Raw genomic sequence first — 288,358 nt, 5'->3', positions numbered from 1 at the left:
CGTAATTACATGGGGTAACAGTGACATGCAGATGGAATTCATCTCCCCATAATTTAGACATCTAAAGCACTAGTCAGGCTTGACTACTTTTACAGCAAACAAAAAAAATAGTCTCTTGTAGACATCAACTTTGGGAGTTACCATACCCTTTGAGCTCTTGTTTTCCTTCACTGATAACAAAAGGAGTGCAGAGCTCAGTGAAGACGTGCACAAGTGTACATTGTCAGGCAAGTGTTGCCCATTTGATGCTGATGCTGCAGCAGTTAAATGTAATTTGCCTGGTCTAATATTATGTGCCAAGCAATCCTCGTGGAAAACCATATAGGTGGTGATTAAACAAAGCTAATACCTTTCTCAGAGATACTATTTTTTCAAATAAAGACAGGACAGCTCTAACATCACTGAAGGAAGTGCAGTCAGTTATGAAGAGGTGGGAGTTCTGTCCTTTTAAAGACACAGTTGTTGGTGTCGGTCACTACCCCTTTAGAAAACACATATGTTAAAGCTTGTCCATGGTAGGTATCTTTGCACAAAACACGATTCTGTCTGCAATGGAAGATTTAATGACTCACATTGTGTTTATCATCGAGGGAGAAAAAAATACACAATTCATCTTGGTGGACAGCAAATAAAGGTCACTGGTAGCACACATGTTTTCCTTCCAGTTTCAGATAGTTAACTCATTTCTGGGTTTTAATGCATTTATCTGTTGTCTGTCTTTAGGACCTTTGTGGGGGCCAGAAGGGGTAAGATCAGCATCTACCTAGATTATTAGAGGCTGGCTGGGGAATAGAAGGGAAGGAATCACATTTAGCAAATTAAAATGCCTTTGAAAATGAAATAATCTAGTTTTCTATTCAAGACCTTATTTTTAAAGTATTACAAAAATCATGTATTATGTAGAGTACCTACCTCAGCAGATGGGGGAAATTGTACCTACTCCTTTCTCCTTAAATTCAAAGGAAAGTCCTTAAGCAAAACTCTGCTGATGTGCATTTTGAAGGGTGACTTGTGACATAAGACATTACCCATCTTCCTGCTCCATACACTCATGAGAGCAAGATTTGCACAGAAAGATGCTTGGTACTTTCTGCACTCACTGTCATTAGGCAGCGAGGGGAGGCAGTAGCATTTGAAAAATGTGGTTGCAGCCTAACCACAGTGGGTGAACAACTCGAGAAGTGGTTTGAGGAGGAAAAATCTCAATGAACTCGCTGTATTATTGATGTGGACAAGCACAGATCAATGCCGAAAACCATGTGCACGCTGTGGAAGAAAACATCATCATCTGTCATTCTTTGCCACTTATTAATCTGAAAACAAAAATATTGGTTATGTTACTGAACAAGAAAATAAAATCCCACATAAAGAAAGGAAGGGGATGGCAGAAGATACAAAAAACTCTTTTCAGAACTTCACAGTTCAGTGAACTCCACATTTTTCAAGAGCAAACTATAAACTGAAGACATCCAGGCAAGTTTCAGCTGTGTTATTTGTTAATTCAAATGTTTCTGAGCATGCTTTCTTTAAAGTTTCATAAATCTTCAGTCAAATGCTTTGTACCCCTGAATGAATGATCCTTTTAAATGGTTTATCTTTGTCCTTACTACATATCTGACCTAGTCTGCTTATCTGCTTTGAAGCTTCCTTTGGACTAATCAGCTGTCTCATTTCAGTGTCTCAAAAGCTCTTGTTTTGTCTTCCTTTCAGGATTTTCTAAATGACTAGAACAAGCAAAAAAGTCAGGAAGACAGATAAGAGTTTAGAAAGGCTATAAAAACAATGAAAGTCATTAAACCTGTTAATCAACACACTACATGCACATGGAGGAAATTATTTTTTATAACATTGTGGTAATTTTCCCAGAAAACTAAAGAATTAAAAAAGTGGAAGATACACATTCATATTGATAAATATAATATTTGTAATTAAGATCTGTTCCTTTAACAGTTACTCTTGAATGAGCCACCATAAGACTGAACTTTTGTCCACCATGTCCAATGCACCTGCCTATCAGAGGGCTAACACCGTACATCAGATATAGATAAAAGCACGATGAGCCCTATTTAACTCATTGGACAACTCCCTTATTCAAAACCTAAGAGTACATTAGAATCACAGACGGGTTTATGAGTCATGTCTAAGAGCCCACTTTTATGGATCAAGATCATCAATTTGTACATGGAGTGCTCCCTAGAAAATTCACAGTTTAACAGGCACCTTGATAAACACACTTCCTGCTGGATGAGACAAAACAGACTTTCCATCTAAATCATTACTCAGTTTTCCAGAGACCTTTCACAGTCTCTGGTGGCTTAGAAAAATGAAGCACTGAATGATTTTTGTGAAAAAGTGCTCGGTATAAAAATTAGTAGTCTCAGCCTATAAAAATGATTTAGTGTTCCTAATTTACAAGGCTTTCCTCATATATATATATCTATTTTTTTTTTTTCCATGAGGCAGAATCAAAGTTCTTGTCATAGCAAAGTTTTCCAAAGGAAAACTGTTTCCACATAAAATTGCAGCTTTGCTGGCAAGGGATAAACTAGTTTCCAATACAGTTTTAAATTACTTCACTCTATTTGAGAGAGAAAATGGGATCTCACCCACCAGTATTACCACTGAATACACTACAACTGCTCTTGTTCACTCCTAGTTCTTATACACCAACTAGAAAACAAGAATATTGCATGCGTTTTTTACTTTTATAGAAGGAGCTATAGATTTCTTAAATCCTTGAATTTATTTTTTGGTTTTTGGTGACCTGACTACCAAAATAACAATCATGTATGGATTGTAATCTCTTCTTTTACAGCTAAAATCATTACTACTCAATTTATGGGAAGATGAATAAAAATTGATGAGTGTTTCATTCCAGTGCCCTCTAATATTTTAAACATAAAGAGAAGGGAGAATTGAGAACTTCACTATCATCTTCGTGATAAACAGTGTATATATTCTGTAATTAATATGTAGATGTTGACAACTGGCTTTGGGTGGATCCTGAGTACACAATATTACATGTTTTACTAAGATACTTAGTCTGCCTCAGAACTAGAGGCATAGTCTTCAGAACTACCTCAAAGATATGAAAGCACAAGTTCCTTTTAACAAACAAAAACAACAAATAAACAAGAGCAATGGAACACATTTCTACATGCTGTAGAGCCTACTGAAAAAGAAAACCACCCTAAAATTGATATGTAATTGCCCTTCACATTCACTTTCACCCTCAATTCATGTTTCTTTCTTCAAAAGTATTTACGTAAAAATGCACAAAATCTGCAGCTGACAGTTCAGGTTATCTGTAGCACTTCGGTTCTCAAAAGCAAGGAATTCTTTCACTTTCCACCTGTCTTGCCTCAGAGTCATGTCAATGTGTGGGTGTTCGAGCAGAATCATTATCATTCCTTTAGCACTCTAAACTCACATTTCTGCTATATAAACAAAAAAGGGTAATTGTTTGCCTTGCCACTGTGTGCTACAGCACTTACTTCTTTGACAGGGCCTGTATTGAGTGGCTGTGCTTCAAGCTTGAATGGGTGGGCTTTTGTTTATACTTTCATCTCTGTGTGTCTCTAGTTAAAATAAAGACAATTAACAGCCAGAAGGTCTTTCAACTACTACAAGACCAGAAAAGGCAAGCTCGAGGGGGTTTCTTTTGTGTTCTTTTCCTTTTCATGACCCATTAAATATGCAAACAACTTCTGGAATAATAATTGTCCAGTATTACTTTGCAAATATTACTACATTTACTACACTACTAATAGGCTGCAACTGATGAAGTTACTTTTTTTGCTGCTATAAGGAGATATTATGAAAACAGTCAAAAAAACAAACCCTGCTAAACTCAATCCAAACTTTAAATGTTTATCAAGCTGCAGGAAATGCTAGTCTCCAAACCACACAGAGGCTTTAATCCTGCAGGGCACCTGTAGCTTATTGGCTGTCAATGGTCCCACCGTCTGTAATGGAAGTATTTGTAATCTTAAAATAGTACGGGTACATAATTGCTCTGCCGAACTTGGATGAGAGTACTCCTCACATCACAAGACGGGGCTCCAAGCTCATGACAACTGCATCATGAGCTTGAAAGTCTAAAAAGTCCTCAAAGCATTGCAAGGAATATCAAATTAACCAGGATCAGCTCAGGGTTTGAAGACCAAATCAAGAAAAATTCAATTGCTTTTGCTCAGGCTTTCTCTGGAGCAAAGGCAAAAAAAATCCACTGAACAGGTGTCACTTCATAGTCCAAGAGGGAGGAAGAGGAGACCAAAAGCTTCCACATTTGCTTCAGTGTATGAAGTAGTAACATGGGGCTTCAGCTCCTGAGGGTCTCTGACTACCGGAATAATAAAAAATTAATTTAAAAAAAAAAAAAGAGAGAGAGAAACATATCCACCAGTTAGGACCATTATAAACCAAATACAGGCACATTTCACATTTGCCATCACAACATCCCAAGTCTTTCAATTCAGATATACTGTCTTCACCAGCCCAAAGTTGCTCAAGCAGAATACACAAAATCCCTTTCTTCCAGGAGTAAGCAGGAGATTAAAAAATGTCACACACCTGACACAAGTTATCACTGAAGCTTCGAAAGGGTAAGAAGTGAGTCTACAAATCAGGACCAAGCTTCAGACCAGAAAATACCAAGGGGCAGTATATGCCAGACAGGATGGAGTTCAGATACATGGTGAGACAGCCAGGGACAGAGGAATGGTATGGGAGAGGGAAACTGGTGAAAGGGAGGGAAGTGTTCCATTTGGAGGTTGTTTTGAAATAAATACCATGTGATATAAACATACATTTATGTGTGTGTATAAGAAATAATGTATATGTATACACACACATAAATATATACAGGCTAAGTTTTTCAGAAAGAAGCTGTGATTGGAAATGCCTATATTGAGACTGCTGAAGGGAAAGCTTGCTTTTTGCATGCTCAGGAAGCACCAAGAAAGGTGAAGTTATTGAAGAGCCTACTTCGTAGCTTACACTTGTTCTCTCAAGCCACATTTCATCCTGGTTCGACACCAGTTAGAACCTGGCATGAGAAGATGTTCCAAGATGATGAAGGCAGAGACACGAGCACCTGACAGAAAGTATTCCACACATACCAATATCAGAACTGGCTTGTTTGGTTTTATACGTGCAACTTATTTCAGTTGAAAAAAGACTCTAGCTTAGTAAAGGACAATTATCTTGCCCAGATATATTATATGGTCACTTCACACTTACTCTGGCCTAGAAATTAATTTGAAGCAGAGCTGCCACTTAACATGCAGTTTGCTTTTTATCCTGCAGATGAATTCCTAAATCACTTTTACAACTGCATCACATTAAGTCGGAAACCCTAATATGCCTTTTTCTTGCAAGTAGAGGATAGAACTGGTCCGGAACAGTATACTTTAGATACTGGCCACCAGAGCAATGACATTGCTGCTTCATGCATTTTGCATCCAGTTCCTCCTAATAGCATCATGAGGGTTTCATATTTCATGTGTACGTTGCTTCTGGTTTATTACTTTTTAATTTTTTTCTAAAACGTTGCTCTAGCCACAGGCAAAAATGTATGGACCGTTGATTACAGAAATTTGATGCATGCTCTGCTGCTACTGTAGAAATTTTATATTGCTGATCTAGTCACTAGAAATATTGAGTATGGCCAGTTTAGCAAACACATCTTGTTTTCCTTCTTTCCATATGCTACACAAAGATGAGGAAGCATACCTACACATGATATCTCTTCTTTTCAACTAGTCCTTAAGCAAGAACTCAGCCCAATAACCTCCTTTTCAATTATACTTCTCAGAGCCTCAGATATCTACATAATCTTCGAAAAGCAAGGTGAAATCAGTATTTGGCAAGCATTACCACTTGGAGGTGGTGGTTGATAATCTCTCTTCAGACCACAGAGACCTTCGCAAAAGCAGTATCCAGAAACCAGCATACTATTCTTTAAATTGTTCACACAGAAAGGTGTAGACGAAATGATACAAAATTGTTAAGATACTTTCTGCCCCTGGAAAAACTCATACCTATTAATGGTAGTTTTCCCATGGCTTGACACTATCAGATCAGAACCTGGAGAGAGCTGAGAAGACAAAATCCATGTAATTCAATCCACTGTGGATTCCACCACATTGGCTGCAAAACAGGAGAGGCAAAATTTACGGCAGCAAGCCTTCAGTAGGCAGAAAGATTCTAACCTTAGGACTATTTGAGCTTAGACCATGTGTTAACTATATCACCCCATGCCATTAAAAGCTTCAACCTCCAAACAGAAGGAAGGATCATCTCTTCTGTGGTCTCTGTGCACCACTCCTGCTGCTCAGCCAAGCTACCCTACTGTTCTGTAATGCACCAGGGGGTGAAAATCTCCCACACACAGCAATATCTCCTAAAGGTGATGTCCACTCAGGAAAAAACCCTAAAAACATGCTTTAAATTGAGAAAGATTCAGTAAAGCCATAGCCTCAGTGCAACACCACACAGACCACGCATTGAAACTTACAGAGGCGAAGCGCCACCAAATCAGCCACACCAAGTATGGCAGCAGAGAGGTGCAAGCAGCAGGGTGGCTTGATTGTTCTGCTGTGACGCTCCCTGCTCTGGCAGCCCATGAGCAGCATTTCTGGACGTGAGTGCAAGAGCATAACAGCCGCGCTTTTCAGATTTGGAAAGAAAAAAAAAAGTTTGACTTCTTTATTTGTACACACTTGTTTCCAAACAAAAAACACTCCCTGCAGGATAAATGCTGTCCCATTATGATGGGCAACAGAAATGCTTCACTAGCAGCACACATCACACCAGGTCCCAGCAACAAAAGTGATTTCTCTAAAAGAAAAGTAAAATGTCAGAATTAGCTTTCTGGCTGCAGAGAGAAATCCAAGCATGGGACATTTGCAGCCCTGACTCCAACTACCAGGGATCACAAATGCAGCCCAACATGCTCCCAGTTCCTGCGTGAGGTGCCAGCAGCCTGACCGCAATGCTACTTACCCCACTGGAGCAGGTAGGTACATAAAATGAAGAAAACTACTTGATCCCAATTATTGAATTTTCACATGCAATATAAATTTCAAATATGGAGGAGCAGCAAGGATTTGAAATACGAATACAGACTGCTACATTGTTGTCAAGATAGACTCTATTAGGAGCAAGCTGAGAGACACTGATTAATCTACAGTAAATTTATAGAATCATAAAATAATTCTGGTTGGAAGACACTCTTAAGATCATTGAGTCCAACCATAACCTAACTCTGGCATTAGACCATGTCCTTAAGAATGTCAGCTATACATCTTTAAACACCTCCAGGGATGGTGACTCCACTACTTCCCTGGACAGCCTGTTCCAATGCCTGACAACCGCTTCCATGAAGAAATATTTCCTAATATCAAATCTGGACCTTCCCTAGTGCAATCTGGGGCCATTTCCTCTCATCCTATCACTTGCTACTTGGGAGAAGAGACCAACACCCTCCATGCTACAACCTCCTTTCAGGTAATTGTAGAGAGCGGTAGGTTCTCCTCTCAGCTTCCTTTTCTCGAGGCTAAACAGCCCCAGTTCCCTCAGCTGCTCCTCTTCAGACTTGTGCTCCAGATCCCTTACCAGTTTCGTTGCCTTTCTCTGAACTCTCTCCAGCACCTCAATGTCTTTCTTGTAGTGTGGGACTCAAAACTGAACACAGGATTTGAGGTGGGGCCTCACCAGTGCCCAGTACAGTGGGACAATCATTCTCTAGTCCTGTTGGCCACACTATTCCTGATACAAGCGAGGACACTTTGGCCTTTTTGGGCACCTGGGCACACGGCTGGCTTGTGTTCAGTTGCTGTCAACCAACACCACCAGGTCCTTTTCCACCAGGCAGCTTTCCAGCCACTCTTCCCCAAGCCTGTAGTGCTTCCTGGGGTTGTTGTGACCCAAGTGCAGGACCTGGCACTTGGCCTTGTTGAACCTCATACAACTGACCTCAGCCCAATGATCCAGCCAGTCTAGAACCCTATGAAGAGCCTTGCTAACCTCAAGCAGGTCAACACTCCCATTATGGGTTGTTCAACAAGGTTTGTCCTACAAAACTTCAAAAGGCTGCAACAAAGGTAATATCTACCTCCTGTTTGATCTCTTAAAAATATGACAAATAAAACACATTTTCAAACAGCCTTTAAGTCTTGAAAAAAAAAATCCTGCAGCTATGCAATGTAAACTATAATTAGTGGTAACCAATAAAGTAGTAGTAAAATCTCATTAAATCTCAGGAATAATCCTCATTCAATTTTACAATCACTTTACATGTGAGGTGTCCTTGTCAATGGTTCTACAAGATGCAGTGATTGTTTTTAAGGTCCCACTAAAGCAGTAGTACACACAGCTCCATCCAATGATGGTATTCCAGAGGTAGGAGAATGCCTTGCAACAACTGAATCAAATATTTTGTATTTGCATTTTTAACTGTGGTGATTTGACGATATCTTCCAAGCATGTGCAAACACAGAACTCACAACAGATTGAATAAAACCAGCCAATTTCTACTACTTAGTGGTCAAGAAAAGCAACTGCTTCTGAAGAAGATCTGTAATTAATGCAGTTTTAACGGAATAGAAGAAACTTCACTGGAAAAAGCCCATACTTTCATGGTCACAGCCAAAAAAAAATGCCATCAGCATCGAACAACATCAAACAACTTAATTCAAAAATTGCACTAGATTTTGGCATAGTGCTTGCTTCTCATTTCACATGCTTGTATATTCAGCAAACTTTATCCAAATTTAAACCACTCATCTAACATACATACCCTGTTATTGAACTCCATATGCAGTAGTAGCAACATTTGTGAGAGAAGATATGTTTTAGCACCATATTCAGGACTTTTACGGAAAAATAAAAATATCTCAGGTCTTTTATACACAGAACACCTTCATTTACTTAAAAAGGAATATTAAATAAATATTTGAAGCAGTAGAGAAAATATAGCTGAGATAAGTAATTTATAATTTTGTTCAAGATTAGTTGGAGAATCTAATTATTCTTGCACCGTGGTAGAAAGTAACTACCTGCAAGATGCTGTCCAGCCATGAGAACCGAAAGACCTTGCGAGAGCTGAGGGGCCTCTCAGTCACCCTTCCTTAACCCATTTAGGAAGAACAAGCTCTTTTGTGCAACAGCGAAAACAAGGGAATCCACTGCCCAAATCACTGACCACTTGAGGCTTGAGCAAGAAAAGTCTCCGAAGGGAAAAAAAGCCCTCAAAGCAAACTCATGATTTAGGTCTTTATCTGGAAACCAGCAGCAAATATGACCTTTTTAGAGTGGGCTGAAACACAATCGCATGCATCTGTGTGCTGCCAAGAGAAACAGAGGAAAGTAAAGAAAGCCAGGAAGCGATGAAATGCGCCCGAGAGCAGGAGCAAGCAGTCCTGAGCAGGGGCAGAGGCCTGGCCAAGGGCAGAGCACCGAGCTGCGGGCAGGGGAGCGTCCCTGCGTATCCCCTGTGAGCCAGGGCCTGAGAATGGAGCAGCGGCTGCACAGTGCCACCAAGACCCCTCAGGCAGCTCCCACTGCTCCAGCTGGCAGAGGTGAATGGGTCTCTGTCAAAACTAATCTTTCCAGGGCTGTTAATTAGTATATATTTTGTAAATTCTATTTAAACTGTCTCTGGAAACACAGTATCTTCCCCAAAGGACACAAGTGGCTCAACCTGTCCCTGTTCTCATGTGCTGCACCTCAGCCATAAGAAACCCTCTTATCTCCAGAAGCAAGCAGGGAACTGCTGTCAGCAGAGACTTTCACTGTTGGTAACACCCTGATGGTGATTCGACAGGTCCAGAGGAGCACAATCCTGCATTCCCATATGAAGACCACAAAAAGCCCCTATGCCCACTTGGAGATGCCAATTTTACAAATCCACTGCAAGAAAATAAACCAAATTTTCCTGTGGCTGTTGCTTACATTTTGCTTGTTTGGATTAAATGTGAGCATACCAAGTCCTAATGCCATCCTACAACAAGAAAACCTATATTAGTCAATATTCAACTTCAAACTGACACACACACACATCTGGAGCCCTTGGAAGGAGCTGGAGGGAAAGAACAATGCTGTTTCCCAAAGAATAAGATACATTTTTACAGGCTGTGGCTCTTTCAAGAGGTCACAACATTCAAATCACTGCCTAGGAAAGCATGTAAAAGAGAGAAGCAATGTTAAAAGCCAGAGATAGCATACAGCTCCCCGGTTGGCAAGTTGACAGGAAGCCTCCTGAGAAATTGTTACCTCGTGTTTTCAGTTGGGTTGTTTTGTGACTGTTTCCTGAAGAAAAGAGAATAAGAAGGGAAAAATGGGGCTTACAAGAACTAAGATTTTTGCATTTATAGGCAGTGGGCACCCTGCTGTTACTGTCTGCAGAAGCTGTGTAAATCTAAAGAGAAGGCAAGGACAGAGCAACATTATACAGACTTCCTTTCTGTCGTAATTATCAGCCAAAAAATATTTTCAAATTAACAAGTGCTTAGCAAACTAAAACAGGTGCATCAAGATGACCATGAAAAATTACTTGGTACCCAATGTCTTTCAGGGGGGTTATTTCAGTGAATTACTTCACAAACTGATCCTATGTTCCACAAGTTTGTGTAAATGTCAGCCTCTGAATAGCTCAGAGGAGTCACCTTCTACTCTGAGGGTGGCTGTGAGTTTTGTCCTCGAAGGAGTCACTCCTTGGCATAACAGTCTGTGAACACCAAACAATAGCAAATGACAAAATTTTAAAGCAAGCACATGGAGTGGCAAGCCATCTTTTTTGCACACAGATAACTTCAGTTTACTTGCCTGAAAATATAAATATTTTTTAAAGGATGTTTCTTCCTGTACCTTAATGAAGACCACAATAACAAAACCCCATATAAACACATGGAAGAGCTGGACTAAGCCTCTGCAGAGCAGTAAAAGACCACATGCGTCTTCCCAGGCTCATCGCTGTTGAGCGCCTATTCACCTGCACAGCCTTTTCACCAGTCCTGTTCACCTGAAATGCTTGAAACAGCAATAAATGGGGTAAAATAGCTTCAAGTTGCTTCTTCCGCCTATAGCTCTGCACTGTTGGTGGACGTCCTGTATTTGCTGGATTTCCACCCTTACAGTCTCAAAGCCCACATTCCTCACCAGCAAGGTAAAGGATCACAGATGTACTTCGTGTTCCGGAAGCTCAGGGAATCTCATAGGCTTTAAGGAAGTCTCTGAAGGGACCTATAGCTGCAGGATGGAACTGCTAGATCCTGCACGGGGTGACAGAGCACCCAACCTTACAGGACAAAGGAGCTGACTTTGAGTCCCCTCTGCACTCCCCACCACTACAACATGCAACATTGCCTCCCATCCTTAATCCACCCATCCTAGAATGACACAGTGACAGGCTGGGAGAAATTACCAGAAGTCATTATTTCTCTTTGCCTGGAGAGATCAGAAGAGGTCATCTCATCTCTCTGGCTGGGAGGCATTGCAAGAGGTCATCTTGTCTTTCTGCTTGCCCAGGGCAGGATGCTGATGACATTCCTGGCAGGTGCTTGTCCAGCTAGTTCTTAAAAACCTCCACCATATCCCCAGGCATTTTGTCCCACAGCAACTCCAACCCAGTGCAACACTCCCACTACTTCTTGTTCTATCCTCTGCAGACTTAAAAATCAGATTATCTATTCTCTTTTTCTCTTCGTGTTTGAATGAACATTTATGTTCCCCATCCTTTCAGAAAACCCTGATCAATCTCAGGACATTTCACCTTCGCAAACATTTTTCCCTGTGGCTATTGCTCTCATAAGCAAACAGCTAGGGATTGTGTCCCTGAAAAATTTCAGACTATTACTGTGTACCTAATTTTTATTTTTTATCTTAATGCAAGTGTCTTTACACAGCCTTGTCTTGTTGCTGTTGAGAGCTGATCTGGTGGCCACTGGAGCCTTCCCTGAACTCCTCTGGCAGATCATGACAGCATTTCCACCAGAAACCAGATTTCAGGGACAAAAACTGTTACTGCCTTCAAAGGAGCTAGTGCTTCCCATGACACCCAAGCTGCCACAGTAGCAAAGGACCACCCGTTCGCACTGCTGCGGGCATCAAGAATCAATGCAGATCAGCTCCTCCTCTCTTCCAGCAGCCACACACCCTTGGGATGAGGCTGAACCAATGGAAAACCAAAACTGTACGCTCACTCCCTGGGCAAGGAGGAAATGCTTTCCCAGAAAGATCAGCACTTTACTCTTCAGAAGACATGAATGTACACTTTTGCATCCACAATACAAAATCTCCATAGGCACAACTTACATTAAAAAGGCTAATTGAGGAATGTCTGTGAAAATATTGAGTAGTCTTGATAACCATAGCAAAGAAACTTAAAAAAAAAGGAAAAAAAAAAGCCATAAATAGCAAGAGTCAGAAGGGACTTTGGCTCAAGGGAGTTAAAACTAGTTAAAATGAAAGCCCCAGTGTCACACTGTCTTAATTCCTTAATTCTTCATGGGAAATAAATTTATTATAATATTTTCCTGAAGACAATTGATTGTTCCAGGCTTATTAAAAATCAATAGTCATCAGGCAGACTCCACTGCTGTGCTGCCTCCTACACACTAATCAAATCCTTTAAATGCATTCAGAAAGAATAATTAGACACTCCAGCATGCGGAAGCACCTTGTTATAGCTTTCTCCTGTGCCTTAGAGTTCCCAGGGTGCCATAGTCTCATTTCTAGCCACATCTGTCTGTCAGACAAACCTCCAGAGCATAGTAGTATTTCCCCTGTAACAATTATAGTCTTATCTAGGGTAACTGGTTAAAAACAGTCAGCTTTAAAAAACCCTATATTTTTATTTAAAAAAAAAACCTCTAGTTTCAAGATTTTTTAAAAATCTGTGTCCTAATCAAACATGAAATCACCTCATATAAACTTCACTTTTCAGGGAAGCTATTGCATGGGGGAGAACAGTTGATTATACCACAGACATCTGATACTCTTAACGTAAAATTCTCTGTGTACTAAACAAAATCAGGTAGTTTCACTTTCTTTAGCAGGAATAAACAATTTTCCCTCTTGGTCATCTGCCTGCCTGGATTCAGCCGCACAAACAGGACATTACAAAGCTCAGTACAGTTTTTTATCTTGATTTCTTATATATTTAACAAACATTGGCTGGTCTACTTATAAGCTTCCACAGAGATGCATCAAGACCAAATTATCTAAACAGAAAATTAATAGATTGAAGGAACTTTATATTCCACAAGTAATTCCAAATTGCAGTAGCCATAGAATGACAACAAACTGAAGATTACAAGGATGAGCTAAGGCTTAATTTTCTCACCACATGTCTGGTAGCAAATTGCTAATAATACTTGTAGGCTCCAACCTTCTAATGGCTGCACAGAGGTATCATTACATCCAGATTGTTTTTTTCTTTTTCTTTATATATACTGTCAACAGTGTAATGGAATAAATTACCAACTATGGATACTTCGAATACCCACAACTTTCAATCACTCCTCCCCCTAAAAATATTCATTTCCATTTTTTTTTAATCCCGAAAAGTCTTAAATAGTTACGTATGTACAACTGTAAGAAAATGATTTAATTTCTCACATTCTTTAAGTATGTTATATTGATTATAACATTTGAAAGAGTGAGTTGAAGTGCTGGAAAACATTCACCCTAAGAACTCTGAAAAATCTGGTGTTTATTATAATTTTGACCTACCGCTCTTCTACCAGCAAGACACATCCCTGATTGATACCTAAACCTAGATAACTCTCAGGATTATTTTCTTTATTTTGAGTCACTGCTAACTTTGCAAACATTGTGTTAACTGTGTTGGCTGGTTCACTTCTCTCTTCTCTCTTCTAACACAATCTTTGTTCCTTCACCTTTGCTAGCTTCAGTTTCAAAGGCAAGTCAATTTTAAAATTTAATTCTCATGAAGTGAAATGTGTACTGTGGAAGCTGTCGCAGGTTTTCTTCTTTCCAAGTAGGAGTATAAATACATCTAGCCTTAGATATGTGAACTCTGGCTGCTGCAGTATTCCAAGGAGAAACTATTGCCTAAAGAAATGTTGAAAAACAAGTTTTATTAAGCGTGTTGAGTCAGGAAAAAAGCCACCAATGCACTTCCTACAAGGAAAGACAAGACTACAGTCAAAGAAGTTGTTTTTTTGTCAGAACCAGGAAAAACTACTTCAAGGATGCATCCAGATCTCCCTTGCCATGCAGGGGCAAGTCTGCCTTTCTTGAGATCAGGATTTCACTTCTCTAGGTGTAACGACTACTTTTATTTCTGTCATCTAAAAGAAGTCCCAAAATTAGCATGTCTTATAAGCTGTCAAAAAAACCATGAACATTACCTGAAGTAAAATACACAAGCTTCTTTGCTATCCCATTTGTTTTATCTAGCAGGTTCTCCCCACAAGACACCTCAGCCTCAGAAGCGTGTTTTTGCATTCCCCTCTTCACAACTGTTTTCAAACTTTCCATGCCTGGCCCTCCAGTAGCAATTATGGTAATTAAGAGTTAGATAAAGGCAGAGAGTAATACAATCCATTTGATTTCCCTCCCAAGAAACACACATACAGCAACAGGAGAGGGAAGGGGAAAGCTGCAGACAGAGATAATAGAAAAAGTGAAGACAGAACAAGACAGTGTTTTGATCAGCACACGCAGATTTTCTGTCTGCAAGCTGAAGACCACCCAGCCACAAAACCATGCAGCACCAGCTTGTCACTCCTACATCAATCCTCAAACTCTTCTCCTTTCTTATTTTTTTTCTTTTTTTCAGTCTAGACTGTGCTTTAAAACATGTCCAGGCATTTCTTCAAGTCATCAGGTAACAGCAATGGTCTCCAAGGGCCCTTGCTATGAAAGACATATATTATTCCGTCTTTTAATATGTCACTGTTTTGCTCATGTTCAGAGACATAGCAGACACCCAACTTTCAGGCCTCCCCTGCACCCGAGATTAAGTTAAGGTGATATACATCTCTACTGTAGAGCCTCTGTCTCATCTGCTTTGCCTGGAAAAATGCTTCAATGTCAGTAACAGGAAGAGTCTTGTTGTTTTATTTGCTCTGAAATGTGCCATTATTTTATCATTTAGCAAATTTGCTCCCTCAATATCAGTCTGCTCTATTTAAGCAGTCGAAGAGTCCTACTATAACCATGAAAGGATGCAGAATCTGACAGAAGCAATTAGTGGCAAAGCTTTAAAATTAATAGTAAAAAGAAGAGTAAGAACAAACAACCAAAGGGGTTCTGTCTGCAGCCTCCACTTCACATAGCAAAGGCGTAAAAAGCAGCAGCCCTGGGCAAATGCTGCCATTGGACTAGTTCGCACTTCTGAGTAGGAATTTGTCTGATGTATCTTTAAAAATGCACATGGTCACAACAATTCACAAGTGGTAGTGTCTTAAGGAGTTTAAGAGCATGTTTGCTACCAAACTGTTGAATATATGCAACTCAGTCTCTGTTCATACAGCAGTGTTCTTACTGCTTATGTTCAGCAAGATGTTTTAACCTGTGGCAGATCAAATAGTCTTATAGAAGGGCATACATGTTATTTAGCATTTCCTTTTTGCTGTTATGATGGCTGTTGGTACACACCACTGTTCATTTGCGGGCTGGAGCCTCCTTCGCTCTTCAAACTTAAGCAGTTGAGAACAGGGAACAAAATTCAATTCATGTCCATGCAAAGCCTTAAGCTACAGCAGACGTGACCAGTGGTGGGACCCTCCAGGACTCTCACAGCACCAAATCAGTCAGAAGCAAAGGTGTCTCCGTACAGAAACCAGCCTGCTGCAAGATCAGCATAAGCAGGAACGGGAAAGTGAGGCAATAACAGCACAGAAACAGATTCCCTTCCAAAGAGCTTTGGCAGTTATTCAGTGACTTGCCAGCTCAGTGGAGAGGAGCACTCAGCTGGACAGCAGATGTCCAGTGTGAGGCCATGCTGATGACCCATAGCCCCCAGCATAGGGGATGCTGAGACTCATCCTTTCTGTGCCTTGGCAGAGAAAAAAATGACAAATACTTTGGTGAAGAAAACAACATCAGAGTGAAATAAACTGTTTGCCATTTATGGAAGACCTGCCATGCATTTGATGTGCTTTGGAGCAGAACATTCTCCTCTAGGTATGCACCCACTAGCAGGGAGGGAGCAGGTTACTCAGCTCTTCTTTTATCACTTCTCAGGTGAAGTTGTGATGCTGGTAGGCTTTAAGCCTGTGAATCTGCAATGTTATTCTGCCTTCTAGAGAGCGCTTACACATACTGCTGCATGAATTATCTTTTAACTTTCTAGAATACAAAAGTACAGGAAATTTCTTCTCAGGGAAGAGTCCTTTGTCATGGAAGGAGGATCACTGTTATGTACACGAAGCCACTCTGTGCCGCACGTGTCACAACCAGCAGCTTTGCCGTGACTTTATATTTAGAAACTAAAGAGTCTCTTCCCAGAGCTGAACTGTCCTTCCATACACGCCACTTCACAAATGATCCTGGCTTATTTACAATTTGCTAAGAGAGGAAAAATGTGCTATGAGTGAAAGGGATGTGTAGTTTTCTCCAACTGCGTAAAAAGCAGTTGAAGTAAACATCCTTTATAGGCATGTGACCTGAGTAGGCAAAAGTGGACTCTCTAGTAATACACTAAAGAGAGGAAAAGAAACCACAAGAGCTGGAGATTTTAAAATAAGAGTGTGAAACTGAAGAGCTGACTTCTTGCAGCTCTTCAACTGTCTCATCTGCAAAAGAGTGGAGGTAACCCTATCCCAGCAAAATTCCCTCTAAGTTTTCACATCTTGGCTTTCCTGTTCGATGTTTCGCCTGTAATCTCAGTTTAAATTTATCCTTCATTGCCAGTCTAAATATATGGGTTCATGAGGTTTCCATACTAAAAACATCCCTGAGCTGGTGTACATTCAGAGTTCTGACACACATCTTTGAATATAACAGAAGTTTACAAACATGAAATTGAAAGAAAGCAGCACTCCACTTCCACCTTCACGTTTCAGGTGTGCATATGAAAGGAACTTGCCAGAAGCAGCTGTATTTCAGTGGCAATGGAAACGTCACAAGTTGTAAACTGTGGCCTTGGTGTTTTCTCATCTCTAAGAAACTGAGAAAAGCAAGAGAGGAGACATTTTTTTTTGTATTTGATTATACACACAGGGCAGCCATGTTCAAGGATCCCCTTTAGCACTAGATGTTGGAGCAGATGCTTCAGAGGCTGCCTGGGAAAATTTTCCCTAAGGACATGGAGCAGTTGCACTCATCATTGGCCTCCAGTTTTTATCCCTAGCAGAGGATCTATCCAGCATATGACTTCCAACACCACAGCCAGGCCACACAACACATCACCCTACAACTTTAAAGCAGTTGACTCCTAATTTAATATGTTCCTGAAGTTTAACACAAGTAATCTGTCAAAAGCCTTGTGCAGGTTATTTAGCAGTTCCTACTGTTATGGGCAACCTGCATGGCAGATCATGCCCAGTCAGCCCTCCCGGAACTGCACTACTGAGATGCTGGGGAAGGAGAAAGTTATGAAACAGGAAAATTAAAATGAGCTGAAACCGAAGCCAGAAACATGGCTCATACAAGTGCTGCCTCACAACTTGTATACCATTTGACAGAGGTAAACATTACTCCAGCTTTACTTACTTGGGAAGATTTGTGTTAGTGTAGCATTCAGTATACTGTGATTTCATTTACAGACTTTGCAGGTCATGAAGAAGGGATCATGCAGAGGAACTGGCTCTACAGCAGAAGAAATTCTTCACTAGCCTACTCCAAAACCAGATTTTATCTTAAGCTAAAAGAAGAACGAAGCAGAGCTCCATGTGAGAAAGCAACTTTTTTTTAATCTGACAGAAGGAAAAGGCAGTCACCTACTCAGTCACAGCCTTAGGGCATGTCCATCTACTCCAACAAGTGCAGGCAGATCTGAATGCCTCTGTACTGATTGCTGGAAAGACAAACATAAGCCAATCACCAAAATGCAGCACAGCACAGCCCAGTAGGAAACAGCCCCATGGAGGAGCTTACTGGCTCAGAGGTAACACTATGCCAACACGGCAGACAGCTTTCAAACCAGAGCTGGCATAATCACAGAATCACAGAATGTCAGGGACTGGAAGGGACTTCAAAAGATCATCTAGTCCAATCCCCCCACCGGATCAGGAACACCTAGGTGAGGTTACACAGGAAGGCGTCCAGGCGGGTTTTGAATGTCTCCAGAGGAGACTCCACAACCTCCCTGGGCAGCCTGTTCCAGTGTTCTGTCACCCTCACTGTGAAGAAGTTTCTTCTCATATTTAAGTGGAGCCTCCTCTGTTCCAGTTTGTACCCATTGCCCCTTGTCTTATCATTGGTTGTCACCGAGAAGAGCCTGGCTCCATCCTTATGACACTCACCCTTTACATATTTATAAACATTAATGAGGTCACCCCTCAATCTCCTCTTCTCCAAACTAAAGAGACTCAGCTCCCTCAACTTTTCCTCATAAGGGAGATGCTCCACTCCATTAATCACCTTTGTGGCTCTGTGCTGGACTCTCTCCAGCAGTTCCCTGTCCTTCTTGAACTGAGGGGCCCAGAACTGGACACAGTATTCCAGATGCGGTCTCACCAGGGCAGAGTAGAGGGGAAGGAGAACCTCTCTCAACCTACTAACCATCCCCTTCTAATACACCCCAGGATGCCATTGGCCTTCATGGCCACAAGGGCACAGTGCTGGCTCATGGTCATCCTGCTGTCCACCCGGACCCCCAGGTCCCTTTCCCCCACACTGCTCTCCAACAGGTCATTCCCCAACTTATACTGGTAGCTGGAGTTGTTCCTGCCCAGATGCAAGAGTCTACACTTGCCCTTGTTATATTTCATTAAATTTCTCCCCACCCAACTCTCCAGCCTGCCCAGGTCTCGCTGGATGGCAGCACGGCCTTCTGGCGTGTCAGCCACTCCTCCCAGTTTGGTGTCATCAGCAAACTTGCTGACAGTGCACTCTATTCCCTCATCCAAGTCATTGATGAGTATATTGAATAGTACTGGCGCTTGACTGTCTGTGCAGATGCAATCTTGGATACCTCAAGAAAGAGCATCCTGTAGGCTGATGCCATTATTTGTGACATTTTAGCTACTGTCTTCAATCTTCTAAGACCCAGGCAGCTGCAAGCCCACAGGCTGGAACAGGGGTCCAAGGAGAACCCCAGGCTCTGTTTTCAGCCAAAGTCCTAAAGCAACTCTCGTCTTTGCTGTCCTCCTCATGTGCCAGACAGTATGTGTGACACACAATACGGACCGTGGTCACACAGTGGAGAATGAAAAACTATCTTCTCTGTCATTTTTTCTTCTCTCTTTGTGATTAAACATATTTATACACTCATCCACACATTCACACAGAACTGTCATCTCATCTACTCTACTCTACTCAGCTCTCAGATAACCCCACCAGGACCCTGCAAACCATGGCAGGGCAGCAAGTAGGTTAACACGTCAGACCAAAGTCTCTTCAATTGCAATGGATTTTTCCAAAAAAGTATTCAAGGCTCATAGCAATTATTAAGGCTGTCAAAGGATTGCTACCAAGCATCAAGCACAAGAACTGAAGGGGCTGCAGCCACGTCATATCTAACTCCCGGCAGAGTTAGACGGTATGTAGCAGGTTGTGCTTGACTCATTTCTTTCCATTTTGATATACATTACTCAAATGAAGGCTTTACTTTAGCTGTCACCCAAAAGAAGAGAAAGCAAGGCTCATGCCCAGTGGAATTCAGATTAATGAGGCTCTCAGTAAAGCACTGCAGTAGCAGTGGTATCTTTTATTAGACTAAGTTGTACAGCTCAAGGAACAGACAAGCTCCTTTTGGTATCTGAAACAGAAGATTGCAAATGCAACTACAAGCTGAGAGCAAACTATCGCAGTTTCATTAGATACATATCTATTTCATCATCTTTGAAAGTAAAGTTAGGTTTCCCTTACTGGAGTGGGGGGGATGTGGAGAGGCAGGTGATAAAGCAGTTGTCTCAGTGTCACATACTTACAAAAACACTCAAGGAAAAGACAATGTTTTCCAGAGGATACAGCATTGGCTAACGATCAGACAGCAGAGCCTTACTTCAGCAAATTTTCTCCCATGTGCTCATTGCCACCCTCATTCCATTTTTATTTGTGCTGCTGACTGTTTAAAGCAGGACTCTGCTGGATCCTAAGCAATGCAGAGCATAAACCCAGTCCTTTATCAGCAGTGGGGCACCAGCCCAGCCCCATGTGTGCTTTTACTTAATATCATAAGCAAGAGTACTTTTTTGGGTGGTGTAACAACTATGTTGGACAAAAACATCAACTTTCTCCACCAGAAAAGGCAGTATCATAGATACTATGTTATTTCATTGAGAATGTCCCTCCAAGAAGCAGAAGCAGACCTGTTTCGTGGCTGCGTGACTCAGCTCGAAGTTGGTGCAATGCAATTATGGTTGTCTCCCTCTCAGTCCCTACTCGTCGATTCTAGTCACAGAGAAGTGGAGACAGTCAAACAGGTACGAGTTATTAATGCTGTATCCATACAATACTGGACCCTTAGGAATGGCGAAACAGAACTACAAGAGCCAGTGAGCAGCTGGTGGATCTCTTTCTGCCTCGTGTAAGACTGGTTAAGTTGGGATCTCATTCCTGCTCCAGCAAAGAGAGATTAAAAAGGAAAGACTGCAGTGCTCCTCTACAGACAGCACAAGCCTCTATAAGGTGGTGCTGTCTCCAGGGAGCGTGTCTGTACCCTCAGCTCTTTTGGTGGCTGAGCTGACCAAGGGCAAGAGGTTAGTGTCCATCTCCATCAGGAGGCTGGTCCAGTTAAACTCACAGTCCCAAAAGCTCTCATGCCAGCACTAGCAGCACACCTTTCAGCTGTGTTCAGTCATAAGTCAGAATACTAAGAGAATACTAGAATAATACTAGAAGAATTTACCTTGAAACCTGGGTGCACCACAGGTTTTCTTTCCAATATTTTGAAGTTCACACACATACACACAGGCTTCTCACTATTCCTACAGCTAATACACAGGGGATACACTTCACCCCCAGTGACCGCCTTCCTCCCCACAACACTCTTGTGAAAGCTAAAGAAACACTACATGTTCACAAACAAGTTTTTCAGAGGGGAAAGTAGTTCAGCAAAGGGGTATGCCTGAACATGTATGCAGGATTACAGGGCAGGTAGAGACAACCACGACTGCTTACAGAGAGGGAGGCGGTAAAAACTGTCAGGTGGCCTCTAGCCCCCGCACCAAGCCTCTGTGTATGGCACGGTGCACTGTACTGCTTCGCCCAAGGCTCGTGCTGCAGAGCTGGTATCTACAGGGGCATCCTGGGGACAGCAGTGCCCACTGCACTCATGCCTCATGGCCCTATATCGAACACAGAGCTGAAGCATATTTCTCAAATGTCCGGGTTTGGTTCATATTCATGTCCCTCACATAGGCACAGTCCTGCAGGGAAAAACATTTCAAAGAATCATAGAATCATAGAATAATTTCGGTTGGAAGAGACCCTCAAGATCATCAAGTCCAGCCATCAAGTCTTGCTGCTCTCTGACAAAAAGATCTCGCATCTGTCAGTGCAAAGACTGTGCAGCAGAAAGCAGCACCGTGCAATATCCAGGCAAGATTTGATAGAGCTCAGGTAGCAAAAGCAGGCTAAATCAACTGAAAAACATTGTGCTAACATGTCTGACTGGATTCAGCCACCTAAATGGCTTTTTCAAAACTGGGCTCTCCTCTCTACATAACAGCATATCACTCCAGGACAATTTAACCGCCATGAAAGGAGGGGTCACCCGCCAATGGGCCACAGGAGGATGGAAAAAGCACAGATGCTTGGAAGTGAGGACCCCATGAAGGGGCCACACACACTCACACATTCACAAAGACTCTGCCAAGATCAGCTGCCCGCATGTCTCCTCCAAGGTTCTTCAGGCAGAGAGGTGCCTGCAGCAGCGGCCCTTAGAGGTATGGAGGGCTGCCTGCCCACACGCAGTTAACATACAAAGCTTCATTCTTTTAGCAAATAGACAGGAATTTGAATCCTATGTGAAATCTGGACCTCAGGTCACACCTCTCCTCCCACTCTCTGGCTCAAAGCAGAGGGGCTCATGGAGCCGCAGGGGGCAGGCCGGGCACCCCCATGCCTCTGCTCACCCTGCAGGCAAGAAGCCACCTCTCCCCTTACCCCTGCATATCAACACAAAGAAGCTGGAATATTTCATAAAAGGAAGAATAAGCCCACACATTGTGGAAAGCACTTCTGAACCATTTCAGCTGCAGTCTCGTGCCTTTCTGGAGTGAAAGAAATACAGCTGACAGCTACTCAAGCAAAATGGTCTGATAGTTGCCCAAGGTCATGCAGGCACACTTGGCTTCCCATAGATTCTCTTCGATTGCACTTTATTGATTATTTGCTTTTAATTGGTGATTTGCTTGAGGGGTTTTTCTTTTTTTCATAATTTTTCAAGGCTATGGGTCAAAACCAGGATGAGTAATCAAGCATGAATGAACTCAGACAGTATAAGATTAAAAAACAAAAAAAAAAGACAAAACAAGGGCTTTGACCCACATACAGTAATGATCAACAGAGGGTGTCATGTCCTGTATTGCTGAGTGTCCTTGCTGATCATAGCCACAATGATCAGCACTATACAGCCAAGGAGAGTCCAGAAGAAGCACATTGCAAAGCATTGGAAAAGTACATGATTTAAAAAAAAAATAAATACCAGGAACCATGACCTCTTTAACCATTTATCTAGAAGAAAAGACATCTGCCTCCCACAGGAAAATTTTAGGATGCTGCTCAGAGGAGAGGTTTCATTTTCCACCTCGTCCAGGTTTCATCTGAAAACAGATATTTTCCTGTATCAATATTTCCCAGCCCATGCTATATTTTCACTGGGCATGAAAACTGCCTTCTACAAAGTGTGAACAAATTTCCTTCTCTAATTCTCCAAGACTCACTGAAAGGATTATGGAACATGAAAATAAGAAACAGTAAATATCAACTTTTTCTAAAATATAGAAATGACTACTGTAAAAATATTATCCAGAATGATTCTAACGGTAATCACCAGTGCAAGCAAAGAGGCAACACTGTCACATATTCTCAGCTATTATAAATGCTTATTCATCTATTTAACAAAACTTAATTGAAAGGACTGTCATCCAGGCTAGTTACAAAGTCTGCTACAGAGCAAAACCTACCATCTGCCCAGAAAATTTTTGACTCAGACATCCTTTCTGTTATCCAGAAGAGTAAATATTAGGGCACACACCAACGTCCACCCAAATGATTCAGAGGTCTGTGGAGCTGAAGTGATGCACAGCTGCAACTGTGGACCATTGTATGCATCGCTGTAAGGCAGCCAGGGATGTTTTGCACGGAACCTGTGCTACAGTATATACATGGTTCTGTAGTTATTTCAAGCTTTCCTATGAATCACGCTGTCTCTTAACGTGAGAGGATTAACCCCAGTGTGCCTCACTATGGTTTGTACAATAAACAAGCAGAGTTCATATGAGATAACAGATCACCTCTGGGTTCAACAGGAGCTTTCTATGTTTGATTGATTTACCTTCCAAAAAAGACAGAAAATTCCTTTAAGGCACTGTGAGGTTGTTTATCCGAAGACTGCTACAGGGAAATTGTAAGATTCGTGTATTACAACCAGTAGCAAAGCTTCAGCAGTTGTTTGAATAGGATTTGTCAACAAAACTCAAATACATTCTACCGGTAAAAATGCATTGCCACTATGAGATAACCTCCAAAGTGTTATGCCAAGATATTGAATCTGTTAATTTACTAGGATGCTGGGTTCTAAGGAATACAGCTAATAATGATTCTTTCCCGGTAGCAGAAGGATTTGATGAGAGCTGACATGGTATGACCCAAACAGTCAACAAAATCCCAGACAATGCCCTCTGAGTTGTCTCTTCTACTACGTACATCTAATTCCACAAATATCTTTTAAGCAGTTGCTTAAAACAACAAAACTGAGTCTTTGAACATACATAACACAAAACTAGGATCAGGAAATTCAAAGTTAACTTAAGACAAAATAATAGTTGCACAGACTGTAATGAGTTGCCCTACTAATACGATTTATAATTTTGCCAGAGTTGAAAGTGAGCAAAAGCTTTCTTTCTGAGCAGAGCTGTAATAAATGCTTGGAATGGGTGACTGCATTTAGTGCTGAGGGTCAAATGTGCCTGGAAAATTAAGTTCTCTGCTTATCAGCAGGGTAAGCATGATTCTGCCTGCTCTGCCCTCAGTCATGTGAAAGCAGCATGGCTTACAGGCACCCCACAAGACAGGCAACACAGGGGCCAGTCAATAGTAGCTATGGGGATGATTTTCCCTAATGGTGCTGCTGATGAACTAACTGCACTGAAACAAGAATTGGGGCAGGGGGAGCATTTTTTGCAGACCACCAAGCACAAAGGAGATGGTGTTGTGTCAGCTACTAATGGACTTTTCTGGATTTCTAACTAATGTAAATGTTGTCAATATTAAAACCAAGACAAAAGCTTATATCCAGCCACAGAGCTTGTACCCATCCAGGTCCTTAGAGAGCAGACAAGACCGACCAAACACTTGCTGTCCTCTCAGATGAGCTGAGAGACTTCTTGTGAAGGAAAGCTTCACCCCACATTTTCTTCTTCCTCACAGCTACCCTCTCCCTTATGCATGTGTCAGGTTTAATGCATTTCCTCTATATTGTCTCCAATCCAGACAGCAGTACAACATGGTTTTCCTCTCCACATCACACCAAATTCACATGTTTTAGTGAAGGACTGGGACTTCAGGGCAGGCCAGTAATTTCCAAAATCAGCTCAGAGGAATAGTGTCTATTTCAACAAGGGTAAAAGCAGAAATGTCACGGAAAAAAAAAATCTGAAACCAAAACAAACTGTCCTGAGGTGCTCTGGGAAGGTTCATCATTTACACATCCTCAAGGGATCTGCTTCGCAGCTGGTAAAGCTCATTATTTGTTGTGAAATAGTGTGCAGTCTGCCTCCAGCCCCGGAAACCATAAAAACTTACTCCAATAAAGTCATCTAGGAAGATAGCCCCAAAGGAAATAAATAAAAATTAAAAAAAAATTAAAAGCTTGCAGAAGAGTGCACAAAGGAAAAGTGGATTGGACCAGTAGCATCTTATGAACTGTTGCTATAAAAGTGTCTTGAAGTGCCCTGAGGAGAAACTGGCATCAGAAGTCCTTCAACAAATCTGAAAATTTCCAGTTCCAGTAAGAGGGAAAATAAGCAGTAAACTTACTCGTAGCGCTTCTTTGAAACCATCTTTTCTTCTTCCAGGTAAGCTATGTAAAGCATCTTCTCTGATCTTTGAGAATTTCCCCTAGTTCTCAACATCTCACCTATTTTACTGCAGAAGATAGAGCTGTATAGTTTTCTAGTAGAGTCCATCTCTTCTTTCAAGCCAAGAAAAGGGTCTACTAGAACAAGTCAAATTTAAAGATTTTGAAGCACCATAAAATTGCCCCCACTGAGTGAATTTCTAATTTCCCCCCAAACAGGCTAATAAACATGATGAAATCAAGAACAAATTCTAAGTTTTGCCGCACTCAATCTTCCTCATTTTGCAGCACTGTACCGTTCAGGCAGCATTTTTTATCCCCTGTTATTTCAGAGAGGCCAGCATCCACAATTTAGAAGGACCTCAGACATGTCTACAATTCTGATGAGTGGGAAAAAAACTCCAGGTTCAGTTCTGCCCTCTTTCATGCACAAAGGCAGTGACCTCCATGAAGCCTGAAACTTGCAAATGTGTCATCATCTGAACGTGTAATTAGATCTATATGTAATGTAATTACTTTATTAACATAAGTATTTTCTTCTATGACTAGCTCTGGTCAAGTGAACCTGGTTTCCTCCAGCTTTATAAGATGAAGGGGAAAGGCAATCCCAAGAGAAAGCTTTCTAAACTGCTTGTTAAAAAACTCCAAAATACCTGACTGAGATATTTTGCCTGAGCCTGCAGCTGTTGTTAGGAGCAATAAAACTGGGCAGCAACCCCCAGTAGCCCCACAGGAAAATGGATTGCATCGAGTTTGGTGTACGAAGCAAAAACACAGGAAAAAACACCAAACTCTGCGTGCACTGCCACATCGCCCTGCTGTAAACCCCAGAGCCTGGTGAGGTATCTGTGGCCATGGCCAGCCCTGGCACACACAGGCAGCACCTCACGGAGCTGCCACCTTGCCTTGGGCAGTGGGGCTGGAGTGCTCAGCAGGTGCAGTGGCAGAGAGACATTCCTTGTAGTGGTGCTCCCCAGATGTGCCAGGAGCCATCGCCTCACACCACGCTGCCACTCACTTTGGTTTCCTTCCCCAAGAGCCGTGCAGCCAACCACCATCGCCCCACTTGTCACTCAGACATCCCTGTGGAGGGTCTCAGAGCCATCTAACTACTCCACCAAGCCCAAAGCAGCCTCCACATTTGTGGCTTAGCCAGACAAAGCAGTGTGCTAGAATTCCTGTAAATAATATCATCTTATTTCTAATATTGGGACTATCCCCGGTGCCAGGACAGATGGGGAAGCTGAGCAAGTATTGACACTGAGAGCAGATCATACCCACTGAAGAGCACTGCTACAAGATTGCGGTTTCTAACCAAAGAGCCAAAACCAAGACTACCCTGTGTGTTTCAGGTGTGTCCACAACACTGACTCCCCTGTCACTTACCACTTCATTCACAGGTGGATACAGACATGGACAGTCATCTGTCAGATGGGAAGGATCCCAGTCACCAGCGATGACCAACCCAGCCCAGCCTGCTGAGCAAGTTGTCCTTGGGCTGTCCTGGAAGAGGTTGTGGATGTCTCCCATGAAAGGCAGAGACAGGAAGCAGTCCTGTAGAGGTGAGAAAGAGAAATATAAATCATTAGTGAAAGCAGAGTTAATGACCAGTTCTATATTGTTCCATTCTCCTCATTGCATTAGTTATTTCTTTGTGGGATATTACAATGCAAAGAAAGTCAGAAAAACCCACCTTATTCCATGCCTTTTCTAGAAAACTCCTCTTGCCTTGACTGGTGGTAGTTTGCCTTTACCTATGATCATCTATTGCTTAGTAAATAATTTTATCTACATTAATCCTGTTTTGTTTTCCTTTCTGAAAGGGGATTCTTGTAAGTTTTTCACACAACAGTAACTCAAGCTGATCTTATCACTTTTAAAAAAAAATCTATTAAGTAAAATTTGAAACTTGTACTTCTCAAGCGTGACAAGCCTTGGATTGTCAGGAAGATATCATCATTCACTAGAACATAAACATTCATGCTGCTACCACTGTCATCTCATGGTCCTGAGCATGAAGAACTACAATTATCTTGACTTTGCACCTGAGGAGCTAAAACACCAAAGTTCCAGTGGGACCATCTTTCTCAAATAATAGACTAATAAACATCATCAGGCCTTGTTGGGGTGTTAGTTATCCGAAATAACAAGCGAACAAACCTACTCACTGTTCAAACATCTTTTTAATTAACATTCCTTTGTGAAATTTACCACAGCTATAAACCAGAATAGTAATTAGTAGTGTGGCATAGACAGTTAGGACTTGGGTCATAATTAAAAAAAAATACTGCTTGTTAATAAATAAATTGTCAACTAGCCAGGTCCTTGATGCAATAACAGCTTAATTTGACTGTTTATTTCTTGTTTCAAACAGAGAATCTGAACATAGTGTAACATGGGCAAGAATATAAATAAAAAGGTTACTGCTGGGTTTTCCCCTTTCCCTGAAATTGAAGTAAAATAATGAAAAGTGATATAGATAGTCACTTTTCTGCCTCTCTCCACCTCCTCTTCAAGGCAAGTGTGGCTCTGGGGTTTTTGTACAATGGTACCAGGCTGTGTTTGCTTCAGTTGCATCCAACAGAAACTCCTTCACAAAAGACTCATCTGAAAAAGAAAGGCATGTGGAAATGTCATGTATTTCAAAACAAGTGAAATCTTACAAAAATGTAAACTTACTTGCCTTACTGAAAGTGGAAGCAAGCACACATGGGAATGAAAAAGTTCCTCTTCTGCAGTGACCTCAGAGCAAGGTTTTCTTAGCAAGGAACCCTTCCCCAGTTTCCTTGTCCAGCTTTATGCATCTGTCCATGCTTCCTAGCCAGCTCGTCCTCATGTGATGCAGTGGTGGCTGTGAGTCACCTCCCAGGCTCCTCTGCCCAGGCCCTCTGCATAGTTCCGGCATGAGAGCTGCAGAGTAAGGGCAGATATTTCATACTGTCTGGTTCTACACAACCCAAATGTTAATCCATCTTTAAATCCAGTGACATTGGCAGTGCCTTTGTGAGTGTGGCAAGCCCTAAAAAGGGAGCTGGTAAGCACAAAAGGCTTGAGACAATCCGTGTTTTTTCATTCAAACAGCTCACACTGGTGACATGAGACAACTCAAGAGAAGGAAGGTTGAGTTTAGGAGAAAAGTCTGGAAACACATATGCAAATGGACACAAAAACTAACACAGCCTTGGTCTGAACTGAAGATCCCGAGCAACTAATGAAAGTGATTTTTTAAAAAGAGCAGCCCACTTAGTCACATTCATTCACACCCACACTGACACCAGCAGTACCATCAGGGTGAACATGACAGCTGGGCTCTCCAGTCAGTCTGTCAAGGAGATATGTCTTAGCTAGATTGTTTGGTTTCAGCATTACCTCACTAAATAATTTGAGAAATCTAGCCTTTCTTTTTTATTATTCCTGACCTTAGTTTTCTTACAAGACATAACATGGCATGGTGTTGGATATACAGTGACAATCCATGAACTGCCACACTGAAATACAAGTGACCACAGCTCAAGACTTAGGGAAAGGCATTTTTGCCTGACTTCAGACTCAGCTTCACATCAGTAATGTTCCAGGACCAGTCCCAGATTTCACTGGGTCGTGACAAGAACATGACCCATTGGCCACCCAGGCACCGCACAAGAGGGCATGCATATGTCGAGACCAATGGCTCTCTGTATCAATCTAAGGTGAGGCTACCCAGACCTCACAGTAACCACTCCTGAGCATGCCTCTGTTTACCAGACATGGTTGTTAAACTCTAACCTGAGACTGCAAGCTGGCTGCTCTTTTTTTCATTTGGTCACTTCGGCCTTCTACAAGCCTGCCCTCACTGCAGGACTACATGCATCATGGAGACCAGTGATGACAAACATACGAGTAGGCTGTGAGAGCTGAGGGTTAAAGTTTTGTGAGTTTTTTATGTAAAACACATACCCTCTGAGATATCAACTAAGTACTTACATCAGCTGAGAAAGATAAAAGGCGCAGGTCTCGTCAGCTCCAATTTGAAGAAAACTGAAAGGCATCCAGTAGGATTTGCTGTTCACTAAGGACACTCAGTCATAGGCTAACAGTTTCTATGAGACACTAATGCTGCTAATGAAGAGCAAGAGTCCACGAAGCAGTACACATAAAATTGCAGTAATCAGTCACAGAGTTTAAAGAGGAGGAGGTGATCTCCTGAAAGGAAAAAAATAAAAAGCAATACTAAGTGAAGGCCTAAAACTGAAGAGTGTAAGAGTCACCTCAGGTCATTTTAGAGAGGCCACAGTCAAATAGAAATTAATGTCATGCAAGAAACTGATAAATATTAGCAATAAAATTAAGAGTAATTGTTCACATTAAGGTCTCCAAAAGGTAATGTTAATCCATTGGCAAAAGTGATAGTCATTAGCTTTCTTCTAACTGATCCATTTTTCTTATGAAAATAATCATGTGAAGCCTAGTTTATTAATTTAGAATGCTTATACTTTTAAATAAGGAAACAACATTCGAAGGTGGACTGCTAGGATTAAAAAAAAGTATTTCACTCTGTCAGGCAATGAAGGGGAAAAAAATTAAAAGAGTTTAAAAAAATTCAAACAACTACACAGACTTTTTAATGTAGGCTTGGCAACATTTACGTATGTCAGCCGTAGTAAGATCTTGACCTGCCAGCCACAAAGTTGACTGCTGACTTCTTAGTGTTACTTTACAGTAGCTTTTTGTCCCTATTTCCCAACATTAAGAAAACAAATAAGGCTAAGAAGACAAGCACAGTGAGAAAATTCAATTAATTTTTAGCAAACATTACAGACAATTCTTTGGATCTGATGTTACTTACCCTCGAAACAGCTTAACCACCCATTCCTGATAATAACATTTTCATCACAATATGGGCCTCCATGTGAACAGGAAGTCATAGTCATATGAATGAGGGATTTCTAATGTTTCCTTGCAATTACACTAAATGAAAATCTCATCTCCTTTTAGCTTTAACCTGTCAATAGCACATGTATTTTAAATGTTGAGTTTATTCTAAGTCACAGGCCTCTCTAAAATTCTTGGCTAGAAAGTTACTGGTGCAGCATAATAGCAGAGTGCAGGGTTACCCTACACGGGAATCTTCACCGAGATTTCACACGCTGCTTAACAGGAAGAAAATGCTCATGAAGCTTCTTCCCCCAACTCTCTTCACTGTAAGTGAAAGACTAGATTTGATTGAGCAAATACAATAATATTGACAGAATACAATTTTCCCAAGAGCAGAAGGCAATAACTTTATTTAGCTATATTATTCTGCATATGTATATGCATAATTGCCTGAAGTGGTTCAAAAATCAGCCTCACACAAAAAACAGGCAACAGATGGCATCAGATGGAGATGGCAGAGGAAAGCACATTAAAGAAAAAAACAACTTCAGCAAATATTTTTAAAAAGCCATTTTTATATTCACATATGTATATGTTTAGTTATCTAATTAGTAGCATCATGTGTTCTCATTTAGGAAAACTACCTTGGGCTCTCAGCTTTAATTTCTTGCCCTAAATTTTGCTGGCAGAGTTATTCCACACTGAGAAAAAGAGCTCCTTCCACTCTAGTGTTTTATAGACCCTGCAAAAAAGCTGCTTCGTTCATTACATCCTATTTCCATACTCCTGTGTCCTGAATAGAATCTGGATCATGTTCTCTATCAGCTCCCTCCCTCATGGCTGTGATCATTGGTCTGTCCCTGGCTCCTGCTCCATGCCATGGGATGTGCAGCACTGTGAGCAGCACAGAGTAGAGATGATCACTCAGAGGTATCTTCTTCCATTTATATTAGACGCGGAGAAACAAAGCAGGAAGGGTTGGTAGTTCCTTTCTCAGGAACACCTTTAGCATAGGGAGCATGGATGCAACTACATTTCTGCAGGTTGCCTCTCTGATTTCTGGAGTGATATAACCTATTTAGCACAGTTATGTGCCAACTGCTTTCCTACTTGAGTAAGTTCTGCCATATTTTGCCACACAAATACCTTAAGCATGTTGCTTTTACTCTGAAATTATTGTTGTTTTTACCAATTCACTTAGTGTGAAAATGTAGCAAAGAAGGATGTTCATCGGGGCCCAGAAATGCTTCTATTGGCATGGTCTTTGACAACTACAACTTCAGATTTTGTATATATTTTTTCTTCCTTTTAACATGTTAGAAATTTGTTATTGGGCAACTATATCCTAAGTAATAATTCTAAGAATTGGCAAAAAAACCTGCCATATATGAAAGCCAAAACAGATGGCTTCGAATATCTGGACCATTGCTTTTCATTATTTAGCTATGACATTTAATTTACAAAAGGCAAAAACAGAGGACTGATGAGCAAAGTGAAGTTCGAACTTGAAGGCACAGAAAAGGATTACAGCCAAATTTTTAAAGCAGGGGATCAGTCTTTTCTTACTAGAAGCACATGTCCAACAAAGGTCAATGAAGTTTATAATTTAAGAGGGTTTTTATGCTTCTTGGGATGCCATGTTCCCTCGTATTAGTTTTTCCAAGTAATGCTTACTTGTATGAGAAAGTCATCATCCTTTTACATTCTGGCAAATCGCAATCAGTCATTGGTTATTTGTACCTCCAGGCCTCTCTCAAAAAGCAACAATAGCAGACACCCAGGGCATGAAAATGTCAAATTTTGTGATGCCACTGTCCCCTTGGTACCGCTGGCCATCACTAACACATCAATCCCAACCTCTGTTCACTTCCATAAAGAGGGAAAATTGTCTATTAGACTCAAACTCTTAATTATCAAGACACAAAAGTTCTGGGCAATATGTAAAAGCCAACAGTTGACAATTATTTTTCTCAAGGACACATTGTTTTTCTAGCACAAACATTAAACACAGGACGAAGTCAGTGACATGAGCTCTCCAGACTGATCATCACAACCTTGCAACCTCTGCTCCAGGGTGAAGGCACATCTCTTCGATCTCTCCTTTTTCAGGTTCGGCACAGCATAGTGCACATTCCATCAGCTCTCCATGGCACACTTTACCTTTGATGAGGCAATTATTGTAGATATAACCAGAAGATACTCAAGATCCTGTTCTCCTCACTGCTGTATAAAACCATATGTAGAACAAATGTAGTATAGCTCACTTCAGAAATTAAGATAACCCATGTATTGCCATTAAAGGCCAAAACTCTGTGCACGCTAAGGCAGTGTGTATTCCCCAACTAGAGATACAGCTGCAGCACTTGTAGCTGTCTGTACTCGAGCTATCATCAGTGAAGTTAGCAGCAGACACACACCTACTTAAATTTCAGTGCTTTGTAATCTTCCAGGTTCCCTGGAGGATGTCTACAGCTTAGAGTACAATTTCGTACCTATTAATATCTAGGTTAGTTAAATTAAAGCTAGCTCATGTACAATTGCACATGCTGCAATCACACTTTCAATCACAGCACAGAAAATATTGCAAACAGCTAAAGAGCAGACTTAGCAACAAACTCCAAGATTTTTATGGGCACACCTGCCTGCACAGGCAAGCACAACTGGCTTCAGCATTGAACTGGAAGACAGCTGACACCTGGACACACACCACATGAGGACACGAGCACTGTACTGTAGCAGAGCATCTCCCAGAGTCCTCCTGTGCTGCACCCCACAAGGGAGGGGCTCGCACCCACCAGCACAGACGCAGCCTCCAACGTTCCTTCTTTCTGAAAGGACAGCTTTTTCTCAGTGATGGAGCTACCCACCAATCCCCAGTGTGCTGCAAGGAAAATGCAGCCCACATTTCCCACATGTGGCTGAAGAGGGTCCTGGCACAGGAATGGAGCTTCTTTGCACAGGAGAAGGGAGTGAGTTACTGCTCGGTTGAGAAACTTTTGTTACAGCATTGCTTTGTATGGGTAAATTACGAAATCTCTCTTGCGTCTCAGTTTCCCCAACTGTAAAATTCCTATATCTACCTGCAAGAAGCACAGCGTTAAATCTAAGTAGCACTTCAGAGATGAAAATCTCTAATTGAATGCTTATTAAATATGAAAAACGTGTAAAAGTGCACTTATAACAATTATCATCACTTTATCATCACATCTATGCGTCATTTTTGTGTGCTTTCTGTGGATTTAAATGTTTCTTTTTACTTTTAAAAGCAGGTACATAGAAATACACTTTGGGTTCAACAGTTGCATGGAGACACTTAGGAGAGTTAAAAAGCAGGGAGTTATTTTAATTAGTCAGCAACAAAAGATTAATATTCTCATGTCACTATCTCTGGCAACTAAAGCAGTGCAAGAAATTATCAGTTTCTTCTGCCCATTTATTTCAGACCCCCAAGTGAAGTTTATGCAAACCATCTGAGGTGTGTACTGTAAGCACAGCTAGTGAAATTAGCTACGCAAACCCACATGTGCATACGCATTCTCTTCCCAAAAAGAAAGAGATGAGATATGTTAAACCAGATTAACTTTGCAACCTGGTTAAATGAGTGGCTTTGTAAACATAGTGGCATAGCTCGGGGACCCAAGCTCTCACAATGACTCGGCACCAACAACACAAAGAGCTGAGCTACATCATAACTTACATTGGAGAAGTAGGCTGGGGAAATGCACAATGCAAAAGGCTCCTGGGTTGGGTATGAACCTGTCTGCTAATTTTTTTTTTTTTTTTTTTTTTTAATCATTGATGAAACCTTCAGATGTATCTGTGCTGCATGCACAGGTCCATATGTTGACACTGCTCTCTGCCCTCCACCAGTCCTGGCTTACCTACATGCAGAGTTGCCTGCCATGAAGCCCAAGAGCAAGGAGCTGCATGAGCTGAGCAGTCAAACACTCCTACTTGTGGGGGAAAAAGCAAAACCATACCAGAGAAGTTAGGTACATCATGTTGCGTATTAGCTGTAAATTTGCATGCAGACACACTACCAAACAGTCATTGGCTTCAGGAATTTTGACATTTTCTCCTGCTGCTGCTAACCAAGTGGAACACAACACTGGTGCCACCGGTGGGCAGAGCTGTTGCCTGAGGCTGCTGGTCTTCAGGTGTCTGGATCCAAGAACAGCAGAAAACAGTTGAAAAAGAGATTCGCTTTTGTAATCTCCATTTTGGACAAGCAGAGGGTATCCAGAGAGATTGTACACAAATCCCTGAGAGCATCCTGCAGCTCCCTAGCTGGGGAAGTGGGTCATTGCCCCACATCTGCAATCAAATGCACGGGCATAGCATGGTCCTAATTGCACTGTAAACATGTCATTGAGAGCAGACAACCTAGGCCACCCCTGCATCACACATACAGAAAAGTAAGTACATTAGAGAGGGGAATAAATGCTGAAATCCAGATGAAGCTCCCATTGAAGAAGCAGCAGGTGTCCAAGCTCTCATCCAGAAAAGCCTTGCCAAAACTAAGCCAAGTCTACGCCCTCTATCCTCGTCTCAGAAGCTACTTAAAAATGCACTTAATATGCAGGTCTTGTCATAGAAGTATAAACTATAGTAGTTCATCATAAACTTAGAGTAGTTTACAAGCTATTGGACCAATGTGCCTGAGAAAGATCATTGATCCAGCATTATCAAGACAAGAGAAGAGGTCTCTTTCAGATCACAATTCTATAATACACCAGTTTTCAGTAATAACACTTCCAGAAACAACCTCCCAGAGTTGTCTCTGGCCTGCGTGAAATTTTGCTTCATGAAATGAGATTGTGAAGACACACTACTGAGACATCACAAGAACCAGTTAGAGCTTGCACAAAGTTATGCAAACTCTACAAGAGAAAGCAGTGAACAGATACTGCTAACATCACCTCCATTTGCTTTATTTTCATACATGCATTTTGAAAGATATGTCGAAACAAACAGAAGACCAGGAAAATCAGTGAGATGCATTTTCTACAGGTGTTAAATTTCAAGATGAAACATGGACTAAATGCTAAAGAGAGGTCACATAAAGTTAACCTGGCTTACTGTCAGATCTCAAAATTTCTCCAACCTCTCACTTGAAAAAATTGTGTTGACCCACTGACCCTGTCCAAACCAGCAATTTGAAAGCAAAACTTACACATAATGTTAATCAGGATGTTTCTCTTTACTAAAAAGCCACCAACACTTTGCATACATGCTTATATCTAGTGTAATGTATCTTTTGTCTGGACTATTTAAGAACAGTATTTCCATTTCATTTGAACATGTATATTAATTCCATGTATTAAACTATGTTGCCTTGAATGCTGACTAAATGCACGCAATGCTTTCCTATTTCACATGCACTTGCTAATAGAATGAGAACAAAGTTTGTATTAAAATATCCATAACACAAATAATTGAACTTCATGACAAGAGAAGCACTGATACATTCTCCTCAGATATTAGAAGTTGAGTAGATAGCACAACAATGCTGCCATCTCTTAATACTTACTAGCAAGGGATAAATCATTTACATAAATGAGCTGCTCCAGATGACATCAGACTCCCTTATTCTATTTTGTCTTATCAGAAGAAGGAAGAAAAAAAAATCCCTTCAACACAAGTTTTTTCCTACACTAGAAAAAAATTAAATCTATCTAATAGAAAGTAATATTTGAAAAATAATCTGCCCTAGGATTTATGTTTTACAGAGTTACACAGCAAATGATGTTTCATGAACACTGCATCTGCTTAGGGAATCTGTTCTCAGCATTTCAAAATTTGGATAAAGGTCTTGAAACACAGTGGTAGATAATCTTTCTGCTAGGAAAAAAAAAAAAAAAAGAAAACTGTCAAGGTGTAGCCCTCATACAACGGGAACTGCTGTCAAGCACTTCAACATTAACATACACCAACAGTATGCCTTGCAGTTCTGGGGTTTGATACTGTGTTTATTCACAACATTCCTCTTTCCCTCAGATTTAGGTGTGTTTATTAAGAGCAAAGTCCAGGGTTTTTGCTGTTCCCTATCCTGGGCACAGGATTTTAGTATAAAGTGAATATAATAAGCCTGACCCAAGTAAGACAAATTGTCCTGAAAAACAGCAGAAGCACAAGTCCTGTGTAAAATACTACCTTCTACCAGATTGCAAGGCCTCTTCTCTGGAGCATGGAAACCTTAAAGTTGTTTTAAAATAAAAGTTGCTATAGCGTCAAGGACAGGCTTTTCCTCTTATTCCTGTTTTGAAATAGCTTTATTGTTTCATTTAAAAACTCTCTCCCTGCCAATCCCTGACCAAAAAGCCAGATTGAGGCAGATATCCAGTGCATTGTATTTCAGCACAAAGAGTTAAAACTCATGTAGTCATGACAGTTGCCAGTAAAGTGCTACACCAATCCCTGAGAAATAGATGTGCTGCCATCCATGTGATAACACAGCGAGCTTTGGTGTTCACAGAAAAGAAAAAAAAATTCCTCAACAACAAAACAGATTTTAATAAAAGGTATAAATATTTTACAGCCTAGATTAAAATTTATCTGAAAACTTTTTAGAACATGCTTGATTTAGTAAGGAAACCAATAAACCATGTCTCCGCTTCTCCTGTATTTTAGTCACACTTGCAGACCCAAAACAACAGCAGAAAAGCCAAGTGTAAGACTGTTAATTAGTTGGACATGAATTTAGAGAAGAATGCACCATTTTCTCTTTTTATGTTAGAGTACATTTTGTCCATACCATTGCAGTGCCAACACAAACACATTCTTAAGTACCTCTTAAAAGGAAATTAGATGCAGCTTTAATTTCCATGCACCTTTCAAAAGCACATGTAAAACCAGAAAACACCATAGCAGCAAGAACACAGGCCACACTAACCAAGAAAGAGCTCCTAGTCCGAGATGTTTATAAACATAATAGTACTTCAGCACTGGGAAACAAAAAATCCTACACCCAAGTACAGATGCCAGCTGAATATCACAAAACAGCCATCGCTGGAAATATCAGCACAATTTTTCATAGGACAGGGGTAAACCAATGACTTACACTTATTGTTTCTCCTCTTGCAATCTTTTATTTTCTAAGTCAACACAACAAAAATAATCCCCATGTCTCACCCTCACACTTTTCCAAGCAATCAGGCTTTCAAGCTAGTAAACAAAACATTTTCAGGGTCAGAAGTTCAGCAGGTGCAGGGCTACCTGCCTCTTCTCCTTAGCTAATCACCATGCACAACTTGAGGCAATAAACTGTAAGGAGAAAAGTGGGTGGATGTGGGAAGTTGGGTGCCCTTGCTGGCTCCTATCAGAGGGGCTTTCAATGCGTGGTGCATCTAGTGGTGAAGGTTCATGTTGCCTCCAAGAACACAGTGTTTGGATGTGCTTACCCTCTCTAGCACTGCAGAGATGCTTACTTATCCATCTTATTCACTTATTACAAACAAATACCTCTGTCTCTTTTCTGTGCCCTCCCTAAAACTCTTCTATGTGACACTGGATGTATTTGGCTGTAGTTCAGAGGAATAGATTAAATCATCCTTCTGGGGCCAAAGAGTCTACCATGACTGCAGCTGACAGTGGAGAAGCAGCATGGGCAGGGAGGCTATTTACAGGCAGAAAACCCAAAGGGATAGTTTCCCAAAAAAGCCACTGGTGGGACCAAAACAGTTTGGAAATTCATTTTGTTTTTCAGTGGCTGGAGTTTGTCGAAGGTCATTTTATTATTTCTTTCAACAGCAGCATTCTGGGGATACTTGACTTAGTGGTACCGTCTTCTTCTAGTACCAAAACCTAAGAAAAAAAAAGATCAGATCTCCAGTTGCGTACAGTTGCTTAGGCAAGTGCAAGACCCAGCCTCAGCTGCTGTTCTTCCCCTCTGTTCTTGAGCACAACAGGCATAGGAAGGGTGCAGTTGGGGTAGGTCAAAACAGATGACTTGGTTGAGTCAAGACCCAAAAACAGGAGAGGTGTCCTGAGTCTGAAGTATCGTTTTGAACTTAACTATCACCTTGGTAGTATGATGGTCTCTGGTGACAGGGTCAGCTTTACAGTCCTTTGGGGTTCTCCATGTTATTCTCTCATTATCTTATGAAAATCTTGGTTAAAAGTTGTTACGGTTGTGCCACAACGTATATAGTAGAGACTGGTATGTGACACAATAAACTACCATGCTGTGCTGGACTTTGAGCAAGAAAAGGCCACTGCTGCCACTGTCTCCATGCAGGAGAAGCACAGGCTTCCTCACAGAAGTGAACAGAGTCTGCTGCCCTGAGGTTTGCTCTCCCCACTGAGCCTGTAGCATCCACGAGACAACCACCATTTCACCATGAATTGCAGCATGAGTGTCTGCAAGGACTTACCTAGAAGCAAGGTGCTCTCTGGGGGCAAAACTGATTCAGCCATGTCTGTAGACTTCACAAATTCTGCCTTTGACACCAAGTTCAATAAGTATCCAATTAATTTTCCCATCTTGGCACAAGTATTTGATCTAAATTGACATCTTGATTTTAGCAACTCTTCCACCTTCCAACAGAGTGGTTTAGCAAATTAAAGTATATATTATAAAACTGGCTCCTATATTGCACATTAAAACACAATTCTAAAAGGACTTTCTTGCTAACTATTGCATAATTAAAGTTCCTAGCACATCAAGCTACATTTACATTCCCAAGAACAATATTTCTCCTCATAGAAAAACAGTAACTAGTCACTTAAGGCTTGCTTTCTTTCCATCATGCAATATCCTGACCAGTGATACGCAAAATCCATTCCTGCAAAAGTAGGATCTGTGACCTGGTTTAAAGACACCTCCTTCAAATTACCTTCTCCAGGCATGTTTCAAGATGTCTCTGGTAACAAGATACAACTTGTGAAATTCACTGAAGAGCTTCTTAGAGAGTGGTTCTGGGATTACAGAATATTCAGGGTCTCTTTGGAAATTCCTCCAGCTCTGTGCAGATTAAATAGGGTCTTGTTTTCCCATAGTTACATTTGCTTTGTAATGAATTCTGAGATTTGACTTCAACAACTGAAACAAAACTGCTTGTGTTAAGGGAGGGGAAAAGCACCTTAAACATCTTTCTAGTCTGAATGCCCAGGGAAGTCAGGGGAGAAATGCCAGTGTAAGTTTGTTCCCTGTGAAACTCTGTTCACTAGCAATATGAATAAGCCAAATTTGACTAATATCTGTATATTAGTCAAATGTATAGAAAGTATACTTTTTAGCTATTTGTGTATTTTGAAGACTGAATCTGTTAAAGCTGTAGGGATTCTTTGGTCCTCATAAGTTGTAATTTATTGTAAATTAGTAATTTACAGTGTATTGGAGTTCATGTTTGCTATAAAGCAAAAAAGATGGAGTCAAATCATTTTGTTCTAATGTTAGTATCCATTATCGTGTAGTACTCATTAACCACTCAGTGCATAAATGTGTAGCTGTAAGCTTGAGAGATTAAAATAGCTCTCAAATTTATTTAAGAATAGCAGGCAGCTCCCTAATCATCAAGTTTTGATCTACTTAAAGTGTAGTACACTCTTTCTTACAGAAATAGCATTCTTTTAAATCAGAGCTCCTTTTAAAGCAATGAAAGAGCTCAAATTTAATCAGAGTTTCTCTTCTGCAGTGGTTGTGGAAAACAGTCCATCAGAGTCCTGCTTTATAGGAATATGAAATAGTCTGGGATAGATCTCCACCATATGAAACCCCATTTGGACTGAAGTGAAGCTCTGCAAATAAGCAGTAAACATTCCACTCCTATTAAAAGCAAGTTCCTAGTCCATCCGTGCCAGACAGTACTGGAATTTTCTGCATTTCGCATCCAGAAAAAACACTTTTCTACAGGCAGATCTGGTGAAGCACATCTGAAACAAACTTACTTCTGCAGTCTACAGGAAAACACTTCTAAAAGCACTTGAAAATCTGAATGGCAGGTAACTGTTATGACTTCAACTGTGATGAGCTATTGGCATAATTAGTTTCACTGTTCATAATCCACTTATGCAAAACATAGTGTCCTAGACATCACAGTTGCTCCAGGGAGAGTCTGTGGGGGTAAGGAAGTGTCAAGTGTACATTTCTGTTTCCAGGAAAAGACTAAACACAGGGCTCTTTGTTAGGGCAAGGTTCACTGAGACCCTAATAAAAAAAATAAGTTCAGGTGTGCCCTCCCGAGTTCCACTCACAGCATTGCCTGGGGTCCTGATGCTTCGTTTGGGATGTGATTACAGTGCAAGGTGTCTGCCCAAGTGAGGTATCCTGCAGCATTACTGCCCGAAGTCACCAGTGTAGCTAATGCCCCATCTGCCTGTCATAGTAATTCGTATTTGATGTCTACTTAGCTAACTACTCCACTCACTTTGTGTATTTTTATGGGCTCAGCTGGTCATAGAGGCCCACACGTTTCATTCAGGACAGCTGAGAAGACCCTGCTCACACAGGACCAAAAAAGTATATAAGCATCCTAATGAGATTAAACCTCAAAGACGTTTCCCAGTCTTATCTCCTCCAACTGCTGAATACTGCAAGATCATAGAATAGGATCATAGAATCATAGAATGGTTTCGGTGGGAAGGGACCCTCCAACTTCCAAGTCAGCTAGTTCATACTCCCTGCCATAAGCAGGACACCTGCAACTAGATCAGGTTGCTCAGAGCCCCTCCAGCCTGGCCCTGAATGTCTCCAGGGATGGGGCATCTACCACCTCTCTGGACAATATGTTCCAGTATTGCACCACTCTCATCATAAAAAATCTATTCCTTATACCTAGTCTGAATCTAACCTCTTTTAGTTTAAAACCATTACTCCTTGTCCTATCGCAACAGGCCATGCTTTAAAAGTCTGTTCCCATCTTTCCTATAGGCCCCTTTAAGTACTGGTGTACTTAAGTAATAAGGTGTCCCCAGAGCCTTCTCTTCTGCAGGCTGAATAATTCTAGTCCTCTCAGCCTTCCCTCATAGAAGTGTTCCTTTCCTATGATCATTTTTGTGCCCTTCTCTGGCCCCTCTCCAACAGGTCCATGTCTTTCCTGTACTGAAGGCTCCAGAGCTGGACACAGGACTCCAGGTGGGGCCTCACCAGAGCAGAGCAGAGGGGCAGAATCACCTCCCTCGACCTGCTGGCCACGCTCTATTTGATACAGCCCAGGATACAGTTGACCTTCTGCGCCGTCAGCACACATCGCCAAGTCATGTCCAGCTTTCCACCCACCAGTACCCCCAAGTCCTTCTCTGCAGGGCTGCTCTCAGTCCTTTCATCTTCCAGCCTGTCTTGATACTGGGGATTGCCCCAACCCAGATGCAGGACCTTGCATGTGGCCTTGTTGAATCTCATGATGTTCACATAGGCCCTCTTCTTGAACTTGTCCAGCTCCCTCTGAATGCTTTCCCACCCCTCAGGTGTGTCAACCACACCACTCAGCTTGGTGTCATGCGTAAACTTGCTGAGAGTGCACTCAATCCCACTATCTATGTCACTGATGGAGGTATTAAACAGTACTAATCTTGATACAGATGCCTGAGGAGCACAACTCATCATTTATGTCCATCCAGATATTGACTCATTGACCACTACTCTCTGGATGTGACCATCCAGCCAATTCCTTATCCAACAAACAGTCCACCCATCAAATCCATATCTCTCAAACTCAAAGAGAAGATTGTTGTGGGGGACCATGTCAAAGGCCTTACAGAACTCTCCAGATAGACGGCATCCTTAGCTCTTCCCTTGTCCACTATTGTGTTAACAGTCACTCCAGCATAGAAGACCACTAGGCCGTTGAGGCAAGACTTGTCTTTGGTGAAGCCATGCTGGCTGTCTCAAATCATCTCTCTGTCCTCCATGTGCCTTAGCGTAACTTCTAGGAGGATCTATTTCATGATCTTCCCAGGCACAGAGGTGAGTCTGATATGTCAGTTGTTCCCAGGGTCCTCCTTTCTACCCTTTTTTAAAAATTGATGCAATGTTTCCCTTTTTCCAGTCACCAGGGACTTCACCTGACTGCCATGACTTCTCAAATACCATGAAGAGTGGTTTGGCACCTACACCAGCCAATTCCCTCAGGACTCTGGGTTGCATCGCACCAGGTCCCATAGACTTATGCATATTTGGGTTCTTCAGGTGGTCTTGAACCAGATCTTCTCTTAGAGTGTGAGGGACTTTGCTCCCCACATCTATGTCTTGTGGTTCATCCACTTGAGAGGTGTGGGAAAAGAACTTCTAGGGAAGATTGAAGCAACCTCAGCCTTCTCTTCGTCCATGGTTAGCAGTTTGCCAGTCATGTTCATTGAGGAGGTACACTTTCTTTGACCTTCCTTCTCTGGCTGAATTACCTGTAGAAGTCCTATTTGTTATTCTTTGTGTCCCTTGCCAAGTTCAGCTCCAACTGTTCCTTGGCCTTCCTGATGCCATTCCTACACAACCAGGCAACATCCCAGTACTCTTCCCAGGATACCTGTCCCTGCTCCCACTTCCTGTACATTTCTTTCTTGCCCTTTAGTCTGGTCTGACCAGCAGGTCTTGACTCAGCCAAGCCAAACTCTTGTCTCCCTTTCCTGTTTTCTTACATCTGGAAATCAAGAGCTCTTGTTCTCAATGGAATGCATCCTTAAAGAACTTCCAGCTCTGTTCTGCTCCCTTGTTCCTGAGGGTAATTTCCCAGGGGTCCTGTTGACTAACTCTTTGAATAGCCGGAAGGTGGCTTTCCTAAAATTCAGGATCCTGACTTTGCCTGTCCTGCATCCCTCAGGACTGCAAACTGCACCAGTGCATGGTCACTGCAGCCCAGGCTGCCTCCAGTCTTGACCTCACCAATTAGCTCACTTGTGTTGGTCACCAACAGGTCCAGTATCACATCCCCTCTGGTAGGGCTATTACCTACCTTAAGAATCACAGAATCACAGAATCACAGAATGTTAGGGATTGGAAGGGACCTCAAAAGATCATCTCATGATGTTCACATAGGCCCTCAAAAGATCATCTAGTCCAATCCCCCTGCCAGAGCAGGAACACCTAGGTGAGGTTACACAGGAAGGCGTCCAGGCGGGTTTTGAATGTCTCCAGAGAAGGAGAATCCACAACCCCCCTGGGCAGCCTGTTCCAGTGTTCTGTCACCCTCACTGAGAAGAAGTTATCTTGCGTGCACTCCTGGATTGCCTACAGCTCATTGTGCTACTTTTCCAGAAGACGTTGGGGTGGTTCAAGTCCCTGAGCAGGACAAGAGCCTGTGAGCATGATGTCTCCCATAGCTGGAGTGAGAAGGCTTCATCAACAGGCTCCCCCTGATAAGGTGTCTTGTAGTAAACACAAACCACAAGGTTTCCTTTGTTGCCTTTGTCTCTAATTCTTACCTGTAAGCTTTCAACTTGCTTGTGGCTTTTCTTCAGAGACAGCTTTTCACAATCTGTCCATTTCTTGATGTAAAGGGTAATCCCTTCATCCCTCCTTCCTCGCTTGTCCCTTCTGAACGGCCTATAGCCATTGATAGCCGCACACCAGTCAGGAGTTTCGTCCCACCAAGTTTCAGTAATGGCAACTAGGTTGCAGCTTTCTAGCAGTACAGTGGCTTCCAGCTCCTCCTATTTGCTTGAAGACTATAATGAGGGGGTGATTCAGCTCTCTGGTGATGGTCTCTACCTGCCAAGGAGAAGTCCGTTGGGACCTAGTGAGGTCCACAAGGGGCTGGGGAGGGTGGCCCAGTACTTCTTATCTCTCTATTTATTCTCTGAGATCTTGCAGCTCTTTGGTGAGGGCCATGGCCCACATTCATCTTTCCAAGCTTTCTACTCCCTTTCAGGTCAGTGGCGGTAGGCAAGGAAATGCTGTCTCTGGTGTGTAAAAAGACTCCTCTCTCTTTTATCTTCAGCCATGAGGAGCACAGAGGGCAGGCTGTCTTTGTTTAGAGGCAGCATGAAAAATCCTCTTGGACACCAGCCTGAGGATTTTTGCTCAGGGCTGTCTTGACAGCAGATCTGGGGTGAGAAGTTTCCCCTGGGTCACCTTAGAAGAGAGTGTAAAAAGGATCAGCAACATGGTGTGCCTAAGATATTGCAGTGTGTTTTGCCCTAGAGGCAGGAGATACACAGTAAATAAGGTATGTTAGTCTCTCCTGATTCTGCACAAGGCTCACCGTACAGCATCCTGAGAACTGAAGTACCTTACTCCTGCAACAGTCTTCTGTTTTGAAATAGGGCACATAGACAAAAGTTCACAGGGTGCATCAGGCACAGAGGTGATCTTAAAGGTTCCTTGCAGCTCTCCTATTGATGGCATCCCTGTCTGACTCTTCAGATGCCATGGGTCATTTAAGCCTTAAGGCACCAAAGAAAACAAGAAAGGGAGGGCAAAGTTTCTGGGCCTTCTTTGGATTGGTATTGTCATAGCGAACAGTAGGCAAGAAGTAACTCAATTCAGTATTTTGTTACATTCCTGGAAAACAGAAACCACTTAACTATTTTACAGGGCTGTTCTTCCACTTTTTGCAGAGGCTTAGCCTTGATATCTATTGCTCTAATGGCTAATGCTGCCTCATGAGCAAGCCTATGAGCTCCAAGAGAAGAGAACAACACCACATTATCTTCTAAAACCATCAAGGAAAGCAAGAGTCTCTTATACTTGCTTGAATAGAGGCAAACACTTCCCTTTGTTCAACATAGATCCAGTCTTACAGTTCAACTGAGAGTGCCTTCCTGTAGAACACTACGTGCTATTCAGGACAACCGAGCTCCTTAAAAGGAAAAAACAAAAAGCTTTTTCATGGAATTTTTTCTTTGATTGAAAACTCCCGCTGGAGGGCATAGAGGTTTTGGGGCTGGATAATATGCTAAAAGCAAAAGAAAATGTTAAACATGTGAGAGCAAAGGATAGACAAGTTTTCAATTTGTGTCACAAAATTCTCAACATGACATCCATTTAACCTCCAAAATATTTGTGAGGATTTGCTTTTTCACAGTCTCCATGCTTTTCTGCAGCTCTTTTCCAGTTGGCACTGTTTTAACTTGTGAACTTAAACACTGAGCTCCTCCCTACATGCACCATCACAACTTCCAAATAAATAAAGAGTACAGTTCTTCAAGAGTGAAGTAAGACAAGGTGGAATGAACTGAGCTAACACAAATAACAGCACAAACTGCTACGCTTTCTCCAGTCTGGGGTCTTGTTTCACCTCTCAATAACCCAGCTAAATTTAACACCATGGCAGAAACATGAACTACCAAAGCCAGTCAGAGGTTTTCTGCTCTGTGAGTTGAATTGATGCATGGGAGGATATTCAAAAAGAGTTAGGTCTGTACGAATTACTGTGAGGCTTGGAGAGACAAGGCAAGGAAGATGTTCCACTCTTTCTAGGATGAAGTAGCTGTTGTCTGTCTGGTAGAACTGCACTGTCCCCGTGTGGATACAGATGTAAGTAACTTTGTGTCAGACACTGCAGTAACGTACTTCTGTCGTTATCTATAGGATCATGTCTGCCAGCACTAAGCACCCTCACAGCACTATAGCTGAATGTGCGCAAGATATTGGGACAGAAAATATATATAACACACTGTGTTCTACAACTATGAAAATACAACCTGTGTGTGAACAAGCCTTTACTCGCTGGGATCAACAAACTGCAAAGAGAAAGTGATTATTACAGTTGCACAATAATTCCTAGATGTGTCACTGAAAGTGAACACCAAAGCTCCTTTGAAGACTGCTTTGAGGCTGTCTGAGAGGCTTTGTACACTTACTACCTTGTACACTTAGCTCTGCCTAAGCTGCTCTGCATGAGCGCATGAATGGTAGTGAAACCTCTAAAGAAAACGCACACACTTCTTGCTGATGGCATTAGGAGGAATGATTCATCCTACCTGTCCTTGCCTTCCCTTCTGGTGAGGATGCTACCTTCCTACATCGTTTCCTCTCCTTTGTTCAAAAACTGGCATACTTTGGTTAAATTATTTGTGATACATATAAACAGAATGGAATTTTGGCATAAGGTGCTTGTCTCAGAAGCCCAAGGATGCACATTTTTATGCCAAGAATGTCCAAAACTCAGTTACTGTTTGTTCTGTTGCATGTAGGAGAGTATCCATCTCTGCCCTACACAAAACCCATGGAGAAGTCCTGCTCAGCAGAGGCAACGAAAAGCCAGACAGCTCTGTTCTGTTCGAACACAATCTGCCACGAGGTGTTACTTTCATTTCTGTATCTGGAATATTAAAGAGGAAGAAGACAGAAATGTGTGTTGTTACTTCAAACACTCTATGCTATGTTGTCTCAAGATTTGCTTGTTTCTGGCATGCTGACATTTCATAACCTACAGTGAACAGGAAATGACCAAGAATTATTCTGTTTACTTTAGATGTGGAACATGCATTGCTCATAAGTGAATGGCAGCATCACACAGACATGTGGTAGTGACAAAGTTTGACCGCACTGTATGAAAATTGTCCTTGACCTTTTTAATCCTGGCTCTATGTTACCAACTGCATGTAACTTGTCTGGCTTTGCGCTCTCAGCAAAGCATTTAACAAGGATGTGTTACAAAACAACTGGGGGCAAGATGAGGAGAGTGCAGAGAATTCCCCAAAGTTTTCAAGGCAGGATTGGTACCTGTGTCTCCTGAGATAAAATAGCTCAAAAGTGATTCATTTTGAAGTGCAGAATGAAAGTGGAGGAATAAAGAACAAAGCACCCCAAATACTGAAAACATTAACACAGAATGCATACTGGATTTGAATACTGACTCCTGCATTGCAAAGTCTCTCAGCTAGCTGGATAGCTGTTACTCAGAAAACTGATAGTAGCTGGTATTATAAGGCTCTATTTCCTCTGCTTTTCTAAGTGAAGCACAGCTGAAGATGGAATAACATGCAATGTTGTCTTTGTATTCCAGAGGAAGTGGCTGGTTTGTATCTTTCCTCATTTTGCAGAAGAAACCCACATCTAAGAAGTTATCCTGGAGGTTCATAATTGCATCCAGATCATCACAAGCTGGGGTCTGATCTTTCCTGTCTTCATAATATACTTCATATTCTCCATACTTCAATATACTCCATACTTCAGTCATTCCCTAGAATTAAACTTCTGACATTCACAGCCAAGAGTCCAGGCATCTACAAACTGAGCTCAAGAGTCAGTCTGCAGAAGTATGAAATCCATGTACACCAGCAAGCACCAAAGTGCCAAATTTGGGTTCTAAGCCATATTTCACCTCTGCTTGGGATTTTCATCCAAAACCTAGAGTTGGACATATGACCCAGTTCACCCTGTTTTCCTGCTCATGATGACAGATCTACTAGATGATGAACCTTAGTGATAAAAACACTTTGTTTGAGTTTCCATTTCAAAGCAAGTGGAACAAGGATTTGAATGCAGGCTGTGTGTATCCAATTTGAGTGCAATACCTATCAAAAGACCAACATATCTTCACCCATGTTCTTGGCTGTAACAATCTCAGATACACAGGTGCTGCCTGGGAACTCAGGGTCTTGGTGCCAAGGGCATGGGAACAGTGAGTTTGGGAATCCTGTGTCAGAGTCTTCATCTTCTGGCATTGTGAGCAGATACTCCAAGGAGGGTCATATCTTGGTAAGTCAGCCCACTGGTAGAAAATGTAACACCTATAAAATTAAGGAGAAGCTAATAATATTGTTTCTAAAAAAGTAATTGTTGACTAAATTTTAGATGTCTACATTCAGCTCCCAGATCCTCTGGCTCAGACACAAAAGACAATGTACAGAGTACAGATGTTGAATAAAGGCACTGTTTATCTGTTGAATAAAGGCACTGTTTATCTATTGAAAACAGGGTTAAGAAATTCTCACTGAAACCTAGCACCACTGTTTTGCAACAGGACATCCTGGTTCAGGTGCTACACTAGCCATGCTACATCATTGCAACACTGCTAAAAATCCATGCTTCTTTTACAAGAGAACATCGTATTCTTTTAAAAACTACTTAAGAGACATCTAATACAGTACAGTTTGCTTTCCTTACTCCCACTATGTTACCTCCAATTGAATGACAGTAAAATTCCAACCAAAAAGAAGACTCAATGCTGCTGATTTGGGTGATAATTTAGGATCCGTGAGGCAGTAGTTTAATTCACCACCTTTTGCTAGTGACTTTTGGTGTGATCTCAGGTGACTTTCTTAAACTTTCTTTTCCTACAGATCCTATTTTATAAACTTTGGTGCTGCCATTTACTTGCATGTACTGATGGCTACTCACTCTCCACCCATCCCTGAGTACGTGTACACAGGCAGATGAGCACTCAAATGTTACTGTGGTACAGGATATTGGGGAGCTTAGACAGATCCAGCGTAAGCAGGCAGAAAGAGAAGGTCCCTCCTGTCCTTCATATAATGCATGTCCCTGCAAAAGTATGGAAAGCACTGGCAGAAAAAAGTGTTAATTTGCTTTAAATTCTTTAACTGCTTTAAATATATGCACCCTGAGGATAATTTTTTGCTGATGGAACTATTTTTAATTGGTGTGATGATGGCAATACCGGATTATTAATCAAGTTGCTTATGCATGCAATAGGAAGAAAGACTTCACAAGAGTCCACTATATAAGACTGCTGGAACACACAGCTGTTTAATTATTGGGGTCTTCCTGAAGTGCAAACTAATAAGAATTCACTAAAACAATGTGTTTAAACTAGATTTGCAGGGAGAAAATAGCCACATTTTTTGCAACATAGGAAAAAATATTTCTGTAAAGGACTGCTGACATTCCCTGAGAACTTGGACCTCATAGTTAAAAGGTTTCAAGAGAAACAAGTGTGGGAGTAATTAAAGAAAAATCTTTTTTAAATACTTCCAAAGAACATTTATTCCAAAAATTGAATGGGGAGATGTCCAAAATCAATTGCCTAGATGTGCCTAGTGGAGCAAACAAGAGAGAATGAAAGACGCTTGGCAAGGCTGCAAGGCCAAATCTGGAGTGGTGCAGTCTCTGCAGCAACAGCAGCATCAGGCAGCTCCAGGCTCCTCCAGCAGCCAGTGCACCCAGGAGCGACTGCACTGCTTGAGGATGCCAGAGACCCTCTGTTGCTGGATAAAAAGAAGTCATGTAAAACTACAGCAGGACTCACTGAGAGAGCCCTCAGCTCCAGGATGGACTCGGTGAGCCTCCTTTCCTGCTGGGACACAACTGAAAAGCAGACACTGGAGGAGATGATCAGCTCCCTGTATTTAAGCAACTGCCTCAGCCCTTCTCCTTGCTATTTTCTTTTATTTCCTTCTTTGCTCATGTCACATATGTAAAAAGCAGTTAGTATTAACTCGTAATGCTGCCAGAGGATTTGTGTCTGTCCTTCTACCCTTCTCCAGGCCACACTGGAAACAAATTGAATCTGTGGCAGTTTTCTTCTCTTCACAACTGACTTTGACTTCAAGTTTTCAGTTAAACAACGAAAAAAAACATTGGAAGGGACTATTTTGATTATACAAGCATACAGGCTGAGGCACAGCAAGGAGGATAAATGAGCAGACAGGACAAAGAATGGGAAAGTTAAAGCAAAATAATGAAACCATGTGAGAAGGAGTCATTTGAGAATTCTGAAGCCTGTTTATAAAAAGAAGGATAAGAAGAAAGACTCTACCAAGGACACCATGAGCCATTAATTTCTTTCTGAGAAATGTGTTGTGTTGAAAAGTCACCTCCTTTTCCTTTAAATTCAGCCTTCATGTTGTTTCTGCAGCATCCAATATTAATTAATATGAAAAATTATGTGACAGAAGAACACAGGGGGGAAAAGCAGGGCAAATTTTGAATACAATTTTTAAATCCCTCTCAGAAGTTGTTTAATGGCCTTCACTTGCATCAATATCAGTCTCATTGCAGGAAAAATCACTGTGTTTGCTTCATCTCTAAGTCCTAATTGCTATAAAAGGATTTTAAAAGGTGTTCCTTTTGAAGTGTGCATTTTGGAAAACAGTAACTCCTGTACACAGTCCCAGTAAAACAGCTAATCTCTCAAGCAGCTAGTTACATAAATTCCATTCAATTTCTTGGCAACATCTAGGAACCCTGGTAATAAACAAGCAAGAAACTGTGCTACTGCTAGACAAGTACAGATCCAGAAAATGGTCTCTATTCTTTACAACTTAAATATGTATTTTAGGCATTGCTCAGTAAGTTTCTTTCTATTTTTCCAAAGTACCTGGAAGAAAAGGTCAAACTGAGGATGCCGGAGCCTCTGCCATTTGTCAGTGCATTCTCTCCAGACCACAAGCATCTGGCTGTCCAGAGCATCCAACATGCCTGATCTTTGCTTCTCAGCCAAGCAACACAGTGCTATTTTCAAGCTCTTCTGTATTACTTTCACACAGGATAAGACAATTCATCTGGAATGCAGTGCAGCAGTTCCCCAGAAGGCTGGAGTCTGCTGCCTGCACAGTGGGGCAGTGAGAGGAGCAATGCTGGTCTGCAAGACAGGGTATTCTCCTACAAAGATCTTTCCCTCTCTAATCACAGTTTATGTTCTCTGCTCCTTTCTTCTTCTGCAGAACCACTACAGAGCAGCATATTTTCCATGTGCTGCTGAATTCATTTGAGCAATCAGTTTTCCTGCCTCTGCACTTCTGTTTTGGTTGCTGCTAGAAGTAGAAAGGCCAAAATGCCATGAGAAAAATTACTCCCACAACATTTCAAGCATTGCTAAAACAAAGATGTATTTACATTTTGGAAAACGCTTGGCCAGTTAAGAGATCTAGTCCAATTTTGGAGGCCTAAGTTATGTGAATCAGTTAGGAATATTTTTGTCCATTCTTTTAATATCAGAATCGTAGAATGTCCTGAATTGGAAGGGACCCACCAGGATCATTGAGTCCAACTCCTGTCCCTGCTTAGAACAACCCCACAGTTCACATCATGTGTCTGAGGGTGTTGTCCAGTCTCTTCTTGAACACTGTCAGGCTTGGGGCCGTGACACCTCCCTGGGGAGCCTGTTCCAGTGCTCCACCACCCTCCACCACCACCTTTTCCTAATGTCCAACCTGAACCTCCCCTGGAACATTGTCCTGCCATTCCCTCGGGTTCTGTCACTGGTCACCAGCGAGAAGAGTCTGGGACCTGCCCCTCCTCCTCCCCTTGTGAGGAAGCTGTAGACCGCGATGGGGTCTCAGTCTCCTCTTCTCCAGGCTGAACAAACCAAGTGACTTTAGCCGCTCCTCATACAGCTTCCCCTCCAAACCCTTCACCAACTTAGTAGTCTTCTCCTGGACATTCTCTAGTAGCTTAACATCTTTGTTATCCAGTGGCACCCAGAACTGCACCCAGTGCTCCAGGTGAGGCCGCACCAGTGCAGAGCAGAGCAGGACAATCACCTCCATCACCCAGCTGGCCATGCTGTGCTGGATGCACCCAGGACACGGGTGGCCCTCTTGGCTGCCAGGGCACACTGTTGGCTCATGTTTAGCTTGCCATCAACCAGAACCCCCAGATCCTCTCCGCAGAGCTTCTTTCCAGCCTCTCATCCCCCAGTCTGTATGTACAGTCAAGGTTGCCATGTCCCAAGGGCAAAATCCAGGACATGGAGTGCAACCCTTTTTTGCCGCATGCCACATTTATCTAGTCAATATAAGGAAAAAGTGGAGCAAAATGGAATGAGAATGACTGGGTTCTACTGGTTTCAAATTGACCTTAAAGCAAGACAGCTACTGAAAGACAATGAGAATCCAAATACATGGGGATCTGTTCATACTACTTAATGTCTCTTTGTATGTTTAAGCTTAAAGGTCCAAATACAATACAAAAGTTAGATACCTATGCTTACAAAAACTTTTGCAAATAAACTTTTATACTTACAAATACAATATAAAAGCTAGGTGAAGTAAGTGAGGGAGACTGTCACAGGGAGGGGAGAAAATAAGCATTCTGGTAATAGTGCTGCTCTGATACATGGCAAATCTGATCCTTTTCCTATGAAATTTGCTAAAGGTGCTATCAAAGAGCAATATGGTATTAATTTTGTACCCCATGACCTCCTGCCATGTCCCCTTTAACAGAAAGCTTTCAGCAAAGGAGTAAATTAATTTTCTAAAGCTGTTTACTTTCGTTACACTCCTTAAAATGGAGCATGTTGTTTTAGGAACATTGGTGAAGGGTCTGGATCTGCTTATTTGACTGAAATTAGACATTTCAAGCCTCCACAAATACAACTATTTCAAGATTTGGCAGTGACTTTACCTGAATAGGAAAGGGTCTCTTAACCACAAAAAATGTATAAGTAATAAATCTTCTATAAAGTCAGAAGCAGTTGGTGTGCTGTAAGAAAAGCCACTGCTGTCAAATGAACAATTGCTTAGTTCCCTCATTTGTGGAGTTACCAGCATGATTCTAACATAATGTGACCGTGTCTAAGAGCCCAGTATGTAATAACTGAAAATCTTTCTGAAAGATCACATTTACTCAGTTTTAAAGACTGCAGGTTTCTGTGACAGAAAAATCCTTGAAAGTGCATGGGTGGAGCAGAGATGCAGACAGATCAGGCACTCCAGTGTGCATCTTGTCACCTGTGCCATTGAGGTGACACACATGGGCTTCCTAGGGACACAGCCACCCCAGCACCAACAACCTTCACTTGATGCCCAGTCTGGACAGCAAAGAGCAGCTGGGGCTGGATGCAGAGACTTCCTGGGAGGAAATGGGGACAAGATGAGGGTGATAAAGATAATGCAGTGATGATGACTGCACAGATAGGCCACCCACTCCTCGCTTGCACTTTAGCAGCAGGTGGAAGCCAAGCAGAGAAAATGAGGAGCTGGAATAGGGTCTTCTTCTCCATCCCTGGTGGCTGATTTCCAGGTCTGCCCTGAAGGCAGAAAAGGGGCAACATGGTGGGCAAGTCTGGACCCTGACTGCAGGAGCTGGGATGCCTCCAAGTTGTCTCTGAGGAGAGGCTGAGGAAGTGGGAAGATATTTAATGTCTAGGCTTAGGTAAAAATTGCAGCTTACCTGTTTTCAGCCATGTAAATAAAGTCTGGCTTCAGAACTCACTGAAAAATAATTTTTGCTCTGTTTTATTCTCAAGCACTGTCTTGGTGCTACAGGGAAATCAGGACAAATCCAACAGTGGGGTCTCTCCATAAGGAGCAGGCGGAGGACACAGCAAGGAGAAACACAGACCACTCAGAGGGAGCTGCATGCAGGAGACACATTGTGGGAGGTTTTGGTCAGGGAAGGTTACCTGCCAGCCTGCCATGGACCACCAGGTTCCAGTCCATGTACCGCAAGAGGCTGAATTACTCCCTGCAAAGACTAATTGGCCAAGAGAGATCCTGTGGCCTTCAGAGAGCCCTGGTGCCACAGCCACCTTCATCTGCTCTCATCAAAGAGAAATATAAGCCCAGTGGACTTAGCTCTGGACATGTATTAAGGAAAAATGAGCCCATGCATTTCTCCCACACACATTTCTCCAGACATGCTGTCTACAGTACTGGTTTTTGAAGAGGGGAAAACTGTTGACAGTCAGGAAGGGAAACCTAGGTTAAGAACAACTTAAGGTAGCTTTCCTTTCCAGTAAACATACAGAAAACCTTAGAAGAAGCAGGGCATGTTGAAACACCAGAGGTAACTTGCTGCACTGTGACCCCTTTCTGAAGTCCACATAATCATCTGCTTACTCCATGTAGGTATACCACCTCTATCAGGAGGCCCCAGCCTAAAGTAGAGAGAATTATTTCTATTATTTCTATTGCATGTTTGTTCCCTTGGGGTATAACTCCTAAACCTCTCCCAGTGCAAAACAAAGACTGTAAAGCCTGTTGAGGTTCTGTTTTACAGAGAATCTGATTTTCTCTGAACTGGAGACTTTGACAGGGCCAGATCAGTATTTCCAGGCTAAGCTGGCCAGAAACATTGGTTATGCAATGTGAAACAGGCTTTATTTTATGGTAAGATTAAATATATAGAATATTTTTTTCCAAAGAAGCAGTCACGAGGTGAGTTCAGATCTGCAGATGCTCACTGATACTTTACATTGTTTAGCATCAGAAATTTAAGCTGAACCTGTAGTAGCAAGGTGCAAAGCTGATAGTCCTGTTCTATCTGCCAGGGTGGCTCACAGAGACATGGAAGTCAATTGGTCTTCACCTTCCAGGAGACTGGAGCACCTGATGTGTGCTGGAGTCTGGGGAGGTACCATAACTGTATAAGCAGGTCTGAGCAGGCCATTGGCCTTGGGAAGAGGTGGACCAGGAGTTCCCCCAACTCAGGAAGGAAGCACTCAAGTTTTTTCTTGACTACATGGTAACAATTACATTAACCACTGTAACCTAATAAAAATAAGCCAATACATGTGTAGTTCCATATTTTGGTAAAAGTAGGGAATATGATTCCAGAAGAGTTATTTCTCCTAATGTCCATGTAATGGTGTCTCAGGTGTTACCTCTTCACTTGTCCCAAAGGCACATGGCAGCACACGTGTTGGTGCAGCCATCAGTCAGCCTGTCCACAGTGCTCGGCACAGAGAGTCATTGCCAAACAGGAGTAAACCCGGTGGAGGGCGAGCAGGATGCTCAGGGCACATGCCCTGCAAGGAGAGGCTCTCCAGCCTGGAGAAGGCAAGGCTTCAGGGGGACCAGCCACCTAATGAAGGGTGTAGAGGTAGAAGTCAGACTCTTCTCATATGTGCCCAATGGAAGGAAAAGAGGCAACAGACACAAGCTGGAACATGGGAAAGGCCAACTTGATATAAGGGAAATATGTGCATTAATGATGCAATTTGACTGATGGTCAAATGCTGAAATAGACACTGTAAATCTCCATCCATGGAGATATTCAAAACCTAACCAGACACATTATGAACAACCTGCTTCAACTGGAACTGCTTTGAGCAGGATTTTGGATTAGAAAGCCCCAGAGGTCCCTTCCCACCTGCACCACTATGATCTGGTTCTGCAATTCTGAATATAATGGCCATTTCCACTAAAGTAATAAAATCACCCATTTTCTCAAAGCAAATCATTCAACTACCATTCAGTTCACTGGTATTTAAACTGATTTCCATCATCCTCTGTTTTGTCTAGCCTTTAAGGTCTTTAGAATAAGAGTAATGATGCATTATTTCCAGTTAAACTGCACTTACTAAGAATTTTAAATTGATCTCCCCTATGATACTGTGTAATGTTGTTCATCCAAGTACTTTCTTCATCTTTCCTCACTTATTTTCAGATTCTTTAATTTTCAAGTCTTTCAGACAGACACCTCCATGCTCAAATGCAGGATAAGCTTAAAATCACACACATGTACATGCACAATTAAAGAAACAGAAAATCAGCTTCCACGAATAAGAAGGATGATAAGTGTTGATCTCAAGTTTCATTGTTGCATACAATGAACTGGGAATAAAGTGCTTTGGGTGTTTCGCTTTGTTTTTTTTTTTTGTAACTGCACTATATTTTATTTGAGTGCTGCTTCTAATTTATAGTTGCAGGGCTTCATGGGACACTGGTGTGTTCAGCAGAGTGAAACTTCTCCACTCTGCTACAACTCTACTAATAGAGTATGTCTGAGAACTCAGGACCCATAACCATGTTATTAATCCAGGTTCAAAAATGGTGGTTTAATTGCTGTGCACTTTCTTTCCTCTTTATACGTTCTCCGCTTTCGCGCTCTCAGTCTTCCTGAAGAGTGGTATTTCTAACCCCAAGTGTAGGCAAGGAAAATTTGTCGATTGCTGATTTGGGACCTATAGGGCTTATTTGTTTTTCTCCAACCGCTTTGGAACAATAAAGTTTTCCCATTTCTATATCTTTGTATCTGTTCCTTTGGTTTGGCAAAAAAGCCTGGAAAAGACCACTCTGCCAATGTAAAAGAAGAAACCTTTTTGTTCTCTTTCCACCTCTCCCTAAATCTCCTCTCCTTCAGCAACAATTTATAGCCACGTACCACTGACTGTATTTGCCTGCTATGCAAAGTGGTTTTCACTAATCTGCTACTTAGTAGGTAATTGTTAAAACAATTTGTCCATATTAATCAGTAGTATAACATCATTGATTTCTGTTGGAGTCAAACCAGGAATTAATGTGGGCTATTAATTTTGCAGAAAGCTTTTCATATGCTACGAGGTGCATTGTAAAGTTGCCAGGAGTGCTGATGACTGCTGCAGTTCCTAGGTCAGTTACCAGTTGTTTTGGGGAGCTCTGCAGTGTCTTTTCATAAGATTTACTCCCTCTAGATTAAAGCTTTTGGAAGCTATTTTTTTCCAGTGAGCTTATTTGCTTTACCTGCTGATTATATTTGACATTAATTTTAAATTTCCATTGAAAAGTATGTCAGTCCATGGTGCACAATACTTCTAACAATATGCGATATCACTGCTGACCCAATGTTTGGGAAAGGATGCTTCAAGCTTGTTTATCTGCACCTGGAGCAACCAGATTTCCATGCAACATTTTTTCTCGCAAATGTTGGTGGCCTTCTTATGTGAGCGAAAATTTGGACATTTCTCTTTGAATAAAATATAATGTGAATGACAGACTGACGTTCAGTGTTCCCAAGGTCTTCTCATTTTATACAAAAGTTAGTTTTGTGCTATGCCCATTGGTCTTTGTTATTTTAAGGGGCTGGGAGATTTTTAATTGTAAGTCTTGAAGACCATTGCTGTAGAAATCAGGAAAGAAGACTTGGGAGGAGAGAAGGTTAACAGACAGGTAAGAGATATTTCAAGTTTCTCTCATCTGGCAAAAGCCATGGGGGGATTACAGACTATTCATAGTAGGTGGACATTTTAATGAAAATAACTATTAGTTTTAATCAATTACATGGCATCTATACTAGTATTGAGTTGTAATGAAAATACATTTTCCAGATGCATTATCAAACCTCCCGTAACTATTGTTTTATAACTGCATTGCACATTGATAGGTCATGTTGTCTTCATAACCCAAAAGGCTGCAAAGCCAGATTGTTTGAAAATCCTAACAACTCTGTGGCTAAGAGGAGACCACGAAGCAGTAGTGTAATGATATTGATGGGGGACATGCGCAACTACTACAAGATTTAACAAAAACCCCCTTGAACTCTGCACTTGTTTATCACAGCAACCCAGCCAGGCACAAGGAATTGAGAAATTTGTAGCTGAAAATTACAATTTGTCCTTTTGGAACACAAGTTCAGTTAAAAAAAAGGACTTCTGAATGACCAGTCTGCTACTCAGAGGATAAGGTCATTTTTTATCACAGTGTGCCATAGCTTTGCACAAAGAAAGCAAGGGACAGTGGTGTTAAGAACTCTAATTCTATAAATAACCCAAAAATAAGTTTTCTCAGCAAAGGGTATCTGATCTGACTATGAAGACTGTCTTTTGCTATATATAGCTAAAGAATGTGGTTTTTAAAAAGATCAGAGGAAGAATAAAAATAAGCTAAGTATGTTCAAGCATATTTTTGTAATTCAGGTTTGAAGCTCAGCACTAACTGAAACCATGGACAATAGGAGACATGAACCCATCCTGTAGAGAAAATCCCTGCTGAGGAACAGGCCTCCAGGGAGCCAGCTGGAGGCAACAGTGACCAAGTCATCTCTTGAAAGCAGCAGACTGCATGGTCAGTGAAAAGGTACAAGCGAGCCTTGGCCTTGCTCTCCACATCAGCTGCACCAGACAAGATGAGGACAGCACAGCTCAAAGGGGAGACTGAAGCCTTCTCACCACAAGACCAGTGGCATTGTACAGACATATTGCATCTCTGGGATATACAGATGTACAAATGAAAGAGTAATCCAAGCTCATAAACATCACAGGCGAGGGCTTACTTTCTTAAGCTAACAAAGCAAAGTAACCATGGAGGTCCTGCCCTGCCTGCCAATTTAATCCTTTTCCTGAAGAGCTGCCCAAAGGAAAGCCCATCAACAACCTCAGTAGAGCCAGGGGAAGCAGCATATGGCCAGGGTACGCTCCGATCGTGGGACATGCTGGGAGGGCTATCAGCAGGAAAAAGTTTCAACAAATCCAGTTCACAAGGAAGTTAGAAAGTAGAAAAATAGGATTAGAAAGGATATTTTTTTAAGATAAATGAAAAAAAAATCATGGGAAGAGTAGAAATATTTTCAATCAGATCTCTGCAGAATGAGGTGTATATTAGGCTTATAGTTTTATTAAAGTCAGCTTTCTAAGCAGCATCCAAAGGGTTCTGTGGCATGTGTATGGAAGAAAAATCAGACGCAAACCAGGAGTGCACACATAAAACCTGGCCAAACCTCCAGGGAGGTTAGCAAGTTCCCAAGTGTGCCTTTAAGTGAAGGATCATCATGCTTGCTTCATATACACCAATTAACCTTGTAGAAAGAGTAGCATTGAGGAAGCACAGTTATTCTACTGTAAAACTAGCATGAACTCAAACTGGGGGGAAAAATTATTTTTTAATGTAGCCTCTCACTTCTTATACAGATTATACACTTAAGAAGAGCAGACCCTTGACCAGAATAGCCTCACATGCTGGAGCCGTACTGGAGTGTAAAGGGGGTCAGAAAAGAATTATAAAGATCTTTCCTTCAGTGACATTTAATGGCTGAGGCTTTGGGGACAGGGAAGCATTGGGCATAATTTCATGTCACCATTGTGGGTTAATGGTTGAGGTCTGTTCACAGCACCAGCTTGGAGTTCAGCAGTAGGAATGAGGTGGGAGAAGGGTGTGGAGAGATGTGGAGGAGAGGGAAGGGACAGCAACACTTACCAGCAGTGGGGCTAGACACACAGGAGCCACAAGTCAGGCAATCATTTAGATCAATCACTTATTTCAGTGCTTATGTTTATGGTATTAACTTCTATTCCTACTACCCATCTTTCTCCTTTCCTTTAAGACTTCAAGTGCACTGAAAGCTGGTGAGCATGCTCTTTGGTGAGCCAGGAGGCTGTAGAGGCTCATCAGGGTCAGATCAAACCACTGGCAGGCACACAGGGCACCATGCCATCATGTCTGAGCCAGCAGAGACCTTGCCACGGCCCTCCCTGGGTACCTTCCTTCTCCCCTGACTTTTTTTTCTGCTTTCCATTAGAACCTGAGATCACAGCATGTTGTGATATTTTCCTGGGCATCACCCAGCCTATGAAGATTGACTGGAGGAGGCCGATGCCATGCACATAGCAGAGCTGAGCATCAGGACCTGAATGCCCAGCCAGGTGGGCAACCCAACCTGCCTGCATGGCAGAGCCGGTGAGGGCAAGCACACCTCCCACCCTGGGAGCACCAGCAGGGTGAGGTTTCTCCCCATTCACATTTCTCTGCCTTCTGTCAGAAGCAGGAGCAGGGACTGTAGCATATAGTGGTCCTGACAGGAGGACTAACACCCTTTTTCCCACTCCAGAAAAACAGCAGACAGACCACATGCTGCACGCAGCAGCCCTGCACGTGGGGATGTTCACAGGTTCTGTCTAAGCCTCTTTGGGCACCACCTGATTCCCATTTCAGCATGTGTATTTTTCACTTTTCACTCTTCTTTTTTCCTCTGTAATCAACACATTGCAAAAGGCAGTTTTGAAGTGTGCATGCCACAGCAGAACAAATTTGTCTCTCTACTCAAAACCTCAAACCATGCTCCCTATTTCTCACAGCAAGAGGAAGAACCATTCCATCGCCTTTGAAATCCTTAGGCCAAGTTAGTCCACCAAAAATTGTCACAGGAGCATTAAGCCATGCTATTTTTTTCCTGGTACTGGAAGAATCCAGTAGCAGCCCATCAGAATGCCGCTGCATGAGAGATGCCCACAAGTTAGGTGGAGGGTCCCACAGCAACCACTGCCAAACCCTGCAGGGCTGCAAGGAACAGAGTTAGTTGGGTAAAACTCCTCCACCCCGCACCTGGAGACAGGTGAGGGCTAGGCAGGGCACAGAAACTTTAACAAAGGGACTCACATAGGCTCAGCGAGCTCACACAGCAGCATATGGTTATGTTTTCCTTTTCAGCAATTTGATCAGCTGAAAAGCCTTTCTGTTCCCAGGGAGGTTCCTGAATTCATTTGCAGCTCAAAGAGCAGAACCCGGTGGCAGAGGTGGAGTGGGAGCTGGCCGGCTGGGTCCCACGGGGAGCTGTGGGGGACATGTGGGTGAGAGCACACAGCCATCCGTCCTGGGATGGCCTGGGGATATGGGAGCTCCAGAGAGGCTGGAGGAGAGGTAGCTGCAGGCAGGGCCATCAGCAGAGGTTAGTTTTACAAATTGAAGCAACAACAATAATGGTATAGGCATGACAAGCCTCATCACAGCTGGTTTGCGATTCAGCCGGCTTTATGTTGTTTTGATTAGCCTGATGTTTGGCTGGTGGGATGCTTGTACGGGCACACGTGTGGGCGGGAGGATAAACACAGCTGAGCAAATCTGGTCCCTCATCTTTCTTCTGCACAAGCAAATGGGTTTATCCTTAACTCAGATGAGAACCATAGCTGTTCTCTCTCCCACATCCAAAAAGCTGCAGCTGTATTTGATGGCAATGTATCACAGGAGCATTTATGGCAATTTTGCTGATGCTTATTGCTATAGACAAAGCGCAAATGCTTTTAATGCTGTGTCAAGCTGGTGAAACTCAGCTGTGAAGAAGAAAAAAAATGGTACTGAATCACTTGGGGACAGAAGATGGGAAAAGGTGAACCATCCTGGCAGAGAAAATATGACAGTTTAAATAGGATTCTTCCCTTTCAGATCAAAATACCCCTCCAGAAAACCAATTTTCAACCAGTTCTTTACTGCAAAAGCTAGACAGGCTTCATTTGAAGCCCATATTTTTGTTCCTATGGTGTGTTACTGGCAATTGGTTGTAAACACAAACTGTGTAAGAAAGTAGACCTGGCTTTAGGGGATGGAGGAGGAGAGAAATAGGGAAAATATTATGCTATTAGAAGGGAGAAAGCAAATGTATTAATAGGTTGAGACAGAAAAAAACATCAGCAGCCTCCCAAGATAAATTATTTTGGGGTTCTTCAGCCTCGTCAGATACACTCTGTATCTGATGTCCCTGCCCCTGTTTTGAATGGATTTTTTTCATGATGAGTAGTAAAATAAATTATGACAGCTGAAAGCCTCTCCAGGGGTTAATAAATGGGCAGAGATGGCTGAAAATATACAACCAAGACTTTGTGCCTCACATTGGATCCAAGGTTGTAAACTCAACCCTACAGTTTGCTAAGCCACTGCAACAGTACCTCAGTGCCCTGCGAACCCGTAATTACCAGTTAATTCCTCTTTAGCACCCAACATGTCAAAGGTGCTGAGGGGTGGTAACCCTCAAACTACCACTACCCCCTTTGCCAGAGGTTCTTCCTCCTCTCTCATTTCTGTCATCTAAGATGTGTTTGTGTAAATGCTCCCTCATTCATTTTGCATCTGCCAAGGAACTTCAAATCACATCAGCAACCTAGATAGATTTGATGGACACCTTACAGCTTCACCAGGAGAAAGGCAGTAAGCTTTTCACTGGCACAGCAGTTTTAAAAATGTTCATCAATCTGTGTACATCTATTAACACTTAAGAGTTTGAAACAGAAGACTACTTAATCTACAGTTCTGGTGTCTGTCCCCCTGCCAGAGATATCATCATTAATTAGAATGCAACAAGGGTAATATACTTGAGCAATAGCAAAGCAGGAGGTGGAAAGGTGAGATGCTTTGTACCCATCTGTGAGCAGGACAGGAACCAAGCGATTTCAAAAAGTAAGTACAAACCAAGAGATATAGATGTTCAAAAGAAAGAAGAATATGGTTTGCCCAACACTGTTTACCTTAAGCTTGCCTGAATAAGAAAAATCACCCATACTCATGCAAGTGGGAGGTGGGTGGAGCTTATTGATATGAATTTACTTAAGCAAAATGTGCAACATATTCAATATAATTTGTCTTGCTTTTTGACGGTTATGCTGCATAAGGGATGTGTTACCTACTACTATGCATACAATGGACTATGCATACAATGGACCAGCACAACTAGCAGCCCAGAACATCTCTGAAACTTTTCCCCCATCATAGAATCATAGAATGGTTTTGGTGGAAAGGGACCTGTAAAGGTCATCTAGTCTAACTCACCTGCCATGAGCAGGGACATCAGCAACTAGAGCACATTGCTCAGAGCACTGTCCAGCCTGGCCTTGAATGTCTCCAGGGATGGGGCATCTACCACTTCCCTGGGCAATATGTTCCAGTATTGCACCACTCTCATAAAAAATCTATTCTTTATATCCAGTCTGAATATAACCTCTTTTAGTTTAAAACCATTACGCCTTGTCCTATCACAACAGCCCCTGCTAAAAATTCTGTTCCCATCTTTCCTATAGGCCCCTTTAAGTACTGAAAGGCCACAATAAGGTTTCCCCAGAGCCTTCTCTTCTGCAGGCTGAACAGCCTCAACTCTCTCAGCCTGGCCTCACAGGAGAGGTGTTCCATTCCTCTGGTCATCTTCATGGCCTCCTCTGGACCCTCTCCAACATGTCATTATCTTTCCTGTACTGAGGGCTCCAGAGCTGGACACAGGACTCCAGGTGGAGTCTCATCAGAGCAGAGCAGAGCCAAGGGGCAGAATCACCTCCCTCGACCTGCTGGCCATGCTCCTTTTGATGCAGCCCAGGATACAGTTGGATTTCTGGGCCATCAGCACACTTCACCAAGTCATGTCCAGCTTTCCACCCACCAGTCCTTCTCTGCAAGGCTGCTCTCAATCTTTTCATCTTCCAGCCTGTCTTGATACCGGGGATTGCCCCAACCCAGATGCAGGACCTTGCATGTGGCCTTGTTGAATCTCATGATGTTCACATAGGCCCTCTTCTTGAACTTGTCCAGCTCCCTCTAAATGCCTTCCCACCCCTCAGGTGTCATCTGCAAACTTACTGAAGGTTCTCTTGATCCCACTCTCTGTGTCACTGACGAAGGTATTAAAGAGTACTAGTCTTGATACAGATGCCTGAGGGATACAACTCATCATCTATCTCCGTCCAGACATTGACTCATTGATGTGACCATCCAGTCAATTCCTTATCCAACAAACAGTCCACCCATCAAATCCATATCTCTCAAACTCAAAGAGAAGATTGTTGTGGGGTACCAAGTAAAAAGCCTTACAGAAGTCTCCAGATAGATCGCATCCCTAGCTCTTCCCTTGTCCACTACTGTATTAACAGTCACTCCGTCGTAGAAGACCACTAGGCTGTTGAGGCAAGACTTGGCCTTGGTGAAGCCAGGCAGGCTGTCTCAAATCATCTCCCTGTCTTCCATGTGCCTTAGCATAGCTTGTAGGAGGATCTGTTCCATGATCTTCCCAGGCACAGAGGTGAGTCTGACAGGTCAGTAGCTTCATTTCAAAACCAGATTTCTGTTGCCATCAGGACAACTGCAGTATTGACACAATCTAAAGTTTGGAATTGCTGCTTTTCATCTAGGAGGCTGGTCCAGAAATTATCACAACAGTGGGACTTCCCTGCCAAATCCACAAAGACTAGCTTGCTGTCCATGGTTTGGATTATATATATATATACAATATATAATTTGACTACGACTTCAGGAAGTTTCCAACAGCGATTCTCTCATCTGTTCCTCGGCCCAGTTGTAATGAAGGGAAGGGACCTCAGTTACAGCATTATGATGATCATCAGTGAGTGTAACCACTTTTTAATGGTTATTATACCTCAGCAGCATCATCAACTGTGTAGTCTTGCTGGATACAAGATAGTTGCCTACTCCATCCAAAACCTATTTCATCAGAGAACATGGGAGATAAAAGAAACTGGTTGTTTATATATGCAACAGATTGACATAATCTGTCATCCATCAAAACTAAAAAGCAATTAACCACATCATCAGGATTAACTAGGATATGAAGTACAAAACACAGAGGCAATAGAGTAAATGCAGAAACTTGCTGACATGGAAAGGCAAACCAAAGGATTAACTGAAGAAAATTAGCATTCCAGAAGGAAAAGTGAAATGTGAACTATCTTTTGATTTATTCTAGTTTGCCCATGTACTGGCCCATATAAAACTCTGCCTCAAGAATTCAATATCTGTGGGATTCTGGTGAATCTTTATTAAGTATAAAGCTAGTGTAAGGAAGACTGAATTGGATCTCCTCTTTATTCCATTCCTGATTATAGGGTGGGTTTCTGTGCTTTTTTTTCACTGTATCTTGGAGCATTTGTCTGGGGCCTTGCAAGCCAAACCCAAAGGCTGATCATCTAAGATTAGGAGATGGAGCAACCAAGTCCTCGTAAGATGATCCAAGACAGTGGGTATCTATATTGTAATAAAAAAATCATACCAGATGTGATTTTATAGCAGGATTGACAGTGCATGCACAAAGCAGACAAATCCTGTAGGCTACAGTCATTTTTTCCACACCAGACTGCTGATCACCCAGGAAAGGGACTGGAGAACATGTTAAGAGGGAACACGGTCCCTCTGAAGAGCAGCACCTCCCACACCCCCAGCCCAGCACCCCAACCACAGCAGCACGCCCAGGTCTGCCAGGCTTCTCCATGGATGGAGTCAGCCAACCTACACACATTGGGACAGCAAAATCTAATTATCCCTGAGCGGCTGAAGACCCTGCGCTAATTGTGCTTTAAATAAAGGGACCATCTGTGGGGAAGCAGAAAGAAATTTGGAAATTGCAGGTATCCCTGGAGGAGTGGAGGAGCACAATCACCACAAAATGGCCCACTGATGGTTAATGACAGTTGGCCGGAGCTTTTTTCCTGCTCTCCTTACCAAAGATGGGTCAGATGTTTCCAGCTGGGTCATCTCTGATATAGCAACTTCATTTCTCCAATCATAATAATCGTTTGTACCTTGCCATTATAAATAAAGTTTTAAAGGATCTCTGATTTGAATTTTCTTCACGACATTTTGTTTTCAGATGTACTTCCAAAACCACTAATGCAAGACCAAAACAATATAAATAATGAAACTGTGTATTCGATGTCTGAATTAATAGTATGATCTTTTTTCATTTGTATTTAGAAATAAATTATTTTCTAGACTTTAGTTATTTGAAGAAAATATGTAAATCCTCTTTTCACTTCTAAAAAAAAAAAAAAAAAAGAATTCTTATTTTATGTTTGACATGAAAATACTTGCTCCTGGACCAAACGGAAAAACTTTAATTCCATCAAGCTGCTCTCACAGGTTATGCCATAAGAGAATGTCCTGTATGTATTACAGCTTTTCACTGCCTTTCCTTCTAAAATGAAAATCTTGCCTTCATACAAAAATAAATCTGGCTGAAAACAACTGCACAAAAAGCAATCAAATAATGAAGGCTAGAAGCAGCCACCAAGCATAAGAAAGCCCAAACAGAGCATGAATTTTGATTGTTATGGTTTCTACTACCACCTCACCAAGGGTTTGGAGGGATTTGGGTTCTGAGATCAAGACAGAGTGTGAACACACAATAGAGGTGATACTTTGCAAAAGCCAAGGTGCAATATTTCCTTCAACTGGAAAAACTTAGAGAGGACTCCTGGGAAGAACTCCCCAGTCACCTTGGGAAATCTTCACAATCTATATTTCCATGAATACTTGAAGAATTGGCTTGACAGCCTCAGAAGGTCTAATCCTAGAGGCCAAATTTGACTCTCATTTGCACAAGAAAGAAATCTGGATTATTCTAGTGATGCCAACCAACAGTCCCTCAGGGCGATGTCTGTGATGGGGCACAGACTGTTTCCACTGTAACCCAAGCAAGTGCACCTCAGAGCTGTGGCAAGCGACTGCTGATGGCATTAAACTTGCTGACTGCAAAAGCTCAACTGATTCATTACTGAACCATCAATATGGTTTCAGGCACTAGTTCTCAAATAGCTAGTTACATGTCACCAATTCTTTTAATTCCATTTTTGCAAGCAGGATGAAAATCTAACCCTGCTTCCATCTTCTTTAAGTCACCATATAAACCATGAATGTATGTGTTTTCTGCCAGAAATAAACCCAATATCTTTTCACATAAGTCAATATAAATCAATTTGTTAAAGCCTTCACACAGGAAGAGACACAAGATTCAGACATATCAAAATAATGTCAGTATCAATATGAGAAAGCTGTTATGCAGTGTCACTGCCCTTTTACCACTGAGTTACCACTGGCTCCTGTAGGAGATGGGTTGGCCACCTTCTGCCAGATGACAGCATTGCTCCTATCTCCTGCCCAGGCAGAAGACATGTCCTTCAACAACCTAAACTAGCTCCCGGGATAAAGACTGGTTTTGGATGCGCAACACTGTCAGACGCAGTCAGCAGTTATGCAATTTTATTATTGTAAGAAATTATTATTCATTTTCATTCGCCTTAGATTTGGGAGTCTCAAGAAAGTGCTCAGAGAAAACCACTTACCAGAGTCATTCAAGCCTAACCAGAAATTACTGGTAACATTAAGGGCAATTTATTCTTGTGAGATTATCTAGGTTAATTTTGCAGCCCTAAGAAGTTCAGAGGTAATTTGGACTAATCTGAAATACTGGATGCTTCTGCAAAACAATCAGTAAAGCAAAGCTCAGTTTTCACTACACAGGAAAAGATCGTGCAGTTCAAATGTTGCATTGCTCATCCCATATCAGAACTGTCTTTCAGAATATCAAAAGGCTACAAAACTCTTTGGAGTTCAGAGGAGTTGGGGGGAGATCTCAGATTTGAACATGAGACTGTTAGTCCACCCTCAGGCAATATATCAAGTTTGGCCAAAGGGATCAAAGTAATACTCTCTTTTTTTTTTTTTTTTTTTTTTTTTAATGTGATTTCAAGTTGGCAACTTGTATGCCAGGTTTCAACATGACAGTGTTTCGAACAGCTGAGATAACATGCAGTACCATGCAAACTGACTTGCTTATTAGAAACTAAAGGAAAAATTACAGTGCAAAAGTAGATAGGTCCAGAACAGGTATCTTATATACAAAGTAGGTAGAAGGATATGAGTGAGACATCCTTGCTTTGGTACATGAAGATGTAGGATGTGCCTCTTATGGTCTCTCAAAATGAAACCTGGCAATTATGAGAAAAATTAAGGAATTAACAGAGTTGCTCTGAAATAAGCAGAAACAAACTACCAGAAAGCTGTGATGGCTACAGTATTATAACATCTAAGAAATCCTTTTGCCTAAACTTGCATCATGAAGTTAAAGTTGGCAGATCAGGGATGCTTTTTCATTGCAGGAGAATTTAACTTTTCAAAATGTAAGAAAATGTTATGAAAGGGGAAAGTAAAAATATTATTGAAATAATATGAAAACTTTCTCCCTGTTCAATCAATTGAGGTGCCTGGAATACAAAATGGTCCCTGGAGTTTAGGACATTATAGGTGGATGATAAGATGAAATTAATTGTTCTTATCTACATCTAAGCACATTGTTTGGGTGTTATTTTCTTAAACCTTACAGGTCATGACCAGTGTTGCCCCGGCACACTTCAGCTGAGAAGTTCTACTTTATAACATCTTATTTCATCAAGATGTTGGCACTGACTAGATGGTGTGAAAAAAAAAAAAGCATAGTCCGCTGAAGTTTAGCATTTTAAAAAAGAATAACCTAAGGCATTTCAGTCTTATTATAGTAAGACAATGCTATTTTTGCATTGTGAGGTAGCTTTTCATTGGTTTCATGGAAATTCTGAAGTATTTTGTTGTATAAGGCTCCAGACTGAGAGCAATTATTTTTAAACCCAAGTCTTCTGACACATAGAAACTAACCAGAGTGCATCAATACAACAACCAGAGACATTATAGTTACGCATGACCCAGCAAGGAAAAGCAGACTAGCAAGCGGGTCCTGTTTGACAGCTCAGACAAGCCGCCAGTCCCTGGTAGAAGCACCGTGTGTATCACGTCTCCTGCCACACTCCTGACCCTGCGGCTGGTGTGCTGTCTGGAGACAGAACCATCCTTCAGCAGCCACCCTGCCCAGACCTCCTCAAAAACCTGGCCCCTTCCAAACTGGACTTGGGTTCCGTGACTTCAAGGCCCAGTGCCACTGTTGTGCACAGGCTCAGTACACCCTTTAGGACCTCAACATCAAAACTAAATGGTAAGTAGAATTTGCAGGGCTCCTGACTACACAGAGGAGGCAGGGTAGTTATCATTTTTAAGCACTTCACAAGTCATCTGAGTATCTAACAGACCAATATTCTTTATATTTTAGTGAAGGTCTGCAGAGTGGAAGGAAACCTGCTGCTCCTTCACTGGTTGTGTAGGTTTTGGCATCCCACTGAAATGCACCAGTGTAGGTTGGAGGGGTTCTCTGGAGGTTGTCATCTCCATGCCCTGCTGAAAGCAGGACTAATTTCAGAGTCAGATCAAGTTTCTCAGGGACAGCTCCAGTCGAGTTTGGAAAGTCTTGTAATATTTCAATTCCAGGTCACTGTATGTGTAGATGTAGTGAAAAAGGACCATCCCTGGAGGTGATTAAAAGGTGTTTATATGAGGTTCTTAGGGACACGGTTTAGTGCTAGAGTTAGGTTAGGTTATGATTGGACTCAATGATCCTGAGGGTCTCTTCCAACAGAAATGATTTTATGAATGGAAAACACAGGACTTACTGAGACTATTAGGCTGTTGCTGATAGCTTCTGACAGTATGCACAGCTGCTGGGATAAAGACAGCAGGTAGCCCAAAATAGCCAGCTACAAAAACCACTTTCTTGGTGTCTCCTGCTGGGAGTCCTCTGCCCTTTTCAACCCACCATGGCTGCCACCTCCCGTTTCCTTCTAAACACCCCCGCCACACTACCAGGGGCTGTAGACAGCCAGGACCAAAAAGGCATGTGGCATCCTGCAAATGGAGAATGGTACAGTTAAGAGACACCTCAACGCTAGTAGCTTCTCTGCTTTCCTTTGCACAGGCAGTGCAGCGAAAAGTGAAAGATGCTCAGTCAGCAGAAGCTGATCCCACAGGGCTTTGCTCACTGATATCCACTGGAATCTACTGAAAAGAAATAATGTCATTTAACTTTGCAACATAGAGGCTGAAATAAAAACCGAGAAGTGAAATTAGCCAGTGGAAGTGCAGCTTCCAGTAAAGGTTTCTTTGCTATTTTAATGAAACCAACCTACACAAGAACTACACAAGTGAGAGGTTAATAAAAAATCTGGCAACTGACATCTGTGAAGACTCTTGCTTGTTCCTCCTGAGTGCAGAGAGAGGCTGGAAAACCTCAGTTCTCTGTACATGACCAACTTCTTATTTACCTGAGCACCTACCAAAGGTGAGATTGTGAGACAGGTCTACTGGGCTAAAGGGACCTTCACTTCGACCCACTTCATGCAATCAGGGAAAAGGGTGCACAACGGCTTTTTTTCGGGGGTGAGATGGCTGCATTTTTAACAGTGATAATGTTTCAGGCTCCATACTGCAGAGAAACTGCACTCCTGTCTGCAGCGGCAGACTCATGCCTGCAGACAAGGCAGCAAGCTACCATACAACATAACTACTCCAGGTTAAGCTTGTTTGTTGCAGCTCCATTTCTGCTCTTGGCAGGTTCATCTGATTCAGCGGCTGCAAAGATACAGGTGGGGATTTGAGCTCAGGCCATCTGGAAAGCTTACCCACCCATGACATACCACCTCTTTCCCAAATGCCCAGTGGCTCTGCCCTCAGAAGAACATCAATGGGCACATGCCTTGCCATGCAATTTCATTTCCAGGCACATGACAGGAGAGTGACAAGTGGAGAGTGATGAGGCTGAAAACTGCAGACATAGCCCATCATGTGGCCCACCTCGTGTCACCAGGGGAAGCAACATCAACCCATCCATCTCGGGTGGGATGGGGTGCAGGGAAGACCACAACATTCTACCTTTGAGGCAACAATGTGAGGGAGCATAGTAATAGTTTTGGATCCTGCTGCATTAGACTTCATAAGAAATCATTGGGCAAACAGCAAAAGGAAAATTTTAAGTGTTTTATTCTTTTGCAAGTGTTTTCAGGCTCAAAGATCTTGACAGACTGACTCGAATTAAATGCAGTGGCCCATGTACCCCTCAGCAAATCCAGATGCCATAACAAAGTTCTGTATTTATTTGCAATAGTGTAGCATACCAAGTTCCCAGCCAGGATCTATGACACCTAACAAGGGGGCAGAACTTACATGAGTGCACAACTAGCTATCATGAATAAATTGTGGCTAGAACATCTCATCATCATGCATCTTCCACTGTAGCAAAGAGAAGAGGCAGCTGTGTGACATCTTTCAGTACTTGGCTGAGAACAGCACAGACAAACAGGAAAAAAATCAACCGTTGAAAATCTCCCTCTTTAGGTTTCAAGCCACACTTAGTAAGATCACGTATTGCATATGTTCTGCTCCAAAAAGAAACTGAATTCATTTCATCTCCAAGTCCTCAGTCAGAGCTGGGAAATAGAAATACTGGTTTCTATTCAAGTACTTTCATTACATGGGTTTGGCATAATCTACCACCTAAAATTAGCAAAGGCAAATTTTTCTCATTACTGAAGCATAACTAGTGCATCTTAATTTTGGTTGTAATAATGAAACAATTAGTCGGTTACTGGTGCATGAGGGAGTTAAAACACATGAGGGTCCCAAATGATGCTTAGCAAAGTCTCATGCTGTTCATTGCTGCAACAATTTACAGTCTAATTAATGGTCTATATAATAATCAAATTAAGTTGGTATTGGTTGTCATTATGTTCTACCCTCAGGAAATGCATTAAACAAACACTTAGAGCTAAAGGAAGGACTTGCTGCTAAACCCTGTCAGGTCATGAGTGATAATACCATGACAAGTTATAAATCAGGCTTGGCTCAACAGCCATAGTCTTGAGTTTTGCTGTATAGAGTGCCTAGTAAAAAAGCATTTCCATAACCGACAGGAAGACAACTGAGTTAGGAAATGCTCTCACTACAGCTATCTCCCAGCAGCTAGCAAGCTCCTGAGGAAAAACAGTTGTGATGTGAATTAATATGTTAGTATCCTGTGAATGAATAAAGTTCCCAGCAGCAGTTTATGAAGGGAGGTGGTTACTCCCATGAAAGCCTGGGGCACTACAGATGCAGCAGCAGTAAGGACAGCTGAATGAGAGCAAAGGAACCTACAACTTCCTTTAGGAAAAAATGGGGAAAAACAAAAACAAACACAAACAAACAAACGAATAAAACCCACAAATTTTGTTTTTAAGAGATCTGGATATGTTTCCAGAAAGTTGCAAGCAAACTTAAATAGCCCTTAATGAACTAATAAGTTCAAGTTTGCTCTGAAAAGAAATTATGTATTAATAAATCCTTCTTGCTCAACTGACTTTCTGCATGTACTAACAATAAGTCCCAATGACATTGTCAAAAAATCATTGCTAACAATTGTTATTTCGAATAATGTTAGGAAACCAAAAGCCTGGCAGACCCAGTTGAAAATAGTGAGGTCAGTAAAAACCTAGTTCTGTAGTTCAAGTATATATTTCAAGTTACTTTATCGTTCAAGCATATAGTTCAAGTTACAATAGGACAAGGGGTAATGGTTTTAAACTAAAGGAAGGGAAATTCAGAGTTGACATGAGGAAGAAATTTTTTACAGTGAGGGTGGTGAAACACCAGCACAGGTTGCCCAGAGAGGTGGTAGATGCCCCATCTCTGGAGACATTCAAGGCCAGGCTGGATGGGGCTCTGAGCAACCTGATCTAGTTGCAGATGTCCCTGCTCATTGCAGGAGGGTTGGAATAGATGACCTTTGAAGGTCCTTTCTGACCCAGACTATTCTATGATTCTATGATTAAGTGTTCTTGAGTGGTTTCACTGACTTCCAGGTGTTGATAAGAGTTGTTAGAACAAGCTTTGCTATTAAAATGTTTGTTTTACAGATGACAAAGGAAGTTGAGAAGCTGAACAACTTGCTGTCAGCGACAGAGAAATCTCAGTGGTAGAGCCCAGTTGAGTAGTCTGGAATGTCTCACCATCATCCCGTGTGCTTATTCATCCCATACTATTCTGGTTTTCTTTCCCAGCTGTTTAACAATTCCCAAGATACAGTAGTTTTGAAATTCCTCTCAAGCCTATGACTTGATACTCAAGTAGCAAAAAAATGCAAAATTGTTTAACCACCACTAAAGAGAGTCACCATGAGCGAAACCCATCACAGATGCAAAATTGTCCTTTCTGATCGGGAGATATTAAAGGCTGCTGAAACCCATAGGAATAAACAAGCAGTCAGAATTGGTACAGCACAGAGGAAGAGAGAGGAGGCCAACCTATTTTTTTCTACCATAAGTAATTTAAAAAATCAGCCAGCATTCACTTCTTGCAGTGTGAAACCAACAGCAGAAGCCACCACACCAGCTGAGATGACAGACATCCAGCACTGCAAAAAGAAAATCTGGATTTACTTTTCAAAGGCTGCTAATCTCTCACCAGACCAGATTCTTGCTATGATGCAGACACTAAAAGTACAAATAAATGAGGCCTTGCTAGATGTGGCATGAGAGTAGGACAACAGTCACCCCAAACCCTCTAGTACACTGCTGCCAAGATAAGTAAGACCAGGCTTGTTGCTCGGCTACCTTCGACACTAAAAACATGAAATGACAAGTAAGCAGAGTAGATCGTTTGGAGTATCAGTGGAGTTGAAATTAAATTTAACTTAATTGCAGTCTGATGGTTTATAAATTAGTTTTCTCCCAAAATAGAGATGAGAATAACAAGCTAACTGAAGTAGGGCAGCATTTTTGAGCTCATTGATACCAGCTGAGTTGGGAAATGACCCTTATCTCCCCAAGGAGTGTTCCCCTAACTCTTCAGAGAAAGGGGCTACGAGATCTGCTTTACGCTGTTTTAGTTTAGAAAGATCTTGTGAAGCTAAATACGTGGAGAACAGTTCAGAGATACAGAGGATACCGCTTGCTCCTCTTTTCATGTCATCAAATGCATAGTGCCCAAAGATGTTGAATTGGCTTTCCAATACCTCATTTTGGCATGTGAAGAAGGAAGTTACTATCTGCAATGATTCTAGCTCTCCCCGGGTGCATCATGGATTCAGCCAGGCGCAAGCTCATCACTGCACAAACATGAATATGTGTTCCCAGGGACAGCCCAGTCCTGGAAGCAGAAGAGGTACCTCAGTGCAAATGCAGTCAGTACTCTTCCTTCACACAACCTCTTGTGGTACCCTGCAAGCCCAATTCACACAGCCTGTACCATGTTTCCATCACCAGGGTCTTTCAAAACCACCTTGCATGCAGCATGGCTTATTGTATATGGAACACCTCTGATACACATCAGTGTCCCTATTTTTTCGCTCCCACTAGCCACACTCCTCCCATGCCTCCCTAGATATTGAACAACTAAGAGTACTTAGATACCAGATCACTCTGAATTCAGAAAAAATAGCAGTTTTCCATTTTTTCTTCCTTTCTTTTTAAATTTTTTTGCCAGTTCATAACAGGATCATGATGATGGAGGTTAATCTAAAGCCATCTTGAAAGAAACTGGGATTAATTTTAGCAAGATTTCACCCAGCTTCTGGGGTTTTCAATTTTAAATCTCTGTGAAACTGCATGGGAACGTAGCCTGTGTACTCCAGGGCTTGAAATGAGGTTTTCTGTGGGAGATGTTTATAGAATTTTCTGTCACTTATTATAGAGCTCCCAGAATCTTTCCAGGGTTTTTAGATAGCTAGGAAAGTAAAATACCAAACTGTATTTCTGTTAGTTGGCTTTCTATGGCATCAGGGGCCACAGCAATTTTGGGGAGGAATTCCTCATGGGGACATATACTTTTTTGTTCTGCCTGCCTGTAAACAATCAGAAACAGGGTGTTCATGCAGAGCAGAGATGTGTGGAAAAGCCAGGCAAGACTCCTCTGCAGCCACAGCACTCAGGGTGTGCTGCCTTGCAGAGGTCCTAGTGCTTGGGGAGAAACAGGTTACAGGTCCTGGCTTGGGAACTCCACCACTACTTGTGCCCAAAACTGAGGCAAGGAGTCAGTGGAAGCACCACAATCCCCCTTGAAGCCAGAGCAGTAACCACAGAACGCATTTGCTGTGACAGCACGTTATTTTTGCTTTCTCCATTTTCCCCAAAGGTGGCAATGTATGTCGTTGTATCATATTAATAATAACAGAAGAAAATGCTGGCATAGCGGAGGTACCTTATATAGCGACAACTTTGCCTCTGTGACACCATTGAAGCAGAAAAGCAGGTGTTGAGCACCAGCAATGTTTTCTGGCCTGTGCCAACACAACAAAGCTCCAATTTTTTCTAAGCTGAAGATACAAGTCTCAGTTTGACACTAATAATCCCACTCTGCTTGCTTGAGGGCAGTGGTGAAGAAAGAGACATCTCCCTAAAACAGTGTGGTGTAACAACAGCTCTTTGTGCATCTGCATTTATCTAACAATGAATAGTAAAGACCTTATTCTTTATCATTTATATCTCGGAAGTATTTCATAATTTGGCATTAGAGGGAAGTGTATTATTCTTGGGGCATTTTTAGCCTTACTAAGCTAAAGAAAAGTAGTCAGGGCTTTGATTCAGTTTTAGTCCTACATCTGCAAAAAACCCTTACCCAAAACAATCACCAGAGGCAAGTCCCACTGCTACGAGAATTTATTCCTCACAATAATGATGTTCCTTTGAAGCCAGAGTTGAGAACTTGTAAACCCCAGTGCAGCAATCACCCTGCTGCAAAAGGCTTCAGACTGATGGTGCTCTACTGATACACCCACCCAGGGGTGCAAATACCTGCCCCAGAGGCTGCTTTGGGTGCCTGGCACAGCATGGTGAAGGTTAAGTAAAGACTGATAGGACAGAGTGTGATCCTTCTGTCTTTCTCTTTTTTTAATGCCTTTGTATTAAAAAAAAAAAAAAGAAAAATCACTAATAGGCATACAGGACAGGCATTTACATTGAAGAAAAATAAAAAACTGCTGAGTTTATTCTACACTTTCAAAGCAGTGCACATGACATTTTCTAGACATGAAAGCTTAATAACGCCTTAATTCAAGCCAGCTGACTGCTGGAAATGTGGTTGTTTATAGAGAATTAACAACACATGATAATTTGCTTCTTCAAAGTTCATCGCTTTGAACACGGAGATGAACTGGATGTTTTCTGGTCATACAGAAAATGAAAAGCTTTAAAGGATTTTTAAAACCAGAATGATTTAAAGCAAGACAAATGGTACCCATTTTAAGTTTGCTGAGTTCAATCTTATGCTCCGACATAAAAAAGGTTCCCTTTCCCTTGATCTGAAACAGAATTGTGGCTGATGACAGAAAATACGAATATGAAAAATATGAATATGCTACTGACTCCAGGGGAAGGGGTCTCTGAAAGTTTATCGGATTTCCTGTGGCAGCTCTTTGATGAGGAAAAAAAAAACGTAATTTAGAAAAAATCTGTCATCAAGTGAATGGTAGTGCTATGATGTATTGTAATAAAACTCAAATTTAAAAGGGTTTGATAATAGGAAGAACTGAAAACAGAAATACAAGAAACAAATGTGCAGATTTCTATGATGCGGGAGTTAAAACCAGTAATAAGCAAAAATGAGTCTCAGCTGTGATATCTGAACTTTCTTTCCCAAAGTCTGGGAGTACTATATCTTTGGGGTGGTCTGTATTTACCATCTTGTGTTAAAGCTCATTCTAGTATTACATTTCCTTTCTATTTTGTTTGACAGATGAATAGGGTGACTCTTTGTCAACAGAAGATAGAAAGAGGAAACTGTGCAGATATTTTCTGGATAGCTAAGGATGCAAAATGGGTTTATTCCCTTCTTACCATGGAGAATCTTCCCTCACTCGGCAACCACATTTGTGTTGTTCAATACATATGGATTAGATACTCTAAGAAACATAATAAAAATATAAATGCCCAGGTGTTTGGGTTTTTAATTTTAAGTAATTGTAAGCTACCTCATTTCCACATATTTTCTTTTTATGTTATATTCTCTCTTTATGAGGAGCCAGCTACAACCTACAGGGTACAGAATCACACTCTGAAAGTGGAGTTGCCTGGATTCACGCCAGCAGAGGGGCTGGTCTTTAACATATTCCACATCACAGGTACCTGGGTCTACAGCAAAAAATTGCATTAGTCTCATAACATGACTGCAAGCATGAGGTTTTACCTGCACAATCACTGGTACATAAGCCCTGGTGTGGACACCATAGTATCACGAGCAGCCCATCTGACTCCTCCCCACTGCCACAGAGCTGCACCACCACAGCTGCATCAAGGCTAAATGGGTTGCAACTTTCTTACACTTGACACCATTTATGCAAGTTTTAGAGTCCAGATCTGTACTACAGATGTGTGCTGGCAATTAGAGAGAAAAAGTGGCATGTCTTACTGGTAGGACTACACTGCTGTGCAGATGACGCAAAGCCATCAGAGAGCTGGGGTTGATGTGAATCCCACCTTTCAGTAGTTTGTATTATGGTAGAAAAAAGGTCTTTTCTCAAGAGGGTGCCCATTGCAGCCAGCAAAGCGCATGTGTCAAGAAGATGATTTTAACTACAGTTACCGCCATTAGACAAAAAAGGGAAATGATAAGTGCAATATGTGCTTTGCTTACAAGTGGTACATGTGGGGTTTCCTTATGAGCAGTATATGTGCATTTACACAGCTTTGGCATTTAAACATACTCATTATATGTACAATATTTTCATATCTCAGATATTAATTATATGAAAGCCAGTTTTATTTGATCATAAAATACACTGTTCCTTTTCCCACTGTGACACAGCGACGAAGTTCCTAATAACTTCAAAAGGAAGCAAGAATAGATCAAGAAACTGGGTGGCCTTTTTACCCTGCTCCCAGCTTTAGCTCCTTAGATTTAATATTTATGTATGAAAATCAGCATCATTAAATAATAATACCTTTAGCTTCTGAATAACCATGAGTTTGAGTAAGTGAAAAGAAAATAAAACATGAGAAACTCATATCATCTGCTCAAAGGGGTGGGAGGCAGAATAGCACCCTACCCCAGCACAGGCTGCCAGCGAGTCCGGCTGGTGGCCAGGATCTGGTGCTGGCAGCTGGCCGAAACCATGCCAACTTAAGGGACATGGCTGTGAGCACACACCACCTCTCAAAGGGCCCCACACACAGGGCCTCAGATCTGGAGAGACTGAATAAAAAATATCGCTTGTGCAAGCCAAATAATTAAGTCTTAATAAAGGAACAGAGTTCCCCATGTAGTCTAGGAGTCTTTTATTTCCTGAGGGGTTTTTTTTCTTTTAGGATGATAAATTTGGCTTAGATTATAGGGAAAAACAAACATCAAAAACACTCTTAAGAATTTCTGTCTAGCAGTCCAGAGAAAATACATATTTTTAGTGTTGTACATATTTGTTTTCACGGAGGTGGGACTAATAGCTGGGGGACAGGTGGGAGCTCAATAAAATTAAATCAGAGCCAAAGCAGTTAACCCTGTGTGTTTTCATCTCAGCTCCACTGAAGACAGCAACTCTGGTCTTGAGGGAAGCTTAAGATCCTTATGTTCCTTAAGATACAATACGGATACAATCCGAGCTCAAGGTGCTACCAGGTATTTATCATGCCTGCTAACAGAGGTGTTGAGTGAGTTGCAGGCAGGTTTTGAGCCAGGCTTTAGCAACAAGCCTAGAGGCCCTGCCTGGGGTGCACACACAAGGCACAGTCTTGCAGAGGGAGCCACGCACTTGGCTCTTCAGAGGGACAGGCATGAGCTACAGGACCACACCAAGTGGGGCCACCAGTCACCTAACCTGTTTGGGACCAGCCCATGCAGCAACCCCATAAAACAAGCCCTCTATACTTTCCCCTGCCAAGGCTGATGTAGGGCAGATATGGGGGGAAAGGGAGCAAGTTGCACAGACCTGTTGCCTCTAGTTCTTTGTGTGGAAGCAAAAAAAGACAGGACACCACCACCGCCCTGGAGTCCTAAGGAGCAGTAATATACTGAAGAAGATATACTGTAACAGGAACAGATTGCTAATGAATAGTGTCCTCCACAGAGAGACAAAGGGAAATTACAACTTCCAGTGTCATCATCTCCTCCCCTGAGATCTCCAAGGATGAACACTACCTCCTACATGGACTAGATAGACCTATGCATGTGTTTATCTAGTCTGCTTTCACTCCAGTTCACAATAAGTGTGTAGGTAGCATCTTTCACCCCTCCACAGTTACACTCAGAACCCTGGCACATAAACTCGCATTTAAGCAGTAACTAGCACCTCCTAGGATCAGTCCAAATAGACGCTCATTTTTTAATTTTTTTTTAATTTTTTTTAAGAAATGGCAGTTTGAGAGCTGCCTCCAGTATCACTTTTCTTACATCTTAACACCAGATACAAGCTTAGTACAAACCCACTGACATCAAATTGCACCAGGAACAAACACAGCCCATTAAATGCTACTACCCTTATTCTCCCTTTTGAAGAAGGAAAAGCTGCCTTTAGGCTAAGAAGGTTTTTATAGCAGAATTCAGTCCCAGACTTCAAAGAGCTGAATGGAGCTGCTGTAAAATGGGATTATAACGAAGCAGCTTCAGAGCTCTGAGCACTGGGCGGCAGAGCAAGGACTGCTAAAGTGAAGCCAGAGCCTAAAGTTTCATGTGACGTTGCTCCTACCTTCAAAGCCACATGCCAAATTGCTGTGCTCAAAACCCCTATTAAACAAACAATGGTTTTGAAAATGCGACATACTGTATAACCACATTTAAGAAAACAGTATTTTAGCAAATGTTTTCCTTAAACACTGTGTGGTCTGTTGGGACACACATCCCCAGAGAGCTACATAGATGACACTGACCAACCTTCTCTCTTGGACTTGCTGATTCAGGGCCGCTGGCACAAAATAACATTGCACAGGCCAATTCCTAACCTACTGCTTACTCCTCACATCTTTCAGGGCATGCAAAGTGCCATATTTTCTTCACACAGCATTTTAGATACCACCCACCCATATGATGCCTGCAGTCCCTCTCCTGAGTTTACTACTCTTGCAGTAGGGACAGGGAGAGAGATACTAGCAGGCAGACCCAAACTATCCCCACCCCAGGTTATCATTGTGCAATCATTTGAACCGGGCTCTGAGTGCTGGCTGGAGCACAGCGTGCACGTCCTGCACCACAGACCACGCAACAAGGTCTCTCAGTGGAGCAGGGGTGCCTGCACACACCCCTCTGGGGGGTTGTTTTTCATGGGCCAAGAGTGGAAACAGGATGTATAACTTCCAAAACCCGTGCAAAAATCTTTTCCAATCCCATTTGATGCTTGACTTCAACCCAGCACTCTTACCTCCTTGTACATCCATATGTTCACCATAATAAACTCTCCCACATCAGTTGGGAGCAGAATGTCACAGCATAAAAGTTAATGTTAATGGGACGTTATCTCCTCCTGCAGTTGCCTTGGGCAACAGGGAGAAAAAAAGCAGCTAGCAATGTGTTTCTGCCTCTAATACCTACAGGGCCAGCCAGAGATGATAAACAGCCATAATTTTCCAGTAAAATAAACAGGACTGACATTTAAATATCATCATTAAAGTTAGGGATGACTAACTAAAAGAAAGGTGTTGGCCTTTTAGATTGCCAGTGGTACATTTAATCAAATGACAACATTTTCTCCTTTAAGTCTGCTGGGTAGCAAGGAAATATAACACTTCTTCCTGGGTAAAATGCTGCAAACTGTGAGCATGTGCAAGGTGCCTTTGAAAAATGAAGTGCAATTAACAGCTATTGGTTGAAACTCTTACTTCAATACTTTTTAAATGTATTTGTTGCCCCAAATACTAAGTGATTGATATATTTTATCAGAAAGCTAGTTCTCTGCTCACTTCAGGATGATGAGGGGAGGGGCAGGAGAACTTCTCTCCTGGCTCCTAGAGACGTGGGATGCAAGATTGCTCCTGTCTCAACACAACACAGCCCTTGCACAACAAACAGTTAGGGAAACCAAGCTCCTGCTATGAAGAGAAGTTATTTTAAACAAAGTCTGCTTCACATACTGATAGTTCCAGACAAAAGCTGAATCAAGCAGAACAGCCTCAAAATCAACAGCTTGTCTCATTATGGTTTTGGCCAATCAAAGTCAAAGTGCTCCGCCCATTTCTTGTTTGAAGGGTAAAATCATCCTCTATGAATACCAGAGCCTAAAGAGGGCAGAAGGCCCTCTGCAGCCGCCTTTGGAAAAGCCTCCTGCTGACTCCAGTGGCAGCTGGATCAGTGAAGTTTTTAACCACACAAAGGTCAGATCACTCACTCTGGCTGAAAATCCTGGGGATGGGGGCTTAGGGGCTGTCAGGTCCTATTCTTGCCATCAGCAATTTGCCTTATGGCTGCCTCCAAAATACTACTTTCAATATTTTATGTAGATAAGCAATAAAAATTTTGATGGAGTGAAAAGCAAATACAAGATTTTGATGAACTAAATATGACATGTGAGACAGAGCGATGGAAATGATTTAAACTGAATCACTGAATGTATGGTGCGTCATATTCCAAATGATGAGCATCTCTGAACAAATCAGTTGTTTTGTAAATAATAACACAGCCTCTTTAGTACAAGATCAGAGCTGTGACCAACTCAGCATCTCTCCTTTTTCTCTGTTATCTCCTGAGTTTGTACTACTGCAAAGTGGAAATGATGCAATTAGTTCCCAAGAACACACATTATATTAGGAAAAATCACATGACAAGACCTAAATGCAGGTTAATAATGCTGTTTACAAGCTTTACATCCAAAGCATGCAGCCTACTGGCTCTTCTCTGTCTTAATGGAAATTCATTTATAAATACTTATTTTCACATTCCAAGTTGTAGCACACACAACCCTGTCCTAGACGTTGGTTCCAAGATCTCAACTGCTTCATGGTCATGGCCAGACTGTAGGTTTTATCACCTCTGCAGGCTGGTGCCTTCACTCTGCTTGTCCCACACAGGCACTGGAACTGGTTGCCCAGAAGTTGTGGATGCCCCATCCCTGGAAGTGTTCAAGTTCAGGTTGGAATGGGTTTTGAGCACCCTGATCTAGTGAAAGGAAGGTGTCCCCGCCCAAGGTATGGGGGCTGGAACATGATCTTTAACTATTCTATGATTTTATGATTGTGCTATTTTGAGGATTAAGAAGAACCATGTCAACTGGTGAAGGGAAAAAGTCAGTGTGTGTTCCTACCATCTTATGGTTTCTCAGATATTTTTTGAAGCTCTACTCATCCAGTCTCTGAAATGAGCTCCCCTACATGGCACATGGAAAAGCAAAGATAGTCCCATCTTCAAGGAACAGTGTCCAGCTGTCAGATGATTTAGAATCTATTCCTGATATTTCTACAAACTTTCTTTATGGCCTTGCACAAGTCACCTGATTTTTCCTGTGTAATTTCTGATGAATACTTTAAAGTTATCTGGGTACTTTTTTCACACAGCTATTTCAATAACATCAATATGCATGCAATGAGAATCCCATCATATCGTTTGGTGCCTACATCATTAATCTTTATTTACTGCCTATGAATGTGCAGGTTTTCCACAGTGCTAAGCATTTGCAACACCTCCTGACCGCAGCTCACTATCTCCAAAGTCAGACTTACAATTAGAAAATTCTGACATCATTCTAAAAGTTTAAAAGCAATGTTAAAAGCTAATTAATGCTTTAGAAGTAATTTCAAAACTTGTGTCTCATAGAAATTCAGGACAATAAAAGGTTGGTTTTCACCAAATTATGCTAAGAATCAAAGGCAAATCAGAATCAGCATAGCAGGGAAGGAAGAGCTAAAATGCTGCTCCCAAGACCTGATCTAGTTATGCTGCATACGACTGAACTGCACCAAACACTGGTGTGAGCACTAGGTCAAACTAAAAATTCTTCTTGTTTAGTAACTCATTTTGAGCAATGTTAGTGGCAGATGCTTAAAAAATGGGGCAATTACAGAGTCATCTCCTTTCTGCTCTGGGCTAGCCTGGGGTCTCTAAACGTGGGGAGGTCTCTTTCAAGGCTCCTAACTGTCTGAAGCACTTTTGCAAATCTGATTCTTGAATAACTGCATTGACTCCGAAAATCTTAGAAGCTCTGGGGAGCCTTTGAAGAATGCATTTTCTACTATAAGTACCATTAATGAGGGTACCCAAATGAGAAGCATGGGCATAGCAGCATAGTAAGAGCTGACACAGCTGGAGACCATGCTTGTAGGATGACAAGAGTTACTGAAAAGGCACCAGCTCATAAAAAAAAAAAAAAAAAAAAAAAGTTAAACTGGCAGTTTTCCAAGCTTTGGCAACTTTTTATATCTGGAAAACATTTTTTTTGTTGTTCCAAAATCTCTTCCTTTTACAAAATGATACTTTTTTTCAGCTTTATCAATTATAAATGTAAGACAGAAAAAATTGCATTTAATTAACTCTTATTGCAAACACAAAAGCTTTTTCCATTTAAAGAAAAAATTCGGGTGTAACAATTGAATTCAATAAGGAAATAACAGCATTGAGAAAATTACCCTTTTTCAAAAATCTCGTGGAAAACCTGGTACTTAAATTACAACAGTGTAATAAAAATAACAAAGACTGAAGAGGCATGCTATCAGACTTCTCCAGCACTGTACGTGTTCTCATATGAAAGCATCTTTCAATACCAATTACTATTTTTGGCTTGCATGTGCAAAGCTTGAAAACATTTTGTGATATCACAGATCATGCCATGGGTCCAGAGAATGGCCACAAAAATGATCAGAAGGATGGAACATCTCTCCTATGGGAACAGGTTGAAAGAGTTGGGGCTGTTCAGCCAGCAAAAGAGAAGGCTCTAGAAAGACCTTATTGTGGCCTTTCAATATTTATAAGGAGCCTATAACAAAGATGTGGACAGACTTTTCAGCAGGGCCTGTTATGATGGGCAAGGCCTAATGGTTTTAAACTACAGGAGGGGAGATTCAGGCTAGACATGAAGAAATTTTTTACAATGAGGGTGGTGAGACACTGGCACAGGTTGCCCAGAGAGGTGGTAGATGCCCCATCTCTGGAGACATTCCAGGCCAGGCTGGACGGGGCTCTGAGCAACCTGATCTAGTTGCAGATGTCCCTGCTCATTGCAGGGGAGTTGGACTAGATGAGCTTCGAAGGTCCCTTCTAACCCAAACTATTCTACGATTCTATGACTTCTGTATAGAGTGTTGACTAATCTATAACTGTAAGACCACTAAGTTTATTTCTAAGGACAGCATGTCCCGGTACACTGGGTTTCATGTTGAGGTCTCTTCTATTGATTAGATCACTATGCAGTAATGTATTTTTCATATATGCATTCAGTGGCCAAAATTTTGTCCCTATTTATACTTTGAATTAAGTAAATCTTCCAAGTTGTAAGCTTACAGCTATGTAATTTCCAGCATAAATTTGTATGATACAGATCTTCTAATTCCTGTATCCTTCATTTATTTAAAACACACTGTCTTTCTGACCAGCAGAATATGTATTTTGTAAATTTCAAAACTGTACTTTTCAAAATATCTTGAGGGAAAAACATACGTAAGTATTTTTTCACTAACATTTATTCACAGAAGTGTGACAGCAATGTGTTTATTCACAATGTATTACTGTGATTTAATAGTATTTCACAATAAAAAAGAAATCCAGCAAGAATTTACTTAACCTTTTCAGTTTGAAAATGTTCTGTTTTAATGAAGAGTTTTTTGGTATTTTAAATAAATAGCTTTGGTACAGCTTCAGCTCTCTCCTCAAAGTTCACGTGAATCGACTGCTATTTTGCAGGAAATTATCTGCTGGGCCCTAGTTTGTTGTCCTGTTTTCTACTTAGAAATAAAGCATGTTATTTCCAAGAACTATCTGGATTTGCTTCAGTGCTTATTATAATCTATCTCTAACCATGTTTAATGGTAGTTTTACCATAAAGCATTAGTAAGGGTAAGTTTATACTACATAGTTATCAAGTGCAACTGGCACTGAGGCACTGGAGGTCCCCCAGATGCCAACGCAGGGGAGGCTGTGTATTCTGTTCCTGGAGTAAACTGTGTGTTGGAGGGCATGCCATCAGACATAATTTTTATTGAGATAGTCCAAGTCTCAGATCTTCTTTTAGCTGGTTGTGAGAAAGCCAGTCTGTTCCCTGGAGGGGACTTAGGGGGTGAACGCCAGAGGATAAAGCCAGTGATATTATCCTCACCAGCCCAGGACAGCGGACACATAAAAGCCTGGGCACAGCCAGGTTTTCCCCATTACTTCTTCATATTTGCTTCACACACAGTCTACACATGGAGACTTTAATCAAAACTTCCATGTAGATATAGCCTGAGAGGGAGCAACTGTTGAAAAATATTTGTACCTATGAAATAAGAGCTTTTGTTCAAAGCAGACTACTCTCATTTTTTGCAGATTAAATTATCTCAAAATCTATCATAAACCTTCTTGACCCTTTGCTTCCCACAGATGACAAATATTATAGGACCTAAGTGAGAACGTATAGCTAATCTACTTTGGAAAGGTGTATGTAGTATTACCCTTGGAAATATGAAAGACATCTAGCCCATTTGGTTCCTAGAATATTTAGGACAGATTATGAATAATAATTCCTGGTAGTCAGTTGAAATACATCAGCCACCATTCTGCTTTCTTGAAACAGAAAATATATGAAAAACGTGTGGTTCAAAATTTTTTATGAAATCAATTTATCCAAAACCTACATATCTTGTTGAGCAAAAGCGTAAAGAGGAAAATTTGGTACAGTCCCAATTATCGTCTAACAAACAGAGGTGTCTTTTGCTCTTTGCTGTAGTCTAAGTACTGAGGAGATGGATAGTCATAGCTGTGGAGCACTTTCTACATTATCATATCTGTAGATATGTAAATAGAAAAAATTGCATTTCAGTTCCTGCTTTCCATGTATTATTAAAGACACAACAGGATGCAATATAGAAATGTAGTACATAGAGATCAATGTACATGGAAGGTACCCATCTCCTCTATAGAAATCAAAATATAACAGATATTCTGCCTGCTTAAATCAGTGTTTGTTTTTCAAAGGTACATAAAAAGAGCAGAATCACTTGTCCTCCAAGTTGAATCACGTGGTGATCAGGGTGCATGGATGAAAGCTGTGGAGGAACTCTGTTTTGGATGACATTCATTTTGTCTACAGTCACCTGAAACGTAGATGTCCGGTCTAACAGGGTTACCCAGGTTTCCTCCACACTTAGTGAAAAGGGATAGGGACCTCCAAAGACCAGTTTAGTCTATGTATCTTAAGAGGAAATAATTAACTTACAGAATTGGCTTCGTGTACTGGGAACAAAGTGAAGGTAAGATAATCTGCATAAGCTAAAACCCTCACTTTCAGTTGATTCCTGCTTGTTGTGCCGCCATCTCTGTGATTTCCTTGCCTCTTGGTTCTTCCAGAATCACTAGGCATGCATACCCTTTTGGAGTACTTAAAGCCTACCAGGCGTCAGTTGGGGCTTTGTCAGCACATTTGGGTATGCTGTGCATAGGACACGCATGCTGTATAAAAATCTCTCAGCTCTAATATCTGCATAGAATGGCTTTCAGAGGCTTTGTACCTTGTGCCACTCCTGTAGCAACGGAGAGATTCCCATTGGCTTCATCTGTTGAAGAACAAGTCTGGATGAGAAGGAAAGCCTGAAAGTTATCCTATGCCCTAACAAAGGGGAACATCTGGCCTATAAAAGTATGCATTGCATTTTTATAACTGCATTATCAAATTTACTTTAAAGTATTAGGATTATAAGGATACTTCAAAAGCTTCTTCACCTGCCCATCACAATCCTTCTAAGTGTATTACCTCACGTTCCAGGGACTGGAGGAGTACATATGATTTAGGGAAGGTTGAAAGTTTGAAAAACATCAAAGTGACAGCATCCTTTCATTTTGCAGAGAAACACTATTGATTCTGTAAGGGGTAGGGGTTGGGGGAGTGGAACACAAAGCATTAAAATGATCTGTCAGCAGTTTAAAAACTAAATTCTGCTTTAGAAAGTTCAAAATGAAGAAGTGATTATTCAGACATCATCTTTAAATGAGATCTTAATCTATCCTAAAACAGATGGTTCACAGTTAATGTTTCCTGTATCTAAAATAATTCATTCAGTATCACAAAACAACTTTCAACAGCTGCTGAAAACAAATACTAATTATAGCATGAAGATATAACCGTTCACTGTGCCCCAAAATCATAAATAAGTCAATATGCACATTCAGAGATGACAGCAACAGTCACAATAAATGGTACCTTGTTTTATGTGTGTGTTTTTAAACTGAACAGACTTCACCATCTGTGTTTAATTATTCTGGGATCATTGCCATTATTTTATTCAAGATTTGCTGTCCGGTTTTAATAAATTAATGAGGTGTTAGGAAAATCCTTATGTGAACGAAAAGAATCCATCACCACTGTTTACAGAGCAATCTCAATATTCTATTAGCTGCCGTTCCTCTTCTTGGAAGACGCTATAGATAACTACTAGCACACTGTGTGCACAATTACCTTACTAACCCTCCTCCAGAAAACCATACATGCTTGTGAGACTAAAACCTTGCGCTCCTTATTTCAGCATTCCCAGACTCCACTCTGGCTGTAGCCCTCCATACTGGATGTCTGGTTTAGACAATCTTTCTGGAATTTTTTGGCAAAACCAGTTAAATTTGTCTGAGAATGAAATCAGGAAGGGAAAAAAAGAAGTCACTGGAAGTCTGTGATTCCTTCTTAAAACACACCCAGCATCAGAGTCAATAATGAGACAGGGACAAGGAACTGAGGATCAAACTTAGTCATTTAAAATGTCCTTGCCATTCCCATAAAAATCTGTCCAGACTAGGGCAGCTTAACACACCAGGGACTTGCTGCGTACACTTCGGCTGCCCAGAGCTCCAGCTGGTGTCCAGGACCAGGTGACAGGTGAGCCTCTCTGCAGCCCTGGGCAGCAGGGCATCGCCTAGGCTGGCTGGTGACTCAGGCTCTCCAGCATGGAGGGGCAGGTGCTAAGCACTGCAGACGGGAGCCACCAATGCACCACCTTGCTGATCCTCCTGTGGCCTGGAAGAGGCAAGGTTTGGACCAGTCAGTAGGAGAAGTAAGAGGCCCGTCAGACTAGAGACAGGAGACCTGACTGGGAGAGGGACTCTGTCCTAGCTTGCTTGTTAGGCATATCCAAAAGCAACATAAATAAGGCTGTTCCTAGAAAAAGGAGCATCATCTGCTTTTCAGCATCAGTGAGGCTTCAGAGCAGCTCGGGTCTCAGTACTGGAGAAGGCAGAATGCTTGATTCAGAAGTAGAATACATTGTCTTGTAATTAAAGATGATGTAATGCATATGCATTACAACATACAACACACATAGGCTGCTCAAAACACTATCATTTTGGCATTCCTTACATTACAAATACTTATCCTTGCAACCCAAATATCTCCTAATATCTCCTTTCTACATAGTTTTTGTGTCAGTGCACTATTATATATAAATAAACCGGAAAATCAGTCAATTTGTGAATATTTAAGCAGTTAGGTCAATTGCATTTCCTGGAGAATGGATGATAGGGTAAGAGAGTCAGTGGCCCAAAGAGAAACTGGGAACTATTAGCAAATCATTTATTACCTGAGAAATATGTTGGGATGAGGTTGTCTTTTCTCTAGCAGGAGTCCTTGTGAACATTAACTCTGGGAATTTGGTTGTAATTTGTAAAGCATGGACAGAGGAGAATGAGTCCTTGTCTTAAGCATGGTGCTACAAGAGCACAGACGCCTATCACTATTAAGGAAAAGCAGCAAAAGGGATTAGACCTTCTTGTTTGAAAATTGTTAGTGTGTCATTCAGTCAGATCACCCATAAGAAGAACTGAACATCCCCATTGAAGGAGCAGTTTGAAAAGTTTTGCTCTGGCTGCCTTAATTTGATATAAACTCCTGAATCAACTAAATTAATACCAGCTGTCAGACATTTGTCACTGTGTTCTGCTCTCTATTTGCTCTTTTTATGCCTGAGTTTAAACATTGTACCAGCTAGGGCATTCCTTATGTCAAATATTTTTGCTTTGCACCTTAATTTAGTCTGAGGTAAAAGATGTCAAATCAATATATTGTTTAATGTCATGGGGTTGATTTGTGTCATCTGATGGGGAAAATAAAAGTCCTTTTTTTTCAAGTTAGTGTTGGAGAGCCATTAAACCAAGTTCTTGGACTGTCCTAATGATTCATCACTGCAATAGTAATAAATGCATCATCTGTGCTGGATCTAAAAGGAAATGTATTTTATACAGTGCTCAAAATGATCCCGTCTGGACCAGTATGCCATAACAGGACTAGAAATTTATTTATACACATACATGCACAGAGAAAACAGATGTTATGCTATCATTTCTAGATTTCTAGCAACTCTGTACACAGCTATGTTTTAGAACAAAATGAAAATAAGCAAATATCAAAAAAATTTTTAAAGTATGAAGAATATGAGTGGAAAGGGTACACAATTCCCCAAAAATTTGCAAATGTGATCCATGGTGGTAAAGCCTGGATGCTGCCAATGTTAATGAGAGCTTTAGTTTTGCAGGAAAAGGATCCAGGTACCACTCCAGAGAGGTGAAGGTCATGTGTGCCAGGGGAGGTATGTAACACGCTCCCCTCACCATGCTGCTACCCGAACATGAAGCCCAATTTACTTTCTCACTGAACCAAAGCACTGCACGTAGCTAAGTAGATCTTACATTCTGTAGGTAAAAACAACAATAATATATCTTTAGCCTTGAATAAGAGGAAATATAGCAATCTTATCTGAGCCCCTGGCAGCCCTTATCTCAGAGACTGCCACACAGCGCTATGACACCTGCCCGCTGCTGTAACGAGGGCTTTCTGCAGCAGGCCCCAACAACTGTGCTTTGCTTGTGTACAGCTGCAAGGAAAGGTTGCAACCTCCCTTGGCTCATATCACCGCAGAAAATATAGTGCTGCTCAAAATGAAAGCTTTGCATGAGTCCCCGTGCTGATAGCAGGCAGCACGCTGAGTCCCCGGGCCCAGCTGTGTTTTACCCAAGCAGCTGAAGGAGCGCTGCCATAGCAACCTTGTGTTCTTTCCATTTGTTATACACAGCAGCAACCCCAGGCAGCTCTAGTGATGGGTTGTTTTCTGCTACTGCAACGTCAGGTAACTCCTTCAATCAAAAGCACGCAGACTTCCCTGCAGGTTTGATCATAACCAGATGAAAAAAACAAGAAGCTGTTTTAGCTGACATCCTGTAAGACCTAGTCCTTTTAGAGGCAAGTGCAAATCCGTGCATTTTCTATGTAATTTCACTGTCCGCCAGAGCAACACATAGAGTTACACTGAAGGGAAATATGTACATACTCCAAAAGCTGAGTAAGTGTATTACTCAAGGCTGAACTTCTAAAAATTCGCATGAAGCATAACTAAATACTGAACTCTGAAAAACTATTGCTGGACCAAGTTAACACATAGTAGTTTACTGGACAGTAGTCAGCATATACTCAAACACGCCCCTGTATTTACAAAATAATGAGTTATGTATCAGTAGTTTCACAATTAGCCGAAAACCTGGCAGGAAAAACACTGAAGACGAAGCAATATTTTAGGAGTAAAGAAGCACGGTGATGATGTGAAAACTTTTGAGAACTGAGTGTGACTTTGTAATGGAAATTAAACACTTGGCTACATTCAGCTGCAGAAGTCAGAACAGCCCTAATACTAGAAGGATAAATAGATAGAACCTAAAACTAATTAAAATCAGAAGTAAGATATAGATTAAGAAAAATGTTAATAAAAGGAGCAAAAGGAAGATAGGCTTAAGGGTATGAAACTGAAAATTGTCTCAAATAAAATGGAAGCAGAACTCAAAGACTTTGTGCATCCTTGATTAAAGCAATCAGGCAAATCCTATCTCAAAACTTCTAAAGGTCTCCTCTATCAAATCTCAGATTTGGTAGCAAATATTTTCCATAAACTTCTCTAATCAATGGAGGCACAAATAAGTGGATAATAGGAAATCAATGTCCTTATTTAAAGAATAGGGAGATAAAGTGAAATAGCAAAAGTTACCTACATTAGCCAAACCTCAATGATATCTAAGGTTTTAGAGCAAATTAGGAAAGGCAGCCTAATGAAAGACAGAGTGAAACAGAAACTGGAGAACTCAAGTGTACCAAAGGCAAAGCCAGGCCAACTTATTATTTTTCCTTAGGAAGAAAAACGAACTTCTTAAAGTCAAGCAAGGGAACCAAACTTTGATAAATACCAGCTAGCATCTCATGGAAGATTACTTGCTCGATCAGAGAAAGGATTATTGCAAGAACTGTTAAGAAGGCACGCAAACAGCTACTGAAGAGCTGACAGTAAGGAGAACCATCCCTCTGGAGGGACAGTCCACTCACATTTGTCTTAGGGCACCCATTTTATTTCCTATTCTCATTAATGGCCTTGGGGTAAAGGATATAAGAGCCCACTGGCTAAATCTATCAATACGAACCTGAGGAGTAGGAAAAAAAAGCAGCAGAATAGACTTCGAGAAGTAGGAGGTCTCAGAGCCTGATTAACCAAAGCACTCAGCCTCCCACACCAAAACTGATCCCTCAAGCATTTCCTTGACCTCACAACACTAGAATGCCTTCCCCTTTCATGAAGGAAGAAAATGCCCCAAAGAGGGCTCCCAGCCAAACGGCTGGAATCAAGGAGTATGAGGATACATTACCTGAACACAGGAAGAGAGGAGCAGACTCGGAAAGTGTGAGCACAGTGCTCAAAATGATCCCCACTTTGCAAAGGCAAGTCCTTCTCTGCAAACCAATTTGAGTTTTCTGGACTGATCAGTAAGTGTGTAGAAAAGGATGTATGGCTGACAGATAATCTCTCTGCATTTCTAACACTTTCACCAAGGTCATCCACCAAGGACTTCTAAGGAAATTCAGCAGCCATAACATTGGAGGCAAACAGTCAGGTTATGCCATGGAGGGATGTAACACGCAGCATTCTTCAAGGGTCTGCACTGGGACTTGTGGTGTTCAACAAATTCAGTGATCTGGAAACAGCAATGTGGTGGCAGAGTTTGCTGATGCTTATTTATTCAGGGTACTTGAAAAGAGCAATCTTCAACAATTTCAGAAGAACCTCATCAGACTGAATGACTGGATAATAACACACAGATTAAATTCAGGACAGATAATCATAAAGTCAGCCCCAAAGGGAAAAAAAAAATCCTAATTTCAGACGTCAGATGATGGTTTCCATGTTGACCATTACCACTCGAGAGCAAAATTTTGAGGTTATGACGAATCGTTCCAAAATACATCAGCTCAGTGCTCAGTAGCACTCAAAAGAGCAAACTGCATATTAAGAACTATTGGAAAAGAAACAGAGAAAAAAAACAAGAATATAATTATTTTCCTGTACAAATCCAGGCTTTATCCACAAACTCGATACTGCGTGCAGTTCCACTACTGTCATCTTCAGCAGGAGATAATAGAATTGTGAAGGTTTCGAAAAAGGAACAACAAAAATGATCGAAGGTGTGGGTTGTTTCCCACTAAGAAACAAAAACTTTGCTGGTTATTGTTTCAGACTCCTCAGTCTGAAAAAGAAACAACTGAGGAAGAAAATGATAGTGGTCCACAAAAGCATGACACCCTACAGGGACAGAGGCACAACACCTGGCAGGCAACTCAGAAAAGGCCATGGGAGCTGGCTGTCCAGGAAGGGCATTGTAGCATCAATCATAGAAGGAGTAATTTGACCAAACAGGGTCTGCAGGGGAAGATAATGTCTCATTAAATCAAACATTACAGTTGGGAAAGAGATGACAAATTTCTGGGCATGCCCATCCTTCTTCAGGTTATTTGGTGTCTACTAGACTATGCATCTGGCAACAAAATGTCTCTTTCAACACTGGTATTGAAATGTCTTAAACATTTCCACTTTTGTAATGACTTGATAGCTTTTTGTTCACAGAGCACAAGACATGTCAGTTGTTGTACTGTCCTCACAGTGTCCATGTGCTGGCTGAAGCCTAGACAATTTAGCTGAAGTGGGAATGGGAGCACTGAGAAAGATGCCTCTGCATACAGAGCATCAATTCTTTAGAAAAGCTTCCTATCCCGTTCTCACAATGATTACTGTCTTTTCAGTGTGTTAGTACATCACCCCATACACCCCAACACCCCATACACGACAACACGTGGAATCACAAAAAAGAAAATCACTGCAGTTGCTAACAGACAAAACCAAAGACATACATGTATGTTTGTAGCACAGTTTAACCTTTTGTCTGCTTTACATGCCTCATGCAAACACAAAAGCTACCTACTCCCACATGTTCTGGGGCCTTATCCAAAAATACAGCTCCAGATATATGCAAGCTGCAAACGTGCTGATCCCTCAACTTGAGATTCACTACACTTTTAACTGCATGCTGTTATTTTTTCCTAAGGCACAACATACACATAGAAAGGATTCCCCTGCACACCCCTCTCCAGCTGACTGCATAAGAAACTAGAGCCTATGGCTCAACATTTTATACCTCTACAGCACCCACCTTAGAGTGAGCACTGGTCAGTACAGGAAAACCTCAGTCACTTCTCACTGAGTCGTAGTTCATTACTTAGAGATTTTTTTTTAATTTAAAAAAAAAAAAAAAGAAGAGTGCTTCCCTCTGTAACAGGAGTGCTTAATAGGGTGAAGATAGCAGAGCGGCTGTACATTCTTTTTTTTTTCTTGTGGGCAAGCCATATGTGTAAGTGATGTTATTCAGCAGTGTCTATGCATCTGTTCATGCCGCTGTGTTACAGGCTGATAAGAAAGCAATGCAGCAATCTGTAAGAAAGTGCTGTTGCTGAGCTCTCATCTGAGCCATATGCTATGATGGTATCTTCTCTGATTTACAGTCCAGCACATTCAATTCTTATTATGCTCTGCATTTTCCCTCCCCTGTAGTAGTCCAGTGGAACAAGAGCTTTTTATCTTACCATGTCTCCCCCAGTCCTCTTAGAACAGAAATCTTTAACATAATAGAATGAAAGAGTACCTGTTAAACGTGAGGCTACTGAATAGAAGTTATTTGTTCTCATGATTATTATTCTATTATTGGAAATTAAATACATTTGCCATCCATTACCTCAATGACCTGTAGAGCATGTCGGTAGAGCTCTGCCCACATTGGCATCACCTGTGATTGCCCTGGACATCTTTTTCAGAGACAGCAGCAGCAAGACAAGGAGACAAGAACACCCTGATAGAATTAGTGGAATTGCCAGAAAGCACAGCCTGGGACACAGTCATTAAAATGCTGCAGAATTAATTTCAGTCTGGAAATTATCCATGACATAAATGCCTTTTATAGATCACCAATGCTAATGAATTTTTGCCTAATGGTACACTAAAAGAAGTTTTCCATCATTTTTAATTAATTGTTGAAAGCAAACAAATATCCAAACATTTGATAGCATAGCCTCAGTTCTGTTATCCAAGGTATACATTTAATTTTGCTCACATCAGTAGATCTTTTAACTTCATACATACAAAAAGCCCAGGAAACCGACTACATTCATCTGCACTTGCAAAATCAGAGCCAAGGATCATCACCAACCTCTTCTCCTCACAAAGAGAAATGTGTCCTTTCTTTTTGTTCCAGAGCACTTGTGGTGGAAACTACTTAATCTCTTTATTGTGAGGTCAGGGTGGGGGAGCGGGATTTAGGAAGGAATGTGTAGAAAGGAGGAGAAAAAGAATAAACATTTCACAACAATCTCCAATGAAAGTTACCACAAGACATGCCAGCACTGCCAGATGAATTTGGCAAGTATGAATTTCAACATATTTTCCTCAAAGATGTGGTCCTAGCTTGAAAAGCTATTCCATAAAAGTTGATTGTTTATGGTTTGCATTTATTACATCTCAGCAGCTTCAGCCTAGATATGCTCAATGTAACAGAAAGACCACAAAGCAAACAAAGTCCCTTTCTTAACTAAAAATTACTTCCCAGGAGGCATCAGAATGACACAAGATACAAATTTATCATATCCTGCCTTAAAACTGTTCCTGAACTTTTATTACTTTTCTTCCTTTCGCGTGCTAATTAGAAATTCAGTGTTACTCTGTGAGGTTAAGCAGCTGTTGTGCACATGACTACATATCAGCAAGTTGCAGGGGTTTTTATGCACATTATATACAAGCAGCTAGACAGCCCTGGCCCAAGACATGAAACTTCAAACAATTAAAGAAAGAGTGCTTTGCAGTGAAGTAGAAATCAATCATTATATATAGGGATTTAGAAAATACATGCTTTGCCAGGGCTTCCTGGGACTGCAGCCCAGCAAACGAAAGCATATACAATAAAGTATTATCTGAACCAGAATCAACCACAGTAAGTTTCTGAGAGCAAATATTTACTAGTTGCATCTGAAGAGCTGATGCATCCTTCAGACCTGCAAGCCTTTATTCTGGGTTCTTACCACTAATTAAATATGTCAAAACTAGGTCCCTTCAGGAGAACAAATACAAACATAGGTCTATAAAAGAAGCCACAGGACTATTGCTTTAGACTTTATTAATGAAGGGGAATAGTTTGGCTGCCTGGGAACGTATTTCATGACAGTACCTTAATGCAAGTTGAATGTTGGGCTGTGCGCAGTTATTGGCCTCTGCTCAGTTGAAACTGCTTTTGCTACCAATTATTATGATAAAGCAACGATAGCAACACCAAAGTCCTCAGATATCCCTGAACACAGTTTCCCATCCATTCAGCTCAGGCTGCAAGTGCAGCACGGAAGTCTCACAGGTCCCTCTACCCTTTCCACAAGATGCTCATTAGCCAAGCATCGGGGCCAAGTCTTTTTTATGTACCATCTGTCCTGGACAAGAAGCTCCCACACAGTATTTCCCACCACTACTCCATGTTTCCATTCCGTTTCTCTCTTCCACAGACAAAAGCGATACACAGGCTTTCGGCATGAAAAGCTCAAGGCAGCCAAGCATGCCAAGGCAGGGAGGAAAACAGAGCAAAACTCGCGAAGAGCTCCCTGCAATTTCAGCATGGGCAGAATTACACCCCCCCGGCCTCCACCTGAGCAGTGAACTTCCAGCTCATGCTCAAACTGCAGGAGAAAACTATTATTAAGGCTGAAAAGTCAGTACATGCAAGGTAGACGACACCAGAATTAGATTTGTATTTGCAGTGTAGGTGGGACATGGATGCTTTTTCCTGGCCAAGACAAGTCTGATGCTTTGGAATTGCTTCTCAGCTTGATTTGAGGTAAAAAGCTGACATTCTGAAAATTACTATTGCTTTAGTAATTGTTTTCTTTTAGTATTTTCGGAACATTTTGTTTGGATTTTGCCCTTTTCATTTTATGAATTCTTTCATATAAACTAAATCTTTAGGGGGAAAAAAATGGCCTGCACTATAAATAAATAAATAAATAGATGAATTAATAAATAGTGCAAGTTTTCTTTCTAAATAAAAAGGAAAACAAAAGGACAAATCCGGACAAGTCTTTATCCAGATCTACCTGATTGGATGGTGCTGTTAAAGCAGCTTTTTCCCTACAAATGGTTTTGCTCGGTTGGCATTTCTTATTCTCCTCATGGAGGACATACCTTCATGTCTTATCTAGTGCTCACTGTTCAAACTGCACTCAGACAACATAATTGTTATCATAATTGTTACTCTCCTGCCAAGCTTTACCATGGAGTTTCTCAGCCCTGCTGCCCCTTCCCAGGCTTTCCAGGAGTATCCTGGACCCTTCTGCCTGACCTTGACACATTGTGACCCCACCTTCTCCATGACACTCAGCATATTATTGCCCCAGTTACATCCTTTCCTTTAGCACCATTTTGTAGCCACTGTTTCACTTCTCTCTGGTCATCACAAGGGTATTTTTATTTCCCATCTCAGGCTAATCATCACTTGCTGCATTTGCTGTCCCCAACCATTCATGTCTCTTCCGATCTGACGTTCCCTGCCTGTGACTCACAGGCAGCTGTTGACAAAACCTTCTTCATGCTACACGGACCCCATTCAAAAATACATACACGAGTGAGCTTGAGACAGACTCCTGAGACACATAATTTCAGCCCCTGTAGTTAAAGTTTGTCAAAATAATAATAAACTAAAACATCTTCTAACAGAAAGCATTAAGCAGCCTTAATAAACAATGTAATTTTTGCTGCTGAAGGAGGAGACAGGCTTTCTACAACATGAAACTGACTGCCATTCTTAGAGGGCATTTTCTCATCTTTTACCTCTCTTCCCACACCTGCCTGTTGTGCTTCTTCCCATTCTTTTAGAGTCTCCTGTTCCTTCCCACAATTTAGGCAAATGCCAGGCCTCATTAAAACAGGACAAGGCCTGACTGACTGTCCTCTACATAGGAGGAACTCGCTGTGTCGTTGTAAGGGCAAGCTCAGATATTGAAGAAACCATGGCAAGTGATGTCAGCACTTTTGTTTATTATCAGTTCATAGATTTTAGGAATATAAACTAACTTATATTTTACCCCAGCAAGATAAAGATTTCCTTCTCATTTAAAGTAAGTCTATAAAGCAAATAAGCCTAGTTGGCAGAGGTTATTGTTGGTACAGACCCCAGAGGTGCATTATTTAAAGCAATGGCCCTGGCTAGGTCAAAGACTCCATATTTCAAAATATTCCTACAGGCTCAGCAGCTGAAAATCATGCTGTGTTGTGGAAAGAGGAATTACTGCAGGGAGGTGACATGCACCAGGCAAGACCAGAAACCACCTCTTGCACTGCTGTCCACCAGCATCAGCATATTCTGAATTCTCTGGGAAAGAGATCAGCCTCTCCTGATGCGTGGCACAGGCAAGAGGGCACAACTGTCCTCCCACATAAATATAATATGACAGAAAGCAGAAAGGTGTGGGGGAAACATGTAAAGAAATTAGTGCATTTGCTACCAAGTCACCTGAAGTCCTGTCACAGGGCTTAGGTGGTTTTTAGTGTAATTGTTAATGTCGGGAACATCCCAGAAGTAGCACATAACAACCAAGGTGAATAGGAGCTGCGGCTCACATCAGAGGCACCCAGTTTCCCATGGCTGATGCCACTCAAGCTTTAGCAATGCCCAAAGAAGCTCTGAAGGTCACTTTCTGCCAGGCATCAGAAGAGTCCAGAGCAAGAGGGAAGCCTGTTGACATGATCTTTTTAGATTTCAGTAAAGCCTTTGATACTGTCTCTCACAGTATCCTCCTGGACAAAATACCCAGCATCCAGCTGGGTAAACACACAGTGCAGTGGGTGAGCAATTGGCTGACAGGCCGGGCTCAAAGGGTTCTAGTAAATGGAGTTGTGTCGGGCTGGTGACCAGTCGCTGGCAGGGTTCCACATGGATCCATCTTAGTGCCAGCACTCTTCAATGTCTTTATAAATGACTTAGACTCAGGACTTGAGGGATTGCTTAGCAAGTTTGCTGATAACACAAAACTGGGGGGAGCTGTTGACATTCTCGAGGGCAGAGAGGCCCTGCAGAGGGATCTGGACAAATTGGAGAACTGCGCAATCACCAACCACATGAACTTCAACAAGGGCAAGTGCCGGAATTTTGCACCTGGGACATGGCAACCCTGGCTGTACATACAGACTGGGGGACGAGAGGCTGGAAAGAAGATCCATGGGGAAGGATCTGGGGGTTCTTGTCAACAGCAAGATTAACATGAGCCAGCAGTGTGCCCTGGCAGCCAAGAGGGCAACCGTGTCCTGGGTGCATCCAGCACAGCATGGCCAGCCGGGCAGGGAGGGGATTGTCCCGCTCTGCTCTGCACTGGTGCGGCCTCACCTGGAGCACCGTGTGCAGGCCTGGGTGACACAGGATAAAAAGGATGTAAAGCTACTGGAGAGTGTCCAGAAGAGGGCTACTAAATTGGTGAAGGGTTTGGAGAGGAAGCTGTATGAGGAGCAGCTAGAGTCACTTGGTTTGTTTTGCTTGGAGAAGAGGAGACTGAGAGGACACCTCATCACAGTCTGCAGCTTCCTCACAAGGGAGGGGGAAGGGCAGGTGCTGATCTCTTCTTTCTGGTGACCAATGACAGAACCCAAGGGAAAGGCAGAAAGATGTTCCAGGGGAGGTTCAGGTTGGACATTAGGAAAAGGTTCTTCACCCAGAGGGTGGTGGAGCACTGGAACAGGCTCCCCAGGGAGGTGTCACGGCCCCAAGCCTGACAGTGTTCAAGTGGAGAATGAACAACGCCCTCAGACATGTGGTGTGAACTGTGGAGTTGTCATATGCAGGGACAGGAGTTGGACTCAATGATCCTTATGGGTCCCTTCCAACTCAGGACATTCTATGATTCTAAGACGACATCCCTCCCAGTGGCTGGGATGGAGAAACAGAAACCTGGAGAAGCAGAGCGATGTCTGGCAGGGTGGGACACCAGCAGACTTGCAGCCTGTCCATATCACAAGTTGCTCGAGGAGTGGCTTACAGACACCTGCCAGAACATGATGACAGTACACAAGGATTAGTAGGAAGCTCGGCGACCTAACAAGGGCTAAAGCACTGTCAGTCGCCCTTGTCTGGGAATACAGCAGCACACACGCCTCCGCGTGGCGGATGACCTGGCACTAGCTAGGAGACAAGACTGCTCCAGCGGCTCTAAAACCTGCTCTTGTTATGTTCATTAAAATGTATCCTTGGGGGTGGTAGATAAGAAAAACAACTACTATGGGCTATTAGTTGCTATCTGATTTAATTAAAGAGCTGCGTAGTTGTGTGCTGATAAATATGCAGACAATGCTAAGCATCCACAGAAGTTGTTCATTCCCACACCTTTTTTTGCACCTTAGGAGGGTATTAGAAACACGTTTGAATCGAACGGTTCATCATCTCTAAACTTGGCTTGACGGAGTGGGTCAAACATTGCAAAAGAAAAGTGTGCCAAGGAATTTTGAGACCGTAATATATTTGCCAAAAACCTGAAACTCAGAAAGAGTCTGTTCACCTGGAGTTAGGTTTGAAAACAATTTCCAGTGTACAGTTTTGCAGTAAGGGCCATCTAATAGTGGCAGAAGTTACTGTTGTGAATTTAAGGAATCAGATATGGTGCATTAAGATGAAAATGTAACTAAGACAGCATGAGCAGTGTGTTACAAGAAAAAAAATATCATGAGAGTAGAGACTCAGGAGTGTGCAAGCTTTAAAGCAGGATCAACACTCTGCTTTAAGCCCAGTATGCAGCTGAATGAGGACAAAATAGAGGTGGGCACAAGTGGTATGTACAAAGCAAAATAACTTTTTGTCATGGTTTGACTCCCACTGGCAATTAGGACCATGCAGCCACTTGCTAATCCCCACTCAAGTGGGATGAAGGAGAGAATCAAAAGGAAAAACAAACAAACAAACAAAATCAAAACAAAACTAAAAAAAACAACAACAACAAATACCAACACCAAACACATGAGCTGAGAAAGAACAGTTTAATAGGACAGTAAAGGAAGATAAAATAGTAGTAGCAGTAATAAAAAACCAGAATATACAAAACAAGAAACAAGTGATGCACAGTGCAATTGCCCACTAACCATGATGCAAATAGCCCATTCATTCCTGAGCAGCAGTATTTGGTAGCTGACGAACTTCAGTTTATGTACTGAGCATGGCGACATGTGGTAAGGAATACCCTTTTGGCCAGCCTGGGTCGGCCATCCTGGCTTTGCTTCCTCCCAGCTTCTTGTGTACCTGGTAGAGCATGGGAAGCTGTAAAGACTTTGGCTACTCGGCAACAACAAAATCAACAACATTCTTCTCATACTAAATCAAAACCACAGCACTATACCAGCTACTAGAAATAAAATTAACACTATCCCAGCTGAAACCAGGATACCATTTCCAGGGCTTGCAGGACAATGTTCTCCTTTATGGTGCACTAGGCTCCAGGAGAGCAGGACTCAGATTCTGCATCCATAAAAGAGCCTGTTGCTAGTACTGTGCCCTGCACATCCTCCACCGTCCTGCTCCCCAACCTGCCGAGCACAGCACTAAGGTCAGTCACGGATGCTGGGAGGCTTGAGCAGGACCAGAGAGGGACAAACCACCCCCTGGCACCCCAAAACAGACTGAACTAGCAACTAATGAGAAGGCTATGGAAAATCAAAGGCTGAATAAAATATAGCAAATATAGAAGTAGTCTGGATTCATTCCACTGGCTGACAGCAAGTTCTCACTTGCATTTTCTCCCTCTTCAGAAACACAAGCGTTGCATTTAAGAAGTTGCCCTATGCTGTCCTTCTGTCCTCTACCTTCCTACTACTTATTTTTCCTAACTACCTTGTTTGCATGAATTGCAAGAGGCTCTGACTGATTTAGAGGAAAAGCAGAACATATCAAAATAGTTATACTGTTTTTGCTTTGTTTAATGTTTTTTAACTACTTCACTGTGTAATATTAAAAAGTCTGGGTTTGAGCCCGTTAGCTTATAGCAGCAGAAAACAAACAAGCGATGAGCTTTATCAGGATCAGATGCACACTAAAGACCATTTCATTTCCATACAGCTTCCAAACAGCATGCTATTTGTATGCACTTCGTGTGCTTCCTTCTGGCTCAAGCAGTTTCAGATCATGTTGGTGATGTATGAGATGCTACACTTACAGGTCACGGTAACATCAAAACACTTGGATGAGTCTTAGCTGCAAAGCTACACTAACAACCTCTTTTCTTAAAAAAAAAATGAAGTCAGAAAGTCAGAGAGACATTTTACAAGGTGAGGCACACAAACAGCTCATAGTCACCAGAAGACACACTTCCACTCTCATCTCAGAAAAAATCAAATATGTTTGGTTTTGGTGTGGGGTTTTTTGTTGGCTTTTTTGAGTTTTGTTTTTAGTCAGCTGAATCAATTCACTGAGGGCTCAAGAACACCTGAGCCAATTTGAGGGGATCTAGAGCAAGGAGGACCACACAACTAACAGACAACTACCCCAGAAGTAAAACCCTTTCCTGACAGCAATGACCTGGTAGATTGCCCTGTCAGTGCCATGAAACTCCAGTTCGTATCTTAACACCAGGTTAGCAGAGGTAAAGATCATCAGAGAACTGGTGAAAAACAAGTGGCTTTCTTCCTAACAGTGCTGTCCGGCTGATCCAGGAGGATACTTAATCACGCAGCATCAGGAGTTCCCAGGCAGAAGGATCAGCACAAAGCTAGGGTTTTCCTGGGCAGTATTTAGCAAGGGTAACTTCACAACAACCACTACCACAAAGTAGAGGCATACAGCAATAGGTAATACGCCTGCCTCTCAGCAAAATATATTTTTTGAGAAATAATGATGAAAGGAAAAAAAAAAAAGGACAGTACATTTTTGAAGGTGTCTGTGATGTGCCTGATTATCAGCATCAGATTGCAAATCCTTATGATAGTTTGTAACACAACATTTAAATTGGGGCTATTTTCCTGTTTTCTAGTATAAAAGGCCTGGTGTAAAAACAACAGGAATCACAATGGCACAACTAGCTTTAGATGTGCACAACAGGATATGTTTGTGGAAAAATTACACTATGAATTCTCAAATTAACAAAATAGAAAAAAAGGTCACTTTGTAACGGTGATTGGATTTACCTTTATAGTTTTATAAGGTGAAGCTCTCCCTCCCCAGCTCCTGTTGCAGAAATTAGGACTCACTGATCAGTCTTTGAGAAGGATCCCATGACATGACATTAAACTTTTTGAATCCCAAACTTGAAAATTATCCTTTTATTGACATGTGAGATTTGAGCTTAGCTCTTGATAGTCCAAGTGTGCTTTGCAACTGAACATTTTAAGTCACATTAAAAGCCTTTTTAGAACATCATTTTCCTCCTTGTGAATAGTAAAAGCATCATTTGCTAGCAAGAGTCTACAGCATACAAGTGTTCACATGAATGTGCAAGCTTGGAAAACTAAGGTAGCAAAAAGCCCTACTTCAAGCAAAAATTCTTCAGATTCATTCCTGTCATCCTGCAAGACTCAGTATAGATCATATTTTATAAAGAATCCAATGTGCTTCTTAAAATTCACTTACATAAAAAAGGAAAAACAAAATTAACAGAGCTCTCCCCCACCCCCACCATCTCAAGAAGGATAACAGAGAAAGAAAAGATAACTTGAAGTTTCCTGTGGAGATTTGCTCATTTATATAAAGCTAATGGAGAGAGGATACATTTCTCAGATCCTGCTCTCACGTTTTCTGGCTCCAGAGCAAGTGACAACTCTACAGCCAGGATTTCTGGCTGTTTATGTCTACCTCATGATGGCTTTAGTGACCAGATAGGTTTCAGTGCACCTGCTGTAAGAACCAAACTGACATTCATAACTAAACAAATGCACACGTGACCAGGCAGGACTAGAGAAGGACTCATCAGTACCTGTCCCTGGCTCACATGAGCTGGCCTAATGCTGTCCTTCAAACCAGGCTCATTTCAGACTCCTGCTTCCAGTTCCTGCCATCCCTTTCACCTCTATGCTTGGGTTGGAAATTAGAGTCATTTTCCTTTGTAGTCAAATTTTTTTCCAAGAAGGAAAGTAGCAGGGCAAGAATCAAACTTGAGCATCCTAAAGCACTATCTCCAGGATTATTGAATTTAAATTTAAAAGGAAAAAACAAACAAAAAACCAAAAACAAAACAAAACAAACAAACAAAACACAAAAAAAACAAACCAAAATATGGGCTATTTGAATTCAGGAAGATTATTAATGATCTTTGAACTCTTTGGTTGTCTTGTGGATTGGGATCCCCAACCAGATTTCAATCTCCTTTCAACCATCTCCCCATCTCCTTTCAACCATCTCCCCTCAGGAAAACAGGTGTCATATAACACAAGACTGTCCAAAAGGAAGTAAACTGAGAGCAAAAGGCAAAGAGACTCACAGGAGTTACTACAGCTGAATTTGAGAATTCAGTTTTTACAAACACCGATATATCCTTGCACACTTTCACTGTTCGGTCCCTAAAGTATCTCCAAATAATTTTCATCACAGACTTCACTGCTCTCTCTCCTCTTTATTTGCCCTCACACTGTACTACAATATTGCTATGTTCAAATGGTGGCTTTCATATCAAGCAAACTATTTTAAGAATCTCAGACCTTGAAATAGTGGCAGGATGCCCAGACCATAAAAATCGGTCCCCCCCTTCCAAAACCCAGTAATGTTAATCACAAGCATCACAGAGTCCAAAAATATCATGAAGTCAACTCAGCAGAGAAAACTAAAGGTGTTGTTATGAATCCAAACCTCACCAAATCTACCCATAAGAACAACTTCACGGTTGGACTAGCTCCACCAGAGTATCCTGCATTGCCCAGCAGCCAGGAAGACAAATACGGGTGCAAGAAGAATGGCACCATAGTGATAAATCCTTGGGACATTACCTCAGCTTCCAAAAGTTTGTACCTACAAGCTTTCCTGAATCAGAGTTTGTGTATCCAGTCTATATTCATTAATTTGCCCAAGGCTCAGCTGCTACTTCCTTTGCTTCAATCCACCATCAGGTTTTCTAGTTGCTTTCCTACTGCTATCACAAAAGACAGAGGGCAAAGCTGGATTTCTGTGGCTTCACGGAAAAAAATGAAGCATGGGTAAAAATAGTGGAGACACAGCTAACCTGCATGGATGTGAACGAAACCAGCATAGTTATATTTGCTACCTTGTTTCATGTTCCTTGAATATTTAAGGACTTAATTTGGCATCTTGCTGCTTCACTTTCACGTGGGTAATAAACCTGGCAGGAAAAGAAAGAGACAACAACTCTCATTTTGCTCTGAGACTTGGCTAGGTTTTGTGGTTCCAGGTGAAGCCTGAACAAAAGGAAGAGAGCCCCAAATCATGCATTCCATGCACTTCAGACATCACTGCTCACTTTTATCCTTGTCAGTCTTGAAACAAGACTATTCAGACCTGGTCGAAGAGGATGAGAACTCTTCTGCTTCAGTTTGTACTTTGAAGAAGGGGGTGGAGAAAGGGAGTAATACCCCCTCCCACAGCTCTGACCCTGGGTCCCTGTGTTGCTACAAACTGCTGTTGTCACCTAATTTAATTGTATTGCAGTTCAGACAAACACATGTTGGTAAACATAGCGGCAATGGAAAAGCAGCATCCTGTTTACATTTCGTTGCAGGATGATTCATTTATGGTTCTTCAGCAAGGCAGAGGCTGTAATCATGCAAAAGGTCAGCAGTTTCTGCTAGGGCTTTTGCATTTAGTCAGATAGTGTTTAGGTTAAAAAAAATCCACTGTTGATATAATCCTGCTGAACACTCTTCATCTTTCCTGGAAATCAAGAGTTTGACGTAGATGAAACTTCTTTAATTTAAGGTATGGAAAACACTCTCCATGTTGCAAAATAAAGTCGATTGTCTTTGAGCAGAACAAACGTAACCCGCCTGCAGAACTTATCTTACAGTGGATGCTGGCAATGCACCATCTCTCACAGATCCCCAAAACCAGCATTGCCAGCTTTGCAAAGTGAAGGAACAAGAAATCACTCTGTTAAATGAGGCTGGGGGAAGCTCTGTTGTTATTTGAATAAATAATTACAGAAGAGGAAATAATCTTTCCTTTCTATTATACAGCAGATAGTCTGCAGCATCAGTCATTTAATGTCAGCATTAAGATATCGAACACGACATCCAGTACTGCAGGAGCTAATCAGTTTCTGATGAGCTATAATTTCTTCATGCCTAGAGTTTGTCTGAAATCTCATATTCCACCCCAGTCACTGAGTTTTATCCTTCACTTGGATTATTTACAGCTTCTCATGGCGTGGTTTCTCCGAGAGTCAAAGTCGCAGCCAACACTGCACATATGGGCAGTGCATGTACCCAATCTCCACAGGAACACACTTTATGAAAACTGTGCACACACTCACAAATGAGGTATTGATTTAGAACTTGACACCAACTCTTAAATATAGCAAACCACCCCAAGGTGTATCCTCTTCGAATGCTAAACTTAGCTTGCCTATACCAGAATACACATGAGGAACAACCTTTCCCAGCTGTTGGAAGAGTCTGACCTTAGAGCGCTACATGATTTATATTATGATCAAATAAACATGGCCTCTGAGAAGGTTAGAGCTACTTACTGCTTTCCAAATACTCCTTCACATACGAACTTTCAAGCCAAAAATGTTCTTAAATCAGTAACTATTTCAACAAACCCTTGAGAAGCTGGGATGTAATTATTGCAGCATCAGCTCCTGATTAAGGACTTGTTTGAAAAAGGCCTCATTAATTTGCATGCACATCTGATTGACTGTGATGGAAGGGAGCCAGCAGAGAGGTACACAGGTCATTGGTTCCCCTACACAGTGCTCAGACTATCTAATACATGTCTAGTAGAAGAACTTCCACCTGTTTGTTTTTATCTCTCTACTTTAACCCCTAAAAACTCAGATGTCTCCTTTTCTTGCTGATCTAATTGATACTAACAGTTCTGTGCAAGTCTATCCAGATTGTAAAGATGTTCACAAAAAATACAGCAATTCAGAGAAGTCTGACCTGTTTCCAGAGTGCATGACAGGAGACAGGGAGGCCAGCATAGCTGGGGAAATAATGTGCCACCTGTTTTCCACTCTGTTCCTCTCCTATATAAAATAGACCCATCTTAGAGCACTATTAAAAGTAACACTGTACAACTGTTGGCATTAAGGACTACTTAGAAAAAGGGGAAAATAGCTCAATTTTATGAGTATATTTTAATAAGCAGAAAGATTTAATCACAGTTTTACCTGGACTGTGGGAAGAGAGGTTTGTTATCTTTATAAGCCAGGGGTATGCAACTGAATTATCACAGGGCAGTTGGCCAGAGGGAAGGTAGCTAAAACTACCACACTGCTTAAGCAAGGTGAGGGCCACTGGAACAGGAATGACGGAAATAATAAATACATGAGAATACACAGGCCAATTTACTTGGCAACGTTCCTCAGCGTCAATTCATGCTACCACCAACTCACGTTACAGATGGAGCCCTGCCCACAGAGAGGCCCAGGGGCCAGCAGAAATTCTCCCTCTCCAGTTCCAGCACCAACCCCAGCACACGCGTGAGCGGCCACTTCGGCTCCAGTTTCCCACTCCTACGTACAGCTGGCGGGAAGAACCTACAACCCCACTTCAAAAATACGTACCCGGTAGCTGACTCGGTTGTGACGGAGCATTCTATGGAAAATGGAAGTTGTACGGGGATGTCAGGAAGGCTCATTTTCTTCACACTGTGGCACAGTAGAAATGCAGACCTGACATGTTTGTCCTCCCAGTTACTTTTGCACTTCCTCCATTTGTATAAAATCCAGTGTTTTATGTCAGACACTGGTGCTGCTTTCAAGCAAGTAGCACATCTTGCACACAAAATCTTTCATGTTCTCAATCGCAGCGAGTTGTGCTCTGAGTACATGGTTGCAAGCTGCTCGGGGGCAGCAGCTCTACACTCTCCCAAGAGTTTTTGACATTACCAGGTCTTTAGGCACTACCACTAACACACAAGCTTTTCACCTGCTGCTGATTCCAAATATTCATAAGCTTTTTCCCAAACTCCAGGAGGTTTTTGTTTTGTCTTGCTTTCCTAAATATCCATTTGCTTGTTTGTGTTGGCAAAAATATTCATGCGTTCATAGTTAAACTTTCAAGAATCTGAAGGAATCCAGGAGACATACACCTTTTTTTCCATCATCTCAAAGTGGCCATGTCTGCAACTGGTACAATTCTTCTGGACAGGAGTCACGCAGTGCTTTCTAAAGGCCATTTCTCCTCCTCACTAAGGATTAATTCTCACACTCCTAACAACACAGTACTATCTGATCTATTGGATCATACTGGAGTATTGTCTATCTAGACCTCGGAGAGCAGGTTCATCTGACATGGACAAACACCAGGTATTCAGGCCTTTTAAAACTTTTCCTACAAAATTTTCACAAAGAAAAAGAAACGTCTGTTCCTCTGCCTTCTTACCCATTCCGCTTCCAGTTTGTTTCCCTTGCCTTTTTCTGTGTGGTTTTCCACTGGTGATAAACACAGAGGACTGACAGCAGGGAACGTGGGCCGTTGGTTATTTAGCACCCAGCAAGAAGCAAAGGCCGGGCAGGGCAGACCTGTTCTTACAAAGTGGTATTAGGGACAAACTCTTCCCCAGCACTGCTGTGGTTCTAGCAAAGCAACAGCCAGAACCGACACGCCGCAATGTGCCAGGTGGCTTTGCAGGCTTCTGGGCACGCACATGCTTTCACGCCGCCTCTGCCGCAGCGCTAAGAAGGAACATCTCCATGCGGTGGGCTGCGTTGGCGGCTCTGAACGTCGCCCCCCTTCCACAGGGACGCAGCTCTGTCGAGCAGAGCTCAGTGCCAGGGTGTGATGCGTTTCAGCGCCCAATAACGTGGGTCATGCAGGATGTAGAACAGCCCGGCACGGTGCTGCAGAGCTTGTGGGGCCACACACAGCCCCAGCACAGCCTCTTAAATCGTCTGCACCAACGCCGCAACAGCGCACAGACCCAAGCGCCTGGCACCACCACGGCCCTGGAGATGGCTCCCCAGCAGAAGGTGGGAGCTGCAGGCAGCCCAGGGTCACGTTACCTCGGCAGGCGATAGTGATCTTGATGAATTTACTCCCACTGTCCATCCTTGGAAATATGCGAAAAGTGTCTGGACATGGTCCTGGGCAACCTGCTCCAGGTAGCCCTGCTTCAGCAGTAAGGTTGGACAGATGAGCTCCAGAAGTCCCTGACAGCCTCTACCGTTCTGTGACTCTGTGAGATCTTAAGATCTGTAAGTTCCTACTGAACACAGTTGTACAACTCTAGTTCATCTATTTATAAAATTAATACAAATTACAATGTGACCAATTGCACCCAGTGCTCTTGTTGAGGATTGTAGAGGATCTGTAGAGGATTGAGGATCTGTAGAACCAGAATACAATGAGGGACTTTAAAACTTGTAAAATGCAAATCAGCATACTTAGATGAACACTGACAGCTGGTGTTAGGTCCAAGAAAATATTTACTTTATATATAAATATGGTTTTAGTAAGAGCCCAGTAGGAACGGAAGTATTTTCTTGAGGAATAGGAAAGAAAAAAATCATTTAATCAAGCTGTCTCTGCATGACTGCAAGTCAAATATTATTCTGGTGCATGGAAGCTGTGCAGTTTCTATAACCTGCCTGTAGAAATACTAAAGAGATCCAGAAAGAAAAGTGATAATTGCTCAAATCGGTATGAACAGGAAAATGCTCAAAAATCAATAAGACATGAAGTGAGTTACTCTCATTGCTTAATAAACAGGGAAGAAAACAAAGCTGTAACACGTTCAGATAATGAGTTATAGCAATATTGGTTAAAAAAAAAAAAAATGCCCCTACCCTTTTATTGATGTGACCAGCACTGATGGTTAGGAAAGATTAAAATAAATAACATCAACACAAAGCTAAATATTACAAAAGCGTATTTGCATTCCATTTAGGAAAGATCTGATACACGAAAGCCAAGACCTGCAGATTGCTGCTTTTGTTTCCCAAATGTAAAGCCATGCACGTTGTAAGGTCTTTAAAACCAACAAACAAACATGACGAGTTCGTTGAACTAAGTGTTCGCTTTAACCCCAGAATATATTAATCTGTATGTATAAACACTGTGTGAGAAGAGCTCTCTGTTCTTCAATTACACATTGTGGGTTTTAGACATACAGTAAATAACTTTTGAAAAGGCTGCCTCTGGTTTCCCTGCACAGTAAGCCAATTCACCGCTCAAACATTAATATGAATCACATACTTCAGGAAAAAAAACAATTGGCTTTCTTGAAACATACTGAAAAGTGGAACGATTCGTCCTGCATTTGGTGGGTGCGCTTGGCAGGGGTGACCCCAGAAGTGACTCACGGCCACGGCCTCGTGCCCCACGATGCTCGTCACACCTGGGGAGAGTGGAGCAGAGGGACACACCGGTCCCCTCACTTTGCAGATAACCGCTTGAAATGTTAAAGAGTTACTATGTCGTTTAGTATGTCTGGAAAAATTATAGCAGCCAGCTCTAGAAGCATCCACTGAAGAGACATTTTGCAGAAGACCCGTAGGTATTACACTGGCACTGGTGCCATCTGCAGGTTTTTAAACAGGCAGTGTAGGAAGGAAACAGCACAATTACTCCTAATCTGCTCTTCCAGGTCCTCACTTGGACTTACTCAGTCCCTGCCTACCACCCTTGAAAACAATGTGTGAGCACTCAGGCCTCAGCAGAGAGTTTATATTTTGCCTCACCAAGGTAGAGTTTTAAGCAGTAACAAACATAGACACGAACTTGTTATGACTCTAGGGAGTTAGCCCCAGCCTGGAGAGAGTGTAAGGGCATGTTCTGCTTACACAAGGCAGCACGTGCTACAGACACGTGTTCCTCTGAACCTCTTCATGTTTCTTCAAACCAGGCCCCTTCAGCAAAAGCTGCAACTCTGCACGCTGCAGCCACTTACGCATCTTTGGATACCTGGACCTTAGTGTCTACAACAACAGTTGTAAACTTCTGAGTAGTATGTCCTTTAACAGGGAAGAGAGAAAGAACAAAACATCCCACGGAAACCCAGATGATTCATAAAGAAACTAAGGACTGAAGCAAGATTGGTTCTCGGAGTCCTCATATGGCTTAAAAAAATTAAATGTATATACATATACACACAGATGCATTGGTTTTAAAGCATTTTCTGCAGAGTAAGAATTAAAAATCAGTAACCCTGCAATGTATATTTTTGGGTTTTTAACAGGTTTCCATCTCCAACAAAAAGTTACAAAAGGTTTAACAAAAAGAAACCTAAAGTCTTCAGCTGAAGAAAAGTACATTTCCTACTTAAAACTCTCATCTCCAGAATGTACTGCATCCTACATCACATCACACAGTGACATTTATGAGATGGTTGCTCAGTTTTCCTATATTTCACCTTGCTCTGTTGTCCAGTTCCTCTAGAAAACAGAGAGCAGTGAGTATACCCAGTGTCTTTACTCAAACACCTACTGCCCTGGTAGCCCGGTTCTTCTCATTTTGGTCTGATTCGTGTATTCTCTTTTTACCTGTTGAGTGAGAACAAAACGTTCTTTCCTAGAAAAATGAAAGATTTGGTCCTGTCTTACAGGCAATGAAAATAATTTTATGGGACTGGAGCTCTCAGACTTTCTTCTGCTGCCCAGCTCTGACTTGAGCACTGCTACACGGTGATGCCACCTGCTTACAGCAGCATGATGCACTGTGCACGCCCCAACTTGTGCAGCATCACTGTAACCATCGTCTGAAAGATGTAATCTGCTCTGCCTCTGGCATAATCACGAGAAATCCTTAGGTTTGAAACCCTGCATGATATTCCTGCTGAGCAAAGGGCAGAACAGAAGGGCCTAAGCTCTTCTTACAGGGGAAAAAAAAAAAAAAAAAAGCAATTGAAGAACTGGTGGAAGATGAGGGCAGAGGGTTTCTTTTAAATGACTGTTTGCAGGTGTGTTTTAGTTTTTGGGGTTCTTTTCAGTTTTGGTTTGGTTTTAAAGGAGTGGAAATCTGAGCCCTGATTTAGATGGTGAAGAAAGCAAAGGGTTTGCATGAGAGGTATAGCAAAAACTCTTGAATATCAGCTTAACTCAAGTTGAGGGGTGGGAAGATGGGGGAATAATTCCTCCAGAATGGACATAACAAGAATGAGACCTGTGGCTTTACTTCTCCTCTCTTGGATGGACACCTCCTGCTGTTTTCCAAGGAGCTGGAGGCAGCAGCAGGCAGCTTGGTTTCACCTGGACTGATCCCAGGATAAAAGGCAGCCTCTCCTCCTTCATTTGCAGGCACCATGAATCCCCTAAGTCTTACCATAAAAGAGCTTTGTACTGTCTAAACTGCATGACCTCCATTACACGTGTAGCCTTTGACTTTTATTTATAAAAATCCTTGAGCAGCTTTCTAGCCCCACACTTCTCTGTTCCCTACAGCAGGAGGATGTGTCCACAACTGCAAACATGGAACCAAAGAAAAAGATGTCATTTAACCCAGGATGCAAACATCTGCAGCTTCTCTTATCCAGTTAGCGTAACAACAGAAGGAACTAGTGAGACGTGTTGCATTCCTCCCTGAGCAAGAGAGGCTGGCACATTAATACCTCTTATTCCCTAACTCCATTAGGTTTGGATAGTTAAAATACAATTGCTTTTCGTTAAAAGTCCAAAACTCAGTTGTGAGGTTTTATTTTCGACAATAGTGACTATCTGTTACCCCCACTGATGAATAGGAATGGGGTTGCTCTCCATCTTGGAAAAATGAGGTAATTACATGTCAATATAGGTGCTCTATGCTGGCCACACAGATTTCAAGATTTTGTCCAAAAGCTACAAAAAATTGTTACAAGTGCCCATGGCTCATTTCCAACAAGCATGCGTCAGCATTAGAGCTGCAGTGCGTGAGAGAGATAAAAACTCCTCATAAAAATCCAGTGAAGAAGAAAACACTTGAAGTGAGCTGCAAGTTACAGACTGTAAAAAGCCATCTCATCCCAACTCTGATGAGAAGCAGTCTAGCTGCAAGCACATAAATGAGAGCACATCTCAACTATTTCTTTGCTGCCCTCTACTGTCAGCTTTTTGTAATGAACAGAATCAGAATGAGCCTTTTTCTGTTATCCATTTGAACTGCTCTTTTTAAAGCAAATGAATGCCTGTCCTATTGTGAACACTGAACACTGATATAAGGACACCTCTGAAAAGAGGCCAAGCTTTCACCAAAAACCATCAGCCTTCCCCAAACATAACTGCAAAGTTTGAGACAGCATCACTGCAGCACATGAATGCAACCCGCAACCTTCTAACACGAGGTTTACTCCATGAGGGAATCGTGGCAGGACAGAGACCACAACTTATTTTGCTCCCAGCTTTTCTTTAAACAAAAGTTCACGTGCACTCAGCATTTGTGTAGCCAAGTAGAACGGTTTTCCCTCTTTGATTTACAATATATCTATACATGGAGCCTGTCCCGCTTAAGAATATCTCTAGCAAAGTTCCAACCCACAATAATCAGTTATTTCAGTGGTTTCACAAATACAGTAATACATTTTACCAAAGTAGAGCAGTTCTATGAACAATGCAATTATTTCTGCATTTATGGGCTGGTATAGTAAAGTATTAAAAAAACTCTAGAATACTTACACTAATTTAGAAAAACAAAACCAGTTAAAAGATTAACTAATAATAGTTCCAGAGCACCTGTGAGCAGAGCAGAACCGAAGGCCAGAGCCAGACAAAGGTCTCCAGCACCCTCTTCTGGTTCCTGGAGGCCACAGCCACGGCTGGAAACCTCCCTTCTGCTCAAGCGACAGTGACAGACCCAGGTAATACACACTAGATGCAAACTAATGGCATGCCGGTGGTCTCCGCAGCACTATAGTGGACAATACAGGACACCCTTTTGTTTTGAAAAATTCGGGAAGAAATTTTAACGGTTGCAATATTGTTCCTGTCAGTCTCAGCATCTATTATTTGTGTTACTGTACTTGTTCAATGCTGTAGATTCAGAGCCAGAACTTTAATGTACTGGACAAAGTACAGATACTGGAGAAACCTACTTAGGAGATACCAATAGGAGAGCAGAGACAATTCATGTGCAATATGGGCCAAGAGCCAGGCAGGAATCAGAGCAGCCTAAGTTGTCAAGGTTTCTCATTTTGCTTCATTTTGTTTTGGAAGGTTGGGAGGTGGTGGGGAGGAGGGGGTGGTGCCAAATACCATCTCCAGGAAGGAATATGAGAATGAAGAGAATCAAATATCACTGACCTCCAGAGACAGAATGGAAGAAAGTATAAGGACACCCTTTTCAAATCTGACTGCATAGGTGACACAATCCATGGCAGATGCCATCCATCCTCTTTTAGTCAAGGGAGAAGTGACATATTGAGTGGGAGCATCCACATCACAGGGGGCTCAAAAGTGTGTTTAATGTAATCAGAGGCAGGAGGTACATGGAAGGAGCCAGAGATGATCGAATATGGGAGAAGAACCTGTACAGCATCATCTCAAGACAGGTGGGACAGCATGGTGCTCAGGCCAGAGATGACACTACTGACTCAAGAGCTGGGCAGATGAGTCCCAGTGAAGAATCTTGAGCTACATGGACAGGACAGATTATACCTTAGAGGTGTCATACAGAGAAGATCTGCAACAGCTAGAGACAGTTATGAGAACCCACAGTCAAAGATGGAGAGAGATGCAAGACAAGAAGTTAATAATTAGGAGTGGAAATGAAGAGTGAAATGGCCAGAAGATACTGTTTAAAAGTAAGAAAATAGAAACCAGACCACTGATTGGGAAATTGGTTCTCTTGGCTAAGCAATACTGCTTCCACACCACATGGAGCCATTCACTGCCTGTCACACAGGTATTTTAGCTCATTTAGCGTCAACAGCTCTGAGTCCTGGGCCATGCGACATTAGGCAGTTTTTTCCTCTTTGAGGATCAGATACTTCAAAAACAATAATCAGCAGCTCACCTCTGTTCTCTCCAGTCACACCATGGTCTTTTCTCCCTAGAGTCATTCGGAGTTCTCCCAACGCCCAGACTTTCATTACTTTGTGCAGAGTTAAGGCACAGAAAGCACACTTTAGGGACCACCATGCAGAGACACGGCCAAGCAGCTGGAAGGGGAAGGTCACCTGGCCTGGCCAAGGACTGGCGTTAGCCTATGACCTGTCCAAAGTAAGCCAAAGATCAAATGACCTGTCTGCCCCTGAGTGGTCAAGCTTTCTTGCATGATGGAGAGGATAATACCATCCAGGTGTCAATCACAGAAAAGCTTTGCAGGAGGACCAGGCTCATACTGAATAAGTTCCTGGGAACAAATCTTCCTCAAGAGCAGAGAAGACAGACAGACGCCCAGACAACAAGGCCTAGAGACCCCTCCCTGTGCTCCAAGCCATGCTGCTATTCCCCACATCATTAATGACCAGGAAAACCGGCCATAAGCATAAGCATTTAATCTGCCCATACATTGATACGTGACAATGACAGCAGCCAGCATATTGCTGCTACTGGGCACCGCCAAGGTGAGTAAACATGGAATATCCTTCCTAGGTTCCCCTACAGAGCCCCCTACTCACCCAGTGGAGCAAGAGCTCGCCCTGCTCACCATCCACCCCTGCTCATGCGATCCTCTCCCTCACCTCCCAGTAACACCAACAACGCTGTCCCATCACCCTGCAGCTCTGCCAAGATTAGCACTGTTTCATAGGTAATCAAAAAGGTTTATTCTTTGCTGAGGCTTGCTACATATTAATGAAGCCTGTCCATCCTGGTTTGGCAAATCATAACACAGTTACCTCACATCGTAGATACGGGTTTTTATCATTTTTTTCCTAACAATTAAAAGTGAAACTATTGCAGAACTGGGCTCCTTTGCTCAGCTCCCTGTCCACAAACCTCCTTCAGAAACAGCCCAGCAACTCACTGCTCAGCCAGAACTATTTTCCCTCACACTTCACAGAATCACACAAAATCACAGAATGTTAGGGATCGGAAGGGACCTCAAAAGATCATCTGGTCCAAACCCCCTGCCGGAGCAGGAACACCCGGATGAGGTTACACAGGAAGGCGTCCAGGAGGGTTTTGAATGTCTCCAGAGAAGGAGATATTCCTGTTCCAGTGTTCTGTCACCCTCACCATGAAGAAGTTTCTTCTCAAATTTAAATGGAACCTCCTGTGTTCCAGTTTATACCCATTGCCCCTTGTCTTATCATTGGTTGTCATAGAGAAGAGCCTGGCTCCATCCTCCTGACACTTCTTCAGCTTGGTTCCACACTTACTCTTTGACAGAGCTTACATACCACTAAAGCACTCAGATACCAACTTACCAGCTTGCAAGTCTTCGCTGACCACTCCAGGTCAACCTGGAGCTGTAAGCCACCACTTTTCATCAGTCCTCCTCCTCCTTGCAGCTTCTCCTCCCCCAGGCACGTTTCTGAGCCCCCTGTCCACATGTCACCCATTGCTCCTACAGCCAGTGCGGCACCAAGACCTCACTGGCCGCCCTCTGGGCTCTCCCCCAGAGGCCAGTTTGCTCCCCTAGTCCCACCAGGCAGCTCAGGCCCACCTGGGGGTAACAAGCAGCTCCTGATCCGCAGCTGCAGCACTGCTGAAGCCCCTGTATTCAGCAGAGCCAAGCTGGCCATCCTTCATTCTACACAGCTGTTTCTGCCAAACACGGAGCTACTCCACCACCCAGCCCCACAAGCCGTGTCTCTGCAGTCCTCTTCACCCTTTGTTCTTACTATTTCTTTAGAAATTGTCTTCCACTTGGTATTTGAGCAGTTTCTGCTCCAGCCTTCTCTCTCCACCCTTGTCCTTGAAACCAGCTCTAGCTGTGGATGCTACCTGCCACTGGGCATCCAGGGGAAGAAGAAAGTGAGTAAGTCCTGTGGGTGAAGGTGTCTTCCTCTATGTTCCACTCCCTCAGCCCAAGTGGGGCAGCTGCTGAGCCTGTCATTTTGTTACTGACCTGCTATTTCTGCATCACAAAATCTGCTAAAAATTCAAAGGTTAGGCCATCTGCACTTCTGAAGTCTTAATAGCAGCCAGACAAAAAAAAACAAATAAACAAAAAAATGCTGATGAGAAATGCAGATTTAATCTACACTGTAGATGCCCAGTGTTGACCAATAAATTAGTTAAGCCAGGCTGTGCATTCTTCCTTTTGATTTCATTTCAGTCAGGTACCAGCCTCACCTCCAGGACTTTCCCCAGTCCTGCCCCACTCTGGCTGTGACGCACCCTCTATGTAAGGGCACTTCTACACCCCAGGTCACCTGCAGGATTCCTTCATTTTCACCCACAGGACTGTGCCTGCTCCTAAAATCCCTGGAGGATTTTACACAAGCTCCATCTTTTTTTCTAATTGCCTTTTCAAACTTAATTTTCCCATTCATACCACAGGAACCTATTCTAGAATAACATCAGTACCACCTTTATTAAGTGGCAAGAGAAAGGTATTCAAAGAAAATTGAAGCTAAGCACCTGTAAGGTGAAAAATACAGAACCTGACTCAAGGCCAGGAAGTACAAGCCTGTGCAACCTTCAAGCACCTGCAGGCATGCATTACTTTTGAGCCCTTAATTGTATAAGCACACAGTATTCACCTGGTAGGACACTTGCTTCAGTATTTTTTTTACCTACTTAACATGCCATCCACACTGTGTACGAAATACAGAACTACTGGCCCCAAGTGTTGCCTCTGGTGCCCTTGTACTAAGTCCTTCACCAACATTAACTTCATATCCCTTTGGCTAGCCCACAGTATGGTCCAATTTCTCCAAGTAAATAAATTACCAAGATTAAGATAAAAATATTCAGAAACATCCACTAAAATCAACATCTTGCTTGCTGATTGTTAAACCTGGCACATCCTGATCAGCTTTATGTTCTCTCAACACAAAGCAAAAGCACATGAAAAAAAGGGACAAGAAATAAGAGAACTACATCAAGCCTCTCCATGAACCATCTAAGATTTTTTACTTTCGTACATCCTAACTGCATAATGTGAGATCATCACGTGCAGTAAATGTTGGCTGTAATCTTCTAAGACAAGACGAGCCACTAAGAGTCACGGAGGAACACTTCACTGGCACCAGGAGACACACATCACACTTTCAGCTATGTGATCTGGATGGAAACATACTGCAGAACCTTCATTTCAAAGTTAAGAGCTTCTGCCCCCTTCTGTTTGCTCCCATTTATTCTTGCCACCAAAATTTCTCTTCTATCTTTTGCCATGGAGCTCTCCCCGGATTTAGCTGCCTTCAGCCTGGCTGCTGGGCTCTGCCACCTGCAGCTGCATCTCCAATTACCTACTCAGCCAGGGAAAACTGGTCCCACAAAATTAAGTATTTGCCAGTTAAGTGACTAACAACAGATCTTTCAGTGGAAGCATAAGATAATCATAACCACAGCCAGCATCACCAGTTTTGCCCGCAACATTGCGTTCATTTTTCAGCAGTTACATCAAAGAAAAGACTACAAATGAAATTATACTAATTTGTAGTTTAACAGGAACATTAAGCTATTTCCACATTGCATTTTCAGAATAACTAATTCATTAACCTCACTAAGAAAATGTTTTTATTCTGTGCAAAGATTACTTGTGTATGCCCGCTTTAGAGGTGGACAATGAAAATAAAAAATCAAAGCAAAGAAAAATGTTGACGCGAGGGCTTGGTAAAATATCTGTGTAGTTTACATTCATATTCAAGCTTCTTTTTGAAAGACCTTTCCAATCCAGACAGCTTTTGGTCATGAAGTGTTTATGGCTTGGCATAAACAATGGCTTCAATCAGTAGCCTCCTTACAGTACATGTCAATTCCTTACAAACCAGCTCATTTCAAACATATTCCTTTCGAACAGTATGCCTTGTTACCTAAAGCAATGTTACAAGATAAAAAAGCATAAAAACCCTTCAGCCCGGCTAAAATTTAAGTTCTGTATATCCTGGGCAGGAAAGAACATGCTGCTCTTGACAAGAGCCACCAATAACACCAGCAGGTACAAATGGCAAACACAGAAAGTTATTGCTAACAATTGTATTATACAATGTCCCCTTGTATTACATTCAAACTGTGCGTGTTCACATGTATGCCAGATGACTCAAAGCTCTATCATTTTTTCATCTGTCCGTGATGCAGACACTTGAGCTCAGATAGGATTCTCCAGAATTTGCTAAAGATGGTTCCCTTCAGCAGTCTTGCAACAGGAAGCAATGGGAAACGAAAGACGCAAAGGTTAGAATAGTACAGAGTGCCCAGACATCAAGCTACCACACAGAAGGAACAGGAATCAAAAGCCACTGTACCAAAGCCACCGTGCTAGAATAAGCAAAATCAAAACTGCACATCATGTACTGCTGTTGGCTATACTGGGTAACAGACTGGAGGAAAAGCTACATCACCTTCCTTGACCCAAGTGTGAGGACACCAACACTGGGTAATGTCTGGCTTCAGAGGTCAAGAGATCTCCGTTGGTACCTGATGCAGAGAGAGCCATTTCAGAATCTATAGGCTTAGAAGATGGTGACTTAATAGCAATAGCAATATTAATTGCTATATTAACATAATATTGCTATTTAATATTAATAGCACACAATCTGATAATCTAGCAAAACACAATAGCTTGGGCCACCACAGTGCTCCAAGTTAATCTTTCAAGCATTTGGATTTTCTTGCATTAGTTCTCAAGCCTGACTGCTTTCTGGCAGAGTGGAAGGAGTTTGCTTTCATTTGCTTCCCAAGCTGAAACTCTGCAGTGCGTCGCTTAGCACCACCAGAATCAGTTATCTCCCCACATTGCCTAAGGGGAACTGAAGTTCTCTCATATCAACGCAGGCTCCATGACTCTGATGTGCAGATGCTTCTCTGGACCATCAGCAATCATACAAGTTGCCAAAAATACTCCCACTTCAAAGCTGTCTCTTTGACCCAGACAGGATAGGAAAGTAAATTAGCATTTGCCCTGCAAGTATGGAACATCATTTCTCTACAACATGCATGCTACTGCCAGGGGAATAAATAACGGCATACTAAAAAGGATGTCCAAGATGTATAGAGAATGAAGCCTAAATAGCAAGCATGTTCTCAGGTATCTGTGTAGGGATTTAAGAAACACATGCCACTACAGATGCTGGAAGACCTCACATCCCCATCAGATGACCAGATCCACACAAGAGAGTGCAATGGACACAGGCTTTGGTAGGTGCTGAATTCAGGAACAGAGCAGTACGCTCTACTGGCCAACTGCTCAAAGGTATTAATTTTTCTTTAGTCTGTCTGGAGGTCTTTCCTAGAGAGCAACACTAAGAGATAGACCCCAGAAGTTGCTTACAAGTGTCTGAGGAAGAGCAAACATCCAGATGCAGAAGAAAGTTTTCAATACACACCTGTGCTTCACACAGACTGCCTCACAAATCGCGGCCAGTGCTGGGTTAGCAAATGCATTGCCAGCTCTGTCTAGAGAAGGCTGAAGAGAGATCCAGAGTACAAAATAAGCCTCATTCAGTTTGCAATAATGCTCATTGATGACTATGAATAACAGCAGGAGGAAAGCTGAGCAGCTAGCCAGCACGTTCATCATCTTAATGAACCAATAATTCTTGGTGCACAACAGCAATAACCCTTAACCAGACTAAAACTTCCCTGCAGCTGAGTAAACTGCCTCAGCCACTGCCTGGCAGCAAACAGAAAACAGGGAAAAACAAAAACATCCTTCACTAAACTCTTCTTCTAGTATATAGTAGCCAGAAGTTTAAATGTATTTACTGAAGAACAGGTATTCCTTAAGGAACTACTAAAGTTGAAGTCCTCATGACAAATGAAGAACGTTTTTTCCCCTCACAGGCAATTGCATAGGAGAACAAAAATAAATTCCTTCACCACTAACATTTCTCAAAGACTGGGATGACATGGAAAAACAAATCTATTTCAGAATCTTCATTGGGTCCAATATGCATTAATGGAGAACTGTACTGTAATTAATACTCTTTTCAGGAATGGTAACTAGTTTTGCTTACCAGTTAAGAGAGAAAAAGTCCCTGTACAATCCAGTGAGGAAGGCCTCTGGTGATTGTAGATGCAGTAATGGAGCCCCACTGCCCTACCATAAACACGGATACCCTCCATCCCACCAGCAGACAGAGGACACATCCCTCATCACCAATAGATCAGAAAGTCAGTGAGTGACTCATTGTTCCTCCTCCCTTTTGAGGGATGGAAAGGGGAACCAGGAAGATGCAGTTCTCTGCCACTAAAGACAGGATGAGGAAGAGAAATGGCAGTGACTGCAAACGATACAGCACTGCCGCGTCTGCATGCAGCCACCAGTGAATGCTGTCACTGAAGTCAAGCTCTTTCAGCCCAGCACTGACAACTATCTCCATCAGACATTTTTTAATATCCAAAGCTTGCTAGAACTTACTAAGGGAATGCAAGCTTAGTCCAACAACTTCTTAAGCCTTTAAGGCTAAAGAACACCTTCCTGGTGTTCGATCTGCTCAAGCAGAAAAACAAGAAAGGAAGTATCCTGGGAATGGATCATGGTTCAGGTACGACAGAGGAGAAAGGCCAACAAACTGTTTCTTTCCCAGGGCAATTTTAGTAAAGTCAAAGACAGAAAACATTGTAGTCACATGCTAGAATTCATTCTGCTTCACATCCTCAAGCACTGAGCAAAAGAGAGGGGCACAGCATAAAGAAAGCTTTCATACATTTTATGGAAACAAAATATGAAAACCAAACTTCGTTTCAAGTGACATTTCCCAGTGACTAAAGTGTTTCTTAAGGTTGCAAAAAAGAGGATCAACACTCTACTTAGCTTTACCATAAGTAGATATAACACAGCGCAATCCAATTCCTCCGTGGAAACATCATCGTGATGTGGAAGTGGGGAAGCTTTGAAGGGCAAACTGAAGTACCAGAGCAGGCAGATAACCATTTCAGCTAAGGGTTGTGCAGATCTCTGACACATCTCTCAACTAGCAGAAGAAATGACTGTATAGGACGAGAACTCATTCCACCTGTATCAGCTGGTTAAGGCTACATATCCCCACAACATCAAGTCACCCTATCAACGACACCAGACTTCAGAAATGCAAACAGTGTAGCAGGAGGACAGAGTAATTACGTTGTCTGTACACACAGCCAGGACGGGCAACACAGCAGATAGAGGAGAAGCCGCCACACACTTATAGAGGAGCAGTTAAAGGCTGTAAAAGTGTTTCATTCTACAAAGCAAAACCACTGCTCGGCTCCTGTCACCTCCTTTGCTCCCAGCTCATCATAGCCACTGCTTTTTTTACCAGCTTTAGGATACAAAATTGGGAAACAAGTACCAACCATTGTCTCTACTTTCTCTAAAGGCAATTTTCTCAATTAGAACCCGTATATTTCACAAGTCTATACACTTAGTATAACACAATTCTTCTATAATTATAGTATCTTCCCAAAGTGTTAATTACAGAGGTGACACTTGTCACTAAACTGAATAAAGAGGGGGAAAAAAGTCTGTGTCTCACTTAGAGAAATACCAAGGCAAAAAAGTTTTCCCTTAGGAATAAAAATAGCATATTCACATACCACTAATTAGGACAGGCAGCAGACCCCATCACTAGGACGTGAAAACTAAAAAGGGAATAAACCACACCAAGGTGTCAAAGTTAGTAAAAAAAACTGCAGCAAAGGGGAAGGAGAAAGGTGTGTAAGGCAGACAGGTAGGAAAGACTTCAGTACTGACATGGCAACTTGCTCTTTAAAAAAAACAAACATTTTTATCCCCTTAAATTTATACAAGAAAATGGCGTATTTCAATACATTGTGCAAAATTAACTGCATCAACATTTGCATGCCTGTTCCAAGACAAAAACTGACCCCTTGAATAGAAATCCCTATTAAAAAAACAAACAAACAAAAAACCACAACCAACACAAACCCACACACCACCTTTGGCCACCTTTGACACCTTATAAAACATGTTTTTTCCTAAAGAAGTTAAATATGGACAAAATCTCAGCTTTATAAGTATTCTTGCTTTAGAGTTCTAAATAGCAAATTACTTACTATGAGAAATAGTACAACTCAAAAATATCTTGAAGGCAAAATGTCTATATATAAACTACATTACAAATTCATGTGACAACACCAAGAGCAGTTCTGCTTATGGATTAATGCTACATAGTTTGTACAACCCTGTGGAAAATATTAAAAGAACTAAATTGAACCAAATAAAACTGAAATAATATTATATTGGTTTTAAAACCTGTGATCGTAAATAAAAAGTTTGACACAAAGTAAGAAAACAGGTGCTTATTGCATAGATATACTGCTGCTGCTGCTGCTATAAAAGCATGACGTGGTGATGCAAATATTTTTACCTCATTCTGAAATGCAGTCACTGCTGCCAGTGTACATTTAATATAAATGCAAACAAAACTTACCAGATTTAAAAACAATACCCTTGATGCTATGCACTGAGACAATACTCTGTAAATCAGTTTATTTTCCATGTTGTGGACAAATCCAGTCAGTGTAATTATTTTTCTGCATGTGAATAGTAGAATCAAAGTGCATATTTTCCCACAAGAAATGTGTTGACTGTGAGAATACTGGGTCTTGCAATACCCTATAAAGCTTTCAGTTTAAAGGTTAGTTCTAGAAATTTGGAATTGCAACATCAGGGTCTTCTGCCATTAATAACAATGACTACACTACAAATGGCTAAAGAGCAGTTATGTGTGGAAGAAGTAGAACAATACATCAGCTCAATTAAGGAGGAGTTTTAGTGCACTTTGCTCATTTTAGCCAACATGCTACATTGCCCTTTTTGCATACAAAGTGGACTCTTTCCATTGTAAGAAATAAATTACTTGGCAAGCAAAACACTGTGTCAAGCTGCCCTTTTTTTCCTTATAGACTTGGACATTTTAAGACAGAAGCTTTGCAAGACATTACACAATTCTTTGTTTTTATTATTAAATGAGAAAGTCTGATTTGTTACATTTTCACATTGCTAGTCAGAAATGCTTCAGTGATGAAGAAAGTCAATGCTGGGTCAACTCAAGTCCTCATTCTACCACATTCGTTTATAAAGAAATTATAGCAATGTTCAACACACCCAACACAACATTCCTTGCTTTCTTCAGAGAAAAGTCCTATCATTCTTCCTCTAGTGGGTATGTTACTACATAAATTAGATTTTTTTTTTGGACAATACATCCCCAAATTTTCATGAGATCAAAACAGGCTTCTACAGATGTTATGGAAGTCTTCACACATCATCATCATCTGACGTATCAGTGCTGCTTGTTTCAGAATCCTCATTCTCCAGAGCAGCTTTGAAAGTGCTGTTTTTCCAGGGGCTAAACTTAAAATCACAGATGAGGCCATTTTTCAAAATGCCATTTTTCCGAAGGCCATTTTTTTGTAACTGAAATGAGAAAACAGGATGTATTTAGAGAAAGAGAAAGCTAAACAACAATCTGTTGCTACATTAGATCCAAATAACTACTTTTTCATATATACAAAGAAAAACTCCCCTGAGAGCCTTCGCTTCTGGGCCAGCCACCTCCATCCAAACCCCTCCAACCGTGCTGAGCTCCTGCAGTCAACAGGAGCTCACCCTCTTCTCACCCACTTCCTCAGATATCTTGCCCCAGTGATCCCTCCTCCCACATGGTCTCTCCTGTGATGCAGTCCCTTGTTTTCACAGTGCTTCAAAAACATCTAGGCAAAGTCTGCAATAATGAGGGAGTCTAGAAGAGGAGCAGGGAGGAATGGGTATCCCAATCTGTCTACCTGATGCAGCTGGAAAGTCGATCACACTGGTGAGAAAGGAAACAACTCATTCTACAAGAAAGGAATTACTGCATTTCCGCACGTAGCACAGAAGATGAGCAATAAGCCAAGCATTTAAGAGCTGAATATTCCAAATGTTCTAATTAATACATGTGTGGCTAGACTTATGGAAATATCCAATGTTCAGATTTAACAGTGCACAAGATTCTCCCTTCCAGATCCTTCTCACTGACCTTATCAGGTATATAGAACACTCCTAATGTTAAAAAAAAAAAAAAAATAAAGTCTAGATTGCGTTTTCCGACTTTGTTACTAGTGAACTAAATGTCTTTCAATTTCCAACAGAGAAAATTCAGATTTTGTAGAATCAAGTAACCTGCATAAAAACCTTGAAAGAAAATTGCCTTTCCTCAGGCTAAGCTGCAGAGGTGGAAAGCCTGTGTCATTCTCCTACCAGAAATGCTGAAACTACTCAGAAGCGCTCCCTTACCTTTCCCTTGATATTTTGAGAATAGACCTTACCTACAATAAGCACTGGTCCCCTTTCCTTTTGATGCAACTCTTCTTCCAAAAGCGTAATACTGAAATGGTACTGAAGTGGCAACATCCCTAACCATCAAAAGTACTGTCCCTAACCATCAAAAGTACTGCAGATTCTCCTCAATGGCAGGCATTTAGGGTAGCCAATTACAAGCTGATAATGAACATTAACTTGACATTACCTGTTCACTAATGACACGGAACTCCCTCATCTCATCCTCTGTTAGTGGAGCACAGGTTTCATCATTTTCACTGTCTTCCTGCCAGCCCATCTCCTTTAACAACCTTTAAATTAAAAATGACATCATTAAGGAATTTGCTACACATACTCAAATATCTCAAGATCTGCCTACACATATGTGTAAAGATCTGTAACAAATGGATTAATCAGTCTATAATTTTTTTAAACAAACTCTCACACAAAAGTAGTTTAAAAGCCTTACAAAAAGTTGTATAAAGCATAGAAGTTGCAAAGCTCTTAGGTCCTTCACAGATGACCCTGTTTTACCACCACATGTGGTAAAAATGGTACCTTCAAAGAACACTGTGCCAGGTGGAAAAGAAGGGTATGTATTTCCTTTGCATAACTGCTCTGGTGGAGCAGCAGTGTACCCTCTTAAAAATACTACAAAGAGACAAAGACACACTGAGGGATTCTGCAGGTTTTCCTGGGTAACAGAGCGGCCATGGGGAATACTGGTGGTCTCCCTCCAAGGGAACCAATCCGTGATGCAATGGCGTCACATAGTTTCTTTTTTTCTAGTACATGCAAATATCAGAGCCAGGATAGGCTTCTTTGCAACTGAGTCTCATCCATCAGCAGATGCAGGTATTTCAGCACACACAGACTACAACTAGAAGTGAGTTTTGGGATGAGGGAAGAAAAAGAAACAAGAAACAGATTCCTCTTGTGACTAAGCTTGAGATATCGAAAGATGCAATAATCAATATGTTTTAGCTCGTACCAAAAGCAGAACAGTAGTATCTGAGCAGAAAGAAAGTGGTTTGATATGTGAAGATGCTGTGAAAACTGGGGTTATCTGAGGGTGAAGACACTGTGACGTTTAACAACGAAGACAGTAAGTTCTCTTGCTGCAAAGTTTTTGCCAAAAGGATTAGCACCTTCTTCAGGACATGCATCTGTTGGCCTTAGATGTTAAAGGAGGTTACAGCTATTTCACAAAAAATAAAGAAGTTTCTAAAGTATATGTCAAAACTGACATGAGAAACTGACACATGGAGCTGAAGAACGGTGAATATATTATATTAAAACAAGGAATTAAGATGAACTCACAGTTGATGTCATGTGAGGGGTACTTCCTTTAGTCAGATATCAGCAAAAATTGCCCTTCAACATAACCCTACCCACAAAGACCTCTAGGTCCCAATACAACGGCTGTGCATTGGGAGAACCAGCAGCTGACCAATGACCGTTGTTAAAACCTTAATAAAAGCCTGGAATTATAGAAGGAGAAAGGAAAAGAGCACTACTCTGTTTAAAAAAGTTAACAGGACATTAACAGAAATGGAAATTACATCCTCTGTAGCAGTTGGACCAAACTAGACAATGCATCAGCCAGGACCAATTAAACTCTCAGGAAGCAGCAGAAATAAAAAGGCAAGTAATCCAAAATTCTCTTTTAAGAGAATATGTGCATTTCTATAGACATACAGAAAAAGCCTCACAATGCCAAATGCAGTTCAATTTTAGTAATACTTTCGGCAAATGTCATTCGAGTTCAAAAGTTTTACTGCAAGCAAACTGTTAACAGTATTATGTACAATAAATAGTTCTAGAGCTCCTGCTAATGTAAATAAAATTTAGGGTAACGGCTAATTAACTTTTAGGCAACATTGTCTAAAGTTAGCGGGACAGGTGCCCCTTTAAAGTGACAGTAGGCTTCTAGAACAGCTAAAAGTGTGAAACATGTAAAAAAAATTAAACATCAGATTAGCACACTTGACACCAACAGGATGGCTGCATGTTAGAAACCTCCCCAGCAGAACAGAAGCCCAAGAAATAGTTTGTACAAGATATGCCAATACTCTTACTAGGTATGCATGAGCTAAGCTGGTCACTTCGAGTCCACTTTACCACAAAAAGGCTTACCAGGACATCTGTCTACATGCATGCAAAGGTCACAGCCAAAGGGCTGGGACAATATGGAGACACAGCATCTCTAGGATGCCACGAAGGAAAGACACTTGCCCAGAAACCCTGTGAAGGCTATTCAGACACATTTAATCTATCACTGCAGTTCTGTAGTTGCCAGAAACAGTAATAATCTGACAGAGCTCACAACAAGTTCACCTCCAGACTCAGTTGTGATTTCCCAGCAGCATGACTCTCACGGCTACCAGTAGCTACTTCAGCTACTTTTGCTAGATACTAGAACTGTTTCAATCCTTTTTTTGAAGTTACTTTCTCTGTTTCCAGAGATATCACTGACTGTGTCAACTAGTCAGCTACAGAAATAGTTACTTTAACAATGAGGAAAAACTCACTGGAGTTTTACCTAAGATGTAACATTTAAAGCATTATTAATACAAACAGCAACTACATGCACTGTTCCTCCTAGACATGCAGGCCAAAATCAGAGGGATGGATGCACTATGCAGTTTGCTTTATTTCTTTATAAGGAAATAAAATAAGTTTTTAGTAAAGCAAATATAAGTATATTCCATGTTAGATTAATACGAGTCTAAAAGTTAAACTTTAACAGTACTCATTAAATATTCTATGTGTTCTCAGTTTTCAGATTCTGACTTCTGAAACTAAGAAGAATTTATTATATGCTCACATACCATGAAGGAACATTCTTTATATTATATAAAGTACATACCTATGCTCTGCCTCAAGTGAGCTTGAAAGAACATCTGCCTGAGGGAAAGCTGAAGATCGAATGATCTGTTGAGACGTAATTGAAGCATTGCCATTCTCCTGCGGAATTTCATTTTCAAAGTTTCGGTTTATGTCTCTCTCATGATGAGGACTGTTGCTGTTATGCAAGTTAAAGGACCCATCACCCTGTTAAAAATAATTATATATTACAAAGGTAAAAGTCACTTCCATTCACAAGTAAATGTCTGCAAGTGCTTCAGTTCAGTGATTCTGTTTAATCTAAATTAAGTTTAAATGAAGACACTTTATATTGCTTCAGTGGTAATTCTGATCGTACTTCTACAGTTTGCAATACCTGGATACTACAGAAACATTAAGTTATACCACTGATCAAGTAATGTAGAAAGTACCTCCCATACTATGCCTCAAACTTTTTCCTATGAAGTTTCAAACATATCTTAAAATTCAAACTTACTTAAGCTGCCTTTCATATTTACAGAAATAACAGGTTCTCTGCTGAACTTACAAAAAATGTTCCTAATTAAACACCAGAGCTATGTGTGTCAGGAAAAGCCTGAAAGCATAAGAGTTCTCAAGTTCACTCAGTTTAAGGGGCAGGTCACAGCGCCCATACCTCAGTCTGCAAATTAGTCTGCCCCAAGTTGAGAAAGACTGGATACTGCTCTTTAAATTCAGACAACAGCTTACCCTGTACACGTGCACTCACCACAAGCTTCTCAGGCTGTCATTAACAGCCGCTGCACCTTACAAGCCATGACATAAGAACTAGGAAGGAAGTTTATTTAGAAAGCAGGCTGTTCGGGTTCGCTCTAAATATTAAAAGCTCTGTAATCCTATAAACCAGAGATATTTCTTTTTATTCTACTCATTAAGCAACCCATAATTCTTATTTACTAATCAGCCAAATAGCCTCCCAAGTCTTACCAACTGCAAAAACAAAGAGAAGAGTATTATCATTAACTAGTTAACACCCTTTTGACAACAACATCCCTAAACTGGGGATACAACAGCATTATCTACGGCAGGAGGCAATCACTCAATCAGGCAGTTCTGCACTTGTAAGAAACCATTCTACAGAATCCAGGATCAAACCCATCATTTCCCTCTCACTCAGAGTGTTATCCACTTCCAGAAATTTTAAAATGCTCAGCAAGAACTTCTTAAGAAGAAGTATGTCAGTAAACACAAATTCAGCTGTTAAATCACAGGCTTGAAGAATGCATGTCAGATTATCAAACAAAATTCATAAAAATATTAAATAATTCTAACATATAGGGCAAGATAGATTCTTCCAAGCATGATTCAGCTGCTGATCTGATTTGCCTTGTTATTTCAGAGGTGAAATCTGTTACTGAAGGTCTTAAAATTCCATCAACAGGATCATGTTATAAAAAACTGTTGTGCAGTTATTTCCCCATACACCCAGTTACACACCATGTCTTCTACTGATGATCATTAAAATGAACATTGGAAGTAGGATAACCATTAGATACATGATTCATTTAACATCCTTTCACACTTGTTAGTGAAACAGCAATTACAGGGAAAAGGAAGCATGCACTTACCAACACCTCCTCCAGACTACATCTTACATACACCTGTCCAAGGACAAGTTCCACTAGTAAAAGCCTTTTCTTTTTTACATACACTTGCTTCTGAAAACTCAGCCCAAGTACAATGGGACAACCAAATGCATTTGACATATGTATCACAAAGACATCATGAACTCAAGACAATTTCATGAACAGAAACCCCTCCCCCAAATTCATGTACTATTTTCAGAATTCTGAAGATCAAGACAGTGTTTCCAAATATCTCTTTAATCTTAAATCAAAATCTTTGTGTATTTCTTAAACACGCATGAACACCAACCCCCAACACTCATTTCAAGATGCTCAGCCACAGAACGCCTAATGGGGAGATGCAGACCTTTCTTAACCCACACATACAGCTAAGTTGCACAGTCCCATTACAGCAAATTTTATTTTGGCTGGAATAGGGTCAGAAAAGTCATCTTACTTTTATGAGCAAAGCACACGGGCACTGTTTCTTTTTCCAAGTCTCAGAATCCAAATAAACGTTCATCAAGGCATGCCATCTATCCGTCTGATTTGTAATTTATGGTGGTTTTTGGTTTTGTTAAAACACTTCATTCATTTACAGTAAACAGGCTTGTAATCACCTCATCCAGAATAACACAATACTTATCATTTGGACTATGTAAAATAGCTACACTTATGACTTGTTGGTGGCTGGTAGCACTGACTCAAATATTCTCTAGTGCCAGCCAAGTACTGTACAAACAGATCCAGATTGAAAGAAACCTGACACATATTGTATACAGAGAGTATAGGCCTTCCATTTCTCAATTAAAAAGTAAAATCAGGTTCTTTATATGCAAAATTGAACTACTGTTTCCATGACTAGACCAAGAACCGAGAACTTCTGGCTATCTAAACACTCTAATTAGAAAGGAAATAGTTTGAGAAACGGAACAAAGTTTTTCCATTGTTTTGTAGTATAACTAACAGCCAAGGTATGAAACGCTGCCATCCACAAAGATTAGATTAATGTAGTAAGCTTAATTTTTTTGTTGTTGTTGCTAAAGACACAGAGGTACCTGAGTTATTAATATGTATGAACATATACTGCAAAAAGAAAACAAACAACTAAGAAGCACTGGTGAAATAGTAGTGCTTGGAATAACTGTTTCAAATTCATCAAAATGTAATTCCTTTCCTTCGTTTAGAGATGCAAGACCATGTAAACAAAATCATGTAAACAACTATTTACCACCAAATAAAAAGTAGTTTATGGTCCGCCTGAAAACTGCTATTGCTGGATCTACAACAGGTGTGAACAAAACTACCTTCTCTTGACCGGCATGATTCTCATCTTCATGTTCTTCCTCCACTCTATCTCGTTTCAATGCTTTCAAAAATTCACTCTTCTTATCGTTCCGCATTCTTGTTAATTTTGTTAAACGAGGCTGACTGACTTTGTCAACAGGGGATGAAGAATTTGACCGATTACACTAATGTAGGGAGTAAGAAAAAGAAATAATATTAGAAGTTTATTCTTTTAGAAGACTCTGAGAAAAAGACAGAAGGACTCCCTGGCACCTGTAGTTTCAGATTTCACCTACATCCACAGTCAAAAGCAGATAGAAGATACTTATATTTCAGTATATATAGTTCTTACATGTAGCCCAGAGATGCAGGTTTATGGAGCACTGCTAAAGAACAGTGGACCTTTTGAAGTGTACCATACCATTAGCAAAGTTTAAACCTTCCAGGTTATACTTTCCAGTGCACCATTTTTACTCCAAACCAAGCCTACAAAGCAACTGTGCAGTACTTAAAGGCCAGCGATTTGCCTTCACACACATTAACTTAAAAAAGTTTATTTAAACAATTCTGCATAAAACTTACTGATCCACTTATCAAACCAAATTAAACATTTTACAGATTTGATAAAAACTACAGACATGGCTTTACCTCTCTCACTGAATTTTGAGATACAGTAAATGCCTTGGCAGTTGATTTGAAAGGACTGAAATTGCCAACACCATACGCAGATTCATGAGGAAACGGATTCCCAAGTTTATTTTCTTTTGCTTGGCATTTCCACTGTGTAGGCTGAAACAAAATTTAAAGAGTCATGAACAAAAGAAAGATTATTTTCAGAAATCTTTAGAAAAATGATTAAGCAAAAGCAAGCCATGACTACGACCATGATTTAGTTGGAACACCTGTTTTCTTGTGGATAAGAGACTGTTTATGAGCAATTCATCTGCTCACAAATACTGTTCACACTTTTTATAAAAAGACGAAAATTTCAAAACAATTAAGATTCATATTTCAAGTATTGAGAATCAAAACAAGAAAGTACTCTACAGCTGAAAGTAGTGTTTTTAATGTAGAACGTTAAGAGAGTTAAGAACCACTCCATCATTTGCTCTCAAGAGCACAGACGAATTCCTGAAACAAAAATCCAAAAATTAAAATGGGAAGTCACATTTGAAAAGGAACCAGAACAACCCTAGTAAGTTGCAACATCATCTCAGTCAATACTTAGGATAAGTTCTGAAGTTATTTTTATGCCAATTGTATCTCTCTACTAGGTATCTACTTTTCCGTGCAAATAGATATATATGAAAGGCACTGCTGTTCCCTAAGTTAAAAAACTTCCTTTTCTCTCTCACTTGGACAGCTCTTGCACTTCTCAAAAATGTAAATGAAAAACAAAGGGAGATCCAATTACAGTATAGCTTAAATAGAAAAATGAGAAAAAGTTGTTTTCATTCACTTTCAGGGTGTGCTGCACTGAGCACGAGTAGAAAGCATAATACTGTCCGAACAGTACTCTAAGGGGTGAAATAAGCACATTCAGAATTACAGCATGATTTTTTTCAGCATATTGTTCTTATCACTGGTATCTAGGACTCACCTTTGCAGGTGGAGTGACAGGTTTAGGGACTAATCCTTTATAAACACTCGTGCCAGTTCCATTCCTTACTGGCTGTGAATGAAGACTTCCTACTACTGGGAATCCAGATATCTGCAGCTCTTTTGTACTTCCCTTTTTAATGACCAGCATTCTCGGAGATCTAGATTTAGGATTCAAAGGGTACTCTGGAAAAAAAAGAAGTATATATATATACACACACACACGAGTGCGTACATATGTGTGTGTGTGCGTTCATTTGTATACAATTGCGAGTTTCTGGTTCATAGGGTACATGGTCCAGAGCAAGCAGGTATAAATCAGGAACTTACTCCAGTATTTGTTCCACAAATAACACACTGTACAAACCTGGATAAACACAGGTTCTGTTCCATTTTCTACAACCACCATTTGTAAAATATTTCACTTGGCAATGCAGGAATTTTTACTTTTGAAAAGTAAAGATATTCCTCAAATAAGCTAGCTACACAGCTCTTGTTTGCAAATCTAAAATACAAATACTATTAATTGTTGATAGTTACCTAATCTTCAAAACAGATTATGATTTTCGTATTTCCTTTTGAGGTTACTAAAAGAATAATTACTTATATATTTATCAACAGGTCAGTTTAGAGCCAAATGCTCCAAACTGAAGCTCTATAAACACAAGACAACAGATACATACTACTCTAGGCCACAGGAATGACCAGTTTCTCTATCTCCATGCCTCAGGTGGGCATAAGAGAACAAATTAAGTTTACAACATTTCCATGTTCAAGAGAGCACTAATTAAGACACATACAGTCAGCTGCCATGCTAAGTAACTGACATTTAACAGTTTTAAACAATACCTATTGAAAACAGTTCTAAAATTTTCAAAAAGTAAAAAAAAACCACTTTAATTATTTTTTGCATATGCATTCCAATTCTGCATTAACAGCCTTTTCCAAGATAATCTCTCTTTGCAAGCATTTCTACTTCACAGGCAGAGTCATCATGTCCTACATTTAAAAAAATCTATCTTAAAAGTGTAAGTGACTTTAGCTTTGTTTAGTTGGTAGATGTTACACAACACTTGTGACAAGTGTGTACTTAGCTCTCATTAAACTTTATGAAAAGACCTTCGTATTACTTGCATGATCCCATCACGTATGCACAACGTAAAAGGGAATATAACAGAAGCATACATTTTAACAGATATTATAAGGGGATGGTAACATTCCTCCTTTCCTGAATAATTGTTTCCTTTGAAAGTGAATATGAATAGACTTAGTTTCAGTTTTTCTATTCTGAAACAAAGTTTGCAATAGCAAAGAAAAACTTTGATTCTGTCCTGGGGTGTTACCTTCTTGTTCTCAAACTAAATCCAAACAATGGCCATGCTACCTGCAAAAAAGAACAGTTGCTAACTGCATGAAGAAAATTAACTCCATTTTATTTAAACCAGCGCACTCTTGAAAATAAACACGAAGATAAATTCTTGACATCTTTATAAAAATATGTATACGTGTTCTGGGAAAGAATCGTAGCTGTGGCTGCATCTACAGACCAACAGATTGATATTCAAACAGACGTGTTACCTCTCTAACAAAAAGCTACTTACATTGTAATAATATTGAAGTTGCATCAGTTTCAATCTATACCTTTATAATTCTAAATAAAACTCTGTGTTTCAAATAAAACAACTTCAGATCTCTGCTACATTTTTAGATTCAAAAACATCAAAAATACTCACCCCACACACCTGCAGCTAAAGATTTATTCTGGCTTGGTTCCCTCTCATATTCAGGGTTCAAAGATGGCTGAAAGCAAGTTTTATCATTATTAAAAAAACAAGTATTGAGTTCTGGGAACGATGAAATAGAGAATCACAATAATATTGGCAGTATGACCTCTGCTGTCAAATATTTTTAAATGAAGACGGACTAGATATTTCCCCCTGTGACCCTAATAGGTCAGTGCTGACTTGTTTCTCTTCTCCAACAAAACATCTCAGGCAGCAGTCAATAATACCATTACATCAACTGTCCAGAGAAAGCAAAAAACAGTGATATGTGGTCCTTCAAAGAGGAAGCTCGCCCATCCTTTTACATCCTACAAGTCCAGGTTGAAGCATGGGATGTCAAAGGGTCATTGGTAGGAAGATCACTTTGTTAGTAGATTTCCAGTAAGGTAATTGTGTAGAATTTAATACATACACATGCCACAGTAAACTGGAACCCAATTGTAGTTTTGCTTAAACATTTAAGTGTCAATAATGAACATATAATGATAAAAACTGGATATAAAGGGAGAAACAAGTTAGTGGACAAATGACTAACACCCTCTTACCTATGGGAAGGGTGATCCCTTTTATGATGATCTGAAACTGGTGAAATCTCATGAAGTGGCTTGTAATGGACAAAATGGCAGAAACAATGAAAGCTTGTTTATTATAATTACAATTAACTTACAAAATCCTCAGCCTCAAATTGTTTGGGAACTTCTTTGTCTTCCTTTTTCCCAGTTTCATTATCAGGTACATTGTTTTCATGCAGTCCTTGGCCTTTTCCACAGTGGAAAGTGCTGGTACGAGTGCGGGAACCTCCACCATGGTACCCTCCACGATGGTTTATATTTTCTGTACCATTTCTGCCATGTGAACGCCAACCATTCTTCTCTTTTCTCCCAAAATGCCCTTAGATTTGTAAATTTTGTAGAAATGTAATTGCAAATAGTTTTAAAATAACATTCTACTTTTGTAAAATTGTTAGAGAAGTAAGCAACTCTATACTCTGGGATGTGATAGCATACTAAACTCTGGCTTTCTTTCACATAAGCAGCAGAGAAGAATCTTACAAACCAGTGCCAGAGAAAAAGCATAGTAGTCCAACATAAAGACAAGTCAACCTCCCTTTCTGGCTGTTCATTTATATGTCATTGGCTGGAATATTAACTCAACACTCTTAATCTTCTTAAGAGAAAAATACACCTGGAATTGCACTACTTTAACCAACCATTAGTCATCACATCCTCTCCCAGACTATCTGTCTTTCCATTATCTCTATTTTACTACAGAATAAGAATCTGGCATGAGAAAGCAATCATCAGTCTTTTTTCTAGCCAGAGTGCCACAAAGCAATAATGTAAATGTATTCAAGATGTCCCATGAAACCTAAATTATACCTCCATTAGGCCGTCCAATGTTCAGATCAAACCCATCTGAAGAGTTGTGTCTTCTGCGATTTGCTTCATAACGATTCTCTGTCCACGAAAAATTTTCAGAATGTTTCTCAAAGTTCAGTGATGACTATAAAGGAGAACAAATGGTAGACCTGATATATCTGATTAGTAACAAAACTGAATTATCAGAACTGTAACACGCACATTATTTGTGGTATATACAGTCCATTTTTAAAAGGACTGAATGACAGACAATGCAGCAGCCCTCAAGTACGCATGCATGCAGAGCTACGTCACCATCTCCCATGCCAGCCAAGCGGAAGCTGTATGTTCTGCTCCAGGACACTGAAACAGCACTGAGGAGGACCACACTTGCGACACAGGGTAAAATACCCAAGGCCTATTGTGTTTTGGCAGAAGAACAGAACACAAGTGACGTGTGTCACAGCAGAGGAAAAACGAAGAAACTTAAGAAAGGGCAGGAGATCAGTTTGGAAGCCAGAAAAGAAGTACGGGATCTTAATTCGGGTGGTCAGAGATTGCACATGTGCATTCAATAGAAAGCAAGGAGTCAGTTCCACCAGTTCCCAAAAAAGGCCCAGTTTATTAGCCTTGTGATTTTAACTTAAGAAGGCAAATGCAAATAGTTACAAAATACAAACAAAATCTAGAGTCAAAAGTGTACTAATACACTTCAAATTATCATACCAACCACACATAAGTCAAATGAAAAAGAATTTCCCTCTCAATTTGAGACCTCAGAAGTGAATTATTTCCTTGACAAACTTGGAGACAGAAAAAACAGAAAATCACAAGAAACTATCGAATGATCTAACTAGTTAAAAATTATAATGAATCTCAATATTTAAGTAAGAAATAAATTGTTATAAAGCAATTCTGAATAAGCTGCCAAAAATTTCAGAAAGCTCCATATCTGTTGATCACAGATAAAATTTTAGAAGATAACTTCATGTGCTCATTTACATATGACAACGCTCTAATATTGTCTTTGGAGTTTACCTTTTATATTTTTTACGAACTTTGAAGAAGAATCACGTTTTCACAAAGTATAACTGACAGCTTTTTATATAAAGCGTTCCAAGTTGTACTTGTTGTAATGAATCTAAAGTCTCTAAATCGTGTGTAAAGATCATGCAGTTTGCATTTTCTCCACATGATGGAGGTATCAATCTATCAAGCCTCTTGCGGCAGAGATAACAGTAAACTCTGTAACCAACAGGAAGTCTACTGGTGATTTCTGGAAATGGAGAAACTATCTGACTAGGTTCAGCCAGCCAAGAAAGCAAGCAACACAGATTTTTTTTTTTTTTTTTAAAGTGTAAGGAGTTTTATTAACATGAAGCAAAAGTAAGCTTGCAAAAACTGAGTTCACCAGTCTGTCTGCAATCTCCTCATACACATTTTACAGCAATACTTTGTGAAAAGTTTCATCCATATCCCAGGATGGCTTCACTATTCACAACACCTTCCCATTTCCATCTGCCCAACTGCGATACTCCATTGACGCAAATATAGTCATTCCAGATGTGAACGAAAGCTACTGAGCAATGGATACACAGCTATTTAGGTCGGTTTTGCTATAAAAGTGACAGGGAGATGACATAAAACTTTATCCTTAAGAGGAAATCATCAGCAACAGGGCAGCTGGATTTCAGTCAAGCTGTAACTTGTACAAGTGAAATTAAGAAAGCCCGTTCACAATCCCAGCTTCCTGGCATCAGGTATTTCTGATGCTAGCCTTTATTTATTTAAGGGAAAGCCTCAGCTACTCAGTACTGAGGTGGGAAACCAAGCTCCCAAAGATGCAATTCCTAAAAGTCCCTCTTCGGGGAAGTAATAACTGACTGGGCAGAGTTAGTTCTCTAAATGTTGTTGACACCATAGCCTCACCTCAGCAACATTCTGCATAAAACATGAGACACCTTGCCTTCTTCACCCCATCCTTCCTCTTCAACTCTATCCTTCTTATCTGCTCTTCTCTTCAGCTGCTTTGTTGATAGATGGGAATCAGAAATAAACATCTATTCTAGGAAATGGAGGGGACAGGGGGCGACGACACTTAAGACCTGTCTCGTAGAGGAATGACAGGACAAGCCTTTTTCTGTAAATTAATTATTACACATTGAATAGGACCAAAAAGACTTTTCAAGTGTTTAATATCCAAATGTGCTATATATCACAGAATGATGATCATTGAGGGAGAAGGTAATGCAAGGAAATAAGCTGAATAGGAAGCATGAAGACTACAATGGAGAAAGCACACAACTACACAGTTTTTGGAAAAGATTAAAGAAAATCTGTCTAAACTCCTTGAGGAAAAGAATCATGGAAGAGAACAGGATCCACAATGTGTCCTTGCAAAGAAATTTCCCACGATTCAGGAATGCGGTGACAAAATTTATACCTCAGATATAGTTAGGTGGTACTGCAGCAACTCTTGAACTTGCTTTCATCCTGCTATATTGACATGTGAAGCATACAGGTAAAGCTCTTCCAGCAGATTCTTGAAATATGTGGTGAATATTGTTTTGTAATTATGACAACATATTAAACTAAGCTCTGATTATTTTCCAATTGAAAAGGTATCAGATTGGAAAAAGCAGATCAAAAGAATTGAATATACCAGAAACCATCCAGAATGAAAACAGATAGATTGCAGGAACCATCCTGGAACAGACAGGCCTGATGTTCCTAGAACAGAGTTGCTGATAGACTTTACTGAACAAAGAAGCTAGCTAGGTCAGTGTAGAAGAAAGATAAATAGCACAATATGAACAAGTACGTTCAACGACCTGACTAAAAAAAAGAAATGCACGCATATGTGTGTGTGTATAGACATACTGAAGTAAAGCAATGGGAACACAACTAATACTGACAGCTGACTGTTCATTTAACAATAGTACAAGCTTATTTCTGTGAGTTTATAAAAGCTAAATATTTTCCATGGACAGGAAAGACAGCGAGAAACTTACATAAATACATTAAAGTAAGGCAATGCCACTCTCATAGTTGCAGATATGGATATTGCATTCAAAATATTACAGTGAAGAAGACAGGTCTACCATTAGAGAAACAGGTGACAGGAGTTTGAAAAATGCAGTGCTGCCTCTACTTCTGCATTCACACAAATTAGGAAAGAGCAGAAGCACTGGCCAGAAAAAGAAAAAAAAAGAAACCAAACATTTATGAGACAGACATAGTCAGGACTTCCTAGAATCCTAATGATTCAGAGACCTCTGTTCTCCTGTTTCCACGCTAACTGCCCCATTGTATAAGGGAAGACTAGTCTAGATGAAACAACCAGAGTGAAGATGCACAACCATTTGAACACAACACACTCTACCAGTTAGCAACAAGCAAATGAAGAGCCCTTTCAGAAAGTCTATTTTAATAGCATTTTTCTAATCACTTGGATGATAGAATAACACACAGAGAAACATCAGAAGAACATTAAGCACACCTTTCTTGGTAGTTCTAGCACAAAATACAATACATCATTTTAAATTCCTGATGAATGCAATCTCAATCCAAAACCAGTTCTGATAATGTGGCCACACTTCTGACCATGAACTCAGCTGCTCAAGCAAAAAAAAAAATCTAACAGAGGTATGAGCTTGACAACCAAGGTCCAACTACTTAAATCACAACAGCAAGATTTGCTAGATATCATCTGTTACCACCCTATTCATAAAGACATTTGTCTTTTTACTGTGAATGAAGTTACAATATTTAGGCTTCTTTAATAAAGAGAGTGCCTGTTCAAAACAACAAAGAACACACCTTTGTTGATGATGGTGGAGTAGGAAAATTAAGCCAGGCTGGAGCAAAGTCATGCTGCGCCATTTAGGTCCAGTCTCTCCGAATCAATGAAATAAGGCTTCAGCACCTCATGGCAAGTCCCTGTAATTCAAAAAAACCAAGAAATGAGTACTTTTCAGATGCTTATATTACAAGTGGATTAAACTTGTGGTGTTTGATCATTACTTCCCCTCCGTTTCCTGGTATTATTTTCTCAGGCAGATCTGGTTTAGAATCTAAATATCCTCATCTCATTTATAGCATCACAGTTGTGCTTTTATTAGCAAAGCGTCACACTAATCAAAAATACCACAGGTATCATGAAAATACAACTGTAACATTCCTCCCTTTATTTCCTCTTAAAAATGGGACGAAGCTTCTTGTGTAAGGTCTGATCCAGAATGCTGTTGCAAAATTAGCTTCTTGAAATACTTTCTGGTGTTGTCTAGAATGGATTTCAGGAGCTATTTCATTAGCTTCCTAGAAGAAACTGCTTCTTTTTTAGTTAATCCCTAGAGGTTAATCTCAGAGGCCATATGAATGTTCCTTATGAAATAGCTATGTGCTCAGGGCCACCACAAACCCCATATTATCTCTAGAATCAATGGAAACAGAGTCTACATGTCCAGAAAGAGTCAAAATCCAGTAGAATTCTCTAGTTTGAAAATGGGCTCTCCCCACAGGTAGGAAAACACCTAGGAATGCAAGATAATATGAACTGTATTACTGAAAGCTGAACTATAGCACAGAAAGAAATGGATGAAACACTACCTGAATTATAAGGGTATCTGAATCATGCTCTGCAGCTAAACACTGCAAAACCGCCAACAATTCCAAAATATTTTAAGTATGATATATATACTATCAGAAATTCAGCTTGTGAAAACATAATAAACACCTACATGCATTTTATAGGGAGACCCAAATAAATGGGTATTCCACATCTCTGCACAACAGAATGCAGATCTGTTAGTCAGTGAGCACAGATATAGTTCATTTTCATCTAAGGCTGCTGTAACATGAGTAACTATTAGTAAGAACTGTGTATCTGAACTTGATAACTGATAATTATTGTTGTATTCTGGCCTGAACCAGGCCATTGCAGACCTCCAATGCCAGAGGTCAATGTTCCAGCTTCTAGAAAGAGGTCTAACGTATTTCTAACCACTGAACTCCACTTCTCAGTTGAGCTGCCAGTTCTTTTTTATGCCATGAGCTTATACTTAGGTTTTTATGTACCTCCAATACCACAGTTAAACTGTAAGTTAACATGCACAAAATGTACTGTCATTCAATAGAGACAAGTTTAACGTATGTCTCGCTCAAATAACTTCATATAAACTACTGTGAAGTCATCCAACACTCTCTTTGAATTAACCTCAACAGAAATTCCAGAAAAATTTTCTACAGAATCCAATTATGTCAGAGTAGTAAAAAAAATAACAAAAACCCAGAAGTTACAGAGTCACCCAACCATCACAAAAATGGTTTCTCTTTCTAACAGGAACCAAGTTAACTTTTACTGATTACTCATGTTCAGCAATGGTATAGAAACAGAGAGTATATGTTTACAGATGAACCAATGAACCAATACAAGAGATGCTAAATTAAGAAACATCAAACTAAAAGTGAGCAGACTGCAGCAAGAATTTTTTTTTTCTCCTTCCCTCAGATACAGTTCTCATGTCCAAGCAGGAGAACTATGAAATCTTTAGAAAGGACCAAAACACTTATCAGTACTAGAAGATCAGCACAACAAAAAAATCTTCAGACCAAGGCACTTACAGTCTGAAAAACAAATGGAGAGATTAGGTTTGTATCAAATTAAAACATAACAAAGAATCCAAAAAGTATTACCAAGCTATTGGTGAACAGGCTATTAGGTATGGGACAACAAAGGCACTAACAATGTGATTTCTTAATAAATTAATCTTACTGTTTTTTAGAAAACTAGTCAAGCTTCCTAATACTACTATTTATCAAACTGCCATGAAAAGAGCTCATTCTGAAGTCCCTAACATCCTTACCTTTTTACCTTTTGCACACAAATCAAGGGCTGAGGTGAGATTGGGTGATCACCATGTATCTGAGGACTGGAAAGGTGTTTTTTAACAGAGCTGTGTCCACAGCTCACTGATACCCAGTGTATATTTCTTCCAGCAAAAAAATTATTCTAAAAGCAAATTAAAGTCTTTCCCATGTTCTCAGTTCTCCAACTAAAACCTCTAAAAAGATTTTTGATACTGTGGCTCAGTCAGATGAGTCAATTCCTTTCCTACAGAGCAGCTGTGAAGTGTTAGAGACAGAGGCCTGGGGCAAAACTACATGACACTCAGTGCAAAGTCAGCAGCAGAATATCTGTAAATTTCAATAAACCCATTAAAGAATAACTCTTTTAGACCTAATTCTTCCAGCTAGTTTTGATGAAAGAGCAGCAGTAACAAAAGCACAGATGCATTGTTAGAACACTACCTGACCAATTTCACAGGTTTACAGTTAAAGGCTACCGAAAAAAGCAATTATTGAGGATACTGACCTCCACACCACCAAAGTGAAGAAAACTGTTCTCTCATCTGATCGTACATATTATTGGTCAGGCAATTAGACATGGGAAAATCAAGTATTTTCGTTGTTAAACCTTACTCACTAACTTCTAATAGGCACGAATACCCAGCCGTAATTAAACTAGGAAATAAACAGCAGATCAGGAAAGGACAAATATTAACATCTTTTCTTTAAATTACATTTTAGAGTACATAGCCTACCCCGCTTTAAGTTGCCAATTCCATGTTTTATCGGGCTTCATAAATACTCTTACAGATGCTAGCTTTCTGATGTGGCCAACGAGTTTATCCTAGAATGTATTTTAATATAAAAACATTATCATTACAAGCATGAGCTCTGTTTTGATGATCTGGCAAATATTACATAGCTCTAGGATACTCTTCACTCTCTGGAAGATATTTTTGGTAAATTGAAGATACATCACAAAAAGTGAGAATGGGATGTCAGCAAAACCACTCTGCTGCCACAGGCAGGATTTATTCACTACGCTTAAACCCGTTGTGATCAGCTTGGCTGCCCAACATCAGTTCGTCCCTTGCTTGCTTTCCAACTTAAGTTACGCCAACAACTGAAACTAGTACATTATTATGCAACATTTCCCATCCCTAGAAAGGTTCCTTCTACCAGGTCTGACAGAAGTTGTTTTATTTTTTCCTGCAATTCAGGTTCATTACCTAAGCTATACCCAGCAGTGAGAGACATTTCTGCATTGTGTCCCACAAAGCACTTGCAACCTCTATTCAGATTTGTACTATCTACAAATTTAATAAGCACACACTCCATTCCATCAAGTTACTAATAAAAATACTGAAGAGGCTTCTTTAGGAATTTACTTGATATATTCTTCCAGCTTGACATCAAACAAGAGCTGCCTTTACAAAGACTGAAGGAGCCTCTAAGGCAAATAGGTAACACTGATCAGCAATTTACTTTAGAACACTTCTCCTTTTAGGAAATACAGAACTACCTTTAAACTAAAACAAACAAAAAGTATTTGAATAGAATGAAAGTCAATAGTATGCACCCATAAAAGCATTTACAAGAAACTATTTCTATTTCACTGACAGACACGAAGAAGCCATTATTTCCGTGCTAGCAAGCCGTCTCTTACATACGCATCACACAAGGGATCAACTGCTGTTCATTAACACTGATAAAACAGCTGTTGTACTCCCAAGCATTAACGCAGCTACCAGAAGTAAACGTACTGACAGAAGTGCCACAGAGCCAAACACGATTCCCGTGCTTTTAGAAGCTCTCTTGGTAACAAAAGATTAGGCCCAAAATTTATCACTGAATGTCTTAAGTTATCGTTCCCCAGCAACACAAACTCAAAAATCTATCTGCCATTCCCTAACAAAAGTGTTGAAAATGCTAACTTGGCTCGGGTTGCCTACTGAAGCAAAGCTGCACAACTCTGGACAGTCAAGAAAAAGATGCTGAAATACTGCTATCCTCTATTAACACTCAAACACATTTAAGTTTCTTTAATTAGACTGGTCAAAATATTCAGTTTCATCTCACAACTAGGCTCTAGTGTCTGATTCAAGTACTGCATAGTGACTTCAAAAAAAGAAAGTCTTCCATAGCCCATAAATTCAGACAAAATTCGTGTTTTGCTGCGTTGTGGATAGTAGAATAGTTTGCAGCAAAGAAAAAAATCCTGTTCTTAAATTTTACTTCTTTCAGGGATCTGAGAGAAGTCTGTAAAGCATTTGTTTCAGATGGCATGTAATAATTCTTCCAATATTCAATTATATAAAGTTTGATTCTATAGTTTTGTGAAGAGTGATCTTCAAAAATAAGGCAGCAAATACCAAATAATAATGAACAGCTGGTTCCAAATTACGTACAGTGAAGAAATTTGTAATAAATGCACCTCAGTCATCCACTTTGAGCCACATTAGCAGCTGAAATAAGAACACTGCACCAAGTATGCTTAACCAACATCCAAAGAAGGTTGGGCCAGGGGTTTTTTTACGGTTGAGTCAATAAGGTCCTTTTGTGACAGAACTATTTTTGACCAGTTTTAAAGCAGCTGGAAACACTACTTTTTAAACTACCTCATTTGTGTCATCTGAAAAGCATTTGGGAAAATTTAATATATTGCCTGTGTTTTAGAAAAAAAAGTAATATACTGAGAAAAGGGAATCATAAAGCCACTGTGTGAATCAGCAGCCGAGACTTCCATGAAAAGGCTAAGAAAAAACAACTAGAGACAACTCTCAAAACTTTAGGGGAAAAAAAAAAAGGTAACTAAAACAACTATCATTAACTATCATTAGTCTAGCTTGTGCTGACCAAACTAAGAAACCAAATATTATAGTCCATTTTCCCTGCACTACTAAATTTTTATTTTTTAAGTCATCACAGAAAGAGATACAAGTAAAATCACACTCAGAATAATAGCACAGAAACTTAAAAATTTACTGGGTGTAATAATGGAACTATGTCAGTGATACGGGATAAGAGAAGTCTAAGAAACCTACTTGGCTTGCTTTGCCCCACAAAATGAGGATCAAAAAGGTATTTAAACAGTGGTTATAAACATTTGAAGAAGTAAATTCCACCAAGAAAAGAGATGTCTTAATCCAAAACACCGTAAGAATCACAAGAAGATACCAACCATAATAGATTTAGGCTGGACATATAGTCCTGAAGATCAGAAGAACAAGATTTGGAACAACTTTAAGATCCAAGATAAATATTTTAATCTGTCAATTCCTATTATGCTTCTAACTCAGAAACTAGTAATTGTAACTAACAGTTTAATGTGTAGCACAAGGCCTGTACACACAGTTAACATAATTAGTAGAAAGTAATAATTAATCCACCTTTTTCACATAAGAATAATGTTCCCCAGCAAGTTTTTCCCCTCTCCCCTGCTACTTGCAATCAATAGAGTGTTTAAAACCCATACTTTTTAAGCATAAAGCCACCCACTACAACCAAAGTATAAATCAAGTTATTTTTTTTTTCCTGTAGTATCACAGGTAGAATTCAACATGGTACAAAAGCAGAAAACATCTTGTATTCATGAACTTTTGGATTTACTTACTTTCACATTAGTTCGGCAAAGTGATTCTTCAAGCTTCATCTTATATTACAATTTACATGTCATCTGCAACCTTTCATTAATTATTGCTGGGAAAAAATATGCAACAGCCAAAATGACTCAAAAAACTCAAAACTTCTGTTTGCAAAGCTTATTTGTAAGCTAAAAACCTCCATGCATTTAGCTCATAAATCAGGGCATGAAATGCATATAGATCAAGGAGATCGACTCAAACAAACTGTCAGAAACATTGTTAAGGAATACATCTTGCGTTTAACAAATGCAATTGCTCACATTTTAATAAAATTTGGGGGATTTCTTGCAGTAAAGATATTAAAAAAAAAAAAACAACCTATGTATACTAGGAGGAAAAAGAAGAAAAATAATAAAAAAACCCCATGCAACAGAGGATGCTTGCTCATTCTCATACCATTCATCCTAAAGTAGGGAGTCCTGCAACCACGACCACGTCAGTTACAGATTTCACCCTCCTTCACTCCGGAATGATTTCACCAAACAGGCAGAGTGGCAGTATATAGCAGTAGTTTCCAACCACTGGTGAAGCACAAAGAGTGTTACAGGCTAAGCTCAGTGCAGAACCCTAGCAAGCATCTGTCAGTCCAGCCGGTATCTCTGCATAGCACATAAAAAATGGGAATAGAGTGAGGTCACATACCAGACCCATTACAGATGGGGTAACTGTAGAGTCACTGCAGACAGAATCTGGTGCATTTATTAACCCACTCAGCTGCAGTGCTAAACCAGGAAACAGTTCTGCTGCCAAAAATTACAGAGCAAAAGGATGAGGCAAGAAGACTGTCGTGGTTTAACCCAGCCAGCAGCTAAGCACCACGCAGCTGCTCCCTCATCCACCCCACACAACCCCCCGCCCCGCACTGGGATGGAGGAGAAAATCAGAAGAGTAAAAGTGAGGAAACTCATGGGTTGAGTCGAAGGCAGTTTAACAGGTAAAGCAAAAGCTGCGAGAACAAGGAAAGCAAAACAAGGAATTCATTCACCACTTCCCATATGTAGGCAGGTGTTTAGCCATCTCCAGGAAAGCAGGGCTCCATCATGTGTAGCAGTTACTTGTGAAGACAAATGCCATCACTCCAAACATCCCCCCTTCCTTCTTCTTCCCAAAAAATATACACTGACCATGATGTCATACGGTATCAAATACCCCTTTGGCCAGCTTGGGTCGGCTGTCCCAGCTGTGTTCCCTCCCAACTTCTTGTGCATCTGCATCCTTCCTGCTGAAAAGTTCTTGACTTGATACAAACACTGCTTGGCAACAACCAAAACATCAGTGTATCACCAACATTCTTCTCACATTAAATCCAAAACACAGCACTATACTAGCTACTAGGAAGAAACTAACTCTGTCCCAGATGAAACCAGGCCAAAGACAGACCTAGACTTTTCTTCCTTTTCTTTTTTTTTTTTCATGCCAGGCATTTATAATATGTTAGAAACAACTAGACCAGAGAAAGCTTTAAAATAAAGATAAAACCCCAAGTCTCCAACTGAAACACTGGAACTTGTATGATCTAAACTGACTTCCTTCATATCCTAGAAATTCATATGATGTCTCCTGCACTGCTCCTGCTAATGCAGTGGAACATTATAATTTCCTTCACAAATGTCTTCAACCTGGCCTTAAATATATCATGAAGAAAAAAACAAAGGCTGCTGAGGTCTGGAATAAACTGGTTTCACAAAAAATAACTTTTCACAAAAATAATCTAAGTGATCACTCCTGCTCCCTTATAAAGGTGATCCTTTATCCAGAATTTCTTCTAGCTTCACCTCCATTCAACAACTCTTCCCAGCACTAGAAATCCTCTCTCTCTCTTTCTCTACTTACACAACACTAAAAGTAGCCGTACAGCATATCTGGAAGTGCATAATACTCTTCAGGAGTTGGAAAAGTGACTCCCATGAGAATTCATCTCAAGGGAATCTCTGCACTGGCTGCATAAGTGGACATGAGAGCCTGCAGACAAGGTGGGGAGAAATTTTCTTGTGCTATATGCCATGGGCAGAGAGCAGAGCAAGATGTAATTGAAACATTCTGAATTTTAGTTCCATGTTTTGTTTTCTACAAACAGGTCAAATAACAAAAAAGTGAGCCTGATTAAAGTACAGAATCCTAAAAGGACTATGGCATATAAGGTGACTTGCACTGACATTTAACTGCTGTGATTTTTTAAGATGATTTTCATTATTTGTTTTAAGTAGTTCTAAGTAGAGGAAATGCATTTAGTATCACATTTTGTATGTAATTATAAATGCTATTAAAAATTTTGCAACTTATAAGAATCAAGCGAAAAAACATGCAATCCTACCTTTTATCTTCCCAGGTTTACACCCATTAAAGATAATAAAAGGCATATCTCAACAACAATTCTTCACTTTATCACAGACAGGGTTATGAACTTTAAGCATCTCCTTGCAACGAAACATTGTTACCTTGTAACAACCTTCTGAGGGCATACCGTCTACTCTTGTCCCAAGGGTCTATAGTCCCATCAAGAGTATTAACAACCAAGCCTCCTACATCATTTTCACCTTCACACATTTTACATGAGAAAAATACAAGTTTGCTGGCTTACTAATTTTAAATCTGGAAGGTATCTTCTGAAAAATTAAAATATAACATCCAGAGAGTGTTCTGAAAGACTGAGGACCAATTTGTACCCCCTTAGAAGATCAAAAAGAGTATCAGCCTTTCCCCATAGGAAAGTCTCTTAATCATCTTTGTGGTCCTTTGCTGAACTCGCTCCACATCCTTCCATATATTTCTTGTATCGGAGAGTCTATAATGGTACACAGTGCTCCACATGTGGTCTCACCGGGGCTAAGTAGAGAAGAAAGATGAATTCCCCTCAACCTGCTGGCAACACTTGTCCTAATGTAGCCCAGGAAGACGTTCACCTTCTTTGTCATAAGGATGCACTGCTGGCTCATGGTCAGCTTGTTGTCCAACAGGACCCCCAAGTCCCTCCCTGCAGAGCCATTCACCAGCTAGTCAGCCCCCAGCATGTACCGGCAGATGCACAACTCCACATTTTCCCTTTGCTGAACTTCGTAAGGACCCTCTGTCCAGGTTCCTCTGGACGGCAGCACAAACATCTAGTGTTTCAACCACTCCTCTCCATGTTGTATCATCTGCAAACTTGCTGAGGGTAGACTCTGCCCCGTTGTCCAGGGCTTTAATGAAGGTGTTAAACAGTATGGGCTACAGTATTGAACTCTGTGGTACAACAATAATGACTTCCAACAAACGGCCACCGATCACAACCCTGATGAGCTATGCCTGGCCATTCGGCCTGGTTTTGACACACCTCATCATTCACTTCTCTACACAAACTTTGTCAGGTTCTCTATGAGGATGCCATGGAAGACAATGTCAAAACCCTTACTGAAGTCAAGAAAATCACCTGTCATTGCTCTCCCTTCATCTACCAAGCTAGTCATTTCACTGTAGAGGGCCATCAGCTTGATTAAGCATGACTTCCCCTTCATAAAGCCATCCTGACTGCTTTCACTCACCTTCCTGTCCTCCATGTGTTTGGAAACGGTTTCCAGGATTAGTTGCTCTACCACCTTCCCACGGACTGAAGCAAGGCCGACCAGCCTGTAGTTCCCTGGATCCTTCTTACCCTTCTTGATGACGGGATTGACATTTGCTCTCTTCTAGTACTCAAGAGCCTCTCTCAATCACTGCAAGACCTCTCAAAGCTAATAAGGAACGACCAGCACTCCTGGGAGCATCCTGTCAGGCCCCATGGATTTACGTGTATCTTATTTAAACATTCCCTAACCTGATCCTTTCTCCAACAAGGGCGGAGAATAAGACACGGCAGAACTTTAGGATGACAAGGACATGAGATCAGAGACCGTCGCCACCCAGTTCTAAGGGCACGTTGTTCATCTTGTCTAACCAGTATTTAGCTGGCAGAGGAAACACAGTTCCACTGGTATTGAACAGATCCAACTTCAGGGAGGTCTCTTCAAGTGTACAAAGGAAAAATCTTTCTCTAGCCCAGAAAGCTGTCTTGGATTTTCAAGACATGTTTCATTACTGTTAGCAGGATGCATTTGGTAACACTATTTGTCTGAACTACCAAAATAAATAAAAAACAGCTTTCCTTTTTGATAATGTCCTAGCATGAAGAAAGAGATAAAAAATGGTAACACCACTATAATAAGAAAAAGGCTAGTTAGTGTAGTAGTAAAATAGCCAAAACGTCTACAATCTAAAACCTTAATTTACTACAAGACTATATGCTTTTGCCCATCTTATGGAGTCACCATGCGAATAAATACATCCAATTTAAATAGAGCCAACCAGAATTTTACTGGAAAAAACAAGTTTTAAAATAATAAAAATTAGGAAAAAAAACCCTTACAGCTAAACTCATCTCACCAGAAGCTAGAGACAAGGAAAAATGGTTCTGCATTTTCAGCTTCTATACTTCTCATGCTCTTTGGATAGCCTATATTATTTTACAGGAAGAAGTTCCTGTGACACTGGGTATTTCAGAGATTGTTAGAAAACAATTAAAATAAAAGGCAATATAAACTCAAATAGTAAGGAATATTTGAAGCCTGTGAGTGGAGTAGCGAAGTTACTAACAAGGAGGGGGAAAAAAAAAAAAAAAGGAAGCTTCCAGACATGAATTCCTGAGCTAGAAGAGAGATATGAATTCAAATTTCTTGATGCTCCCTGAAGACCAATTTAGAAGTTCAGTCTATTGATTTGCATAGAGAAACCCATGAACAGAATACACGTTAAAAGCACATGGATACACACACACTCATAGTTTTCAGGCAAGTCTAAAATTAGCATGTATGCATATCTAAGTAGCACATACCTATGATCTTTTACTTAATGCCTCACAGATTATTATTCACATCCATGAATTACATGTAGGAACCTTAACTCCACCCTCAGTTACACACTTGTTTGACAACCCACCCTCATCCTGTCACCATAATTTTTAATATAATATTTATAAATGGGGTAAAGAAGCTTGTAAGCCATCAGAATTAAAATACACTATAGTGTTGTTATGACAGCAGGAAAAATAAAAGGTTATATATCATTCAGTGTCTCAAGTTTCTTGCTACTGCTTCTGCTTTCCTTCCCTGGTAATGAGCTACAGCAAGTATATCAAAACCTTAATAAGTCAGGAAGACAAACAAAGTGTATATATGAATTTCAGAGGCATCTAGTAAACAAGTCTGTATGACATCTTAGTGACCATCTAAAAAGAAGGAAAAGGAGGCACAAAATTTTGTAGGAGGTAAACAAAACTGAACATTTGCTATCAAAGATATGCTAAACACAAATTGTACTGCATTTCATGACAACAATAAGATATGTCTCTTTACCAAGGTCATTTTTTTTTCTGAAGAAGCAGCAGGCAAAGTTCTCACTAAAACAGAGTAATTCTGGAGGAACTGAACTGCAGAATAAATTTACACTTTAGTTCTCCCATCTTGGACCAGCTTCAAAAGTTTATTTCACCTGTTGAGCATCAGTCATAGACAAAATACAAAGTTTTGCTCTAAATTAGGCAAAGAAACTATATGCACAAGTCCTAACCAGACTACACAGTCTCTCCTTCACAAGCAGAAATGTTCAGGATTTTTCTCAAACTAAGCAGGCCTTTAAAATAAACCACTCCACGAAAAGTTTTCCCTTCTCCACAAAAACACATTTTCTTTTAAACAAAATATTTATCGTGGTAACAGAACCTTCCCTGTTATCTCCAGTCAAGAGTAGTGCTAATTTGAAGTAAAGTTGGTAAGTGCAAGCTTTAAACAATGCTTTTGCTTAAACTCTATACATCTCAATTTTCATTTCCCTTTTAGAGATACAGCTTATTAGAGATCTTCCTTAGTCTGCGATTCATTTAATTTCAACAAAGCAAAATAAGCTAACTTCAAGTTGTTTTGCTAACCAAAATTTGCAAGTTAATAGAATATCCAAACCCTATCACGAGCTTTACTGAATTTTTGAAAGCTGAAGCATTTCTACTGATCACAAATTGCTGCAAACACATGACAACTACTTAAACAAAAAAATACTTATTTCCTTTCTTTTCTCTCCGTATAAATGCACAGCCACAACACAAAAAGCTTAAATCTCTACAGCCAACCATTTAATACTTTGAAGGGAAAGCATGTGTGTCACCCTCCCACTACATTTCAGTGTAGAAGAGGGTTTACAGACACATGGTTTACAAACAAGATAAAATTAGTACACCTAATTCACTCAAGTTCTTTGGTCCTCCAAAATTGATTGTCAAAGACTTGTACCTCAAATAAAAGGAAAGGGAGCTGAACCTTTAAGGTCTTCTCTCCCATTAGATCAACATACATTAAAAAGTTCTGAACAATTCAGCTGAAGCCTCTTCTTTCTTAACTGTACTACTGCATAGCAAGTAAACTCCAGTTTTAGTCACCCTGTCCCCACCATCCAATACAGAACTGTTCTGGTGAGTATTGTAGCACTGGACAATAAGGAAGAACAAACGAAAATATACTTGACTCATCCGTTAAAAAGAAATATGAGAACTAAGGCTTCCTGCACAACACTGAGGATGGAGCAAGGTCAAATCTGTCAAATCTGAACATCTTCAAGGTGCATTAAAAGTGTATGGAGTCAAACTGTAATAGTCAATTTTTTAACCATTTAAAGCCAACACATTCTCTAGTACAGCCACAGCCCTAAAACCTAGTTTTACAATGATTTAGCAAAAAATCAAGCAAAAAAAGCTAAGGAAAACCCACCTTCATTTCTATTTAGGGCTCAAGTTCCTATGTGAGCACCCTTTGTTCTGCATAAGATTCTAGAATGTCAGCAGACTTGAGGAGACACTGGTGTTCTAAAAATCCCAACAACTGCTCTTTATCATATGATCCCTCTTCTATACATATAGTTCACAAGAAACAGGGTTAACATTGCTTCTGTGAATCAAATATTAATGTCACAACAATCAAAACATCTTCTAAGAAATGTTTTAGAAACAGCCAAAGTCGATGAGAGAGCTTCAAATAACTTCATCACCACTTTTATCCAAAGTAGTTTTTCCTTCTTGCATTGTACTAAAATGTAAATTTTAAAAAAGTGAACCATTTTGTAACATAGAATAACTTCGTATTTGAAGGTAAACTAGGACCAGGTTCCTTCTGCTTGAAACCCTACACAATTGCAGTACCATTTAGCAGAAAGCTAGATAAACACTAATCTCTTGCCCTTTGCAAGGTTCAAAGTCTAAAAGCTGAAGTATTAGTGCAAAAACATCACCACTCTGTTCAGCATACATTATGTAACAAAATCACCAGGAATTCTTTTGCACTTTGGAGTCTTCGCAAGGATCTGAAGACAAAGCAGTTGAAAAAGGTAGCAGTTTTGACATATGCTGAGCATTTAACACAGAAAATTCCACGTATTTAATCTGTTTCCCAGACTATGTTTACTAAAAATACAAAAGGAGGTGACTGTGAAAGAGTTGACAGGACCACATAAGGGATCATCATCAGCTATTCTGTGCTACTACTGCTCAAACACACACATTACCAAGAACCAAATCAAACAGCATGCCAAGTCTCATTCAAGTCTGTTTATAATAAGGTCTGCATACAGTTCCCCTTGCAGGACAGAACTTACTCCTAGTAGCATAAGGAACGTTTAACGAAGAACTGTTGTTTTTACATAACTGAGGACCTGGCACCTGACCCCAGCACGGGGGAAGGACCGAGAGACATCGGGCTATGAATTCTTAATGTAAAACACAGTCTCTTCCCAGAATATATACTGACACCTGTATACATACTGATACCTGTATTTACAAGCTAATTTAGCAGGAAGGACCGAGAGACATCGGACTATGAATTCTTAATGTAAAACACAGTCTCTTCCCGGAATATATACTGATACCTGTATTTACAAGTTAATTTAGGGGGAAGAGTAGCCAAAGTGCCAGGAATCCATATTGATATGGGGAAGGGTATTGTACGCATTGGGGTAGTCTGTAAACCCTGAAGTACCCAACCAGTGGGGAACAGGGGAGGGAAATTGCGGCCGGGATTTTGGAGAGATATAAGCAGGGGCTTTTTGCCCTATTAGGTGTGCCTACCTTTAGGTAGAACACTCGGTCTTGCAAAATCATTATTAAAATATGCTTTGCTGAGAGATCCTGCCTGGGCCTATTATATTTGCAAAATAATTGTTTCCTACAGTACTAAAAAATAAAGAATAAAAAGCATCTTCCCCAGAAGTTACTGATGAACTGTCAGTGTCACAATGTTTTATCCACACGGTTTAAACACAAAAATCTCACTAGAATGGAGGACAAAAATAAAGGAACATAGAGCACATTAAATTCTGAAGTTCTTCTAGCAAAGTTAAATATCTACATCATTTCCCTATATCATTTTACAGATGTAATTCCACTTAATCTTTGCTAGGGATTTAAACTCTGCTTACTCTTAAAAGCTTCCATCAACATTTTTTTCACACAGCAGAGCAGCCTACACCATTCCAGACAATTCCTCAATACAAATGTACCCATTTCAGGATTCTGCCAGAATAAATGAATTGGTAAAAGAGCCATGTTGCTGACAGTTATTCCAGTACAAAAGCTATGTTTACCTCAAGGCTTAAGGTATAAGCTCTCAGGGGCAAGGACCTTATCTTCATAGTTGTCTGCAAAACACGTAATAGACTCTCAGCACTATACATATAAAACCTAAAGAAGGAATTAAAGTGGACCAGCATGCTAGGCATTTTCTCTTCGATGGGCCTCACTCAGGTATGAATTTTGCTTAAGGTACAAGGGCAAAGCTGTAAAACATGCCTAAATCCTTGTGAAATACATATGCATATGAACAAGAACAACTGCACTTCCCAAGTGCAAACACGTTGAAAAGAAAATAAGAATTATCCTAACAGCAAACAGAGAGATGTGAATATAGAGTTAATTTAATGAAGCTAGCCAGCAAACTCCTCAAAACATCCAGAAGGGAAAGGGTGCAGATAAAAATGTCACCCAAAATAGTTAAGTGGGGGGATGCAACTCTTTGGCTTCAGTGGGAGCCTCTTGTCAAATTAGAGAAGTACTTCATAGCACTGAAAGTTAATAGGTTGAAAAAAAGAGACATCATTTTTTCTGAGTTAAGGAGTACTTGTATTATTATTGTTTATGACCATGTAATAGACAAAAAACAAAGTGAGCCTAAGAATCTAAAAAACTACTACTTCAAGTGAGCCTAAGAATCTAAAAAAATTATTTAGATGCAAATCTTTCATTTGTGGTCAAATTATTAGTAAGAAGCTACAGGGGCAAGAAATGCTGTGGTAATCTTTAGATACAGTTTCATATGCTTGTTCTACAAGGCTTTAACAAAAGCCATCTTGACAAACACCTTTGCATTGGCCTTAAATAATTTTTTTCTTTTCCATAAGCTCACTACTACTAATACTTCAGTATTACAGAAGCTCTGAAAAACTTTTTAGAAAGTGGCGACTAAGGTAAATGTGACACCTTTACCAGACACTCGGTTTACAGGCTACCCAATAATGCTACCCAATTATTTAAAGCTTTATGAATAATCAAGATGGGGTAAGGGGTAGAGAATTTTAGTAAAATTACCACTGACTTTTGAATTAAGTTGCTCTGTCCAGCTCCATTTTCTTTGAGGCAGCAGCAATTCAGCTGAATGCAAACCTACAAAAGATATATTAAATAAATATATTTTTAAAAATATTAAAAAAATATTAAAAATAAATTTAAAAAATATATTAATTTCAACATTTAAACTATATCTTCAGAAACATTTAACGACTATGGGAGGAAGGAGACAGCAATATATCTAAAAATAACATGTAAAATTAGTTAATACACCACTAGATTTTGTTTTGAATCTTTCCAAAAAGGTGGAGGCTTTTTGTAACATTACACTTGCAGACCAGACTCATTCATTCTCATTACAGAACCGGAACTCAGCCATAACTGAACTCAACTGAACTCAACTCAACTGAACTCAACCATAAAACACCAAAACATGAAAAAGCTAGTTTGCATATGCAGTAAACTAATCTTTGGTAAAAAATATCACTTCCATAAGTGACAAAAAAGCGTGGAAGGCAAAAAAAAATTAAAAAAACCACACACACAAAACTATACTATCAGTACCTCCACGCTGCAAAAAAATCTAATACAAATGCAAAGATTGAGATGTGCAAGCCATCCAGCAGGCTTGTTCAATAAGTATAACAGCTCATTGTTGAGATTACAATATTACCGTGAAAAACAGGATTCAGTCTAGATGTAGCTATTTTCTAATCTCCCAGAAAAATCACTCTCCTACCTACACATTTCTCCTTGCATATGTATTCTTCAAATTCTTAAAGAATTATTCCATTAATTATTACAAACAGCAAGTAAAAATTAGGTTCTGCAAGCTCATTTGAACATTCTCAAAAAAACCAACATCTAAGCAGTAAACATTACTGGTTTAACCACTCTACTGATAAAATGCTTCGGGTATAAACTGACTTATGAACACTACTTACCTAATCCAAGAGGACTGCACAAGGCGTTAGTACTGCGTGATGAGTATTTTTCCAGTTTTCCTTGAGATATATCCCGAATTCTTGTCGATACTACATTCGTAGCTGTTTCACATAGATGCGACCTCACCGAAATCAGCTACCCATCCTTCTTGCTTACAGATTCCAGAAGGCTATTTCCAAAATTTGCCAACCGTCTTAGAAAGCTTCTTTTTTCTTTGACAGCTTCTTCTCTTGTCTATTCCATGTACATATCACTATAAGAAGCATCAGCTCCAGGTGAAATAAATACACTTTTTACACCAAAAACTGTGAAGCTGAAAATCCAGTTTTCACATCTGAATTGCGGAACATTTCCTAGCTTCAGGTAACAGACACATTTGTAAACAACAGCTATCTGGATACCTCCATACTGCTTATTGGCAACATTATTTTTCAACAAAATTTTAAATAAAATATAAAAGAAAAAACGATAAACAAATGTCTATTAGATTCTTCATTTAGAAAATAGATCTCACTGCAAAATGACAAAAGCTATGTCAGAAAATCTAAAAAATAAGATAAGAGTGAAAATATCTGCCATTAAACTTTTCAGTAATGTCTACACAGTGACTCAGGCTGCATTTAACCTGGAGTCATCTAAAAGCACTGGTTACGTTTATGACTCAGAAAGAATGTTGCCAAGAATAAAAAAGTATCTAAAAGCAAAAAAGCACTTTATTTTGGCAGCTGAAGTATTCAGAACTTGATAAATTTAGCCACGTATACAAGCCATGAGGACAAAAGCGTCCAAGAACGACGTGCTCGACACTGCTAGGGGAAAAAAAAAAAAAAAAAAAACCACAACACAAACAACCCTCACGACTTCAAACTTCCAGTTCACTTCTCAGACGCCTACTGGTTCTTTCAGAAGACTCTTCAGGAGGAAGCACTTGGAAAAATAATGCCAGACAGTGTCTGATATTTCTCCCCTTCCACAAGAAGCAGGTGCTGCAGGTCGGTCTCCACCTTCTCCCTACCAGCGGAAGCAGAAGGCTGCAAACACCCAGGACTCCTTCTGTAATCCACACTGCCTATGGTAAAAAGAACCAGAACAATCAGTTTTCCCTTCTGAAACGCGAACTGGCGTCAGACGAACACACAGACCTGAGTCTCAAAAACCGAACACGCACACGACGAGCGAGAGGAACCCGAGCGCAGAAGCCTCGGTTAAACCTTCACTCACGTCCCAGAGAACGCAGCCCGTCAGTGACAGCGCTCTCCCACCTCTCACAACGGAGGGAAAGAAGGGAAGGAAAAAAAGAAAAGAAAAAAAAGGAAAAGAAAGGGACATTTCTCATTTTATTGGGGAGGATGAAGAGGTCTGCAGGGCGCAGCCGGGGGGGAGGCGCTGGCCGGGGCCCGCGACTGGGCGCGGGAGGAGCCCGCAGAGCGGCGGCGGCGCCCGGGGAAGCCCCGGCGCCCGGGGAAAGCGCCGCCGCCCCGGGGCCGACCGTCCGCCGAGGGCGCGGGCAGGGCCCCAGCTCCCTGGCCGCCGCCGGCCTTTGCCGCGGCACCGGGAAGGGATCCGCCGGCCCGCGCCGGGCGTCTGCCCTGCCTGCCCGGGGAGGGGGGGGAGGAGGCCGCACCGCCCCCGCGCAGCGCTCAGCGCCGCCGGGGTCCCGGAGGCGGCTCCCCCTTGCCCTCCCCGAGGGCGGGCCTGGCGGCGCGGCGGGGGAGGGACCGAGGCGGCCCGGCGCCCCGCTCGGCAGTACCCGCCCCGGCCGCTCCGCGCCCCCTGCCCGCCCCCGGCCGCCGCCGCCAGAGCGGCCCTGGGGGCTGCCCCCCCGGCCCCGCGAGAGCCGCGCGTGCCAGAGCGCCGCACGGGCGGGCGCGCGCACACACACACACACACGCTCACTCACTCACTCACTCACACACACTCACGCGCACGCACTCACGCCCCGCTCGCCTCGCTCCCAAGATGGCGCCGCTCCGAGCCGCAATGCTCCGCGCGAGCAAGCCTCGCGAGAGCCGCCGCGCGACCCCGCGGGAGCCCGGGGCGGGGCTTCCCGGCCGCCGCCGAGGGTGCGACCCCGCCCCCGCCCGGCGGGAGCCCCCCTGCCGTGACGTCACAGAACAATCCCGAAAGTTCCGCGCGGGGCGGCGGGGGAATCCCCAGCGCGCGCCCCGCCCCCGCACCCGCACCCGCCCCGCCCGCGGGAGTCCCTGGCGCCGCCGTAATTAACCGTGCAGCGGCGCACCCCTCAGGCCGCGTGGCATCACCCCTACCGGCACCGGCGCTACAACGCTGAGCTGCCGAACCGGGGCAGCGGAACCGAGGCGCGGGCTCAGGCCGCGGGCCGGCCGGACTAGCCCAGGCGGGGAGCGCGGGGCCCCGACCGGCCGCCAGAAGGTCCGTGCGCCGCGTACGCGTGCGGACACGGTCGGCGAGCGCCGCCCGGTCGGCGCCAGCGAAAACCCTCTGCCGCCCTGACGAGGTGCGCGGGCGGCGGGGCTGCAGCGGGCACCCGGGAGCGCCGGTCCCCAGCGCTGGCGGTACCTCCGGGCAGAGCGGCGCCCCCGGGCCTCCCGCACCTCAGCCAGGCGGAGCACAGCTCGCACCGGCAGCGGACGGGGTGAAACCGCGGCGCCGGTAAAGGAAGCAACAGCCGCTATTTGAACAAGCCACAAAAAATCAGCGCCTTCACTGAATCCACACAAACGGCTTTAACGTACGAGCTGGAGGGTGGAAATCTGCGTGACGTACGTGCAGCCGTGTCTGCGCGTTGCGCTTTTGAAAGAAACTCGGTGAGTTTTTGCAGCCTGGGAACTAGATGCTTAGATCGCCGTTTTGCAATTTTGAAACCTCGTTTCCAACACAAGTCAAGTTATTCTCCAATTAATTACATGAAAAAATAAATATGCAGAATTATGTTTAAATATCATTAGAAAGGGTACTGGCAAGTGTTTTTAGAGCCTGCATTTGATTCTGGATTTTCTTGCAATGGCAGTTTCCTCTATGAGATTTAAATTATTGTAGGAACTGACATTATGCACTGATTTTTTTACAAACGTCTCAAAGTCCAAGCAAGCAGTAGGATTTTTAATGTATTTTGCAGGTGTATATATGCTGTAGAAATAACCTGGTTTCATTTGGTAAAATTACTAGAAAACAGCAAATACTAGAAAAGCTACTAAAAATTAACAACTGAAAAAATGAAAAACTAGAAAAGCATATGACAGTTTCATCTTAAAAAAAAATGACAGAACCTCCTTAACTGTTATGGTCATATTTATCTCCAGCTCGACTCGGAACAGTCAACCCCAGTTACAATTTCTAACAGCAGTGGTGTTTTTTCTAGGTTTCCATCACAATCTTGACTGCATTGCAACCTCCTTTCTATACCCCATCCTTGAGATTGTTTGTCCTTTTATTTGCCTTTACCCGTGCTGCAGAAACCAGGCTCCCCAGGCAGGGTGTCAGGGCATACCCAATGCCCCTCAATTAATTTCACTGTTGCCAACCTCGAAACCATAAACAGGAAAGGCAAGGCAGAACTTAACCATCTGGTCTGACTGCAAACCATGGCACCAGCCAAGCACCCAAGTCTGATGCATCCAGGTATGGCCACTAGGACTATAGTACCAAAATGGCCCACACGCTCAAGTGCCATTATTAAAATCTTTGTCAAAATAGTAATTTATAACCTATATATTGATCAATTTAACTCATATCAGACACATGTTGCAGTAGTATCTAGAAGGTAACAGGTTTGTTCAGTCAGGAAAAATCACCAAAAACATCTCAGGACTCCAGGACTCAACTGTGATGTGTGCTTCAAACACATGTAATACCAAGAAAGCTCTGACCAAAGTAATCATATACAAGTCCCAAAGCAACATATAAAATCCAAAAATACGATGGGCAACAGTATCTAGGAAAACAAGATGTGAATGCAAAGCAACATGAAAACAAGTGTATAAAGTTAATGACACATCTTTAGGCCACCTTGACAACATGCACTTAAGGCTATATTAATGATCTGAAATGATCTTTCAATTCATTTGAGTGTATTATGGCTAAAGTACCCACTCCGCACAGCTATTCTGAGCATTTTCTGGCTTTGTAATACATTATGTACTGCAGGTATCCAAAGAGAAACACAGTTAAGTAGCAGGACATTATCAATTCATCCATATCTGGGTAAAAAACTGGATGGATGGGCAGGCCCAAAGAGTTGCGGTGAATGGAGTCAAGTCTATTAACAATTGGTGGCTGGTCACGAGTGGTGTTCCCCAGGGCTCAGTATTGGGGCCAGTTCTGTTTGATCTCTTTATCAATGATCTGGATGAGGGGATTGAGTGCACCCTTAGGAAGTTTGCAGATAACACCAGGTTGGGTGGGAGTGTTGATCTGCTTGAGGGTGGGAAGGTCATACAGAGGGATCTGGACCAGCTGGATTGTTGGGCTGAGACCAATTGTATGAGGTTCAACAAGGCTGAGTGCTGGGTCCTGCACCTAGGTCACAACAACCCCAGGCAGCGGTACAGGTCCAAAGAAGACCAATGAGCTGGTGAAGGGCCTGGAGCATGTGTCTTACGAGGAGCAGCTGAGGGAACTGGAGTTGTTGAGCATGGAGAAAAGGAGGCTGAGGGGAGACCTTATCACTGTCTACAACTACCTGAAAGGAGGTTGTAGCGTGGAGGGTGTTGGTCTCTTTCCCCAAGTAACAAGCAATGGGACAACAGGAAATGGCCTCAAGCTGTTGACTATTAAGAAAACGTTCTTTACTAAAAAGGTCATCAGGCATTAGATCAGGCTGCCCAGGGAAGTGGTTGAGTCACCATCCCTGGAGGTATTTAAAAGATGTATAGACGTGGCACTTAAGGACACGGTTTAGTGGCGGACTTGGCAATTTTAGGTTAATAGCTGGACTTGATCTTAAAGGTCTTTTCCAACCTAAACGATTCTATGATTCTGTATCAGTCCTCCTAATAGGTTTCTGTTTGTGTTGCTACATATATGATCCATCTATTTCCTTCCGGTGACAATAACCATACCAATTTTAGTAACCACAGGAAAAGCTGTGATAGTCCTTGGGGAAATTACTTTAAAGTACTAATAGGAAATGGGTTTGATGTGTATCTCTAATTGTTTCTTAAAAGACAGTATAATGCCATTTCCACTTCATGAAAAGCAAGGTTTGACCCAGCAAACAGCTGAGGTAATGTCCTTGCCTTATGGAGTTCAGTGGCAAACCACTTTTCAAAATTCAAATCAAGAGCTCTTCTCTTCTAACACACTGTATTTTATAGGCCATGAGCATTCAAGCTGTTCCAGCAAAGTCAACGGGGCCATTCTTAGCATGTGGTGATTAATTTAAAGGAATTTGCAAGCCTGCTGGCATGTGACTTTGGTTTGTGATGAGGTTCCTGCCATGCACAGCCTAACTATACGAGCCAGTTCTCCTGGTGTACACAGAGTTTATACCAGCAAAACAATGCCTCTACTAACACAGGTTGCTTTGCTTGTGGGGGGAATAATTAAACTATGCTGATAAAACCATATGTATTCTATTACTGAGGAAGAAATCCTAGCATAAACATAGTCATTGTCTGTCGTGAAGAACAGGACAGAAGATTGCCAGAATGTCAAACTTGTGAAGCAATATTTATAGCATTTTTTTTTAAAAAACATGTCATTTGATCTTCCAAATCGAAGCTGTATCTGCATCTTCAGAAGTACATAGAGCACAGAAGGGAGGGAGAGCATTAATGTGATTGATATTCATCATGGAGGCACCCCAAAAGTCAATTTAGGCAGGGAACAAGCTCCAAACAGACTATTATAGCCAGAACCGTTCAGCAAAGAAAAACAACTAGAAACAGGGTTTATCCAAAATTATTCGGCACTCTGTCAACATTACAAAGCACAGGTTTGGATACCAGTTGAGGATATTATTACTGTAAGACCATATAAGAATAATGAGGATCCACAGCATGCACGCACTCACAAAACAAGAGGCTACTTTCACTCAGGGGTACCCAGAAGAAGTAATCACCTGCCCAGGGTAGGCAAGGACTCACTCAGGGTCATAACACTAACCAGGGAGAAGATGAGGGCTCTCAATCCCAAGAATTCTCCTTAGATGTTGTCCAATTCTAAGGGGAGAGCTCCGTTCACAGTCCCTCTGCTCCAAGAAGACCACTCCAAGGGGGTCTTTGGCAGCAGCCCCATTTTGTAGCCCAGTCAGATCTGGCTATGGTCATTACATGCATGGTCCAGAAGCTTCCTCCTTGGCTGAGGATACTGTGTGTTGAGCAAGGATCCCTCCCCTCCTGCTCCCCCAGCTGCGGGAGGTGAATGTGAGGACTTACTGTGCCCAGGTAGGGGGGAGGATGTGACTGTCAGCACCCACCAAGGGTTGTACATGGGGACAGGCACAGTGGGGCACAAAAGGCGCTAAAGAGCCATCAACTGCCCTATTGAAAGCTCCGCATCTCATTGTGGGATGTGCAACTGCCACAATATTTAATAGAAACAGCTTCTGAAACTAGGAAGGCTGAGCTGAACATCTATGAAAACTGCTATAGGAGGTTATGATGAAATTTACATTGGAAATTAGTATGGGATGGAAGATATACCTATATGAACAGTTCTCATTCGTTAAGCAAACTTAGAAATGTAGGTCAAGATTTTTGCCACAGGTGCTCACAAACGTTTTTAAAAGTCCTTTCAATGAACCATGATATACGCCAAGGGTGACTCGTGGAATTTAGACAACAGCTGAGATTTAAGAACAAGCCAAAAATTACTGGGTTTAAATGACTGAGGTACTTCTGGGTAGTCTGATGGAGGGACAAGAAAGACACATTTAGCACTTTCATCCAAATGTAATATTCTAAATACCATATGTAATTTAAGGTTCTGTTTGGTGTAGGTCAGACTATAGACTGTGAGACAACTAAAGAGAGAGAGGTCATTCCATATTGAGGGACTGTCTACATCAGTATACAAAAGAATTGAATAAATACAGTGAAACCAAAATGTGTGGGAAATGCTGACATATAAGAAATGAAACCAGAAACATTTTAACTCCCACCAAATAGTAACCATCCATGTTTAAGTACAAGTCTTAGAACTAATTTTAATATGAAAAATGTATAATGAATTTATATTATTTACTGCAAACTTGGATGATGGGAGGAAGTACAAGACCAAAAGTTGAAAATGTATTTTGGCAGGCACTTGAAATCTGCTGACTTTCATTTGTTCTAGGAGAAGAATGCAAGAGACTTATGCAAGTATATTACACACTCAGATTGTTAATTAAGCAAATATTAAATAAAAATACAGAAACATACTTAATTCCTTACTGTTACACATTTTTGTGTCGCTCCATGAAGACACACAAAACAACACTTTACCTTTTACTAAAAACCCACAATGGCAAATATGCAATGTGAACCACAGAACCAGGGAGAAGGCCAAAATCAAAATCTTCATGTAACGGGTTTAAAATCTGATTAATACAGATGTGATCCAGAACGCTTCTGATGCAGTGAGCCCAATATTTAAAAGCTAGAAAGAAAATGGCCACCTAATAATAATAATTCTAATGTATATTCTTCTCAACAGAAGAGTATTTGTATAATCAGATGACAAACACAGTGAGAATTCGTCAGTACAAACACAGTTCTAATAAACAGTCCTTGTTGCGAAGTTTTAAATATCTTTCAGCTCCATGTTCATTATATGGGACATTTTAAGTAACAAAATCAGAAGAATGAAAGCATTATACAAAAGCGCGTAGCAACATCTATACATTATCATTTGCAGTTACACGATGAACACTACTAGTAAAAGGTATCTCCGCTTGTCTATTCATGTGTTGTCCCTTCCAGGAAAAGAAGGTAAAATGACTTTTCCAATTGCTTCAGGATTTCAGTGGGTCTGCCTACACAAATAAGACAATGGGATTTGACCGTATTAAATAACTGACCATTGTTATTTGCATCTTAAGATGTATAACCTCTAGTTATTCAATCTTCCAAGAGTTCTGAGCATCTCCATGTCCAATGCACTTTAATACAATCAGTAAGTACTAAACAGGTCTGAAAATTAAAACAGAAGTACCTCTTGATTCTTTTCTGAAGAACTTTAATATTAAAATTACTACTAACTTTGATGGGAGCAGCATTCTCAGTGAAGACTTCAATAAAGCTGTAGTTAACGGTTCATATTTTCAAGCAATACCTATGTATTAATTTTGAATGACACATAAGTATAAATTTGACCTGTATTATTGAAATTAATAGGTCATTTTATCTCTTTCAAGAGAATAGCTGTTTCTACCTGAAAGAATCAATATCTTGGTGACACTAGTGAATAGCCAGGATAAGAACTCAGAGGCTATTATTTTGTTGTACTAATTGGAGGTAAAAAGATTATTAAGAATCAAGCTTTTAAAAAAGCAGCTTCTCCATTTCAGCTTTTTCACCTATATTGTAACTGAAAATAACCTCACTGGTAGCTTTTCCCCCTTTAACAGTAAAAGTATCCATCTCCAAGAATGCATTTCAGAAACACCAGGCACTATTAAACCAAGGGTTATCTGAAACTATTTTAATGGTTTATCTCCATTAAGTAGTATTCCTTGCATGTAAGTTATCCAGTTAATGAACTGAGGTTAAAAGAGTGCAACTGTTCATCACTTATGTCCTGGATGAATGCCGTCTACATTACGTTCATTCTGTTGAAAGATCAAGTCATGCTATACACCTTCTCTAAAATAATAAACAAGTAAATCCTAAATGTACTCAACTTCTGCTCCATTCCACCCTGGAAAGCAAAGTAACAGCAAGTGAATACTGACTGTTCTGAATTTCACAAAGAGCGCAAAATAATAACTGTTAATCACAAGAAACTGCTTAGATGAAAAGGAACAAGGTGAAGGAATTATGAACTGAACATGCAATACCAAGTGACAAATTTTTCCTAAGATGCTTGTCTTTATCCTACCCTTTTCTCTATACAATGAAATTCCTGCATTTTCCCTAAAATGAACGTAGCTAACTTGTGAACTTAGAGCGTGTTAATTTTGAAATAAGGAGACCAGATGACAAGGATGATGATAGGATCTTGCACATACTTAAAAATGAGCAGATCTCATTTTAATGCATGTTCATTTCATAGCCAAATCTATTTCATTTGTCCCTTTTTCTTTAAAAAAATCTGTATTGACATCAAGTTTACATTTTATTTCCCCCATTTTTTTAACAACTAGATTGATTTAGAAACTTTTCACATCCAATTAAAGTGAAGAAAGCCATTTTTGTAAGCATTTTCTGCAAGTTTTGCCCACCATCAATATACATATTTTCATGTTTTTTAAATGTGCGTTCACTAAAGAGGCTCACCTTAGGTAACTGGCACAAGAGATGTGTTGCTTCTGTACACAGACAGACCTGATGAAGGAATTTAATGTAGAAAAATCTGTCAGCTATATTAACTTACCTACTTAATAGAATAATCTTTCCCTACCACCCCCAAAAAACCCCAAACCAAACCAAAACCAACCAACCAAACAAAATACACATACTGCTTTTTAGATCTGTTTGCTAGAACTGCTAGAAGCCTAGATTTTGTCATATATACTAAACACTGTGGGATTTAGCTCACTGAGTTTGGTGGCATGATCACCCAAAAGAAGTACTGTCAAGGTTGATAGATTTGGCTCAGCTGTTGTAGTTCCTTGCCTTTATTACCAATCAGCCTTTGAGAGAAAAAAATGCATCAGATGACCAAAATAAGATTCACTTACAAGTACTTCAAGAAAGACTAAAAGTAGCTTTCTGACTAGCAGAAGTTTTCTTACATCTTTAAACCAGGCTGAAATGCCCCAGCAAAGCTTTAGTATTCTAACAAGGTTAAATGCAAAAGGTTAAAACGGGAAATCTCTTTCTCAGCTGCTCCTCTTTCTCTATTTTGCCCTAAACGGACAAATGCAGGCATCAGAACTTTCTACTATCTGCTGTATGGTTTTGTCAACTGAAACTTTGCCAAAAAAACCCCACAGAAACAAAAACAAAACAAAACAAAACAAAAAAAACCCAAAACAAACCAACCAACCAAACCAAAAAAAGCAAAACAAAAAAAAAAACCCACACCACCACCCCCCCAAAAAACACACACACACACAAACACCAAACAAAAAAAAAACCCAGGGACATTAATGGTATGAAAGGCTGTGAATAGGGTCAAAAGCAAATCAAGTATTTTCTCAGACTTATCTTCCTGGAGCTATGTTATGCTGTTTTCCAGATCCTTCTAAACATATTTCAGAGGCTTTCACTTATTTGTTATTTAGAGATATGGTTCCTTCCTACTGGACACCCATCTAACATGAGTGATACTCGTACTCTTAAATAGTGGGATTTTTGTATGTTGCTATTGGAAATGTCTGCTATTTGTAAATAAGTGGAAAATAACTCTAAGTTTGAAATCCCTGAAATACAAGCTTTAATCTACGAAGGTGAAGCAATAGCTTCTAATCAGCTTTGTGTTGTTTTGATTTTCACTTCTGCCAGAGAACCTCAATTAGATACTGGCTGTGGGTTTTTTTTTACTTTTCTGTACATTAGTCTTCACATCTGCAGAATATAAATGCTTGTGTATCTTCATGAACTTTTCAAAAGACAATGATGATACTTTTTCTAAACTTACTAATTATTATAAATTGGCTCAAAAGAAATAGGCAAAACACAAGTACAGTGTTTCCTGTTTAGGAAATATTCTTTCTCAGTTCTTCCAAAACAATGATATCCTATTACACTATACTAACTTTGCCAGAATGGCGAATAGCAGTACTTTGCTAAGTAAAAGCACGTTTCCTGCAAATATTTTTCAAATTATGATGGCTATTGTTTATGCATTTAAAATACAGAGAGACACCGAAAAGCACGATGTATTTTTCCTTCATATAACATGACACAGCTGCTGATGCCATGAAATGAAAATTAGCGAGGTGTAATACTAAGGAGAAATTCTTTCTTGTCATGCTGAAAATTGTTTATAATTTAATCACACACCTACCCTTTCACTAAAAATTCCTACATTTCCCCTTGCCCAACAGTAAGGCACACAGAGGAGGTACTGGGTCGTCCATTTTTCTATGCATAGCTAACAGTTGTTTTCATTTATATTGCAAGCAAAGCCCTGTGTCTGTATGAAGACAATCAGAAAGCCGCTTTCTCCAAATAAGAAGCACTTCCTGGGAAAGGTGTGCCCTCAAGGGAGCATGGGGCTCATCCCCTTCACACCAGTATTGTCCTGTCGCTTCAGTGGTAAAACTGGGAGGGCTGTAGGGTGCAGCGGAAGGTGGTCCCTGATAACAAGCCTTCATTAGCCCAGCTCTGTGAAATGCCAGAGGGTGCTGTGGTGGGCAGGAGCTTTGTGAGTATGAATCCCTGCCAAGGAACAGGCAGCCATATGCTACCCGGGAAGTGAGAAGATGCATTACTGGCACTTAGAAAAGATGGGGAAGACTCTGGAGCCTAGAAAGAGGGAGAAACTCACTACAGGCTATCTGAGCAACAGGTAAAAGATGCTGGAGGGCAAACCGACCAATATAACTGGCTAGATAGAAACCCTTCGGCGCTTTAAAGGGGATGACAAATAAACCTAAACAAAAAGAGTCATTCCAGTTATGGGTGATTCAGAAGAAACTGCTCATTGAGAAGCTGCTTCTCCTGGTAGAGGGGAACTGAGGGAGTGACTTGGCCAGGACAGTCAGGCTGCCTAAGTTCCTGCTACAATAACTCATCTTTTGTTTACTATTATTCATGATTATATACAAATGAAATTGCTTAAATTCACAAAAGAAACCATTGAAAAATCCCCTAAATTAAAATATTTGTTATGCTCACATTACACCGTCTCTCACGTAATTACCAGTGATGTCATTACATGTACATGCTGTATCTGTGAGTCTGGGTAAAACATCTCCTTGCTGTAAATCGGCTGGCTGTTGGTGTCACCAAAAATAAGCTGGTTTGCCTATTACTAAAATTAAATTATTATTATTATTACTATGAAAAGTAAATAATTTAAAACTTTTTCTCTGTGTTCTTTAGCGAGAAATTAAACTTTTCAATAAAAATAGCAGAATACTAAAAGCTTGGGAAGGAGGTAAGGGAAACTATTCTTTTTCAGAAATTGGCATGAGAGGTAAGCGACCAACAGTATTTTTGAAAGTCTATCTTTCTTACATCATACAGGAATCCAGTTACGGAATCACAGAATGGTTGGGGTTAGAAGGGACCTCTGGAGATCATCTAGTCCAGCCCACCTGCTAAAGCAGGTTCACCAGAGCAGATCGCAGAGGAATGTGGCCAGGCGGGTCTTGAATGTCTCCAGAGAAAGAGACTCCAGAACCCCTCTGGGCAGCCTGTTCCAGTGCTCTGGCACCCTCAAAGTTAAGAAGTTTCTCCTCATATTCAGATGGAACCTTCTATGCTTCAGCCTGTGCCTGTTTCAGATAGTACTGGAGAAAGTACTGCTACTACTAGTAGTACTACTACTACTACTGCAGTTAGTACTACAGTTAGTACTGTAGAAATTTGTGTTATGTGCACTCATGAAAATTAAAGCACTGGTAGACCGATACAGGTAGGGGATTTAACAACTTGTTTTGCATATCCATTCTCTATTGCAAATACAATCCTCAAAACCATGATATCTGCACAACGAGCAATGTGATTAGGAGTACTAAGCGATGCGCCCAATCCACAGATGAGGTTCCTTTCTTCCTCCCTCCCATCTCCAAGCTCAAGGAAAATATATTTGTGGGAGATGGTGACTTGTTATTTTACAATTTTATCTTTTCCAGCAAGTTAAATAGCACTAGCCCATGGCCAACGGTAACACCAAACTATTGGATGGTGCCTGCATGCTTTGTACCCTGCTCCCACCAGCCTACCCCCTCAGTACCCTTCAGGAGTTATTGTATTCAATGGTCCATCTGCCACAGACGGTCTCTGAAGGAAGTACAGATGTAGGCAGTTTTGTGCTTTTTTGGTGGTTTTAATGTCTAGGAAACATGTGAAATTTAATAGTGAGCATATTTAATTTACTAGTAGAGATACAGCGGAAGGGTCTAAGACTGGCTTCATTTCCTGAACAAACAGGCGTTACTTTTTGTCATTATGCCTAGAAAAAGGGCGATTGAGGTGATTACTCTAAGGCTTTGGGCAACAGGTTTGCTGGAAGAGCACAGACTGAAATGAAGAATTATCACAACATTCACACCACCCAGATGGAGACACAGACTTCAAACATGGTTATAGTATTCTCTGACCATCATATATCTGTTGGATGTATCCATGATAGTGTACACCTAAGCATGCAGAATGTAAAAGACTTAACACTTAATTTTATAATTCTTTAACTGCAAAGGAGATTTTCTTCTAGAGCTTCTGCATTCTTTCTTTTACGACTCCTCATCTGTAACTGTTCAGCTTCATTGCATTGTCGGTTTTTTGGTTTGTTTTGTTTTAAAGGCTGGATTCTTCTAATTCATTTCAGTTATTTCAATTTTTTTACTGTTTCAATCAATTGAAACAAAAAAATCAACTCCAAAATATATTTTTTTTAATCTGAGATTAACTTGGATGATAAAATATAGTCAATATATGTGTGGGAAAGCAAGATGTGCGGTTCCAGCCACTTGGATGATAAAGGAAGATCAACACTAACATAACTATCCAGACGGTCAAAGAAGAAATAATGCTAACATAATTAGATCACAGCAACTAGTCAAAATATAAAGGGCCTTGGACAGATTGTACTGAATTATAATAAAAAACCCCTCAGATCTAAATCTGGTAAAATATTTGAGCCAGCAAATTAACAGCAGGAGATTTTTCTGTAAAATTGTACACAATTGAAAAAAATGTGTTAAACTGTTGAAAGACTGTGAAGTAAACTATTTCAGAAGTTAGGGAATAGCTACTTGCACCCAAATCAGAGATAATTCCTATTGAGAAAATTTATGTCGTAGCAAATAGGTACTTCCCTGAATTGGGGATTCTTCCTGCTGCTCTGTCGTATTCTGTTGATACGGTGAACAGGTTTGTGCGTGTGTTACACATGGTGTGTATGTAAGAAGCTCTTTTGCCTTACTTGAGCTGACGCTTTGAGGGAACTGTTACAGGAACTGGGTTTGGTGTTTCCAAAGGGAAAAAAACTGAAAAAGGCTAAGGAGTATTAGTGGGTTATAATGACATTCCAGACCAGTCAAAAGTGGAAAGAATTACATCTTCCGTCTTAATTTCTGAGTACATGCAGAGTGCTCTGATGTAGCCTGTCGCTGATCATTTTTACCAGAAAACTCCCCAATTGGTGTATATATCTTTGCAAAAAGGCAAACACTGATCAGAGGATGAGGTACTGCTAGAGCTGCTTGTGACTGTGAAAAGCTTTCCTAAGAAATGTGTTTCTGTGAAGTCTTGGGATTTTCATGTTGTCAGCTTCTTACCCCAGGCATATCAAGAGCAGGTACATCTACATCTTAGGCTGCTGTGTAGTTCGGAGATGCACAGTTTATATACTGGAATTAGAGTAGACTCGGCAGTGCAGCATGTGGCACAAGTTCATTTACTCTGTTTCTCAGAGCACCAGGTCCCAGCAGAAAAAAATTAAACCGTATAGCGCTCCACTGCTTAAGTACCTAAACTAGTTTGGGATCTCTACACTGTCTGCAAACCCAATTTAGGATACATCCAAAGAAGCCATCTCCTGCGAGATACAGCCACGAGCCTCCCAAATTCCCGAGATGAGACACAGTCTGGGGCACCATTGCACCTCAGTGCTGCTGTGACGCACATGACCCTCCAGCAGAGCGGTATTCGACAAGAGCAAGTATGGCAGATGCTATTTTGGCCAGAAACTGAAACACGCTGCTCCAAAATTAAAAGCATGAGCCTTTAAAGCCTGGGATGATCAAGCTGAAAATGGCCTAATTCCCACTTACGTGTACCGGGACAAAAAATACTACTAAAAAAAATGGAATAGGTATTACTTGCATGTAAAACGCCTCAACTTTTAGGTGGAAAAACTCCACACCGGCACCTAGGAAGGGGCTTGATGCAGGTCCCACAGCCGTTCCCGCACCGCACCCCCGGCCCCGGGACAGGGCCCCAAGCCGCGGCCGTGCGAGACACGCTGGCCCAGGCGGGAGGCGGCCGAGCCGCCGGAGCTCCAGCCGGCCTCGGGCCCCCCGAGGCAGCACGGCGAGGGCCCCGCCCGCTTCCCTCGCCTCGCCCCGTGGGCAGCAGCCTCTGCCTGACAAGGCGTCCCCGGGGGGGGCGGGTGGAGGGCGGCGGCCGGGACCCAGCGCCGGGCGCCGAGCGCCCTCTCCGGGCGGGGCAAGGCCCGGACGCGGCGGGCCTGGGCGGGCAGAGCGCCCTCGCCGGCCGGGGCAGGAGGCCGCGGCGCCGCCGGAGGTGGGGTCCCGGCACTGCCCCTGCCCCGGCGCCGCCTCCTCCGCCCCAGCCCGGTCCCGCCGGCCCCTCCGCTCCCTCCCTGGCCGGCTCCGGCTGGGGCTCGGCGGCTGCCATTGGCTTAGCGGCCCCATCCGGGCACTCGGCGCAGCGCTGCTCCTCAGCCCGGTCGTCCCAATATGGCGGAGGTGAGCGGGGAAAGCGGGCTGGGGCGCCGGTGTTCAGCCGGCTCCCCGGGGGGCCCCGCCGCCGGCAGGCCCCCCTCACCCGCCTCGACATCCCCGTAAGGCGCCTCCGGGGCGGCCCGGTGGCGCGGAGGAGCCGGCGGGGCGGCGGGGCGGCCGGAGGAGCCGCCGGCGCCGGGTCAGCGGGAGCCTGCGCGACTAGGCCGCACGGCGGGCGCCGCGCAGCGCGGGTGACGGGTTCGCAGCCCGCGGGCGGCCGACAGGCCCCGGCCGGGCGCAGAGGGGGGCGCGGCCGCCGCGCCGGGGCCCGGGGAGAGCGGGACGGGCCGGCGGCGTCGCCGCCGCTGCGCGGGCGGTGGAGTAACGCCCGGCGGGAGGGAGGAGGAGCGAGCTCCGGGCTTGGAGCGGGGAAGAGGCGGCAGCCGGTCCGGCTGCCTCCGCCGCTGCTTGCCTCTGTCATGTCCCGCCCGGCCGGGGCCGGACGGAGCGGGAGCGCCGGCCAGGCCGGGCGCGGCTCTTGGGGGTCTTCTGCCGGCGGAGGAGAAGGGGAGTGTCAGGCGGGGAGCGAGTGAAGGAAGGAGGGATGGGAGAGTGTGAACGGGCTGGAAGGGCCAGCAGGGCGGGACGTGGGAGCCGAGGCCGGTGGCGGGGGAAGGGGGCAGCTCCGGGGGCGGAGGGGCTGGAAGCGTGAAACGAAGAGCCCTGCGTGCTGCCGGGCCGGAGGGAGCTGCCCTCACCTCGCTCTGTCTTTTCCCCGCAGGCTTCCTTTGGGAGTTCGAGCCCAGGTTCGTCCTCGACCACCTCCTGCTCCGGCACCCGGCCTGCCACCTGCACGCCGCTTTCTCCTTCCTGCTCCTTCCCAAATTTATCCCCTCGTAGCTTTCTTAACGCTTCATGTGCACGAAATTCACCGCCTGCCAGATTTTTAAGAGAAGGAGATGTGCACTGTGGAGTCCTTCCCTTAACTCCGATTGCAGTTAGTAATTGGTTGCTTGGAACCCAAAATGAAAACAAAGTTTTGTAGCGCTTTTAAGTCAGCCTCTCATTAAAGCCATGTAGTCTGGAGAGAGCCTGCTTCTCTTTTTGCTGATAACTACAGGCTTGTGTAAATTTTTCACTTCTTGGTAATAACAGGAGATGTTTAAAATCATAATGATCAGTAATTTTTAAGGCTTTAACTGCTGTTAAGGTTTTTTGGAATACTTTACACAAGCAAACAGTCAACGTCAGCAGGGCTACTCTCGGAGAATTATTTGGGGAATATACTTGCTTCTGCGTAACTGCTTTCTGCTTTGGCTGCTTGATATGTTTTATAGCTATTTGTGAAATTTAGTGAGCTTGTATTTTTAAATATGGTTTTAAATATTTTAAATGGGATATTTAGCATTCAGAGCTACCAAAGAAGTGGAACTTTTTAATCTAAAGTCTGTGATCGGAATAGAATTTCCGCTTCATTTACTCAAACGTGAGTTAGAACAGTGATTAGACACGATATTCTTGAGCACACACATATATAAATATATATTAGATTAAGGCAGTTGACGCTTCTTTAAAACTGGGTCAGGATATGATGGCCAGCTGTAGGAAAATTCCACATGTAATGTCGTTATTCTAATTGAAGTAGTTATCAGCTATATTGAAAGTTCTATGAGACCATAATATGAAAACCATGTGAATAAAAAACATTTTTGGCCTGAATACTCCTTTACAGTATGATATCATGAACTCTCACAGTATTGTCTTTAGTGAGCTAAACAAAGTTTAATTATATAAGGAATGAACGCTTAGCATAATTGCTGAAAAAATAATTAGATGTTTTACGACTCAGAAGTGTTAGTATATACAACTGTTATTTTTCAAGGCTGGAAGCACTGCGAAGACGGATACTGCTTTATTTCTTTGAAGAAGTTTGAAAACGTGTAGCTATTTCCTTCAAAACTTCTAAATAAGTTCTTACATGTAAATAATTCTTAAAAGACGTTTTCTTTGCTGGTTTTAACCCAAGGGTTGTGACAAAGCAGTAGTATGTAAGAACTAGAAGAGGAAACCAGAAGTAAAAGACAAACACCCCAATTAATTTCTTTCCCCCATCCTGGAAAGCTATGAGAAAGTCAGTGTTAAAGAACAAAAAAACCTTGTAGTTCAGTGATTTTCATTGTGGAACACTGGCTTTGCAGTGCAGAATATTTGCATCTTTAAAACTTGTTGAATCTAATTATAACCTTTTTTAGCAGTTGACAAAATGCACTTAAAATAATAACTACTTTTTGCATGACTTGTATCTAGTAATGAAAAAGTGTCTCTTGGACCACAGAGCTGTCACAATGACTCGTTAATTAATGTGATCCATTAGAAGCATTTTGTCATTTCCATTATATTTTCCTCAATATTTCTTGAAGCTGCTTTGTTTATTCTTTCTTTCAAATCAATTGCTAAGAATTAAATTAGTTTTCAGAGAAGGTCCATCTGTGAGGCTGAACTAATCTGAAGCTAATCTTACTGGTTTTTTGCTGTTAGTAGGAAGCTGATTCTTAACCTAGATTAGCTGTTTATGAGTGAAAAACTATGCTAATTACCATATAAAATACATATGTAGGATCAGAGTCTATAGATCAGGGTCTTAGAGCATCAGGAATCTTGTGATGTATGTGCCTTGTACCTTAATGATGATTTCAATGATGTTTTGAACAATCTTTTATTCAGTAAAATACTAATTTGGGATTGTACTTTCTGAAAGTCTGTTTCAGTAGTCTAGGTACTTCTCCCAAGTATTCTATACTACAAGAAAGAAAACTGCATCTGTTATTTACAAACACAAAAAGGGAATGCCAGCTAAAACAACTGAATTTGTCAAGTAGTTAGGAATTTATTCCAGTTACTCCATTGAGATTTCTAACCCTTTATGTAAAAGAATACATACAACTATTTTTTTGTGTGTGATGTAATTTCCTGTGTTGGTATAGGAAAAATGACTCAAATTAGGTTTTTTTGATAGTTGGCTCTTTATCTTCTGAGGATCATGACTTTGACCCATCTGCTGAAATGCTGGTACACGATTATGATGATGAGCGAACTCTTGAAGAAGAGGAAATGATGGAAGAAAGCAAAAATTTCAGTTCTGAAATTGAAGATTTAGAAAAGGTAAGATAGTCTCGCTCTCTTGTAAGTGTCCATACATGTTGTAACTTTTCTAGTGAAAAAAACACTCAACCTGTTCTTCAGTGTGTATTGTATAATGCAATTTCCTGCAACACCCCTTTGCAACTTGTCAAAAAAAAAAAGAAAAGAAAATCGGGTTTGGTTATGATACAGCAGTGCATCCTCACAAAAAGGCTGCGCTTAGCTTCTCAAAGATACTAGTGTTATGTTAAGTTCAGATTATTTTTTATTTAGTTGTCCTTTTTCTTTTGTAGGGAAATAGCTGAAGCAGGTTTTAGAGTCGTATCATCTAATATCACCTACCACTTCTAAGCTTTATAAATCTGATATAAGTTGAAAGTGTACATTTTGCATACTGTTAAGTGACAGCTAGCTGTATTTCATTCTGTTTTGTTTTTCATTTCGGTTTTGCATTTCCGATATGCAAACAAAGTCTTGTTTTTGTCATGATGGATCATGTTCATTTGCTACGTAAATGGTAGGTCTATGTCTTAAGTTTCATCAATTTGGCATTTGGCAGATGGACGAAATGACCAGCATGCTCCCTGGCTTTTTCTATTTCTGTTCTATTTTACACTCTTTAATTACATGTTTTCCCTAATTACACCTCTTATTCATATGTGGAAGTGCATCACCCATTTTTAACACCTGCTGAATGCTGAACCACCCACAAATTAATGCTGCTTGCATTACTGTTCTGTGACCCACTTACACCATTCAGCATAACTGCAGATTTTGGTCAACAGAGTTCCAGGAAAGTGTAATTTTTAGCATAAAATATGAGGCTATGTTTTTGTAGCCCATGTAAAAACAAATTTTCTGAATGTGGTTTTGACAGTGTTTATGTTCCTGATTGGTTTTGGTTTGGTTTTGGTTTGTTTTGGTTTTTTGTCCTGCTACCTTCACAATTACATTTTTGCTGATTATGAACTTGCAATTGTAATAGCAAAACAGCTTGCCAAATCTGGTGTTTAAAATGGAGTTGTTACTCTATAAGATGATACTATTGCTTCTACAATAGGAGGAAATAAAACTGAGCACCACTCTTCCTAAACACTTTATTACATTAGGTCTCAATCCTGGCAGGACTTGGACGTGAGTTTATGTTTACCTGTTGCGAAAAGTCTTTGCAGGACTAAGACCTTATCTGACTAACGAGAACAAGTAATTTAATCAGTGTATGAGTTCAACAAGGAATTTTTAAAAGCAATATAACTTTTAAAGGTATAAATTTTGGAAAATATTTTTAGTATTTTGACAGATTGAATCAGGTAACTAAAAAAACCTCCACTGTTTTATTAATTGTATTAGGATGCAAGTATGATGATGTTTACTAAAATCACTTGATCAAAAGCTGTTAGAAAAAACCCAAGTTATAAATAAAGCCTTTGTCTTCTTTTTTGTCTTCTGTATCATCAACAGTCTATTACCTTCTCAATGGTCATTATAAAATATATTGTGCAGGAGGTGGAAAGCAGGGCCTAAAAGCTGCTATACTGATTTACTTTTGTGGGTTTTTGCACTCAGGAAGCTGTAACTATGTAGGACTAAAGTCTTCAAGATTTTCTGCGTTTCTCTCTTGTAGACTGGTTGTTAGTTTTTCTAGGCTCTCTTCTGTCTTGAAAAAGTGTAGGCAAATAGTGCTTTACAGTATGAGTCAGGTAAGGAGTGGATTTCTAATAATTACTCTTTATTTTCATCCAGTGAACAGTTTTCTTCAATAGCTTGATGGGACTTCACTATATGGCAAGAAGCATGATTATGAATTGTTTCAGTCCTGTGCCTGAGAATATTTTAAATCCTTAACCAGGATTCCTGGTTTCAATCAAGTTTTTCTTTGTTTGTTTTTTACTTTTAAAATTTTTTTTTAGAACATGTCTTAAACTTTTAGGCCTGAACTGTGTACAAGTATTTGGCAATGTGTTGAAATGTTTGTGAATCCTCTTGTATTAGGAAGGAAACATGCCATTGGAAGATTTACTGGCATTCTATGGCTATGAACCCACAATTCCAGTTATGGCAGGTTCCAGTGCGGATAGCTCTCCTAGTGAACTCGCGGATGAACTTCCAGATATGACTTTAGATAAAGTAAGTCAAAACCATTTTCCCCTGTGTTATGATTTAAAAGCAGAAATCCAAATGACTTTAAATCATATTTCTCTGTCTCTTGGTGTTACAAAATATTTATCTTTGTTAATTTCAGTATACAATATTACTCTGAATTCATTCTTTTTCAAGGATGTTGAGGATCTAATTCTAATTATCACACTTCAAAATGCATAGCAACTTCAATGGACTATATTACTACAAATGAGAAATTAATAAGTTCACAGTACTTCTAAAACGCATCCAAAGAATTTTAAATAGATGGGGTATTTTTAATAGAAGTGCGATTTTTTTGATAATGTATGCAATGTCCAGAAATAATAATTCTGGCTTCCAACACACATGTCAAGTATCAAAACATGTGGATAACTTGAAAATGCACTCCTGAATGTTTTGGAGTGCTGCTTTCAAGTGCATATTATTTGAAAGTTCTCAACTTTGGGGAATGAGAGATTGTTTTATGTGCAGCAATGTGTCGCACATTGCTGATGTAAAAGCCCAAAACTTCACTTTTTGTGATTTGCAAGCTAACTTTGAATTCTGAGATTGTAATCTGATTTTTGACTGTAAAGCATATGAAGCTAGTAGTTTGCATTATAAAGTATATAGGTAGTAAGTATATGTCTTTTTTTTAAAAACTTTTTGTAAGTATGATGTAATGGTGAGCTCCACAGAAAGTAGGGTATAATGATGGTTCTGCACATCTGATTCTCATTAGGATTCACGATTGTGTTGAGGCTACAAAAATGTAGTCGGCTTGTTGTCTAATACAGTTCTTTCCCTTCCAAACATCTATACAGAGGGGTTCAAACATGTCTGCTAGTGGAGGAAATGAGCTTTTTCTTTCTTACTATCTTTTTTTGGTTTGTGTTTTTTGGGTTTTTTTAACATACAGCACTGTGATTTTTTTTTTTTTGGTGCTTGCGGAAAATAGTAGGTTATTTATTATCTGTAACTGTCCTGTCAGCAAAAGTCTACAGAAGTGCCTGGCTGGTTTTTTGTTTTTGTTTTTTTTCCCCGAGTTTAAGGCTTTTAAAGCTTTGGTATATTGTGATGCAAAGAATTGCAGAATTCTAAAGATTGAAGGCAGTTTCCACTGGCATTTTTCATTGCAAGCAGTTGGAGGAACATCTGAGATTGATGTTTGCAGAAGTTACTTCTTGTGCATTTATTTTAATAGAAGGCAAATGGGAAATGAACTTCTGTGTTGAACTCTGAAATGAATGGTTATAGTTGTTCTTAAGATTTAGGAAGAGTGAACTAGCTTTTGAATTAAGGGAGTATGATCTGCTAAATTTACTTACGGTAAAATAATTCATTTTAATTAATGAGACTTACAGTTTGCTGAATATAAATGCTCACCGGTTTATACTTAATAGTCAGTCTGAGGTTTTATTTTTTTGTTTTAATTATACAGGAAGAAATTGCTAAAGACCTCTTGTCGGGCGATGATGAAGAAACACAGTCCTCTGCCGATGACTTGACACCATCGGTTACTTCACATGAGGCTACTGACTTCTTTCCTCGGCCATTACGATGTAGGAAACCTAATTTTATAATAGTACTCAAAAAGTCTTAGCATCATATGTAGCTTCCTAGCTTAAAATGTCAAAATTGCAGAGTAGCATTGACTTTACTGGGAATTGAGAAACAGCACTTTGCAGGATGTTGTACATGAATGTTGTCTTTGGTTCGTATTACTGATCACCTGAAAGACTTACATTTGGTACTGTGCTCAAAGCACAAAATTAATTTCTCTACAAATACAATAACTTCATAATTAATAATTAATGTGGTATTGAGCAACACCCATCATGACTTTCACTATGTTAGTGAATTACAGGAATATGTAACCCATTCTTTTAAATTAGTGTTTCTCTACTAAAATTTTTGCTGCTGCTTTTAAGCCAGTGACTCCTCCATGCAGCCTGTGAATGTCAACTGGGACGTGGTTTCCTTGGTTATTTCCCTTCACACATTCAACACTTCCATAGGACTTCATGGGGTGAGCCAAGGTGCTTTTATATGGGATGGGGCCTATAAACCCATGACCACCAAAATTTCACTACCTGTGGAGCTGTTATGGGAAAGATCTAAGAACCAGTGATTCAGGTATCCAACCTGGAGGAGATATTCCTCATTGCCTGTTGCAGCTCATTTGTTCACTGGTGTAATAGAGCAATGTGGTGGATTTTTGTCACAGTTTTAATTTGACAAGTATCTTAAGCTATTCCAAGGGGATTTCATCCTTCTAGAGAAGGTGAATGATACAGGACATACACTGCCTCAGTCATCAGCAATTGTAGCCCTTTGCACAGTGCTGATGGTGTAATCAATAGAAGATACTTTAGTGAAAGAGAGTTACAAAAACCTTAAAAATTATAATGTCCTTTTTTCATTTAAGCAAACCCCAAACTTGCTGGCACTTAAACATCGCTTGTGAACTGTTAATGAATATAATACTGAAAGTGTGGCAGCTTTATAGAAAAGATTTTTAGCCTTTCGTCTTACTGAGGATTAAGAAACTGCCAGCGTTGTTTTCAGCTGTCATGGTTTTCTATCAGAATGTTACTTCCTCTACTAGAACTTTTGGCTGGACATCTTAAAATCAAATATCCACCATTTCAGAGAGGGAGGTGTCAGTTCTCTGTGCTGTTGGCAGTTTCATCTTTTTTCTGGTCTCTGTCTATTTCTCAGCTACTAAGATAACACTAAGTTTTAGACAAATGTGTCTTATACATAAAATAGGCTATTTTATTAAATTTGCATTAATTTGGAAAAAATAATGGTTATCTAGGCATATTGTTATTTCATGTGTTCATGTTAACTTCTTGCTTGCTACTTCTAATAACAAAACCAGAGACTGGTAGTTGTAGTAATGATTACAGAAGAGAAGCTGCAGTCCATACAGTCTTGGGTATTGCCTCTGATATGGACAATTCTGTTCAGTTGTGATTAAGCTGAAATTGCAACCATGTTTATGAGCATGTTATTTCTGAAGTTTGAGAATACAAAATAGCTTTAATCGTATCAGAACTGTAGATTCCATTCTGCCAGGGATTATACAGCTATAAAAATAGAATTACTTCAGAACTCAGTACCATGGTGCTCCAGATTCTAAAATATGAGTTCTTCTCTGGAGTACTGTATTAAAACTGCTTGGAGTGCTCTGCTGTATTTCTTTCTAAGGCAAGGTGTGGGGGTGAAGAGGAGTAAGCGTCTTCTGCTGATTCCATTTTGTATATCTCTTCTGTATCTTCACTCCATGCTGAGGCAGCCTTGTTTAAAGGAACGTTTTGAATGCCTATTAAAACTTCTGATGGAAGTTTTAGTAGGTAATAAAGATATGCCTTCAAGTTTACTTTCTTTGTGATTAGCCTGAGGCTAAGTCATAGCTCTGGAAGTTTTCTGTTTCTCTCATACCTCTTCTGTAAGGTATAAACCTTTACTGGAGAAAATTGATGAAGAAAAATGATCTCCTTTCCTTTTGACTGTTAGAAATATGGTACATTGTCTCAGTTGCAGTCATGATAAATATTTCAATTCTGCAGTATACAAGTGCCTTCTGACTTCATTCTAGTTTGATAGAAATGTAGATCAGCAGGCTCATGCTGAGTGTCTCCCAGAATAAAAGCAGATGTTCCCTTTAAAACTAAAGGGTATTTTGTAGTTCTGTGTTTGAATTGAAAATTCTTCCTAGCTAAAACCAAACTTCTTTGTGTCTGAAGCAAACACTACGTGTGATGGAGATAAGGAATCAGATGGTGAAGATGTAGAGGCAGACAATGGTAATTCATCTGAAGATTTGAGAAAGGTAATAATTATATCTTTAAAAAAAAAGTTTTAAAAAACTTCACTGTTAAGAAAATGCATTAAGATTTATAGTACATATTTCAAATAGTACCTTAATTCTGGAATTTTCTGCCACATGCCAGGTAAATGGCATTTTTAATGCTGCCGTGCACAAAATATTAAGTTAATACCTTTTTTTTCTTATTTTTCTTACGTCTTCAGGAAATAATGGTTGGTTCACAGTACCAGGCTGAAATTCCACCTTACCTTGGCAGATGCAGTGATGATGAAAAGGGTAAGTTCTTCTGACTGTTATAGTTTATATTTGATGTTTTCACATAGAAGTTGATGGAAAAATGTTATTTAAATTTATAAGGTAAATACAATGGCTTAGTTAAAGTCTCAGAGACCTTAAAAGAAGCCCACTGGAAAACTAAAGTAACACAACCACATAATTATATCTCAGAAATGTGATTCTTCAACTTTGAGAGGACATTCTCAAAAAAACATCAGAGGATGGGTTAGAGTGTTAATTCTGAAGTAACTAGTGATATTAGGAAGCAACAAACTGTGAGTCAAGAAGGAAATATTTTCATCAGAGTATCATAACTAGTCTGTGAGCGTGTAACTTAGTTTACACTGAAGATCTTCAAAACAGTATTTTTCTTTGCTGTTTTTTTGCCAAGCGCAACAGTGCAGGTTACAAAATTGATAAGGAAAACAAAGCAATAAACTATTTTAAATCTCCATAGTGTCAGTAGAAGATGTAGGTCCTGATACACTGTTTTGTAAAAATATTATGTTTTAAGTATGATGTTATTGCAGTGTAAATTTGGGTTAAAAACAGCAATTGTGCTAGAGTAGAAAAAAGAGCTTATTTAATAGAGTTTTATTTGGTATCTTTAGAAACCTTCACTATGGGAAAAGTATAGCACATATAGATGTGGAAGTGAGAAAGCAAATAATGAAATAAATTTGCCCATAGGTGGAACAGCTGTGAAATGAAGGAAGAGTTTGGAGGGCATGTTAATAAATGAAAAATGTTCTGGTTTTTTCTGTAAGTTTTCAATATACTGCAAGTTACTTGTGTTCAAACTGTAGTATTTCATGGGAATATTATTCCAGTGAAGTAAATCGGGTCTTTTCACCATGTTTTGAAGAATGATGATCTGCAATAGAGAAGAATACATGTTTGGTATGGATGGAGCTGGAAGCATTAGGAAGCAAACATCTCTTGTGTTGCTTGAGCTACGGAAGTCTCGTAAGATTCAAGCATAATGCTTGTGGGTTGTAAGAAATGGAGTAGTAAGAACTGGGTTTATCTGGATAGTCCTTTTACTGACACGTTTTGACTTCTCCTCAGTGAAGAACTAGATAGAGAAGGGCCAATAACCAGAGGATGACCAGGAAGGGGTTAATCTGACAGCTTTCTCTGGAATGATCTGGTGCTAGAGAGAACCAGTCAGAGTCTTGTCTGATGGCAAGGCCAAGAGCAAAGAGGAAGATCCCACATGGGAGAGCCAGAAATGCTCCTCTTGAGGTTATCAGTCATAGACTCCAGCAAGAAGGGATAGCTTGTCTTGGTCATTAAATGAGGTTGAAGCTGAGGTTTGGCAGTGCTCAGAGAGGTTGGTCCTGGCTGGTAGGGGTGGAGGATTCTGTAAAAGCCACTTCTGTAGAATCATAGAATAGTTTGGGTTGGAAGGAACCTTCAAAGCTCATGTAGTCCAACTCCGCTGCAATGAGCAGGGACATCTTCAACTAGGTCAGGTTGCTCAGAGCTCCGTCCAGCCTGGCCTTGAATATCTTCAGGGATGGGGAATCTACCACCTCTCTGGGCAACCTGTGCCAGTATTTTACCACACTCATGGAAAAAAAATTTCTTCCACATGTCTAGCCTGAATGTCCACTCTTCCAGTTTAAAACCATTACCCTTTGTCCTTCCGGAAAAGCCTGTGATGGCAGACAGGGCTTAAATTTCTGTGGTGTAGTCCCAGCTACCAGAACTGTGCTAGAAGGCAGTTCTGCTCTTCTGTAAACCTTACAGAATCACAGAATCACAGAATGTTAGGGATTGGAAGGGACCTCAAAAGATCATCTAGTCCAATCCCCCTGCCAGAGCAGGAACACCTAGGTGAGGTTACACAGGAAGGCGTCCAGGCGGGTTTTGAATGTCTCCAGAGAAGGAGAATCCACAACCCCCCTGGGCAGCTTGTAACGTATCTGTTTGGAAGATTTCTGTGTTCTTAAGTCAGAACAGAACTTTCACAGGAGACGTAAGTTCATTGTTCACCATAGCTTAATATTGTTTCCTGAAGTTGTATGAGAGATTTGAGGATCTTAATCTCTTCTACTGTAACAGCCATTATACTTGTGTGTTTGAATTGAGTGACATCTAGTTTCGTATTGCCAAGCGTATATGAAACATTATGTACAATGTTAATCAAATTTCTTGATCAGAATAAAGGATCTATAGTTTAATCTAGAATTGAAACGTGCACAGACTGACAAAGGTTCAGGCCAGCTCTTGCATGTTTCCAATATATGGTCTTTCAAGTAAGCTGCTTAAGAGATGCATACATTATTTCAGTGTACTATAAAGGAGGACATCTTGATTGCTTGTAAAGTATGCAACTTACAAGTTCTTGACAGCATTCAGTTGTTAGTGAATAGAAAAACAAATTACCACATTGAGACCTAGATTTCTGTTCTGTTAAGTAATTTTTGGCAAGTTTTAGTTGAACATGACTAATTAGTCACCTTTTCTTTTTGGCATGTAATATTTGGAATATTATACTCTTTTGGAATATTATACTCTTTTAAACTGTAGCTTACTTGTTGAAAACAGCTGAATAAAACTGAATGGTCTTGCTAGTTTGTTTCAGTGAGGATGATGAATACACATGATGCATAATTTGACTTGATTCATCTAGCTGTCAAGAGCTTCTCCTCTGTAAAGACTCTTATCCTTACAGAATCTGGATCTCTTCACCATACCACATTGCAAATTCTGTCTCTTAACTGAGGCTTTTGGGGTAGGAGTGAGCTGCAATTTAAAAGTAGCATGATGGTGCTAGATTTGATTATGTCGGGCTGGTGACCAGTCACTAGGGGGGTTCCACAGGGATCCATCTTAGGCTAGTACTCTCTAATGTCTTCATAAATGACTTGGACACAGGACCCGAGGGAATAGTAAGTAAGTTCACTGACAACACAAAACTGGGGGGAGCTGTCGACACTCTCGAGGGCAGAGAGGCCCAGCAGAGGGATCTGGACAAATTGCAGAACTGGGAAATCACCAACAGCATGAAGTTTAACAAGAGCAAGTGCTGGATTTTGCACCTGGGACATGGCAACCCTGGCTGTACATACAGACTGGGGGACGAGAGGCTGGAGAGCAGCTCTGCGGAGAGGGATCTGGGGGTTCTGGTTGATGGTAAGTTGAACATGAGCCAACAGTGTGCCCTGGCAGCCAAGAGGGCCACCCGTGTCCTGGGTGCATCCAGCACAGCATGGCCAGCCGGGCAGGGAGGTGATTGTCCCGTTCTGCTCTGCACTGGCACGGCCTCACCTGGAGCACTGTGTGCAGTTCTGGGTGACACAGGATAAAAAGGATACAAAGCTACTGGAGAGTGTTCAGAAGAGGGCTATGAAGTTGGTGAAGGGTTTGGAGAGGAAGCCGTGTGAGGAGCAACTAAAGTCACTTGGTTTGTTCTGCTTGGAGAAGAGGAGACTAAGAAGAGACCTCATTGCGGTCTACAGCTTCTTCACAAGGGAGGGGGAGGTGCTGATCTCTTCTTTCTGGTGACTGATGGCAGAACCCGAGGGAATGGCAGGAAGATGTACCAGGAGAGGTTTAGGTTGGACATTAGGAAAAGGTTCTTCCCCCAGAGGGTGGTGGAGCGCTGGAACAGGCTCCCCAGGGAGGTGTCACGGCCCCAAGCCTGACAGTGTTCAAGAAGAGACTGGACAACACCCTCAGACACATGGTGTGTATTTTGGGGTTGTCCTATGCAGGAGCAGGAGTTGGACTCAGTGATCCTTGTGGGTCCCTTCCAACTCAGGACATTCTATGATTGCCTCTGTATTCCTGTTCTTTGTCTTTCTGGAATAGCTTTTTATGTTATAGCCTTGAACATGTCACATCTGGCATTAACGGATTTCTGTTTTAACAGCCTATGAAAATGAAGACCATTTACTTTGGAAACCTGATGTGATCTCAGAAAGTAAAGTTAAAGAATACCTTTTTGAAACCTCCTTAAGAACAGGAAATGAAAAAACTATTGGCAGAATTCCTGAAGGACTACATACACGGGACAATGAACAAGTATGTTTTGTACCCTGTTCCATTTGTGACACATTGCTTTGTAATTAATATGTATTCTCCTTCTCTGCCTTGTATTATAAAGGCAGCAATACTAAATTATTTTTTTAAATTAGGTGTTATTGGGGTCAGGATCTTACTTGTAATTTTAAGCACATGCTTAAAATTACGACTATTGGAATATTGGCAGTGTTGTGATATGTGATGTTTCTGATTGCCATGCTGTTGACAAATCCAGCTTTTTTACTAATTGCATACAATGTTTTACATTTTTTTAATTAAACCTTACCTCAACTTTTGGATGGTTTTCTTTTGGTTGTTACTTTAAAATTTTCATCATGTATAAAACTAGGTCCTGTTTTTTACATTAGATACACTCACTGAAAGGCTAGTTTTAGAGATTTGTGTTGGATATTTGAAAACTCTGACTGTTTCTAAAGACTTTTTGTATTTTATAGGCGCTGTATGAACTTCTTAAAAGTAGCCATAATGTTAAAGAAGCCATTGAGAGATACTGCTCAAATGGAAAGGCATCCCAGGGTAAGAGAGAGTACCTGGTTTTTCAGATATACATGTTTGACCAAAAAAAAATTGTGTAGAAAAACCTTGAATAAGAATCAGATTGACGAGCACATCCCTTTCCATGATATCTTAACTAAAGATTAGGTATTATCTGACTGCTGACCAGCTGGAAATTCCTATGAGAGAAGACTGCGATTTGCATAAAGGTTGCAGGATCAGTTTTTCACCTTCCCTGCTTTCCTCCATTGCTGTTTTAAGAATGGCACAGACTGAGGAGAGGGCTGAGGGGAGCAGTAGTTTTGCTCCTGTAAGGTAGTTCTTACCCACATTACAGTATGTTTTTGAGATCATGATTAATTGTAATCTGATTACATTTATGCCAGAATCAGGAAAACATAGCTGGCTATGTAAATAAGCCCCACTCTCTTCCTTGCTGTAGTAACGTGCTATGCCAACACTAACTGGGTCTACCATGTAGTTCTATAGGTCTTTGGTAGAGCATGGAGAGCTTTGCTCAAGTTTACAGGGGAAAATGAGCTTCCATCTTGTTTGTCCATAACTTTACTACTCCCTTAAATGAAAACCAGAGTTTATAATTTAGCAAAGACTGTTCTTTGTCGTGTATTTTAACATGAATGTTGCATAAAGCAGAAGTGGAGTATGAGCTCTGCTATAAATTGATATTCTGGCAGATATTCCATGCTCAGAACTGGATCCAAAGGGAACCTGAGTGTTTACAAGTGAGATGCTGTGAAAGCTGAGTATCTAAAGCAGAGCTGAAGGGGACAATAAAGAATATTAGAGCAGTGCTTCAGATGCAGGGTTGTATCCTAAATACCACACCTTTCTAGGATTTAGATTCTTATTTTGGGATTGAAAAATACCTCTGCCCATTTGTGATTCAGAGCCCAAAATTCTGTCCTAAGGACTAGTACTCAGACTCCCCTTCTCTGCCCCAAGCGAGATGAGACATATTACACCCTCATTAAAAATGGTAAAGGATGACAATAGTGTCAGTGCCTGTCTCTTAGAGTAACCATTATGCTGTCGTCTACTCTACCCACTGAAGCTGACTGCTATTCTCAAGATGAGAATTAAAAATCCACCACTCCCAAGATGTTTTCTTAACAGTGAGACTTTACATGGGGATCTTTTCTTCTCTTTGAAGCTTGAGAATTCTGTAGTAAGGTGTGCAAAATTAATGGGGTGAGAAAGAAAGAAAGAAAATTGCCTTGCAGTGGAATGATGATCACTTTCATCTGGGAGCAGAAAGGTCTTGGTTCCAGTGTCTGCTTCCAGAAGTGTTTTGAAATGTGATGTTTGGTTTGGTTTGTTTTCTTCCCCCATTGGCTTTGAATGTCAGCTGAACAGAAACTTTTTGGATCACCATTATGAATGTAACATGCCTGAAATATTGCTTCTTAATTATATATAGACCCAAAGCCATCATCAAGAAGGAAAGCAACAATACTTGAGGGAAAAAAATGACGTATTCAAATAGTTTCAGCTATTTTTTGAGTTTTAAAAGTCATGCTCTTCTTTAGTGGATTTTGTTGTTGTTTGTAAAACTGAAATTCAATTTAAGAAATTGCAGGTTTTATCTTGAAGAAACAAACAAACAAAAAAAGATTCGGAGTTCATCCTTAAGAAGCCTGAAAAGGTGCTTTGTGGGATCTTTAGGAGCAGATAGTTGTTTGGTTTGTTTCCGATTTCCTAACATCCCTTGTTTTTCGAAAGCCTGGATCAGACTAAGTATAGTCCCAGTTGGTACCCTGGTACCCAAGGTACACCTAGCGCCAGGGTGTTCCTCCACAGCTCATTGCCCTTTTCCGGGGGTCCGCTGCCTCACTGCGGGGTTTATGAGCTCGGGGAAAGTGTCAGGAGTTCTGGGGAGTCTGTCTTACTTGCCAGATCCATCTGCTGTGTCAGCTCAGGCTTGCCCTGCTGTGTAAGTTCATGCCACCCCGTTTCTCCACTGTGATTTATAATGCCATGCATCGAGTCTGCCGAGGCCAGGATGCGTCAGAGGCAAGATTTGCAATCCTGACCCTCCCAAGACCTGTGTTCTATGTTTTGTCTTATTTGATCACTTTTCACAATGAGGCACAACTTTAAAACAGCTGGGCTCTTCTTAGGAGTGGTCTTATGCTCTTTAGGGGCCTACAGGGGCAGAGGTAGAGTAATTACCATGTGCACCCCTGTCTTTCGTAGCCTGAAGGCAGGCTGCTTCTATAATGGCGTAAAAACTTAACGATCTCACTGGTAGAGCAGTGGGCTGCCCTCTGTCCTGAGGGTCTGTGCTGCTTGCCCAGTATTCTGCTGGGGTGTAATAGAGTGTGATTCAGTGTTAGAGGCTGGTCCCTCATTCAGGAACACTCATGGTCCCCAAAAGCCACCCACTTCACCTTGATCTAACAAAATACAATCTCTTCCAGTTAAGGAGAAATGCTGCAGATACTCAGTCTCACTCTCGCTGGGCTTCTGCACTTATTTTTCATGCAGATTGGCCAGTTGAAGGGGTCCCCATGGAGTGATCCTTATTGTATTTCTCTGGTTGTCCCCTTGAGGTCTGGCACATACCCCAGTTTTAACAAGAGGGGCTACCTTAAATTCTGATTCATCTATTTGACTGTCATTGCTAGGTTCTTGATCGGAGTCCTCCTGAATGTCTCCATTCCAATCTTCCAGGGAAAGGATTAGCTTACACGTTTTTACAGGATTGAGGGGGATGGCAGCCTGAGTTATTATTAGTTCTAGTTTATCTTCTACCTTTCTGTGTTTTCCTTTTTCCTCCCCAAGTTCTTTCAGCAACTGGTCTATTCACAGAGGTAGCAGTGTTTCTTGTCACGTTCTTTGTTCTCCTAACATTCTCATTTCTTCTTCATTGCATTCCCTGTACTGATATGCAGCTCCTAAATACCTCTTCAACATCTTGTATATCAATCATATCATATCAATCATATCATATCCCTTTACCATCTCTCAGTTTCTCTTTTACAAGATTCAACTTTTTTTTTATCTTATTCCAATCAGTCTGCTTTTTGTGCACTTAATCACACAAAAATTTTAGTGAGGGGGTTAACTCCATGCCTCCATAAGTAGACAGTGATTGAATCCCTCATTCTGCTGACTACAGCAATTTTTGTCGCAGGTGAATTATTTAGAAAAGCCATCATTATGGGGTTAACTGAAAGGTTTTATTAATGATTAAAGAATGATCAAATGATAATTAATGATTGAATGATAAATGGTAATTAAGCAGTGATTTAACAATGATTTAACAATAATTAATTGATAATTAGGTGGCAGCCAAACACTCTACTAACTACACTTCTAGTAATTAAGCTTAGCTTGATATACTTGTTGCTAGCATATAATATACCTTTAGGCTTAGTGTAAAATGTCACTTGCTTTGTTTTCAGATATCAGGTGCCAAGTAAGGCAGGGGTGTCAAACTCATTTTCACTGGGGGCCACATCTGCCTTGCAGTTGCCTTCAAAGGGCTGAACGTAATTTTAGGACTGTATAAATGTAGAGGTAGTTACATTTATACATTTATACAGTCCTAAAATGTAATCCTGAAGTAAGGAGTGTCTCAGCCCTGAAGAGTGACCTCGAGAGGTCCCTCCCCTGCTTAAGGGGAGAGCACCTCTCTGCAGCCTGCTGCCATACAGGGGGGCTGCAGATATCTGTAGCATAAAATGACTGACTCGTAAACAACCCCCACTTTGGTGTATGTGCAGTTGTGCAGCTGTAGCAGTTTTATTTTGTCTAGTCCCAGATCAGGCTGATACCGTTAGCTCCTGATAAGACATGGCCTAGACTCCTTGATTCTTGAGATGACACAGCCTAGTACAGTTCTCATGGTTTGCACAAGCAGCACTGATTTCAGACAGGCCGTCTTGTTGGTGATGCCTGAACCAAAGTACTGCTCACTCAGAGTGAGACCATCCATCACAACAGGTTATTCCTTCTCTCTTTTTTCCAGCAACCACTGTTCTTTGTATCCTATGTGAAAAGACATTCTCAGAAAAATGATCTCACTCATATCTCAGTGATGTGATCAAACCTTGGCTTTTTTTATTGCAAATTTACTGAGAAGTAATAACTCTTTTGAATGTCCTTTGCCCTCAAGGATAAAAAAAACTCGGAAATCAAACTTTTATGAGTCTTTATAAACAAGAATGTTAGATTTCAGGTAGGATATCTGTACAGTAGGGGAAGGAACATGGATTTAAATAACTGAACTGTTGGGGTTTTTTCCAAATGTATTTGGATATTCATGCATTAGCAACAGAAATGTTTTATTCTCTGCAAAAGTTTTGTGAGTGAAAATAAGTTGTTTGTGCTATTTTTGTAATTGTCTAGAAGAGATGACAGCATGGACAGAAGAAGAATGCAGAAGCTTTGAACATGCGCTTCTGATTTATGGAAAAGACTTTCATCTCATACAGAAAAACAAGGTTAGTATCTTATGGTTAAATGGAAGAATTGGTAGGTGATACAATGCTGCAAATCTGTAAAAGCAATACATTTGTCAGAAGCCACGCCGAAGAGTGAAATAAGAACCAACATATTAAAACCAGCTTGGCATTTTTGTGCTGATTTTTGCTCAAATGTCACTGGAAAAGCTAGGTATTGCAAGATGAGTCAATATATTATCTCTGAAATCAACTTACGTTGACATTACTTCCATTTATGCATTTGTACTATAATTTAGTTTAAATTTGGGCCTCTCCTAGAAGTATAATATTTCCATACCGTCACTGTGGGAGGGGAAAATGCATCTTTTCTTAAATAATTTTAGTGACCAGGAAGGTGTAATTTTGCAGAAAGAGGCTTAGCTTTTTGTGTTTTCAGAAGGCATAGTCATCCATCAGTACTCTGGTTTCTTGCCAACAAGAGTTCTAATCTTGATTTGGATTGCTTCTGATTGGCTCCTCTGTGACTGAAGAATAGAGATTGGATTCCTTTTTTTTTTTTTTTTTTTAATCAAAAATATGTATAATTTGGTACAGTTGACAGTATGGATGTTTCCAAGTTTTCTGTGTATCTTCTTCATGCTTTGATTCCACCATGAGGGTTTTTTCATCGGGAGACTTGTTTTTAGGTTATGTTTCAAGTAAGCTTTATACAGCTGTGGTTGCTGCAGCTAGTCTCACTCAATACCTGGTTTAGTTTTTCCTGTGATAAATATTTTAAATGGACCTTACCAATAAATAGTAATTTATCAGAGATGCAAAAAAAAATCTAAAAATATTCTTTCCAACATGCAACAAAGCACATGAATTGATGAATTTGTTGCTATGGACCAGAATTTATCTAAGAAATCCACTGGGGTTTTTTTCTGAGTAGGTAAAATGCTGGAATGTTTAGGCAGAGTTCTGGGAGCAAGCATAATCTGATGTCTCTTGTATATGGAAAGTGTCAGCTAGACAAGATTTAGTGCATAGAGAAATTTAACAAGAGATGTTTCCTTGTCACTGTACTTCAAAGCGTTGTTAACTGGGTCTTTATATATCAGCATACGGACGTCTGTTCATTTCCTCCCCTGCCTGTTATGTTTGTGTCTGGACTTGGAAGGTGTACTGCTACACCCAAGGCATTTTGCATTTGAGTCTGATGTTTCTGTAAGTTTGATTAAGCTCAAGTATCGTTTACTGCCAGACTATATCTGGATAGAGTTGTATATTCTAGTTGTAAAACTTCAGCTGGAACTGTGGGCTCGTGATGTTTCTGCATCTAAAAATTGATATAGTTTATAAGAATATTGATAAAAGTAATGACTTTTTCTGCAGGAATATGACTTCATATAGTAACTTCCATTTGGGGGAAAGATACAAACAGTTAAGTATAGATCAAAATGAGTCATTGGAGTCCTTTATACATTCTTAATAAGACTATAATTTCATTTTGTTGTTTAAGCATTTACTGTTTTGAATATCTGTTGTCAAAGCCTCCACAGTTCTGGACTTTCCAAAAACTACTAAGTACTCAAAGTCTTTTCTGCTTCACTTATCTTAGGTCCTTGATTTGCTCAGCTTTTTCCATCTTAAGAAAGAGTCTGTCTTATAGTTTAAAAAATTGTCATATAGGGTATGAACTGAAATGCCTCAGATGTAGATACAGTTTCTATCTAGCTAGTTTTAAAAAAGCCAATAATGCATACAATAGAACAAATGTAATGCTTTTCTGAAATTGCGGATCCCTTTGAAGTCTCTTAATCTAGTTGGTTTGTTCCAGATAGTAGAATAAATCTAACAATATTGCAGGAATATGGGAACTGGGGAGATGACAAAATACAAGTCTTTGCATTGAACTTGTCAGTTCTTCTTGCTTTGTTATAGGTAAGAACCAGAACAGTTGCTGAGTGTGTGGCTTTCTATTACATGTGGAAAAAGTCAGAACGTTACGATTACTTTGCTCAGCAAACGAGATTTGGAAAGAAGAGATACAACCACCATCCAGGAGTTACGTAAGTAAAACGTTCTTGGAATATGTTTTCTGTTGCAAATCATATATGTAGAATATTTTTTTTCTCTCCTGTCATTACAGTGTAATACTGCAGTGGCTATGGCAACTGAAATTAAATCCATCATCATTCTTAGGCCTTGTTTTCCGGTTAAATAATACAATATGTATGCAATATTCTTTTAGGGACTACATGGATCGTTTGGTAGATGAAGCAGAAGCCCTTGGTGGAGCAGTGCATTCTTCAGCCTTAACATCTAATAGTCGAACAGAAACCATTCCTGATCAACAGCTAAGCATTCTGAACTCTATCACTGCCAATGAGTTGACAGGTAAATCAAAGGGAAAAAAGTCCTTTTGTTGTAACTACACAAACAATTATTTCATTTGCATTTGTGTTCATCTTTTTTCCAGCATTGACAAACAGCGTAGCTACAGTCTGCCACACTTCAGATGTGAACTGCCTGGATGACACCTTTCCTCCTATGGACAGCTTACCCCGAGCACCAGTTAATCATGTGCCTGTTGGAACAGAAGAATTGCTTAACTTGCCCAGCAATGGTGAAAGTGATTGTTTTAATTTATTTGAGACTGGCTTTTATCATTCAGAGCTAAATCCAATGAACATGTGCAGTGAGGAGACAGAAAGACCTGCAAAGAGATTGAAAATGGGAATTGCTGTCCCAGAGTCTTTCATGAGTGATGTCTCTGTAAATAACCTTGGTGTGGACTTTGAGAACCACACACACCATATTACCAGTGCCAAAATGGCTGTTTCAGTGGCTGACTTCAGCAGTCTATCTGCAAATGAGACAAATGGTTTTATCAACACCCACACTCTTCACCAACATGCTGCCCTTCACTCAGAATGACTGTGGGAAACTAAACAAACAGTGGGTACTTTATGCAGTAGTAGTAAACTTGATGGGAGCTATCAGGTTTGCTTAGTCTTTCACTGGAAGTTTGAACTTTATGACATCAGTGATGTCTTTGTATGTATAGAACTATATCTTGATTTATCAAGAGTAATTTCTTTTTTCAGTCCATAAATGTGGAGATGTGATAGGATGTTCGGCAGAGTTTGGGACTAAGAGAACTCTGTGGTGCAGCTTTAAGCTCTGCTTCAATTGTTTTTTTTGTAAAGCCTGTAGACAGAGGCCACCGTTCCAAAACCAGCACAGAAGTTCTGAACGGATTGGAGTGGCTTTTTAGTCTAAGTTACTTTTGCCGTAACGGATGCAGTGGAATAATGATGTTTACAGGTACCAATCCTGATGCCTGCTCAATGTAGCATTTTTTTTTTCTTATAAAGGCAGGGATGGGTTTCTTTAATTTAAACTGCACAAACATACAAGGATGTTTTTTTAAATGGAACCTTCTCTCATGTGTTACTAAACTAGAGCACTTCAGTTTACAAAAACAGCAAGTTCACCTTGGTGGAAGCTAGCACAAGGATCTTAACATGAGTAGGGTGTGAAGACCTACACTTGGATGCTGTTGCGAAATTCTAGGCCATGGCTACCTTACACAGAAGTAATTATGCTGCCATAGGTGTCTATGTACTTACTGGCTTAAACAGATGCGTTTTACGCTAGATTGTATTTGGATGGGTTTTGTCCACAACGTTGAAGAGTAATTGTGTACCTTAACTTCCCTAAGGCAGCTGATGTATAAAGCTACAGTCTGCAGAGCTTAGGATTTGCCACTAAACAGTCTATGTTTAGAAGATATCTTAAATTGTTTGGAGCACTGCAGTTCAAAGTATTACAGTTTCGAGGGACTATCTAGTTTATATAGGAATAATAGAACCTTGAAGTATGTATTTGAAAGTTTTTCTTTAGCGTGGATTTCATTTATTTGTTTTGGGAAGTCATTGGCTCAAAAATGGCACTTCACTACCTTGATTAAATAAGAAAGGATGAGTAAAAATGTTCCCCATAAATGCAACTATTTAACTTCAGTAATTTTTCTTTTTTTTTTCTTTTTTTTTTTTTTTTTAATTTTGAACATAGAGTGCAATTTAACCATCCAGGAAGTTCGTATTGCAAACGTTTGTTCTAATTCCTGCGGGACAGTCAAACCAAATACAGTATTGGCTTATAATATGTTGCTGTAGCATGCAACTTGCAGGGTTTTTTAATGAGAATCTGAACTTCACTTCATTATCCCTTTCCCTCCATACTTTTTCTTTGCACTGTTTGTATTACAAATTTAATTGCCACTAATTTGTTTTCATTATTCAAGTGATAAAGTTTGCATTGTTGATATTTGTAATAGTTGCTTCAAGGCTATGCTGAGTAATTAGAAAGTAGTGACTTTAATATTTGAAAGGGAAAAGGGTATTTATTATGCATACTGTGAACTGCATTGACATCCTGAGTTTTGGGTGCAGCGTATGGAGTTTTCTTTACAGCATTGGAACAAAATTGCTTTGAAGTGTTTACGCAATAGGACATTTACCATATTAAAAATGAATTAGTTTAGCACAGTGGACAAAAGTGGAGATAATTTTATAATCAGTTCTTAACTCACACATCTGAAATACTTAATTTTAGTAAGTAACGGGTGGCCTTGGCCCTGTGTTGTACTCTGACATTTTTAGCCAAGTTGTCAGTTTCTTGTTGCTGTGTTTTGTGCTGAACTTTGTACCTTTTTTCTTTTGTTTATGAATCAACACATTTTATGTAATTTTGTAAAATACTGGCCATAATCCTCCATTGTTACACATTCAAGTTTATCTATGGGTTTACAGTGAGTGGCTGGTCTGTATAAAAATCATACAAAGAAGACTGAATGCTTATACCAGTTGCACTTAAATGAACATGCCCATTTCATTAGCTGATGCAGTAATATATTCAGTTTATCTATGCATTGCTGGGCTCTTAATGTAGACAGAGACTTGTCTAAGGTTTGGGTTGTCAGCAAGTTGAATGGACACTTTAGTTATTTAATAAAGACTTTTGACCAAAATCCAGAAAATGATATGAGAGAAAAATTAATTCCAGCTAGTCTAATAGATTTTTAAATGCCGATCTTATTTACCCTGTTGGCTAGCTAGCTGGTATCGTTTACTTTTAATTCCTTGTTAAAATGAGGCAATAATTTGCAAGATTTTGTAAATATGTAAATTCTTCATATCTTTTTAGATATCTATTTCAATATTTTCTGACTACTTCTGTGTATAGTAACATTTTTGTGCATGCTTGATGTGACATTCATAAATTTGTACCACTATGACTTTATCCATGTAAAATAGCTATTTATTGAATTTTTCTTTTAAAAGCTGGACTTACTTATTTTTCTCTCAGTTTAAACATTTAAATGGAGAACTTGTTACTGTTTATTAAAAGAATTGCGTTTTGAAAGTCAGCATGAAGATAACTGAATCGCAACCTTATGAAGAAATTACATTGCCTTGGTTCTTAGATGGTGAAGCACAATTCTTATAACAAACTGTGATGAATTCTTCGTCCTTTGCCACACTCTTTCTTCATACAAACAAACCAAAAAATCCATAATGGGTAATTGCAGTGTTGGTAAATGTATCCTTTTTATGTACAGGGAATCCGAAGAGGATAGCTGATTCATTTAGAAGTGTAACTGGTGCTGTGATTATAGCAATACTTTTACTTTGGTTAGTCATATGTCATCTTCTCATGCTAGGTTTCTAAATGTTTAGTTTTCCTCTTGTCATGGTCAAACTGCTGGAGTTACTTGAAAGGTGTACGATACTGTTTGAAGAATACTAAATTGTGTACAATTAGGTCAATGAATCGTGCAATTGTTTCCTGTTCTTAATTTTTAAAACTAAGGGTCAAAAATATCAGAAAACTTCAGATCAAGTAGGACACAGTGATACTACTTAATTTAACCAAAGTCTCTAGTGAATATTTCAACTTTGAATGTAACTGATGGATAAACTGACCAACAGGGACACGATTTGCCCAGCATTACAAGCACATTATCTACAGCCAGGGAAACTAGATACAGTAATATATAAAATAATGACAAGGTTACTATTTTTTTTATTCCTATTTTTCATTGAAAGAAGAAGGAAGATACTGTCAATTGTAAAATAGATTAGGGCTGGTTATAGTCCTCTTAATAAAGCAGAGATTCCAGTTATTCTCAGTTCAAAGTACCCTGTGCATAACAAAAAATCTAGTGACAATCGGAACATGTTTTAGTATCAGATGTTCAAGAGGAAGTCGCTGTTGTTGCATTGGTTTAATATTTGTACATAAACACTGATTTTTTTTTTTTTGAGCATTATTTTGTATTTGTTGTACTTTAATACCTGGTGTACAGTTCCAGAAATAAATGTCTGGAAACCTTTCTTTACTTGTAAAGCTTCTCATGTATCTGCACTATGTTTGCTACTTCGTTTTAAGAAATGTTTAGCACTAACTCCGAATGCGTTTTAGCAACTCAGGTGCTGTGACAGTGCACGCTACCACTCTACCTAGTGTTACAGAGCAGAGAGTGAAAAATGCAGCATGCAGCCAGCAGGTAAAATAGTACGTAATGATTTCCCTTAAACATTAGAATATTATGGCTTAAGTACAGCAAAATCTTAGATGGGACCTCCGCGTAGCTTCAGAATAACTCATCACAGGGTTGTAACACAGCATCCAAACTATGCGGTAAGCTGTGGGGCACACACTCCTCTGATGTAAGAAAACTTGTCCAAATCCTTAAATCCATGTCAAGCCAGGTTCCAGGTGTGAATACAAAAGTTCTACTTGGCTTAGGCCTTAATGCTTAAGCTATTTGAAATGCTTTTTGTCTTGAATTTGCTTCCCAGCAAGAGAATGAACACTAGTCCTGGACACTGAAAAGCACTTTTAAGATGTACATACCGATTCTGCCAAAGGCCAGAATTAGTGTTGTGCTTTCCTACGCCCAGCGTGCTTGTTTTTGCAGTGGCTGGTACAAGAAAGCATCAGGTAAATAAATTATTATTTTTTAATAAACTAGGAGGAGTACAAGCTGATAAACTTCTGAACAGCAAAAGTTGTAATTTTCCCAGTAGTGTAATGAACTTTGCTTCCCCTGATGGAGAGGCAGGTGTAATGGTGGCTGATACAACATGCAAAATAAAATACCTGTTCAAAACTCTCTGGTGACAAGCCACACCTCACCTTTTCTAGTTGTTCAGCATAAAGATCAGTGTTAGAACAAATCATAGTGACGGCCCCATCTTGTTTTTTCTTGTTTTAATGTAACTAATTGGTAGCCTTGTGATGCTGGAACCTTAAACGAGTATATGTATGTAGAATGCAAAGCTTTTCCCCCAGCCCAGTAGTTACTAACTACGTACATTTCCATTAATCTCGGGCCACATCCACTTCTGCCACTAAAAAGATGAGCAGCCCCTGAAGTCCTTACAGTGCTTTGGCTATTTGGTGCCTAAGTCCTTGTTTTGTCCACGAAATGCAAGACTGCAAAGACTAGAAGCATAAACCCCAGCAATCCGTTTGCTAAAAGACTTTTTACTAGTTCTTGGATTTCTCTGTAGGGAAAAGTAATTTACATCTCCCAGCAAATCTTGGCCCTCCCATACAGGACGGCTCAGCAGAAACGTGGTCTCTGGCTGCTTTCATGCCCTGCTCACGGCAGGGTCTGCCGAGCTGTATCAGGAAAGGATGGTGGCTCTGAGAGCTTGAGAGCAAGGTGTGGGGGGTGAGCAGCAGCCTTTACACACACGTACACCTTTCCCGCTCTCCTCCTGTCACAGTGTGTCACAATTTAGCCCCAGCTAGCAATCCAAACCACGACAGCTGCTAGCTCACTCCCCCGTCCCACTCCCGACTAGGCGTGAGCATTGAAAAGGGAGAAACTGTGGATGGAGATAAAAATAGTTTAATAAAATAACAAAATAATACTAATCTACTACTAATATATATATAAAGTGAGAATAAAATATAAGTGATAAGCAATGCAATTCCTCACAAACTCCATCTGTACCGAGCAGCCAGTCCTGGGAAGAGAGAACACTCTGGTCCTGAACAGCCTATTCTCAGGTAATAGAAATGACCAAAACGGCAGAAAAGGCCCAGAGGCCAAGTGTAAAAGGGCAGAACAGCTTAAGGCTGGCCTAAAGGAATTCCTGAACCAAACCCAAACAAAACGGAGCAGCACCAGCTGGAAACCCTGACTCCCATTAAATACAAAGCATAATGCTAATGGCACGGAATATTGTCACTGATCGGCCGGGATGTCAGTCCAGGTCTGTCACATCCATGTCCCCCTTCCTTGCTGCCTCGCACCTGCAGATAGAGCCCAGAAAGACCTCGGTCTCCCAGACAGCAGCAAAGATAACAGTAAGTTCTTACATTGTCACCATTCCAACTCAAAACCACTAGAAAGTCACTTGAAGAGAAGCATTAATTCTGTCCCAGGGTGTTATTTTATTCTCAAACTAAATCCAACTGATAGTGCTAGCTGCAAAAAAAATAAGAAAAATTTATAATTGCATGAAGAATATTAACTCAATTTCAGTTTAACCAGTACAGAGTGCCATGTGAGTTGCCTGGGGAATTGTAACCCTCTACACCAGTCCCGCTTAGATATATGTGTACTTGTACAGAAACACTCCTGTGTATATGTGCGAATATATATACACACACACAAACACATATATCTGAACACATATACACACGTATACATATCCTTCAGTAGTTAAACAGATCATATTTTTTTTTAGTGCCTGACAAACCCATTTTCCATCCTTCCTGCTGTGGGCCAGCTGGGAGTCGGCAGCACCCCTCTGCAAAGTTTCTTAGCTCATCATGATCTTCCAAGCAGCTCTGTTTTCCTGCTAACCAGAATCAACAGATTCCCATTAACACCGTAGCCTCCAAGATAATTACGGTCAACTGTTACCGCTAGCTTTGCCTGTTGACCAACCAAGCCAAGCGTCAGAGCCTGTCAGACCAATTTTCTTCAGGAAAGCCTGCTGAGACCAGCTAGTTGTCTCTTGATGCAATCTAATTCATTCCAAAATCTGAATTTACCATCTGAACAGCAGCAGCCAGCTCTCGGCATTTCCAAATCAATACTGTAGGGACAAGGGCTCCATCCTCCTGCTCCTGCTGAGGAGGCACATGGATTCAGCCCAACCTGCCGAGCTCCCCAGCCTTTCAGCCCCCCTCAAGCTGGCACGCTGGCTCGTGCCTGCTATCAGGGGACTCCCCCACCCGCAGTGCCAGGACAACCAGGACAACTACCACAGGGGTAAGGAGTTCAGACAAATCCAGGAAAAACAAGCCTAAAACCCTCAGTGCAGTGGTGAGCCCTTCCATTTTGCTGGGGAGAAAATAAGATGAAAAAGAACTCATGGGTTGAGATAAAGGCACTCTAATAAAGGAAAAGCAAAGGCTGCATGTGGAAGCAAAGGAAACAAAAATATTTATTCTCCACTCCCTACCAAGCAGGTGGTGTCTAGCCCCTGCCTAGGAAGCAGGGCCTATGCAGTGGCTGGTCGGGAAGACAAACGCCATAATAACAAACACCCCTTTCTCATAGCTTTCATTGCTGAGCGTGACATTGTGCGATATGGAACATCTCCTTGGTCAGCCTGCGACAGCTCTCCTGGCTGTGCCCCCTCCCGGCCTCTTGCCCACCCCCAGCCTGCCGGCCTTCGGGCAGGGCGGGTTTGGGGACACGGCCCTGATGCTGCGGGAGCACTGCCAGGGAGCAGCCACCACAGGGCTGCGGTACCAGCACCTCGGCAGTTACCGGTACCCGGCACAGCGCTGCCAGCTCCCCCCAGCCGGGCCCGGAACCGTCACTGGTCCTCAGTGAGCACCCCAGCCCCGCGCATCACTGCTGGCAGACGATTTAAACACACACGTTTTCTCTTCGATTAGCGCAGTATTTTCACACCTGTGGACTATGGGTCTCCATCTGGGAGAAGGACTTTGCAGATCTCACCTACCAGTAATTGAAACTACCTTAAATTTTGATTTTCCTTTCCTTCTTCTACCACTAAGTATACAGCCATACAGAGGCAGAGTTAGCCAAGTAAGTTCCTGTTTTCAGGAAATTCCAATGAAAATTACTCAGGCACATCATCTTACAAGAGAGAGATTGTACATAGTGTGACAAATAATTTATTAACAAACAAAAAATAGATTGCATAGAGTGTTATACTGGGTTACTGTCAGACTGCACATTACACCTGAAATGCTGTCACAATGCATCCTCCTCTCAGGCACTGGTGATGTCGGTTTGGTGGTGGTGAACGGGCAGACAGGGAATTAGGACTTTCACTTACAAAGAAGTGACAGGAACCTAAAGACAAGGAACAGTCTGATATACCTGAAGCCCTTTCACAGGCTGCAGCACTTTACCAGATGATTATTTCTACTCTTCGATTTTCCTTCCTCCTGCTCAGTCCCCATGTCGTTCTGCTTCTTACTCAGAAGTACCACCTGACTGCACCGCCTCCTGCTGCTTTTTGTCTTTCTACAGCCACCAACCAACAGAAATCACTTGCTGCTACCAGTTGCAGGTGATGTCTTCCTTTCCCTGGTGCACGAGCAGTCCCTGAAACAGGCTGACAGGTTTCAGTATTTATTTCAGTGAGGAGCTGCCCGTCCCATACACCCTGTGACAGGCAGCCTGCACGCCAGCACTGAAATAATCCTCCACTACCGTGCAACATTCACATCCAGGAGGCCACAAGTGCCGTGAAGTAAAACGACTCTCAACAAAATGCGCCGTAAACCTCAGTTCCATAGCTGTCAGACAGGAATACGCTTTCAAATCTGGTCATTTAAAAAGTATTAACATGTATAATGAGACAACCGAAGTAATCTACGCTCTCGCATGACAGCATCTCAGCCTGGAGAACATGAACAGCACCTGCCTTCCCTGATGTGCTGAGACCAGTATTGCCCACTGACCATAAAACCTGACCTGCTGAGCTGAGCAACACTGCAGGTGCCCTGACAGTCAGCCTCCTCTTCAGAATAAGAGATGTCCAGTAACCTCTTCCCAGGTGGAGATGGGGAGAAGGACCAGCTCAGAAGGATCTTCGGAAGGATGGAGGACGAGCATCCTCTTCAGCAGACTGGAGATGACCACCTGCTCTGATCTGTTACCACACAGTGAAGGCACAGGGACTGTCACTGGAAGTTGTGCCCAGCATATTCATACAACTTGTGCTCAGCCACATGCCACCATCTCATAGCTCTATTTAAATCGTCCTGAAAAAGCCAGCCCTCTCTGGCTGAGAAGGATTCAGATTAATATGAAAGGCAAGGTTCAGGCTTGGAAGGTGACGAAGTAACACACACACCGAAAAGCTCTGCATTCTGAAAAGGGGACTAGAAACTTCTGCAGCTAAGCAGGACAACACCCTGGCTGCCCCAACACTACCAGATTCCTTAGAGTACACCATTATGCCAAGCACAAATTCATCAGGAGGGTTGCTTGGACTTCTGCAATAAATACTGGCATTTTTCTTTCCCAAGCTGTTTACCCAGACCCAAACACTGACAAGCTGTCTCTCGTTTACTTTCTGAAGGCAGTTTTCAGACAGCAGAAGGAATTAATGTGGGAATGGCTGGCTCTGTTTATGCCAGTAACTAGTTAAAAAAAATAGAGAGCACACTCAGCTGGCATAATTTCCTCCAGCTATGCTACAATATTAAGTTCTCTCTCTTTGAGAATAAAAGCTATGAAAGTTGCCACATGCCAGGAAACTTTCACTGAACCACTGAAACTAGGATTGGACGGGGCTTCGAGATCCAGATCGTCTTTCCTCCTACTCCAAGCCAGGCACAGCTGAAACAAGTGGCTCAGGGCGGCCTCTTGGTGGCAGTGCACCATGCAGGCACACCCAAAACAGACATTAACTCTGCTCCAAAACGCTTCATGAAAGATTTGGACAACTGGCTACACTGAAATACTCTCTAAAAGCAAGCAGATATCAAAGCGACCAACTCCAGTAAAACCAGAATAAGACCTAGCAACTATGAGGATCACCTGAGGAATAGTTCATGAGAGGGAAGTCATTCTTACAGGGTCCATGAGAACTGAAAAGGCAAAATATTAAAACTGAGCCACAGCTACAGACAACTGTGCAAACTAGAAGAATAAATGACACGTCCAGAACTTTGCATTTTATTTTATGAGCTATTGTATGTCTACAACAGTAGACAGCTGAGAACCTAACGATGTAAACAGTTAAATCTTCACCCCTGCATCAAATGTGTAGTATTTTCAGGGAAATACTAGCCTCCAGCTTGCTTTCTAAATAGGAAAGCTGCAGTCCTCTATTATGTAAAAATGCTCATGAAGCTTGATGTACACACAGTGTTTTAATAACACAAGATTTTTCAGTCTTGAATCTGTTAATTCAGTTGACAATAGTATAATAATTCGAAAAAAGTTCTTCTCCTTGCTTGATGTCTCTGAGAGTGACAAGCACTACACACCTCAGGTGGCTGTAAAAGAAGGAAAAACAAAACATGTGGAAGTGAAAAATTGCATTTCTCTTTCAACTTTTAAAATTCTTCATGGCAAGGTGCTAAACAATAGCTCTATCTAGATTATGTAATACGCATAATGCAGGCAAGGGAGACTAGAAAACCAACACTGAACTACAGATAGCAACTACAAGCAAACCCAATATAGTTACCAAAAAACACAGCCTATGTAGGTATGAAAATAACGTTTCCACTCATGCAATTATTCAGAAATGAAAAGAATTAGTCAAGACAGAGAAAAAGACACTTATACAGACAGGAGGAGAAGCTACAGCAAAGTTTGTGGAGCAGAAATCACTCCTCTAGAGATGCCTACCCACAGGTGCTATTGGCTAAACCCACTTTCAGACAGCTCTGAACTGCAGCAAGAGGCCTGCTGGAATGTTTGTTGATGAACGAATCCTCCCACAAACCCCAAGCTGAAATCAGTGGCTAGCAAACAGCTTTCTTACAGAGATATTTAAGAACTCACCCCCCTAAATTTCCTTTGAGTAAATGACAACGCCCTAAAGCTCAAGTATCTCTTGTAGGAAGAAGAGCATATTCTTCTGATGCTGATGAACGGGAAAGTGAAGAACAGCATCAACCCAAACAGTCCTCACTACTAAGAAATGTAGCATGAGGCCATTTTGAAATAAATAAATAAAAAAAAGATTAGAAAGTAGTAAGAAGTTTTTTACAAGATAGAAAAAGATTTAGTAGCCAGACTACCTATGCTGTTAGCACTATAAACACCAAAAAAGCAGCTAGAAGCAGATCTGGGATCTTCTGTCTAGTAGATGTACCCTGGCAAAACTTATGACTGAAAAACTGTATTTTCTTGGACAGACTCCAAGGAAGAAAGCAAAATTCCCCCTTCCTGAAACAGTCCCATAGCTTAGCTCTGCTTACTGCACTTTCACACTTCAAATATGCTATCCAGGCTTCCCTAAAGTTCAGTCTTGCCTCTTCTTTTATTAGCATTTATTTATTTATCTGCAGATTACAAGTGTGTCTTTAACCTTGCCTCAACAAAGTCTAAGTTTAAGCAGAAAATCTGCTTTTCCAATATGCACCATAACTTTCTCCAATCAAATCTCAGAGTTTTAAAATAGTTCCAGAATTACATTAGAAATCAAGATGAGCTGCTCTAAAATCCTTACACATCCCCTAGACAAATAGGATTATTTGGCTCCTGAAGGTAGCACCTGGATCAGAAACGCAACTTCTTCAGTGTGTTAAATTCAGGACCAACATTACAACTTACTTTCTAACAGCTTGACTATACCTCAGTACAGGACACTCACTTCCAGACATATTGTCTGTCCTTGTTGTCCATATTGCTCCTTGTCCATATTCATTTGATTGTCACTTTTCACACATTTCCAAACAAAAATCTGAGAAAGTTTTGTAAGTGTTTTAATTTCTGTAAGAGGTGGATTTTCAGGGCATAATGAGGATGTTGTAATTGCGTAATGTAACTAAAAGTCATGTGCCTTTATGCTGCCATAGTACTTCATTTGTCTCAATACAAATTAATGTTAGGTTTCTCTTTGCAAATTCACCTGCTTATTCCTCACGTAAGCAGAAGACATGGGAAACAGAAGAGTAAGAAGCCTAAATCTCAACTACCTTGGAAGGGCTTTGATTGGTTAAGGGTTACAAACTACCTTTGAAATACATACTGGAAAACCTGAGTACTGTAATACAAGCAAAACACAACTAGTGCTTCATGGGATTCAGAAGAAGTAAACTACAGTCTAACCATTGTTTGTAAAACTGCATCTTCAGAGCTATGCTGATCTCACCTGTGAAGATGTGGAAAAAGGAACAAAAAGACATAGGCATGTAAATCATGTAAAATTTGTCTATTCAAAGAGTTACCTCTTTCATATAGATGCACACTTTTGTGTAACTCATCTTCATATGGAATGATATTATTCTTCAAGTATGTTTGGTTTTTTAATGTATACAGTATGCTTTGTATCATACAAATCTATGAGCTCTTTGAGTTGCTGCTAACCTCTCTATGTCATGGCTGTAGACGATGTTTGGAAGATACTGCTTCAGTTCTACTGGAAAACAGCCCGGCACATCAAACTCCTGATAACACACATTGGCTGCTGTATCTAGAAATAAAGGGGAAAAAAAAGTCTCTATAATACTGAGAGAATTTTAGATTTGGTTTAGAAATTTGTAAAAATATCAAATGTACTGCTACAAAAGTACCAGATGTTTCATCACGCCTGAAAGCCATGCCTGTTAGAAGCTACTACACTCCTCTGAAGTCTTACTTTGAATTTACACACAAGATACACAACCAACTTTAATTCATCCTTATTGCATGAAACAGGATGGCTTGATTATCAACATGTATATGAAGGGGAACAACAACTTGCACAGTGCCAAGGGTAGATTACAGCATTGCTAACTGCTGTTAATACATGACACTAGCCTTCCCATTAAAAAAAAAAAAGAAAAAAAGAAAAAAAATTTTCTGGTGGCAAAATATGTCATAAATACAGCCAGGGAGGAAATCACCATCTGTTTAGCAGGAAGAACTGAATTTTCTTTACAGGGACATTAGACCTGGAAGAAACAGTTTGTTTCTGTGCTTGTCAATACCTAGTTTGCTACTCAGCAACCTTTCTGGATGCTACTTGGATGCTGGGTGTCTCTAGTGTAATAGAAGCTCTGAAAGCCACTTAGTGGTTAGGTATGGTAGCAACTGAGCTTTCTGTATCTCACCACCATTCCCATGAGTTCTTTATTCCCCCAAAACTTAAGATGAATACGCACTAAATAAATAAATCTTTCCCCTCTTCGTGTCCAACAGCTATATCATACCAACGGTTTTGTAGATTTTGCACATAAACCTATGGAAGTCAAAGTACTACAGTCCAAACTGAGCAGTGATAGAATCTTACTGTACATGTCACTGTGTGTATGGTTTTCTCATGAAGACTGCTGGAACCATACTGGGGAACTTGATCTGCAACTCTGTATACTGCCTCAGGTCCTCTGCTAGATATCCTTCCCCACCATCTCACATTTTGGGATGTACGCCTTTCATTCTACATAACAGGAGGCAGACTGAGGAATCTGCAGAAGTCAGTGAGAAAAGCACAAGAACATTTGAAGTGTTGCAATGCTGAAGGATTTTTGCACCCAGCTGTCACAAAAGGTCTCAGAAACTCTTAATCCCCTAAGTGCTTATCTTGTTTTAAACAGCATTATTGTCCCCCAAGTTCACTTTCTGATTCTCTGTGTCACCTCCAAAATAAGTTATATCCATTAAGACAAACTCAAGCCTGAAAATTTACCTGGAACTTACCATGCGAGCAGTTGTTGACGTACTGACCCACCGCCAGTGGGTTTTGCAGGGCAGCTGTGAGCCAACTCTCATCACTCATTTGAAATGGGCCAAGTTGATCTCTCCTGCTGCAAGACCTGAAATGAGGGACGGCGTTACCATGAATCGCAGCTCTTTCACTTGACAGGTTATCTGTACTTCCTCCTGTAGAAATGGCCACAGTTCCTGGGTAAAGTTACAGCTGTCCAACTCACCTGGGAGACATGACAACACTGGGGCGGGGTGAGGTGTGCAGACCAACACCTTGGTGATACTTTACATTTAAACTTCCCACTAGAGTGTGGTGTTTTTCAGACTCTGGTGGTAAAACTGCACAAAACCACCATGTACAGTTCCAGAAATGAACATCAAAGTTTACCATTACAGAAGTAGCAACACATCTTGTTCAGCTCTAAAGATATGAAGGCTCATTACAATCGTCACAAACCTATCAGCTTCAAATTCACTCCCGGAATTAAAATCTGCTATTAGTATGTACTAACACTCAAATTAGGTATTTAGATAATTTTGCTTATTTTATTTCCATGTCATATTTAAACACAATTTGCTAAAAATTATATTTCAATATAAGCTAAACCAGTCCAGGCTACTTGTGTCAGAATAAGTTCAGACTGGACATTAGGAAAATGTTCTTCACTTAGGGGCTGGTCAGTCACTAGAACAGCCTTCCAGGGAAGTGGTCACAGCACCAAGCCTGTCAGAGTTGAAGGAGTGTCTAGATGATGGTCTTGGTCATATGGTTTAGTTTTGGGTAGTCTTGCAAGGAACAGGGAGTTGGACTTGGTGATCCTTACAGGAACCTTCTAACTCCAGCTATTAACAATTATTATTGCTGTTATTATTATTATTAGGGTTACTGCTACCTTCTCCTAAAGTGCTGCTCATCTGTAGACCAGAACCAGAGTTACCAGATTCACCCTTTTTGTATTAGCAAGTCCAGGAAACAGCCTCTGTACATCAAAATGCATCTCATTGGTGTTACAGATTAAGACACAAGTATATAACAGATCACATCCAGCAGCTCTTATCCTTGTATTGTTTGCATTATGACATACACATAGGTGAATAATATTCAAATAAAACTCAATTTAGGGTAAGACAACAGGGAACTGAGACTATTAGTACCACCATTTTAAATTAGTTGAGTGACACTCCCGTTTCTTTTGACTGCTTACCTGTACACTGACCTTGATAGTCCTTTATCATTTCCATCAATAAGGATGCCGTCTATGCACCTAAAAATAAAGGGATTGCCAAGGGACTGGAAAAAGATGGGCTCATGCTTTCTGTATACTGTACCTGTTGCAAGACAAATATGATTATTTCAGAAGTCAGTTAACTGTCAGAACAAGCTTATGATATCATTCAGTTCCCTCCACATGGAAACTCAAAGAAGACAACGAGAATAGCAGAGAGCTCTTCTCTCAGTTAATGTCATTAACACTTGTAAACCTACAAGCTTTTAGATTGTAAACCTACAAGCTTTTAGACACATCTTTGTGTGATGTAAAAAAAAATCTACATAAGCTGAGATATTCCAAAGATATGAGCCATTGAAGGAAATAATTAGAGAAGGCATGTGTTCAGTATCCATGTGAGAGGGAGATAAAGCATCACAGCCAAGTGACCTGCTTCAGAGAGGAAAATGCCAAGTGATGTTTGTCCAGGAAATCTGTCTTGTTACTACTGTGTCAGGACACTTTGAAAACCACACAGAGTCAACAAGGAACCTGAAACAAGCACTTCACCACTCTGATCAAAGGTTTTGCTTGATACAGTGAGAGAAAGTGCCAAGCCAAGAACAGACGAATCATTCCAGCAGGCTGTTTCCCAAACCTGACAAGGATTTAAATCAAGGCGGGATCTAATCAACCCTGTGTTCCAAGCACAGAAAAGTGACAGCAGACTGACTGGCTTGCAATTTTTTATGACATTGCAGTCCTGCATCCCTCACACCCACTAGACCTTTGGCAACCCTCTGCAGAAATCCTTCATTGCAATCTCATGAGGAGGCAGGTGAAGGCCCCACTGACAGGCTGCTCTCAGTGCCAAGTAGGCAGGAGAACAATGACCTACTCTCTGCAGCTACCAGCCCTGTGGTTGTCTTTGTATCCTTGAAAAAGGAAGTCATTTCAACAGCTCCTCCTCTTGTTTTCCTAGATGAGCTGCCAGAAGAGACTCTCAACAAGCCTACCCTCACATTTAGTATCTGAAGAGAGCTGCAAGGCTCTTTCTCCGTGATTGTCACTTGACAATTACTCCATTCACCAGTCAATGGTAACAGCCAGGCACTCCTGCTTTGGCATGGCAAAACATGCTCCACTGCCCCATCGCTGGGCCTGATCCTGCAATGCTGGGCCTGTAAACTAGAGGCCACGTTCAGAGGATGATTCTGGGGACAGATGAAACAGAAACAAACCCAAAGCATTTCAGCAGCACTGTCCTAGCTTGGCCATACTAACAGAATTACAAATATTTTCAAGAAATAAGCAAATACAGTTCCAAGAAATGTGGAGGAACAGGGAAGGGTTGATTTTCCACACATTCTTTACGGAAGAGAGTTCTGCTAAACAAGTGGCTTATTTTCATTCTCCAGTTTGTACTTTTGCGCTCTGAAAAAGTTCATAGTCTTGTCCGCTGACCTGTGTGGAGATCTCAAAACCCTACTTTTCAGATCCTAATCCAAACAGAAACCCCAAAGAACTGAACTGTATTGTTCATCTGCTTGAAATTGCTCACATCCATCTGTGTTTAAAGAATCTGGAACAAGTTTTTTAGCAGCTGAAAACTCAGATTTTTGAGTACTGAAAGTTTTTTTTATATAGAAATAAAATTACCCCACCAATATAGCTTTGCTCATTTCCAAAAGTACAGTAGTCGGTTTACACATAAATATCCCGATTCACCGTAACTTGTGATTTTGTGAAGAAATGACAGAAATAAACCTCATGAAATCAAAATTAGTGTAAAACTTTGGTATTCTATAATTAGAGGGTTAGAAATCACATCTAACTTGATCAGGAAAAAAAAAAAAAAGAACATTTCATTACCAGGATACATAGATACAACTGTCCCTTTTGGTACAAAACCTTTGGTAACAAAAACTCCAGTTCCAGCAGACACCAGGGAACTTCGGTCTCGAGTGACACTGAACCCTAGTGTATTAAACAGAACTTCCTCTGGACTAAACACATGCTGACTCTGATGATGATGTGAATTTACTTTTGATCTCTTCTGCTCAACAGTCAGTAATTCCAGATATTTACATCTGATGTCTGGAAGTAAGGCCAAAATGTGTGCTTGTCTACTGAAGTCATTTATGAACAGGGCTTTAAATATTTTCAGTAGTGTTTCAAAGACATCTTCATCAGAGATAATTTTGTCTTGGGAACTTTCGGGAACATATCGGAGGGTCCTGTAAAGGGAAAAAAAAAATTAAGATTACATTTTTCCTAAATAAAATACAGAAGAGACATTTTACAACAGCAAGTTATATGCACTGATGTTTCAAACAAACTCTAAAATGTTCTTTCATACCTGTCTTACTATAAAACCATTACCTGGTGCATTTACATCAAGGCAAGTAGGTTAAACCCCACTGAGCTCTTGGCAACAAACATATTAAAAGTCAAATATATGGGATTATCGAAGTTTATAAAAAATATATAGTTCATTACACTTTCAAAGAGGTGAGCACAAATACTATGCAGACTAGGGAGATGTAAATTTATGCTACTTACAACGTCGTATTTAAATTCAAGCACTACTTTTACCTTTAAAAAGACCAAAGGCACCTTACAAAAAGCAAACAAACACAGACAAGCCTATCTATCTAGTTTTAACGCTACACACCACTTCAAAGTACCAAGGTATTTGAGTTTTCCACCAACGAAGTGACACACGAGGCCGAACCCCCTCCCCGCCACAACCCCCAGCCAGCCCCTGCCGAGACGGGGCCGCGGCCCTGGAGAGGAGCTCTCGCCCCCCGCCAGCAGCTGCTCCCGGCCGGGAAACCCTGCGAGAAACCCGTCAGGCGGCACCGGCTGCCGACGCCTCACTCCGCCGGAGGGCAGAAAGGGCGGTGCGGCGGACCTCTCCCGGGCGGCCTCGCCGCTGCCCACCCAGGGCGGGCCCCTCCGCCTCACCTGCGCTTGCGGCGGAGGTTGAGGGCCAGCCAGGGCACGAAGCGGTACTTGTACGCGTCCCACCGCCGCCGCAAGGCGCCCAACATGGCGGCGGCCGCCCGGGCCCCTTCCTCACCGCCGCCTCCTCTCAAGCGGCGCCCGCGCCACCGGCCCAGCCAATCCCCGCTCCGGACGCGCGGCCGTATTTGCGTACGGAGCTGCCATTGGCCAGTGGGAGGGGCGAGCAGAGCCCGGGGCGCCGAGGGCCGGCTGGGCTCGGGTTCCGGCTGCTGACGGAGACAGCGGTTCGGGGCCCGGCTGCGGGCGGTGCGGGAGCAAGCGGCTCCTCACCCCACCCGTGAGGTTAAACGTCGCCTGAAAAATGTACATTATTTGTGTTCCTAAGTCACTGCTGTGCGCTTCACACGCATGAAGCCATAATTGCCACCCAATTTTTCCAACGTATTTTCCTAGTTTTTTAAAAATGGATTTTTAAAATTACAATGGTCATCGGTAAAAGTTGTCGTAGGAAAAGCGTATGTATATTAAAACAAAATAAACCAAAGCACATGTCAGCCCCCCGAACTGACTGCCCTGAGGGGCCTTCCCCAGGCTCAGCAGGTGCCTGAGGTGACATCTTGTCCTCTGGGGAAACACAGACGGACAGACAGACAGACCAGTGCTGCACGACCTGCAGCTGGGCAGGGAGCAGCTTTGCACAGCTGGGGAGAGGAGGCAGCTTGCAAGCAACAGGAGATCATGTTCATCAATGAAATCGGGCTGAAGGGGAGCTGGGACTTCTCGTTCTTCAGCGTCTGACAGCACGTGAAGAGCTGGTTAGTCACAGGCAGGGTAAAGGCACGGCCTGTTTGCAAGAAAAAAGGGAGAGCTGCAGGCACCGGAAAACTCGTGTCCCATTGGTGACTACATATATGTACATACACACGCATCTCTCTAAATAATGTTGCATGTCTCTTCTGTGTCTATTAAACAGTCTAAAATGGCAAGATCTGATACTAGAAGGAGATTAAAAAAATTATCTAGAAGCAGCAGTTGAACTCTATCTCCCTGACGATTCTCCATCGAGAAGCAATCCCAGCGCTGTTAGATCACCTTTCCAAAATTATCCTGTGCCAGCCTCTCCCAGGGCTGAAGACTGTTAGTGCCTGGGATGATCCACCTCATCAAAGGAATGGCCCCTGAGCTGACACCTGTTACATTTCTGTCCACAGTTCTGACTAGTGCTTGGCCCTGGTGACAAGGAGACGCGAGTTGTGCTGTACATCATCCTAAGTGACTGAAGCTTGAAAGATGCAGCCCGCTCAGTTTGCAGCGCTTAGAGCAAACCGAACAAGCCAGGGGAGGGATATATTACAAATGGTGAGCATGTACGACTTGAGTGCATGTGGGGTGAGGGGTATAGGCTCTTTTGGTGCCACATTCTACCATGGTTTGTAAAAAACAACAATTAGTGAACAATCGCTCAGCAATTGATCTTCAAAAATTAAAGGCTCCCAAATAATTCTTTACAAATCACTCAGTCAGACATACCAAGACAAGGGTAATTTTATCTCCTTCCCCACTGTTCTCCTTTCTCTGCTTGGGCACCTGCTTCAGTAAAACTTTTTTCTTTGGATGCTGCTCCTTCTCTGCAATTTTAGTTAAAATCTGCCAATTAAACCAAAAGTTATTGGGAAAATGAGACAGGACAGCATATATCTTTCTCAGGAAACCAAAAAATAATCATGCAGAGCTAGTGTTTGAGATTTGTTTTTTGGGATGAACAGAGAAATCACACCTGAAATCACTGTCAAGGTTTATACCCCTGCATCTGGACCCGAACTCTTGCCAAGACTTTGGGATTTTGTGAGCCAGTTCCACCAAAGCAATGCAACAAGCAGAACTAACTTCCCATCTCAGAGCCTTGCAAATATTTATAAATTGCCTTGATTTACTCTATGTTCGCTTTAATTCTATTGTTGGCCTTGCACATATTTTCTGAGAACAAGAACTGAGTGATGATATATTGCAAACTGAAATAATTGAGACAAATAAAAGGAAATGGTACAGTACCTCAGGGAAACCCTCAGCTGGCTGGAAATGCTTTCCTGCCATCTTCTGGGCTTGGTTGGAAGTGACAGGGAAGAAAGCTCTCCATCCTCAACTTAAATTCTGGGTTTCAGCGGCTGTGTGCCATAATGAGAGAACAACATGCACGTTTCACCACAGTACTTGCATACTGTACCTTTTAAAAGCAAGACTGTCACATGCATGATTCAGTCCAGCAAGCAAGACAACGCAAGAAGAGAAAAGTTAGTAAGGGAAATAGTGTCTTGGGAGGTGGGAAGTTGGGTCAGAACAGCCACGCGTACAAGTTGCCTGCTGAGATGAAATACATGATCCTCGTGACGCTCTAGCTTCCACATTCTGGAAGCAACCGTTACCTTTCAAACACTGTAATACTTCAACCCGTGACTGTCATGTAGAACACTGATTGTAACATTATTCCCACCGGATAAACCAAAACGGGCATTGCTTACTATTTGTCCGCAGGAGAACTGAACATACCCTTTGCAAATGAAGACATTTGGCTCTCTAAGTAGGTGTCTTTCACATGTACTGCCAGCTGGTGAGGACAGGTGATGCCTGCTATCCTTTGTTCCTAAAAAGGAACTACCACACAGTAAGACTCAGGAGTTCTAGAGTAAACCAAATCATGGAAGATACATTACACTCAATTTATCTTTTATTTAATCCTTGCCATGTATATTCCTTCTTGACATTTCAGTTAGTACATTTTTCTGATTTTAAAAATCAAATATTAGAATTTATCTGAAGACTTCTGCTACCATTTTTCGCTAGTGATTTTTGTGTTCATCTCTATTTGCAGGAAGTCACACAAGTAATGGAAATTACCAGGAGAGCAATCCTTCAAAATGTACAATTTTGTAGTCACAAAAAAGGCTACAGGACACTTGAATTTAACTGTCTAAAATCTGATTAATTTTAAAAATATCAAAAAAATCAGGAGAGAGACAAACAACTGCGACAAGCCCTAGCTTTGCAATGCATGTTCAGATTGCCTGAATAAGGACAGGCTTGTGTTGTCTGCTTAAATCACAAGCAACAGAATAAGCAACAGAATAGCAGATTTAACTTCCAAGATACACCTCAATGGCTACAGAACCAATCCAACGAAATCAACTTGCCTGCCTTGGTAACTAATAGTTACACTTGCAGTAATGCAAAATTTAGACATTTAACGTTCGATCTAAGGGCATAAGGCAAGTGAGGTTCATAGACACTGTGCTGTTGTAAGACAAGTTCCTATTGTTAAAAAAGATTAAAAAAAAAAGTTTGTTGCTGCCTTTTATCTAAGCATTCTTTATGGATGCACCCAAGATACACCAGCCAATACTCATTCATTCATATGTGTCATTTAATATTAGAAACTAAGTCTTTATATATGAAGTGTTACATATGAAATTGTGTATAAATAGTGTAGTGTACCTGAAATATTTTATTTGCATCAGTAAATTGAACATATTTATGTTACAATTAGCAGAGGACAACATTTGTTCAAAAGCTTTTATTTACTATAAAGACAAAACCCACCAAAATAGGTACAAATTATACTATATAAAATTGGTTCAATGGGGTAAAAACTTTTAATTAAAATATCTTGATATATTTAAAATAACAAAGGATACAATGAAGCCAAATTTCTTAACCCAGAGATTTCTGCAAAATTTGCTTGCACAGTAAGGTGCTAATAGAAGTTAGCCCTTAAGCCCTGGAAGTCTTAGGAATCAATCACATAGCAAATATAATTTCATTGTGAAAGTGAACTTTGGTAGAAGAAACTCTATAGGACACCTGAGGTAGTAGAAACTGGAATAAACAGCAGTAGACGTTATTTACAACTTAAGTACCAAATAACATTAAGAACACAAAAAAATAATTACACAATACAATTTTCAGTCCAGCTTTGATCCAAAGAAAATAAGAATATTACATCACATCTGCATTTTAAAAACACCACAATTACCAGCAAGCCAAGGGAAATGCAAACAAACTCAAACAAATGCATTTGGACACCTAGAGGCAGTTTGAGTTTGAAATGTGGTAGGCATGGTGATCTATGAAGTAATACTGATTAGCTGAGGTTCATCAGTTTATACAGTTTACATTTCTGCCAGAAATAGTGTTTATCTGACAAGTGATCTTCCAGTACATGAATTGGCAAGAGTGCATCCTTTAAAGCTTGCACACAGAAAGACTTGGAAACAATCTTATTAGAACGAGAAATTCTAAAGTGGTCAAAAAAAAAAAAAAAGGTCAAGTACAAAACAGTTAGAGCTACCAAACTTCACATTTCGGTATTATCTTTTTAACTCTTCAAAATCTGCCAGTCTTCCAAAACAAAGGAATGTAAAATCTCCAAAAGAAACATATTCACAACTAATGACACTGCTTTTTTTTTATTAGTATGAGCAATATCATTCCTGTAAACTTATCTTTAAGATGTTTTATTTCCAATTTGTATCGTACATTTTTAATGTACTATAGCTTATTTAGTTTCTCCTGAGTCTTTGAAAATAACCAATTCTATTTCAGACAAACAATCCAACTGGCTTCTGAAGAGTTAAAACAAGAACAGTATTTTTTTTTCAAATGGATTAAACACAATCAGTATTTGATTTAAAAAGATCCCCATTTTAAAAAAGCAAAAGAAAAGCTGCCATTTTCCTTCAGAATTACATGCATCAGAATCTAAAAATCTGCCTTTAAAATAATTTTAAAAACCTGTTTTAAAAAAAACACACCTGCTAAAAACAAGTTTTGCACTACAGGTGAAGCTTTACTTCACATTTTACTTTATCTTGCTTTTCAAGTCCAAGTTCATCTCTTATTAAAATAAATACCTTTCTTATGGTAATATTTTTAACATTTTCAAATTAAATTATCACTAATGTCTACAGTAAATAGATGATGTATGGCAGAAGGAAAACAGCAGGTAAAACTTGTTATCAGTAGAGATTGTGACCTCAGTTTTGTTACATAAACAATGAGATTTGCTCATAGGTGGCACCTACTCCCACTGACAAAGTCTCCCATAAAGTTTAATGGGAGCTGGGTTTAGGGCCTTTCACATGAAACTTCTCTACATGATTTGCCAGAAGAAACTGCTATATGAAAAGAAGGCTCAACAACTTTTAGCATGATTCAGACTAAGTTGTTTTATGCAGAACAATATATTTTTTTCTGTTTTATAATATAATAATACAATATAATAACCTATACTATCAGAGCCTTCAACACTGCTTTGTTGAAGGTGGCATTTATTACAGATTTCCAGAAAATCTGTTATAAAAACTATTGTGTCAGCAAGATGTTCCATGACACAGTTTGCATCTTTTCTAAAGACTATTTAAAAATATCCCCATTTTTCCCTGAAAGTTAAAAATACAATGAAAACAAACTTTAATTTCAAAAGAAATTACACAGCCAGCAGCAAATGGGCAGGGAACCACAACTGCCTGCTCTTGCTTTAAGGAAGGCAAAATGTTTTTGTAATGTATCCGTCAACATTTGGATTTGTAACTCAGAGAACTTTGTATAATTAAAAGGGACAGATACAGAATTTCCTTTTAACCAGTGCTGAAAACTGACTAATCGCAGAACCTTCTGCTTACATTTACATGATGTGAAATGGAACAGTGATTGCTATATTAAAACAGATCCTGAGCCTCTCAGCTGCTAATATTGCTGAAAAAGTGCTCCAAATAAAATAAAAATCACTTATCTGCTAAATAATCATGCAGATTAAGGAAAAATGCTTTTGTGTTCACATAAAGCCAGATGTTTGAAAAGGCACGGTTTACAAATCTCTGCACAAGTTGTGAAATGTTGCATATTGAGCTTAGGTAAAGATCTCGATTTGTAAATCACATACTTAGGTAGGGTTCTCCATTGGCCTTAAGTCCTTGATGTATCTATCCTTAAGGCCAGCAGAATAATACAATGTGCTGTGCTTAACTGCACTGCAAAACAGTTATCATGTATTCAGTAGCATCATCTTCAATATATCAGCCTTACATGTAAGTAGCTACCATGTAGTACGGAAGACTGGGTGTTTCAGCAGCTCCCTTGACGGGGGCCTGTCCTGAGGTTGAAGTTCTAAACACCGAAGAGTCACATCTTTCAGGCCAGGAGACAGATGTGTAGGGATTGATGGAGCAGTAGTTGCACTAGCAATCTAAACAAACAGAAAATAACTTTTTTAAAAGTCAGTGATTTTTAAGCCCCCTTCTCCTACATGAAAAACCTTCCATAAGCTCATAATTTTCAGCTGGTAAGTTATATTTATGAGCTTTTCTCCATTTAGTGTTCTTTCCTACTGCAGTTGAAGATTACATCACTGCTTCAATTTTATAAAATGGGTCTTAAGTTGCCCATATGCCTCTTTACCGAATAACATGGGTTCTATTGCCTTTCACGGTCTGCCCCTCTCCTTGTACTTCTCTCTAAATTTTCTTCTCACAGCAAGATTCTGCAGTGGCCACCTGGTGAGCAGGCTGTAAGACAAGCTCTTACGTCACACATACAGGTATTCTTTACACTAGTAGTTGCCATTACTGTTAACTGGCGTAAGTCAACATGGAGATACATTAAGCTAAATGACATTACATTATGGTACGTTAAGCTGGGTATGCTCTCTTGCATTGTCCGTACTCTATTTCTGCAACCACCCCAAAAAGCAATCTTCTTCAGATGCAGATCACTCCCAACCAAGTTAATTTTATCATCTCTAAACCAAATCAAGCAAGATGATTGGGAACACTAGGGTAGTACCACCAGATTCACACACAGAACCAAGACAATCACATCTCTTATCGCAAATGATTTGTACTTAATTAGAACATAATTAGAACTTAAGGTCGGGGAGACCTTATTGTGGCCTTTCAGCACTTAAAAGGAGCCTATGAGAAAGATGGGGACACACCTTTTAGCAGGGCCTGTTATGACAGGACAAGGGGTAATCGTTTTAAATTAAAGAAAGCAGATTCAGGCTAGACATGATGAAGAATTTTTTTTACAATGAGGGTGGTGAGACACTGGCACAGGTTTCCCAGAGAGGTGGTAGATGCCCCATCCATGGAGACATTCCAGGCCAGGCTGGACGGGGCTCTGAGCAACCTGATCTAGCTGAAGATGTCCCTGCTCATTGCAGGAGGGTTGGAGTAGATGAGCTTTGAAGGTCCCTTCCAACCCAAACTATTCTACGATTCTGTATTTGAATACTGCTGTGCTAGTTCTGTTTTGCGGAAACACTTTCTCAACATGCTAGTGAAGACACTAATAATCACTTTCTCCACCTGGGGTAGTATTTTCTTCATTCACACCTACAGTTTAACTAGACTTTTAGAATTAAATGTACCTAATTGGTTTCAGTAAGACATATGAATGCCATAATACATGACCTAGAAAAGAGAGGGGAAATATTTATATATAGCATGGCATAATGGCCAATATCTTTCAGCAAAAATCCAAATGTCAAACACCAGGTTTTTACCAAAAGACATTCCCCACTATGAAATACGAATACACACAGAAACGTTTTACAGTAGAAAACTACTTTTGCTTCCATATTTCACAGGACTTTAAGAAAGAATTCAAATCCCGGCCTTCTGCATAGAGTCAAGATCAACTCTATTTTTTTTTCAGCCTGTTATACTATGTATTTATATGTCGGAGTTTTTTCTGCATGTTATTGTGTTGGTAGCTTTCTTTTTTTTAACAAGCAAGTATGATTTTGTTGGTATCAGTATTGATTTTGTAGAAGCAGCTCCAATATAAAGAACAGCTATTGCAACAACCTCTACTACTTGTATACTTTTCTAAAATTCACATTGCTGCATATGAAATTAGTCACCTTCTCTTATAGCGTATCGGTAGCAACAAAATACCTCACCTTAAATATCAGAGCAAGATGATTGGAGTGTTTCTCTGCATTCCAGGGAGGTTTAGCACAAGCCATTTCTATAACAACACAGCCAACGCTCCACACATCACAGCTCCTACCATATTGCTGACCTCTCAGAACCTGAACAGACGAACAGAACAAAGCTCAGATTAACCACTTCAAAGTGTTGTAACTCTAAGTAATTTAGATGAATAAAAAATCATCAACCAAGGGCATTCTGATTGATACTTCGGGTTAAGAGAGTGATCAGTGATGTAAATGCAATAAGATTTATACAGCTGTAGAGAACTAGTAAATAAAATTCCTGATGAAAGAGCAAAGCAAAATACTTTGTAATAGTTAGCTTTTGACCAAATGGTCATTTGGGCTTTAGTAACAACACTTATGACAGATATATCTTGTAACAAACTACTTAAAACAACTTCAACAGTGAGAAAGAAATGTAATTATCACCATGTTGCAGTCATTCCTATTCTTTAGGACAAATATATTGAAAAGGCATTTGAAGCATTTACAGCAATTTTCTGTTATTTGGTTGTATGAATTATCTTAAAGAGTTCAAACAAACTTTGAAGTAACTTCCAAAACTGGTTTCTTACCTCCGGTGCCATAAATGCAATAGTTCCCAACAACTGTCCCTGAAACTCCCCAGCACCAGTTCCTTTTGATGCCAACCTGGCTGCAGCTCCAAAATCAGCAATTCTTAATCTATGACCTGTGCTGTCAATTAGCAAATTGGCACCTGTCAACAGCATAATAAAAATACTGCTAGTTGGCTTTCTATTAAAGGCAAAAGGATGAACAGACATTCTTCCTCCCTCCACTTCAAAACTATGAATAGGTTGCTGTTCCCCAACCCCAATATCAAGGAAATCTAGAAATCAAGGACAAAGTCTAATAATGTCACATTATGCCTGAATGACACTGCACACAGCTGGAGGCTGTCCAAGAGATTTGAGGGAAGCAATCAAACTTTCAAAGTAAGGCAAACACAGGATTCTGGAACAACGCCTGGAAACGGAATAATGAAAGAAAGCGGTGACCTAAAAGCCCAGGTTTTCATTGCCTGCAGCTCCCTGTGAAATTTAAACTTATTTCATCCTTAAGCAACTTTGAGATGTCTGGAAGAGAATTACAGAACAATTGAAAGTTTTCCTATTTTAAGGAGGAAATATTAAAGACAAATATTTGCCATTGCTGTTGCTACTGATCTGGATATCTCTCCAGTTCTTGGATAGCTATGGTGACATTAAAGGGAAAGGTTTAGTAAGACTGGTATTTCCCAATAATGTCCACATTTTGCTCACACACAGTACAACTGTATTTATGTTCAATTACAATGAAGGAAGAAAACAATACTCCTTAACATTATAAGCCTGATCTCTTCATCTTGGCTTTTTCACAGATTTTACTATGATTTCAGTATAAACATTTACATTAATTTAACTAGCAATCTTTAAAGCTATATGGCAATTTCATATTTTATTTGAACAAATTGAGAAAACCAGTTTTTCTAAACTATCAGCACAGGTAGCAAATATCCCCAAGTATGCTAAGAACATTCTGAGTAATTTCAGAAACTAAAGAATATTAAGAATAATCAGAAAAACCCAACAGAAATACCACTCTTGAAATGGCATCTGAGAGAAGAATAGGTGTCGAGCCAAAACAGACACTGCTTTCTGAATATTCCTTTTAAAGAGACTTTCTAAATAATTCTCACCTTTAACATCTCTGTGGATTATCTGATTCTCATGGAGGTAAGAAAGGCCACGTAACAGCTGTTCTGTGTAATTAATAATAACCGATTCTTTGAAGGCTCCATATTTACTTAACAAATGAGCAACTGAACCCCCTAGGAGATTAAAAAAAATATCATTTTATCAACATTTTTGCTTTGTATTAGTAGAATGCAGAACTGCATTGGAACTCTGTATTGGTATTCCTAATTTATAACTAGATTTCTCCCCACACTGACATTAAAAATTTTCATAGGCAAAACATAATATACTCAGTTACTTAATTACTTTCTACCTGGAAGTATACACATTAAAGACATAAGTCTTCATGTTTCCTAATAATTTTATACTTCCTTAGAAGAATGTACAAGTCCCCTAGTGTACAAAGTATTGTTCTGAAAAAACACTACACATATTTATTTGCATTTTGCATTAACATTTAAGCAGCAGAACACTACATTTCTTTGGGACAATAGATACACACAGCCTCTGGTAAGCATTCACTCTGAAGATTGTAATTTAGTTTTGATACCATCTAAGTACCAATATATAGAGGCAAGTAGACAAGTAGGGAAAAGCAGCATCTTACTCTGTTTTCCAAAACTGGTACACAGATCCTCAAGATTTTGCATTTCCATTGTGACTCTGAAAGTATTCTAATATAACCTGGGCTTGAAGGAGGTAAAGACAAATCCTGACATTTCATTCTCTAAATAATACTATTTCAGAAAAAAAAACTTTTAAAAAGTTAAACACCTTTAGTTTTGAGAAAATATTTTTCTGTACTATTGCTTGTAATAACACTTACTTGGGCTTTGTTTGTTAGCACTCTGGTATTGCTAAGTGGTTTCTGCCAAAGAATGTGAGTTAAAGTGCAATGCTTTCTTGTACACAAAAGAAAGATGTATCAAACACCAAATCTGGTCTTAGTAGTAGGATGGCAACGATATACAATCCCATAAAATTAATAAAGATCCTTTTTTAAAAAAGGATAGCAAAGTTATTTTTAATAATAACTTAAAGTTACACAGGTACACTAAACATGCAACAGTTTGATGTATTTCCAACTGAAGTGCCTGTCTCAGTTTCCAAATCCTTGTTTAGATTCAGAAATTGAGGAAAAAGTAGTAGAATTTTTGTTCGGGGCTCACCAAATCAAAAAAAGTATGTACCAGTAAGGATATTCCTATGACCACTTGAATTGTTCTGTAAGTAGAACTTTATGCGGGTTACCAACAGCTGTGAAAATACGAATTTGGAAACTGAAGTGATGCAAAATACAGCATGAAACTACATAGTTCAACAGTTAACTTATACTTTCATTTTCTTTGGCATAGTAATTGTTTACCTGCCATCCATTCAATAAAGAGGTTATAGTTGCTCTTCTCACATGTAGCACCCAACATTCGAATAATGTTAGGATGGTTCAGATGACTCATCATCCTTATTTCTTCTCTCAGTGCTTCAACTACCTCTTCTTGCTCAGATGATGTGTTCCTGACATATGTCACCTGTTTTGAAATACGGTATTCAGATTTACCTTACATAATTACCAGTCCTATAACAGCCCTTCAGTACAATAACAAGGGTTTTCATTCCTTTTCATTATGTGGAAATGGCAAGCATTCTTTTACCTCAAGACCTTTCAGCTGAGAACATGTGAGACAATCAGAGAAAATTAAGAGTGATCTTATGGGAAAATACCAACAAAAAAATCTCTCCAAGTATGGAGTGGGGAAACTTCCTTCTTCACCCTACTCTGCTTAAACTAGGAAAAAATACATATTTTTTCCAGATGTTGAAGAAAAAGAAGATAATGCCTGAAACAGGATTCTGACAGTGTTGTTATTTGTAAGATTTTTACCAGTTTAACCATGCTATTAGTTTCACAACTAAATCTCTTATCCCAGATATTCAAAGGGAGGGGTGGAAAAAGCAGATCAGAAGTCCTGTAATAGAACTGGAGCCAACTCCAGCTCTGATCCACACTAAATCTGAAACAATGGCATGGTGCAGAGAATTTCCCCCAGGCATCAGAATCATCATCATCTATTCAGGAAGAGCCTCAAGGACTACATGGACAGTCCTGCTCTTTCACAGAGGAGTTTTAATGAAGGAATAGCTGATGACAGATATTCCTTCTCTCATTAAATGTTTTGAAATTGCTTGATTCCATAGGTATAAGTTAATTCTATAATTAATGAAAAAATATCAGGACTAGGATTCCTTCTGTGTTGGTAACACTGATTCAGACCTAGGGCAGCCTAAGGGTGAAAGATTTACTCATATCTAGAACCTTCAAAAATCTTGAGCGAAGCATGTGTGTTTAGGCCACTTTTCTCAGTCACGCTTCTGTATCTATTAATTTAAGTATTAAAAATACTTGCCTCTAAGTTGGATGTTGATCAGAAGAAACAAGCATCCAACCGTATTTCCTCTGCTTAAACTGTTTTAGGGGAAAAAAAAGCTTGGCAAGTTCAAGGAAACTACTTTTAACAACTACCCTGCAAAGAGGGCATCAATTCAGAATCAAGAGATCTGGGCTCCATTCCTAACTCTGTCACTGATTTATGAACTTGATGGAAGTAAAAATGCATTTGGAGAACTATGACAGTAAATGGTCATATAAAAAAAGTACAGTGGGGTTTTTTTCCCCATTCTAAGGATAAGAGAAAAGAATTGTAAATATTACGTTAAAAAGTCTTTATGTGCATGGTATTATTATGTAGTATGTGAGAACACATTACAGGGAACAGAGGAAGCATGGAACACAAGAAGTCTGTGAGAGCAGAGAGTTTTTATATTTAATATTCCAAGGAAATATCGAAGAACAAGCACAACATATTCAAGTATTTGAGGTATTTACCTGTTTTACAGCCATTAATGTCCCTGTTCCTACATCTTGAGCTTGGTAACAGGAAGAGAAAGCTCCAAGACCAATCTGCTGACCTTTAAGCCATTCTGCATCTTCTCTGTAATGGTGTTTTGCTTTGGTATGTCCAGGCAGAGTTTCTGGTGTCTGCAAATTAAATTCCAAAACAATTCCATGTTTGCCAGCATGCATTTAAGATGTAGACATTCTGGAAGGTTATGAAATACCCAAGCTTATGTGTCTCTCCTCTCCCTTACAGTTCTTTGTACTGCACGTTACAGATGTTTCAGCTGAGACCAGAACACCAGTGTATTCTGTAAATCCACATACTCCTACTGCATGTAAAAACAAAGAGCCTCCTCTACGTTACCACCTGAAGGTGAAAGGCAAGATTTAAGGACATGAATACAAGCAAGACTCTTTTCCTATTCTTGATCTCATGTCTAGTCAAGGTTTTAGTTAGCACCTATAGTAAAAACAAGCAAAGTCACGTTTTATACTTAATGTATTTCTCCCATTTTATGTTTCACATTTTATTACCTCATGCAAAGGATCACAAATAAAACATTCCTTTTTCTTGTGCTATTGTCTATTTGCAAATATATTTTTTTCTCACTTCTAAAGTATCTCACATTTTCTTGCCTGAGATGTACTGACAACAAGATCTCTTTCAACTCTGCCTTTTTTTTCCCCAAAACTAGTTTGGTTTTGCACGATTGCCTCCAAAGTAAATCAGCATTAAGACTCAGTATGGTTCTACTCCTGCTTAATTAAAAACTTTGTTCTCATTCCTGGTTTCCCCACTTCTCCACTTCCTTCTTTGCCATTTTAAAGGCTGGTACATTACATGGTGTTTCTCTTCCAAATACCTTCTCTAAGTTGTTAATAACCATGGAAGTGTTCTGTTAGCACTCTCAACTGGTAGACTCTTCATACTCCAACTCTGAGGACAGGGAACTGTCCTAACTTTGGAAATACAACAGCACTGCTTCATAAACTCAGTGAATCTCAACTTTCACTTATACTAAATTGCCATATGTATACTTACATCCTGCTGAATGATTATGATATCTTCACCATTTTCGACCTGTAGTTGGGGAATTATTGGCAGGGCATCTTGAGATGCTGACATTGCCATAGCAATAGCTAAAGCTTCCTCCTCTTCAGCTTCCATCTTTTCCTTGCATTTTTGATTATGATTTACATCATCTTTGTAAGTATCATCATTTTCTGCTCGTTCAGGAGAAAGAACTGCAACTTCAGACTTGAATGTAACTGTGCCGTCACTTGTTGGCATGGACGCCTCTAGTAGGTCCTCAATACTGGAATTGAGCTCTGCATTAACATCCAATCGGCATTTCTCATCTACTGGTGTGAACACTGTCTCTTCACTTGGTATAACTGCACTGCTACTACTACTACTGCTATTGCCATCGCACTGTGAAATATCATTCAGGTCAAGTGTCATACTGTTTTTTGAGGTTTCTCCCTGCTTGTTCACATCACTTGGGGTGGGTCGTGATGGCTTTGGCCTGTGTATGTGACTGGATGGCAATGGCCTGGCTTGGGTAAAAACTGGAGAAAGTTTATCTGGTTCTTTATTTTCAGAACAATTTCTCTGAAACTGAAGAGAAAGCTTCCGCTGCGTTTGAGGAGAAGGTGAGGGCACTTTGCAGGGAACAAATCCCTGAGGTCTAAGCTTCAAGACATCTGTTACAGTGCCAGCTGGCACAGATGGGTTTGAAGGAGACAGAAGTGCTGGGAACAGTGACTGGGAATGACTAGATGAGGGAGAAGAGTTCAAATACTGACTGTGGGGTTTTCCTTTTGTTTGAATGGCTGGCTTTGGTTGCTCAGTGGTTACTGATGAAACAGGAAGTCCCACAGCAAGGCCAGCCAGCATCTCAGAAATGTCCTCTGGACTGGCACTCAGTTTTTTATCACTTAAACCATTCCCACTTTTCCCTGATAACTGGACAGTATTGTTAGGAGTATTACTTTCTGTAGCTTCTGGAGAGTTATCTGGTACAGGTAACTGTAAAAAGTCTTCATGTCGACATTCCCCAGAGTGCACTTCTTCCATGCCTAGCTGGATGGCTTCTGCAATTTCCATTTCATCTGCTATTGCCATCAGACGTCGACGCATCCTTGCATAATGAGATGAGCTCGTCACACTTAACATTTCTAACAGCTTTAGAAAAACATGGGGCACTCTTGCCACCATTCTTGCTGCACTCAAAAATACTCTTCGTGATAGCTTACCAACCATTGAGTGTGAATTATCAATTGACTGCAAGGCGAAAGTTAAGAGAGAGAGAAGCTTCTTATACCTAAAAAAAAGAAAAGAGGTGTTTTATACACTCATATACTCTAGTTAACTAGTGTCAAGAAAGCCATTTCAAGATAATGTATTTCGCTGTCACTTCTGCAATAGAGACTTATTGCTGCACTGGTGCTCAAATTTGACTCACTGGTCAGAAGATTTTTAAAAAAGGCAACCATTTACTCTGTAAAGTAAGTGCACTTTTGCATATAAATACATATTATTTGTTTCCATGAATTACAACAATTTTTTTTTTTTTTTTTTAAGAAATCACCTATAATGCATTCATCTACCAAGAATAATAGTCACGTAGTGTAAAGCAAGTACCTGTCTACTACGGTATCAGCCTGTAAAACATCTCCACAGACAATGTGGGGATAAAAGTCACCAGGAAATTCCAACAGAAGTCTGTCTATTAGACAAAGTCGCCCCAGTAGCGCTTGCCAGTTGCTAGATTCAATTTGGGTTCCGAGAATACAATTTAAGACATATTCAACACCACCAATACCAATGGAGCCTATAAGAAAGGTTGATAAAATAAGGGTTAGATATGTTCACACTCTAAATTCTGATCGAAATAAGGATCGGAACTGTATCATTCAGAAATACATATTGTGTGCCCAAATCACCCTCCTCCCAAACGGCACGGAGAAACACTGTTCTCTTTGCCATGTTGATATCAGATAAATCCTGTATTAGATTTAAAACACTCCAGTATATTTGCTTGTAATTACAATTCAATTATACATAAAGACCTATTATTACCAGATTTAAGTATTTCTCTCCCAACTGCCAGCTCGCCCGCTTGGCCTTTACACATCTCCAATAGTGTTGAAACAGAAAGTTGACTTGTTCGACTGTAAGAAATTAAAACAAAAAAATAACTCTCTTAGCAGATGCTTTGAAGGAAAAATGTCCTAATCATTACATTTCAATAGCCATTACTTTGAAATTAAACATGGAAAATGCTTTCACATTACTTTATTCCAATACATTTCTATAATCATCTACCTGTAAGCTAACAATAGTTGTGACTTTTTTTTTTTCACAAAGATACTTCCAGAAATGTCGTGTTCATCACTAATAAATAAACCCAAAAAGGATGTCATCTTGCAACAACAGGCCAAATCCAGGAATCCAGTAATGCAAGGAACAGTTCTATCTCACTTATTCCTTCAACATTAGCTATTCTATTGCTAGACTACTGCCAGGGCACCTCTAGCTGCAGTTTCAGAAGAAATGCTGCTTAGAGACAAAAATCAAGCTGGTAGACTTCTGCATCTGGCAGAACAAAGCGGGTAGCTCAGGACAGGAAGACAAGGCCTACTTCGGCCAGAAACGCCAAGGCCATTCACTCAGAATAGCCATCTCCTAACACTACACTGTAAAATAAAAAGTAGAAGTGTTATGCTAACACTTCATGACACAGATGTACAACAGGAAATGTACATGATCAGTACTTGCTGACTGTTTAAAGGTGAGTCATGAGAATTAGATCAAAGCAATAACAACTGAGGTGGAGGGGATGGCTGACTGTACCTAACATGTTCCTTCATATTACGGGGGGAAAAAAGGCCTTTTGAAAGCAAAGTATCATTTCAGATCTGTAAGTGCTGGAAAAATACAATCAGGTGCCTTCAAAACCTATGTCTTTCAAGACAGAAGTTTGTTGGTAGCAATTAGACGTTAACAAAAACATGATGTATTTATACTTATGATCCACACATTTTCTTTCACCACCAACTACAAACAGTCTCCTAGATCCACATAAATAGTAACAAATGAAGCTTAAAGGCATGTCAGTAACAATCCAAAATGAATCTGAAGTTCATGAGACACCATACCTGTTGGCATCTGCACATTTAACTAATATTGTCTCTACAACTGGCTTGAGAAGTCGCTGTAGTTTAGTCCTCTCTGCCAAAGTATGACAGGGGGTATATACCAGCATGGCTCTTAAAGTTTTCTAAAAGAAAGCAAAAAAGCAATACATATGAAATCAAATTAGGTACAATTTTTTTTTTTAAATGGTTGTAAATAGTTTTATATAAATTGCATGTAAAATATCAGCGAAATGTTCAAGGGATAAATAGCTTATTGCCTATTCACTGTTAGAATTAGTCACGTATTCTTTGAGATTGGAAAGAACCTAGTCATACAAGTACTGTTAATACTTAGTGGTGTAGCAAGCATTTCCTTGTACTTGGCCAGTGAAGCCATGCCATTTCCCTTTTGCTGAGGATTTTGTACATCCCACTTTTAGATGATGGTTACAACTTAAGTCAGTGGTGTTCAACAAAATAACTAGGACTCCCGACTTATTATCTCCTCCCTTTCAAAAATGAAATAACTTCAAAATTTCTATAATACAACAAGTAAATGAGCTACTTACTAAAGCAGCAACATACACTTTGTAGACAGGGTCGGCACAGACCATAGAGAGCACACTGCAGCAGGATTCCACCACCACATCTCCTGAGATACTGGTCTGAGCTGACCCACTAGCTGCTCCCAGAGCTCCAGCACTTGTGTTGTTTCCATTGCTACTTCCAGAATTTCCAGTGCTTTCACCATTTGCCAGTAATAGAGCACCACTAACATCATGGGAAAGACGTCTAAGTGCCATCTCTCGTATATTCCAGTTTCGGGAAAACAAGCAGCCAACTAACTCCATTCCAAATACCTGCCAAGGAAAAAGCAACATTACAGGAGTCAAACTGAATAATATTGAAACTTAAGTACCTAAGAAGAACAATGAAAATTGCGAAGAAATGTTTCTGGTGAAAAACCACCTTAAGAAGTCTCGTAACAAAAATGTGTCACAAGGTGTCTTAAAAAGATTCTGTGGTATAAATGAAATATCCTAAGTGGTAAGTCATCAGTTCTCCAAAAACTGTTAAGAGAAGTGGGAGGATGACTGTATGGATGGCTTCATTCACTCTGAATTTTAATTATTCAGTATGCAGTTTGTTTCTAGATGTCGACGTAAACAACTCTTAAACCAAGACTTGGCTACACCAAGCAAATATTGCAGCAGAAATACAAGCAATACAAGCTCTCTCACTTTTAAGTGTGTGAGCCCTGCTCAACTGAACCCACCTCTAAGCTCTAGAGGTTATTTAGGATGTTCAGCTCCTGCAGCACAACTTGGGTAACAGTGAGTAGCAACTTTGTACTTATGTGACACTTGCACAATCAAAACTAGAGGTAAGAATACTACATTTTATTACATGGACCTTTAATATGAGGCCTGATATGAAGTCCAAAACTGAAATCCCAGTCAAAACGAGACTGGAAAGCCTTCTGATACAATTATTTCCCATAAGAAACTATAAAGCTGATGGGATTCAGAATAAATTTTTGAATTCTTGATCTGACAAATCTAGCAAATAATTTTGAAATCAGTTTTTACATTTGAAGCTTCTTTTACAAACTAAAATTACCTGAATCCATGGCTCAGCTAAATCTTTATAGGCAGGAGGGATCTGCTGGACCCCATAGTGAGTAAGGTTAAAATTGCTATCTTGGGTTCTTCTCTGTGATCCAGCGGTAGATTGCTGCTGAGTTTGTTGCTGAACCACACGGAGAACAGAAGAATCCACAGGGCTTGGCAATTCATGACTACAGATTAACAACAAATAAAATGGATTAACGAATGAAACATTCACTGCAATAAATCAGCATATTTAGGAACAATCAACTAAGGATCCAGAAATAGATAGTTTGTGAAATGCAGATTGAATCATTACCTGTAGAAATCATGAGATCTCCATTTAGATCTACAAAGAGGACATATAAGTGGCTCTCTGTTTCTTCTGCATTCTTCTGCCCCTGGAACAGAGCAACAGGACAACAGATACTCCAGTTTTACAGTGTATAAAACCAGAAGAAGATAGTATTACTATTTCTACATTCTACTGAAGAATGTCAGTTTCAGGATAAAAGCTTCTGAACTGAGCCATTTGCAGCAGCCAGATAAATATGGGCACTTAAACATTTTTGCATGCAGAAATGCTTTGGTGTAGCACTACAATTAATATTAAAAGTTGTGAACTGAAATGCAGTTCCTTTTGAACCTCAAATATAGGCAATACTTTTTCAAAATTATCAAGATACAGGAGATGGAATTTTATTTGTTAAAGCAAAGTATAATTATTTTTTTATATATACATTTTAAACTTTATTTAATGTAGTATGTAAGCATACTCCACAATTCACTGTATAATCTTAGCTGATAGTAGATTACTTTCATGTGTTCTAACAACAAGTCACAGAGGGATAAAAGTCTGTTTCTAATCTTGCCCTAACTGGACATAATCTTTTCACTCAGAGGACCAAACCTCCAGCCCTGCAGTTAACTTCTTTCTCAAAGCGTCAAATTACAAACTTGATTTGTGAATAACTGATAAAATAAGGCATATCAGTAGTACTTGAAGGACACCAACTCTCACAAAGAGCTACCAGGCATGACTTAAGAGTAGGTTTCTGGTTTTTTTACTTTTAAAACCAAACAAAACACACAAATGAAAACATGTTAAGTTATAATACTTTTGCATATTTAGAGTCACCAGAACTTAACTGGACAAAAGATGACAACGTACATATTGACATGCAGTGGTGGTGTAACTTGTTCCTGCAGCCGTCTTCACACACCGTCAGGCTCTCTTCATCCAGCATGCCTAACAAGCAAATGGGGCACATTTGTTCTTCTTCATCCTTCATACTATAAAAATAGATATTTGTGATTGTAAAAGTGGCATAGCAGAATTCAAAACAGGCTTAAACAGTGAAAAAAAGATTAACTTCCAGTTTGGAACAGTCACTTCTGAATAACTATAGACTATTAATGAATAATTTTCTTGAACCTTGGACTGAATAAGTAAGCAACAACATTTTTAGAAGCACTGAGTACAGATGACACTTTGTCAAAATGAAAGGGAAAGCCACAAAATGCATGACATCTTTTCAAACTAGGTCAGATACGAATTAGAGACTGAAAGGCCCAGCCTTGGACACTTACTTTTTTTCCCCTAAGGCTTCTTTAAACAAACCAACCTTTACTTTTTTACTTGTAATTTGGTTCTGAAAAACTAAGAAATTTTTATATTTTGAAAGCTACCCACATTTTTTCCAGACTCCTTTCAGAGTATTGAGTCACAAGGTAGTCTTTAGCCCATTACAAGAAACTGTAACTACTATTTGATGAACATATGTAAACCTCAAAAAATTAACAGAAGACAGCCACTCAGTTTTCTGCCACTAACAAACGGATGCACCAGATTCACATGAACACTAACGTATCTACGTCACACGCAGATCTAAAAAAAGAGCTCTAACATTTTCCCTGTTTTACATGTTACTTCCATTTTATTTACCCTCACCTTAATTTTTAAATGGATACAACCAGAGATTTTGCCAGAAATAAAATTAACTTAAGCAACATGCAGTGAAACCCACAAATTTTAATCTTCTGTAATATTGTTTAAATGTGCAAAACTCTTGCTGTTCATAGCACACATTCAAGATGATCAAAATTTGTGTGTCTAAACGTTTGCAAGAACCCTGTCTTTGTTCATGAAGATATTTTTAAAATAAAATTTATTAGTATCTACATTGTTCATAGATGCATATATTCACTTCTGTTTCCTTGTAAATGGTTGACACTATTTTTTATCCTTGAAAAACCCACAAAAATAAGCTTACAGTAAAAAAATCATTTCCACAGCTGTATAAAAACACAAGCATTAATAAAACTTATTTTTGAAGAATTAGTAAACGAAAATTATTTCTCTCAAATGAATCTGATGTTCAGTGTTCTCCAGTACTTATATTAATATTATGCAAGATTTGGCTTGCACAAAATAGCAACTTCTCTCATTGAACCAGTAATGCAAGGAAGTAAACATCAGGTGTACTGGCAAATAACTGAAAAAATCATCCTGTCAAAAAAGAGAACTAATGCAGTAGAGTTCCAGTGAAGCCAACTATATAAAAAAAAAAGTTTTCCTACACAAGGTATTCACATTAAAGGAACTGGCTTGCCAGATAAGTAGTTCCAGAATAGATTATGTATTTAACCGCTTTGTTTATGGAATTTATTTGACAATTTGGAAAAATAAGTAAAAGATGATGGGAAACTAAGGTCACAGTCTGTAAATCAGAATTATACACCTATCTGAATATATTCATCTAATTATATGGTTATTTTCACAAAGTAACATATCAAGATACTCCTTATGTCAGGTTTCACTTTATACAAAAGAAAGCCTCAGTTTAGGTTGCCTTCTGGGGTTTGACCCCTCCAGAGGACACCTAGTTCACCCACTAACTAGTGCATGCACAAATTACTTGTTTAAAAAATTAACTAATATCTTTTCAAAATCAAGGGAAAGAACATGCAAAAGCACTCAAACAATAGAAGTTGGGAAAAAATAAATAACCAAAACCCAACAAACCAAACAAACAAAACCCCCAAACAAAGAAGCAAATATCACTTAAAATTGATAAATAAGGCATATATTGTATAAACTATAAGAGTCCTAATAGTTTAATAGCTTCCTTAATTTAATCACTCATTTCACATGAAGTGTTTTTTTTAAATACATGCTTTCTTATTTTTTAATTTATGTTTACACAAACACAGTGCATTGACCCAAAGATATTTCAGAATATTGTCTGCACAAGTATTTCTCCATAGTAGGATAAGAGAAAAGGAAAAAGCATGTTTGTTCATTTGTCAACATTTGCACAAGTGCTGTATTTGAACAAGTGCATACGAAATAGGTTTCCTAAGTTAATATATGCTTCAGGCTTGCACTTATATTTCAGAAGTTTGTTCCCCAAATTCATAAAGGGTCAAAAAAATTCTTTTCACAACTATTTTTCAAACAGAAGTTACAAAGCAAATACGCCCACTTGGTACCATGGTGACTAACGTATGCTTGACTCAACTGTTTGCAAATACAGAGACTTAACATGGCTTGAAATGAAAGAAGTTTTGAACAAGAATGTAGGTGACTCTAAATCTCCCAAATTAGAAGAAAACCACAGAACAAAGCTCTTAATTCCTTTAGAAAAATACTAACCTGTTTTCTGAACTAGATGTAGAAGTACTAGATGATGACAATGTATGAGAATTTGACATGCGTGAGACAAACTTCTGGATGGTGTTACGAGATGGAGCTTTGATCCTCGAGCTACGCCTACTGTGATATTTCTGGAACAAACTCTCAACCTAACATCAGAAAAAGATAGCAACAGTCGTATTTATGGCATGTGCAGCTTGTAATTAAAAACACTATTACTATTATTGAAGCTTAACAACTGCTAAAAAAAAAATCTATCCACCTTCACGATAATGCGTAGCACTTTGCAACAAAAATGTACTTGCTTATTAAAAATAAGTAACAGGTTTAAGTATACACACAATTACTTCTGAATACTTAGTTCTTTTTTCCTTTCACAGCTAATCAGTGAGACAGATATACAAATTTGAACAGAAAATCCATGACTAGAATCACTCACTAAACTACAGCTCTCTTCTTTTAGTTAGTCTTTTATTTGCAGCTATTTTTTTCCTACTTGCAGAGCTCTTGAGACTGAATTAAAGATATAATTAAAAACATACATTCTAGTTGCTTTCAAAAGCAACAGTTTTCAGCATTTTTAATATAATGTTCTAAAAACATTTATCTGCAGTGTGTTTTAGATCTGCCATTAGATCTATTAGAAGTTGATTACCTCAAAGTTCTTCAGTGTCTTTCTCCAGAGCATTGGGTCTGAGGGTTCAAGCTGGAACACTCGCAGCATAACAAACAGCAGATGAATGCAGAATGTCCCACGGCCACAGCTACAAGTCTGCAAAGAAAAGTATATGCTAAGGCTCTACTGAATTGATAATGATGTAGATAATTTTTCCATATTTAAGTGCCTCATAGAACACACACTACCCTCCCCCAACCCAGAAAAAAAGTAGTTGATGGCAAATATTTTTAATATAGGCATCTTCTTACATAGCCTTACAGAAAAAGTTAATTCCCAAAATAGTATTCATAAATATATTAATATATGGAAAAGCAGACAATTATTACACCAGTTTTCAACTGTCTTTTCTTCCCATTTTGTCATTCTTTTAAAATCAACTAAAGCTATTGCTAGACCTCATACTAGGAAGGAATTTATGCATATAATCATCATATATCCATAACAGGACAGCAAACTTAAATGAGACGCCTCTGTTTACTCAAAAACCTAGATGTCCCCCAACGTGGCACCACATTAGTACTATGAACGTCTAAGAAAAGGATCTCGCTCTGAGTACTAATGAAATTACCACACCACTAAAAGAATTAAGTAATGTGCTTGTCATTTGTATGTGCCCCATGAACAAAATAAATAATGTGTTTCAGAGTGAAAAAGTAGGAAAATGAAGGGATCAAATTTTAGTCAAAATACTAGACATATATAATTCGTAAACAATTCTAGGAATGCGAAATACATAATAGCAACTACTTTTTCCAAACTAGAGTGGTGGGTTATTTTTTTAAAGAGACACATATGACAAAATACAAGATGATCATTACACGAGAACAGATTACAACTTTTAAACATTACTTTATAGTACTGTTGTCATGGATTGGCAACTAATTTGATCTAATTTGGTTTTGAATTCTTCCAAAATTAACTCTAAATTAAGAAATGCTACAGACAACAAAAAAAGGTTCTCTACCTGAGGCCCAATAAACACTCTGTATTTATTATCAGGGCTGTCTCCTCCAATTAAGAAAGAGTTAGGTCCTATCTGCTGCAGCAGGTACAGCCTGGCTCGCATAACTTTGTTGACACGACGATTTGTTTCCTCAGGGCTGTATGGAGAGAAGCCATCTGGAGATGGGGCTCGTCGAGGTGGTGTTATCCGTCCACTCTGAAACTACATAAGTGGTTCCACCGTAAGCATTTCCAGGACAACAGTAAGGCAGCAAAGGCAGCAAGTTTTTTTGGTGGTTTTTTGTTTGTTTGTTTTTGGTTTTGTAGGGGTTTTTTGTTTGGTTGGTTGGTTTGGTGGTTTTTTTTGTTTTTTGTGGTTTGTTTGTTTGGTTTTTGTTGTTGGTTTGGTTTTGTTTCCCAAAAGTGATAGAATAAGACAGTCCCCCAAACCTGAAACTACTACTACCTGCTTAGACTAAATGATTTTAGAAGGATTATTTTTCTTGCATGCCCAGAACTCGAGGGCAGAAGAAAAACTGAAATCTTGTCTGTGATTATGACAGAAAAGAGATTCCTTCTATTTGCAAGTGTTCATTGGTTGTCTCACCACATTATTACTGAATTAGCAAGTATAATTCAATGAGAAGATAATCATAGACTTGTGACTCAATACAGGAAATTATTACATAAGGGTATAATGCTAATATATTTCAGAATTGAAGAAATCCTATGACTTCAGTTTAAAAAACGGAATATCCGGTCAATGAAGAACAAAAGTTTAAGAAATTCCAGAGGAAAGGAAAAAGGATGCAGCTTCCTCTCCTTTGCACAATTAAAGTAACTTTCAGCTCAGGATGTATTTTTTGTTTTGTTTCCCCATGATCAAAAATTCAATGGCCCAAACCTTATCTTAAAATTGTCTTAAATTAAATTCTTCACATTTCTAACATTGAGATGCTCTGTTCAATTTCAAGTCTTCTGCTTTGATTTATATCCACTTTTAATTTTATGTTTTGATGCAGGTTATAACTGACTCACTGTCCATCAGTTAAGTAAAAGATAGCCTGAACTTTAAAGGTTTTATATGAAACAATATAAAACAAAGTAAAACAATGCAGTAAAAATTAATCAAAGGCTAAATTAGATAGTTTAGTGGATTGTTTTGGTTTTGTTTGTTTTTGTTTGGTTTTGGTTTTTTTTAACCTTTCAGTTTCTCTTGTCAAGACAAAAAGAACTGTGCTGCAGTGCTGTAACTTGTGATAGTTGTCCCTAGTTCAAGTTCAGAGGAATGGCAGAATGTATTTCAATTAATTTTTGAAACATCTCTAGAGTAATGGGACAATAAAAGCAGTTAGATCTCATTCTTAACCTAATTGCATTGTGAAGTTGTAGACAAGACAACTGAAGCTTAACTGTGGATGAGCATTTTTACAACAAGCAAACCCACTGGATACTATTGCTACAAACTTGATACTGTTGATCTTCTTTAATGAAGCCAGTTACTGCTGTTTAAAGTCCCCTATTCGAGATCTTCTCAAATATAATGACGGAGTTAAGTTTTCTAACAATGAACATAGCTAAACCTTCTCTCATCTGTACACAAAGATCAGTTCTGGAATAGAGGATCACAAACAGCATACCAGTAACACATTTCTGCAGAATCTTAAACCAGTAAACAATCCTATCCCTGACAGAATATACCTGCCTGGAGAACTGACATGCAAGACTACTGGAAAAAAACCCAAACTACAAGCACTTCTTTGTGCAAATCAAACAAAGAGCACATACACTTCTTCACAACTACGTTATCTATATTTATTCATTTATTTCCTACAAATAAAAACGGAAAACAGGGCTGAATTAAAAAGAAAACATGCACCTAAGAGTAGAGAATAAAATTCCACATATGAGAAATGTAACATGGGATATGCTCTGCATATCTCACTCAAGTGATACCCTGTCATAACCCCTTTGTATCAGCATCTTGCCCTACAGAGCGAGAAAATTAATTGCCTCTATAAGCAAAAGATTGCAGAATATAGCCACATTAAAAGTTACATCACAGCTTGCAACTTACAGGCACTGGTGATACCCTTTTTCTTCTAACACCTGGTGATTCAGATTTAACAGTCCTAGAGGATGATGAAGAGGAGCTACTAGGAGAAGGACTACGTCTTCCTTTCTGTGCAGGTGAAGAAGCAGTGCTTTGTCCTTCACTCTGGGGCTCTAGAGAGAGTTTGTTCATTTCCGATCCATCTCCTTTCCCAGGAATAGGTTTCACCACCTTGCAGGAGTTGAATTATGTTAGAATTATGAATTGATCATTTTATACTAAAGGAAAAAAGAAGTGAATCAAAACTTATTTTGTTAGCATTGTATAACTAAACCATTATCCAGACATCTGAAGTTTGCATATTCCCCAGGTTTAACATTAACATCCAATAGGGGTTCTCTCATTAATCTATACACAACACAAAAGCTAGAACCTTTTTCCTGTCCATTTGTACTGTCAACCAATTTGATTCTTAAAGTACTTCTGTAATAGTCATTCCTGATATCTCAAAGGACAGCAATTCCCTCATTTGGATAGTATGAGCCAAAAGAATTTTTTTCTACAGGCATTGTCTGCTTATTAAGAACTGTAACATTGGGTCCGTCTTGTTATATACAGTAAGGATCAGGGTCGTTATTTCTACAGCACAACACTCGTTGCAAAGTAAAAATTACTTTAAACCTGCAGGCAACGCAGCAAGATTAAGGTGTGCTGCACCTTCCCAAGTTTTCTGTCTACCATACAAGTAAAACACCTACACCACATCTGGCATCTGAGCTAAACACTGTGCTGCACTACATGAATTGACACATATGCTCAGAGTGAGTACATACACTTCTAATACAGTACTTTGTTGCACGAACACTGAATTTTGACACTGAGGTACAGAATATTTCAAAACAGCTTCCATGATGTATGAGAAGACTAAGGCCCCTGGGAATTGAATTAAAAGCAGTCACAGCAGGCAGAGTCAGTTCTAGTTCTACATTTCTCCATGTCTTAGAGGCTTGCCTTAAAGCTGCAGGGAAGCCTCAAATTACACTTCAGGTTAACAGAGCAGATCTCTCCTAAAAAGTTCCAGAGGCCTCTTGGATTTAGATTAAAAAAAATGGAAGGGGCTTTCCTCACTTCAGGGTATGGGAAGGAAGAGACATCCAGACTCAGTGCTTTTCTACGTGATGGCTTGGACTGCATCCACAAGGCCAAACTCATTTTAAACTGAAGCATTTAACTCATTCAGCTCAAACTATTCCACTATCCAGAAATACATTTCAGTTTCAGCCAGCTACAGGAAGAAGAGGACAATGAGGAGGCTGTGGTCTAGCAGTCAGGTGCTGCCTAAGAGAATGAAAACCTGTGTTTACAGTCTTGACTCAAGCACTGCTCATTTTACTTCAAGAAGTCATCGTATTTAATGTATCGCAAACCTGAACTTTTCAGAAACTTTTGTTGCTATTGTTTTTAAATATATTGCTATCTGATTATGAAAGTGAACAGAATAAAGGAGAAGTATAAAAAGCAATGCAGTCTGGTTTTTTTAATATACAAAAGCATTAACTAAAATGCTAACAAAATACTCTGGCATCTAAAGTTTAGCAGTGTTGAGATTTGTGTGAAAGAGATATTCAGTTTTGTGTTGTTTTTTTTTTTTTTTCCTGGTTCTGGTAAGAGTGCAGTTTGCTTTTTCATCAAGCAAAAAAATCCATACGCTTCCATTACGATCCATAGAAAACTTTAACATTTCCAAGCTAAGGAAAAGTGAAGTCATGAAACCCTTAAGAACCAAGGGAGTGCAAAGCATCATAGTGCAGTTTTGCACTCAAATTTTTATCTGATGAATAGGAGCTACTTTTGTTGCTGCCATTAGAGGGCAGTGTTGTTACATTATTAGTACACAATTAACAGCACAGCTATATGCCATTTTCTCAAAAATAAAGCTTAATAAGTGCGTACATTTCAGAAAGTCAACGACAGTTTGCTGTTAAACAGCTCATAAAAAATGAATGGCCCTGTAATTAAGAGTGTGCAAATTACTAAGATAAAGAGGTTTCTAATAGAAAGAAATACAAGGAATTTCTATTTGTAATAGCTGTCACAGATACCGCCCTTCCATCAGTGCCACTTACCACAGGGCCTCTCCTGCTTCTTCTTTCCAGCCATTCATGCTTCCAGGCTGGCATACACGTTGCCTTGAGTTTCTCCCTGATCATGCGCTCTTCTGGGCGGTCATCCATCTTCTGCAACCCCCTGAGGGTTTCTTTATTCTCCATGTCACGACTACAGCAAATAAAAAAAATAGAATCATAAATACAATATAGTCATAAACACAATTATTTTTAGTCAAAGTATAAACACCACAGTATTATTAAACTTTGTGCCACCCTCTTCACCTTCTCCTCACAAACCATTTGCTAAAACATTACTTCCAACTGACTGCAGCAAGCCTTGTAAGAGTTACGACTAATTTTCTAGTCTGCCATTTGGAGCAGATCTGTTTTGAGGGCTAGTTCTTTAAAATACGTGTACTGCTTGTAACACTGGGCACCCAGTAAAAAGCAAAGACTTGGCAAATATTGAACTGATACAAAAATCACCTACGTGTCATGTCATTCACTAAAAGTTTCACAGTGCTGTGACGGTTCGTATATTCCTTGCCGATCTAAAGCTTGCAATCTCTATTTTAAAACTATTTACAAAACTAATATAAATTAATATCAAAAATCTTCTACCTTCCCAGGATGCAAACCATGAAACTATGTATGTAGTGCCCCTCCCTACACATGAATTCTTCCTCAAAAAAGAGGACTTGTCAACTAATACACATTAAGTATGATTACACTAGACACAGAAATCATGAAACGCTAGTCATGAGAGTAAGTCTAGTTGCCTTCAAAGTTGTTTTCTGAGTGACTGATGACACAAAAGCTCTTCAAGTCAGCTATAATTACAGCAATATTCACAGCAAGTTCATATCTGTAAAATGAAAGTGTAATCTATCTGGGCTTGTACTTTTTTCATTTTTAACCTACAGCAAAGTAGTTGCTTGTGATTGCTGGCAAAAACAAAAAAGCAAAAGATACGGTCTGACACTGAAAAACAAACAGGAACAGTCTGTTACATTTCCTGATTCTGTCAAACTATCTGCTAAACCACCAAGAAAACCACATTCTTAAGCAGCAGTACATGATCCCCACCCATCTTCAAGTTAGCCGCCTTTAAAAATAAGCAAGCTTGATTAAGCCAGTTCTCGGAATGAAGTTTTATTAACAAAAACAAACAAATCACAACTTAAAGCGGAAGATAAGGCTATGCAATAATTTATTTACAACCACTGCTTTCATGCATGCAGTCTTCAGCTTCTAAAACGTTTAGCTATGCAGTTAAAACTGTATTTATATACTGTATGATGACCTACGATATATTCCTTACCACATTAATTGCATTAAGATGATGTTAAAATTACAATTTCTGTCTTCATCAGCAGCGTATTATTAAGGTTGATTTATCACAAATTCCTACTTAGAAAAATGAGAAGTTTCCACTGGTAAGAAGGAGTTCTTTTTTTTTTTTCTCTCATTGTAAAGACAAAGGAAACAAAATATTCTGAGGCAGGAAATAACTCTTCCTGTTCAGTGCTGAAACGTAATAAGCAGATGGATATTGTAAACAAAATATATTTTCTTTCAAGCAACGTCTAAACCTACTGTTAATAACCAATTTTAGACACTGAGAACTGTGTCTAGCGATTAAAGACTTAAAAAATGTTTATAAATCAAAACACAATCCACCTAAGAATGAATATTTTTGCAGAGGTTAAGTAATAATGCTTAACTTCAAAACTAATACCTGTGACATAAAAATATTTTTGTCCCAGCACTGAATTCCATACTATTGCTTTCTAAAAACAGAGAGAACAAAACTAGTGACAGTTCATGAAAAACAAAGATATTATAGCAGCAGGTAGGTTCCAAAAGGAGAATGTGCCTAGAAGTTTAAAATAAGGGAAAAACTACTGTGTAAAAAGGCTCAACTTTACATTTCTTCCTCGATCAAAAAAGTACCAGCTCAAAGACAAAAATCTTTGTATAACAGTACAGCTCTGAAATAATATAGGTGCAAGTTAAATATAGCTACCCTGTTTTTTCTATCAGTTATTCCATGGCATGAACCATCTCAGTTGCATGAATACTTTGTATACAAGACAGAAAACACCATCCCAGCAGTTAAAGAATGACACAGTAATTCATTTGTTCTTATAACCATGATTAACTTCCCAAGTGATATAAAAAAAGGCTTTTAGAGGCCCTTGGACTTGAATTCATGAACAATGTAATATAACAGTGGAGGCTTCACAATCTGTGCTTGTTCTCTAAAAAGCAGAAGCAACTATCTTCCTCTCATGTGACAGCTTAACCGATCCACTCTCGCCTGCACAAAGAACTCTTGTGCTTTTCCTCCACGCAGGTGGGAAAATCGACCAACCGAGTCTGAAAGCTTTGCTTAGTACACCATGGTTATCTTCTTGCAAAATTTAAGTATTATGTGTATTTTTATAGAACATAGCCTCTGAAGTGCTCAAGAAAACTTCATATTTTAACTCAAGCTTAGCTAAAATATTTATTAAAAATTCCTATACTGTTGGGTCAGTGGAAAATATATTTTTCCTGTGATTGCACAAAACTCCTGAATACTGCAGACATCCTCATTCTGTCGCCCTCAACCTGCAAGATTTAATTTTTTTTTTAATCTAAAGCAAATCTCATCTATTCCAGGTGAGCTGCTGTTTTCCTACGTGACAACGGTTGCCACTCTCCATATCACTGTACCTCAGCACAAAATAAAAATAATAAATCCCAAGCATACTCCCCCAAGGACTTCATCCTACAGTGTACAGAGCAGACCTGTTCACAAGTCAAGGTAAGGATGTCCTCAAGCGGTGCTTTACTTGAACAGCAGTGACAAAGCTCAGGGGCAGGCCAAAAACCAAACCTCAGAACACGTTACACCTTGGACCAGGGAGTCTGACATTTTGCAGCATCCCACCCCTCTGCTTCATCAGGAAGCAAGGATTTTGCTTTTAAATGTTTCAGCTTTTCATGAATCAAGCAAAGAAGATACCAGGCTTTTTTCCAGATAAATTTCAACTTTTAAACTTTATCCCCCACGCGTCTTCCCCTCCCACCAACAACATTAAGGATCTTTTAAATTAACATCCTGTGCAGAGAAGACAGAATGCCTTTGTTTCTGTGTCTTAATTTTGAAGACTTGCGAACAGTAATTGAACAGTTAGATTATTAGCAACTTGTTCTTTATGGATCAGTGATTCAATATTTTAACACAAGGTATGCAACACACGTTACTTAGCAAACTTTTGTGAAATGCACAAGCAAGATTTACCTCCGAATAGCTCGGTGAATTTAAAATTAATTATCTGCAAGCATTTTTCTTACAAAGAGTATATAATGGTATATGAAAGCTGAATTTTAGCTCCAATTCATTTTCCTGTGCTTCTCAGTGTTTAGAAACAGTTACATGTCTTGGCTTCTCTGCTGTCTTATCGGGTAAACAGCTTTATCCAAGAGCCACGCTGCACCTGATTTTATTAACAGCAGGAAAACAGGAAAAAGGCAAGTTCTGAAATAGCAAAGAGTCAATTCACCAAGAAAACGGAAGCTCTGTCTCCTATATCCACAAATACTCAATCATAAGAAAGAACAATCAGCGCATTTAACAACAGGTTGTGAGGAGAAGAACCTGGGGTTTGATGGAAAAGCATTGAATAAGGAGGAATGAATATGGGAGAAATTAAATATTCTGCTCAGTGCAAATGCTACATTGGTGACAATTAATACCGGGGACAAGCTTAGGTGGGATGTATAAAACTCATTTTGGGGACCTTAAACAAGAATTAAGAATATGGGCACCCAGCTAACTGCAACCCAACCCTCAAGAGGTCCAGAGAACGCTGGGCTAGTCAGCTGGCCTTGGCCTGCAGGTACTCTGAGCAGTGCTCAGTGTGGGGAGCAAGGACAAGAAGAGTTAGCCGTTCCCCAAAATGAGGTCAGCTATTAGTGTTTTAGACATCTTCTTGCCACTAACAGTTCCCGTAGTGCTCACACTTTCTCTTTTGCCATTAAGTATTTTTAATTATTATCAGGATCAGTAAAAAAACAAAACAAAACCAATCAACCGACAAAAATCTGATCAAGATGGGCAAGGCCTGATCCGTCCTCTTACCAGTCTCCCATTCCTTCTCATCCTGAGCCACAACTCCTGGCATCTATCATCTAACCATTTGTGTTCATCTCAACAAAGCAAAAGATCAGCTATGGCACATTCTAGTAAAATGAAAAACTTGACAGGGAACTTTCTCAAACTAGTACTAAATCGCAGCAACTGCCGCTTAAAGACCACATTAAACACACTACTTCATGGAGGCTAATGAATTTGGCTTCCTAAAATAGTTACAGGGATTTTAGCCAAATGTCGTAAGTGTGAAATGCTTCTGTTAGAATGCCTGACAAACACAAAAGGGAAAACAATAAATAATATTTCATTCAGGCTGAGAGCATTTGGGTTGTTCAGCCTGAAGAAGAGAAGGCTCCAGTGAGACCTTATTGTGCCCTTCCAGTACTGAAAAGGGGTCTATATGAAAGATGGGGACAGACTTTTTAGCAGAGCCTGTTGTGACAGGGCAAGGGAAAATGGTTTTAAACTAAAAGAGGGGAGATTCAGGCTAGACATGAGGAAGAAATTTTTTACAATGAGGGTGGTAAGACACTGGCACAGGTTGCCCAGAGGGGTGGTAAATGCCCCATTCCTGGAGACATTCAAGGCCGGGCTGGACGGGGCTCTGAGGAACCTGATCTAGTTGAAGATGTGCCTGCTCATGGCAGGGGGTTGGACTAGATGAGCTTTGAAGGTCCCTTCCAACCCAAACTATTCTATGATTCTGTATTTCTTTTTTTCTAGCTGCCTCAGCTTCCCCAATAGGTCTTCATCCTCTTCCCTTAAGAATACCGTAGGCTGTCTTCATTTGGCCAACATACCACTCACTGAAGCTCACAAGGAGTATCTATTGAGTGGTACTCAACATCCAACTGTTTGCCTTTCACTCACACTAGAAAATTGCCACTTTCTTATGTCATTTAGATGAATCACTAACAAGCATTCTGCATTATGTTATATGTATGTATTATGTTTTTTATATATATATATATACACACCTTCTACATATATCTTGAAACAAACTACAAATACATTTATATATTACAAAAATGCAGAAAAACCATAAATGAAACAGAAACATTACACCCTGCAGGTTCCTGTTGAACCTCTGCTGCCTGGGGGACCACAGGCTGCAGTGTGAGAGGCCCTGTTGGAAAACACCATCAGGTGACAGCCACTGCATCTTTACTTCAAAGTAGTTTTAGAAGCTAAAACATCCTGTTTCTTCCAGCGTTTTTCTGTAAAAGGGAAACAAACTTGTATAGGATGTGAAAATATGAAAGAAAAACATTTCTGTTACTTGGCTCTGAAATGAGAAGTACTGAGGCTACACCTCTACCAGTTTGGTAATAATTAATTAGCCCCAGTTTGATACACCTCTTGTCTCCTCTGCCAATAATGTCATTTTACCAAGTATTTTTCCTGAAGATTGATATGTCAAAGAGCACATTTTGAAAGAGAGTATTTCACTGCTAACAGGACAACACTCACAACCAAAGCACTAACTCTACGGGAGGAGCCGTCACCTTCAGTGGAACCTCACTGGCCCTCGTCAACAAGGATCATCCCCTCAGTGTGTAAGACTTGCATCTCCAAAGACAGATGCCTAAATTTTCAGAGGTAAATTAGCTGCTTGGATTTTTCTAGCTACTATGAAGTCAAATCCCCCTGTTCAGTGATTCCATGTTGGCTGCTCCTGATAACCTTCCTTTCCTCCACAGGCTTAGAGATGACATCCAGAATAAATTGTTCTACCACCTTTCCAGGGATGGAGGTGAGGCTGACCAGCCTGCAACTTCTTGGGTACTCCTTATCATCCTTTTTGAAGGCTGTACTGACACTGGCTTTCCTCCAGTGCTCAGGCACCTCTCCTGTTCTCCATGACCTTTCAAAGATGACGGAGAATGGCTTGGCAATAACATCTGCCAGCTCCCCTGGCACTCATAGGTGCATCCCATCAGGGCCCGTGGATTTGTGATCCCTGATCCAATCCTCCTCAACCAGGGGAAAGTCTTCCTTTCTCCAGACTTTGTCTCTTAGCTCCAGGGTCTGGTATTCCTAAGGGTCGGTCTTAGCAGTAAAGACTGGAGCAAAGAAGGCATTCAGTAACTCTGCCCTCTAAGCATCCTCCATCTCCAGAGCACTCAATCCAGCAGCAGGCCCACAGTTTCCCTAACCTTCCTTTTGCTGTTGATGTACTTGAAGAAGCCCTTCTTGTTCTTGACATCCCTGGCCAGATTTAATTCCAAGTGGACCACAGCCTTCCTCACTGCATCTCTGAATACTCTAACAATGTTGCATTCCTACCAAGTGGCCTGTCTGTTTCACCACATTTTGTAAACTTCCTTCTTCAATTTGATTTTTTTCAGAAGCTCCTTGCTAATCCATGTAGGTCTCCTGCTCCTTTTGCTCACAGGGATGCCCTGATCTTGAGCCTGGAGGAAGTGATGCTTGAATACTGACCAGCTCTTTCGGACCCTCCTACCTTCCAGAACTCTAACCCATGGGATTCCTCCAAGTAGGACCTTGAAGAGGCCAAAGTTAGCACTCTTGAGCTCCAGGGTTGTAATCCTGCTTATCGCCCTGCTTGCTCCACGCAGTTTAATCTCTTGGGCACCAAACTGAACTTTGGATTCAGATTCTTTAAGCCCGTCATATCTTCTAACAGCAGTACTAGGTGAAATGCAATTGGCTAAGATGTAGAAATCATCATGTCAGAAGAGGTATGGTCCTTGCTGATGTAAAAGCCTGCAGCCATGAACAGAAAAATGGGATTACAAGTACTTAAAACCCAAAATAGAAGTCCTAAAACAAAGTTCTCCCTGCAGATTATTTGTATATGTCCATATATTTGGTATGTGAGAAAATTCATACTGTTTTGAGTTAGAATCTATCCTGCTCATAAAGATGAAATTGCTTATTGCATATTGGATGACTGTCAGAATAAAACGTCTCCACACATAATGCACAGGATTAAGAGCTTCTTAGACCATTTAACTCCCCTGTTCCCAACAGAGAATATCAGATATTTTATTAAAAAAAAAATTATACTTTGAATCAGCTTAAGATAATAGGAATATGCAGGTTAAGCTGTGCATACTATGTTCTCCATCTCCAATTAGAATGGTTGAAATAAGACAGCATACAAAAATTAACTTGGACAGGATAAGCTACGTATATTTTCAAACACTAAAATACATTAAATAATTTCTGGAGGAGTTACAAACAAGAAAGGAATTTAGGCCACTCTGGCACCATTCAAACCAGCAGAATTTTCAGCACATACCAAATGTTCCAAGATTGCTGCTGGAAAGAGAATTTAAGAGTTCTCTCAGTAAAAGATGATTATAAAAATGAAGAGTATAAGAAAGAAAATTTTAAAAAAATGTCTTATAGACATGTTATTTCTAGCAAAGAAACAACATACTCTAAAATTTAAGTCTTAATGACTGGTTAGGCAGTATACGGCATTTAAATCAAATGGAGAATCAAAATTACTCTTTCCAAAACAAGTAAGTCTTTCAATAATTTAAAGCTAAATTCAAAAAGTTATAAAACCCAACACACTCTGGCCTCAAGGGAGACCAGAGACCCAGAAAGAAGTTTAACAGTTTTGCTCTTGTTATTTTCTGAAGAACGATTTGACCGCCATGCTTCTGTGATAAAAATCACTCTCTCTCACCAGGGTTATACTTGTTTGTTAGGTTACACTGCTGACAATTGTAACAAATTATTATTGTCGTCTACTAGTTGTACTGAAGAAGCATTTAGGAGTCACGAAGCAAGATCCTAGTATTCCAATAATCGCAATTTGGTTTTTTAGTTACATATCTTGTCTGTGTCTGGTTTTGTTATTTGGTAGTGATCCTTTCTAAGCTTATGCTTAAATATATGGACAAGAAATATGAAAAGAAGGAAAAAACCAATCTGAGTTACACTGGGAATTAATATCGTTAATATGATTTCTTATGATACAGGAATAATTAGCTGTAGTAAATAAGTACTACAAGTTGCTGAAGAGTCTTGCTCACTGACACTCAGAGCATTCAAAAATGTCCTCATCCTATCAAGACCATGCATATGCTGAATTCTGTTCCAAAAGACAGAGAGGACAAAACATTTCCACATATATTTCTGGCTCTGCCATAAAAAGCTTTTCTGGGGTGCAGAAATAAAATACAAAACTCCTTGCAAGCCTACTTTGAGTAACTGCTAGGTGAAGAAACACAGCCCTATAGCAATTCATTAGAATCCTTCACCCACTTACGGTGGATCCATAGAGCACAGCGCATTTTCTGTCAGCAGAAAGTCACAGGTGAACTGGCTCTCATCCTGAAGATCCAGACTTAGGATCTTTAGTTCCTTAGCTCTCACACATATAACACCGCTGTACGTACACAGCATGCTCTGGGCTGTGCCTCCCTGGATAGCAAGACCTTTCGGTGATATCTGTCTACTAATCTAGCCACAGGCCAAGCATACAGTAACTACACCCACTTTAACAATGGCAGTTACTATTACAAATGTTTATTTTTGTAAGATAACAAGCTAGTATGACAAAAAAAATGGCAGGAAAAGGCATTCAAAACTTCTGCAAGCATTTGGCTAAAAATGGTTATAGTTTCAGTAACTCCTATTTCAGCTTCTTTAAAATCCATAGTTGAAAGAGAAAATAAGCGCAGGAATCTTATCTGATGAGGAGGGGAGTATTTAGTGAAGTAAATTAAAAAAAAAAAAATAAAAATAATCAATGTAGCAAAAAAAGAATCCATAATAACCAAACAGTTCTGTGATAACAAAGCAAGGAAGCTAATTCCAGGACAGCAAGTATATATGGACTACTCCTTAACAAAAAATACACAATTTTTTCTTATCATCCTCAGTGTACTCCTGACTGAGATTTTATTTAAAAACTTTGCTGCATTCTTATCTCACAACAAGGTACTAAGTTTTTAATTTATAGTAAGGCATCCTTCTTTAGAAATGTAATTCTTGACACTAATTACCAATTACACACTGCCGGAGTAAAAAGGCAGTGAGCTCACATCCCTTTGATACAGGTCTGGATAAAAGGAAAAGGATACCTTCACTGTTTACTTAAAAATTAACATACAAATTGCAGACACATTGACACAGCAGTGTGAAAACGTAACACAAGAGAAGCTTCACTTTACAAGACCTCCAGCTTGTCACCAGTGATTTGAAGAAAGACACAATGTCCTATGTGAACAGAGTTTGATCAGAAAGGCTTTGCATTCAGGTTTCAGTACAGTCGTTCCCTCCCAGGCTCCTAAGCACAATATATTATCCTGTAAGCAAGCACCTGGGAAAAATAATTTCATACCTATGGGCAATTCACAATAAAAAAATTAAAATAACACTACACATATCTAGAAAGATGCATTAGCATGAAATTATATAGCTAGATATTACACTTATGGAAAAGGAATAGTCTAATTTAATCAAGACATACTGCGCAACAGCAACTGGAAGCAGTATTAAGCATTTATACAGTATCTGAGGGGGAATGTAACTAGTAAGAGCATTTGGGACAGCTGGACATACTTTTTCCTATCTGTGAAACAACCTTAATAAACGGAAAAAGCAAATTAATTTATTTTTATCTCGTGAGATATGTGATCCTCCTAAGTCCCGGTTCATGAAAGAATAGCACTATTTCACATAAAGGGCAAAGTCTTAGTTTAAAAAAGACACTGGCAGTGAATAAAGATGTCTTCATTGCCGTCGGATTTCAGTTAGGACACTGATTTCCAGTGGACTACTGCCAACCTTCGGCAGGTTTTGTGGGCCATCAAGCACTCGGTCCTCTCAGTATGTACAGCTCTACACACCAGCTTCCTGCATACCACTCTGACCACATTCCTGAGTTCTCCAGACCAATGGCTTCAGTAATCATTACAAGGAAACTAGTAAGTGAAAAATAAAATTTTTAAAAGAGCAAACCTAAACTTTGTGCAAAAAGTCATCAAATAAAGTTCTGAATTCCAATCAAGTAAATTCTATGGAGGAGCTGAGCGTGTTGCTTTCATTTAAGCCATTTAGCAGTCTATCACAAAATACTTTGGCTACTTCTCATTTCTTGCGTTTATTTTTTTCAATTAAACAGCAGTTTTTTTATTCCAGGATAGCACTTCTTAGGATTCCCATGCCTGCCAGCTACAAGAAATCTTTTCCTTCCATCAAGATTGCGTAGAGTGCTTGTTTTGTAAAACTGTACTGATTGCACCACCACAACGCTTTGAACACTGAAAGCTATTCTGTACCTAAGGAAGTATGGAAAGATCAAAAGACAGGACAAACAGGACAAAATAAACCACACTGTGGAACAACCTCGAACTTACACTGATACTCGCCCATCTCCCACTACTGTATTATTCAAACATTCTGGTATATGTACTTATATGGTAGTTGTAACAAATCTGTCTCTAACCTCCTGTTGGACTTTCAGGCCCCAAAATACATTGAAAATAAGTAATAATGTTTAAAAGTAAATAATGAACTCTAGATCATGCCAACTGTATCTAAGTTTCACAGAACGATGACCGATTTCTTACTGCTGTTAAAAATCCCTTTCAAGTGGAATGGAGGAAGGTTTTCCAGAACTGGAGAGTTAATCTGTCACTGTGCTTTCTAATCAGCAGCACAACTGAATAAGAGAATAATTCCATTTCATAACTCCAATCTGAGATCTCCTCCCCAAGGTAACTACTGTACAGGTTTTGGCTGGGAAGGAGTTACAAGAGTAACTCAAATTTTCATATACTGTTGCTAAACAAAATCAGAGTAGCTAAATTTACCAGTGTCATCTTTTCATTGATCCAAAAGAATCAGGGAAGGAGGAAAAAAAAAAACAACTTGTGAGAACCAGAAAATTTATAAACAGGAATAAGCACAGGCAATCATGGTATACAAGTTTTATGGATGTACAAGGCAGTTTGAAAAACTATAAAAACAGGTGAAACTGTAAAAAAAAAAATCTTAAAAATACTTATTTCAAAAAATATCAACAGCAGCACTTCAGTAGTTTTCTTTATTGCCATGGATAGGCATCACCTTAAAGTGACTTGTAAGAAGGCTTTTTTCACACAAGCTCAAAAAGAAATGACCATTGTCTTCGAATAGAAAGTAGACTTACATTTCTGAAGCTACAAAATAAGCACAATTGCGCAAAAAAAAAGCATTTACTTGCTTATTGAGAGAACCATACTCAATAGCATTGGTTATAAGGTAAGCACCAAAGGCTTTTTTTGGTGGGATGTATGTGAAGTATATCTGCAAGACAACTATCTGGAGCATGGGAATATAGAGATATATGTATACTTCAGGCAGAGGAGATGTTTTCAATGACACTGACCTCTTTCACACATCAGATTCCCTTAAAAAAGGAACTCAAAAAATGGAATTACAATGATCCACTTAAAATTCGAGTTTGGCTTTATTTGGCACTTAAATATTGAAAACTGACAATCAGAGAAGGAATAGCCCAAGTGCTACCATCCTGAAGCCATCTGAAATAAGATTCCGAATATTTTGCTCATATTCCTCTACTTCCTAGCTGTCACTACCACCAGCATCTGATTAACAAGAACAATCAGTAATTAGTGTCTATGATTCAGGCAGCAGTGGAATTGAAAACATTTCTGCATTTAAAACAGCTCAAGAGAAACTTCAGTCCTGAATTGAAGATATTTTATTTAAATTATCCCTGCATGCTTTTATTTCTGTAAAGTGAAGAAATATCAGAGCTTTGATTTTCAGCTTCACATGTATTAGCACTGTCCTTGGATTTTTTTTTTTCCTAAGAAAGGTCTCACACAGCAACTCAAAGCTATATGGGAAAAGCACATAAACTGTGCCAGTCCCTGGTATGAGTGTCTCATTCATGAATGGTTCATAAAGTGAATGTACTTCACGTTAAATTTTGCTGCTGCCAATCCATTAAACATTTTAAAAATCCACACATTAAGCAGAGCACCTGCTACACGAAGCCCTGTGTACAGGACATTATTTCCATAGCTCTGCCAAGTTTGAAAAGCAAGACAGAAGAACTGTGGATGCTGCTGCAAGCATATCACATGAATCCCTCCCTACAAGGACACTTTAATACTGTTTTAATGGACAGATGTGTTTTACATATTACTTGTATCTGGCTACGTATTAAGTTTTAAACACTGTCCTCTAACAACGCTGGATTTCAGATAGTTTCAATACAATTAATTCACAATCAACGCTGTAACGATGAAAGGTAGGAAGTGTGGTCTCGCTTACAGCCACGCTTACCTGCTCTAGAGACAGACAGCAGAATTGCAGCCCTTGTCTCCTGGAGCAGACCGGTTTTCAGCTTCACACCTACTGCTGTCAGTCAGTATGACCAACGTCACAGAAAAAAACAGCACTGGATGGAATGTGCACACAAGCAGTCAAACGAAGAGTCCATGCCACTGTAAAATGCCTTTCTTAAATCGAGTTCAAGGATTAATCAGAAAATGCAGTTACAGCAGCGGGTAACAGGCATTTAGACTCATGAAGACTGCTCTGCTCCCCTTTCCAGGCAAGAGGCAGAGTTCGAGATGATATATTGCAGGCACAGAGCTAGCTACTACATGAAAGCAGCAGATTTAAAACCGAAACCTCAATTGAAAGTTTTGGTTTTTATGCAGTTCAATCCAAAATAACAGCTTTAAATCTAACTTCCTGAAGTTCAATTTATTAAGAAATATTAATGTTATGTCATAAATTAAAAAACCCTATGCAATTATTTTTTTTAAATTTGTCATGCATAAACACAAAATACATTTTCCCTAGTTAACTCAATTATGTAGAAATGTAGAATTTTAACTCTAAAAAAAACAAGTAGAGCTGACAATTTTATCTTTAGCTTTCAGCTAAAGGATGTCTCATATAACAAAAGGGAATCAGACACTTAAAGTCTAGTCTACAAGCCAGAGTTGGACTAGATCATAAAGCAGAAAAATCAGAAGTCCTGCATTTTTTTGCAAAATAAATCAGCCCACAGCAGGCTGCAATGAAGTTCTAAAACCTTCCAATCTACTTGCAGTATGTGACAGAGATACTAAGTCATTTTAGCAATACAATGTAGTCTTTAAAAAAGTGGAATTGAATCCCTGGTAATGATATCAAACCAAAGGTCATAGAGAACATTTGTAAAGCTGGAGGTTCAGAGAGATTATTGAAAATTTATTCCATGGGACAACATAGAAAAAGTAAAAATTGCAAGCTTTTTGTTTCTTTACTAAGTAGCTTTCAAAAATTTATGAGAAACAAAAGGCGAAAAAGCCAAAACAGTTTATCAGAATGTTCGTCTGAATACAAACCCACTTAAGCAAGGTATCCAAATTTCATTTCTTACCATTCCCCCATTTGCCATTCCACATCCACTAAAGAAAAGTTACTGATGCTGTGGATACTTCTAAGTTTTTCATTTTGGTTATGCACCTTAATCTTGGCCATAAACACTTAAATTTTACAGGTCAGGATGCTTCTAAGCATGAAAAAATACACTGTGTATTTAAATAATAATAAATAAAGTGAAGAGTCCGTATTATATTTATATGCAAGTACGATATTGATTTTGCAGCTAGAATACTCTTAGATCAAGTACTAACATTAGAACTTTAGTGATAACAAGCCTAGAAACACATGAGGTAATGTAAATACCTAGGCTCTGAATAAACAGCTATATATGCCACTAGAGAGGAAGAAGAGATTAGAAGCTAACCTAACTTGGGTAGGTAACCTGTTGAAACAGTTCCATATACCATCTTCCCAGTAGCAATGCGTCAGTTTGAGGAGTTCCTATTCCCCACATTGATTATTCATTTCTAGTCCTCCTTATTGATGTGGATCTGACTTAAAAAAACCCAACCAAACAAAAACCTTCCATGAAAAACCCCAAAACACCAAAAACAAGCAAGCCCAAAACAACCACCACCAAAGCCCAACCAACCACCAGCAAAAAAACCCCAACTTCACATATTTTGAAACCTGAAGTTGGAGAGGAAAAAACAGAAAACTGTTGAACTGGATTTGCTCTCCAATTCAACTCATAACATGGTCTCATGACAATTTCCCAGGAAAAAAAGACAGGATGGCATTTCTGATGAACTTTCAATCTTCTAAAACATAATACTGAGGTCTTCCAATTTCACAGTACACACGCACTGTGATACAGATTTATTCCAGTAGAGAAGAAGCTCCAAATACAACAATAGAATTTACTACACTGCAGACTACAGTTCCATAAGATGAAGAAAGTTTTCTTATGAAAATGAAGCTCCAGAATCATAGAATCATTGTGTTTGATAAAGACCTTTAAGATCATCAAGTCCAGCTGTTAACCTAACACTGCCAAGTCCACCACAAAACCATGTCCCACAGCACCATGTCTACACATCTTAAATACCTGCACGGATGGCGACTGCATCACTTCCCTGGCCAGCTTGTTCCAATGCCTGACAACCTTTTCTGTAAATAAATTTTTCCTAATATCCAATCTGAACCTCCCCTCACAACTTGAGGCCATTTCCTCTTGTCCTATCACTTGATACTTAGGAGAAGAGACCAACACCCTCCATGCTACAACCTCCTTTCAGGTAGTTGTAGACAGCAATAAAGTCTCCCCTCAGCCTCCTCTTCTCCAGGCTAAACAGCCCCAGTTCCCTCAGCCGCCCCTCATCAGGCTTGTGCTTCAGACCCCACACCAGCTTCGTTGCCCTCCTCTGAACTCTCTCCAGCACCTCAATGTCTTTCTTGTAGTGAGGGGCCCAAAACTGAACACAGGATTCAAGGTGGGGACTCACCAGTGCCAAGTACAGTAGAACAATCACTTCTCTAGTCCTGCTGGCCACACTATTCCTGATACAAGCCAGGATGCTCTTGGCCTTTTTTGCCACCTGGGCACACTGCTGGCTCATGTTCGGCCACTGTCAATCAACACCCCCAGATCCCTCTCTGCCAGGCAGCTTTCCAGCCACTCTTCCCTGAGCCTGTAGCGCTGCCTGGGGTTGTTGTGACCGAAGTGCAGGACCTGGCACTTGGCCTTGTTGAACCTCATACAATTGGCCTCAGCTCATCGATCCAGCTGGTCCAGATCCCTCTGTATGACCTTCCTACTCCCCAGCAGACCAACACTCCCACCCAATTTGGTGTCACCTGCAAACTCACTGAGGGTGCATTCAATCCCCTCACCCAGATCATGGATAAAGAGACTAAACGGAACTGGCCCCAATACTGAGCCCTGGGGAACACCAATCATAACTGGCCACCAACTGGATTTAACTCCATTCACCACAACTCTTTGGGCCTGGTCATAGAGTCAGTTCTTTTCCCAGTGAAGAGTATGCCTGTCCAGGTCATGAGCTGCCAGTTTCTCCAGGAGAATGCTACCAGATACCATGCCAAAGGCTTTACTGAAGTTCAAGTAAACAACATCCACAGCCTGTCAAGTAGGAAATACAGCCCCCAAAATCTGAAGTTTATTCTCTTTCAACCTGAATTTACTCAGAAAGACAGCAGGGGTTATGACTTGTAGCCATGACATTAGATGTACTGGGAAGCTTAATATAGTCTGTCACTCCACAGGATCTCCTCGTAAGAACATCTTTATAAGATCAAATCAGAAGTCCACCTAGCCCGGTATCCTATGTCAAACAGCAACTACTTGTGCTGCGGTACAACTACCGGAACAAGGTAACAGCTGAAATTAACTGTAGTATAGAAAGTTATGTCAGATACATGTTAGAGGTAAATGCACATTGTTTATTCCAATTTATATGACACCCTTGTGTACAAATCTAGGTCAGGGAACAAAAACCACTGTCAGAAATCAGAAAAATTGAAGGCCCAGTAACTTTAAAAAAAAAAAAAAAAAAAAGAATTCCCATAAAGACAAACACACAACCCTTGATCTTCCCCCTTTCTTTTAAAATCCTGAGGCAATTTTTAAAATGTTGTAATAATGAAATCTGCTTTGTAGATAAGTCAAAAAGGAGGAGACTAGTTGGCTACCTTCTCATGTATTGAGAGAACTAATAATTGGTCCATAAAGTACAGGCTTTGCTTTTCCTTTTTTTTTTCTTTTTTTGCTATGAATAAGTTTATCTTAGGGTGTTTCACTTCTCTGGGTAGAAGACATTGCATGTCCTTGATTACATGTCATTATATCAGCATCAGCACACAAGATTGATACAATAAAGCCCACTGTTTCAATGTTTAGAAAAATCTTACACCAGAAAAAACATTATATACAACTGCATTTGAACTACAAAACCCAAGTAATTCTCCCAGCGCAGAGAACTACAGACTCAAATACATATTACCATGAGTTACGCAGATAGCATTCTCTAGCATATATATAATCTACCACCTTAGCTTTCCTTGAAATTTCTTTCCTCTTTAGGAAGGGAGGTGGATGAGGAGGCAGAGAAATTGTACTTAAGGTTAGGAGATCTGATACCACCATAAAATGCTTTATGTATTCAACAAGTAAGTTTCACTCAAATCAAACTGGCAGACAGAAAACCCCAGATGACCTACCTGACCTTCTGGTGAGGCAAGAAGGAGAAATTGTACAACTATGGTTTATGTTAAAACTCTAAAAGAAACTGTGCATGCCAGCAGACATTTGACAAACAGATGTCAGTGTTACCACACTGATACAGCCCAGAAGAGGAGAGGAAGGAAAGCTCCATTTCATGAAGGCTTTCCCTGTAGTAATTATACTAGCAATAAATTCTTACAAATAAGGGCAGATTGCACCATGGCTTCTTAAAAACTGACCTGTAAATCATGCTAAACAAACCACAAGATGATTATCAATTACCACAAACTATCAAAAAAGAGTGTTCAGTTAAATCAGTTTCTTCACAAACAGTGAAGCTAAACCAGAAACACTGCGTGTTTATATCTTGGAACATGTTCTTAGGCATCTCAGCAGTTCTTCCTGCTCTGGGCACTGAAGTTTCTGACAAAGCATAAAGAGTCTGTTAACTTTCTGCTTTTCAAAACTATCAAAGCAACTGTCACTTTATCAACATTTAACAGGCAAGCAGGAATAGTTCACTGTACCCTAGATGTTGACAGTATTTCATTAGCAACTTAAACCAGTACTTCTGCTATGAAGGAAAGCTGACAACAGAATTAAAGATGAACAAAACCAAAAAGCAACCTCAAATTCCTGAAGGCATCAACAACAAAAAAGTTCTCCCCGAGGCCTACTCAGAACAAGACCAGACAGCAGTCAAGAAATGCATTTCATGCTCTCTCTGAAACACAGATACAAAAAGGACAAATTTCAATACACACATTAAGATACATTTGCCATAACATAGACAACACGAAGAGAAAGATACGTACTAATGGATGTTAAAGGCTTCATAAGGACTCCTTCCCATGCAAAAGTGGGGAATGAAAAAACATTCTGCAGAAGTCAGCTGCATGCTTTCAGTTTCTCTTATCAGGCTAAGAAAAGACTCTTTTTCCTGTTGTAGAATGCAAAAATCTCAGTAAAACAGGAGGCAGAAATCAGGAAAATAGACGTTATTTTCAAGTGCTGTTCTAACATCTGAGCACGTTTTATGATGCAATTTCTATTCTACAGATCGTTACATTCAAAAACCCAAAATGGCTGGACAATGTAGAAATACAGCTGTTTGTTTTAACAATTATAAAAAGGGAAATGTGTGTCTGACAAACACTTACGTGACTTCTGCACTGAATTGTTATGAATAGCACAGTACACAGTGGACTCAATTTAGAATACACAATAGTTAAATAAACTTAATAGATATGATCAGCACAGACTGAATTTTACTACATGATCTGTCACAATTCAGCTGCTTCTTAGAAGATATGTTTAAGTAATAAACAATTTACTACGATAGAGCTGTTAAGAACACAACATTGTGCTGGAAATCAGGACTTAGTTTCCTTGCATTGAAGCAGAAAGTTCCCAGTGTGTGTATTCTGCAAATCCACAGCAAACTATAATCTTTCTCTACAGATTCAGCTGCAGCAGCTAAGTGGAATTAAAAAAAAAAGTACTAGACATTACCTGCAATTTATCTCAGAAGACTTTTACAGCAATATTTTTAAAAGTTCAGCTAGGAGCAACAAACTCAGATCTGCCTTGTTTTCAGGGAGAGTTGATACACAGTTCACAAATGCAAATGTTTCTCTTATAAAATTATTCTTTTCGCAGCAAAACAAATCTTGTGTCATTCACATCTAATACATCTTGTTGAAAGTGGTACAGTAAAGGAAACATTAGCTAATTTGGGAAATTTTACTATGTAAGTAGCAGCTGGCTGTTCCATTTGCAACTTACCAGCTCCAGTTTCACAGTGCATTAAAGAGTAAACTAACTACATATGTACAGGATATGGAAACCCCTTATCCATTGGACAGCATACGCTACTCTCTGCTCAGTCCAGGGCCCAATAAGCAAAAAGGAGTGTTCACGTCTATGTAACAGCATTAATTTAAGAGCACTGTTCTTACTGAGAAGAAAGCAGAACATGAAATCTAGCCCATGCATTAAAGCATTATTAACAAAAATTATTATTATTATTGTGGGAAGCAAAGTTAGTTATCTGGAGTTTTTATTTTAGTTTATTCAATTGAAAAACCCATAGTTTTTCTCCCTTATGAAGGGCAATAGAATTAAAATGTGTGAGAACAATAAGCAAAAGTGTCTACGTCTGATTTGACAAAATGCACAAGTGCCACTAGTGTCTAGAGGAGTGCTAGTGTGAGGAAGGAACAGTTGTCCTTGTCTGAATCTTTTTCTGCTTTCATATACTCACCAGTTAATACACCTATAAGCAAACAAGATGATATTGCACTGTATACCCCTTCAGCGCTTCACAAATCGATTCGATCATTAAAAGCAAGGCTTTTAGTGTAAAACATACTGAAACATACTGTTAACTTGCCATCAGATCAAAAGATATTAAAGATGTGCTGGTAATTAATGGCAGCCCCACGAAGAAATCAAGCAATTCTATCTAAGCAAGCAAGCAAATAATTAACACTAAATCTGGAAAAAAAAAATGCAAACAAGAAAAGTCTTGAAACAATACCAGAAAAAGTTAAAAGAAATCACCAATACCTTATCCCTACCCTCACTTCAAAAAACCTCACAACAACCCAAACTCAAACTATATATTCTTTCCTTGCACTTGATTCCACGCACTCAAGTATCTCATACTTGTTATTTGTGACACAGAGGTAGGTGCTCAAGTTCGCTAGTAAACTCCTTGGTTATTTATAGGCAACAAAATAAATTGAGACAGAAGACTGAAACACTGTTTTTCCAGGAAGTGCTGAAAATTGGACATGAAAATGATCCTTTGACACTATTTAGACATTTTGTGAAGTAATTCCTGATATAGGAAATGATGCCATACTATCATAATTATTACACTGTTCCTCATTTCCACAAGCTGGAATGGCTCTACGTGGCAATATTTCACTTGTGAAGCCAAGCTATGAGGCAGGCCTGAAAGGCATCCTTTACTTCTGCTGGGTCCAAAATTTTCCCAGCTGACACTGACTATGTTGTTGCCTGGGTGCAACAGAGATCTGCTTCATTTTTTTCCCCTTCCATTTGAGTAAAAGCATTTCAAATTTTATTATTTTTAAAGAGTCAATACTAGATCGAATCTATGGAACAAGTTTAAATTGTAACTTCTGTATTTGTTTCCCACTTCTTTTAACCATTACTCTTTAGAAGTGGCTTTCAGATTTTTCACTTTACAGTGAAACCTGTGTAGTATTTTTTAATGCCAGTCTATCTAGGACACCTTTCTAACTCACATATGAAACACAATGTAAATGGCTGTCTGATGGAAAACTTCGTACCAATCTACAGGTGAAGATTTGTGCATCTGCAATGAACGCAAACTGCATAGTTCTATAATTTTTCTGATTTTAAAACTTTAAGAAAATACCCCAGAAAATAATAAAACTAAGCACTTCACAGGACCTCCTTGATAGTAGACACTATTCAAAAATATCTCATCAGTTTAAGGAACTTTGAACAACAGTATTAGACCCAGACATGGGTGCAATTAAGGAAGAATATGTGCTTTATTTTTTCATATCATATTTGAAAGGCATCTATATAATTTTGCACCTACAGGAACAGCGTTGTTTAAAGTTAACATTCTTCAGGTGTCAGTGCTTTCAGGAATAAACGCCAAAATAAGAAACCCATGTCCCAAAATCTGGTACAGAACTTAATTACAGAAATATTTTTTCCTTAACTTTCACCCTACTGTTTAGTGTAGTGAAGAACAAGAAATGTAAAACTTGAAAAATAGGTGTACAAAGCCAAACCCAGAAGAACAGGCCATAAATGACAATGCTGAACCAGCTCCAGAGTTTCAGTAAAGCCAAGACCTGTCTCTGTTCCTCCCCACATCCCACTGTCAGACACAAGTCCCTGCCAGTGCAGACCACAGGTTTTGAGGCTGGCTGAAAAACCACCTTCTCTTGCAAAAGGCCCCAAAGCCTGACTGCTTGCACGTGTTGCTGTTTTACCTCAGGACGAAGATAGAAGAGTCACTTCACCTCAGTCACTTCACCATACTAAATCCACTAATTGAGATACTCCTTCTGTAGTGTACTTTTAACTGGAATTTCTGAAATGAATGCATACATTCCTGCAGCAAGTTTTTACTACAATTTATTACTAGCTCCTCATGAAAATTCTCCAGTAGTTTTGAACAACATGATGCACGAGAATAAGAAAGGCACTAAGTCAATCTGTGCTTTCAAGTGTGTCTTAATATAGTTTCTGGAGCTTTTCCAGTTCATTTTATTTCGGTAGTCTAAGGGAAGGTTAAAGTAACATTGACTGAATCTTGTATTTCTGTTCGAAACCATCTAATAATTTCTTCATGCAACAACAAATTCTGGTCCATTAAAATGATGACCTTAAAGTTTACTGGTTTTCAAATTGGTGGGTAAAGTGCCAGCTAGCATCTCTTCAAAAGCATTTAGCAAAAAGCATCTCAAGAAAGTTACACATTTTGAGAAAAGTAAAATTTTGGCATTATTCTTGGAAGATTCTTAGCCACTTCTAACTTCAAATTAATAACGCAAGTAACATTTAATATTGTGCACTCAATCCTAAAAGATAGAATAAGCCACATTACTTAGAGCAAACTGGATGATAAACAGAGTCTTCTGTTAATTTTCACCCACTGCCAGCTCCAGAAAAAGAGGGCATTAAATTTCTGAAGAAGGTGAAAGACTACCAGTGACTGCTGTTCTGGATTGCTCTACTCTCTGCCTTCCCTTTACAAAAGCTTCCCAATTCATATGGAAGTATCCATAGGAGTAATTTGGTTTTCTAAAAAACACCAAGCCTACCAAAGCAGTTACCAAATGTAGGCATCACATTAAGTAACTAATTTTATCTTTCAGCTATATTTAAAACCCAACCTTCACTTTCTGTATGAGCAATTCTAATCAAAGAGGGCACAGTAAATAAAAAGAGCAGATGATGCATTCATCGTCAGAAAACACATAAATCAAATACCAACAAATCAGAACTATTAATTGAAATTTAAAAGAAATTTGAGTAACTTGAAGGGGTTTTTTTTTTGTATAAACATTCAGACATAAGTATAACAACCTAGAAAGCAGCAAAAGACAAGAATGCATTTTAAAACTCCACTATTAAAAACAACAGTGAATAAGAGCTATGACAGTTACTTTGGGGAAAAAGAAAAAAGCTACAACAAATAAAAATCCAACTGGATGTGAAAAAAAATGAAGAAGTTGCTAGCTAGAAGTTTTCGTATGGTTCATAAGTCTATTCAAGTTCCAGTGTGTACTTAAGGCACAGGTGAGGATTGACTCACCTAATGTTTTTTTGATTTTTATATTTGATGAAGCACAACTCATTTCTGTTTGAACAGATTTCTGCAATTCTCCATACTAAATTAGCCTGAAGTATCTTCACATAGTAAAAAACCCCTAAACTTCAGCAGCTCAAGACTATCCTTTGTGGCTTTTTTTCCTTCTGAAGCAAGTTATCAGTTGCTTGGTCTCTGTACTAGACTCATTATACCAATTTAAAATTTTAAAACTGATTTCATTTATTTGCAAGCAGCTCTAACTGTCTGACTCAAATGGCAAAATGAAAATGAAGAGCTATAATAATTATCTTCAAGAGCACTAATTCTTAATGGGAAAGCTCGAATTGTCAGATCTGTCCCATAAAGCTTTCTTCCAAAAGCTTCACAGGTGTATTTTGCAGAAACAGTCACAAGAGAAATCTCAACAAGTTGTGTGTTGTCCACACTTCCGTAATCTATTTGAGCATTTAATATCAGAGTCCATACAAAAATCAGCAGTAACCTAAAACAGTGGGGGTTTTTTTAAGCAACACATTCAAAAATAAGAAACACAAAACACAAGCCAGGACTGTGACTTGTAGCAGTAATACCCACTCTAGTAACGAAACACAAAAAAGTAGGAAATGAAAGTGCAAGGTGTCACTGAACCTACTTCAGAAAGCACATATTATTCCTCCTTGTTATGGAGGAAATATCTTTCACCCAAAGGAAATCAATAACAACTGAATCTGAAGTCATTCCCTGAGGTGCTACCACATAGGCTTTTACTCATCAGCTGTGCTTCAACATATGGAAAGATAAAGCAGTAACGAATTCAACACGACTGCCAAGCAGCCTGAGCAGAGTGGCAGCTGTACCAGTTCATAGTCCCATTTGTGACTACCCTGCTGTGTTGTGACTCCACTGACTAGACTTTCAACCATAGTTAAAAAAACCCCCGTGTTAACAGGACACAGTACAAATCTATACCAGAATTTGTTTGATTATTACAAATTCATAGCATCATTTAGGTTGGAAAAGACCTTTAAGATGATCAAGTCCAATTGTTAACCTAACACTGCCAAGTCCACCACAAAACCATGTCCCACAGCACCATGTCTACACATCTTAAATACCTGCACGGATGGTGACCCCACCGCTTCCATGGGCAGCCTGTTCCAATGCCTGACAAACTTTTCTGTAAATAAATTTTTCCTAATATCTGATCTGAACCTCCCCTCACACAACTTGAGGCCATTTCCTCTTGTCCTGTCACTTGCTACTTGGGAGAAGAGACCAACACCCTCCATGCTACAACCTCCTTTCAGGCAGTTGTAGACAGCAATAAGGTCTCCTCTCAGTCTCCTCTTCTCCAGGCTAAACAGCCCCAGCTCCCTCAGCTGCTCCTCACCAGACTTGTGCTCCAGGCCCCTCACCAGCTTTGTCACCCTCCTCTGCACTCTCTCCAGCACCTCAATGTCTTTCTTGTAGTGAGGGGCCCAAAACTGAACACAGGATTCAAGGTGGGGACTCACCAGTGCTAAGCACGGTGGCACCATCACTTCTCTAGTCCTGCTGGCCACACTATTCCTGATACAAGCCAGGATGCTCTTGGCCTTTTTGGCCACCTGGGCACACTGCTGGCTCATGTTCAGCCACTGTCAGCCAACACACCCAAATCCCTCTCTGCCGGGCAGCTTTCCAGCCACTCTTCCCTGAGCCCGTAGCGCTGCCTGGGGTTGTTGTGACCCAAGCGTAGGACCCAGCACTCAGCCTTGTTGAACCTTATACAGTTGGCCTTAGCCCAACGATCCAGCTGGTCCAGATCCCTCTGTATGACCTTCCTACTCCCCAGAAGATCAGCACTCCCACCCAACTAGGTGTTACCTGCAACTTTCTAAGGGTTCACTCAATCCCCTCATCCAGATCATTGATGAAGAGATTAAAAAGAACTGGTCCCAATACTGAGCCCTGGGGAACACCACTCGTGACTGGCCACCAACTGGATTTGGCTCCATTCACCACAACTCTTTGGGCCCAGCCATCCAGTTCTTTACCCAAGAGTACACACATCCAAGCCATGAGCTGCCAGCTTCTCCAGGACAATGCTGTGGGATACGGTGTCAAAGGCTAACTATACAACATCCACAGCCTTGCCCTCATCCGCTAAGCAGGTCACCTTGTCATAGAAGGAGATCAGTTTGGTCAAGCAGGACCTGCCTTTCATAAACCCACGCACAATCCAATGTCACTTTCTCTACTTTGCTACACAATATAAGGTTTTTAGGCTTTGTAAGAACAAAAAAAAGTGAGAAAAGAAATCCACACCTCTTACAACTCTGTAAGGTGCTCTAGTTTAATGGTATAGCCACACATTAAGAGATTACCGAAAGAATCTTATGTCAAATCAATGTGTGATCAGATGTCTCACAAGTTTAACTACATCACCAAAACACTTGTGCAATATGCTGATTTTAAGGTCAAGGAAAAGTATGCTATTCTGAAAGACCTTTACAAGACAAATATCTAAGAAAAGAGGATATAAAAAAATTTGCTTTAACACACAGATAAATGCTTTATTAAATCTGAATAAAATATTCAAAGATAAGCAAACATTTGTGATCACTACAGATGTCAGACTTATTTTACTTCTTACCACGACAGCTTGTATCACAGAAGCATCCTCTCGAACATGAGATATTAACTGAGAAAGCAGTCTCACTTCTTTAAACAAAGTGCTTTTCAAATGGCTATGAAAGTACAGCATGTATATAAAAGACCAGAAATAAAAAGTAGTTTCCAGGAAACACTGGTGGAACTATAGTTTGAGAAAAGTCTGTGTCTGAAACAAGTCATGCCCTTGTGTCTTACTAATGGACTCTTTATGGAAACACTTTTCTGAACAAGTTAATTTTATACCAAGTACTGGCTTGGCTATGAACTGGAAGCTGAAGACTGATGTCATCCATCGAATTAATTGCTACACTAAACTGACAAGCAATCTGTGACTAGGGTGATGGGGCCTCAAGTCCATGCAGATGTTAGAAGGAAGACGCATCATTGAACTGGAGCTGGAAGAAGGTGGACTTAAGCCCTGTCTGCACAGGACCAGTAAAGAACACACTGTCATGTAATCCCATCCTGGAAAACTAAAGACATTTGCATAGTCAGCTTCAGTCATATTTCTAACGACAAATACTATGTGAACATTCAGACAACATGATGCAAACCGTATCTCTTTGAACACTGCAGACAGGAATGGTCAACACTTTCAGAAGGCAGTCTTCCCATCTGCTTTCTTAATACATCCAGGTTAATCACTAGCCAGACAGCCACACATCTACACAGTTAGAAGTAAGTTCTTGTATGAGTATGGAATACCACAGTTCTCAATTCTTACACCCTGACTGCCCATTGGTAGCTTCTGAAGGACTGATGTAGTTAAAATAAAGAGTTAAACATTTTAAATCCTGAAATTATAGATTATTTTAGTGACTGCAAATAAGTATACATTAACCCAACAAACTCTTATCAAAAGTCACCACGGTAAGAACCAGCTACACTAACTGCTTCCCTTGTGAGAGCCAGCTTTATCCCCTCCCAGTTATAAAAACGTGACATTTATTTGAACATGGAAAGGGAGTAACACTGCTAGACCCTTATTGTCTCATTCCCCACTTCCTTTTAGGTATCAAAATGCAGACCTTGTTGCAAAACTGCTCAGAAATGCAATGAAGCAGACGTTGAGCCTTCATGAGAGAAAGTGAGATGTTGGTTCTCAGAAGATAACTTAGCAGGGGAAAGAGCAAGCTCTACATAGTATTTTTGATTTTCCAAAAGTGGCTGTAAAGAAATCTGAGGAAAGATTGCAGAGACTGACTGTTACTGACAAATGCCAAAACCTTGCCCAATTATAACTACAATAAAAATTTTGACTGCATTTATGTTTACCCACTAATTATTTGTGGTTTTGAGCAAAAAAAAAAAACAACTTCTAAAAATTAATTTAGGGCAAAATCCATAAGCCTGTTTTATGCCTCCACCAAATCATAAATTTGTCATGTTTGCTGCACAAGAAAAGTGTTTTTGAAATCCAGAGGCAGTGTCTTCTCCCCCAGAGATTAACTGAAAATACTTACGGAAATGGTCGTTTCTTAAGGTAGCAGCTCCCATAACACAAGCTGTGTTCTCCCCACAGAGGGGAGACAGAGCACAGCTGGTCTCAACTAGTAAAACAAGTAGAGCTCTTTTGCAGAGGTGACAAGGTTTCACAGATCTGAAAATGCTGCAATTGCATAAATCAGTCCTTCATCTGCTTTTGGCTTTGTACCAGTCCAGTTTACCTACTTACTACTTGTGCAAATCAGGGGGATGTGTAGCCCCTTTGGCTCTACAATCAGAGAAACTTAATGTACATTTTGTACCAATGGTAAGCAAAGAAGGTTAATTTGTTCAGCAGTCTCTCTCTTACAAACATTAATAGGAACAGAGCTGAATTATTTCCCAATAAGCCAGAAGATGCAAACTGGGTATTTTTTCAAAATCTTATGGCTCCTTAAGTATAGCTATTTATAGTTAAGAAGGTCCTACGTATATTAAATTTTAAAAAAAAAAACACAAACAGGAAAAAAGGAAAAGCAATCATATTCTTACTTTTGACAACTTTCATTTCACTGTTACACCCTTTGAATCAGGGTTTTAATCATGACAGAAACTCATCATTTTTAGATATTTCACAAATCACTATGCACCAAAACACAATCAGCATGGCCTAGGCAGAAGCAACACAGTGCTAAACAAATATTTGTATGCGGAGATTCTGTTAGAACCAGGAGGTGTTGCAGTTTGTAACACCTATTATGCTATGCATCCTTCTTTTTCCTGAACTCTATAGGTATCTGCTGCCTGAAGCACCAGAGATAGTCCACCTCACTAACCTTATGAGCCCCACACCAAGTTTTATGTAGGTGAGAGCCAAGAGATGCACAGCACTTACCTACTCATTGTGAGTACAATAGGTTTTATGCCAGCATCACCTCCCTGCCTGTAGCTTGACAGAGCTGAGAAGGAGAGAAACTTCACTCAGAACCCTACAGGAGTCACATGTAATTCAAAGGTGGGCACAGTGGCAATTGGGGTCCTGGTTTTCCTTTGAATTGGGATTCATGTTTTGAATGAAACCCAGATCAGAGAAGTCTCACCTACTCCGTGATAAACCTTGCCTTATTTCAGCCTAATTTGCCAATACCACAAATGGGATTAGATACACAAGAAGTGAACACTTGCTGACAAAGAATACCAGTAAAGCCTACAAGGCTTCACCATCGCATATGGTTTTCACAAGAGGCTCACTCACAAGATCAAAACCTGTATCTTTGTTTAAGTCCCAGCTATTTATGATTATTTACATCTCAACTACTTAAGCACATGCAAGTACTTTGAAGACAATGGAAATACTTATGTATACAGAGCTGAGCTGCTGCCTGGATATAAATGCTTTTTTTTAAAAAAAAAAATTTTCAATTCAGAAGTAGTCAGAGATCCATTTTGATGACGCTCCTATGGAACTTTGTCTACGTGGTGGAAGTTGGCAGATTTCCTACTAGTTCCTCTTGCTAGCTCCTCAGCAGTCAACCGTGTGGGCTGAAAGGAAGCCAAAAGCCTAAAAGTTCTGGCTGTGCTCTCCCTTACAGTCTTGATTCCCAGGGTCTACAAGTGGCCTGCCCTGGCACGGGACCTATATTCCCTTCGCAGTCAATTTAAAAATACAGGAATGTCACTCACACATAGCCGATTTCTAAATGCCAAAGCAATTGTTCTCCTCCATTTGGCTTCACTGGGCATCCTCACTAGTGGCAGAATTGTAAAATACTGCCACAAACATGCAGGTCAGAGCAGGTCAGAACAAGCAAACAGTAGAGCATATTAATTTTCTACTTAGGTACTAAGGAGAATTATATACTTCAGCATATTTACCCGGACAAGATGGTCTACTACTGTAGCCAAACATGCTGGAACTTAACCGTATGCTTAAAAGACAAAACTGAAGATATATTAGCACTGTTCCTCTTACCATTCATACATATAACTTTCTAAAATCTAATATATACTTCAAAAATTTCAATGTAAGTAATGTAATTTCAAGACTAAGTATAATTATACTCCAAATGAGTTCAGAAAGATGAACGTTAAATAGTTTCATTAGTTTAATACCATTAATCAGACAAAATAGAGGGAAGATTTGGTTAAAGACAGTACTTTGCTCAGAAAGGCCAAAGTCTTCATAAAGGTTCGTGATATTATTAGTAAACTTATGTTATATACAGTATGCCAGAAGCAGCAGCCAAGGAAAGTTACTGACATTGATGTATTTTTTGCAGACATTTGAATCAGATATCATCAAGGCCTTCCTAATGGGCATCCTATAGAACAACTTTCAGCTCAAAGCCTTCCAACATTTGTTTTTTCCTTCAGAAAGGGAAGTCTGGCTTCCACTGTAGAAAAAAACCCAGAACTTGTAGGAGAGTTTAGGACTGCAGTCTGCAAACTCTGACTTCTTTCTTGGATAGAAAAAAAGGTTGGCCTGAGAAATTATTTTGGGTTGAAATGACAAGCACCCAAGGTACAAAGAAACACTTCACATTTATTTTACTGATCCGTTACTTTCTAACCTTTTCCCCTACCTTTTCCTTTCCCAAGAGAGTCCCTTCTGGCTTTGAAGTACCCAAACAAGGAAAAAGCTTTATAAGAATGGAATCCTTCACTACCAACAAGAAAGCTGACATGAGTGACAACAGTAACCACTGTGAATGGAGGCAGGTTGACCTGCAGTGGAAGCCAAACACAGCGGCCAGGCATTACACCACTGTAACCCACTGCAGCAATTCTAAATTGCCCTGTATCACCTCAGCCGAACACTTTGCCAAGAGTTAATATTTCTCCTCACTCAGCTTGCTGAGAGGGTATCAGTGTATACTGGTTTACAATACTGAACATATCCATATGTGAAATCAGCTTACGACTTTGCACAGACGGAAGACATCTTAGTTTAATCCAAAACATTGTATTAACTCAGTTCCCTGATGGGGATTACCTGCCTGCTTTCCACAAAAAAAGGCAGTCTGAGTGTCCTGTCAATCTTCACAGTGAGTGACACCAAATAGATCAGTCATGTAGTCTTTTCTGCACGAGGCTGGCACAATGCAGCTCTAAAATGACAGCCCTGCAGACTGCCTGCATCCCTCTCCGCCAGAGATCGGTATGGCTTGGGGAGTTTGGTTTCATGCCTTCTCGCACACAAGGCCGGGGGAGGGGAGGAAGGGAGCTCCTTCTCCTCCCTCTTCCTGTAACACTGGCTTAAAACAAATACAGACAACAATCTGCATGTCTTTGAGACCTCCTCCCCACGTACCCCGCGCTCTTCCTCCCCAGAGCCTCTGGGAGGGATGAGAGACAAGCAATTGCAACTCAGAGCAAGTTCTTGCTAGGGGAAGAAACCACAACTCTGTTAGTTTTAGGAAGACATTTGAAGAAGCTGTAAACAAGCCTGCATAGAGCAGAACATACCAGTGCAGGAGAACATGGCTCTCACCTTGGAGGTTCAAAGAGAAAGGTGGTTCTGCTGGTTGCAGTGACCTTGCCAGCGCCAGCAGCTGCCACCGCAGGGCAGGCAGCGAAGAGCCTGGCTGAGCTTGCTGGCTGGTACAGAACAAACGCGTTCTGCACTTACTAGGGAAAACCTTATCAAAACCCCAGTGCCTGGCACTTCCTACCGGCTGGGGCATCCGATTGGTCTGCAGAGACTGGGAAATCTGAATTGAGCTGTTCATTACAAATAAATGGAGAACTTACAGTTAAAAACTCAACAAATTAATGTCTGCTATATATTTACAGAAGAGCTCATTTTCTGGAACCATATGCAGACAGTATTGAAATAATTTTTTAAAAAGAAACTTATGCATATTAATATAGTTTTAAGAGAAACTCCATCCAGCACCACTCCATTTAAAAAAACAGCTGTTCACTTTTCCATTTCAAGTCTGAACTGCCTAAGAATTTTACACAACTATAGGAGCCACCGCCTATGTTTTATTTATGTGAATAATCCAACTAAATTAATATGGAATACAGAGCCTTTCCAAATTCTTAGGAACAAAATAGCACTGTTTCAGCGGGTTTCCATGCTAGTCACAACCACAATATTTTCTTACATTAGGGAAACAGGTCTTTAGTCATAGGTTAAGCATCAGTAGATGCATTTACTTTAGTGAAATAACAAACATTTCAGATGTATTTTATGGGAACATTTAAGCTACTGATTACAGATCTGGTGGCAAAGTAAAAATTTGCAACAAGAGAAAAAAAGTGAAAGTAATATTAGTATCATACCTAAAAACTCCATGGTCTAAAAACATGGAAGTAGTAAAAAAAAAAAAAGTTAAATATTGATAAACTGAGAAAACTGTCACTGACTACACATGAATTTTCAAAGTACATATTCAGCAACCAGAAATTAAGATACTGTTGTAACTCAAAGCAATTAGAATACTGCCTTAACCATGACAATAAGCAAACACTTGCCTGCTAGAGTGTATTAATCTGACAAGTTCAAACTCTACATGAACTGCAAACTGGAAGTCACTGCAATTTTTACCATTTCGCATACTTGCATTCTGTATGCCTCTCCAGATGCAGAACAGTTAAATATTACCTGAAGACAAAAAGACGACCCTATTATCCACTGGGCTTTGAAGCTTCTCTTTGAAAGAATACACAGAATTACTAAAATAAAACTCTGCAATCATGTATTGGCAGTAGAATGGGACGTAGCACTGACAAATTGTTTAAAAAAACTAAACTGTTTCTCAGTTTGGTCTTATCACAAGTTAAGTTTTTTTCCTTCAACACTTAAAATATTTACACCAAGCTCTTCCAGTATGAAATGAACAATCCTGAAGACACAAGCAAGACAGTCACACAGGACATAGAAAAAATCCCCCGGGGTGTAAGAGGGTATTTGACAGAAATAACTAGTGAAATGAAATGCATACCCATGGGCCAAAACAAGGAGTATTAGTTGCATACCTTTGAGGGTTAACTACTAGCTCACAAAAGGACCTGACAATCATTGCTGACAGCTGAGCAAAGACTCACTTCAGTTTGCTCAAAAAGCAAGATGAGAGGATGCTCAAGAAGAGGATGAAAAAGAGATCAGAAAACAAGATGTCAGATGTGGTCAGATGTCAGTGTGGTCTAGCAGATGCAGCGCTCTACACCCACCTTCCACATGATCCTGGATAAATTACAAGGAGCTGCAGTACCAACAGCAGTGTGAAATTTATTGATGAGAGATACTAGGGAATAATTGAAGTCACCTGTCATAATAGGTACATTAGCAGCCATTCCACTACAAATTATAATATTAGGACAAGAGAGATGAGAACAAACAGTATTGTGTTATATTTCCATGAATTATGTGAACAGTTTACACTTCAGGGACACAAAAGAAATATATGTAGACAGTTGGAAACAAAGGTAGACTGACTTGAATTCCAGTTTAATCTCATAGCAGAGAAACAGGAATGGTCAATGTCATTCTAAGTAAAAAACAAAAACAAAAAAACCCACAAACCAAAAAACAACACACCACACTTTTTCAAACACCTTCAAATCCTTAGTCATCAGATGCTCAGCGCTATCAAAAAACTGGACATTTCTGGGCAAAATTAAGAGGGAGTGATGGCTCTACCATCTTTTATTAAGACAGCTTGAAAAGTATTTCATCAGTTTCCAGACAGAAGGTAAACAATTCCTAATTTCAAATGACTCAAATAAATAGAGGTGCTGTTTTTTCAGGACATTTTTCAGTCGACCAAAGAAAACTGATGTTCAAAAAAAAAGCCACACCCGCAAAACACCCCAAACCAAAGAAAAAAACCCCAACCAACCAACCAAAACCCCAAACCAACAAAACAGAACTCAACCATAACGCAAAGAAAACTTGAAAACACACAAACCAAGAAACAAAAATCCCCAAACACACAACCCTGCCCCACTCCCCAACATATCTTATAGGAAAAAAATAATCAAGAGTATTCACCACGGAGCAGGATTGTCCAGTTTCACAGCGTGGTGACGCAGGAAATCAGAAGCATTCTGCAGGCAACACTCAGCCTCCGAGTAAAGATAAAAACAAAGGGAAGCAACAGAGAGCAACTTTCCACTTAACCAGGTTCTCCTACTCATCCACAGACAAGTAATGAAGCCTTCTTAAAGGCTTTCTGTCCGCTTTGCCTCAGGCAAAAGAATGAACTGTAATTCTAGAGTTTTAAGTGAGAGCAGATAAAAAAAGGCGACCCTTGGGTCTTTGCAGAGAATCCTCCGAGAACACCAAGATTAGCATCAGAAAAATCAAAACTCAAACCAGATCCCTTCTCTTATCACCACTGCTGCTGAAAACTAGCATTACAAGTTTGTTTAAAGAACAGCTACAAGGCAATGTATAATTTCTATCTTAAACAAGCCCAAGCCAAGTTTCGCCAGCACTGGAAGCCAGCAAAAGCCAACTGGAGCAGCAGCATTCCCACAGCCACTCCGCCCTCAGCGCCAGGTCCCACTCCGGTCTCACCCCGCCCTGCACCAGGACAAACTTCTGCACAGCTGCACTGTTACCTTTACTCCAACATCAGACCACAACCGATGCACTAGCACACTAAAAGATCTCTGGAAGGTCAAATCCATCAGACGGAATGAAAAACTGATGTCCAAATCTTGCACTCGACATGTTGGAGCTTTGGTGAAGGCATGATTGCACATGCCCACACACAGGTATCGTGCTGCGCTGTGCCGAGACTCCACTGAGTGACAGCGGAGACTGAACCTTCAGTATCACTAAATCCCACGAGACAGAAAGCTCCAGATTAGTTAGTTACAATCTATTTACTTTGCCTAGGAACAAAGAAGCTGCCATGCCAGATCAGACTATTTAAGCAGAACCCTACCACTTGCAATAACTGGGAGTGATAAAAATCAGACACAGCAGAGGGTGACCCTCTCCCAAACGTACTCTCAATACGCAGAGCACAGAAGAGGTGGAAGGTGAATTTTCTCTCACAGAAGTATCCAGCTCAAACTGGAAGCAGAAAATTTGGTGGCTTATTTAAGCAGCCAGTTCAAGATATCCAGCATTATGGACTTAGTTAAAACACATAAAATTATATTTTACCTTAGCTAAGAATAGTCAAGGTGTATAACAAGCTATATTTTTTTCCCTCGGCTGTATTTCGACAAGATGAAGAGAAAAAATTATCATCATTTCAGTTAAAAGAAAAAAAAAAGAGCAAGTCAAATCTTGGCCATGCTGTGATTTCACTGTTCCCACCCAGCCCAGTGCTCCATTAAAGCACTTGTGCCCTTCTTTGAAAGTCACCAAAGATGCTACAAATTGATAAGCAGAGCTAAACCTGATGAGCTTTTACGAATACACTACTACTATACACTAATATACTAGTACACATAGTCAAAACTTCATTTTCACAGCTTGTCTTTGGTGTCTCTAGCAGGAGTCAAGCAGCAACTGCAGAAAATACAGCATAAACATCTACAAAAAGTTGTCTTGCAGCTGAAGTATCTGGCAAGTCTGCCATATCTAGTAGATACATTTTCAAACAATTTTCAAGCAAGTCACACACTACATCATTACTGCATGCAGAGGAGATGAACTACAGCATTTCCTGCCTTTTATTTTTATAAAAACAGGGTAATGACAGTAGAACTAATCCTGTACTTGGGGATGCAATAAGTCACCTACACCAATTTTGGACACAAATAAACATCACTTACAGGGTGCGAATATTTTAAAATAACATTTTTAAGGTCGCAGAGAAGAAGGGGCATTTTGCCTTCATGGATTTCCCCAACATAACAAGAAATTATACTACAGTTACCACTGAATCACTGTTTGGATCTTTTTATATAAACCAAATCAATATTCTGTCAGTATAGATATAAGAGGTCTGAAGTGCTTTATGTTGAAGCTGCATTTCCTAGTAAAACAACTCCCTCCTCCTCCTCTTCCTGTGATATAAAAAGATAGCTTGTAACGTTCAGAGGCTTTTAATTAAAATATTTGTTCTACTGCCTTGACAAGCTGAATGCTTGAGAGATTAAAGAAAAAAGGTAATATTTACATTTAGGACTTAACAGCAGAGTCAGTTTCCCTTCTCAGCTTCATTATGATGCTCATGCAGGTCTTCCAGCATAAACAGAAAATCTATTTTAAAAAAGTAACTGTAACACCAAAGAGACTGATACGGGGCCTTTGGAGCAAGCACGGTATCTTTTGACTAACAGTAGATCCTTACAGGAAAGTACAACTACTGTATTTAAAAACACAACAGAAAACCTCTGTGTAATACATTATTTTGATTATGTCCCTCAGTTTGACTCTTAATAAAAGTCTGGGCAACAGCTGCATGCACAAATTTAATGTGTAATATGCTGTCTCTCAGATAGAAATTAACCTCCCTTCTTTGGCTAGAATAAGTCAATTAATATTACAATAAGGCCAGAGAGGCATTTAAAGTTCTTCATACGGCTTGACAAAGCAGCACTTTGTCTAACATCTATTCACTGGTAACACAAGAGATACTCTACATGAGTATTTATCTTGTATTTCTGAAGAACAATCACTATCAATGCTGTCACGTATTTTCAACTGACAAATTCAAAGTAGACTATCTCACTAAAATACTAAACAGAAAAGCACTTAGCATTTAGTATTTTCTATGATTTGTTAACATTCCCAGTTGAATGTCAGCAAGCATTTAGGAGAAGGGTTTTAACCTGTACACACACTCAAAACACTGACTTGTCCAAATGCAGGTACTTAAAAGTAAGCAAAACGGTCCATGTGAAAGGAAAAAAATTCCACAGCTGCTCTGTCATTGCTGCTGTGGGACTGACTAGCAAGGATGGACTCAGTGTTTCAGCATAGATGCGACATGCGTTGACCTTCCTGAACCTCTCATATCGACCCTAACTCCTGCTTGCTATCACCATGAGACTCTGAGTTGCTTTAAATGTGTTGCAACACTGAGTCTTAATTTTCCTTGAAAGCCATGAAACTGGTTACAATTGTATTACAAGACACAGTACATTATAATTTTATTACTTGATAGAGACAAAGATGGTGCTGAGTCATAAAAAGATAAGTTACTCACTAAAATTCATACATTATTCCCCCTTCACAACACTTAAGATTTCCCACTAATCCTTTTGTAAGTACAGAGGCATTTCTTATCTGTTACAACCACACCATATCAAGTATTTTTACACTGCCCTAGAAATAGACCAAAATCCATCTGAATTGCTGAGAATTCATACAAACAGGACATTGGTCTAGAGATCAGTTCTTATTACAGTAGTCCCAAGATAAGTCAACCTTTAAAAAATATCCTTGAGGTTTAGTTGACATAAGACACAACTAAAAAGAATACACAAGTCATCTGTCCAAACTGGAACTCGATTTCTTAGGAGGTTTAAATAATTAGCCAAACTGTAAGGTGGCATTCAAATAGGTCCTTGTAGGTTAATACTAAGTCCTTAAACTACACAGTCCACATCATATAAAACCTTTCAAGAAATCCATATGAAATTGTCAACTTCACAACAAAATGACACCGTCACTACTGCAGCACCTTCCCACACACATACCAGTCAGACATTACAAGTACACATTAAAGCTAAAATGTGCTCTGAAGCACTTAAACTGCTTCACCATAGCCGTGAGTTCACTTTCATCTCGAATACTTCTACGCATGTCAAAAAGAAAGAATATGGGCAGTTCTATAAAACTTCAAGAAGGTAGACTTATCAAACAATACACATGGAAGGCAAATATTGGCTATAAACAGTAGGGCACTAAATGAAACCAATGAAATACACCATCTAGAGACTAAAGCACCAAAAAATTACTTTCTCTCGGAAAGAGAGAACGTTTATGCCCGAAAGCCTTTCTGCGCCCTTACTAAGAATTAAAGAAAACAGCCTCGCACTACCACTATACTGCAAATTAGACTTCGTAGAAGCCCTTTTTTAAAGCAAAACACAACCAAAACAAACAAACACACGCACAACAAAAAACCCCCACAGCTCAGTTCCGTGCAGCGAACTGCGAGGACGGTGCAGGAGGAGCCCCGCGGCAGGCGCACAGCCGCCCGGAGCGCGGCGCGGCCCGCGCCCTGCCCCGCACCGCCGAGCTGCGGGCACGGACACCGGGCTCCGCTCGCCCCGACACCCCCCGGCGGACACACCCGCCCCCCCCCCCCAACCCAACTCACACTTCAGAGCCCTTCGGGACTCCGGCAAAAGTTAAACACAAAAGCAGCCCCCGCAAACGCACCCGCCAACCCCCGCGGCTCGGCTCCCGCGCAGCTCCACCCGCTGACAGCTGCGGGCGACCGGTGGGACAGCCCGGTCCGGCCCGGCCCGGCGGCCGCCCGTCCCCCGCCCACGCACCAGGTGCCCCCGCGCCCCGGGGGAAGGCGGCGGCCGAGGGCTGCCCGCCGCGCCCGAGCCCTGCGCTCCGAGGGCGGCTCCCGCCGCCCCCGCATCCGCTGCCGGCCCGCGGCCAGGCGGCGTCCGGGCGCCCACGACGGGGAGCAAAGCGCCGGAGACCACCCCGAGCCCTCCCCGCGGGAACGGCCCCGCCGCCGCTGTCACCCGCCACAGCCCGGCGTCGAGCCCCACGCGTCCCCCACCGCGGCAGCCCCTCACCTCGCGGGGGGGGACGGCTCCATCCTCCGCTCCGCGGCAGGGTCCGTCCCCGCCGGGCTCCCCGCCGGCAGCGGCTCCAGAAGCTCGGCGCAGCGGCTGGGAGAGGCAGCCGGGCTGGCGGGGCTGGAGCGCGGCGGCCCGGGCAGGTAGTGGAGCAGCAGCGTCTCGGGGGGCTCCGGCGAGGAGGAGGAGGAGGAGGAGGCGGCGGCGGCCGGGGCGGCGGCGAGGAAGAGGGGCGCCTCGGGCAGCCGGTCCAGCTCCACGCTCCGCACTTTGCGCAGCTGCTTCCGTCTCCAGTCAGAGCGCTGCTCCCGGCAGCCGCCGCCCGCCTCCCGCAGGAGCCCCCCGCCGCTGCCGGCGACGCTCCCCGCGACCGCACCGCCCTTCGGGCTCCCGCAGGCGGCGGCGGCCGCCTCCGCGCCGCTGCCCGAGGATAATCCCGACGACGAGGTGCGATTCCCCGCCGCCGCCGCCATTTTCTCTGGCGGGTCACATCGGGCTCCCGAGGATCGCGGGGAGCCAGCGCTCCAACCCTCTGCGGAAACGGCGCTGCCTGCGCAAACGGCGTAGGCGGGAGGCGGGCGCGGATTGGTGGCGGCGGGCGGCGCGGGGCGGGGCGGCCGACTGTAGGTGCAGCGGGGCGGCGCCGAGCGGCGCCCCGCCCCGCCCCGCCCGCCCCCGCGCAGGTGTCGGCGGTCGGAGGGAGCGGCGCCCGCGCGCCAGGGGCAGGGCCGGGCTCAGCCCGCGGAGCGGCGGGCCGGGCGGCGCCGCGCCCGGGAGCCTGCGGAGGCGCCAAGCGGGGAGGGCGTCCCCGCCCCCACGCGGCCCTTCCCACGTGTGGGGGAGCAGCGGGGGCTCCGGCGGTCCCCGGGGGCGGGGGACCGCGGCGCGGGCCCGCCGCTGGCCGGTGAGGAGCTGAGGCGCGGGGAAGCGCTTCCCGAAGCTGGGGCCGGCTCCGGGCTGCGCCGCCCCCCAGCTCGCAGCACCCCGTTTGTACGCCCCCTCTCCCCAGCACCCTCACAACTTCCCCAGGCGATGTCTTCCCCGGGAACCGCACGACGCCCGCACGACGCCCGCACGACGCCCGCGCTGCAGCGAGCCGCTGGGAAGCCGCTGCCGCGCCCCAGCCTACCTGCTCGCTCCGAGATTTGCAGGAAATCAAAGGCACATCCTTGCCTGCAGCTTTCACGCGTCGTTCTCCGGGCTGCCCTCACTTGGCAGGCGCCGCTTCACCCGTCCGCGGGTGCTTCTCCATGTCTGTAACTACTTAGAAGCGTTAACGTCTCGTCTGAGCACACCCGTTTCCATATGCGCATACGTTCAGATTATAGCCTGCCACATACACCTACCGCTGCGGCTGTTTCCCAAGAGACTGGGAGCGAGCAGAGAGGCAGGAGACATCACATGACCAGAACCTTGGGGAGGTCCAAGTAAAATTTACTCTTGGTCTAGATTTCCATTCGATCACATGTGGGTGGTTTTTCTTTCAACTTCGGAGCTGCAGAGGAGGAACTTAAAACTCCTGCAAGAACAGAAGGGTGTACGTTGCTGTCAAAAAGGTGGTTTGCTGCCGCTGAAAAAGCCTACTTATTTGAATGCTGATTGAGATGAAAGGAAAACTAAATGTTGCCGTGTGTACCAGGTTGCTTTCAGGATGGTGTGATTTTGGATATGGTGGGAGCCACACAGTTCAAAGCACTCAATCTGAATATTTTAGGCTCATTTCTCAGAATTTGCTATGTGTCCCCCAGCTGTAACGCTACTAAGCATCTCAACAATGATTATTAGTATGGTCACTTTGCTGGAGTCACTGCTTTGATCTGAAGTACTAGTTGAGTGAGAATCTGCTTCCTAACAGAAGCAGATTCCTCTTTACATATGTGATCAGACACTGATCTAAATGGAGGGTCTTCACTGAAGGATGTGATAGCAGATTAGAAGAGTTCTTTCCCTCCAGACTTGCTAGAGAAAAGCCTGAGGAGACTGTTTGTACTCCATAAAGGTGCAGAATAGCATTAGCATGCATATACTCTCAAGGTCACACTAAGTGAATCACTTAGGTCACAGGTGTCAAACACATGGCCTATGGGCCGGATCTGGCCACCCTCCTTGTTCTGTCCAGCCTGGCACTTACCTGCTGGCAGCACCGAGCTCCTTGTCCCCAGGCTCCTGCCAGTGTTGGTCACGCGTGCAGTGTGTGACACGCGTTGCACTGCAGGAGCAGAACGGCGGGAGCTGCGGCTGTAGCTAAAGGAGGGCGGTGAGCCTGTGTGAGAAGAGTAATAGGTGAGACTGATGGGGGACACTGGTAACTGTCTTGGAGCACTGAAAGACAAGAAAGACAAGAATTACCTGGGGAGGGGGGGAGGCAGGGGCGGGGATGGTGGAATAAGGAGAAAGCTCCTCATAGGGGGTGATAAAAGGAGAATTATCAGTAGGCATGTCCACCCCCAGAGGAACATTCTCCTTATTCCACCATGGAAGAATGAGGAGAACGTTCATGCTGGGGAATGGCATTAAGGATAATGTTGCTGTCCAGGGAATTGGTGATGGGGGAATAAGGAGAATGTTACTGGGATAGATGGAGGAGGAGAACTGATGGAGAAAGGGTGACTGCTGTTTATGGGGAGGGGGGCTTGAAGGAAAGGTGAGCTGTGTGAGAGGACCTGACTATTATTTAACCTGGTCCCAAAGGACATCTTGGTCTTTTACTTAGGTGGCACACCATACCATCTTTGGTGGAATAATTTGAATCCCAAAATGTCCAATAAGAGAAAGATTGATGCAAAAGGAAGGCAATGTAATGATAGATGGGAAAGTGAATAAATGTTTGTGTTTCAAGGAGAAAAAACAGTATGTCTGTTGTGTTATGAGACAGTGTCCGTGATAAAGGAGTACAATGCACATAACCGAGCGGCAAACACAAGGTCTGCAGGCCAAATCCTAAAATTACATTCAGCCCTTTGAAGGCAACTGTGAGGCTGATGTGTCCTCCAGTGAAAATGAGTTTGACACCCCTGACTTAGGTATCTGTCAACACGCCATGCTCATGGAAGTTTTTCAGTGAAGGATGCTGTGAGGAAGTCAGCTGAGTGAATTGTCACCGTGTAAACGGGGTACTTTTGGGATGAGCAGGTGATCTAAATATCCTCTTGTAATGTACAAGTCAGGGATGTACATTTAAAGATAAATTAGTTCTGATTTTCATAAAGGTGGTATTTAACACTTACTTAAAGCCTCTACTATAAATTAGGGACAGTATTCTGGAAGATTCCTAAACCAAGCCTTATTGTCAAAGTGAGGATGTTACTACATGCAGGGAAGAACAGGGCAAAGTATGTGTTCTGTAGAAGTGGCATGAGATTAGCTGCATGCAAATTCTGAAACATGGCTGAAACTAACTCAAATTATTACTGTTTGTTGGCAGTGTAACCTGCATGTACACAGGATCCTCTAGTCTTCAATAGAAAAAAAATGCACTATTATGTCTCTATTAAATATTTTCAAATATTCCTCTCTGCCACAAAATAACATACACAGAAAAAAAAGCCCCAACACACCAACAAAACAAACAAGCAAGCAAAACCAACCCTATGCTTTTGAAGTATTCTAAACAGAAAAAAAGAAACCAAACTACAAAACAAAAACAAAATCAAAACCAACCAAACAAAAGAAACAACCAAGCAAAAAACACCCAGCTTTAGGAATTTACTAAACGCTGGTCACATGGAGGAGGAATACAGCTTTGAATAGCAATTAATTAGAAAAGGATACAGAGAAGAAAAAGTAAATCTCTAGTAAATCTAGGAGGTAAGAGTTTGTGGACATCCTTTTGGGTTGACAGGATCATAGGGGACACCTCTGCCAGAGTGCCAAGGCTACAACAAAGCTTAAACGAGAGAGAAACTTGGGAAATTCAAGGCAAAATGTCAGAGTGGCGATGAGGTACTGAGGAATCTGTGTGTGAACTGAGGTGAAATGATTGCTGGAAAGCAGCTAAGAACAGGGTGAAACATGAAATCCACGGACAGTGGAAGGCACCAGAGTAAGAAATAATTAAGTGCAGACAAGTGCTGTCACCATCCCTGTTAAGGCACAACTTTGCCTTTTTTAGTAATGCCAGCACTGTCAAGGTTTTGAGTTACTTTTGGATAAAATGGGAAGTGGAAAAACCTCACTATTTAGTCAATGAAGAATACATGGCATGCTGTATAAGGGCTGTTTATCCCCTTATTATTGGCCGAAATCCAGCTGTAATAAATTACATTTTGCCTGCAATCCTTATATTCACCTTATTGTTTCAAATGGACATTTCTCCACTTTGCTGTGACCAGGTCAGCACAGTGGCAAACAAGAAAACATACCTCATTCCAGAACACCAGCCAATGTGAGTTGACCCGATTGTAAAAAGCACAAAACTTACTGAAGAGCTCAGAAAAATACTCAGTTACCTCTTGCACATATAATTTCTCAGTCTATCTAGAATACAGCTCTGGAGGGTAACATGAGACTTTTAGCAGTTTTCACTGGGCCTGTTTCCCCTAAGTCACAAGTAGCAGTACCCAGGGTTTGTTATGAAACAGAAGCCTTTGGCCTCAAATTAGCATCGTGCAACATTTGGAACATCAACTGTTGTACACAAAGAAACTTCTGTTAGGGAACACAATAAGTTTTTGCAAGCCAAGGAGTTTCCTTGTTGCACAAAACCTGTAACAGTGTCATGAATAACCAACAATTTTCAACATGCTAGAGATAGGAATCTGCCATGCCCCTGACTACATAACCTAGGCATCATCGTCCGCAAACAGAATAAATACAAGAGATAACACAGTCTGTAGCTTCTGGTCTTGACTAAACATGCAAAAAAGTGCTTTTATACTGTATACAAGCTACATTCTCTTGGTCTTGTTCTTCTGTGAAGAAAGACTTATCCCCATGTTGATCTTCCGTTCATTCTTTCTGTTGTAAGAAAGGGAAAGCAAACCTGCTCCTAAGCCATAATCACTTCTTGTTTACTCCTCCATGTAACGGAGAAGTCAAGGCACTAAATGAAGACACAGAGTTTGAGGTTCTTTTCGTTCTTTTTTCCTAGGACATGCTGAAAATCTGCTGGTGTCTCTGCTCTCTGTAGAAATGCTTTGCTGTCTTGCTGCTGCTCAGTTCTTACTTTACAGAACAGCATAACAGGTGTACCTTTTAGAAGTAATTACGCCTCAGAAAAGCACAGTACCATATCACTTTTCAGTAGAGAGAAACCAAAGTAAACCAGGAATCTGTTACATGGAGTTTTGTGGGTTTAGTTCAGACACTGTGAATGTCTAGTGTGACTGTTTTTGAGTATTTTTCTTACTAGTTTACCGATTAATTTCAGCATTGATTTCCATCGAAAATGTGTTTAAAGATTTCGTCTGTCACATTTCAGTTCACACAGAACAGAACTCTTGTTAGAAATGTATTTTATACCCACAAAACGTAAGATTACCTCTTGACCTAGGTGTCAGACGCATTATATAAGAAAAGAGCTGTACTTAAACCTCCTTTTTTCTGCCAAAGCATGTAAGAACAGTTCTCTGTTTCTTTTTAAGAAGTAACAATACTGATGTTTCTTCTAACAGCCCTTTATGGTCTAGGCACATTCATCACAGTTAATCAGTTTTGTTTCTGTAGCATTTACTCATGAACTGAAGAACCTTTTGGTCTATCCACCAAATGATCCAAAGCAAAAAGGTGATCTGTCCCCAGAGTTTGCAATTTAGGTATGAAAGAGACAATAAATGGAACAATCAGCAAGCTAAATTGCAATCCTTGTACAATGGAAGTCTATCTCCCACCTTGATTGTTTGTTGTTGTTTTGTTTTGTCTTGTTTTGTTTGGTTTGGTTTTGTGGGGGGGCGGGGTTTGTGTCATTTGTTTGTACATCTTGCATTAACAATTAAGATCAGTTCAAGTTGCGACCTCTGGTAGTCTCTAATTTGGATATTCTTCTTGACTGTGCTACAGAGGATTTTTCTGACCTCGGATAAGTCACCATCCTTTCATGGCTCAATTTTTCCCAACTGTAACTGGGTAACAAATATGTTTACCTACCTCAGGCCTGACACAAGGCTGAGGGCTTTAATATTTTTGAGTTTCCAGGTGAACCCTTGCTCAAAGGAAGAATAGTAATGAAGTGTGCAAGACCTGTTAAACTTCTTCTTGCACATCGCTTGAGAAATGCAACCAGAATTGTTGCAGCTATCAGCTCTTTTTCTTACATTCTTCCAGATTACTAAATTAACAACATAGCTCTCACCTAGATAAGCAGTGACGTGTGGTAAGCACCACTATCTGCTGCCTCTCCAGGGGAAAGGAACTGTACCATTTCAGACTCGGGAGACCAACAGTAGCTTGGTTTTCCTTTACCCTACTGCTACCACTGACTGTTATGTCACTTTCAGACCAGACAAAGGCACAAGCATAAGCACAGCTGTTGATAAACTGTGGACGCTTTTCTCCACTGGAAGCTATAGATTTCCAAGTTACAAGGGAACAGATGCAAGAGCTTCATTCTGAGTTTTGTCTTTAAGGACAATGTAGCAAAATACTGAAAGGGAACGTGAAAGATCAGGATGGAAGAAGGACCACTTCCTCACTCCCACCCAAGAGGACCCCACAGTTATTCTTTTCCTCTGCCTGTTGTTCTGCTTTCCTGCCAGGAGCAGAATCATGAAGTGCCAACAATAAACTGCAGTTACCAGAGGACAGTAACATGACAACAGCATAAACATTCAAAAATCACCAAATATAAAAACAAGGCTAAGTCTTGTTGGTGTATCTCAGCATGGCTGTGGGCTGCAAACCAACAGCCTCTCGTGATTGGCATATCCAGCACATACCACACAAGCTATGTGAGGATCCTGGAGGAGCAGACAAGAGCAACATAGTTTGGCAGCCACCTCTGGATAACTGCCCCCCTAAATAATCACTAGGGCAAGGAACTGGCAAGAACTCTCTCCACAGATTGCACTACTGACTCTCTCCAAAGCTGGGCACATCTGAATGATCATTTCTGGGTGTAGTCGTGGCAGCCAGCCTGGCACATTATCTCCCTCCTTTTTATTTCTATTCAGCCCACCCTGCCCCTCTAGGAAAATGTCTGTATGCTTTCATTCACAATGGGTAGCAGTGGTGGTGTTCCTCTTCCTAAATCTAGCAGGCAGACCCTGCCAAGGTCCTCACAATTGTCAGAAGGAATAAGAAAACTCAGCAGTGACATTAGTGCCTAGTTCATCATGTGATCACTTAATGTCAAGCCTGCCAATTTTATGGCACCATGGCAGAAGTGAATCAAATAGCCTTTTGCTGCAATAATAGTGGGAAGTCCACAGATCTTAGAATCATAGAATCATTTTTTGTTGGAAGAGACCCTTAAGATCATTGAGTCCAACCATAACTTAGATCTAGCACCAAACCATGTCCCTAAGTGCCTCATCTCTACAGCTTTTAAACACCTCCAGGGATGGTGACTTAACTACTTCCCTGGGCAGCCCATTCTAGTGCTTTGCAAACCCTTTTCATGAATAAATTTTTCCTCATGTCCAATCTAAACCTCTCCTGCCACAACTTGAGGCCATTTGCTCTTGTCCTGTCACTTGCTACTTGGGAGAAGAGACCAACACCCTCCATGCTACAACCTCCTTTCAGGCAGTTTTAGACAGCGATAAGGTCTCCCCTCAGCCTCCTTTTCTCCAGGCTAAACAGCCCCAGTTCCCTCAGCTGCTCCTCACCAGACTTGTGCTCCAGACCCCTCACCAGCCTTGTTGCCCTCCTCTGAACTCTCTCCAGCACCTCAAGTCTGTCTTGTAGTGAGGGGACCAAAACTGAACACAGGATTCAAGGTGGGGACTCACCAGCGCCAAGTACTGTGGAACAATCACTTCTCTAGTCCTGCTGGCCACACTATTCCTGATACAAGCCAGGATGCTGTGGGCCTTTTTGGCCACCTGGGCACACTGCTGGCTCATGTTCAGCTGGCTGTTGACCAACACCCCCAGATCCCTTTCTGCCAGGCAGCTTTCCAGCCACTCTTCCCTGAGCCTGTAGTGCTGCCTGGGGTTGTTGTGACCCAAGTGCAGGACCCGGCACTTTGCCTTGTTGAACCTCATACAACTGGCCTCAGCCAATGATCCAGCTGGTCTAGATCCCTCTGTATGACCTTCCTCCCCTCAAGCAGATCAACACTTCTGCCCACCTTGGTGTCATCTGCAAACTTACCGAAGGTACAGTTGAGCACCTTGTCTAGAGCATTGATAAAGAGATTAAACAGAACTCACCTCAATATTGAGTCTTGGGGAACATCACTTGTGACTGGCCACCAACTGCATTTCGCTCCATTCACCACAACTTGTTGGGCCTGGCCATCCAGCCAGTTCTTTATCCATCGCAGAGTACACCCATCCAGGCCATGAGCTGCCAGCTTCTCCGGGAGAATGCTGTGGGATACAGTGTCAAAGGCTTTACTGAAGTCTAAGTACACAACATCCATAGCCTTTCCCTCATCCACTAAGCAGGTCACCTTGTCATAGAAGGAGATCAGTTTGGTCAAGCAGGACCTGCCTTTCATAAACCCATGTTGAGAGGGCCTTGTATTTGCCATGTCATGGCACTCAGGATGATGTGTTCCATGAACTTCCCTGGCAATACAGTCAGACTGCCAGGTCTGTAATTCCCTGCATCCTCCTTCTGATCTTTCTTGTAGATGCGTGTCACATTTGCTAACTTCCAGTCAACGGAGACCTTCCCAGTTAGCCAGGACTGCTCATAAATAATTGAAAGCGGCTTGGTGAGCACCTCCGACAGCTCCCTCAGTAGCCTTGGGGTGGATCCCATCTGGCTCCACAGACTTGTGTGTGTCTGAGTGGTGCAGCAGGTCACCAGCCATTTCCCCTTGGATTATTTGGGCTTCATTTTGCTCCTCATCCCTGTGTTCTGGCTCAGGGGACCGTGCACCTGAAGAACAACTGTTCTGACTATTAAAGACTGAGGCAAAGAAGGCATTAAGTACCTCAGCCTTTCCCTCATCCTATGTCACTATGTTCCCTCCCACATCAACCAAGGGGTGGGGATTCTCCTTAGCCCTCCTTTTGTTGCCAATGTATTTATAGAAGCATTTTTTATTCCCTATTACAGCAGTAGCCAGGCTCAGCTCTAGGTTGGCTTTGGCCCTTCTAATTTTCTCTCTGCATAACTTCACGTCATCCTTGTAGACCTCTTGAACAGCCTGCCCCTTGTTCCAAAGGTTATAAATTCTCCTTTTATTCCTGAGTTCTGGCTGGAGCTCCCTATTCAGTCAGGCCAGTCTTCTTCCCTGCTGGCTCGTCTTTTGGCACATGGGGACAACCTCCTCCTGCGCCTCTAAGATTTCCTTCTTGAAGAGAGACCGACCAGTCTTCCTGGACTCCTTTGTCCTTCAGGACTGCCTCCCAAGGGACTCTGCAACCAGCCTCCTGAACAGATCAAAGTCTGCCCTTTGGAAGTCAAAAGTAGCAGTTCTGCTGACCACCCTCCTTCTCCAACAATAGAAAACTCGATCATTTCATGATCACTATGCCCAAGGTGACCTCCAACCAACACGTTACCCACAAGTCCTTCTCTATTCACACACAACTGGTCCAGTGGGGCACCTTCCCTAGTTATCTCACTGACCAAGCTGTGTCAGGAAGTTGTCTTCCACACACTCCAGGAGCCTTCTAGACTGCTTCCTACCTCTCTGCTGTGTTGTATTTCCAGCAGACATTTGGTAAGTTGAAGAACCCCATGAAAACAAGGGCTGGCAATTGTGAGGCTTCTCCCAGCTGCCTGCAAAATATATCATGTGCCTCTTCATCCTGGTTGGGTGGTCTGTAACAGACGCCCACCTTGTTGTCCTTCCCCTTGATTCTCACCCATAGACACTCAACCCTGTCATCACCCTCATCAGGTTCCAGACAATCAAAACACTCCCTAACATACAAGGCTCTCCACCTCCTCTCCTTCCTCACCTATCCCTTCTGTAGAGTTTATAGCCATCCAATGCAGCACTCCAGTGGTAGGAGTCATCCCACCATGTTCTGTGATGGCAACTACATCATAGCTTTTCTCCCTCACTATGGCTTCTGGCTCCTACTATTTGTTGCCCATACTGTATGCATTTGTATAGACGCACTTCAGCTGGGCCATCGATCCCACCACCTTTTTCTGAAAAGCCCTAATTCCTTTTCTGAAAAGCCCTAATTCCTTTTTGGTCATTCTCAGGTGCTTCTGTGGTATCTAACACGTCTATAACTCTTGTGTCTCTTCTATCACATGGCTCTCCATCGCCTTCCTCCACTCAGACAGCAGACCGAAGGGCCTTGCTATCACCCCATGCCTCAAATGCTGGCATGCCACCCTTAGGTTTGCCTCTGCTGTGCCTGATTTTCTCCCCTTCCCCTTTCAAATCTAGTCTAAAGCTCTTTCAATGAGCCCTGCTAACTCCTGCCCAAGGACCCTTTTCCCCCTTTGAAACATATGCATCCCATTTGTCTCTAGCAGGCCAAATGTCATGTAAACTGACCCATGATCAAAAAACCCAAAATTCTGCCAGTGATGCCAGTTGCCAGGTATTGATCTGCTGAGTCTTCCTGTATCTTTCATCATCATATCCTGCAACTGGGGGAACAGAGAAGAACACCACTTGTGCTTCTGATCCCTTAACCAATTGTCCCAAGGCCCTGAAATCCCTCTTGATTGCCTTCGGATTTCACTTTTCAGTCTCATCATGGCTTACCTGAAAAATTAGTAGAGGGTAGTTGTCTGAGGACCTGACCAGGGCAGGAAGTTTTCTCTTCACATTTTTAACCCTGGCTCCAGGGAGGCAGCAGACTTCCCTCAGAAGTGGGTCTGGTCTGCATGTAGAGCCTTCTGTTCCCTTTAGAAGGTAGTCTCCTATGATCACTACCTGTCTTTTTTTCTTTACAACAGCTGTTTCGATGGAGGGGCAGGCTGACTTCATCTCTGTGGCACCTCCAACTGAGTTGAACCACCTTCCTCAATATTGTTGTTTGGTTCCACTTGCAGAGCCTCATACCTGTTTTGCAAGGGAACCTGGGGAGGTGTGGTAGTCACAGCAGAGACCCTTCTCCTTCTGCCTAGGTAGAAACACGCTGCAACTGTCCCCTGTTCCTTGAGTTACTATGTTCCACCGTGCAGAGAGAGGGTAGGGAGTCCCCTGTACTGTGTGCCCTGTCTACCTGCTGGGCTTGCCTGAGGGTGCAATTCCACTGGTCTTACGAATAGTTACGGGACCTTTTATGTCCAAACAGTCAGTTCTTTATCATATCCACCTTTTTAGAAAAGACTGCATCATTTTTTTCCTAAGCTCTTCAATTTAAGTTATTCCCTCCAGTAACTACAGTAGATGTAACACTACTTTATTGCCTGTATGTCAGTGACTGTCCTGAGAATGGTGTTTCCAAAGCCACTTCATCACAGTGTCCAAGCTGTCATCTGAACTAAACATCCTCCAAATCCAGGTCATCTGGACATGCGTAGTAGGCATCTGCCTGTCCTGAGACAAAATATTTTAAGCATTGTGTTGCTTCAGCAGGCTTCTCTTCTGCGCATACGTATGTAAATAAGAGCCCACGAATCATAAAAGTGTTTCCCTGGTAGTTTCTGGAAAAATAAATGTTGCACTGGAGAATTCTGAGAAAAGTAACTTCAGTCTTACTGTCTGGTTGGAATTAAAACCAAACTTACCTTTATACTGCATGAGCAGCTGTCTCCAAAAGAAATATGATGAAATAAAATGTATATTTGAAAAACAAGTTCCTTACCTTTTCTTGAGATCTGATTTACTTATAGAAAGGTACTTTCAAAAGTATTCTATCTACTTCTTGAATTTCGTTGCTGTTCATTTGTCATTCATAGGGCTCTTGCTGTTCTGTATCATAGCTTCCTTTGCTACACTCACTTCATTTACATTTTTATTATGTTCATAGAGACCAATAGATCTCACCTGTCCATAAATCATCACTAGATAAATCCTCTGCTTTCTGCATACTTACCTTTATTCTCTTAGATATTGAAATAACAGAAAATAGATGTATTAATTGATAATCCTTGACATTTGCAAAGTTAATTTGCATGTAATATAAATACATGTGTATACTATACATATATGTATAACAAATATATGCGGCTTCTTTCTTAGATTGGTTTTATACTTCACAATTTTATTTTTGATGATTTAATTTTGTCTTGCTGATGTAACCTGAAAACCTTGTCAGGGTACAAAACTGAGCTGACTTTATGTGCTCTACATGTTTTCACTATGAAAGGCCTTGAGAAGCAAAGAATGACCTTGGCAGATTATGTTTGTGTGGACTTGGGAAAGTGCATTAATTTAATGCTTGCCAAGGTAGGATATATTATTTACTTTGACAGATTGCCTATCTTCCGTGTTCTTTGTGGTTTAAGCCAAAACTTTTCAGATTTTGAATAAAGGCTTGCAAGTCCCAAGAGCATAAGTGACCACTTACTGTTGGAGGTATTAATCACACCAGCCACTACCAGTGAGTTGCATAACTGCTTTTCAAGGACAGTGCCTTAATGAAGTTTATCGTGCACAATACTAACAGTGCAAGTCAGATCACTTCAAAAATACATATCACTATTTTCTCTTGAATTTCATTAACAAATGAACACCACTGAGCTGCTGCTATTAATTTCCCATCCTCTAGACAGAGGATTTTCAGGTGATTTTATTTACAAATGTTAACACTAATTTCATTATATTAACTTCATTAGGTAGTCTCTGACATCTTAATCATAAAGCTGCATGAATTGTCTGCTTTATGTTGAAAAGAACAATCTTCCTTTTAATTTCTACCCAAGATAAGAATGTGTATTAACACATTTGCATATTAGTCACAGAAGTCTTGAGATTATAACTCTTTGTTTGCTCTGTTTAGCCAGAACAAAGGATCCTTCTCAGAACAGTAATGTACCTTTCAGTCTACAGTAAGAACTACTGCAGGCCCCTTTCTAATAGCTTCCTTCACCCTCTGGGTCATATCCATGTATACTTTAAGTATAGAGAGATACCAAATGTAAAAATACAACTCTGAGTGAAGAAGCTAAATAATGAAAACAGCACCTCCTCTTCTTTTTCAGTTCCTAAAGCTGAAACTTTTGGAGTTATTCCCAAATTCCTTTGTATATTCTAAGTCCCCATATTTACAATGGATTGTGACAATATACACACCTTCTTCTTCACAGAGAACTCAGACTTATTTGTGTTTAGTTCAGTGGAAGCACTTACACAAACCCACATCAACATTAAATTTTAAATATGAGGAAAGCCCAGCTCTCTATGTCAGTTAAGCTACAGGCAGAGATTCAACTCATTAAACCCTAAGAAAAAGTACTTTTCTCTTTGTATATTAAAACAATCTAATAGTTCAGGTTAACCCTTTATTCTTTTATCCTGCCAGTTAGATTTTAATAGAGTAGATTGCCATTCACTACGTCATTAATCAGTACATAACTGTCTTCTCACCCTGACTAGTAGAGTCATGTCCTTTTCCACATTTCCAAAAATTCCCTCAGATTTTTAAAATTCAACTTCGTTTTTGAGAATCTTCTGTCTCAACAGAATGGTCAGAAGTATTTCTATAGAGCTCTATAAATGTCCACCAGAATCTTCTCTTTCAGATTTTGAAGGATTTGGGGTATTATATCCACTAGTATATGAGAGTCTAGATATCAAAGAACATCACAGCTCATCTTTTCACCATTCTAAATTATCCAGTGTTTTCCAGTTTTTGAAGGAAGCTCAAAAGCATCAGAATAGTATAACTTGAGAAAGTTATGAAGGAAGAATGTGGCAAATTGGAAATGCCTGCAGAAAGATGAAAATCCTATTTTTTAAACCCAGAGTTTCCCATAATATGAGTGGTATAAACAACTTATTTCTGTCTAAAATAAAACTGGATTATTTCTCTAACTTGTGTGAACACATGTATTAAGCAGTCAATGAATGCAAAATTCTTTGTCCACCATTTTTTTCCCTTAAATTTCTCTTTAGTTCTTATTTTTTTATTCTAAAACTGTTACTCATAAGGGCATATTAGAAAGGTATGTAACATAAACCTCTGTCTCCTTCTTCCGTCCCTCTTTTTTTTTAAAGTACTGAAAGAAGAGAACCTAAATTCTGGTGCATTTTGATGATGTCATGAAAGCCAAAGTTGTGGCTATAAAGAGAAAATGTTTCTATTTCTCCTGCCCCCAACAAAGCATGTCATAAATAGCTACAATTTGGAATAATAAAGTTTCATATATGAGACTTAGATAAGCTTTATAAGCCTGCCAATTAATTTGTTTAAAACCATAACCAACAGTAGATTTGATGTCAAATATATGTTACAGAATGGCGTGAGGGTGTTTATAGTTTGTGTTTGTACACGAAAAGGCATTCCAGCCACCTTATTTTAGTAACTGTACCACACCAAAGACAACAAAATCTGTCCTAAGGTTGAAGTGTAATATGCTTTCAAAGCAGATTCATTATGAATATTTGGAAGGTCATAGGTCTGAATTCCACTGATGTCTTGCATTCTAGTCTTGCTGCAGAAGATGGGAAAGTATGAATGAAAATTTTTCTAGTAAGCCCAAGCTTACAGTATGATTTTCTGAGTGTTTTGGCATTCATTGGTTTATAAGAGGATATATGGAAGCACCAAAATTACAGAGAAGAGGAGAGGAGAGGAGAGGAGAGGAGAGGAGAGGAGAGGAGAGGAGAGGAGAGGAGAGGAGAGGAGAGGAGAGGAGAGGAGAGGAGAGGAGAGGAGAGGAGAGGAGAGAAAAAAATCTGTCCACATCTCCTTTGCAATTTCAGCTAAGCTTTTGTAGAGCACCAGTTATGACTCAGATGGCTCTACTCCAGTGATGGGGGAAGGATGCTGTTACCATTCCTTCCCTGGGCCCAGTGAAGGCAATGGAGTCCTCACTTGCCCAGAGCCTAACTTTAAGTGTTCTGGATCTTGCCCTATGAGAGGTTCAAGTTTAGAAGAACTTCTTAAAAAATGAGTGGTGTTTTTATTCAAATGAGCCAAAGATAAATCAAAATATTGTGTGTCATCTTCCCACATGCCTAATGAAAGGTGTGTGAAGTATTGTGTTAGTACTGATATGAAGATCTCTTTGAGCAAAGCACTCATTGTAAGAGAAAACGTTAAGGTTGCCCCGCAAATTTAACACTGTAATTCTCTAAATATCCAGACTTTATTTGTGTAACAGC

General features: G+C 40.6%; 4 protein-coding genes across 15 annotated transcripts; 1 reads left to right on the top strand and 3 right to left on the bottom strand.

Moving 5' to 3' along the window:
* Positions 1-121,863: 121,863 nt before the first annotated feature.
* On the bottom strand, positions 121,864-156,492 carry GPBP1 (GC-rich promoter binding protein 1). 7 transcript variants are annotated; one of them, XM_065657326.1, is made up of 13 exons: positions 156,419-156,492; positions 154,482-155,551; positions 153,566-153,633; positions 138,253-138,372; positions 134,455-134,578; positions 133,743-133,966; positions 133,025-133,091; positions 131,293-131,477; positions 130,341-130,481; positions 129,713-129,877; positions 126,824-127,008; positions 124,163-124,265; positions 121,867-123,072 (listed from the first exon to the last, which is right to left on the bottom strand). In XM_065657326.1, exons 4-13 carry the CDS (start codon positions 138,313-138,315, stop codon positions 122,914-122,916), a joined length of 1,416 nt encoding a protein of 471 aa, XP_065513398.1. In that variant the 5' UTR covers positions 138,316-138,372; positions 153,566-153,633; positions 154,482-155,551; positions 156,419-156,492; the 3' UTR covers positions 121,867-122,913. The 7 variants fall into 7 exon arrangements, with proteins under 7 accessions (XP_065513404.1, XP_065513403.1, XP_065513398.1 ...); XM_065657327.1 differs by having other exon boundaries at positions 156,415-156,457; XM_065657330.1 differs by having other exon boundaries at positions 154,482-155,547; positions 156,419-156,454.
* A 13,625-nt stretch (positions 156,493-170,117) lies between these two features.
* On the top strand, positions 170,118-194,814 carry MIER3 (MIER family member 3). 2 transcript variants are annotated; one of them, XM_065657277.1, is made up of 13 exons: positions 170,118-170,149; positions 170,907-170,931; positions 173,142-173,287; positions 175,259-175,393; positions 176,829-176,949; positions 179,140-179,225; positions 179,426-179,498; positions 183,379-183,530; positions 183,986-184,067; positions 188,421-188,512; positions 190,397-190,524; positions 190,707-190,852; positions 190,935-194,814. In XM_065657277.1, exons 1-13 carry the CDS (start codon positions 170,141-170,143, stop codon positions 191,390-191,392), a joined length of 1,653 nt encoding a protein of 550 aa, XP_065513349.1. In that variant the 5' UTR covers positions 170,118-170,140; the 3' UTR covers positions 191,393-194,814. The 2 variants fall into 2 exon arrangements, with proteins under 2 accessions (XP_065513349.1, XP_065513346.1); XM_065657274.1 differs by having other exon boundaries at positions 188,418-188,512.
* Positions 194,815-200,833: 6,019 nt separating this feature from the next.
* On the bottom strand, positions 200,834-208,638 carry SETD9 (SET domain containing 9). Of its 4 annotated transcripts, none has more exons than XM_065657301.1 (6): positions 208,514-208,638; positions 207,419-207,783; positions 205,544-205,667; positions 204,330-204,445; positions 203,019-203,124; positions 200,834-200,974 (listed from the first exon to the last, which is right to left on the bottom strand). In XM_065657301.1, exons 1-6 carry the CDS (start codon positions 208,597-208,599, stop codon positions 200,887-200,889), a joined length of 885 nt encoding a protein of 294 aa, XP_065513373.1. In that variant the 5' UTR covers positions 208,600-208,638; the 3' UTR covers positions 200,834-200,886. The 4 variants fall into 4 exon arrangements, 2 of the variants coding, with proteins under 2 accessions (XP_065513373.1, XP_065513374.1); XM_065657302.1 differs by having other exon boundaries at positions 207,635-207,783; XR_010607899.1 differs by lacking the exon at positions 200,834-200,974 and adding an exon at positions 203,928-204,097 and having other exon boundaries at positions 203,036-203,124.
* A 3,472-nt stretch (positions 208,639-212,110) lies between these two features.
* MAP3K1 (mitogen-activated protein kinase kinase kinase 1) lies at positions 212,111-274,379 on the bottom strand. Of its 2 annotated transcripts, none has more exons than XM_065656574.1 (20): positions 274,193-274,379; positions 236,299-236,449; positions 234,197-234,403; positions 232,142-232,342; positions 231,154-231,270; positions 230,499-230,647; positions 228,015-228,136; positions 227,163-227,244; positions 226,857-227,034; positions 225,806-226,096; positions 225,258-225,379; positions 224,179-224,270; positions 223,741-223,930; positions 222,139-223,420; positions 221,085-221,237; positions 219,567-219,729; positions 218,203-218,334; positions 217,079-217,221; positions 216,468-216,599; positions 212,111-214,751 (listed from the first exon to the last, which is right to left on the bottom strand). In XM_065656574.1, exons 2-20 carry the CDS (start codon positions 236,440-236,442, stop codon positions 214,602-214,604), a joined length of 4,050 nt encoding a protein of 1,349 aa, XP_065512646.1. In that variant the 5' UTR covers positions 236,443-236,449; positions 274,193-274,379; the 3' UTR covers positions 212,111-214,601. The 2 variants fall into 2 exon arrangements, with proteins under 2 accessions (XP_065512646.1, XP_065512645.1); XM_065656573.1 differs by lacking the exon at positions 274,193-274,379 and adding an exon at positions 273,061-273,560.
* Between the last annotated feature and the right edge of the window lie 13,979 nt (positions 274,380-288,358).

This window comes from Caloenas nicobarica, chromosome Z (genome assembly GCF_036013445.1).
Source record: "Caloenas nicobarica isolate bCalNic1 chromosome Z, bCalNic1.hap1, whole genome shotgun sequence".
Classification (NCBI taxonomy): Eukaryota; Metazoa; Chordata; class Aves; order Columbiformes; family Columbidae; genus Caloenas; species Caloenas nicobarica.
The sequence above is the reverse complement of the archived record's forward strand: the minus strand, read 5'-3'. Positions and strand labels throughout refer to the sequence as shown.

What these genes read in the sequence shown, in the direction of transcription:
- SETD9 (XM_065657301.1), bottom strand. Translation starts at nt 208,599, where the DNA reads ATGTTGGGCGCCTTGCGGCGGCGGTGGGACGCGTACAAGTACCGCTTC. An exon ending in AGTTGTATCTATGTATCCTG is followed by an intron (nt 205,668 to 207,418) that starts GTAATGAAATGT and finishes GTCTTGCAACAG; the next exon opens with GTACAGTATACAGAAAGCAT. An exon ending in CTATCAAGGTCAGTGTACAG is followed by an intron (nt 204,446 to 205,543) that starts GTAAGCAGTCAA and finishes CCCTCATTTCAG; the next exon opens with GTCTTGCAGCAGGAGAGATC.
- GPBP1 (XM_065657326.1), bottom strand. Translation starts at nt 138,315, where the DNA reads ATGGCGCAGCATGACTTTGCTCCAGCCTGGCTTAATTTTCCTACTCCA. An exon ending in CTGTCACTCCACCTGCAAAG is followed by an intron (nt 130,482 to 131,292) that starts GTGAGTCCTAGA and finishes ATTTTGTTTCAG; the next exon opens with CCTACACAGTGGAAATGCCA. An exon ending in TCCGTGTCATTAGTGAACAG is followed by an intron (nt 123,073 to 124,162) that starts GTAATGTCAAGT and finishes TTCTCATTTCAG; the next exon opens with TTACAAAAAAATGGCCTTCG.
- MAP3K1 (XM_065656573.1), bottom strand. Translation starts at nt 273,536, where the DNA reads ATGGCGGCGGCGGCGGGGAATCGCACCTCGTCGTCGGGATTATCCTCG. An exon ending in CTTTATTGAATGGATGGCAG is followed by an intron (nt 218,335 to 219,566) that starts GTAAACAATTAC and finishes TTAATCTCCTAG; the next exon opens with GGGGTTCAGTTGCTCATTTG. An exon ending in ATCTTGCTCTGATATTTAAG is followed by an intron (nt 214,752 to 216,467) that starts GTGAGGTATTTT and finishes CTGTTTGTTTAG; the next exon opens with ATTGCTAGTGCAACTACTGC.
- MIER3 (XM_065657274.1), top strand. An exon ending in CATCTGAAGATTTGAGAAAG is followed by an intron (nt 179,226 to 179,425) that starts GTAATAATTATA and finishes TTACGTCTTCAG; the next exon opens with GAAATAATGGTTGGTTCACA. An exon ending in ATCTCATACAGAAAAACAAG is followed by an intron (nt 188,513 to 190,396) that starts GTTAGTATCTTA and finishes GCTTTGTTATAG; the next exon opens with GTAAGAACCAGAACAGTTGC.